Source organism: Sciurus vulgaris, assembly GCF_902686455.1.
Source record: "Sciurus vulgaris genome assembly, chromosome: 12".
NCBI lineage: Eukaryota > Metazoa > Chordata > Mammalia > Rodentia > Sciuridae > Sciurus > Sciurus vulgaris.
This window is the reverse complement of record NC_136473.1, coordinates 72,259,342-72,490,428: the sequence shown is the minus strand read 5'-3', so window position 1 is coordinate 72,490,428 and position 231,087 is coordinate 72,259,342. Positions and strand designations below refer to the sequence as shown.

At 38.3% G+C, this 231,087-nt stretch overlaps 2 protein-coding genes across 2 annotated transcripts; one reads left to right on the top strand and one right to left on the bottom strand.

The window, feature by feature from the left end:
• Positions 1-71,291: 71,291 nt before the first annotated feature.
• INTS7 (integrator complex subunit 7) lies at positions 71,292-145,364 on the bottom strand. Its single transcript, XM_079107505.1, is given in 25 exon segments — positions 71,292-74,385; positions 77,202-77,387; positions 78,458-78,556; positions 80,775-80,907; positions 82,525-82,593; positions 83,885-83,934; positions 83,936-83,989; positions 84,519-84,713; positions 90,037-90,243; positions 91,301-91,438; positions 92,511-92,750; positions 95,177-95,274; positions 98,038-98,181; positions 102,012-102,129; positions 120,100-120,222; positions 120,663-120,733; positions 120,736-120,805; positions 120,807-120,839; positions 120,841-120,857; positions 122,735-122,764; positions 122,767-122,799; positions 125,352-125,488; positions 129,883-130,029; positions 130,861-130,990; positions 145,134-145,364. Coding segments are annotated over 25 exon segments (2,904 nt in total). The 5' UTR covers positions 145,228-145,364; the 3' UTR covers positions 71,292-74,097.
• Positions 145,365-145,556: 192 nt separating this feature from the next.
• DTL (denticleless E3 ubiquitin protein ligase homolog) lies at positions 145,557-187,318 on the top strand. The gene is made up of 15 exons (XM_079107131.1): positions 145,557-145,733; positions 150,372-150,497; positions 151,134-151,232; positions 152,170-152,231; positions 152,316-152,436; positions 158,523-158,588; positions 159,854-159,966; positions 161,463-161,536; positions 162,877-162,980; positions 163,400-163,504; positions 166,014-166,126; positions 171,746-171,835; positions 174,219-174,351; positions 184,110-184,942; positions 186,741-187,318. Exons 1-15 carry the CDS (start codon positions 145,682-145,684, stop codon positions 186,837-186,839), a joined length of 2,190 nt encoding a protein of 729 aa, XP_078963257.1. The 5' UTR covers positions 145,557-145,681; the 3' UTR covers positions 186,840-187,318.
• Positions 187,319-231,087: the final 43,769 nt, after the last annotated feature.

Sequence of the window (231,087 nt, the reverse complement as noted above, 5' to 3'; positions counted from 1 at the left end):
AAGGATTGGTGCTGAATGCTTGTTTTCTTTTTTCACTGAAAGTATATTCCAATATGACTGGAGGTGGAGAGAAGGAAGTAATGTCTGGATCCCTAAGTTCTTGGCCATAGCTGGGAACCCTCTGGGAAGTTAATGATGGTTACTTCCATGCAGTAGTGATGTTCAGGAAAGAAGAGACGTGGAATCTGAAGATTGAAATCTGAAGCTTCCCTCAATGACTCAGTGTAGGATTGTGTTGGGGGCTGTGCCATGTTGGCGGCGCCGGGATGGCGCCTGATCACATCGGCAGCGAGGAGGTTAATTGACATAAGCACACTCAGGTGATTTTCTCGTCCACGCACACAATGTATGCACATGTGTTCTCGAGCACTAATTGCCTGCTCGGAGCGTCTGCCTAATCTTTGCGTAAGAGGCGTGGCCCTGCTCTCCGCCTCCTGGAGGTGATATAAGCATAGGCAGAGCGAGACAGAGACAGTAGCCATTAGAAGCAGCCAGAGGGAAAAACACGCTACAGCAGCCATTAGCAGAAGAAAAGCAGTAGCGGAAGACACGCCACAGCAGCCATTAGCAAAAAAGCCAGAAGAAAGAACACAGCAGTGAGTAGGGGCAGCGGCGGAAGGCAGATCGCGGAACGGAGAACTGAGACGCATCACTAGGGCACCTTGGGTGGACGTACCCTTAGTTCACAGGATGCAGGACTTTAAGGCGTAGCAAGTTTCTCTCTTAAGCAAAGTCTCTCTCTCTCCTCTCAAAGCAAGTAAACCTCATTTCCTCTATCCTCTATAAGTAAACAAGCAAGAAAGCAGTGCACTAAAGAGAAAGATAGAAGTGCCTCAGTTTCCACTCCACCACCCATAAGACCCATGCAAGTTGTTGCTGCAGGCGGTGACAAATATCCATGGATTTTGGATCCACAAAGAGCCAGCAACAGGATTGTGGATGAATCACTTACCCCCTCTACACCTCAGTTTCTTTATCTGAAAAAAAAAAAAAAAAAAAAAAACAGAGTTGATAATACTGCACAGGGTTATTGTTGGGATAAGGAAGCAAAGGCCTGTTCACATATCGCGCCACTTCTCTGAGACATCCTTGGAGAAGCTGGCGAGGGCACTTGTTAAGAGCTCAGACTCTGGAATTTGAGAGTTGGATTCAAATCTCTATTATTGAATTGAGAATAGAGAAATTTATGCATGAAATTGTTAATGGCAGGCGTCAGGATTGGGTTTGTCTTCCACACAGTTGAAGAATGAACACCACGAATACAGAGGTAAGCAAGCAAGCAAGCAAGCAGGAATTTTATTTAAAAAGAAAGTGAGAGAAAGACAACTCCCTGAGCAGCAGGCCTGTGAGGGGCAAGAGTGCCTTTTCAGTCTCCCAGTGCCCCTTCTTTTAAAGGCATCAAAGGAAAGGTTGATAAGTTCCCTCTTGATTGGGGTTTTGATATTTCAATTTTCCCTCAGCAGGCGAGGGCCACCAGATTACACAGCTGCTTTCTGTAAGATGGAAACTTTATACTCTCTCTGAGAAGCAGGAACCATTTTATCACACATCGGGAATGTTAAAATTGGCTGTCCACATGCTTGCCCTCTTGTGCACCCTGTTCTACCTCAAAATGATGACCAGTGATTTGATTCAAAAATAACATATGAAGGGTAGAGACGAAGGGGGAGGAGGAAGAGGAGAAAGAAGAGAAATCCTACCTGCCATTCTGTGGGCACCTCGCTGAACCTGCCACTGATTCTAAGGAGACTTTCATGCCCCAACTCATAAGTCCTCTGGCACTAAGGAACTGGCCTCCTGATGGCTTCTCAGTAGTCTCCCTACTTTCTTTTCTCCCACAGCTTTCTGACTTCTCTGTGAATCATCCTTCTATTCCAAGATGCAGACACATTTTCTCTCCTGGTCCTGGAGTGAGATGAGAAGGATAGGGTCCTTTCAGCCACCTCTGGCTGGAGTTTCCCAACAGTCTCAGAGTGACTTTGGGTGTGTCTGGGACATGGACACTTGGGGAAGGAGGTAGCAGGCACTAAGAACAGAGGGACTGGGGGCAGGCAAAAGAAGGGAGAAATGGGTGGCCCTGTTTATGTTGATTTAGGTCCCAGACACTGTAGCCTTTCCTAGGGCATCCCATTAGCTGAAAAAGACAGTCATCTTTTGCCTGCCCAAATCCACCTCTGCCCTCAAATCTTTATTTTTGGTAACAGCATTTGCACACAGGCTTTGCTCTGGAGAATTGCCCTTCCCCAATCTAAATGATTCTGGGTGGATGGGATATTGCAGAAATAAGATTGGCCATGAATTGATAATGGTTGAAGCCAGGTGTGGTATACGTGGGGGGTTATTATATTAATCTGCCACCTTGTATATACAGAGTCCTCTATTTGTATGGTTCTAACATACATGGATTTCAGTTGCCATGGTTTAGTTAAATAACACAGCCACTCTAGAACAGTTTGACTTTCAGTTACCATGGTATATTAACTGAGCTATTGCACAAAGTACAAGCTATGCTGCAGGCTCTTCAGTCCACAAATCATTGCATAAGTAACAGATGCACATCGCTATCCGTGGTCAGGCATATCGCTTTTTCCAAAGTCTGTCAGTGGGTGATTGGTCACTACCCGTCTGTTTTTCAGTTCACACACAGACAGGAAGTATGTTGTGTTGCCTCCTCACCTCCTCATGATAAACAAAGATGGAGAATGGAGAGAGGGAATTGCCCACCCCCAAATGAAAATGCACCCAAGGAATGAAAAGTAGTTAGAAGTGAAATTCAAGCCAAATGTAAATGACTGTGGGAACATGAGCACTCACCATTCAAGACTCTACACACTCCCTGAGGCTCAGGAGGCTGAGGCAGGATCAAAGCCAGCCTCAGCAATTTAGTGAGGCCCTGTCTCAAAACAAAAATAAATAAGTAAATAAGTAAATAAAAAGGGCTGGAGATGTGGCTTGGTGGCAAAACACCCCTGAGTTCAATCCAATCCCCTAGTACCAAAAAGAAAATGAAAAAGAAAGAAAGAAGGGAAAATACTCTACACACACAGCCAGAGGAACTCAGAAGGCCACAGATTGCAGCCTGAAAGTGATTTTATGGAGAAAATGAAAAGTCTCAGAGGAAGCGACACTGAGAAGAAACCTCACGTTGAAATGCACTCTTGGAGGCTGGGGTTGTGGCTCAGTGGTAGAGCACTTGCCTGCCATGTATGAGGCCCTGGGTTTGATCCTCAGCACAACACATAAATAAATAAATAAAATAAAATAAAGGTCCATTGACAACTAAAAGAATATTTTAAAGTAATTTAAAAAAGAAAAGAAAAGAAAGGCACTCTTGGTGATGTTTTGTAACATTGAATGCACAAAGGATAAAATGTTGACAGCTAATCCTAACTTAAGAGTATGACAATTCAATAAGGCACTAGGCACAGAAAAGACACTCACTCCCTCGTAGGTGAGCAAGAAGGCAAGTGCTGAGCAACTACTCTAGATAAGTTTTTTGGTCGTTGTTTTTTTGTTTTTCTTTTTTACAAAGAAATAAAACATTTTTTATGTTTCTAATGTTTTAAATTACAGTATGCCAAGTAAATATTGTTTTACTATTATTTTCAATTCCCTACATATTTACAAACAGCGGTAAAGGATATTTAATGTTTTGACAATTCTTTTTTGTTTTTTGTTTGTTCCCATGGAAATCAAACCCATGTCCTTGTGCATGACAAAAAATGTTAAAGGTCACAAAAAATCATAATTGACCTCATTGATTATTAAGATTGCTCTTCATAGTTTCAGCCTACCTGGCCCTTTTTCAAGGCTTGTAGTATTCGAGAAAGTGAAGACTGGCAGCGTGGGGGGTCTCTCAGCCACATCCCTCACGGATGAGAGAAGGGTTATCTGCAGGAGGATGTTGGCTCTTTATCAATCAAGTACCCATAGACTTATCTACTCAATAAACACACAAGAGCCAATGCGCCTTTTAAATGAGATGGGGCGTGACAGGTCGGGCTATACCAGCTTTGGCCTCTAACAACATGGAGTGGCCCAACTCTCTTTTATTTATGGACTCACAGGTAAAGGGCACCGGGAGGGGAGGGGCTTCTTCTGTGATGGACAGGATGGGGTGCAGTTAGGGGAGCCATCCTCTGAGGGGAACTACACAGGGAACCATCTGATTCTGCTAGAGAAGGATGGCTTCCCACATGGCAGTATTTGACATTTTCAATACTAAATAGTTCTTTTCCCCCTAATTCCCATTCAACCCCATCTTACAAGAATTATTTAATCTTCCTGTGCTTCTGTGTCCTCATTTGTCAAGTGAAGATAATAATCGCACCCTCAGCACTTATGAAGATTTAATAAGTTAATACCTGTCAAGTACTCAGCAGCGTGAATGATATAGAGAAAGCATGTAATGAATATCGGCTGCTATTATATTTACAGAGCTGAACCAGAAGGAAATAACATATTCTAGGTAGTCAGAGATGATCAGGGTGTTGTTATAGTGATCATCACCTGACTGCCACCTTGTAGTTATTCCTATTTGCATATGTCCCTAAAAGCCTGCCTTGAGGACCAAATAGCACAGCACATATTTCAGCATTGCTCATGTTCCCTAGGAGACTCCACTTCCTGTTGATGTCAATTAGTGTTTCTCAACTTTCTTTCTTCTTTAAAAAAAAAAAAAAAAAATCATCACCCCCTTCTCCAAGGAAACTAGTTAGACATTTTCCCCTAACCACCTTCCCAATACAATTTTAATTCTAACTGGGGTGTCTAACCGGGTGTGGTGGCGTAGGCCTGTAATCCCAGTGGCTGAGGAGGCTGAGATAGGAGGATTGCAAATTCAAAGCCAGTCATAGCAATGGCTAAGCAACTCAGTGAGACCCTGTCTCGAAATAAAATACAAAAATAGGGCAGGGGATGTGGCTCAGTGGTTGAGTGCCCCTGAGTTTAAAAAAAAAAAATATTCTATCTATCATCTATCTCTGCTGTGATTCTGCTCACATTCTCTATGCATATTTGTGTTTTATGCATAAAAAGAGCAAAATTCTTCCCCCACCAATTTTTGACCCTCTTGGGGGGATACAATTACCGTGGAGAATCATGATGTAGATGAAAATGTAGCAGACACATTGATTGACCACCTCATGTCCTTAGGACCAAGACTCTCATGTCTCCACCTCCTACCTACACCCCACTCCCAGCCGGCTGCTTTCTGCTTTCTAAGAGAGCCCTGATTTTGTTGTTACTCATCCATTGTCTTCTACATGGTCGTGTACTTCACTTAACCAGTGAAGTAATCCTGTTCCCTTTGCTAGTGATTAATTAGGAATGGGCTTGTAACACAATTCTGGCCAAGAAGGTGTGAAGGCAGATCATCCAGATGGCTTTGGGGAACGGTTTATTCCTGAATGAGAGAAAGACACGGTACAGAGATGGTCTAGCTTTTCCCCATGGATGTTGTTAATTCTTGGTGTTGCCTTGAAATCTGGCAGCTGTCTTTTGTCCCTCAGGAGAGTCAGCTTTAGGGCCTAAGTGACGTGCTGAAGGTGCCGAGTGGATGGATATAACGAGGGTTCCTGATGACACAGGAGTTATGAAACTAATCAGCCCTGGCGCTGTCCACCTTGGGACTTCTTATTATATGCGGTGATACTTTTCCTTATTGTTTTGGCTTGCTGAGTCAGCGTTTTCAGGTATTGCGTTCCAAAGGATCCCAAGGTGATATGGGGGTGGGAAGACAGCTTTGTATGACAAAAGAATTTTGAGCAAATATATTAGTAGAAAGTTAAATCACTCACATAAAATGAGGAAGGCTGCATTTTGGAGATAAAGACTGGGAATACATTTTCTTCAATTGCTGAATAAACTTGTCCACTATTATTAGAAATCCAACCTATCTCCTACTTCTCTTAAATTACCACTGTGCTTACTGGACAGTGCTCTGTGCTCCCAGTGAAAGTTCATGTCGTTCCCTTAGCCTACAAAGTACTTCTACTTCTGTGTCTTTCAAAAATGCATCAGTTCATGGCCCAGCTCCTTAATCCCTGAAGTGCTATAAACAACCTGCTTCTCTAGTCTCCCATAATGCTTTATATCTCACATATTACTTTTTCTTTATGAGTAAATAACAACCCTGTCTTCCACACTAAACTGTAAGCTTCTGTGAGACAGAGACTTTTAAATGGACACAATTGGAAGATGGCATGAATCCTTGCTGCCATTTCACTCAGGTATTTACTCTCTGACCTATTAGCTTTGGGGGAAGGTATCTCTATCCCCAACCCAACTCCAGAGGAGTTTTTATTGTGTAGAGGTAACCCCATGATGCTTGCCAAGGCAATAGACTTATACCTGTCTTTCTGAATCAATTATTGAATTTCTCTGGACATAGTAATTGGTTTCAGTAGGACCATAGGAACCAGAGTATTAGTCGATTTTCTATGGGGTATAACAAAATACCTGAGACTGGGTAAAGTATAAAGAAAAGAGGTTTATTTAGTTTATAGTTCTGGAGTCCAAAAACATGGTGTTGGCTTGTGCTCAGGTCTGGTGGGGCCACCTGGCTATAGCACAACATGGTGGATGGTATCATGGCAGGACTCATAAGAATGAATACATGAGACAGGAAGCCAGAGCATATCTTGGATTTTTTTTTCTTCTTTTTTAACAACCCACTCTCATGAGAACTAACTGGAACCCTAGAAAATTTAATCCTTCCTAGGGTGATACCTCCAATGACCTAACCACCTTCCACTAGGCCCTACCTCTTAAAGGTTCTACCACCTCTTAATACCATCACACTGAGCCTCCAACACAAAAACCCTTAGACGTCAAACCACATCCAAACTATAGCACGCAGTTTGGATCAATGAAAAACAAAGTAATCTTTGATAGTTGTTTCTGGGAAAGAACAGCCTGTGCTTCTAAAAATGAATCTCCATAAGAACCTTCCTCTCTCTTGTAAATCCTGGTGTCTAGAGGAGCTGTTTTGGTACAGTGAGGAAAGCCAGCTGGATGATGAGACCACTACTCAGAGGGGAGATGACCCAGGAGTCACCGAATGTAAATAACCTCTGAACTTACATTTACACGAGAGAAGACATGCCTAGTAAGCTGGAGCCAAGTTCTTCCTAACTTGCAACACGAAGAGTCCTAACGGGTACAGAGATCCTGTCTTCATCTCCGCGTCCTCCACAGTATCCGCCACATGGCAGGTATCCAAAAAAAAAAAAAAAAAGCTTTTTTGGGTTGAATGAGCCCATGGGTCTAGTACAGTTCCTTTCTAGCTCTCTGGCTTCCCCCTGCAGAACTTCCCATCTGCTCCCCACCTCATTTGAGCTTGAGGCTTCCGGTATGAGTAGGTTCTCATTTTCAAAAATGGAAACAGAGCTTCCTGAAGTGTTAGGAATGTTCATGTCTATCCAGCCCAGATCTCTCTTGGAAATTCCTTTTTGAATACTGAAAAATCTCAACTCACTGACTTTCCTTTCTCTAGACTTTGTCCTGCCATGTTTCATTTCTATTGCAGTTATCATTTCAACACACTTTCATGAAGTTTTAAGCTTATTACTTCCTGGTGATAACTTTTGAATCACCCTAATCAACAAACTGTCTATAAATCACAGTTTAAGTTGGGTTATTGTTATTGTTATTAAGTATTCAATCACCAAATAATTGAGTTGCAAAGTCCTATACTGTGGTTAATATAGTACCCAAGACACTTTCAATTAATTCTTGTCTTCAGCTATCACTTTTTTTTGGATAAATACCAAGAAGTGGGAAAGCTGGATTCCTGGGTGGGTCCATTTTTTTGAAGGTTGAACGGGATTCCATTTTATCTGGACTACATTTTCTTTACTCAGGGGTAATATTTTTTGGCTTGGATTGTGTAGGCTTTACCAGATTTCTTCCTGCTTATACCATGTATTGTTTAAAATGATGTTGCCTATAATAGGCTCAGGAATAGGGCCAGAGATTGGCATTGACTCTGCAAACAGACATCTGTAGGTGGCCCAGCATCTAGGAAATTATCTGGCAAGAGTTATCACTCAACCACACTGCCCTATATTGTGACTAGTCAACCAATTAGATTAACTTTCAGAGATTCAAACTGTGAACTGGTAGGAAATGGGATAAAAAAAAAAAAAAAAAACTGCTAAGTTCAATCACATTGAATTTTAGGACTCATCAAGAGACCAGGTAGAGAATGAAGACAAGCCACAAAAGAAAGAGAAAATATTGGCAACGTTATGTAAAAAGTCATTACATAAAGTAATTCCTACAAATTAATATGGAGAACACAGATAACCCAATAGTTCTAGCCAAAAGTTTTGAAGAAGTACAAAAGAGAAAAATACAAACAATAAGCATAATATGAAAATAAATATAAGCAATATGAAAATAAATTCGGCCTCATGAGTAATGAGATGTAAATGAAATTCCCAATTATCCACCAGTAGACATCCTGTGGTTGGCAAAATTAAAACAACTGAAGAGAAATACAGACAAGGCTATGAAATGAAAGGGACACAAAAAGGAGCACTGCACAAAGAAGCATGACTGGGACAAGTACTCTGAGTTTGGCATTTCGAGTCAAGTACCCTCTGACTCCCAATTGTACTCCTAAGAATATACTCCAGGAAGATCCATGCACATGGACACTAAGAAATAAATATAGGAATGTCCATAGCACAATAGTCAAAACCAGAAACCAAAAACCAAACTGGAACAATAAAAGAAACTAGAAACAATGTTAATATCCACCAATGATAGAATGGATAAATAAATGATGGTATGTTCTTATAGCGGAATACTATTGAGCAATGAAAATGAATGACCAGTAACTACATTGTAACAGCTTGGGTAATTGAACTGGCCAGGAAGTGGGAAAAGAGTTTGGACAACATATGTCCATTGTCCTCCCTGGTATTTGTGGGGTTCTTTATCCATTAATCTCTTGCAATACTTGAAGTAAACTTTGGATTAAGCCCTCTTTGAAGCTGTGGGGGGCCCACAGATTGCTTTAAGGCTTAAATACTTAGACTTTTTTTTTTTTAATTGATGAAACATAATTTCTTTGTAATATAATTCCCTTGGAAACTAACAAGCCTTCAGTCAGTCCCTTCTTAAATATAATTCTTGAAAACTCTTTCTTTGATTCCTTGATCAACCAATGACTCTCTCATTGTAATAGTGACTTACTTGAATCCATCTGAAACAGTAGGCTTTAGAGCAAATTCTTAGACCCTTAGTATCTCTCATTTTGACCACAGGCCTGGCTCTTAGTTTGAGAAGATTTAATGAGTTCTTTGAGCAGCTATTGTTGACCTCTTCTTGTTTGGGGTACAAAGGAAATTGCTTTTTTAACTCTGTAAAGATCTACCTTTGCACATTTCTAGACATTCTGCAATCTGGTCCATTTTTACCTGCATTCTTTTTTATGATACCTTCCCAAAAAAGTGGGAAGAAGCACCTGGCAAACACTAACATTATGGTTTTATGCACCTGCTTCCTCTAGAGCTAAAGACAAGGGAGCTGTCCTTCAAGTTATTGCAGATGACTATCTTGCCTTTTTTTTTTTTTTTTTTTTTAGGGTACTGGGGATTGGACCTAGGTGTACTCTACCACTGAGCTATATTCCATGCCTTTTTTATTTTTTATTTTGGGACAGGGTCTTACTAAGTTTCTCAAATTGGCCTCAAACTTGAGATGCTGCCTCAACCTCCTGATATACTGTGATTACAGGCATGCAGCAACATACCCAGCTTGCTTTTTGCCTCAGCATATAAAGGACACCAACTTTCTAGTACATAATATCAATTTTCTTATTTCTGTATTGCTGATATAATATCACATATTTTAGGTTTTTACAATAGCAATGCCATTTCTGTATCAATTTCCTTATTATTCAAGGTAAATTAGGGTGCTCTAATAGAGATCTGTCAATAATCCCATACCGTAAGGAAGAATAATGTTTAGTTCTTTATCAGGTATGGTCAGCATGAGCTTCCAGGCATTTGGTGGCCCTGTTTGATCTGTACATTCAAGGATCCAAGTTTCCTCCATCTTGGTCCTCCATCCCCTTGGCTTTGATAACTACAAATTCAAGTCTGATTCATTTCTACATCTGGGTTCCAGGTGTGCCAAGGGGAAAGAAACTGGGAAGGAGACACATCCCAGTCTCAACATGTAGGGCTAGAAGTGGCACATGACATTTATGCTCACATTCCTTGGGAGGAAACTTAGCCACTTAGCCATATTTCATATCAAGGAAGACTGGAAGATGTGACTGGGATAAAGGGGAGAATGGATTTTGGTGGATAGTTAGCTCCATGTTAGCCCCAAATTTTCATCTCAAGTCTTCAAGTCACTCCGCATCTCTGAGACTCAGGCTATTAACCAAAAAGTCAGTGATACATAGAAGACCAGAAATACAAGAAAGAAAAATCTCTTGTCATGTATTTTATCTATAAAAAGTCAAGTAATTTTACAACTATTTTGAATGACTAAGGCAATGTATTTATCTTTATCTTTCAATTTTCAGTACTTGCTGTGTTGATTATAAATTGATTTAACGTGAAAAGAGGGATTTTGAATTTAATTTCTCTTTTCCAGCTCTATTGAGATATAATTGACAAATAAAAATTATATATATTCAAGACATAAAACATGATGTTTTGATGTATGCAAACATTATGAGATGATTACCCAACCAGGCTAATTGACATATTCATTTCTTCACACAGTTATCTTTGTGTATGTGTGGCAAGAACACTTCAGATCTGCACTCTTGGTGGGGCATGGTGGCACATGCCTACAATTCCAGGAGCTCAGGAAGCTGAGGCAGGAGGGTCGTGAATTCAAAGCCAGCCTCAGCAACTTAATAAGGCCTGATGTCTAAATAATAAAATAATTTTTAAAGGCTGGTTCAGTGGTTAAGAACCCCTGGGTTCAATCCCCAGTACCAAAAAAAAAAATCTGCTGCGCGCTTAGCGAATTTCAAGTATATTATTAACTACAGTCATCACACTGGACTTTAGGTCTATTGAACTTATTCATCCTTTGTAACTACAAGTCAGTACCCTTGATTGACATCTATCCCATTCTTCTATGTCATAACCCCTACTAGCTGCCCTTCTACTCCCTGGTTCTATGATTTTGACAGTTTTTTAGAGTTCACATGTAAATAAGATCATGCAATGTTTTTTCCTGTGTTTGGCTTATTTCATTTGCCCGTCCCTGTTCCTCCATGCTGTTCTAAACCACAATATTTCCTTCTTCTTCTTCTTTTTTTAAGTTTGAAAAATATTCCATCAGTTTCACAACATCTTGCTGAAATATTGGGGAACTGAGATTTTTAAAACCATCTCTAGTAAAGGCAGATAAGGAAAAGGAAATTAATTGGGACAGGCCCATTGTTATGAATTTAAAATATATAACATTTCATGATTATGCTTTTTAATGAGGAAGGAAGGATGGGTGGAAGGAAGAAAGGCCTGGCACAGCACTCAGCATAAAGCACACATTTAAATGTCAGTCCCCTGCCGGTGAACCTCCTTTCAGCACATTTATTCCCCTCCAGGGACTGTCCTGGCTCACCTAAAGGAGGTGATGTGTGGGTGTGGCAGAGGGAGCTGCTGCTGCCCAGAGAGGCTAAAGAGCAAAGGTAGCAGCAACAATACAACATCCAGGGTTGCCTGGCAGTGTGACAGGTAGTGGGAAGGAAATTCAGGTGGAAAGAGCTACAGTAGAGAGACAGCAAAGGCAGGGTGTATGCCCCTCAGGGAAGGTCACCCACTGCATCCCGCACACCTGCTCCCTGACAGGCAACCATACTGGAGAACTCCCAGCAGCCACTTCAGTTCTTGCTTGTTCTGTTCTGGCAAGTCAGAAAGTACAGGAATGCGATATGTTAGATTTGCCTAAGTTCGATCAGGATAGCTAAAGGGACGTCTGTATTTCTGGATGTTTGAGTAAATTCCTATCTGTGCTGCCTAAGCCAAAGTTCACTCATGTTGAATCTAAAACCTGGTATTGAACTCTGTCTACTGTCAAAAAGGGCCAGCAACAAGGGGAGGAGGGAAAAGGACAGAACAGGAAAGAAATTGCCATCTGAGAAATGTCCTGCAAAAGAATGAGCACAAGGATTAGTATTATTTTGAACTCTACAAAACAAAAACAAATCAGAAAAAAGCACACACACAAACCTATGAACTGACACCAAGAGTATGCAAAGTCTCGTGCTAGGTATGAAAGGGAGAGAGGAGGAAAGACTCAGTTTTAGTCTTTCAAATGATCAAGGTAAAAGCAAGGGAGAGAAAATTATCCTTTAAAAAATTAACCAAGAAAAAAAAAGCATTTTCCATTATGGGGAGAGACAGTGAATGAAATAAAGCTGGGAAAAGAATGACTCAGTTTAATCATTCATCTATTCAGCTAATCTTTCACTCCACAGACATTGACTATGTGCTGTCCTCTACAATAGGGACTAGAGACACAAAACCAAATAGAACATAGACCCTGTCCTCCAACAGCTCCCAGCTAGAAGTGGGAGATAGACAGTTAAGCAAATAAAAGTGGGACTGTTATCAGGACTGTCATAGACTTAGGTGCAAGGTTCATGGTGATGCTAACCAGGTGGGATTTTGTGGGCAGAGACCAAGAGGAGGCTTGCAAGAAGGGGCAAAAGGGTGACAGCTCTGATGACTGGGTGTGTGTGGAGCAGGTGCAGGATCTAAGGGGGGCGGGAGGCAGCTCTGGGGCAGCTGCCAAAGTCTTAGAAGCCCAAGCTGCTGGAGGAAAAGCTTCTGTGGCATGTCATTAAAACCTGGAAAGCAACAAGGAAGGAAAGACACCCACCATCCTAGGAAGAATGTGATGATAGGGAACTCGACAAACTTTCCATGGCTGCAGTTTAGCCCCTGTCCCATCAGAGAAGCTGGTTATCAGGTTGGGGACAGGAACAACCTCGATGAAGTGAGAACACTCTGTCCCATCTGACCTCCTTTTAGGAAACTGAAACTGCCACTCGGAGCAGGCATACGGGAGCCGGGAAGAGGCCGTGATGGATGGTCCTGTGCAGGAAGACAAACTGGAGTGGGAAACCTGCCTTCTAATTTAACAAATGGACAAAACGTTGCATTAGTAAGAACTTCTTGTTTGCAAGTTGTAGACACTCAGGCTAGCCTAAATTAAAAAAAAACCATCAATTATTATAAAGATACAGGGCTCTTTTAACATGAAAGGACAGGCAGGTGTCAGATTCCAGGAGGGACCACAACCAGAGAAGTGGGCAGCTGCCCACAAGAAGCCAAGTGGTGCCTCTCCCCTGTCTCTGCTTCTCTCTGGGCATCTGCTTCCTCTCCCCCTCTGGCGCTCTCTCTCTCTCTCTGTGTCTCAGCAGAACAGAATATGCCACCCACAGTGTTCCTTCCATATTACAGCTCCCCTACCTTGGAAAGCCCAGATCTCTCTTTAAACACAATTCCGGATGTGTCCCCTCTGGGGGCGGGACTCAGACTCAACTAAGGACAAGACAAGAGAATTCATGCTGAACAGACAGCTGCTGTGAGCTGCTGCTGTGGGCAAGAGGGAAGTTAACAGGGCTCTCACAGTTTTGGCTAAAAGATGTCAGCCACAGTTCTCACATCTCTAAACCCTGGGCACTGCTTTACCAGGTAATTGTATTGATTTGATGGGTTCATATATGTAAAACAATATATTAGGAGGCCTTCATAATAATTATAATTATTATAGTAGTTGATAAAGATAAAATATGATTTATTTTTAGGAAAGCCCAAATCAGGAGATAGTCATATAGCCCCTCTGTCCTCTGACAAAGCTATCCATATCAATGGGGCATGGTTGCAAACACCCATAATCCCAGCCACTTGGGAGGCTGAGGCAGGAAGACCATGAGTTCAAGAACAGCCTCAGCAAATTAGCAAGGCCCTAAGCAACTCATCAAGACCTGGTCTCTAAATAAAATACATAAAAATGTGGGGGGCTGCAAATGTGGCTTAGTAGTTGAGTGCCCTTGGGTGGGTTCAATCCCCAGCAGTAGCAAAAAAAAAAAAAAAAAAAAGCCATCCATCATAAGATGGAGATATGAAGATATGGGACCATCAGGTCTCCTTCTGTCTTCCTTCCTCGCCTTCATCTTTCTTTGATACAACTTAAAACTCGCACCCCCACATCTCCTTAAGCTTTCCTTGCTATTACAGATAGCCATTTAGTCTTGGGGGCCTCCCTCCCCCACAGGTACTCATCCATAATGACTGTATTTAGGAGAGTTGCGTTTATATGGTGATTGTATGTCTATCCTCTCAAGCTGTAAGGCTGTGGTGAGGGACCTCTCTGAACACTCAGGACCTTGCCATTGTCTAGTGTTCGACTGATAATATTTGTTGCTTCATCATGTATTCACAGGAAGGGCAGTACTCATTTATAGACTCATAAAAAGGATCTTAAGAACTCATTTATTTTGGGTCACTGCCTTTAGGAAGGATTTGGTTGAAGTTTCCCAAACAAACGACCAGGTATTTTACTTCCACTCCCAATGGTCATTCATTCAAAAGGGATTTGGCAGGTCTTCTAGACCAGTCACCTCCTTAGAGTGGAGTTCTGCTTTCCAGGACCTGAGACATGGGTATCTTTTAAGGCCTCTAGTTGAACAGGGAGCAGCTATGGTCTTCCTGGGAAGCTACCTCAGCTTTACAATTTAGAGAGAGTCGTCTGCATGAAGAATCTCAAATCTGCCCCCTTGTCACTGTCATTCAATGTTCCCAATTCTGTGGGACCAGATTACTACTGTCTCTTCTCCTTGGCAGCCCTTCTTGACCTGGAGTGAGGGTTGTGTTCACATATAAATCCCCCTTCTCTCTTCAACTCAAGTGTGCTAATGTCCTTCTCCACAAGGAACAGCTTACAGACCCCTTCTGTCCTTGATATGTTGTTTCCCTTTTGAATCTTAGAGCTCAGAATCCAGCAGGATACATAACACTCAGTAGGGTCTGAAGTTGAGTGGAGTAGGGTAGGGCCTTCTTGTTTTCTTTCTTTCTTCTTTGTTCTAGATCTCACTATGGTGATTCTATTAATGCTGTGAAAATTTGAGTTAACTTTTTCTTTTTCTTTTCTGATAAACTGTCATAATGTTGATTCATATTGTTTTAACATCTTCATGTATTTTTTCAAAATAAGAGAATTACTTTTCTTATTATAAATGTAATATATATTCATCACGAGAAACTCAGCAGGGGACCAGGGAAGCATAAAATGCAAGGACAAAAAAAGAGAACAACTATATTATGATTTTACCTCTAAAGATAACTTCGGTTAACATTTTCATGTATATTCTTGTAGACATTCTCTACACGCTACACTTTTACAAAAGTGGTATTAAACTCCTGTGGCAGATTAAAAATAGGTACTAATTCTTTACCATTTCTGGGCTGGGCCTGAGACTCATTTGAATCAATAAAATGTAGTAGAATAACCCCGGGTGATTTTCAAGATTGGACCTTAACTAGCTTCTGCCTTCATCTCTTGGAAGGTTCTTCTTGGAACCCAAATACCACATGAGGCCTCACCAGCCACCTAGGGAGCTCCACATGTAGGAAGACCAAAGCCCAGACTGAGAACACCAACAGAGCTCCCAGGTGGTGACCAGTACCAAAAGCCAGTCATGCTCATGAGGTCCCTTCAGACCTTCCAGCTGCCCCAGGGCCCCCATCAGAACCAAGTAAGGTACAACCCTACAAAGAATCATGAAAAGTAATAAATCGGGGGCCTTCCACCCTGACAAGTACTCATCCATAATGAGTACCTGAATTTTAGGATTGTTTGTTACAATAGCAATTGATAATCAAAACAGCTATACATAATAGTGAATAGTTATACAGTGCTTTGTATATGCTAGGCACAGTTATAAATTTTTTCATATTAACTCACTATAACCCTTGCAATAGCCTTATTAAGTAAATACTATGATAATAGTTATCAATCCCATTTTGTCCTGAGACATAGGGAAGTGAGTAACCCAGAACCATGCAGCAAGGAGGTGATGGGACTGAGATTCGAACCAGAGCAGTTCTATAGGATTCCAGAGGCTCTTATACCAGAAACAACTTTCAATTGTCGGTATATATTAGTCTACCAACATTAAGGTGTACATTGAAAATCTACTGAAATCTTGATTTATGCATCCAAAGTATCATTGGGGATTATCGTCATGGGATAATGTTGTATTCATGTTTTCAAGTTGCTGATAAAATTTTTCAATAGAACAGAGTTTAGGAGCAAGCCTCGTTGAAGGCCCCTGCCCCTGCCCCCGCCCCCATTGAGGATCTCCTTCCAGAGCAACACAGGTCACATAAGAATAACCTGAACGCTTGTTTTAAAAAAAGGCAGGGAGGGCAGATTCTCAGACCTCACCCCAGACCCAGACCCTCTAGTAACAAAATTCCTGAGAATTGGGCCCAAGAATCTGCACAGATCTTTGCTGATACAGATAGGTTGGGGCACCTTTGATCTAATCTCCATTCTCCTTCTCATCCATATTGATAGCTTTATCAAATCCTCTGAATTTCCAGTGCAATAAGATCACAGGAACCCTCTGGAATCATCGGTTCTGCTCTTATGATTTCATGCTGGACTCTTCATCTGTGAAGCGAGGAGGTTGGGTCACTATTTGCAGTGGACACTGTATTGCTCTACTGTGCCCACACACCTCTTCTTCAGGAAGGAGGCATTCATCCCTTCACCTGTTGGAAGTGCTAGCTGCTGATAGTCACAGGTAGAATACATTCATGTCATCTCCGAGGATGTAGCCCTGGAGAGGAAGAAGTTGATGAAGTATAAAGACTCAGGTTCTTGCCTTAGGTGGTCCAGTTCTGAAGAGCCATCCTATGCCGTTGACCTGAGACCTTTGGCTTCTGCACTGCAGTTCAGTTCATCCCTCTGCCCACTTCTACTCCTTTTGCTCAGGCACTCCTCACAAACGTCCCGCTCTCAATCTCCATCTGAGTCTATTTCCCAGGGAACTGGCCACCACAATGACCTTTGACTTGGATTGAATTGATAGCGCAGATTCTCCTCTTAGGACCTTTTCAGCTGTCTTAAGCTCGGTTCAATTTGAAGAGCATTCTCCTCTTATCCTCCTCCTATCCATTCTTCCTTCATTGCACAAACTTTGTAAATGTGCCAGGTCTTGCAGACAGCCTGGGTCTTCTGAGACTTGCCCTTGTCTCCAATAGTGGAAAGGGCAAGCACTATGGAACTCAGTGGTTCTCCTCTGTCTCTGTCTCCTTGTCATTTGTTAACACTGGGCTGTTTCCCAAGCTGCAACACTGGCCATCTTGCTCTGAACATGACCCAGCAGGCCTTTTTATTGCCCTGGTCATGATTTGCAAGACCCTCTCTGTAGGAGCTTTAAACCTTCTAACACTATTCTTATAATTTATGTCTCTCTTTATATTCCCTTTTAAACTTCCAAGTTCTTCCTTCCAGCTCTTGAGTCAGACAGGGCAAGGGCCAACATCAGGGTTTCATTCCTTTAGGACATAGTGTCTATTTCATGCTTACTGGGCTTGGAATAGTAGAACATTTGGGAGAAGGATTTCACAATTCCGGAAGGGGCTGGGCGGATAAGGGATCAGGTCTAACTTTTATCCAATAATCCATCCAGGGCCTACTCTACCTTAGGTGACACTGAAGATAATCAGCACATCTGCTATAGCCACCCCTCTCTTTTGTCAACTCTAGCCTGTGATGGCATTATTCAACCTCATGTCCCCCCTCCCCTTCATGGATTTGCAGCCTCCCTGCTTTCGTTTCTGTATTCTTCCCCCTCCCTTTACTGTCAGTCATTTTCATTTTTTATTTGAATGAGACGCTCCCTTCCCAGGGATCATCACATTTCAAGTTTATTTTTAGATCACATTGCAACACTGCAGGCTCTGTCTAGTGGACAAGGTATCAACAGAGATTAAGAAAGCAAAGGAGAAAGAAAGAAAGAAAGAAAAGAAAGAAAGAAAGAAAGAAAGAAAGAAAGAAAGAAAGAAAGAAAGAAAGAGAAAAGAAAGAAAGAAGCAAAGGGACTCAGGAGGCTGAGCCAGGAGGATCATAATTTTGAGGCCAGCCTCAGCAACTTAGTAAGACCTTGTCTCAAAATAAAAAATAAAAAGGGTTGAGGATGTAGAGCATTCCTAGGTTCAATCCCCAATACTACCAAAAAAAAAGTATATTTTTTAAAGGGTAAATTTAAAAATAACAAAAAATGAAAGAAAGCAAAAAGCTCCTTTTCAGACTTTGTAATCACATCATGTCTAAGGGCTCACTGGTAAACAGATAAAATAATCTAGCATAAGAACAGAAAGGACCCAAGTCCAATACTCTCATTGTATAGATAAGCAAACCAAGGAATAGTAAAGTCAAGCAACTTTTCAAAGGTCACACAGGGCCAGGTGTGGTGGCACATGCCTGAAATTCCAACAACCTGGGAGGCTGAGGCAGGAGGAACAAAAATTCAAGGCCAGCCTGGGCATTAGCAAGACCCTATCTCAAAGAAAAGGGTGGAAGGCTGGAAATGTAGTTTGGTGATAGAGCACCCCTGGGTTCCATCCTCAGGACTGAAACAAAGGAACGGTTCCACAGCAGTAACTGCCAGCACAGGGAAAGAGGGTGCCTTCGACAAAGAAAGAACGCACAGACGGTACGTGTTAGGAGGTGCTGATTTCTGAATACTACCTAAGAATATTAGTTTTGGTTACACACAACAGTGGCCTATGCTTGTTAGTCATGCCTCTTACCTGCTACTCCTCCACAGTGGGTTAAGACCAAGTCCTGGGTGCCTTTACAATTGGATTAAGAGCAAAAGAATCCAGTTCACCTGATTCCATACCTTACAAGTTGTCTGACTTAAGGGCATCACTTACCTGCAGTATCCTTACCTTCCCATAAGGGGTAGTGGGCAAAATGTGGCATACAAAATCTCTAAGGCAGAAAGCATTTTACAGCATGGGTTGTTGTTTCCTACCCTGTCTGTGTCCTGGAATCCTCTGTGGAGTTTGAAATGGAGGGTAGGGGTCTTGGAGGATCCTGGTATGTGGATTGTTTCTTAAAATTTCATGGGTTATGTTGATGGAGACCTCTGACAAAGAATAAAAGACAAACAGAAGAGCAAAAAGAAATTACCCTGTTAACTAAAAAGGCCTTAGATTATCAGCACATTTTAAACTTTCTGTAGAGTATATACCCAAGGGCCAAACCACAGAACAATTAAATTGCCTACACTTTCTTAGACACCACAAATTCTAATAGCAGGCCATTTCCCCATCCTTAGAAAAGATTTATGTTACTTTGGTGATATTATTTCTCTTACCTAGCAGTCTAAACACTGCCCCTGCTCTCTCTCTGAATCATCTCTCCTTGCCTGCATGCTGAAGGTTTTATTAGATTCCAAGTCATGGCTCTTTCTTTAACCTCTGAGAAATCACTTTTGTCCAATTCTATTCTTTCTGGTCCAAGAAAACAATCTGATCAAGCCCCGGATGATTCGTAGTAGCTCAAATCTGCAGTGTGGTCTATGAACCAGATTATTAATTTATTCCATGGTGTAATTATCTGAGAGTCCTAGTTCTCCTTTTTAATAATTGAGTGGCCTTGAACAAATTTCTCAATCTCTCCAGGTCTGTTTGAGAAAGGTCTACATTATTCCCACAGCTCATCACCTTAGGGAAGTATTGCTTCTTTGTAACAGCTCTTTGAAATCCCAGTTGAGTGTTAGAAAGTTGCCACAGTGGTCATGACATAAAAGGAAAGGGGTCAGAACGAGAAGAGTGTATTCGAGGGACATTCGTTCGGTCCATAGGACACCAAGGTAAGCAGCAATTACTTCTGTCTGCCTCTTTCCCCTCTTCTGGGACAGCACTCCCTTTCTTGGGAGAATTGCTCCTTTCTCCCTCCCTTTGGTTCTAGGGAAGCCATTGGTCCAAGTCCCCTGACCCTTTCCTCTGGGTCACACTCACCTGGTCATAGTGATTGATCTGGAGATTCACCCAAGAGCCTGTCCAAAGACCAAATAAATAAAATTTTAATAAATTTTAAAAATCAAGGTTTTTTTCTAAATCAAGTTTGTACAAGAAACCTCCTGGGAGAATGAGGCCATGTCAGAGGGATGAAGAAATGAGACAGAGGTGGGGACAGGAGAACAGCAGGGTGACGTGGTATTAAGCTCCCTTGCAATTCTTCCTTTGACTCTTTGAGCTATCCCTAACATTTTCCCCAAAAGTTTGTTTTTTTTTTTTTTTTTAAGCCAGTTTTGGAATTTCTGTCACTTGCAACCCAGAGTTCTGATGAACAGAAACGTTCTGATAGCTTACTCCTCTACCATGCACATGTTTTTTTAAATGTCAACATTTGGAGGCTCTGTGTCTTTGAAAAGGAGTCTGTTCCTGTCTTTCCTTGATCAGTATTAGATTGCTCTCTTGTCAACTTGGTTACGCTGGATACATTTCCCAGAATGCCTTCCCTGTGTGTGACTCTGGGTTGGAGTTGGCTGAAAGTTAAAGTCACATGAGATGGGGGAGGTGCTATGAAGCACGGTCATTGGGCTGAAGATCACTGTTGGTAAGAGGTGTTAAGAGACAGAGGCGTGGGCAGCTCCTGTTTGTCCCCACCTTCCCTCCTCTGTCACTGCTGGGACTGCTCATCAACAGTGACCCCCACGCCTACTTCCAGATACATTACTATGAACTCCCAGGGGCAGGAGCCAACAGGAGTCCACATCCTTCCAAAAAAGTCTCCATGACATCATCCTGACCTGTCCTCCATTCTGCAAGTTCCACCTGGTTCATTCATGCCAAGGTCACTCACGACTACCTGTGATCCTTTAACTCCCCTTTTCAGGTCTTTACTTCCCCAGTTCCTCCCCCCCAATTTTGTAAGACTTAATTCTTACCAAAAAATTGCTCACTCCATAATACTCATAGTGGCTCCATACCCAGAGCTCAACTATGACTAATGCAAGTGGTATGGGGTGGGCAAACTCATCCTCTCTTTGCTTCCTGTTCACACCCAGCCATCTACCTCCATTGTTCCCTCCTCTCTGGTTACTACATCTTTTTCCTCATTTCTCACCACCTTCATGTATCTATCAGTGGGAAAGTCTGACACAGTCCCTACTCACCTAGTCACAGCACCAGATGCAGGCTCAAACTCCTCTTCTCTGACCTCTGCCTGGTTCACTTTCACACTGTTTCCTGCTCTTCATTTCCGATCACAAGCCTGCACCTGGCAGGCAGCCTAAAGATTTGACACAGGCTGGCACCCAGCTAAGGCAGATGTTGGCACGTCCTGCTCAGAGCTTCCCACTCATGATTTCCAATTAGGAAATGTCATCAAGGAAAGAAATAAATACCCTCGAAGAGAACTCAAATGGGTGCTGTGTGTTGCCCAGAGTAGAGGCCAAATAAATATTTTATTAAATGAATTAACATAGTAAAACTGTTTGAGTTGAACATTATTAAGGAATGTTTCAGATAATCAACATGGTGTTTTGTTGGCCCATTGAAGGTGGCATGCCTGGGTCTGAAATTTCTACTGGGAGTTGGCTATGTTCTTGATGGGCTCAAGGTCTCTTCCAGCTCTGTGATGACAGCTCAAAGGCCAGAATTGCTAATCACAGCTCAGCCACGTCTCAACGTGAGTCAGTCGGTACATCAGCTGAGTTCTCTAGGCTCTGGCTAATCTATCTGGATCAATGAAATAAATAGTACAAGATTTGAAAGTCACGATATCTTAGACTTGGAAGCAACATTTCAGATTATCTCTGATTGAGGAAGTTGATCCTTGTTTATCTCTATCCAACCCTCTGGCTTTGCTTGATCAATTCCTTACTTGGCACCTCATGGCCATAAACTACTATCCCATCTCTGCAGGCAGCAAGTGACTGTTGCTGTGGTTCAAAACTACAAACTAACATCATGAGATCTAAAATCATATGCAGAAAGGGAGTGGGTCAAAACAACCTTAGTTGGGTTCAAGTTAAAGAATGGTTACTAACATCTAGACAATCGTTCTCTGACAGGGTATGTTGTCCAAGAAAAACAGGAGTCACATAGAGAACAATTTTACATTAAATAAGAATTGCCATTTTGTGTTGCTAAACATACTATGCCAAGCAACTGATGATGGGTACAGAGGTGGAGTGTTCCCACGGGAGAAGCATTTCCTACATGACATGGGGTCTCAGGGTAGAATGGAGTCTGTTTGGTCATTGCCCATGTAGCCTGGCCCATAACATCTAGGATATAATATACACTTCGTATCTGTGTTAATGCTTAATCTTCATACAACTATGAGGTTATCTGTAATTTGAAGATGAGGCACTGAGATCCAGTGATCTCACGTAAAATGCCTCAAGTTGCACAATTGGTAAGTGTCAGATTTGGGGTGCCAGATACTTTGGAGTGATCCCAATCTCTGTTCTTTTCATGTACAATGCTACATATACACTCTTATCTCAGTCATTCTGGATTGACTCTTTCAATTTCCTGACAAGAAAGGAATTGGAAACCAAACATCATATCATACCAAATCACAGATCAGTGGTTGATTGGGTAAATTTGTGATTAAACAATGAACATCTATTTTAGACAGTCCTGCTGACTATTCTTACTTCCCCCTCTTGTTTTCTACATACATTTCTGGGGGGGTCATCCCTGCCACATCCCACATGGAGGAGAAAAGGGTTAACTGCCAAAGGAGGATGTTGGAGGTTTTTCTATCTATTACCCAAAAAACTTTTCTACTCAACAAACGTGGAAGAGCCAATACTCCTTTTAAATGAGAAGGGGCATGACAGGTCTGGCCATACCAGCTTTCTGGCCTCCTACAACAACTCACCCAACTCTCTTTTATTTGTAACATATAGGTAAAGGGGACCAGGACTGGGAGGAGCTTCTTCTGTGATGGACAGGATAGGTGGAGTTAGGGAAGCCATTCTCTTAGCGGAAAAATTCCAGAAGGAGACAGGGAACCACTCCCACACAGTGCCACACGCTTCCCGGCAGTTTCTCGAAGCCAGGCCTCTGCGTCCCATGGCTCAACCTAGTCTGATTCTGCTAAATAAGGATGGCTTCCCACACATTTCCCAGATTTATAACCCATCTGGTATTTGGGCTGGGTGGATTCTGCCAGGTCATGGAAATCAAGGTCAGATGTCCTGACCAGGTTAACCAAGTGAGCAGAGGCCTTTACCTGAGGTTTGTTTGATGAGATTTATTTGATTCTGCTAAATAGCACTTCTGTCTCACATCTGTCCTCAGAAACACCTGGGGTACAGGGGCAGGTCAGCAAAGCCCTACATGCAGCAATTCACATGTTCACAGTGGCAAACACAAGTAGCAATGACAACTGGGCCTCCATGTTTACACAAAGCAAAATATAAAGGTAACCAACAGTCATCTTTTCTGCTTCTGCTTGTCACATTTTAATGACTTGACACACTTATAAGAAAGGACAGTACACATTCCAGCAGGGGATGCCCCTGGGTTATTTGTTCAGCTGCACTGCTCTGAAGACAGTCCACCATATGTTACCACCACACCCTTAGACAATTCCAGTGGATGCTGTGACCTGCCCAGATTCCCTTTCCCAGGAATTTTGGATTTCGGACATAGAGATCTAAAGAAAAGTGTTGTCTGAGAAGGCAGCCCCATTATGGTCAGGCCAATTATGGTAACTTTCTCAAGGGGAAGTCTACCACTACCTACTTCTCCAGACCCTACAACAGCTCCTGTGATTGCCACTGAGGCCAGTATAATGCACAGGAAAATACAGTATGGAAATAACTAGACTGCGCACGCACACACAGATGGAATCAGAAAACTTGCTTGCTAGTCCTCAAGAATAAATCCAGTTGCCAGGTGCAGTGGTGCACACCTGTAATCCCAACAGCTTGGGAGGCTGAGGCAGGAGGTTCACAAGTTGAAAGCCAGTCTTAACAATTTAGCAAGGTCCTAAGCAACTTAATGAGACTCTGTCTCAAAAAAAAAAAAATTTTTTTTTAAGGGCTAGGATGTGGCTCAGTGGTGAAGTGCACCTGGGTTCAGTCCCCAGTACTAAACAAACAAACAAACAAAAGTTTGCTGTGAAATAGCACCCCATGTTATGCCAGCAGCAGTCTCACACACCTGTGTATACTGCATCTCTTGACTGCATCAAGAGGTCACACTGCTAGGATGCTCAACACTGCAAAAAAAACAGGCCACCTCTCATGACTGACCTGTACCATGTAGGTTTATATGAGGTCACACTATGATGTTTGGACAACAATGACATTGGCTAACAATGTGTTTCTCAGAATGTACCCTCGTCATCGACATGTGACCGTACGCAGAGTGTGGGAGTGAATTAATCTGTTTTCCTGTTGCTCTCTGCACTTTTGTGACACAATCAAGGCCTGCATTTTATTTTGTATTTCAGACATTTCTAGAAGCCCACGATTGACCCCTGGAGGGCAGGAATGTGCTTTACTCACCTTTGCATTTCCCATAGGCCTAACTGATCACTGACTCCAATGGACACTCATAAACACTGATGTAGTTGATTTAAGTTTATTGACTATACTAACAGAATGACTTTCATATTTCTATACTTAAATTTAATCACCTATCCTTTCTCAAATTCATATATTACGTTATGATGTGGGATACAGGCAGCACTTAGGTACAAGCCTATGCTTCTTTTTTAAAGGGGGAAAAGGGCTGGAGGTGTAGAGAAAGGGTTAGTGGTGAAGTGATTGGCCCTGAGTGTGGTTCTCAGCACCGAGGGGGTCGGGGAGGCAGGGGTGGAGATAAAAGGAAACTCCTAGGGGATATTTCCCCTTTTTTCCTTGTCTTGGCCTCTTTTCCATGTCTCTGTTTAGTGACCTTTCTCTGCTCTTAGCTCTTTTCACTGCCTCAACTCCTGGCCGTGTCATCTGGGACCTTCCCCTTTCTAACCCTGTTGGAGTTATGTCAAGAAAGGGTGCAGAAGTTGGGTGCGGTGGTGCTCGCCTATAATCCCAGAGACTTGGGAGGCTGAAGCAGGAGAATCACAAGTTCAAAGCCAGCCTCAGCAACTTAGTGAAGCCTAAACCCTGTCTTGAAATAAAAAGTTAAAAAGGGGGGCTGGGGTTGTGGCTCAATGGTAAGAAGGCTTGCCTAGAACATGTGAGGTACTGGGTTTGATCCTCAGCACCACATGAAAATAAACAAAATAAAGGTATTGTGTCCATCTACGACTAAAAAAAAAAAAAAAAAACTTAAAAATAAAAAGGCCTGGAGTTATGGCTCAGTGCTTAAGAGCCCCTGGGATTGATTTCTGGTAAAAAAAAAAAAAAGGGGGGGGGGCGTGCGGAGGGACTAGGCAGCAAGGGCTGCCATTCTGTATGCCACATCACCACTAAGAAGACTCTCCCCAGGGTCCTAGCAACCCAGGACCTGGAGGGTGGTGAAGCTTAGGGGAGAGCTAGGAACCAGCAGAGGCTAGAAAACCAGATATTAGGTCGTGAGGTTGGGGATTGACAGCACAATCCCCGGGAGACCTTTCTTCCGGGCCTTTGCAGCTGTTTAGGGCTGAGCAGCCTTGAAGGATGTTTCCCAGTGAGCTATTGATCTCTCCATTTGTCATCTAAGAGCATTCACAAAGGCCTTACTGACAGTTCTGGAGAGATGGAGAGAAGTTCATTGTCAAGGCTAGCAGTCTCATGCTCAGAGCAACCAGGGCTGTGCCCATGGCCAGAGCCCTCCTGTCCTGCCTCTTGCCGTCTTGCCCAGCAGTCAGCTGCCGGGGTGTTCACAGAGGCGTAGCTGTGAATACGCCTGAGGGTCATGAGTATTCTAATTCCTTCCTTGCTGTCTCAGAAAGTGGTTGAACAAAGGAGAGCGGGTGGCACCAGACATGTTAAAAAATGTATTCATTATACTTTTGTCTATGTGCTATACTAAATGTTGTATACAATGTAAAGGGGTCTTGCACTTTGGGGGCTCCCATTCATGTTTCAGAATTTTAGTGATAAGAAGATACATACTGGGCTAGGGTTGTGGCTCAGTGGCAGAGTGCTTGCCTAGCATGTGTGAGGCACTGGGTTCAATAAATAAATAAATAAATGTCAAAAAAAAAAAAAGAAGATACATACTTACAATCTTTTTCCATGTGTATAACATCTTGGGAGGTAAGCAGTCGAGGCAAATTTCTTTTCCTGGTGTAGGACTATTTAAAAAATTAAAATAAATCTTTTGTTGATTTTCTTTGCTTAAGTAATATATGTACTATTGAAGAGCTACCTCTACAGGGAAATATACAGTTTAAAAAATACAGTTTTAAAAAAAATACAGTTTAAAAACCATACTGTTTTGTAACTTTATCATTTTTACTCAAAAATACATCAGACATTTCTGTGGCAATCAACAGATGTACAAAATCATTTGTCAGTCTTAATAGCCATAGAGTATTCTGTTAGTATAATTTATTTAATCAATTTCTGTAGTTAAAACTTTAGGTTGTTTCCAATTTTGTCTTAAAATCATATTTGATAAGTGTCCTTTTATAAAACATCTGCTTTCTTGTCTGGTTTTTGTTTTAGAAAAACTTCTTGGAAATGTAATCTTATTCATAATTTTTCACACACAGTCATTTTCCATCTAGAAAAATTCCATGAATTTATACTCTCTCCAAAAGAAGTAGTATTTGTTAAATAATTTAAATTTGTTTTTCTTAAATATTAAATAAGTGAAAATATTTATAAATATTTATGAAATAGTGGCATAAAGAATAATAAAATATCCGTGAAGCCACCAGCCAGCTTAATATCACCAATGCCCTAGAAGTCCCCTAGTGCTCCTCCCCCCTTTCCAGTTTCCTCTTTCTCCTCATTCTCAGAACACCCTTTTGAATTGTCTCCCCCAGTTTCTTGCTTTTCTTTACGTTTACAAATATGCTTGCATTCCTTAAAAATGACTTAGTTCTATACAGTTTTCCTTCGGGCTCTTCAGAGCAAAGGTTTCAGGTCAACTGCAAATATGAGTGACAGAGTCACAAACAACACTGAGCTCTGCAAATAGTGGCCACAGCTCACAGCAATAAGTTTCTGCATAGGGTTGTAAAATTTGCTGGTTGCATATCAACCAATGGCCAGTGTCCATGAAAGCCAGCAGTGACTTTGGGAGATTGGCCATGTTGGGGTTTTCTTGGGCATCCAACTAGTTGAGAATCCTAAACCCAGCCTGGGTTTATTCGAGTCACAGTTTAGTCTCAAATGCTTCCTCCCCTGTGGATCCTACTGAATTTTATTTGTATCGGTTTTAGCATTATATATATATATATTTTTTTTTTTTTAAATGGGTGATGGAACGCAGGGTCCTTAACCGCTAAGCCACATCCCCAGTCCTTTTTTGTATTTTATTTAGAAACAGGGTCTTGCTGAGTTGCCTAGTGTCTTGCTAAGTTGCTGAGGCTGGCTTTGAACTCATAATTTTCCTGCCTCAACCTCCTGAGCTGCTGGGAGGGATTACAGACATGCCACACCCAGCTGTATTATATTCTATCTTGTGTAGTTTCTTAAAGGTCTAACTTTCCTTGTGGACTTCAACTCTCTGGAGCAGGACCAATTGTAACCCATATTCAGGAGGAGACATAATGCCAGCTGCAGAACTGGAGGGGGTCAGAGAAACCTGGGGTGCATGTTGGTTGGCTTCCCATGGCTGCCTGAATGACTTGTGGACAAGGCTTTTATCTGAGTCTCAACTATTTCATAGGATTGTTGTGAGGACTGAAGGAGTCGATCAGGACACTAAGTGCTGAAAAAACTCAACTCAAACCAGCTCACACACACACGCACACACACACACACACACACAATTTGGTTCCCAGAAGTATTACTAGTTTATATTATAACATAATTGAGAGAGTAAAATAAAGTTGTCAGGTCTAGACAGAAAAAAAAAAGTGTGTATATATATATATGTATGTATACATATATATGTGTTTGTATATATGTATATTTACACACTATATATATTTATCTGTCTCTCTACATACACATGTGCATACATATGCAATCAATGCCGCTTCTTTCATTTTCTCCTACTACCAATGAGATTCCTCTATCCAAGGGGTGGCAATGGTTGCAGATGGCTTCAATTTTATTATAATTTCTGCTTAGAAACCCCAGGAGGTAAGAGGGTTCTTATTTCCCAGGACCCATGAACACAAGTCCAAGGAAGGCTCTAATCGACCTCCAACGCTTGGAGGGAAGAAGGTTTTGTGATTGGCAGTCCCACCAGAAGCATTTAAATTGGGGAGAAGAAATTCCCCTGAGCAAAGCTTATGTGCAAATGCTGTTACCAAAAATAAAGATTTGAGGGCAGAGGTGGATTTGGGCAGGAAAATGGTGACTGTCTTTTCAGCTAATGGGATGCCCTAGGAAAGGCTACAGTGTCTGGGACCTAAATCAACATAAACAGGGCCACCCATTTCTCCCTTCTTTTGCCTGCCCCCAGTCCCTCTGTTCTTAGTGCCTGCTACCTCCTTCCCCAAGTGTCATGTCCAGACACACCCAAAGTCACTCTGAGACTGTTGGGAAACTCCAGCCAGAGGTGGCTGAAAGGACCCTATCCTTCTCATCTCACTCCAGGACCAGGAGAGAAAATGTGTCTGCATCTTGGAATAGAAGGATGATTCACAGAGAAGTCAGAAAGCTGTGGGAGAAAAGAAAGTAAGGAGACTACTGAGAAGCCATCAGGAGGCCAGTTCCTTAGTGCCAGAGGACTTATGAGTTGGGGCATGAAAGTCTCCTTAGAATCAGTGGCAGGTTCAGCAAGGTGCCCACAGAATGGCAGGCAGAATGTCCCCATCCACCTCCACCACCCTCTCCCTTTCTCTCCTTTGCTATTTTCACAGTATCAGATTCCTGCAGGCAGCATCCTTCCCAGGCCAGAGGTGCAGCACCAGGAGGCCACAGTGCAGCTGCTGAGGTGTTAGAGCAGAAGGCAGACGTTCAACCCAGGCCCAGAAAAGGCCCAGTAGGAGGCTGGCAGTTTTCAACTCAGCACACAACCTGCTCCCTGAGGCTCTTCTTTGAGTTAGTGCAGAGAGAACACCCTCTGGGGAGGGAGTCTTTGATAGACCAGGGCTCTTCTGAGCCCTCCTTGTTCTGCGAGTGAGGCTCTGACAATGGTTTCAGTGTCAATAGGAATCCTGTCCCGCAGATGGAAGGACGTTAACACCTGGGCAAGGATTGGTGCTGAATGCTTGTTTTCTTTTTTCACTGAAAGTATATTCAATATGACTGGAGGAGAGAAGGAAGTAATGTCTGGATCCCTAAGTTCTTGGCCATAGCTGGGAACCCTCTGGGAAGTTAATGATGGTTACTTCCATGCAGTAGTGATGTTCAGGAAAGAAGAGACGTGGAATCTGAAGATTGAAATCTGAAGCTTCCCTCAATGACTCAGTGTAGGATTGTGTTGGGGGCTGTGCCATGTTGGCGGCGCCGGGATGGCGCCTGATCACATCGGCAGCGAGGAGGTTAATTGACATAAGCACACTCAGGTGATTTTCTCGTCCACGCACACAATGTATGCACATGTGTTCTCGAGCACTAATTGCCTGCTCGGAGCGTCTGCCTAATCTTTGCGTAAGAGGCGTGGCCCTGCTCTCCGCCTCCTGGAGGTGATATAAGCATAGGCAGAGCGAGACAGAGACAGTAGCCATTAGAAGCAGCCAGAGGGAAAAACACGCTACAGCAGCCATTAGCAGAAGAAAAGCAGTAGCGGAAGACACGCCACAGCAGCCATTAGCAAAAAAGCCAGAAGAAAGAACACAGCAGCGAGTAGGGGCAGCGGCGGAAGGCAGATCGCGGAACGGAGAACTGAGACGCATCACTAGGGCACCTTGGGTGGACGTACCCTTAGTTCACAGGATGCAGGACTTTAAGGTGTAGCAAGTTTCTCTCTTAAGCAAAGTCTCTCTCTCTCCTCTCAAAGCAAGTAAACCTCATTTCCTCTATAAGTAAACAAGCAAGAAAGCAGTGCACTAAAGAGAAAGATAGAAGTGCCTCAGTTTCCACTCCACCACCCATAAGACCCATGCAAGTTGTTGCTGCAGGCGGTGACAAATATCCATGGATTTTGGATCCGCAAAGAGCCAGCAACAGGATTGTGGATGAATCACTTACCCCCTCTACACCTCAGTTTCTTTATCTGAAAAAAAAAAAAAAAAAAAAAAACAGAGTTGATAATACTGCACAGGGTTATTGTTGGGATAAGGAAGCAAAGGCCTGTTCACATATCGCGCCACTTCTCTGAGACATCCTTGGAGAAGCTGGCGAGGGCACTTGTTAAGAGCTCAGACTCTGGAATTTGAGAGTTGGATTCAAATCTCTATTATTGAATTGAGAATAGAGAAATTTATGCATGAAATTGTTAATGGCAGGCGTCAGGATTGGGTTTGTCTTCCACACAGTTGAAGAATGAACACCACGAATACAGAGGTAAGCAAGCAAGCAAGCAAGCAGGAATTTTATTTAAAAAGAAAGTGAGAGAAAGACAACTCCCTGAGCAGCAGGCCTGTGAGGGGCAAGAGTGCCTTTTCAGTCTCCCAGTGCCCCTTCTTTTAAAGGCATCAAAGGAAAGGTTGATAAGTTCCCTCTTGATTGGGGTTTTGATATTTCAATTTTCCCTCAGCAGGCGAGGGCCACCAGATTACACAGCTGCTTTCTGTAAGATGGAAACTTTACTCTCTCTGAGAAGCAGGAACCATTTTATCACACATCGGGAATGTTAAAATTGGCTGTCCACATGCTTGCCCTCTTGTGCACCCTGTTCTACCTCAAAATGATGACCAGTGATTTGATTCAAAAATAACATATGAAGGGTAGAGACGAAGGGGGAGGAGGAAGAGGAGAAAGAAGAGAAATCCTACCTGCCATTCTGTGGGCACCTCGCTGAACCTGCCACTGATTCTAAGGAGACTTTCATGCCCCAACTCATAAGTCCTCTGGCACTAAGGAACTGGCCTCCTGATGGCTTCTCAGTAGTCTCCCTACTTTCTTTTCTCCCACAGCTTTCTGACTTCTCTGTGAATCATCCTTCTATTCCAAGATGCAGACACATTTTCTCTCCTGGTCCTGGAGTGAGATGAGAAGGATAGGGTCCTTTCAGCCACCTCTGGCTGGAGTTTCCCAACAGTCTCAGAGTGACTTTGGGTGTGTCTGGGACATGGACACTTGGGGAAGGAGGTAGCAGGCACTAAGAACAGAGGGACTGGGGGCAGGCAAAAGAAGGGAGAAATGGGTGGCCCTGTTTATGTTGATTTAGGTCCCAGACACTGTAGCCTTTCCTAGGGCATCCCATTAGCTGAAAAAGACAGTCATCTTTTGCCTGCCCAAATCCACCTCTGCCCTCAAATCTTTATTTTGGTAACAGCATTTGCACACAGGCTTTGCTCTGGAGAATTGCCCTTCCCCAATCTAAATGATTCTGGGTGGATGGGTATTGCAGAAATAAGATTGGCCATGAATTGATAATGGTTGAAGCCAGGTGTGGTATACGTGGGGGGTTATTATATTAATCTGCCACCTTGTATATACAGAGTCCTCTATTTGTATGGTTCTAACATACATGGATTTCAGTTGCCATGGTTTAGTTAAATAACACAGCCACTCTAGAACAGTTTGACTTTCAGTTACCATGGTATATTAACTGAGCTATTGCACAAAGTACAAGCTATGCTGCAGGCTCTTCAGTCCACAAATCATTGCATAAGTAACAGATGCACATCGCTATCCGTGGTCAGGCATATCGCTTTTTCCAAAGTCTGTCAGTGGGTGATTGGTCACTACCCGTCTGTTTTTCAGTTCACACACAGACAGGAAGTATGTTGTGTTGCCTCCTCACCTCCTCATGATAAACAAAGATGGAGAATGGAGAGAGGGAATTGCCCACCCCCAAATGAAAATGCACCCAAGGAATGAAAAGTAGTTAGAAGTGAAATTCAAGCCAAATGTAAATGACTGTGGGAACATGAGCACTCACCATTCAAGACTCTACACACTCCCTGAGGCTCAGGAGGCTGAGGCAGGATCAAAGCCAGCCTCAGCAATTTAGTGAGGCCCTGTCTCAAAACAAAAAATAAATAAGTAAATAAGTAAATAAAAAGGGCTGGAGATGTGGCTTGGTGGCAAACACCCCTGAGTTCAATCCAATCCCCTAGTACCAAAAGAAAATGAAAAAGAAAGAAAGAGAGGGAAAATCTCTACACACACAGCCAGAGGAACTCAGAAGGCCACAGATTGCAGCCCTGAAAGTGATTTTATGGAGAAAATGAAAAAGTCTCAGAGGAAGCGACACTGAGAAAGAAACCTCACGTGAAAATGCACTCTTTGGAGGCTGGGGTTGTGGCTCAGTGGTAGAGCACTTGCCTGCCAGTAGGAGGCCCTGGTTTGATCCTCAGCACAACACATAAATAAATAAGAATAAATAAATAAAGGTCCATTGACAACTAAAAGAATATTTTAAAGTAATTTAAAAAAAGAAAAGAAAAGAAAGGCACTCTTTGGTGATGTTTTGTAACATTGAATGCCAAGGATAAAATGTTGACAGCTAATCCTAACTTAAGAGTATGACAATTCAATAAGGCACTAGGCACAGAAAAGACCACTCACTCCCATCGTAGGTGAGCAAGAGTGCAAGTGCTGAGCAACTACTCTAGATAAGTTTTTTGGTCGTTGTTTTTTGTTTTTCTTTGTTACAAAGAAAATAAAACATTTTTAATGTTTCTAATGTTTTAAATTACAGTATGCCAAGTAATATTGTTTTACTATTATTTTCAATTCCCTACATATTTACAAACAGCGGTAAGGATATTTAATGTTTGACAATTCTTTTTTGTTTTTGTTTGTTCCCATGGAATCAAACCCTGTCCTTGTGCATGACAAAAAAATGTTAAAGGTCACAAAAAATCATAATTGACCTCATTGTTATTAAGATTGCTCTTCATAGTTTCAGCCTACCTGGCCCTTTTTCAAGCTTGTAGTATTCGAGAAAGTGAAAGACTGGCAGCGTGGGGGGTCTCTCAGCCACATCCCTCACGGATGAGAGAAGGGTTATCTGCAGGAGGATGTTGGCTCTTTATCAATCAGTACCCATAGACTTATCTACTCAATAACACACAAGAGCCAAATGCCCCTTTAAATGAGATGGGGCGTGACAGGTCGGGCTATACCGCTTTGGCCCTCTAACAACATGGAGTTGGCCCAACTCTCTTTTTATTTATGGACTCACCAGGTAAAGGGCCCCGGTAGGGGAGGGGCTTCTTCTGTGATGGACGGATGGGGTGCAGTTAGGGGGAGCCATCCTCTGAGGGGAACTACACAGGGAACCATCTGATTCTGCTAGAGAAGGATGGCTTCCCACATGGCAGTATTTGACTTTTCAATACTAAATAGTTCTTTTCCCCCTAATTCCCATTCAACCCCATCTTACAAGAATTATTTAATCTTCCTGTGCTTCTGTGTCCTCATTTGTCAGTGAAGATAATAATCGCACCCTCAGCACTTATGAAGATTTAATAAGTTTAATACCTGTCAAGTACTCAGCAGATCGTGAATGATATAGAGAAAGCATGTAATGAATATCGGCTGCTATTATATTTACAGAGCTGAACCAGAAGGAAATAACATATTCTAGGTAGTCAGAGATGATCAGGGTGTTGTATAGTTGATCATCACCTGACTGCCACCTTGTAGTTATTCCTATTTGCATATGTCCCTAAAAGCCTGCCCTTGAGGACCAAATAGCACAGCACATATTTCAGCATTGCTCATGTTCCCTAGTGAGACTCCACTTCCTGTTGATGTCAATTAGTGTTTCTCAACTTTCTTTTCTTCTTTAAAAAAAAAAAAAAAAAAAAATCATCACCCCCTTCTCCAAGGAAACTAGTTAGACATTTTCCCCTACCACCTTCCCAATACAATTTTAATTCTAACTGGGGTGTCTAACCGGGTGTGGTGGCGTAGGCCTGTAATCCCAAGTGGCTGAGGAGGCTGAGATAGGAGGATTGCAAATTCAAAGCCAGTCATAGCAATGGCTAAGCAACTCAGTGAGACCCTGTCTCGAAATAAATACAAAATAGGGCAGGGGAGTGGCTCAGTGGTTGAGTGCCCCTGAGTTTAAAAAAAAAAAATATTCTATCTATCATCTATCTCTGCTGTGATTCTGCTCACATTCTCTAGGCATATTTGTGTTTTATGCATAAAAGAGCAAAATTCTTCCCCCACCAATTTTTGACCCTCTGGGGGGATACAATTACCGTGGAGAATCATGATGTAGTGAAATTTAGCCAGACACATTGATGACCACCTCATGTCCTTAGGACCAAGACTCTCATGTCTCCACCTCCTACCTACACCCCACTCCAGCCGGCTGCTTTCTGCTTTTCTAAGAGAGCCCTGATTTTGTTGTTACTCATGCCATTGTCTTCTACATGGTCGTGTTACTTCCCTTAACCAGTGAAGTAATCCTGTTCCCTTGCTAGTTATTAATTAGGAATGTGGCTGTGTAACACAATTCTGTCCAAGAAGGTGTGAAGGGCAGATCATCCAGATGGCTTTGGGGAACGGTTTATTCCTGAATGAGAGAAAGACACGGTACAGAGATGGTCTAGCTTTTCCCCATGGATGTGTTAATTCTTGGTGTTGCCTTGAAATCTGGCAGCTGTCTTTTGTCCTCAGGAGAGTCAGCTTTAGGGCCTAAGTGAAGTGCTGAAGGTGCCGAGTGGATGGATATAACGAGGGTTCCTGATGACACAGGAGTTATGAAACTAATCAGCCCTGGCGCTGTCCACCTTGGGACTTCTTATTATATGCGGTGATACTTTTCCTTATTGTTTTGGCTTGCTGAGTCAGCGTTTTCAGGTATTGCGTTCCAAAGGATCCCAAGGTGATATGGGGGTGGGAAGACAGCTTTGTATGACAAAAGAATTTTGAGCCAATATTAGTAGAAAAGTTAAATCACTCACATAAAATGAGGAAGGCTGCATTTTGGAGATAAAGACTGGGAATACATTTTCTTCAATTGCTGAAATAAACTTGTCCACTATTATTAGAAATCCAACCTATCTCCTACTTCTCTTAAATTACCACTGTGCTTACTGGACAGTGCTCTGTGCTCCCAGTGAAAGTTCATGTCGTTCCTTAGCCTACAAAGTACTTCTACTTCTGTGTCTTTCAAAATGCATCAGTTCATGGCCCAGCTCCTTAATCCCTGAGTGCTATAAACAACCTGCTTCTCTAGTCTCCCATAATGCTTTATATCTCACATATTACTTTTTCTTTATGAGTAAATAACAACCCTGTCTTCCCACACTAAACTGTAAGCTTCTGTGAGACAGAGACTTTTAAATGGACACAATTGGAAGATGGCATGAATCCTTGCTGCCATTTCACTCAGGTATTTACTCTCTGACCCTATTAGCTTTGGGGGAAGGTATCTCTATCCCCAAACCCAACTCCAGAGGAGTTTTTATTGTGTAGAGGTAACCCCATGATGCTTGCCAAGGCAATAGACTTATTACCTGTCTTTCTGAATCAATTATTGAATTTCTCTGGACATAGTAATTGGTTTCAGTAGGACCATAGGAACCAGAGTATTAGTCGATTTTCTATGGGGTATAACAAAATACCTGAGACTGGGTAAAGTATAAAGAAAAGAGGTTTATTTAGTTTATAGTTCTGGAGTCCAAAAACATGGTGTTTGGCTTGTGCTCAGGTCTGGTGGGGCCACCTGGCTATAGACACAACATGGTGGATGGTATCATGGCAGGACTCATAAGACTGAATACAGAGACAGGAAGCCAGAGCATATCTTGGATTTTTTTTTTCTTCTTTTTTAACAACCCACTCTCATGAGAACTAACTGGAACCCTAGAAAATTTAATCCTTCCTAGGGTGATACCTCCAATGACCTAACCACCTTCCACTAGGCCCTACCTCTTAAGGTTCTACCACCTCTTAATACCATCACACTGAGCCTCCAACACAAAAACCCTTAGACGTCAAACCACATCCAAACTATAGCACGCCAGTTTGGATCAATGAAAAACAAAGTAATCTTTGATAGTTGTTTCTGGGAAGAACAGCCTGTGCTTCTAAAAATGAATCTCCATAAGAACCTTCCTCTCTCTTGTAAATCCTGGTGTCTAGAGGAGCTGTTTTGGTACAGTGAGGAAAGCCAGCTGGATGATGAGACCACTACTCAGAGGGGAGATGACCCAGGAGTCACCCGAATGTAAATAACCTCTGAAGCTTACATTTACACGAGAGAAGACATGCCTAGTAAGCTGGAGCCAAGTCTTCCTAACTTGCAACACGAAGAAGTCCTAACGGGTACAGAGATCCTGTCTTCATCTCCGCGGTCCTCCACAGTATCCGCCACATGGCAGGTATCCAAAAAAAAAAAAAAAAAGCTTTTTTGGGTTGAATGAGCCCATGGGTCTAGTACAGTTCCTTTCTAGCTCTCTGGCTTCCCCCTGCAGAACTTCCCATCTGCTCCCCCACCTCATTTGAGCTTGAGGCTTCCGGTATGAGTAGGTTCTCATTTTCAAAAATGGAAACAGAGCTTCCTGAAGTGTTAGGAATGTTCATGTCTATCCAGCCCAGATCTCTCTTGGAAATTCCTTTTTGAATACTGAAAAATCTCAACTCACTGACTTTCCTTTCTCTAGACTTTGTCCTGCCATGTTTCATTCTATTGCAGTTATCATTTCAACACACTTTCATGAAGTTTTAAGCTTATTACTTCCTGGTGATAACTTTTGAATCACCCTAATCAACAAACTGTCTATAAATCACAGTTTAAGTTGGGTTATTGTTATTGTTATTAAGTATTCAATCACCAAATATTGAGTTGCAAAGTCCTATACTGTGGTTAATATAGTACCCAAGACACTTTCATTAATTCTTGTCTTCAGCTATCACTTTTTTTTGGATAAATACCAAGAAGTGGGAAAGCTGGATTCCTGGGTGGGTCCATTTTTTTGAAGGTTGAACGGGATTCCATTTTATCTGGACTACATTTTCTTTACTCAGGGTAATATTTTTTGGCTTGGATTGTGTAGGCTTTACCAGATTTCTTCCTGCTTATACCATGTATTGTTTAAAAATGATGTTGCCTATAATAGGCTCAGGAATAGGCCAGAGATTGGCATTGACTCTGCAAACAGACATCTGTAGGTGGCCCAGCATCTAGGAAATTATCTGGCAAGAGTTATCACTCAACCACACTGCCCCTATATTGTGACTAGTCAACCAATTAGATTAACTTTCAGAGATTCAAACTGTGAACTGGTAGGAAATGGGATAAAAAAAAAAAAAAAAAACTGCTAAGTTCAATCACATTGAATTTTAGGACTCATCAGAGACCAGGTAGAGAATGAAGACAAGCCACAAAAGAAGAGAAAATATTGGCAACGTTATGTAAAAAGTCATTACATAAAGTAATTCCTACAAATTAATATGGAGAACACAGATACCCAATAGTTCTAGCCAAAAGTTTTGAAGAAGTACAAAAGAGAAAAATACAAACAATAAGCATAATATGAAAATAAATATAAGCAATATGAAAATAATTCGGCCTCATGAGTAATGAGATGTAAATGAAATTCCCAATTATCCACCAGTAGACATCCTGTGGTTGGCAAAATTAAAACAACTGAAGAGAAATACAGACAAGGCTATGAAATGAAAGGGACACAAAAAGGAGCACTGCACAAAGAAGCATGACTGGACAAGTACTCTGAGTTTGGCATTTCGAGTCAAGTACCCTCTGACTCCCAATTGTACTCCTAAGAATATACTCCAGGAAGATCCATGCACATGGACACTAAGAAATAAATATAGGAATGTCCATAGCACAATAGTCAAAACCAGAAACCAAAAACCAAACTGGAACAATAAAAGAAACTAGAAACAATGTTAATATCCACCAATGATAGAATGGATAAATAAATGATGGTATGTTCTTATAGCGGAATACTATTGAGCAATGAAAATGATGACCAGTAACTACATTGTAACAGCTTGGGTAATTGAACTGGCCAGAAGTGGGAAAGAGTTTGGACAACATATGTCCAGTGTCCTCCCTGGTATTTGTGGGGTTCTTTATCCATTAATCTCTTGCAATACTTGAAGTAAACTTTGGATTAAGCCCTCTTTGAAGCTGTGGGGGGCCCACAGATTGCTTTAAGGCTTAAATACTTAGACTTTTTTTTTTTAATTGATGAAACATAATTTCTTTGTAATATAATTCCCTTGGAAACTAACAAGCCTTCAGTCAGTCCCTTCTTAATATAATTCTTGAAACTCTTTTCTTTGATTCCTTGATCACCAATGACTCTCTCATTGTAATAGTGACTTACTTGAATCCATCTGAAACAGTAGGCTTTAGAGCAAATTCTTAGGACCCTTAGTATCTCTCATTTTGACCACAGGCCTGGCTCTTAGTTTGAGAAGATTTAATGAGTTCTTGAGCAGCTATTGTTGACCTCTTCTTGTTTGGGGTACAAAGGAAATTGCTTTTTTAACTCTGTAAGATCTACCTTTGCACATTTCTAGACATTCTGCAATCTGTTCCATTTTTACCTGCATTCTTTTTTATGATACCTTCCCAAAAAAGTGGGAAGAAGCACCTGGCAAACACTAACATTATGGTTTTATGCACCTGCTTCCTCTAGAGCTAAAGACAGGGAGCTGTCCTTCAAGTTATTGCAGATGACTATCTTGCCTTTTTTTTTTTTTTTTTTTAGTGTACTGGGGATTGGACCTAGGGTACTCTACCACTGAGCTATATTCCATGCCTTTTTTATTTTTTATTTTGGGACAGGGTCTTACTAGTTTCTCAAATTGGCCCTCAACTTGAGATGCTGCCTCCACCTCCTGATATACTGTGATTACAGGCATGCAGCAACATACCCAGCTTGCTTTTTGCCTCAGCATATAAAGGACCACCAACTTTCTAGTACATAATATCAATTTTCTTATTTCTGTATTGCTGATATAATATCACATATTTTAGGTTTTTACAATAGCATGCCATTTCTGTATCAATTTCCTTATTATCAAGGTAAATTAGGGTGCTCTAATAGAGATCTGTCCAATAAGCCCATACCGTAAGGAAGAATATGTTTAGTTCTTATCAGGTATGGTCAGCATGAGCTTCCAGGCATTTGGTGGCCCTGTTTGATCTGTACATTCAAGGATCCAAGTTTCCTCCATCTTGGCCTCCATCCCCTTGGCTTTGATAACTACAAATTCAAGTCTGATTCATTTCTACATCTGGGTTCCAGGTGTGCCAAGGGGAAAGAAACTGGAAGGAGACACATCCCAGTCTCAACATGTAGGGCTAGAAGTGCACATGACATTTATGCTCACATTCCTTGGGAGGAAACTTAGCCACTTAGCCATATTTCATATCAAGGAAGACTGGAAGATGTGACTGGGATAAAGGGGAGAATGGATTTGGGTGGATAGTTAGCTCCATGTTAGCCCCAAATTTTCATCTCAAGTCTTCAAGTCACTCCGCATCTCTGAGACTCAGGCTATTAACCAAAAAGTCAGTGATACATAGAAGACCAGAAATACAAGAAAGAAAAATCTCTTGTCATGTATTTTATCTATAAAAAGTCAAGTAATTTTACAACTATTTTGAATGACTAAGGCAATGTATTTATCTTTATCTTTCAATTTTCAGTACTTGCTGTGTTGATTATAAATTGATTTAACGTGAAAAGAGGGATTTTGAATTTAATTTCTCTTTTCCAGCTCTAGTGAGATATAATGGACAAATAAAAATTATATATATTCAAGACATAAAACATGATGTTTTTGATGTATGCAAACATTATGAGATGATTACCCAACCAGGCTAATTGACATATTCATTTCTTCACACAGTTATCTTTGTGTATGTGTGGCAAGAACACTTCAGATCTGCACTCTTGGTGGGGCATGGTGGCACATGCCTACAATTCCAGGAGCTCAGGAAGCTGAGGCAGGAGGGTCGTGAATTCAAAGCCAGCCTCAGCAACTTAATAAGGCCTGATGTCCTAAATAATAAAATAATTTTTAAAGGCTGGTCAGTGGTTAAGAACCCCTGGGTTCAATCCCCAGTACCAAAAAAAAAAAATCTGCTGCGCGCTTAGCGAATTTCAAGTATATTATTAACTACAGTCATCACACTGGACTTTAGGTCTATTGAACTTATTCATCCTTTGTAACTACAAGTCAGTACCCTTGATTGACATCTATCCCATTCTTCTATGTCATAACCCCTACTAGCTGCCCTTCTACTCCCTGGTTCTATGATTTTGACAGTTTTTTAGAGTTCACATGTAAATAAGATCATGCAGTGTTTTTTTTCCTGTGTTTGGCTTATTTCATTTGCCCGTCCCTGTTCCTCCATGCTGTTCTAAACCACAATATTTCCTTCTTCTTCTTCTTTTTTTAAGTTTGAAAAATATTCCATCAGTTTCACAACATCTTGCTGAAATATTGGGGAACTGAGATTTTTAAAACCATCTCTAGTAAAGGCAGATAAGGAAAAGGAAATTAATTGGGACAGGCCCATTGTTATGAATTTAAAATATATAACATTTCATGATTATGCTTTTTAATGAGGAAGGAAGGATGGGTGGAAGGAAGAAAGGCCTGGCACAGCACTCAGCATAAAGCACACATTTAAATGTCAGTCCCCTGCCGGTGAACCTCCTTTCAGCACATTTATTCCCCTCCAGGGACTGTCCTGGCTCACCTAAAGGAGGTGATGTGTGGGTGTGGCAGAGGGAGCTGCTGCTGCCCAGAGAGGCTAAAGAGCAAAGGTAGCAGCAACAATACAACATCCAGGGTTGCCTGGCAGTGTGACAGGTAGTGGGAAGGAAATTCAGGTGGAAAGAGCTACAGTAGAGAGACAGCAAAGGCAGGGTGTATGCCCCTCAGGGAAGGTCACCCACTGCATCCCGCACACCTGCTCCCTGACAGGCAACCATACTGGAGAACTCCCAGCAGCCACTTCAGTTCTTGCTTGTTCTGTTCTGGCAAGTCAGAAAGTACAGGAATGCGATATTTAGATTGCCTAAGTTCGATCAGGATAGCTAAAGGGACGTCTGTATTTCTGGATGTTTGAGTAAATTCCTATCTGTGCTGCCTAAGCCAAAGTTCACCTCATGTTGAATCTAAAACCTGGTATTGAACTCTGTCTACTGTCAAAAAAGGGCCAGCAACAAGGGGAGGAGGGAAAAGGACAGAACAGGAAAGAAATTGCCATCTGAGAAATGTCCTGCAAAAGAATGAGCACAAGGATTAGTATTATTTTGAACTCTACAAAACAAAAACAATCAGAAAAAGCACACACTCAAACCTATGAACTGACACCAAGAGTATGCAAAGTCTCGTGCTAGGTATGAAAGGGAGAGAGGAGGAAAGACTCAGTTTTAGTCTTTCAAATGATCAAGGTAAAAGCAAGGGAGAGAAAATTATCCTTTAAAAAATTAACCAAGAAAAAAAAAGCATTTTCCATTATGGGGAGAGACAGTGAATGAAATAAAGCTGGGAAAAGAATGACTCAGTTTAATCATTCATCTATTCAGCTAATCTTTCACTCCACAGACATTGACTATGTGCTGTCCTCTACAATAGGGACTAGAGACACAAAACCAAATAGAACATAGACCCTGTCCTCCAACAGCTCCCAGCTAGAAGTGGGAGATAGACAGTTAAGCAAATAAAAGTGGGACTGTTATCAGGACTGTCATAGACTTAGGTGCAAGGTTCATGGTGATGCTAACCAGGTGGGATTTTGTGGGCAGAGACCAAGAGGAGGCTTGCAAGAAGGGGCAAGGGGTGACAGCTCTGATGACTGGGTGTGTGTGGAGCAGGTGCAGGATCTAAGGGGGCGGGAGGCAGCTCTGGGGCAGCTGCCAAAGTCTTAGAAGCCCAAGCTGCTGGAGGAAAAGCTTCTGTGGCATGTCATTAAAACCTGGAAAGCAACAAGGAAGGAAAGACACCCACCATCCTAGGAAGAATGTGATGATAGGGAACTCTGACAAACTTTCCATGGCTGCAGTTTAGCCCCTGTCCCCATCAGAGAAGCTGGTTATCAGGTTGGGGACAGGAACAACCTCGATGAAGTGGAGAACACTCTGTCCCATCTGACCTCCTTTTAGGAAACTGAAACTGCCACTCTGGAGCAGGCATACGGGAGCCGGGAAGAGGCCGTGATGGATGGTCCTGTGCAGGAAGACAAACTGGAGTGGGAAACCTGCCTCCTAATTTAACAAATGGACAAAACGTTTGCATTAGTAAGAACTTCTTGTTTGCAAGTTGTAGACACTCAGGCTAGCCTAAATTAAAAAAAACCATCAATTATTATAAAGATACAGGGCTCTTTTAACATGAAAGGACAGGCAGGTGTCAGATTCCAGGAGGGACCACAACCAGAAAAGTGGCAGCTGCCCACAAGAAGCCAAGTGGTGCCTCTCCCCTGTCTCTGCTTCTCTCTGGGCATCTGCTTCCTCTCCCCCTCTGGCGCTCTCTCTCTCTCTCTGTGTCTCAGCAGAACAGAATATGCCACCCACATGGTTCCTTCCATATTACAGCTCCCCTACCTTGGAAAGCCCAGATCTCTCTTTAAACACAATTCCGGATGTGTCCCCTCTGGGGGCGGGACTCAGACTCACTAAGGACAAGACAAGAGAATTCATGCTGAACAGACAGCTGCTGTGAGCTGCTGCTGTGGGCAAGAGGGAAGTTAACAGGGCTCTCACAGTTTTGGCTAAAAGATGTCAGCCACAGTTCTCACATCTCTAAACCCTGGCACTGCTTTACCAGGTAATTGTATTGATTTGATGGGTTCATATATGTAAAACAATATATTAGGAGGCCTTCATAATAATTATAATTATTATAGTAGTTGATAAAGATAAAATATGATTTATTTTTAGGAAAGCCCAAATCAGGAGATAGTCATATAGCCCTCTGTCCTCTGACAAAGCTATCCATCAATGGGGCATGGTTGCAAACACCCATAATCCCAGCCACTTGGGAGGCTGAGGCAGGAAGACCATGAGTTCAAGAACAGCCTCAGCAAATTAGCAAGGCCCTAAGCAACTCATCAAGACCTGTCTCTAAATAAAATACATAAAAATGTGGGGGCTGCAAATGTGGCTTAGTAGTTGAGTGCCCTTGGGTGGGTTCAATCCCCAGTAGCAAAAAAAAAAAAAAAAAGCCATCCATCATAAGATGGAGATATGAAGATATGGGACCATCAGGTCTCCTTCTGTCTTCCTTCCTCGCCTTCATCTTTCTTTGATACAACTTAAAACTCGCACCCCCACATCTCCTTAAGCTTTCCTTGCTATTACAGATAGCCATTTAGTCTTGGGGGCCTCCCTCCCCCACAGGTACTCATCCATAATGACTGTATTTAGGAGAGTTGCGTTTATATGGTGATTGTATGTCTATCCTCTCAAGCTGTAAGGCTGTGGGCGAGGGACCTCTCTGAACACTCAGGACCTTGCCATTGTCTAGTGTTCGACTGATAATATTTGTTGCTTCATCATGTATTCACAGGAAGGGCAGTACTCATTTATAGACTCATAAAAAGGATCTTAAGAACTCATTTATTTTGGGTCACTGCCTTTAGGAAGGATTTGGTTGAAGTTTCCCAAACAAACGACCAGGTATTTTACTTCCACTCCCAATGGTCATTCATTCAAAAGGGATTTGGCAGGTCTTCTAGACCAGTCACCTCCTTAGAGTGGAGTTCTGCTTTCCAGGACCTGAGACATTGGGTATCTTTTAAGGCCTCTAGTTGAACAGGGAGCAGCTATGGTCTTCCTGGGAAGCTCACCTCAGCTTTTACAATTTAGAGAGTCGTCTGCATGAAGAATCTCAAATCTGCCCCCTTGTCACTGTCATTCAATGTTCCCAATTCTGTGGGACCAGTACTACTGTCTCTTCTCCTTGGCAGCCCTTCTTGACCTGGAGTGAGGGTTGTGTTCACATATAAAATCCCCTTCTCTTCAACTCAAGTGTGCTAATGTCCTTCTCCACAAGGAACAGCTTACAGACCCCTTCTGTCCTTGATATGTTGTTTCCCTTTTGAATCTTAGAGCTCAGAATTCAGCAGGATACATAACACTCAGTAGGGTCTGAAGTTGAGTGGAGTAGGGTAGGGCCTTTCTTGTTTTCTTTCTTTCTTCTTTGTTCTAGATCTCACTATGGTGATTCTATTAATGCTGTGAAAATTTGAGTTAACTTTTTTCTTTTTCTTTTCTGATAAAACTGTCATAATGTTGATTCATATTGTTTTAACATCTTCATGTATTTTTTCAAAATAAGAGAATTACTTTTCTTATTATAAATGTAATATATATTCATCACGAGAAACTCAGCAGGGGACCAGGGAAGCATAAAATGCAAGGACAAAAAAAGAGAACAACTATATTATGATTTTACCTCTTAAAGATAACTTCGGTTAACATTTTCATGTATATTCTTGTAGACATTCTCTACACGCATACACTTTTACAAAAGTGGTATTAAACTCCTGTTGCAGATTAAAAATAGGTACTAATTCTTTACCATTTCTGGGCTGGGCCTGAGACTCATTTGAATCAATAAAATGTAGTAGAAATAACCCCGGGTGATTTTCAAGATTGGACCTTAACTAGCTTCTGCCTTCATCTCTTGGAAGGTTCTTCTTGGAACCCAAATACCACATGAGGCCTCACCAGCCACCTAGGGAGCTCCACATGTAGGAAGACCAAAGCCAGACTGAGAACACCAACAGAGCTCCCAGGTGGTGACCAGTACCAAAAGCCAGTCATGCTCATGAGGTCCCTTCAGACCTTCCAGCTGCCCCAGGGCCCCCATCAGAACCAAGTAAGGTACAACCCTACAAAGAATCATGAAAAGTATAATCGGGGGCCTTCCACCCTGACAAGTACTCATCCATAATGAGTACCTGAATTTTAGGATTGTTTGTTACAATAGCAATTGATAATCAAAACAGCTATACATAATAGTGAATAGTTATACAGTGCTTTGTATATGCTAGGCACAGTTATAAATTTTTTCATATTAACTCACATAACCCTTGCAATAGCCTTATTAAGTAAATACTATGATAATATGTTATCAATCCCATTTTGTCCTGAGACATAGGGAAGTGAGTAACCCAGAACCATGCAGCAAGGAGGTGATGGGACTGAGATTCGAACCAGAGCAGTTCTATAGGATCCAGAGGCTCTTATACCAGAAACAACTTTCAATGTCGGTATATATTAGTCTACAACATTAAGGTGTACATTGAAATCTACTGAAATCTTGATTTATGCATCCAAAGTATCATTGGGGATTATCTTCATGGGATAAATGTTGTATTCATGTTTTCAAGTTGCTGATAAAATTTTTCAATAGAACAGAGTTTAGGAGCAAGCCTCGTTGAAGGCCCCTGCCCCTGCCCCCGCCCCCATTGAGATCTCCTTCCAGAGCAACACAGGTCACATAAGAATAACCTGAACGCTTGTTTTAAAAAAAGGCAGGGAGGGCAGATTCTCAGACCTCACCCCAGACCCAGACCCTCTAGTAACAAAATTCCTGAGAATTGGGCCCAAGAATCTGCACAGATCTTTTGCTGATACAGATAGGTTGGGGCACCTTTGATCTAATCTCCATTTCTCCTTCTCATCCATATTGATAGCTTTATCAAATCCTCTGAATTTCCAGTGCAATAAGATCACAGGAACCCTCTGGGAATCATCGGTTCTGCTCTTATGATTTCATGCTGGACTCTTCATCTGTGAAGCGAGGAGGTTGGGTCACTATTGCAGTGGACACTGTATTGCTCTACTGTGCCCACACACCTCTTCTTCAGGAAGGAGGCATTCATCCCTTCACCTGTTGGAAGTGCTAGCTGCTGATAGTCACAGGTAGAATACATTCATGTCATCTCCGAGGATGTAGCCCTGGAGAGGAAGAAGTTGATGAAGTATAAAGACTCAGGTTCTTGCCTTAGGTGGTCCAGTTCTGAAGAGCCATCCTATGCCGTTGACCTGAGACCTTTGGCTTCTGCACTGCAGTTCAGTTCATCCCTCTGCCCACTTCTACTCCTTTTGCTCAGGCACTCCTCACAAACGTCCCGCTCTCAATCTCCATCTGAGTCTATTTCCCAGGGAACTGGCCACCACAATGACCTTTGACTTGGATTGAATTGATAGCGCAGATTCTCCTCTTAGGACCTTTTCAGCTGTCTTAAGCTCGGTTCAATTTGAAGAGCATTCTCCTCTTCATCCTCCTCCTATCCATTCTTCCTTCATTGCACAAACTTTGTAAAATGTGCCAGGTCTTGCAGACAGCCTGGGTCTTCTGAGACTTGCCCTTGTCTCCAATAGTGGAAAGGGCAAGCACTATGGAACTCAGTGGTTCCTCCTCTGTCTCTGTCTCCTTGTCATTTGTTAACACTGGGCTGTTTCCCAAGCTGCAACACTGGCCCATCTTGCTCTGAACATGACCCAGCAGGCCTTTTTATTGCCCTGGTCATGATTTGCAAGACCCTTCTCTGTAGGAGCTTTAACCTTCTAACACTATTCTTATGAATTTATGTCTCTCTTTATATTCCCTTTTAAACTTCCAAGTTCTTCCTTCCAGCTCTTGAAGTCAGACAGGGCAAGGGCCAACATCAGGGTTTCATTCATTTAGGACATTAGTGTCTATTTCATGCTTACTGGGCTTGGAATAGTAGAACATTTGGGAGAAAGGATTTCACAACTTCCGGAAGGGCTGGGGCAGGATAAGGGATCAGTCGAACTTTTATCCAATAATCCATCCAGGGCCTACTCTACCTTAGGTGACACTGAAATAAATCAGCACATCTGCTATAGCCACCCCTCTCTTTTGTCAACTCTAGCCTGTGATGGCATTATTCAACCTCATGTCCCCCCTCCCCTTCATGGATTTGCAGCCTCCCTGCTTTCGTTTCTGTATTCTTCCCCCTCCCTTTACTGTCAGTCATTTTCATTTTTTATTTGAATGAGACGCTCCCTTCCCAGGGATCATCACATTTCAAGTTTATTTTTAGATCACATTGCAACACTGCAGGCTCTGTCTAGTGGACAAGGTATCAACAGAGATTAAGAAAGCAAAGGGAGAAAAGAAAGAAAGAAAGAAAGAAAGAAAGAAAGAAAGAAAGAAAGAAAGAAAGAAAGAAAGAAAGAAGCAAAGGGACTCAGGAGGCTGAGCCAGGAGGATCATAATTTTGAGGCCAGCCTCAGCAACTTAGTAAGACCTTGTCTCAAAATAAAAAATAAAAAGGGTTGAGGATGTAGAGCATTCCTAGGTTCAATCCCCAATACTACCAAAAAAAAAGTATATTTTTTAAAGGGTAAATTTAAAAATAACAAAAAATGAAAGAAAGCAAAAAGCTCCTTTTCAGACTTTGTAATCACATCATGTCTAAGGGCTCACTGGTAAACAGATAAAATAATCTAGCATAAGAACAGAAAGGACCCAAGTCCAATACTCTCATTGTATAGATAAGCAAACCAAGGAATAGTAAAGTCAAGCAACTTTTCAAAGGTCACACAGGGCCAGGTGTGGTGGCACATGCCTGAAATTCCAACAACCTGGGAGGCTGAGGCAGGAGGAACAAAAATTCAAGGCCAGCCTGGGCATTAGCAAGACCCTATCTCAAAGAAAAGGGTGGGAGGCTGGAAATGTAGTTTGGTGATAGAGCACCCCTGGGTTCCATCCTCAGGACTGAAACAAAGGAACGGTTCCACAGCAGTAACTGCCAGCACAGGGAAAGAGGGTGCCTTCGACAAAGAAAGAACGCACAGACGGTACGTGTTAGGAGGTGCTGATTTCTGAATACTACCTAAGAATATTAGTTTTGGTTACACACAACAGTGGCCTATGCTTGTTAGTCATGCCTCTTACCTGCTACTCCTCCACAGTGGGTTAAGACCAAGTCCTGGGTGCCTTTACAATTGGATTAAGAGCAAAAGAATCCAGTTCACCTGATTCCATACCTTACAAGTTGTCTGACTTAAGGGCATCACTTACCTGCAGATTCCTTACCTTCCCATAAGGGGTAGTGGGCAAAATGTGGCATACAAAATCTCTAAGGCAGAAAGCATTTTACAGCATGGGTTGTTGTTTCCTACCCTGTCTGTGTCCTGGAATCCTCTGTGGAGTTTGAAATGGAGGGTAGGGGTCTTGGAGGATCCTGGTATGTGGATTGTTTCTTAAAATTTCATGGGTTATGTTGATGGAGACCTCTGACAAAGAATAAAAGACAAACAGAAGAGCAAAAAGAAATTACCCTGTTAACTAAAAAGGCCTTAGATTATCAGCACATTTTAAACTTTCTGTAGAGTATATACCCAAGGGCCAAACCACAGAACAATTAAATTGCCTACACTTTCTTAGACACCACAAATTCTAATAGCAGGCCATTTCCCCATCCTTAGAAAAGATTTATGTTACTTTGGTGATATTATTTCTCTTACCTAGCAGTCTAAACACTGCCCCTGCTCTCTCTCTGAATCATCTCTCCTTGCCTGCATGCTGAAGGTTTATTAGATTCCAAGTCATGGCTCTTTCTTTAACCTCTGAGAAATCACTTTTGTCCAATTCTATTCTTTCTGGTCCAAGAAAACAATCTGATCAAGCCCCGGATGATTCGTAGTAGCTCAAATCTGCAGTGTGGTCTATGAACCAGATTACTAATTTATTCCATGGTGTAATTATCTGAGAGTCCTAGTTCTCCTTTTTAATAATTGAGTGGCCTTGAACAAATTTCTCAATCTCTCCAGGTCTGTTTGAGAAAGGTCTACATTATTCCCACAGCTCATCACCTTAGGGAAGTATTGCTTCTTTGTAACAGCTCTTTGAAATCCCAGTTGAGTGTTAGAAAGTTGCCACAGTGGTCATGACATAAAAGGAAAGGGGTCAGAACGAGAAGAGTGTATTCGAGGGACATTCGTTCGGTCCATAGGACACCAAGGTAAGCAGCAATTACTTCTGTCTGCCTCTTTCCCCTCTTCTGGGACAGCACTCCCTTTCTTGGGAGAATTGCTCCTTTCTCCCTCCCTTTGGTTCTAGGGAAGCCATTGGTCCAAGTCCCCTGACCCTTTCCTCTGGGTCCACACTCACCTGGTCATAGTGATTGATCTGGAGATTCACCCAAGAGCCTGTCCAAAGACCAAATAAATAAAATTTTAATAAATTTTAAAAATCAAGGTTTTTTTCTAAATCAAGTTTGTACAAGAAACCTCCTGGGAGAATGAGGCCATGTCAGAGGGATGAAGAAATGAGACAGAGGTGGGGACAGGAGAACAGCAGGGTGACGTGGTATTAAGCTCCCTTGCAATTCTTCCTTTGACTCTTTGAGCTATCCCTAACATTTTCCCCAAAAGTTTGTTTTTTTTTTTTTTTTAAGCCAGTTTTGGAATTTCTGTCACTTGCAACCCAGAGTTCTGATGAACAGAAACGTTCTGATAGCTTACTCCTCTACCATGCATATGTTTTTTTAAATGTCAACATTTGGAGGCTCTGTGTCTTTGAAAAGGAGTCTGTTCCTGTCTTTCCTTGATCAGTATTAGATTGCTCTCTTGTCAACTTGGTTACGCTGGATACATTTCCCAGAATGCCTTCCCTGTGTGTGACTCTGGGTTGGAGTTGGCTGAAAGTTAAAGTCACATGAGATGGGGGAGGTGCTATGAAGCACGGTCATTGGGCTGAAGATCACTGTTGGTAAGAGGTGTTAAGAGACAGAGGCGTGGGCAGCTCCTGTTTGTCCCCACCTTCCCTCCTCTGTCACTGCTGGGACTGCTCATCAACAGTGACCCCCACGCCTACTTCCAGATACATTACTATGAACTCCCAGGGGCAGGAGCCAACAGGAGTCCACATCCTTCCAAAAAAGTCTCCATGACATCATCCTGACCTGTCCTCCATTCTGCAAGTTCCACCTGGTTCATTCATGCCAAGGTCACTCACGACTACCTGTGATCCTTTAACTCCCCTTTTCAGGTCTTTACTTCCCCAGTTCCTCCCCCCCAATTTTGTAAGACTTAATTCTTACCAAAAAATTGCTCACTCCATAATACTCATAGTGGCTCCATACCCAGAGCTCAACTATGACTAATGCAAGTGGTATGGGGTGGGCAAACTCATCCTCTCTTTGCTTCCTGTTCACAACCCAGCCATCTACCTCCATTGTTCCCTCCTCTCTGGTTACTACATCTTTTTCCTCATTTCTTACCACCTTCATGTATCTATCAGTGGGAAAGTCTGACACAGTCCCTACTCACCTAGTCACAGCACCAGATGCAGGCTCAAACTCCTCTTCTCTGACCTCTGCCTGGTTCACTTTCACACTGTTTCCTGCTCTTCATTTCCGATCACAAGCCTGCACCTGGCAGGCAGCCTAAAGATTTGACACAGGCTGGCACCCAGCTAAGGCAGATGTTGGCACGTCCTGCTCAGAGCTTCCCACTCATGATTTCCAATTAGGAAATGTCATCAAGGAAAGAAATAAATACCCTCGAAGAGAACTCAAATGGGTGCTGTGTGTTGCCCAGAGTAGAGGCCAAATAAATATTTTATTAAATGAATTAACATAGTAAACTGTTTGAGTTGAACATTATTAAGGAATGTTTCAGATAATCAACATGGTGTTTTGTTGGCCCATTGAAGGTGGCATGCCTGGGTCTGAAATTTCTACTGGGAGTTGGCTATGTTCTTGATGGGCTCAAGGTCTCTTCCAGCTCTGTGATGACAGCTCAAAGGCCAGAATTGCTAATCACAGCTCAGCCACGTCTCAACGTGAGTCAGTCGGTACATCAGCTGAGTTCTCTAGGCTCTGGCTAATCTATCTGGATCAATGAAATAAATAGTACAAGATTTGAAAGTCACGATATCTTAGACTTGGAAGCAACATTTCAGATTATCTCTGATTGAGGAAGTTGATCCTTGTTTATCTCTATCCAACCCTCTGGCTTTGCTTGATCAATTCCTTACTTGGCACCTCATGGCCATAAACTACTATCCCATCTCTGCAGGCAGCAAGTGACTGTTGCTGTGGTTCAAAACTACAAACTAACATCATGAGATCTAAAATCATATGCAGAAAGGGAGTGGGTCAAAACAACCTTAGTTGGGTTCAAGTTAAAGAATGGTTACTAACATCTAGACAATCGTTCTCTGACAGGGTATGTTGTCCAAGAAAAACAGGAGTCACATAGAGAACAATTTTACATTAAATAAGAATTGCCATTTTGTGTTGCTAAACATACTATGCCAAGCAACTGATGATGGGTACAGAGGTGGAGTGTTCCCACGGGAGAAGCATTTCCTACATGACATGGGGTCTCAGGGTAGAATGGAGTCTGTTTGGTCATTGCCCATGTAGCCTGGCCCATAACATCTAGGATATAATATACACTTCGTATCTGTGTTAATGCTTAATCTTCATACAACTATGAGGTTATCTGTAATTTGAAGATGAGGCACTGAGATCCAGTGATCTCACGTAAAATGCCTCAAGTTGCACAATTGGTAAGTGTCAGATTTGGGGTGCCAGATACTTTGGAGTGATCCCAATCTCTGTTCTTTTCATGTACAATGCTACATATACACTCTTATCTCAGTCATTCTGGATTGACTCTTTCAATTTCCTGACAAGAAAGGAATTGGAAACCAAACATCATATCATACCAAATCACAGATCAGTGGTTGATTGGGTAAATTTGTGATTAAACAATGAACATCTATTTTAGACAGTCCTGCTGACTTATTCTTACTTCCCCCTCTTGTTTTCTACATACATTTCTGTGGGGGGTCATCCCTGCCACATCCCACATGGAGGAGAAAAGGGTTAACTGCCAAAGGAGGATGTTGGAGGTTTTTCTATCTATTACCCAAAAAACTTTTCTACTCAACAAACGTGGAAGAGCCAATACTCCTTTTAAATGAGAAGGGGCATGACAGGTCTGGCCATACCAGCTTTCTGGCCTCCTACAACAACTCACCCAACTCTCTTTTATTTGTAACATATAGGTAAAGGGGACCAGGACTGGGAGGAGCTTCTTCTGTGATGGACAGGATAGTGGAGTTAGGGAAGCCATTCTCTTAGCGGAAAAATTCCAGAAGGAGACAGGGAACCACTCCCACACAGTGCCACACGCTTCCCGGCAGTTTCTCGAAGCCAGGCCTCTGCGTCCCATGGCTCAACCTAGTCTGATTCTGCTAAATAAGGATGGCTTCCCACACATTTCCCAGATTTATAACCCATCTGGTATTTGGGCTGGGTGGATTCTGCCAGGTCATGGAAATCAAGGTCAGATGTCCTGACCAGGTTAACCAAGTGAGCAGAGGCCTTTACCTGAGGTTTGTTTGATGAGATTTATTTGATTCTGCTAAATAGCACTTCTGTCTCACATCTGTCCTCAGAAACACCTGGGGTACAGGGGCAGGTCAGCAAAGCCCTACATGCAGCAATTCACATGTTCACAGTGGCAAACACAAGTAGCAATGACAACTGGGCCTCCATGTTTACACAAAGCAAAATATAAAGGTAACCAACAGTCATCTTTTCTGCTTCTGCTTGTCACATTTTAATGACTTGACACACTTATAAGAAAGGACAGTACACATTCCAGCAGGGGATGCCCCCTGGGTTATTTGTTCAGCTGCACTGCTCTGAAGACAGTCCACCATATGTTACCACCACACCCTTAGACAATTCCAGTGGATGCTGTGACCTGCCCAGATTCCCTTTCCCAGGAATTTTGGATTTCGGACATAGAGATCTAAAGAAAAGTGTTGTCTGAGAAGGCAGCCCCATTATGGTCAGGCCAATTATGGTAACTTTCTCAAGGGGAAGTCTACCACTACCTACTTCTCCAGACCCTACAACAGCTCCTGTGATTGCCACTGAGGCCAGTATAATGCACAGGAAAATACAGTATGGAAATAACTAGACTGCGCACGCACACACAGATGGAATCAGAAAACTTGCTTGCTAGTCCTCAAGAATAAATCCAGTTGCCAGGTGCAGTGGTGCACACCTGTAATCCCAACAGCTTGGGAGGCTGAGGCAGGAGGTTCACAAGTTGAAAGCCAGTCTTAACAATTTAGCAAGGTCCTAAGCAACTTAATGAGACTCTGTCTCAAAAAAAAAAAAATTTTTTTTAAGGGCTAGGATGTGGCTCAGTGGTGAAGTGCACCTGGGTTCAGTCCCCAGTACTAACAAACAAACAAACAAAAGTTTGCTGTGAAATAGCACCCCATGTTATGCCAGCAGCAGTCTCACACACCTGTGTATACTGCATCTCTTGACTGCATCAAGAGGTCACACTGCTAGGATGCTCAACACTGCAAAAAAACAGGCCACCTCTCATGACTTGACCTGTACCATGTAGGTTTATATGAGGTCACACTATGATGTTTGGACAACAATGACATTGGCTAACAATGTGTTTCTCAGAATGTACCCTCGTCATCGACATGTGACTGTACGCAGAGTGTGGGAGTGAATTAATCTGTTTTCCTGTTGCTCTCTGCACTTTTGTGACACAATCAAGGCCTGCATTTTATTTTGTATTTCAGACATTTCTAGAAGCCCACGATTGACCCCTGGAGGGCAGGAATGTGCTTTACTCACCTTTGCATTTCCCATAGGCCTAACTGATCACTGACTCCAATGGACCACTCATAAACACTGATGTAGTTGATTAAGTTTATTGACTATACTAACAGAATGACTTTCATATTTCTATACTTAAATTTAATCACCTATCCTTTCTCAAATTCATATATTACGTTATGATGTGGGATACAGGCAGCACTTAGGTACAAGCCTATGCTTCTTTTTTAAAGGGGGAAAAGGGCTGGAGGTGTAGAGAAAGGGTTAGTGGTGAAGTGATTGGCCTGAGTGTGGTTCTCAGCACCGAGGGGGTCGGGGAGGCAGGGGTGGAGATAAAAGGAAACTCCTAGGGGATATTTCCCCCTTTTTTCCTTGTCTTGGCCTCTTTTCCATGTCTCTGTTTAGTGACCTTTCTCTGCTCTTAGCTCTTTTCACTGCCTCAACTCTGGCCGTGTCATCTGGGACCTTCCCCTTTCTAACCCTGTTGGAGTTATGTCAAGAAAGGGTGCAGAAGTTGGGTGCGGTGGTGCTCGCCTATAATCCCAGAGACTTGGGAGGCTGAAGCAGGAGAATCACAAGTTCAAAGCCAGCCTCAGCAACTTAGTGAAGCCTAAACCCTGTCTTGAAATAAAAGTTAAAAAGGGGGGCTGGGGTTGTGGCTCAATGGTAAGAAGGCTTGCCTAGAACATGTGAGGTACTGGGTTTGATCCTCAGCACCACATGAAAATAAACAAAATAAAGGTATTGTGTCCATCTACGACTAAAAAAAAAAAAAAAAAAAAACTTAAAAATAAAAAGGCCTGGAGTTATGGCTCAGTGCTTAAGAGCCCCTGGGATTGATTTCTGGTAAAAAAAAAAAAAAGGGGGGGGGGGCGTGCGGAGGGACTAGGCAGCAAGGGCTGCCATTCTGTATGCCACATCACCACTAAGAAGAACTCTCCCCAGGGTCCTAGCAACCCAGGACCTGGAGGGTGGTGAAGCTTAGGGGAGAGCTAGGAACCAGCAGAGGCTAGAAAACCAGATATTAGGTCGTGAGGTTGGGGATTGACAGCACAATCCCCGGGAGACCTTTCTTCCGGGCCTTTGCAGCTGTTTAGGGCTGAGCAGCCTTGAAGGATGTTTCCCAGTGAGCTATTGATCTCTCCATTTGTCATCTAAGAGCATTCACAAAGGCCTTACTGACAGTTCTGGAGAGATGGAGAGAAGTTCATTGTCAAGGCTAGCAGTCTCATGCTCAGAGCAACCAGGGCTGTGCCCATGGCCAGAGCCCTCCTGTCCTGCCTCTTGCCGTCTTGCCCAGCAGTCAGCTGCCGGGGTGTTCACAGAGGCGTAGCTGTGAATACGCCTGAGGGTCATGAGTATTCTAATTCCTTCCTTGCTGTCTCAGAAAGTGGTTGAACAAAGGAGAGCGGGTGGCACCAGACATGTTAAAAAATGTATTCATTATACTTTTGTCTATGTGCTATACTAAATGTTGTATACAATGTAAAGGGGTCTTGCACTTTGGGGGCTCCCATTCATGTTTCAGAATTTTAGTGATAAGAAGATACATACTGGGCTAGGGTTGTGGCTCAGTGGCAGAGTGCTTGCCTAGCATGTGTGAGGCACTGGGTTCAATAAATAAATAAATAAATGTCAAAAAAAAAAAAAAGAAGATACATACTTACAATCTTTTTCCATGTGTATAACATCTTGGGAGGTAAGCAGTCGAGGCAAATTTCTTTTCCTGGTGTAGGACTATTTAAAAAATTAAAATAAATCTTTTGTTGATTTCTTTGCTTAAGTAATATATGTACTATTGAAGAGCTACCTCTACAGGGAAATATACAGTTTAAAAAATACAGTTTTAAAAAAAATACAGTTAAAAACCATACTGTTTTGTAACTTTATCATTTTTACTCAAAAATACATCAGACATTTCTGTGGCAATCAACAGATGTACAAAATCATTTGTCAGTCTTAATAGCCATAGAGTATTCTGTTAGTATAATTTATTTAATCAATTTCTGTAGTTAAAACTTTAGGTTGTTTCCAATTTTGTCTTAAAATCATATTTGATAAGTGTCCTTTTATAAAACATCTGCTTTCTTGTCTGGTTTTTGTTTTAGAAAAACTTCTTGGAAATGTAATCTTATTCATAATTTTTCACACACAGTCATTTTCCATCTAGAAAAATTCCATGAATTTATACTCTCTCCAAAAGAAGTAGTATTTGTTAAATAATTTAAATTTGTTTTTCTTAAATATTAAATAAGTGAAAATATTTATAAATATTTATGAAATAGTGGCATAAAGAATAATAAAATATCCGTGAAGCCACCAGCCAGCTTAATATCACCAATGCCCTAGAAGTCCCCTAGTGCTCCTCCAACCCCTTTCCAGTTTCCTCTTTCTCCTCATTCTCAGAACACCCTTTTGAATTGTCTCCCCCAGTTTCTTGCTTTTCTTTACGTTTACAAATATGCTTGCATTCCTTAAAAATGACTTAGTTCTATACAGTTTTCCTTCATAGAACTGAAATTCTTATGCATTCTTTTTTTACTTGCTTGAAAAAATTCATATATATATATATATATATATTTGTAGATGTTCACAATACCTTGATTTTATTCATTTATATTTATGTGGTGCTAAGGATCGAACCCTGTTCCTCACACATGCTAGGCAAATGCTCTACCACTGAGCCACAACCACAGCCCACCTTTACTTGCTTTTAAAAAATATTTGCAATTGAAGTATACAACACATACAGAAAAGTGCATATATCTTAAGTGCAGAGTTTGATGAATTTTCTCAGCATGGACACACCTGTAGATCAAAGCAGAATATGACCAGCACCCCAGAAATCCTCCTTAACCCCTCCAGTTGCTGTCTTCTACTGAAGGGAACCAAGGTTTATAACACTATGAAATATATACAAATGGAATCAGAGTGACTTTACCACTACACAGTTTTCTATTATATGAATATATCACACTTTATATATTTATCTATTGAAGGATATTTAGGTTCCTTCCAGCATTTGTTTTATAAAGAGGGACATTACAAACATTCTCATATATGTCTTCTTATGCCCAGATGCAAAGATTTCTTTAGGAGTAACTTGGAGTGGAATTGCAGGCTCATAGAGGATAATTATTATTTCCTTAACAACTAACGTTAGAAGCTGGATATGTAGCTCAGCAGCAGAGTATGTGCTTAGCATGTATTAGGCTCTGGTTTCTATTCCCAGAACCATGTTTTTAAAAATAATTTCATAAGTAATGCCAAATATGAACTCACCAGGCAAGGGGTATAACTCAGTGAGAGAGCATTTGCCTAGACTAAAGGTATGAGGCCTTGGGTTCAATCCCCAGCACTGCAAAAGAGAAAAACAAATAAACCAGTAGCCCATCACTATAAAAAAGTCTTTACCAATCTGAAATTAAATCCATTGTTTAAATTTGTATGTAACATTATATTTATGTCGCTGGCTCTTTGCGGTACAAAATCTGTGGATATTTGTCACCGCTTGCAGCAACAACTTGCACGGGTCTTATGGGTGGTGGACTGGAAACTGAGCTACTTCTATCTTTCTCTTTAGTGCACTGCTTTCTTGCTTGTTTATAGAGGATAGAGGAAATGAGGTTTACTTGCTTTGAGAGGAGAGAGAGAGAGAGACTTTGCTTAAGAGAGACTTTGAGAGAAGGACAGGCTTTGCTTAGAGCTTAGAGGAAGAGAGACTTGCTACGCCTCACTTAAGGTCTGCTTCTTCTTACTGGTGCATCCTGCATCCTGTGAACTAAGGGTGTGTCTACCTAAGGTGCTTTAGTGATGCGTCTCAGTTCTCCGTTCTGCGATCTGCCTTCCGCCGCTGCCCCTACTCGCTGCTGCCGAGCGTGTTTTTCCTTTCTTCTGGCTGCTGTTGGTGTGTTTTGCTGCTTCACTCCCCCTACGCTTATATCACCTCCAGGAGGTGGAGAGCAGGGCCACACCTCTTACGCAACGATTAGGCCAGACACTAGAAGTCCCAGCAGGCACCATTAGGAGTGCTTGAGAACACATGTGCATACATTGTGTGCATGGAGGACAAATCACCTGAGTGTGCTTATGTCAATCAACCTCCTCGCTGCTGATGTGATCAGGCGCCCTTCTGGTGCTGTCAACATGGCCCAGCCCCCAACATATTTATATGATGATGATGATGATGATGATGTAACAGAGAATTAATTCTCTGTAATTAAAATTACAGAGAATTTTATTTTTATTTTTGAGACAAGGTCTTGCTGAATTGCTTAGGGTCCCACTAAATTGCCAAGGCTGGCCTTGAACTTGTGATTCTTCTGCCTTAGCATTTTTATTTTTTTAAGCTATTCATTGGCCATTCATATTTATTCTTTTGCAGATTCTCTGTGTCCTCAGTCCACTTTTCCGATGGATCGCTTGTATTTTTTCTTAATAATTTTTAAAAAATCTTACATATTAAAAATATTATTCTTTTATCTGTTATGAATGTTACAAGTACATTCCCTACCATTTGTTCTTTTGCATTTACATTTGTAGTTTGATTTATTGTGGTTTGTGCCAATCCAAATTTTTAAATCTTGTGCAATTAGAGCCATTGATACGATTTAGATTTGGAAGGTTCCCCAAAGGTTCATGTGTTGAAGGCTTAGTCTCCAATGCAACAATGTTCAGAGGTGAGGTTTTTAGGAAATGATTATACCAAGAAGGTTCTGACCTCATTGGGGATAAATCCAGATAGATTCGCAATTTGAATGGACTTTGGGAGGTGGTGGAAATCGTAGGAGGTGGGTCCTAGTTGAATGGAGTAAGTCCTTGGGGTTATGCCCTTGGGGACCTGTATCTTTTTCTCACCCCTCTCCTACCCCTCCTGGCTGCCATAAGCTGAGCAGCGTTTTTTTTTCTGCCACACCCTTGTGTCATGATGTTCTGCTTCTCCTTAAGTCCAAAGCAATGGAGCCAGTGGACCATGGACTGGAGTCTCTGAAACTGGAAGCCAAAATAAATCTTTCCTCCATTAAGTTGTTTTTCTCAGGTTTTGTTCACAGTGATGAAATGCTGACCAACACAATCACCTTTTTTTTTTTCATACTTATATAGAATTTTCCACTCCTGAATGACATATTTAGTGAGGTAACTTATTTTTCACAGACACGTAGTACCTGAGAGTTTTCCCAAGTTGCTGGTCAGAGGTAGCCATGGCTGGGTCAAGGTAAGACTCAGATCATATTTCTGCTTTGCAGATTTTAGAAGCAAAATTGGTGACAAAGTTTCCATTATCTAGAGGCTTGTTTTCACCACACAGACAATGAAAAATAGATTGAGTTGCAATAAGGCCAATTCTTTGTTTCTTATGCAAAGGAAGTAATTGTCTCCTTTCCTTAGAACCCAGCAGGTGGGCTGGGCTCAATACAGCAGGGAAACTTCACCAAAGTGAGAACACCTGAGGGACAAAACCCAACCCTCTAAGAATCACCAAATGAACTCTCCAGCAATCTCCTGGCATGGGCTCCCCTCCCTCAGGGTTGCTGATTGCTCAGGCTTTTACAATTCTCAAGCCCTGTTCCAAGGAGCTTTTGTGGTTTAAATCAATGTGCTTCTGGGAATAAGTGCCCTTATTATTTCCAGGTTCATTTTAATTGCCTTGCTCTTATACCACTGTGGCATAATACCCTTTGTACTATGGTACAATAACAGTCCTTTCAGGAATCTGTAAGAGCTTTCTAATTAGGACCCATGACCTCACAACAGATAGAGAAACTGCCCAGAGATAGGAATGACAAATCTTCACCTTGGTCACAAAGGAGACAAGCCTAGGTCTCCCTCCTGCTTGAGGCTTTCAGGGTCCAGGTTAAACTGCTTCTCTAGCAGTGACTGCAGAATTAGTGGGCTGCCTGAGTGCACGCATGGCAGGGTATTCTGGGTCTTTGTGGCACTGCTTAGGGTCATGGGCTATTAGGTTGAGGACTGAGAACTAGCAATGTCCAGGAATTGGTTGGGTAATAGTGCTCATGTTTACAATCAGTTCTCAGTGGTCAGGATCCTAGGATCAGAAGCTGTAAGAAGCCTAGGTCATTTGAAACCGAATTTTGCAATAAGTAATTAAACTTTATCAACTGTCTACTATGTGCCAGGCAGCATGCTAGATACCAAGAATGCAAAGATGGACTCCCAGTTCCTTTCTTTGAATGGTGACGGTCTAGATGATACAGATGTGTAAGCAGGGAGTTATAAAAAGCTGAGTACTTTAATAGGGAGAGAACAGAGGGCTCAGGAACCCCAGCGCTGTGGGGCTTGCATGAATGCTTTCTGAGAGGAGGACCTCTGATCTGGTAAACCATAAGAGACATTTTGGATTCTGCTGGGCAGAGTTAGGAGAAGTGCACTGTGTGCTGAGATTCCAAGACTCAGAGGTGCCTGATGTTCTGGGGTTCAGGTAACAATGAGAAAGTCCACGTCTCAAGTGGCCATGTCTCGTGTGTGTGTGTGTGTGTGTGTGTGTGTGTGTGTGTGTGTGTGTGTGTTTTAACTAGAAGTGTGAATTGGGAAACAATGGCAAGTGTACTTGGAGGAGATTGAAATAAGCAGCAAGGAAGACAGAAGTGAAGGCAATACCCAAGAAGATATAATGAAGTTGTGAACTAGGATGATGGTAGTGGACCAGAAAAAAGGAACCTTGTGAAAGACCACCCCACCCCTCCTAAAAATAGGTCAGCTCCTTGCCTGCCTGACACACATCTCATAAATACGCACAGACACACACTTGGAGGTGAGAGAAAGTAGCCTCTTCACCTTTCCTCTCTTCTCAGCTGTTGGCCCAGGTGCTGCCCTCCCCCAAGTGCACCCCCCTACCCCCATGCTTCTCCTCTGCGCACCCTTCTCCTGTTCTTTCTATCCCATTCTGGGAAATGGCAGATGCGTTTGCTCTAAGGACAGTCATGCTGGGGGTTATTTATATCTGCAGCTGCACGGCCAGAACCCTGTGTTTGGTGGGGAGCAGCGTCACACCCTGTCTCCCAGGCAAAGCTCTCAGTGGGGAACCTGGGGCTGTAGACTCTAAAATCCTACTGATGGAATTGGGCCAAAAGGTCATGAAGTCTACCCCTCTGCCTCTGAGAGGGCTTAGCAAATGCCCCTGCCTGCCCACACTCCCTTGGGGGATTGAACAGTCCTCTCCTGAGGTCCTTCAGAAGTGCTAACACAGTCAAAATGACTCCTTCCTTTAGTGTATAATTATTTTCACAGTTCATTAAGTTCTGCCTATATGAAACCTAAACTTCTTACTGCAATTTTATTTATTGATTTTTGTGGCACTGGGGATTGAACTCATGCCCTCACAGTTCACTGCAATTTTAAGTCTCCTTGTTTTGTGCTCTGTGTTGGGGGCATGGGATGGCTAGCTTTCCTAAACCTTCTCAGTAGGGAAAGAGTACTGATCAGTTAGCTATAAAGTATCCATTTAATCCTGGGGCTTATGTCCAATAGATTTGACAGCACAAACTAACTTTAGATATAAACCTGTTTATTTTTGCAGTTGACTAAATCAGTCTCAGAAAGAATAACAAAGAAGCCTGGATTGACTCACTGTGCTGATGACACTTCTCTCATTTCTTCCAGACCCTGCCCAGGGCTCCAGATTTGTGCTAACAGGATAGCCTGAGCAATGGAAATACCCTGCTCCCAAGAGATAAGAATAAATTCCTCTTTGAGCCTGAGAACTTTTGGTCCTCAAATGACCTGGAACAGCATCCTTCTCAAAAGCAGAACTGACCTGGAACATCGCTGTTTGGAAAGCTGATGTTTCTTCCCCAGCTGCTCTCTGGGCCATCAGGCCATGATGTCCAACTCCACTCTCAAGGAAGGTGCCCAACTTCCAAGTCTTTGTGCAAGTTATCACATTTAATTCTTCAACAGGAGTTACTAGCTCCATTTCACAGATGCAGTCAAGCCTCAGAGAGAGGTAATGAGGAGAAATGGAGACTTGAGAAGAGCCAGGGGGGCTGATGTGGGCGTGGGGCACTGGAGAGAGCGATTTGTTCTCATTAACAGGAGATGGTAACATTAACCACCATTTGTGCACATTTATACTTACCCCGAGGGTCAGGGAGCTGACTGTACACAATGCTGGACAGGATACTGACCACAGAGGGACACAAAGGAGCATATCTGGCTGAAGGAATCAGAATGAGAGTGTTTCTGTGGGGTCTGGAAGGGCAGGTGGGTTTTTCACTGTGGAAGAGCTGGGGTCAGAAGAGACTGCATTTTGATTGGCGCTCTTTTCCTCTTCCAAGGTTTTGCAGTTCTCCATCTCCCTTAGACAAACAACTGAAGCCAGTTTAAGACAGCAGTGAGTGGTTTGAGTTGGGCATTAAGAAAAAGAGTGAACCATGAGGATGGTTCAATACTGAAGGACAGGCACAGGCTGAGTGTGCTTTTCTGAAGGGCTGCAGAGCACCATGGAATGTTAGCGACCGCCTGGGGAGCCCTGAACAAACCCATTGCTTTCTCTTTTCACTGGAGGAAATGATTACCCCAGTGAAGCTCAGGGTCTGGCTCACTGGCACAGTCAAGGCCAGTGGGGATTCCTTATCAGCCTCCCTCCCTTGGTCTCTCTGAAAAGAGGGAGTGGCATGGCTGGAAACCCAAGGAACTTTTCCACTACAATACTGCCAGCATCTGGTGCACTGTCTGCTCAATAAACACTTGGTGAATAAATTCAAAATTGTGGCCTTGCTGGCTGTGCCTTTGACATAGATCTGGGAACTTGGTCCAAATTCACAAACTATTGCTCAGACCAATGTTGCTGACTGAGCTGCAGTGCCCTGTGATGTCAGCTGACTTACCTTCAGTGCCCAGGAGGAGGAAAAAGTGCTTTCCATCAGCCACTTGGGCATGGGGGGGGCGGGGTGGTGAGTTTGTTCAGGACAAACTCAGGGGCCTCTTCTATGTCAAGGGCCCTCAAGGAGAGCCCAGATGCACTCACTCCCTGAGACAGCGAGCAATCCTAGCCAGGGTTAATATGCTTTTGAGCATCCCAGGGGACAAAGTAACCACTGAGTAGGATAAATTTGATGTTGCTTAAGTGATTCCATGATTACAGTCATTTCTCACTAATGCCTTAGTACTTTGGAATGTGACATTGAGGAGATGGAATCACCCAGCAGACTGGCCAGAGCAGCAGTAGTTCCTGCAACAGGAGACAATATTTAACTCAGAGTGTAAGCTTGTACTTCCTCCAGGTCACTTTACACTTTAGGGGTGTATCTTTTTTCCAAATACTCTCTAGTTCCTCTCTGGCTTGCAAGTAGTAGATACCCAGTTGTCTCTGAATCATACCAAGAGGCCAAGAGGGAAGGAACCATGTCCTAGGGCTGCAAAAAAAAAAAAAACAACAACAAAAACAACGAATGATAGCCAGTTTCTAAATTACCAAAGATCCTCTCCTGATTGCTACAAAGAGACATTATTAAGAATTTCAGAAATGTTACTCTTTTGTGCATTGTCAATTGCTTTTATAAAGCCCTCTATGCATTCTCTAAAAATAGAGACCTTATCTATCAGATGGGACTACATGCCTTCAGGGCCCTCCTGTGTTTCCTTTTGACTCTCCCTCCTGGTCTGGTCCCTTGTGGGACTCACAGCAGGGGAGTTCTTTGCATGTGCTTATTTATGGTGGTCCTGCAACTTCTAATCCTCCTATTGAGTTAGGATGGAAAAAAAGATAGGTAAAAGGGAAACTAAAGAGAGAGGAAATAGGAACCATTAACTTTAAATCTGATGAAGCTCCTCCCCTTTACTCCCAAGCTTCCAAATTCTTTTAATGCTGAAAAACATGAAAGGAACTTCAATCAGTGTAGCCACACTGGGTGACTAGGGAGATCCTGTATTTCAGGGGCTGACAATGACTTTTGAGGTTTTATAGAAAGGGAAACGAGGACAAGAGTTGGGGTGGGTAGCATAGTTGGAGACTTCACAGCTGCCAGAGCAGGTGATCTTGATCAGGTGTGGTCTGGTCCTTTGTTATCTCAGGATTGGTCAGGCAGGGACTCCTTTCAGATAAGAAAGTTGTTGCCTGGGGCGAAGTGTCCACTGTCATAAGATGCTTATCAATCAGATCTGTTGTTATTCTTGGAATCCAAGGTGATTCAGAAAAAGGGGATGGATACAAAATGGAGGCAGAAATGCCAAATCTTTAATCCTACTTTTAGCTTCTCACCCAACAGACATTTGTGGGTCAAAGTGAAGAATCTAAGTCCTTGTTAAAATTTCCTCCTGTTTTTTGTCCATTTCTCAAACTTCAGGGAACTAGGTGTCAGTCAATTTGACTTCACAGGTTTCTAGACTCTGTGGTAAACTAGTTAACTTTAAACAATGCCTGAAGCTTGTAAGTGAGAAGGGTCAGATGCATACACCTAAGTAGATGTACCACTATAAATTAAAAAGCAGAATACAAGAGTCAAAATCAGAAAATATCCAACTAAATAAATTGTGTAGGGAGTTCTCTCTCCTTCTAATAAATAGCTCCATGCGTATGGACTAGATCAGAAAAATAAAAGTTGGTTCCTTGTTTCTATTAGATAGGGGAACTTGTCAGAGCTATGTGTCCCGCCTTTTATGCGGAGTTACCTGGTGGAAGGGTTTTCACGTCAGGCAATCATGTAAGAACGCCTTATCCATAACTTCTCAGTTTTACTTCCTTTTAGTAGGTTGATGCAAGTACACATCTCAAGTTACATTTAAAAGGGCCACTGTCTTTCCCTTTTAAATGCCCACAAATGACTAGCTTTCCTCTCACCCTATATTAGTTCACTTGTCTTTGGTTATACTTCTCTGATGGGCATTCAAGACTCCCATTTTGGCCCCAAATTAACCTTATTCCTTCTATTGTTAAGATCAGCAGAGGTTCCTCAGTTCTTTCTATTTACCAGTTGTGCACCTGCAAGTATGGATCAGAGTTTTGTTGACCATATGGCTTCCCCTGGAAGCATTGGGGCCATTCGCTTCTATAGTGATCTTTCTTTTTGCAGAATACATACTGGTTGGCTTCTAACCTCTGAGGTCTTAGCAATCCCCCTGATTGGGAGGTTGGATGACTCACCGGAGTCATAGAACCCTTTTATCTGTGTCCCATCCTGGCTGCCCTTTTTTCTTCTTGGCTTTGTCTCCAAGTCTCAGTGGTTGAACACCCAGAGGGCAAGTTTCCCAGTTTTGAAGAGGGAATAATGTGTCATGACATTAACTTTTGTCATTGTATAGTTACCTCTTTCATTTAACTGGATTCAGTACAAAGTCATCAAATGGGGTCGTTAATGGAGTCAGTGTTATATCCTATCTGTTCTGTAGGTGATGGCTTATTGTCTCAAATTAACTTAGGTTATTCTGTTAGAAGCTGTACTTCTGTAAAACACTAACAGGCAATAAGGTCTTACAAGGAAAATACTAAATAAAATTAACAAGAGTAATAACATATTTAGTTTGTGTATAGAAACTTTTTTAAAAACACTAATATACCTTTGATATCTGTTTAAGGCTCTATAAAAATTCATAAATGTCTAACTTGTCAACTTGATTACACATGAAATCTTTTACAAGTTCTATTTCTTCTTTTTCTATATATATATATATTTTTTTTTGGGGGGGAGTTTTGAACCCAGAATAGTTTTTTTTTTTTTTTTTTTGAGGCAGGGTCTTGCTAAGTTGTCCAGCCTGGTATTGAAATTGTTTTTCTTTTTGGTACTAGAGATTAAACCCAGAGGCACTTATCCACTGAGCCACATCCCCTTTTTATTTTTTGAGATAGGATCTTGCTAGATTGCTTATGATCTTGATAAGTTGCTGAGGCTGGCCCCAAACTTGCAATCCTCATGCATCAGCTTCCTGAGCTGCTGGCCTGGCCTTGAATTTGTGATCCTCTTCCCTCAACTTTGAGTCACTGGGATTACAAGCACATACCACCGTGCCCAGCAATTCTGTTTCTTTTTAAAATTCTTTTATACCCTTTAAATAGCTTTTCAACTTACCCAAATGCTTACTTAGTTTTGTACTATATCTATTTTGGGGTTGCAATAGTGTTTATGACAAAAATTAATTTTCAACAGAACTTTAAATGGGATTAATTTTAGCCTACATTGGGGGTCATTCTACATTGGAGGAGGGCAAGAGGCAGTCTTATCTCAGGTGAGGCTGACCTTTTAAATTAATTAATAAATTAATGGTACTGGGGATTGAACCAGGGAGTTATATATATATATATATATATATATATATATATATATATATATATAATATTATATATTACCATGGAGTTATATCCCCAGCCCTTTTCATTTTTGAAAATTTTGAGTGGCTTGCTAAGTTGCTGAGGCTGGCCTTGAACTTGTGATCCTCTTGCCTCAGCCTCCCAAACTGCTGGGATTACAGGTGTGTGCTACTGCACCCAACTGAGATTGGCCTTTTGACAAATCTTAAAAGTGTTTCATATTTGCAGCTAATCTTTGCCCCCACCCTAAATTCATTCTATTCAGGAGTATAGAAAACAAGTTCTCATATTTTTCTTGAGTCTATATGAAGATCAATTAAAATAAAAAACATCATATCTGAAATACAAACTGGACAGAAAGGTTCTAAGAGCTTTTAATTTCCTTTTTTGTGTATGTGTGGAAAAAGTGGCACAAAGTTTTTGTGTGGTATATTGCAAACCTTTAAAATCTTTTCCTATTTTTAAGAGTTAATCAATAGGAGATACTCTTACAAATGGAAACTTTTTTGTAAAGAGTTAGAAAAACTTATTTTGGAGAAGTGTCTAGTTGATAAGTGTTTCTGACCTAATTTGCTTTCTAATTAATGAGTAGGAAAAAGAATACTTTCTTTGCCCACCCAACCTGAGAAGGTCTCCTTCAAGCTTTCCAAAGCTTCTATATGCTTTAATTTATGATAGGTGTCAGTCATTTTAGAAGAAGCTTGCTTTAAATTTTAAAACACTTCCCACTGCCTCAAAACTTAGATATGGCCAGTCAGAAATTTATACATATTTTATCCTTTTGTTATATTGCCCAAGGACTTTAATGTGCAAGAAAACCAATTCAGAAATATTAAATGTTTCCCATTTAAGTTGAGGTACCATAATCATCCAAAAAATCATTGCTATTTTTCTGAGCTAACTGGTGGACTTGTGTTTTGGACTGAAAGTGACAAGATTGCAATGATCAGAAGAGAGATAAAAAGCAAAAAGGCAAATTTACATAATGGAGTGGCAGGAGAAAAAGACCATATGCTAGCAACCAATGTTGTGATGAGCATTCTGAAACAAAGGATATCCAGATTAACCAGCTCAGAATAAACCAAGAACCATCGACCAAACAAATGATTTCCAATAGGGCCTGCTGCTGCCAGCCACCAGATTTTTTTTGCCTTTATCAAATCAGTCACCAATAACACAGACTAACAGCCAGAAAAACAGACAAAAGAACACATTAAACAGTTACATTCAACTGGAGTGCACTTTCAGATACACAGGCCATGCTGTACTACAATAATAAATCATCGTTTCTTAATCATAGGTTTATAACTATAAATAGACCCAACAGCCAAATCCCTAGGGGCACCCACGCAGAATTAGCACTTTCCATTCTTAAACAAATCACAAGTGAGATCTCAAATCTCTGTTATTTTAGTCCTAATCCTTTATGCATGTTTGATGTTACAACTAAGTTCGTTAAAACTCACAAATAAAATCTCTTAAGATTCCTTCTAACCAGAGTTGAAGTAGAGACTATTTTCTGAATTCCATCTTCTTAAACCATTCTGTATTTATTGGTAGATCATTTCCTGATTTTCTAATCCATTTGTGGTTACTGGAGGTCCTTGGCCAGGCCTGACTCTGGGATTTTTTTTTTTTTTTTTTTGTACCAGGGTTGAACCCAGAGATGCTTAACCACCAGTCTCTCCCCAGCCCTTTTGTATTTTTTGAGACAGGTCTCACTAAGTTGCTAAGGGCCTGGCTAAATTGCTGAAGCTGACTTTGAACTTGTGATCCTCCTGCCTCAGGCCTCCCGAGCTGCTGGGATTATAGTGTGCACCTATATTTAAAAAAACTTTTTTTAGTTGTAGATGACATTATTTTTATTGTGGTGCTGAGGCTCAAACTCGGTGCCTCACATATGCTAGGCAAGTGCTCTACCACTCAGCTACAGCCACACCCCCAACTGTGGGAATCTTAACAGAACAGGTTCAGCTACCTACCACCTTGAGTCTCTAGAAAGAAAAGTGGTGGTAAAGCAGCGAAACAGTTTATTTCCATGTGGTTAATAAAGGCAAGACAGCTGTCTAGAAACTGTCTTCCACATACTGACAACAGTTCAGAATAATACTGGTTAGGACAAAATCTGGGAGCCATGCACTACATATATGCAAGGCAATTTTGGTCAGGCTGAAATCTGGTTCCAGTTCTGTCACGGTTGCGCTGGTGCGAGGGAAGCTGAGGCTTGGAGGACAGTTTCCAATTCCAGCAGGGAGATGACTGCTGGGAAGGAGAAATAACTTGAACAGGTTAGAGGGATTCAGAACCATACACGGGTCCTCCTTTAAATTTCCAGTTGTAAAGGAGCCCCTGTTAGAATTTGGTATTACCCTATTTTATAATTCTACTAGCAGCAGAAACAACACTACCACTTGGGAACAACAAAATTATTTTTGGTCTGAATTTTCCAGTGGGGTATACAGATGCTAGACCTATGGACATTATCTGTGAGGTGGATATTCCTCAAACTATTTTGGCAAGATTAAATCTTTAACCAGACCTAATAAGAAGACACTTTTATTGCACAACAAAGTTGATGTAAGAAAGAATTGCTCTAGGGGAGATTAGGCAGTGTAAACAGGAGGATAAAGTGAAAGAAAGGACCAGTGTTTTGAAACTATAGATTTGAAATAGAAAAGTTTATAACACTTAGTATTTTTCAATAGAATGTGGAAACTAACACTTCAAGGTCTTGGTATTTTAAGGAGAAAAAAATGACTTGCCGTTTCAATCTCAATAGCAATTCAAAATTCAATTGCTCATCAATTCCAGTAAAGTCAATAAAATACAGTTCATGGAGTTAAAAGTTCTGTGCTTGGGCAAGAAATGGAGGGGAGACTATAACCTCCAGCTGGAATGCCAATTTAATTTAAGTCAGTTTACCAGACTTTTGGACTTGTATTACATCCCATCATACTTCTATTATTTTGCAGGGGGAGGATATCAAGGACTGAACTCAGGGGCACTTGGCTACTGAGTCACATCCCCAGCCCTATTTTATGTTTTATTTAGAAACAGGGTCTTCCTGAGGTGCTTAGCGCCTTATTTTTGCTGAGGCTGGTTTTGAACTCAAGATCCCCATCTCAACCCCCCACGATGCTGGGATTACAGGCCTGCTCCATGCCACCCCCCACACCGCCCCATCATACTTCTGATGTTTGTGTGATTGATGGATGCTAACTCCAAGGTGGCCCCGGGGAAAGAATAGAGTTTTGTTGAGCAACACAATATTATATTACCAGAAGCAAATAACAATGTTAAATAAGCTCATCATCTATACACTTTCACGTGGAACCTTTAGTCCATCAAAGAATTCCAATGAACACTCCTTTGTTTAGTAGTCTACTTAAGGGTTTTATCTAGTCTTAAAGTAATAGTCTTCATTTTTCTTTTTAAAAATTTTTGGTATCAGAGATTGAACCCAGGGGCACTTAACCACTGAACCACATACCCAGCCCTTTTAAAAAATTTTTAATTTTGAGACAGGTTCTTGATAAATTGCTTAGGGTCTTGCTATGTTGTTGAGGTTGGCTTTGAACTTGCCATCTTCCTGCTTCAGCCTCCTCAAGATGCTTGGATTATAGGTGTGTGCCACCATGGCCGGCTTCATTTTTTTTTTTTTTTTTTTTGAGATAGGGTCTCAATATGTTGTCCAGACTGGCCTTGAACTTCTGGGCTCCAGTAATTTGCTCACCTCAACCTCCTGAGTCTGGGAAAACAGGCATGTGCTACCATATCTGGTTGACTCATTTCTTCATTTTTCTCTCCTTTGCACTATCTAATTCTATAGGCAGTAGCTACATAAAGCTATTTAAACTTTTTTTTTTTTTTTTGCAGTGCTGGGAACTGAACTCAGAACCTTGGGCTTGACAGGTAAGCACTCTACGAACTCCCCAGCCCCTTTTCTTTCTTTCTTTCTTTTTTTTTTTTAAAGCTATTTAAACTTAACTGAACTGAAAGTAAATAGGAGATTCAGTCCCTTGTCAAACTAGCCATATTTTAAGTACTGATTAGTGCAGATTTAGAAATTTTCATTACAGAACATTCTCTTGGCCAATGCTCGTTATATTCTACATACCAAGCAGCAGATCTTCTTATTCTCAATACTCTGCTGGCAAATAATTGGCACAAAAAGATCAAGTGAATCTAAAGTTTCATGACAAGTGAGTCTTATAAATAGAATTTAAACTGACATCTCCAGAACCCTAGTCTGTAGATCTTGTTTGGTTGGTTTGCTCTTCTCTGAACCATAGCTTAATGTGAAGAGTGACTTATATAGCTTCCAGTTGCAAATTACCTACAACCTTGGTTAGTGTGAGCTAAACAAGTCACGTCAGAAGATCTCTTAGTTGAAGCTGGGATACAACAATACTTCAATTTCCAAAGAGTCAATATACTATTGCTATCACCATTGAAGACAATCAACAGGAAGTATTTTACATTATTTCCTTTGCATAAGTTTGTCTTTAATTACTTTAATGACTTAAAGCACTGTAGTAGTCAAAAATGCCATTTTAGCCAAGCATGGTGGCAGGTGCCTGTAATCCCAGTGACATGAGAAGCTGAGCCAGGAGGATCACAAGTTTGAGGCCAGTCTCAGCAACTTAATAAGAACCTGTCTCAAAATAAAAAATAAATGAAAAGGGCTGGGGACGTGACTCCATGGCTAAGCACCTCTGCATTCAATCCCTGGTACCAAAAAATAAAAAATCCATTTTAGTTAGGTCAACATTAAGTTATTTTATTACTTCATGTACCCAAAAATTGAACATGAGGAAAGACAGCTTGAATGTCTGTTTAGCAGCACAAAAAAAAGTAACATTTTTTTATTTTGAAGCAATAGAATGCTAAGCTTAAGAACGGACCCTGCGGGGCGTGGTGGGGCACACCTGTAACCTAAGCAGCTTGGGATGCTGAGGAAGGAGGATGGTGAGTTCAAAGCCAGCCTCAGCAAAAAAGCGAGGCATTAAGCAACTCAGTGAGATCCTGTCACTAAAAAAAAAAAAAAAAAAAAAAAATTGACCTAAGGCGTACTGTACGCATACTGATGCTACATTAACTCAATCCTTACACCTATCCATGAAGCACTATGTTTCTCTATTTTAGGAATGACAAAAATGAGCCACAGAGAGATTAAGTAGCTTGTCCAAAGTCACAAAGTTAGGTAGAGGTAAGATTTGAACCTGGTTTGTTTGGCTCCCTCAGCCATGAAGTTGAACCGCAAAGTCACTAAGTACATAGAAAAATTAGTCTTATCTTCCTAGATTCAACCAGCCAGTACTCTTTATTATACATATTTCTAAATTATGCAAACATGCTTTGAGCATTTCTTTTCATTCATTAGTATAGTGTTGAAATTATAAACACAGCCTTACCCAACTATTTTTAATGGTTGACACACAAAATGCAGTAGATATTATGCTAAACATAAAATCAGAATTCCAATCCTGGGTCTAATGGACATACTAAAAAAAAAATAGTCTTTTTGGCTTTAGTTATTTTCATAATCTGAATTATTTGGATTATGCTCCACCCATGGTACTAGGGATTGAACCCAGGAGCACTCTATCATCTCTTTTTATTTTGAGACAAAGTCTGATAAATTTCCCAAGCTGGCCTTGAACTTTCCATCCTCCTACCTCAGCCTCCTGAGGAAGTGGGATGATAGGTGTGCACCACCGCACCTGACTGGATGTTTTTACTTTAATAATTCCTTTTCAATGTTGTTTCAGGTGCCCTATAGTACACCAATTCAAAGAGTTCATAATTACAATTATCAAAAGCCTACCTTGTTTGGGAAGGTCTCAGAAGGAATTGGTAGTGTATTAGATTTGCTTCTTTTTAGAGAATTCTACCTTGACACAGTACCAGAAACCTAAAATTCACATTGTAATATCAACTACTTAATTAAAAAATAAATAAAAAAGATTTTTTCCAGCTAGGCATGGTAGTACATATCTGTAATCCCAGATACTTGGTACACTGAGGCAGGAGAATCACCAAGTTTGAGGCTCAGCAATTTACTTAGGAAGATCCTGTCTCAAAAGAAAAGAAAAAAATTTTTTTCTGGGGCCTGGGCCTGTAGTGTATGTAACTCAGTGGTAGAGTGGATGCTTAGTATACATGAGGTGCTTGGGTTCAGTTCTCAGCACCAAAAAAGGGGAAAAGATTTTCTCCAATTTTTCATTTATAGTCTTTCAATTACCTGATTATAAAACTCCAGACTGAAGAAATCTAGTCTTAATTTAGTAATTCTGCAAAGAAATTAAGTTCCAGAGAGATAAAGTGACTTTCTAGGTCACAGAACTAATTCATCGGAGTCTTTTGACTCTGTGGAACCCAAGCTTTCTGACTCATGTCTTTCTTCACCTGGTAGAAGGACAAAAAAGTTCTTGGATTTCCCTCAGGCACATGCTCCCAAACACTGACATGACTGTGCAAATTGTTCACTGTGTACAACTGGATGGTCTCTAAAGGGATGTCACTTATAATGAACACTGTAGATCTGTACATGCTTATGACAATGTCTGTTTGTTCCCAGTAGAATGTGTTATCCTGGGGGCAATGACTCATGAAGCCAAATGATCTAGGAGGAACCTGAGTTGCCAATCACATTTCACTCCCCAGAGGTCATATAACAAGAAAAACAAATGAAAAATTAAAACCCCTCATTTTTAAAAAGCATAAACTCTACCTCTTTTGAATCAATGTGACTTTGAAGAGAAAAAGGTAAAACACAAGCAAAAAAATTGAGAGATTTATTTAAAAAGGAAAAGTCCAGGGAACATGCCCTGCTTCATCTTAGGAGCTGAATCCAGCCCAATTAACTAGTAATACCTGCAATCCTATGATCATCCCTGATGTTTAGAAATCATGATCCCAAAGCACTAAATGATCTCAAATCAAGAAACAGTTCAATTACACCTTGTAAACTGTGTTAAGACAAAAAAGTATACCATTTTGTTGTTTTCAACCAGTGTTGAAATAGAAAAAAAGGGGTTTTCTGGCTAACCAGAAAACTCTATTCCCTGAGCATCCCAACTAATTGAAGTTGTGTTATAAAGAGACTGCTTTTTCTAGACAATCCAGTCTAGCACTACATGACTCATCATGGAGAAACCAAACCAATCAAAGGAGAAGATCTGCCCCTGTTAACTTAAAACATTAAGATATTAAATTAGAGTGATGTTTTCACTTGTAGAAATAATATAAAAGGTCTATATTAAACAGTCATACACTATATTAGAAAAAACAACAAATTCTTAATCTCCAATGTTTCTATGTAATTGCTAGCTGCTCTTTGGGTCAACTAACATACCAAAACAATAAATTAAGATTGCTTTAGCACAGAAAGAGATAGGTAAGTGGCTGAAATAATGCAGCAGCATATTTCAGTCCTGCTAGACTGCAGGCTCTCGGAGTAGAAGGCAGGATATTGTGGAGACACTTTCACTGAGTCTTCAGAAGGACTCAGTTCCCACTGCATGGATAAAACCTGCAATGACTGGTGTGAACTTCCAATGCCTAGCTCAGAATTCAAGGACCATATCAGGCAGCAGATATATTATAGTAGAGAGTCAGTCAAATTTACTAATTCTATGATCGAATAGTAACTCTTCTTCATTTTTTTTTTTTTTTTAATGTGAAATGCTTCATGAATTTGCCTGTCATCCTTGTGCAGGGACCATGTTAATCTTCTCTGTATTGTTCCAATTTTAGTATATGTGCCACCCAAATTAGCACAGTATATGACTATTCCTGAAAGAAGCAGCAGCCCAGTAACAGAAAAATAATACAACAATGAAAATGTTAAACATAAGATAAAGGACTTGGTTTAAAAAGGAATAAGGGGGGGAAAAAAACCTCTGGCCAGGAACCCAAACATTTCTCAAACTAAATTTTTAAGGGAAGAGATTTTTCCCCCCCAGAACATTACATTACAGAAATCAATGAATAAATGATTTCACATTTTAAATTTCATACTTAATACATAAGAAAAAAGCAAACTATTTCTGCCAATTTGATGAATCCCTTGAAAGTTGTAGTGCACTTGCATGGTTAAAACCGAGTGTAGGCATTTCGCTGTTGCTGCTGTTGTAATGGCTGCTGGGCTTGTTGTTGTTGTAGGCGAATTTGCTGGGAATAAGGGTCTTCTAGAGATTTGACAAATATGGTAGTTCTGGGGCCAGTCTTCCACACAATACCATTGGCATCTTTCACTGAGGATTCCACTGTAATGTTGTGTGTTCCCAGGATAGCAAAGTTCAACAGAAACTGGGTACTGAAGTAATCATTATGAGGCTCAACCCTCTGTTCCATCTCATTGGTCATATTGTCAATGGGTATCTGGAATTAAAGAATTGTTAAATAATGACAACAGCTACATTTATTCAGTGCTCATTCTAAGTCATGCCCTATTCTAAGTGGATGGTATCTTTGCAAACAACCAAGAGGTAGATACTAACATCATTTTTGCTTTTCAGCTGAGAAGGCTGATGAGGAGAGATCAAGTAGGTTCTCCAAAGAAAGTTAGTGAGTGGTAGAGTTGAATGTGAACTCAGGCAGGCCAACTCTGGAGCCTAGCCTCGCAACTATCAGGTGACAATGCCTCTCACTCTCCTTGAGTAAAATGAGCTCCCAGAACCTCTTCAACCCCCCCTAATGTGCTGGCTTCTCATCTGTGCTCTTTCCACTCAATTCTCCAAATCCCCATCTTTCTTTAGTCTGTGAAAAGACATTTAGGAGAGACAGGATACAGCCACCTGTTTTAGGGTGCTTGAAATTTAAGAGACTGAAGAAGAACATAACACCAAGTTAATTTAAGTTAAGGTTTTTCCTCCCTTAGTCTGATTTTATATTACTGAAGTAATGCAGTCATTCTTACTCTTAAAGGAGTATATTAACTTTAGAACTTGTACAATGCTCACTTAATTAGTGTCCTGTTCAGACTAGTAGTATAAGGACTGACAGTATAATTAACATACTATAGACTAGTAGTGTAATATTAGACTAGTAGCATTACATATCATTACAGATTTATGACATTCATTCATTTAGCTAGACACCCATGCCTTTATCTTTCAAATAGGACAGTATCTGCTGGTGGACCCTCACCTGTACCAAGATAAAGCCTGTCCAGAGGCAGATTTATTCTGAGAATATAAAGGTAGTATTAATGGTTATTTGACCAGATTGCTCTGTTTGTCTGTAGTGCAATTATCTATCTTGGTACCCTGAAAAAAAAAAGTGTCTCAATGAGCAGTTATCATGAAGTTATTCAGAGACATCTACCTGTAACACTGATGAAGAAGTCACCAACCAATTCAAGATTTTAGAATTGTTTGTGGCATGGGTGCTTTATTTCACATATTCACATGTTCACATATGGCTTTTGTAGGTTTTTTGTTTCTGCACTAGGGATTTAACCAGGGGTGTTTTAACACTGGGCTACATCCCCAGCCCTTTTTATTTGGAGACAGGGAGCCTTAAACATGTGATCCTTTTGTCTCAGCCTCCTGAGTCACTGGAATTACAGGTGTATGCCATCGTGACTGGCTCCTGTAGGCTTTTTATTTCCCTAAAATAACAGTCCCACCAAAGAAGAACTTCCTTAAAAGCATCAGAAATAGGCCTAGGAGATTTGATTAACCTTAACAGATGAATGCCTTTTAAGTTGGATTCTCACTGCAATTAAAACAGAAAAGTAATGAACCACATAGCTTAATGCTGACTTTAAACAATGTCACTTGTGAGCTAAGTCAATAAAAGGGGATATTATTACATATAAGCAAAAAAGTGATTTGCAGTTATTGTTTCAAGTCTAAAGTGAGGGCAGAGCTGCAGATTAGGATAAACTGTGAACTCTCATTACAATCTTCTTGACAGCTAAGATTACTCAGCTGTAACGATTGTACTACAAATATAGTCTGCAGAGTAAATGATTTTTTTTAATCATTCACCGAATATTTACTTATTAGTGACTTAAGGCACTGTGCTTTGGGTCATGAATCAAAAGAGAGGAAGAAAAGGAAAGCTGAGCAGAGTGCCAGAGTAAGAGGTAGTTACCAAAGAAAGTAATGATGGCTTATACCATTATACCAGTCCTTCCTTGTTTTCCTGTTTTAGCATAAAACCATCTAAGAAAACAAAATGCTTTTTTAAAAATTTTTTTTCTAATTCCCTCACTGATACCCCTCTTCCTTGCTGTGAAGATCTTAGTTCAAACATGCTACAATAAACCTGGACACAACTAATCTGGGCATCTGAACAACTGTGCTAGTACAAGTGCAGTAGATTTGTTCCCTTGCTCCACTTACTGTTTATCTTTGTGGATAAATCATCAAGGAATTGGAAAGAGATGTATAAAAATGGAATACTACTGGGTGTGGTGGCACCAGCCTGTAATTCCAGTTACTCAGATGCTGAGGCAAGAAGATTGCAAATTTAAGGTCAGCTTATAGAACTTAATGAGATCCTGTCTCAAAAAACAAAAAAAGGGCTGAGGATGTAGCTCAGAGGTAGAGCAACCCTGGGTGTAATCCCTGCTACCAAAAGAAGAAACACTGATATTTTGTGGGCACACATTCAGCATCCTAGCTCTCACCAACAATATAAACCTGGATTTGGTTAATACTTACCTACCTCGTGACTTCCGAAGGTAGCAAACATCATTAAGGAAAAGACCTGATTTTTTCTGATAACTGTTATTGCTACATATATGTACAGGTGCAGCATTCCTCCACATGTAGCATGCTTTCATTAGATGAACTGTACTGGCCTCTGAGGGAGCAGGTGAGTCTTATTGACTGCTCAATGCAGGGCAAAAAATGGGGTATGGGGACCTGGGCTGAGGCCAGGTGGGAAAATTTAATCAGAGGTACAAAATTAAAAAGTCACTGCCAGGCACCTGAGTCACGTTTTCCCACAGCTCTAACAGTAATCAAGCTCATAAGTCTGCCTGGATGCTTTTGTCTCTTTATTAATAGGCTCAGGCAGGTAAAAGAGAAGCACTGGTTAACAGTCTCCTCAAACCCCAATATGTGCTTTTAATTTATGTTCATCTGATTCCTTTGGAGGTGTAACTGCAATCTACTTGACCATGAAAAACTCCCATTAGTGAGCTGGTAAATCTGCACCACAATTCTGCCTCTTTTCTAAATTACCTTGTAGTCTTGTCCAGATTTACTTTGTAGTGTGGAAGAAACATTCAGACAGACAGACTGAATTTTGCGAAACAGCCCTGGTTTAGATCCATGCTGAACCACTCCTTCTACCTTTAGTGCCAGCTGCTGGTTATTCTGGACAGCAATAGGCTCTGCAGGGTTCCGGGGGGATGGTGACAGAGCAAGCTGAAATGGGAACATTAAAATAAATGTCAAAAACCAACAGTAAGCTTCCTTCCCACAAACAAGTCTGTGCTAATCACTGGTAACAGGGTAATACATTCACACAAGCATCCTTCTACTCCCAAGACCTGACTGTACTGGCACGACCAAGGAGAAGTACCTACAAAATCTAGCTTCCTTACCTCTCATGCCCTTTTTAAAAACCACCAGGTCTTTCATTCCAAACCTCAGTTTCATTTGAGGTTATCAGAGGATGAGAGGATAGCAATGGCACTATTCTGCCAAAGTTTGGGGTGTGACTTTTTTTGACAATGAACTACTTCCAGTAGGAAAATGCAATGTAAATTTTCATGTCCAGCTGCTTTCTCTTTGCTCTTCAAAAGCTTTTGAGCTGGCATGGTGGTGCTTGCCTGTAATCCCAGCAACTTGTTAGGCTAAGATAGGGGGATTCCAAGTTCAAGGCTAACCTGGGTAACTTAGTAAGATGCTGTCTCAATATATAGACCAGTGGCAGAACACACCTGGGTTCAACTCCCAGTATGCTATACACACAACACACATGCCAAAAAAAGAAAAAAAAATTTTGAATCTTGAGTAGTTTAAATATTTAAGAAATACTAATTCTACTCATTGCCTAGTTTCCCAAAAGTTGTTATCCAAAGGCAAAAGAGCTTTGAAGATAGACTGGTTATATTTTCCTGAACTTGATTTGGCTTAAGTTAGGTCTGAACAAACTGATCACACATTAAGACTCAGTTCAAGATCCTAGTAGGCAATGATGATATAAACTACTAACTTATGACTAGAAGTAAGAGTCAAGGGATAGGCTCCAGTTACTCAATGCCTGTCTCGTTGTATTTGGTACTGACAGCTAAAAAAGGAGAAGATTTAACTCTCAAATCCCATTTTTTTCACCAAATCCTTGCTAAAGGAAGGGAAAGGGAGCAATTAAAAAGACAACAAATTTAATCAAAACCAAAGTTAAAATACTGAAATGTAGCTATGCTCCATTTAATTTCAGAAGTTAGTTGGATTTTTGACCTATATTAACCTTAGTATTCTTCCTAACTTACCTTTATGCTGGTAGACTGCAGTTTCTGGAAAAAATATCTCTGAAATGAAAGGGGAACTTTCAGCAAAGCAATGATGGCATTGCAGAGGCATGCTGTATGCTGGGGGGAAGAAGAAAAAAATCAACGGAAAATAAGTTTCAGATTTCATCAACAAATGGTACATTCATGAAGAAGTTTAAAACTATGAATGCTTAGAGTACAACAAAAACACACACCAATCAGGAAACAGGTACAACATCTAGAAACTGTGTATATCTACTCAATCATTCATGTCAAGGTGTACAATTACAGATTCTACTTAATCTTGAACTAAGTCAATAAGAAATAAATGACAAAAGGGAGAAAATCCATGTTCTTCAAGGCCAAGTATTAGGCAAATTTCATATTCCTATAGGATTTAAAGCCATACTATTATGCAACTATTTGAGGCACTAAAACATAAAGTTTCATATGGCAGAGTATGACAAAAAGTATGGTAAAGAAGCCAGAGTAGTACACAGTCACCCAAAGACTGACACCAGGTTCCATGCAGAACCTTAGCTTTAAGCTGGTTCATTCTTTCATTCCATCTCCACTAGATGACTTCTCTGTCCCAATGGCCATGGGTCCCCAGAAAATATGCAATGGTGGAAATTTACCAGGATTCAGATTAGAGATGACTATATGATCTGCCCTTATGAAATTATGAAAGTTGAATAAAATATTTTAAAAATCTATTTTGCACATTTAGCTGAATTTTGAAAATCCTAGCATAACTGCAGAGGAGCAGAAACACTACAGTAAATCCTCCAGTCTTAGTCCATGAGCCACTATGCCCAGCCAAAATGTTTTCTTCTTAAGACTACGGATAACCTAAGGGAAGGCCCTGTGTTTTTTTCTATTCCTAGGATCCATTAAATTTTTGAACAATTTGGGGATCACAAAGTATCATATCTAAGAAATCTGGAAAGAGAGAAAAGGGAAATTAATGTTGATTAACTATACTACTTACATGCCAGACCCTGTGCTAGATAATATACATTATTTCTATTAAACTTCACAGTAATCTTAAGAGGTTGGTATTTTTTTTTCTACTTCATATAAAAAGATGTTACATAATTTATCTCAAGTTGCAGAGCTGTTTAAAGACAGAGCAAGAATCTGAATGTAGTTTTGAATGATCCTAGGGTTCTTTGCTCCGTATTATGTCTCCTCCTAGGGAGAAACTTCCATTCTCTCCATTATATTCAGCAGAATCAGCTACATCAAAGTGGAATTATTGGTTGGCATCTACTTAATTCCTTTGGGTGATGCTTAGAAGGGTATCAAAATGATCACTTCTCACAAAGATGTGTGGATTTTCTTCAAAGATAGTCTTTACAATCTCTCTCAGCAAACAATCTCAGTGTCAAATACTAACAATTCAGCAAATACTATTAACTTTACAAGAAAAGGAGCATGTCAAGGAAAGCATCTACCCCTAAATCTAATCTAACTCCTTAATGAAGGATACATCCTTCCATTTCTTCTAATAAACTTAACGAAGAAAAAGAGTATAAAACAGGTAGGAATCAGGAAAGGGCTACAGGAAATACCAGCATCTAACATGTGAGCTGGAGAAGACAAACTGTCCAAGGTATACAGCTCAGAGACTGGCTGTTATAGACTGAATGTTTGTGTCCCCTCAAACTGAAACACTGACTTCCAATGTGATAGTATTTGGGGAGGCTGCCAAGATGGGATTAGAGTCCTTAAAGAAAAGGAAAAGAGACCAAAGTATTCAATAGTCAGAAGAACATAGTCAGAAGATGGCCATCTGCAAGTCAGGGAGAGATCCTCACCAGGCACTGACTCTGTTGGCACTTTGATCCTAGACTTCCCAGCCTCCAGAACTATGAGAAATGAAATGTTCTTTAAACTAGCCAGTGTGTCATATTCTGTTACAGAAGTCTGAGCTGAGACACCAGGGAATAGTCAGACAAAAGGAGAAAATATGTGAGAGTTTGTTAGTCTATCCTACCACTGGGAAGTCAAGGGAGAAGATTGAATAGGTATTTAGTGCTCAACAGGTCAAAGTAGCAGAGATTCAGTAGGTTAAAGATCAAAAAGTGTGTCTACTAAAAGACAAGAATTGATCTGGCAGGAACTGATATATTAAGTGCTGTCACAATGTCATGAAGTAGGTACTCTATTAACCCTGTTCTACAGGTGAGGAAACAAGCAAGCACAGAGGTTAATTTGTTGAGTTCACACAGTAATAAGTGTCAAGATCGAAAAACCCACTTCTGCATTATAAAAAGGCAATAAGTAAAAATTCGATAAAACAAGCACTACTTGCCATATAAGAAACAGGGGTGTATTTCCTATTGAGCGATTCCACTTCCTCCAAGACATGATTATACACAGACATCATTCTTCTCTCATATTCACTATCAGCATTGGCTGCTCCACTAGATCCATATTCCTGGAAACTGAAGTAAAGATCAGTATCAATCAACCAAAATGGTAACTCTTTCAATACCTGAATGTGTCAGGTACTTTCCACACATTCATATTTAATTTTTAAAACAAAGAAATAATTTCCATTTACAGATAAGGAAACTGATGCTTGCAGAGGTTAATTACCTACATTTATCTAACTAGTAAGTAGCAAGCTGAAATTTTAACCCAGATCTGACTTCAAATGATGTAATTAACCACTTTGGTTGTTAGGTAATTTAAAAGCACTAAACTTATCATTGCCACGAGGCAAAAGCAGCACAAGACATTAGAAAAGTTAACTATCAATAAAGTCAGAAGATAAGTGCCAAATTAGCAATTAGATACATGAATAACAGATCAGAATACCGAGACAGCTGAGGAGTGCCATAGGAGAGACTGCTCCTGAACAAATCACAACATGAAGTAGGATGGATAAGATTTGGAGAGATGCATGTACAGGGGCATTCATGACTAGGGAGATGGTATGAATCTAAAGCCTGGAAATGAAATGCACAGGAATGTGCAGGGAAGAGGTGGTATACAAAGCATGCTGGGCAAAGTTTAAAAAGTTCCTTCCTTTTTCTTCTATTGCTTCAAACTTCACACATTTCTGAATTATTTCTGAGATAGGAAGGTAAAACCCTTACATGCTAACTAAATTTTAAGAGGGCCAGTTGAAAATGCAATACAGGTAATTTAAATATGTTGGGCATAGCACTGGTATTATACCCTTATATCCTTTTAATGCCTATTATGTGTAAGGCACTTTACCAGACACTTTTATAGGTGATTTCATTTAATCTTCATAAACACTCTGGGAAACAGGGATCACTCTCTACCCACAGTTTATATATATGTGGTCTCTGTGAGAGTAAACATGTCATAGAGAAAGGGATTCACATTACTATTGGGTCCAAAGCTAATTTTATGCACTGTCCTATAATTTAAGTTCCAGTAAGACAAGAAATGAAGATATTAAAATGGATCGGGTAGACAGAAAAAAAAAAATTGCCAAATGACTTAATCTGAGTGGTTAACATTTTAAAATAGACAGCAAAGATCTCAGAATTGCCCTGAAATAAAATGATGAGTCAACGCTGTAGGGTAGAGAAGTTTAAACTGCTTTTTTAATGAGATTCTCTTTGAGGAAGCTGATTCTGGAATCTCAGGCCTTATGATATTCAAATTACAGACAATGTAATTATTTTAAATTAGTAATTAGTTTCTAGGGGAGGGGAGAAGAATTTTAATCAAGTAAAATCAGGAACTTCTTTTGGTTTGGGAAACCAAAAAATAAAAATTTCAAGTTCAAGTTTAATTGTATTAACTATTTTTCATGACAAAGTGTAGTTATAGAAGAAGGAATGTTCGTATGCAAAGAACTCCTTCCCATTTATTGAAATCAAGGTTTTTAAAACAGAAAGGAGGTAGGCATAAGTATAGAATCAAGTCAGAAAATTTATGTTTGGTCACTAGTTATGTGACCTTGGGTAAATGTTAGAAGAATTATTCCTTTTTGTTATAATTTACTTTCTGAAACACTGTGGTAATGATTAGGGAAAATAAAATATTTGAAAGTGTTTTGTAATGCAAACTATTAGAATTACCTTGCTGATTCTGGATCCAAAATCAGGGCCTCTATGGCATGAGATATCAGTAAACAGCTCTGCTGCTGTCTAGATTATTGTTAAGGTCATACATGAAAATAAGAGAAACCCACTATGGACTTTATATTATCTGAACACTCAAAGAGTGAAAATGAGGATTGTTAGCGAAATCATAATCTTATGAACTCAAAATGGTCTGTGGCACTATTTCTTCTCTTAAAGATACACTGCCTGTCCTAGCAGTTCTAAACTCTGTTCCAGAAGGGGTACTTTGGAGGTTGTCTAATGTGGGAAAGGGGACCAGGTAACTGGCCTGCTGCTTCATTCTTGTTATCTGACTTAGATAGGCTCTTCATAAGAATTTGAAACAAGAAAATAGAACAGAAAAGGCTTCATTGCTACAAGTTTTTTTTTAAAAAGGAAGAAACCATTGGTCTGTAGACCTTTAACTCCATGATTCCTCAACTAGGACTCAAGGGGTCTGGTCAATCCCCCTGAAATTATATGCAAATTTTGGGGTTATAATATGCATTTTGTATGGCAGAGGGTTCACATTATTCATTACATTTCATCAGTAAACCAAAATGTCAAGAACTATTGACTGCCAACTCCTACAACTTCAAACTATTTTTTTCCTCCTTCCAAAAATGATTTGAAGTTCTTAATAAGAAAACATGGAAAGGCTCAGTGGTAGAACACTTGTGTAGAATACATGAGTTCTGAATTGATCCTTGGTACTGCTTGGCGGGGGTGGGGGCAGGGAGAAGAAGAAAATATGGAGAACTTAAAAGAGGATTTAGGGAACAAAAGTGATGACTAAAACTACTGAATAGATTATTAATAAAGGTGATGAGAATTAGGGTTGTTAGCCATGGAGAAAGTAAGTTGAGGTGAAACAAAATGTTCTCTAGTGACATTATTTGCTGAAGCTCAAGTGGGCACAAGATATGCCACACTGGTAGAACCTGGGCTATTTATTATTATTTTTTAAATGTAGATGGGGTCTTGCTATGTTCCCCCCGCTGGCCTCCAACTCCTGGATCCTTCTGTCTCAGCTTCCTAAGTAGCTGGGACTATAGGAGTATGTCACTGTGCCAGGCAACTCAGGCTTTGGGTGTTCTCTTCCTGGAGGTAGAGGGAGACCACCACCGAGTCACCACTTTTTTTAAAAGTCTGGCTTAAGTTAAAAAGTAAAATTATTCTGTTTATGCTCAATTTCATAGGGGAAGTTATTAATTATAAGAAATGTGAGGACTGTCTAATATCGATTTTTTGTGGACAGGCATTTCTGAAGTATTTAGTCTACTTTAAAGAATACTTCCCAAGAATGAGAAATATAGGATGAGCAAGCTTAGGATACAGTTCTACATTCCTCAAAGTTGCAGAGTCAGCATCAAAAGATGCCTGATAAAAGATCCCCATATCTGGAAGCAAGGCTTCGGAATTCTTCCATGGACTGTTTCATCTATGAAGAGGGAAAAAAAATCAATTATGACAAAGAAACGTGCTATTGTTATTGCATAAACAATAGAAAAATGAAAACCTAAAAACCCTATCCTCAAACAATAAAAATTCAAAGGAAAATTAAGCTCATAGCATTTGTTTTCAAAAACTCTGTTAAATAAAATCAACAAAGATAACAAACCAAATTATAAATGTTCACAAGATTATGATTTTTATACAATATATAGAATAAAAATATTTACATTTACCTTCAAGTTCTACTAAAATAATTTTCATAAACATTCCCAAGTTTCTTTAAAATATAATTCCATTCTCCTTAAATAAATACGTAGAACCCAATGAGACATCATCAATCACATTGTTGCTCTAATAACCCATCAGCCTATATGGCAAGACAGATGAGGAAAACCATTTGACACACGTGTAAGTCAAATCTCTGATTTTCCCTTTCGGAACTTTTCATCTCATAGTCAACCAAAAACCTCTAAAGAGAAAATAAAAACAACACTGAACAGAAAATTAAGACCTGCCTGATTGGAGATGCGACCACACCTCTGAAGGTCATTTCCTAAGGTCATGGCAATTGTTGTGGCAATTGCAGGTGGGGGACTTGTCTTTAGGCTATTACAAGTGCAGATAAGTTGAGAGAAGGCTTGTAGAAGGTCAATCCTGAGTTTTACAAATTCACACTGGAAACTTAAAGGATTCAGTGGTGTACTGGCAGCCTGGAATAGAAAAAGACATATTTAAGACAAAGTAAATGCAACAGGGAGATGGGGCAGCACTAATTACAGCTGGCCTTCTGAATCTGTAGTTCTGTGTCTATGATTCAACCAACCTTGGTTAAAAAATATTTGCATCTATAATGAACCATGGACAGAATCATTTTTTCTTGTTTTATTCCCTAACCAACAGAGTAATTAATAACTACTTAGATAACATTTAAATTGTAACTAGGGTATTATAAGTAATCTAGAGATGATTTAAAGATGAGAGGATGTGCCTAGGTTACATGCAAATGCTATATGCCATTTTAGTCAGGGACTTGAGCAGCTTGTGGTATATACAGGGGGTTCTGGAACCAATCTTCTTGAATACCAGAGATGACTGTATTTGCCACAGTTTATTCACAAGCACTACCGTTTCAACATGAATGGATAAACACCTAAATTATAGAGAGAATTATGTACTATTAGAAAGAAAAACCTGTTATCAGCATCAACTCTGAAAAATGTTGTTCAATCAACATGCAAAAGGTTCATTACTTCTTATATTCACAGAGACCCCACCACCTGTGGGTTTGCTAGATTGTTATCATTTAAGACATCATTAGAGGGATGCTTCAATGACATTACTGTTTTTTCAAGGTCCTTTATCACCTTCCTCACTTTCTAATTATTGAAATAATTAATATTGTCTTGAAAAGTTGGGCAGGAAGGAAAAGAAAGGTAAGGGCAGGAAAAATGTTTCTAGACAGTTACTGTTAAAAAAAACAACAACAACACATAATTGCCTCAAAGCTGCCTTCAAACTCACATTAATTTAAAGAGTTTCTGAATGGACACTTGAGAGACCCTAAGAGGCCACCAAGGAAGAATAGGTATTACATACAAATAATTTTCAATAAGGATGGAGGGGTGTAAGGGGTAAATATTGGATAGCAAAGAGTAGCATTAGCTAGGTAAAGGGGGCAAAAAATGGTAAGTCAAACCAGCATGAACAGAGAACGAAGAAAACCTTCATCTATTTAGCATATGTCCTAGTGGAGAACCTAGCCATTTTCAACAAAAGGCACATACTAAGAACAAGTTAATTTAACAATAAAGGGAGGCATGGAGAAATTAATTTTTCTCTATGACATGATCTGCCTAAAACATGCTGATGCTGTTTTTTAGACTCTACCTCACACCACTCTGTTAGCAGGAGAGCCGGACATATGATTTTAGGGTTCTAGGAGTCAGTTACAGTATTATCCATTTGGCCAAGTATCACATATTAATGTTAATATACTTCTCGTACCAAATGATGAATTATATTATGTGATGGGTCATATTTTACTCTACAAAATAAAGGAGTTACTCCTTACATTCCTTATAAGAATATACACTTGCCTGATATCCCTCTCAAACTGCAAAGACCCTTGATGAAACATTTCGTATAAAGTAGAGGTAGTAACTATACTCAATGTATTTACTCTGTGGTCTTTTGTTCTAATAATGAAACAGTATATGTTAAGGTATTAATAAGACCTTTTCAATTGTTTTTAATTTCTTAAATGAGATCTGGTTTGCTCTTGTAAAAAGACATATTTGCTCCGTCTCTTCTGCCCTTTAGCTCCTACTTGCTATTTTAAATTTACTGCTTGTCAACAAATTCAGAAGGGACATGCATACAAGTAAGTATATATGATACTGTTATATAAATACAGTACAGACCCTCTTACCAGACAAAAAACACTGGTGATATTGTTCCAACATGCATTATAAAACTGAAAGATAAGCAAGATATAGTGAGAGAGATTTGATGCTACTCTGGATATATTTCTGCCTAACAAGAAACATTTTATTAATGATAACCTTGAAAGTGATGTTCCATCTTGGATTGTGTATACTGAAGGAAATCAATGTTAGATATAGAACACATGTTCAAAAACAACACAGAAAAGATAGATTTGTCATAAAGGTCAAAGACTTTAAAAGATAGTATCCAGGAAAGATGGAAAAAAATACAGGAAATAAAATTTAGACTCCAGAACTATGATTAAGGCCAAAGAGAAATAAAAGAAGTATAATTTACTTTCCTTTTCACTGGAGCTAAAGCTTAAACAGGTTAGATTCTAAGATCAGCAGATAAAACAAACACTGTGTGTAGTCAGAACTGTACCAAATCCTCCCCAGGTAGGAATTATTTCATTCAGTTCAACACAGCCAGGCGAAGGAACAACCGTCATCTTCTCATGCTCACTCTGGGCTGAGATGATTGGCTGGTAGAACTGTCCCCACTATCTACATCCCTCTTTTCCAGTCTCATTATTTGTTATTTTTCTTCTTTGTGTGCCTCTGACCCTTTTGTCTAAACATATGGAGTTAAATTTATCTTAAACATGCATATAATGCTACTTCACTAAATTTCTGATTTATAGAATATGCAGTATTTTCTAAATGAAGCTAGCTAAAGAAACCCATGAGGCTAAAAAGAAAATTACCTGGTAAGTTCATTAAAAAATACACATGTAAAAGCCACATTATCATAAAATTCAGGTTTTTTTTTTTTTTTTTTTTTTTTGGTATAGGGGATTGAACCCAAGAGCACTTAACCACTGAACCACATCCCAACCCTTTGTGTATTTTATTTAGAGACAGAGTCTCGCTAAATTGCTTAGGGCCTGGCTAAGTTGCTGAGGCTGGCTTTGAACTCGTGATACTCCTGCCTCAGCCTCCTAAGCCACTGGAATTACAGGCATGCACCACCATGCCCAGTAAAATTCACCATCTTAACCATATTTATACATTTAGGAGTGTTAAATATATTCACATTGTTATGAAATATCTCCAGAGCTATTCATCTTGCAGAACTGAAAACTCTACAGTCATAACCTCCCTTTCCCCACCTCCCAATCCTAAAGTAACCACCATTCTACTTTCTGTTTCTATGGATTTGACTATTTTATTCATTTATTTATTTTGCAGTGCTAGAGAACAAACCTAGGGCTGTGTGCATGCTAGCAAGTGTTCTAAAACTGAGCCAGACCCCAATTCCACAAACACTTTTCATAATTTTCCTTTCCCCTTCCTTTCCTTTTCTGTGGACTGAACCCAGGGTACTTTACTGCTGAGCCCTTTTTGTGTTTTATTATGAGACAGGTCTCACCAAGTTAGTCTAGGCTGGTCTTAAACTTGGGATCTTCCTGCATCAGTCTCCAGAGAAGCCAGGGTCACAGGCGTGCCTCACCAACTATAATTTTTATTTCTAAGAAGCCAGACAACTCTATTATTTATCATTATTTTGGGAGGTTAAACACAAATGTTGCTGTGGGGTCCCCATAAGCAGAGAATTTTGAACTTTAGTTTGTCTGAAGAGAGTGAAAAGCATGATACTTGTACAATCTCAGATCAGGACAGTTTATATTAGGAAGTTCATGCTCAGACAGAAAATGACATGAACTCAGAAAATAGCTCTAAAAAGTTTTGACTTGTCAAGCAAACAGATAAAACAATTTTCAAAAAACTCTGATAGTATAGTACAAACAGAAATGTGGGAAGTTTCCAAGGACTCTAGGGATCCTGCTGCCTTCCCTTCTACACAATTCTCAAGTGAAGAATCATATGCACCACCTGATTCACCAGGGAATCTCACTATGTTGCCCAGGCTGGCCTTGAATGATCTTCTTGCCTCAGCCTCCAGAGAAGGTAGAATTATAGGCATGGTGCCAGCCTCCTAATTCTTTTTTTCTTTTTTAAATCTTCAAAGCACTGTGTTTGGTATATAGCAAATTCTTATAATCTGCTGAATAAAAGAACTACATTTTAAAAGGAGAACATCTGAGGTTCAGTGACTTTTCTCAGGTTATCAAGTGCTTTCTTCCTATGTCAGTACTTAATTATTGCCAACTCTTATTAAATACACATACTATACAAATCATTTAAAAGAGTATTAAATATTCAACAGAATTTTCTATAAAATTAATTCTACCTGCATCATTGTTCTTAAGCCTCCTTCAGTTTTTACTATTAAATGTAATGAATGATTAACAATTTTCTACCCCACATAAACTCTCAAATGAAATAATTTTATTGATCTGAACCAATATCATACCTTCTAATATTCTGAAGTATTTATTAGCCTGATACAGCCAACAATGATCTTGTCCCAGAAAAATTAAAAGAAACATGGTAGACATTGCCACCCTTTAAAGTGGAGAGGAGAGTTGAGGATGCAGCTCTGTGGTAGGTGTGAGCTTAGCAAGGGTAAAGCCCTGGGATCAATTCCCAGTACCCTCTCAAAAGGAAAAAAAGAGGGCAGGGAAGCCTTTACATATTCCTGTTAAATAATTGTCAATCGGTTGTAGTGTAAAAACATACAGGATACTTCAAAAAATATGTGCCCCACAGTAGTCTGAACACTGTCTCTTTTGGCATCTATTTATTCTTTATTCTCCTTTGAGGCATTTCTTCTGGGATGGTCCATCATTAAAAAATATTTTATATATGTTAAAATGTATGTAAACAGGCACTAAAGTTTTAAGGTCCTATCTCAGTACATGCAATTTTTAAAGTTCTGTAACAATACTTCAAAAATGCTTAATGTTGATTATATAATCTCTTTACTGTGAAGTGGAAAAAGACCTTCAATTAATGCAGAAAATGCCCATTTTGTGGAACAGGAATAGATTTTACTTAGGAATATAATTTCAAGAATATAAGAAATATTAAAAGCTTTCCCTCTCTGCAACCCTTGCACTGTCTTGGCAGAGAAAATAAAAATTACAGGTGACTGTTAATCTGGATATCACAGAGAGGTAAACGTGGCACACTAGAAACCTTGGTAATTTCTTCTGTATTTTTAAAGCAACAAACTCACTGGGGATGCAGCTCGGTAATAGAGAGCTTGCCTATCATGCACACGGCTTTGGGTTCAATTCCTAGCATCACAAAAGAAAGTAAGAAACTCTATTTACTAAGCAAATAACTACCAGGTATGAGATGAGGTCAGGAGTTTATGTCTGATGGTGCTACTGGGTCAGGCTGAGAACTTATTAATGGGAGTCCAGAGAGGAGGGGTCCTATTTCCATGCTCTTTATCCTGGATTCAGCAATTCTTTTACATGTGGTACCTCACACTTTAGAAAAACAAAACATAAACTTTCATCAATCTATGAATGCTAAGAAGGGACAGGGCTAAGGTTTATTTACATGATCTGTTAATGAATTTGATACTGCCAAATATACATACCAGCAGTGTTCTCTCAAGTAATTAAAGTAAAATAACCCCAAAAGAGAGAATTCTCACACAAACCATCATTACCAAGGGGAAATTAAAAGGACTTACTGTTAAGGAGGCAATCCCTTTGTGGTAGAATTTTAAAGACTCAGCAATGCAAGAAAGTGCTGAACTGTAATTCTCCTCTTGCAACCCAGTAAGACACTGTTCTGCATGTGAGAACTCCTTCAAACTATTCAGCCAGAAGTAGAAGTGTTCTGAGGCAACCTGAGTCAGCAAACTCTGATAAAGCTCTCTGGCCATGTCATGATTACCCTGAAAAATAAAATAAAATAAATAAATAAAATTTTAAAAAAAGGCAAGAAACAGAAGGGGCACATGATGAAGTTCTTGCATTTAAAGGTTGATGGAGCAAGTCAAAGAAAAACCCAAATTCTAGATTAGTTTGAACAAGCATTCCTCATGTTACATAATTCTTTGAGATTCTGAATATTTCCTCAGAGAAAATATGCTTGGCTGCTTTTATGTGACATATGCCTAAAGTTCTTTACTAAAACAGTTCCAGTCCCAAAGAGAAAACAAATGCAATTAACTATAACCCAAGTCGAGAATTTTAGTCTGAAATAGAAATACAGAAAGTATAAATACTTACTGTATGTCATTCTGAATGAGATATTTATTTTGTGAGGTGAAGGAAACCCCAGAGGGAGGAGCAGTTGTCGGGGGTAATGTGAACACCACTCAATGTCTGGGGGTTAGGGATGCTCAATGTCCTGCAATGCTTTGACACTTGGGTAGTTTGTTATAACAAAGAATATTATCCTGCCAATAGTGCTCTTCCCTCATTTCAGAAAAAGTTTAAAAACTGAGAATGTATACTTCAATCACCCAGACTAATGCTTCTCAAACATTAGTCTCTGGACTTAGATGCAAAGGATTTCTGAACTAATCAACCTTTGTATTTCTTCTCAAATAGACAATAAAAATTGTTGGGCTTTTCTATCACTGAGAAAGGTACAGCATACCACAATTTTCCTGCTTCTTTTAAAGAATGATAAGGTTGGGAAAAGAAAAGAAGAAAGATACTGATAAAGGAAGACAGAAACAGTGGGTATCATGAAAGTGGTATGAACAATCAAGTCAGACTGAGCTCGATTTTAACTTCCTCAAAACACTGATAAACACCAACAACAAATATACCATTCTCTCATGAGAAATGTTAAAACTTAGGTACTTTTCTTCATCACCTTAGAACCCATGAGTAAAAAATCCTTCCACCTTTATTTTCATTATTGATGAAGACTAATAATCAATATATACCATGTATGACCTGACATTTCCCTCAACTCTGGTCACTCAGAAAGACACATACCATTCTGGAAGCCTGTCTGGCAATACGGTACACAGTCCATCCATTGGAGACACTTTCAAGCTGCTGCTTAATTACTGCCTTTACTTCAGCAGATAATGCTTTCTGGCTGGCTACAAAAATCACAGTAGCCAAACTCACCTACATTGGGCAAGAAGTAAGAAAAATCAATTAATTTTATCTAATATCACAGATAACCTACCCAAGAGGGAAAAAATGAATTACAGTTCCTTTAAAAAGAACAAACTTTGTTTTCCATTGACATTTAGTTTTAGAATTTCTAAAAGTCATCAACTTATTCCATTAACTCAGCATTGTTTATAAAAGTAAATAATTAGAAACAATGTCTACATAATGATGAATAGGTACAATCACACGATGAGATATTATACATTAGTGAATTGCATGAGAGATACACTTATCAATATAGATGATTAGCAAAACTGGTAAGTGCAAAAGACTATATTTACATAGTTAAAATATGCAAAGTAATACTACATATTATTACTTAGGGACATACATTTAGGTTAAAAAAGTACAACATGCATAGGAATGATAAACACCAAATTTACGATGGTGGTTACTTCTGGGAGAAGGTAGATGCTATTAGGGTGCGTCAGCTGTATTTTTAATACTTTCTATAGATTTTTGTGCCTTACTCTGTCTTAAGCTACGTGATGGATGCAAGAGTTTTTATTGTATTATTCCTTAGATTTTTTTCATAATTAAAAACTGCCTTCAAGTAGTTCTAATAAAAAAGGAATAAAAAACCCATGTTTAAAATTTTACTTCAATAAAAATAAATGTGATCAACTACCTATCATTGACACATATGAAGATATTGTTATACACATTATAATCACTGCATGGTGTCATTTCCATGACCACTGCCATTTAGTCATCAGGGTAACATTTTCTGATAGTGAATGATGAGATGGGGGTCAGTCTTTTACACAATGACCCTAGAGGATTAAACATAAAACAGGCCTAAATAAGTCACTTTCCCCCACCGCCCCCAAGCTCTAGCTTCAAACGAATCTGACATGGAATGGTGATCTTACAACTCTTCAGAATGTAGAATACTTTTGGTCTTTGATATTACTTTAACCTGTTTGTTTTTTAAGTAAAGTCAATCAGTACAGCTGACTGCCTAAACTAATTCCCCCTAGACCAGCTCCTGTCATTCTAGCAGGTTTAAAAAATGGCTCTTTACCAGAAGTTCCTGTTGCTTGTCTGTGGCTGAACGTCCGATCACCTTGTAGAGCTCCATGAGGTCACCAAGCATTCCATCGCCCAACACGGGCAGCTGCATGGCAATAGCTGCCAGGCAATGGCACATCAAGATCCGGGCAGAGTCCTGAGCATTGTGCAACTGAGTCAGCAAGGTCTCAACCACTGACTGGCTAAGATGGGGCCTGCCCTTGGCCAACTTCACCATACAATTTAGAGCAATCTGCACACCAAGAAGAAAATGAACTAATTACACTTTGAAGGTAGTTAAGTAAAACCACAAAGAAAAGAAATTTGTAAGAGTTATTGAGAAAAATCAAGGGGAAGGTTTTTTTTTTTTTTTTGTGGGCATGACTTTTACTTCAACAGAAATATGTGACACACATTGGAATCTCACATTGGGACTATGAAGTATGCCATATTTAAAGTAACAAGTCAGGATTGTATATCAATCTATCAACTGTTCACTTCAACCTAAGATCATTAAAAAAAAAAAAAAAAAGGCAAGACGTAGATCATAAGGAATAATGCTGAGGAGGTAAATATATGCCAAACATTGCCATAATTGTACTTCCACTACTTTCTTCCTCTAAGTTGTTCTTATTGGGTATTTTGGTTACAGTGACAAAAGTAAGTGTACAACTACTTTTCCAATTTCCTATTATGTCATCTAGTCATAATGGGCTACTCATCATTCTTCCTACATAACAGGTGAATTTCTGCTTTGAAGTCTTTTGTAACAGTGGTTCCTTGGGCTCAAATAATTTTCCTAATTACTAAAATTCTAATCTGTCTTTAAAGGGTCAATTCATATGACATCAACACACTGAAGCCTTCCCTAATATTCTTCATTAAAATGATCTCACTCCCAACTCTGTTCTCTCATTAGAATTCTTTGTTTACACACCAGAGAATTTAGTGCATTCGGCTTGGTATTATAGTCCCTTTTATGAATGTCAATATCCTACTCCAGATGGGAAACTCCTCTAACACAGAGACCTTTCTTAATCATCTATGTCCTACTGTGCCAAGTCCAGTGTTTTATGGAAACCTACAATCAGCAAAAGGATTTGTTTTATGCTTTAAAATTCGTTTTAAATGTACTGTAATTCTAAGGAGATTCTGAGGATCCTCTCAGAATGTACTGTCAAACATGTGTTGCCTATTTCCTTTAACCACCTCTACATCAAATATTATTAATGGTATCATTGTTAGTATTTATCACTATGATCACACCACACCTTTTCTTAACATGCAGAATGAGTCAATGCATCTTTCAAACCATACTCAGATAAGCTTAAATTCTTATATTCTCCAGTACGTCTAATAGATTTTACTTGTGTTAATTATGTTTTTTCAATTACTAAGTTTTCATCATCACAGATTATATTTCATGTTTCACTCCAATAACAGTAGTTTCATTTCACATTTAAAAATCTGAAACATATCTAAGATAACTTCCGTACTTAAGGTGAAAATTCTTATTTTTGGCAGTACTGGGAATTGAACCCAGGGGTGCTTTACCATTGGGTTACATCCTTAGCCCTTTCTATTTTAGTTTGAGACATGGTCTTACTAAGTTGCCCAGGTTGCCCCTGAACTTGCAATCCCCTCCTGCTTCAGTCTTTCTGGTCACTGGGATTACAGGTGTGCACCACCATACTGGCTGAAGGTGAAAATTCTTAATGGTTCTTCTCTTTGCTTATAAACTAGGGCTTCTACACTCCAAAAAATTAATGAATACTTATACATTAATATGCTTGCTATAGTCATTCCATCAATTTTTTTAATGGCTATTATTGTTTAGATATGGAGTGTCCCTCAAAATTTGAAATGCTTAAACTATGAGGTGTAACCAATTGATGTATTAATCCACAGATATGGAGTAACTGGGTGGTACCTACAGGCAGGAGGGTGTGGATGGAGAAAACAGGTCCCCGGGGTTATGCCTTTGGGGTTTATATTTTGTTCTTGGTGAGTAGAGTACTCTATCTGTGCTTCCTGATTGTCATGTTATGAGTAGCTTTCCTCTGTCATGCCCTTCTGCAATGATGTTCTACAACACCTTGGGCCCAGAGCTATGGAGTTGATCAACCACGAACTGAACATCTGAAACCATGAACCAAAATTAACTTTTCCTCCTCTACATTGTTCTTGTCAGGTATACTGGCCACAGCAACAAAGTCTTAAACTGTGGTCTTATCAGTGTTACCTCAGATTAAAATTTCTATAAGTACAGAGTTCTGCCTATTTAATTTGACAGTGTCTAGGATCATCAAATGTGTCTATTACAATTTAATACTCGAAGCTGATGGCAAAATGGGCCAAGGCTATCAAAAACTAGTTTTCAAAGTGAAGAGCAATGGCAAATGCTTATTTAAGCCAGGAGCTGACAAACTTGTTTATTGGCCAAACCTTACCTCCCACTTGTTTTAAGTAAATAAAGTTTTATTGGAACAGATATCCTCTCCTCCTTACCTTAAACATTTTTTACACAGTAGATTTTGCCCTACAGTGGCAGAATTGAGTAGTTATGAGAGAAAGCATATGGCCTGCAAAACTTAAAATATCATTTGATCCTTTACTGAAAGACTGTCACTCCCTAGTTCAGGCAATGAAAATAGGCATTATATTAAATGATATTTTCACCTTTAAAGTGGCCTGAGCACCTGGACTATCATCCTGACTACAAAGCACCAGAAGGGATTCCAGGCCAAAGACAGCATCTTGTTCCAGTGCCACAAGATCTAGAAGAAAAGCACTAAATTTTAGGGTGATTAAGTAGAGAATTACACACAGACACAGACACAGACACACACACACACGAGCCTAAGATACAGAAAATGCTTAAATGTGCAAAGCTAACCCTGCTTGAAAAAGCATATGCAGCATTGTGCTTGAAAAAGCACATGCGGAGTTATTTTTGAAATGTAAAGGCTATCTTCAGACTTCTGTCTTTCTACCACTTCATTGAAGATTATAAAAATATATACACTAAATCAAATCAAAAAGCTAAAACCATAAAGTTATAAATAAAGCAAAACTGAAACAGCATTGCCAGCTAAGGAAAATACTAAGAACAGAAAAACTATGTAGTATATATTAATCATCCTAATCAAACAAATTATGTAGATAGTCCATTTCTCTCAGATTTAATAGTTATCACCTTCTGACAAATCAACTCCTTTTATGAAGTAATGAAGACTCTATACAACCTTATGAAGTAATGAAGAATCTACACAAACTTATTAATGTTTCCAAGTCTGACTTTAAGGCATGAACCCTTTAGATACTTCATGTATTAGCAGTATTATTGCATCTTTTCATTACCATAGAGCTACCATACCCCTGGAGGGTCTAGATCATTACAAATGAATTTTAACTATATTTAGGTTCATATGTGTGATCTTTGAGAACATAAAGCAGTCTTCTATATTACTTGGAAGAAAATATTTTTTACTATATCCAAATAAGATAGGTTTAAATTATTCAAATCAGAATCAACATAAAATTTTATGAAATATTTTTGTTTTTGTGTTTGGTACTAGGGATTGAACCCAGCGGCACTTTACCACTGAGTTACATCCCCAGTCCTTTTTATTATTATTTTTTAAAATTTTGAGACAAGGTCTAAATTGCTGAGGGTCTCACTAATATGCTGAGACTGGCCTCAAACTTGTCATCCTTCTGTTTCAGTCTTCTGAGTCAATAGGATTACAGGTATGAGCCACAGTGCATGGCTAAGAAATTATTCTCAAGTTAGTGTGTGGGAGCTTGGCAAATAGGGTAAAAGATCAGTGAAGGTCATGGTGCTAGAAAAATACAGGTACTAGAAATAAGCAGTTAGGCTGCTGGGCTTGTGATTCTTAATAAAGATCAAAATAAGGGGTTGGGATTGTAGCTTAGCGGTAGTGTTTGCCTAGCACATGTGAGGCAATGGGTTCGATCCTCAGCACCACATAAAAATAAATAAATAAATAAATAAAGGCATGCTGTCCATCTCCAACTACAAAAAACGAATTAAAAAGATCAAAATAAGCACTAAAACATAGTGTTCAAGATGTATTTTCTGAGCTGGGAGCAGTGGGGCACGCCTGTAATCCCAGTGGTTCAGGAGGCTGAGGCAGGAGGATCACAAGTCCAAAGCCAGCCTCAGCAACTTAGAAAAAGGTCCTAAGCAACTCAGTGAGACCCTGTCTCTAAATACGATATTAAAAAGGGTGGGGATGTGATTCAGTGGTTATGCGCCCCTGGGTTCAATCCCTGGTACTTAAAAAAAAAATAAATAAAAAAGATGCATTTTCTGTTTTTGAACATGGACATGAAATCTCTCATGTCTTCAGGTCCAAAGTTGTTGGGAATACACAAAAAAAGTGCATAAGTTTATGTGCATGTCCTCCTTGACTATGTCAATCAGTTTAATACTATATATGTCTAGAAATGAATTTTGCAAAAATTTAATTCACAAGCTGGGCTTGATGCCCCATACCTGTAATCCCACAGCAACTGGGGAGGCTGAGGCAGGAGGACTTAAATTCAAAACCAGCCTCAGCAACTTTAGCCAGGCCTTAAGCAACTCAGCAAGACCCTGTCTCTAAATAAAATTTTAAAAGGGTTGCATATGTGGCTGAGTGGTTAAGCACCCCTGGGTACAATGCCCAGTACCAAAAAGAAAGAAGAAAATTTAGTTCATGTTGCTGTTAATTTACTTTGCCTCTAGTGAAATTACTTGTTAAACACTTTAATGAGTTAAATAGTTTTTCTAGGTTTCTGTATGAATACACTGTCTTATACCACAGGGGTAGAGTTTTAAGCAATCCCTATTCACAACACCATGAAACAAGCAAAGGTAAGCAGTGGGAAGAAATGGATAATGCTCCTTAAACATTTCTTTCTTTCTGGTTTTTTTTTTTTTTTTTTTGGTACTGGGGATTGAACCCACGGGTGCTTTGCCACTGAGCTACATCCCTACTCCTTTTTATTTTTTATTTTGAGACAGGGTCTCACCAAGTTGCTTAGGACTTCCTGAATTGCTGAGGCAAATTTGATCTCAAATTTGTGATCTTCCTGCCTTAGCCTCCTGAGTTGCTGGAATTACAGGTGGTGTGCCACTGCGCCTGGGCCTCCTAAAACTTTTCAATTTCACAATCCCAGTATCAAGGTCCTCAAATTTGTATTATTTTTCACAAGGACTAAGTAGCATTGAGAAGCCTGCTCTAAGAACACTTTAAAAGAAGCAACTACAGATCAAAGCACGCAAGCTAAAAACAATAAGGTATTAAAAAACCAAACACACAGAATTCTGCCCGAGCTCTAATCCAAAATTATACATAAGTATCAATCCTGACCAAACTTACCCTTTTTAATATATATTTTTTTTTAAGTTGTAGATGAACACAATACCTTCATGTTATTTATTTTAATGTGGTGCTGAAGATCCAACCCAGTGCCTCACACATGCTAGGCAAGCACTCTACCACTGAGCTACAACCCCAGCCCCCAAAACTTACCCTTTTCTTGACAAGAAACAGTTATATTCGTTAGGACTCTTACTCCATGAGCTGCGATGCCCCTGTTGTTATGGTAACAGCACTCTTGGGCTAATTTGACTAAATCAGAAGATCTGGGGGAAGAACCCACATTTCCTGAACAAGTTGAAAAAAGCAAGACAGATTATAATTCATTCATATAGTTCAAAAGCAGTTCAGTTTATAGGTTCAGTTTTCTTAAGTTTTATAAGAAAATCTCTAACAATAAACTTGACAAAAATTTTTACCTTGACCCCACTATCAACCTATGCTACCATTTCTCTTTCCCTTATCAAGGTACTTTAGGTATGTGCTGATAGTTAAGTAATGTCTAAGATCTAAAATCAATATAGGACTCTTCCATAAAAATATTAATAAAAATTGACAGAAAAAGTGTAAAATCCAAAACAACTACAGATGGTATCCTGGGAACTGTAAAGGAACTGGATTAAAATGGATGTCATTGTAGGCTTCTTGTCAGATAAAACCACTCCTTGAATATAGCAAATATAGGAATTTCTAATTACAGAGCTGGGAAATTCTGGGATCACTTGATTCAATAACCTATTTTTATAGAAGTCAAAGATATTAAGTAGCTTGCCATCAAGGACTTTTTGTTACTTATGTCCTACTCTTGTGCTCTGTATCTTAAGTTCTATGCTACAGATTGCAGCAACTTTTAAAATTCACATTTGAAATTCTGCAATGGAGGCTTGAGTTGTGACTATTTTAATTTATAGGAGAGAAACTCTCAGTTCTAACTGGGTGAGCTTCAAGAGGAATCAGGAGATTTAAGCTTGTTCATCTTATTAGAAGAATTTATCATTTCTGACTTCCTTTCCTCTGCTTATTTCTCCATGACTCTTGTCAACTTCAACCTCATCTCTCATACCAAAGGTGACCATGTTTTTTGAGATTGACAGGGACACTATTAATAATTAGTTACAACAAGTATAAACCAAGATTACCGTACACAGTGTAAGACATACGGTCACCTTATTGATTTCTGGTTTAACATAAAAATATTAGCTTAGTTTTGTAAAAGCCTGTGTTTTTAAGATAGGCAAAACATTTTAATTATGGAAATTGCATTTTCTCCATTTTTTCCTGCTCATGTGATATAGATAATGCAAACTCATCTATAAATGTAAAAACATGTTTTATAACTTGCTTTTTTCTTTTTCTCCTTATTAATAATCACCAAGAAAAACTTGGAAAAAGGCAGGGAAATTCAAAGAAGAAAACAAAAATCTTACCAAATCCCACAAATTAGCATGAATTTACTATTAACATTTTAAGGAATAAGATTATTATTTTAATTGATTTATTTAGAAATAATTTTCTAAGATTAAAATCACATAGTTCCAAAGGCACAACAAATAGTAGAAAAAGGTTAGTGAGAAAAGTCTCCCTCATCCACCTAATGCTACCAATTTCTTAGGTGTTATTTGCAAACATATTTATTCCTTTCTTTTTCATTTGTTTTTAAAATGATTTTTTCATTTTTTACAGACTGCATTTTGATTCATTATACACAAATGGGGTACATCATTTTGTTTCTATGGTTGTACACAACGTAGATTCATACCATTCGTGTAATCATACATGTACATAGGGTAATGATGCCTGTCACATTCCACATTTTTCATACCCCACCTCTCATTTCCTTCTACATAATCTAAAGTTCCCCCATTCTTCTCTCCTGCACCTTACAACTCTTTTTAAGTATTACATCATGAAGACTGTTTCATACCATGTATTTTGATAATTTTCATACACAAACTACATTTTAATAATCTTTAATAAAAGACCAATATTTAGCTTGAAAAGCACTTGACTATTATAAACTGACACAAATGCTTATAAATGTCCCTGGAATCAAAAAATATAGAAAAGTTCATGATATATCCAGGTCAGTTGGTATTAAAAAAAGAATCCTGAGTCAGGACAGTTGGGTTCAGGCCTAGGCTCAGGTGCTTGATGTGTATGTGACTTTGGATACACCTTTGAACCTTTGTGAGTCTGTTTTAATACTCCCCTACAGGTGCCTCATTTGAAAGGGTACTTGTATGAGAAGGTTCTTATAAATTATAAGATTTTGCCTATCATAACTCTTTCAAAATGTGATGTTAGTCAAGGATGTTAACTTTAAGCTAAGAAACTGAGACTGGATGGTTTATTTACAAAAATAACACAAGTGAAAGCACACCAGGTATATGACAGGTTGTTTATAAAAAAGGCTATGAAAATCTCTCCTATCCCGTGTGGGAACGATCCTTTGCCACGTGAATTTCTAATTTCTTGCATCAAGAGCTATGTGTCTCTCCCTGTATTTGGGCTTGGCCACATGACTTTTCTAATAAGATACTAGAAAACATGATGCAACAAAAGATTGTAAAGTGCTTGCATAGTGGTAGCTTGCAGCTAGCTCCCTGAAAACAAGAGTTATGTGGAGGAGAACAAAGATACCTCAGCTGAAAGTCTTTCAACAACTTGACTGTGAATGAAGCCATTTTGACCATCCAGTCCTGGTTAAGGCTCCTAATGACTGTAGTCATATGAGTGACCTCACGAGAGACCTGCCCCACTGAGTTCAGTCAGCTAAAAGGTGATTCACAGAATCAGAGCAAATAAAATGGTCAAGATTTTAAACCAAGTTCTAGGATGATTTCTTATATAGAAAACTGACAGAGAGTACCTCATAGAATTACTGGAAAGGTTGGAATACTAAGGTCAGCAAATGGACAGGAAAAAGGGAACAGCAGAGAGCAACCAAGAACACAGCCCAAAAAGCAATATACAGAGTCAGCTCAATAAAGACAATGTCACCCTTATACTGATTACTTGATGTTACAGTTTATATGGCTATCACAGGTTCCAGATATGGCACACATTCACTGCTACAGTACATTCCGGAAATTGGATACTACTCTGTACATTGCTGTATCTCCTTCATCTCTACTTCTTACTATCGCTCCCAATTTAGTCTGTGGCATGAAATAATTAAATTCAGGCCACAAATGTGCATATAAACTGTTAAGGGAGGCACAGCAATAGAATATCAGGTCTTTTTAGCTTCCTAGTAAGACTTTTATGTCTTCCTAGTAAGACTCATATGTAGCCATAAGAATGACAAATAAATACATGTCACAGTTTTTTAAATTATTTCAGTTCAAATTAACTGACTAGAAAAGGAAGCAAACCATAAAGAACTTTAGCCTTAAGCCTGTTAGGTAAGGAAGCTCCTCACTGAGTATTAATGAAGGTGTTTCAGAGCTAATCATTTTGAATAAGCAACTAAGAAAGCATTACTGAACTGAAATAAAGTTTTTTTCTTGTTTGTTTTGTTTTGGTACCAGGGATTGAACTCAGGGGCACTTGAACACTGAGCCACATCCCCAGCCCTATTTTTGTATTTTATTTAGAGACAGGTTCTCACTGAGCTGCTTGGTGCCTTGCTTTAGCTGGCTGGGTTTGAACTCATGATCTTCCTGCCTTAGCCTCCTGAGCCACTGGGATTACAGGTATGTATCACCATGCCTGGCAGCAATAAAGTTTTAATCATTTTTCAGAGATATAATTTATTCCTACAAAGAAGCATATGACATTTGCTTTTAAAATTCACTACCACTTGGCCTTTGAAATGTACTTAAATTGAAGGGCATTTTGAGTCCGAGATATAAAAGCAAATCAGCTATTTTAGGCATCCTCAAAAACACTGTTTCACTCACATATAATTAAAAAAAGGGACAAATTAGATAAGTTGTATCTGGAAGTTACGATGAAGAAGGCAAGATTTTATTATTGTAAACATTAGTTAAGAAACCATTTTCAAATAAATCAGTAGCATACAAAGGAGTATGATACTGAAACCTTCCCAGATTTAAAGTTTCATAGAGGAAACAACTTGAGACATAAACACAGATAAAGGAATTAGCACATTATCTCTTTCTTACCTGGAGCTAAACTAAAGTACTGTTTGATAGCAATGGTCCCTGATAGTGTGGAAAGAACAGACAACATCCCCAGCTTTAAGCTGTCATAAGGAGTCTGGAGAGCACATTCACAGAGTGCCTAAAATGTGAAGAGAAAAGAACACAGAATTTAAAACATCAATTTACCTCTAAACTATCAACTCCACTTATATATTCTAGCTTTTAGAAAAATTACACATAAACGTCTTTTTTTCCAAGATAAAAAAACTTAGGTCAAACAGCCAAAGTCCTTAGAGGAGCCTAAGAAGAAAAGATAACTAAATGCAATGTAATATTCTGGAACAGAAAAAGGACACTAAGTAAAAAATAAAAAAACTTAAATAAAAAATATACTTTGTTAGTAATAATAACGTATCAGTATTTGTTCTTTTATAACAAATGTACCATATGTCTATAAAATGTCAACAATAGGGGAAACTGGGTGTGGTGTATGTTTACTATTTTCTCAAATTTTCTATAAATGTAAACTGTTTCAAAACTTCCACCATACTTATTTTATAAAAGTCTATTTAAAAAAAAATAGAGTATGTGGCACTCTATCTCATTTTTAAATGTGTAGAACTATCCTTCATTTCTGGTCATTTACTCTATTCCTGACTGTACTTGTCTGAGTATCAACCAAAAACAAAATGTTAGTTTTCCTTTTACTGCAGTTAATTATGGATATGTGCTCATAGCACAGTGATTCTTGCCTCATCCTGTGTGATAGGAGTCTGTATAATATGACTATATGTAATATAGTTGAACAATTTTCTGGTTACATGAAGCTAATTCCATTCTCCCACAAAGGCAGAGTTTCAGGAAATGAGCAAAACTTAAAAGTCTAGAAGAAAATTAAAGATAAAATGTTGGAAGGGGTTAAATTAAACAAAAGTTTACTAAGATTCCAATAAAAATACCAACAAAATTTTTGAGAGATTTAGATAATCTGATTCCAAAGAGCACATGGAAAAATAAAAATCAGAAAATATCCAGAAAAATTCTGAAAAGCAACAGATTTGAATATTTTAGGATTTAATATATGATAATGGCATTTCAAATCAGAAGGATCATTAAATAAATTTGCCACGATTGGCCAATCACCTGGGTAAAAATAAAACTAAATCTGTTTGTTCATGTTTAATTAAAAAAAAAAAAACCAGAATTGTAAAAAAGCGTAGGAGTTAACATGGAAAAACAAAAAGTAAAAAGATAACTGACAAAACTGAAAAAAAAATTTTATTACACAAGATCAATAAACACAAAAGTTCTTATTAATAAATAGGCAAAACCCAATAAAAATCAGTAATTCACAGAAATAATTTATACAAAGGCTTTAAAAATAAGATGTTTAACCTAATTCATATTTTCAAAAATTTAAACTAACGGAAGTATTGCTTTTCACCTATTTGATGGATGAACACTGCCCAACACTGAAAAGTATGAGGAAGTAGGTACTCTCACACATTACTGATAGAGGGTGAAATGGTGTAAACTGTACTGATGGATAACTGACATTAACTCTCAAAAGTTTAAAAATATATATTAATGAACCCAGTAATTCTGAAAAATTATGTTCACAAAGGTGATTTCTTTCTCTCTTTTTTTTTTAAGTACTGGGGATTGAACTCCGGGGTACTTTTACCACTGAGCTACCTCTTCATCCTCATCCTCTGTATCCCCCCCACCTTTTTTTTTCAAACAGGGTCTCATTAAGTTGCTTAGGGTCTTGCTGTATTGCTGACGCTGGCCTCAAACTTTCAATTCTCCTGTCTCAGTCTCCCCAGTCACTGGAATTACAGACCTATACAAAAGTTAATGTAGCAATGTTAACAGTAACAGTATAAATTAATGAAAGAAGCAACTTAAAACACCCATTTAATGGGAGACTGGTAGTATAAAGGCAATACTATGTAAGTCAAAGAAGGCAATACTCTACCTGTTAATACCAGACAATTGCCAAGATACATTAAGTGGCAAAAGACTTAGAACATGCATGTAGTATATTTTCATTTCATTTACACACATAAAAAAAGGATGTATAAATCCTTGCATATGGATGAGTAAGATTAGAAAGGATATACATACAAAAAAAAAAAACACTAGTTAACAGTGATCATCTCTGCAGAAGACAATTTTGGGAAGAGTTGGAAGACAAACATATTTTACTTACTATAAGCCTTTAAACTAGGAATTTGTCATGTGCAGTATATTTTCCAATTCAAAGAAAAACCTAATTAACAACAAAAATAGCAGCAGCAATAAAAAAACATCAAGGAAGGAATGGAAATAGACCTTGAAGATGCAGGAGATTTGTAATAAAGGAAGAGGAAGACAGTCTAGGTAATACAAACAATATCTCTGACAAATAGGCCAGAATATGGACTGTTTATTTGTGGTCCATTAGAAACCACAAAATGGATGGAAATTAAGAGAGAGACGGAAAATTAAGTCAGATTAAAGAGGGCCTTGAATGTTAGGCACAGTAACTTCAGCTTGATGAAAAAGGATTAAAAGGAAGCCACAGAGAGGAATAATGACAGAATCAGGGCACAGTATTCTGGCAATGGAAAACAACATAAGTTCACAAGAGAATTGAAAGTTAATGAGGTCAACCTACAGACTATGGCGGTAATTCCAGCAGGTAGTGAAGATGACCTAAAGTTTGGTAGGTAGTAGGAATGAAGATTAGAAGATGAGTATGAGATATTTCGCTTTTTTTTTCTTGTGATGCCAGAGATGGAACTGAGGGCCTTGTGCATGCAAGCAAATACTCTACCACTGCACCAAATCCCCAGCTAGTATGAGACATTTAAAAGAGATTATATAAAACAGAAAGAACAAGCAGCACTCAGACAAATTTCAAATCTGGTGACCAGATAATGTTGATTCTATTTACAAAGACTAAAAATTTATGGAGTAAGCCAATTTTAGAGGAATGTCAGAAAATAAGATATGAAGTCTAAGAAGAAATATTCATCAGGCATTTGGAAACCAAGATATAGCATATTTTTAGTTGGAAGACTCACATCAGAATTCTGGCTCTGCCATTTGCCATCTCTTTGATTAGAGCCAATTACTGAAATCTTTGAGTCTCAACTTCCTTGTCTGTAAAATAGGGTAAATGTAAGAATTGCTTTTTTTTTGAATCATTGGTTTTCTTATAAAATATCTGCAAAAAATAGGCAACAGAGACTTTGATGGCCACTGGGTAAAAATGCTGTATGGATGGCAGAATAGGTGAGAAATATTTCATTTTCTGTTTTGTAGTTTTGGAATTTTGACTACATGAATGCATTGGCATAAAAAATTTGAATTAAACTTAAGTGGGGGCATCTATTGTCTGTAAGATTTTTAAATAGTCACTGAAAGTCAAAGCACTTTGCAACCCATACAAGTTACTATATATTAGAGAGCAATGGAGGAGCTGAGCTAAAAGGACTAAGTAAATGGTTGGAGGATCCACAAACTGGCCTTACAAGAGGTCATCAGAATGACAAAGAATAAATGGAAGAAAGCAGGCCAAGAACTCAACTTGGAGGAGAATGGGCAGTGAGAAATACAGAGAAGATACAGCTTAAAGTATAAAGAATGAATGAAGATAGTTAAATGCCAAAGAAGCCAAAAGAAGGGACAGATTGACAGTGTCACACGTATCAAAAATACAAGATGATAAGAAGAGAAGAAAAAGTCTCTGGTTTTAGCTTAAGAACACATCTAAAGGCAAATGTATAAAAGGAACAGTAGGGGATGAAGAAATAAAGCAGTTACAAATGCTGTTTCTTTTTTTTTTTTTTTTGGGGGGGGGGGGTGCTGGGGATTGAACCCAGGGCCTTGTGCTTACAAGGCAAGCACTCTACCAACTGAGCTATCTCTCCAGCCCCCGCTGTTTCTTGAAGTTCAAAAGAAAGCACTTTTTGCAGGGCATCGTGGTACATGCCTGTAATCACAATGCTTGGGAGGCTGAGGCAGGAGGATCCAAGTTCAAGACCAGCTTCAGCAACTGAGTGAGGCCCTAAACAACTCTGTGAGACCGTATCTCAAAATAAAAAAATAAAAAGAGCTAGAGATACAGCTCAGTATGAAAGTGCCCCTGGGTTCAATTTCCAGTACCAAAACCAAACAAACAAAAAACAGGCACTTTTACAAGAAATTGGTCAAATTATATTTTCATATTGTATGCATGCACAAGTATGTAAAAATGACTCCCACTACTATATGTATACTTAACCAATAAAAATCCAAAAAAGAAAAGTATTTATTAGTTAATGCTATTTATTTATTCAAATACTTAGGTCATTCCCATTTATTCATTTTTTACCTAAACTATCCTGCCTTGTACTGTTAATTAGCTTGTGGGTTAGAACTAAAATCTTCAACCAAACAGCCCCAGAAGTTAGGGACTATATCCTGAATTTATGTGTCAAAATTATGTCTGTCACTACTTGGTGTATAACTGACATTTAGCCTTTTGTGATTATCAGGAAGGTGAATGAGACATTTTATGTAAGATGATAATTTTTAAAAAGAAATTTTAACATTTGAAAAACTGAACAAAACATTAGAAAATCTTATGATAACATTATTTACAATGTTATCTTATTTCTGTCATGTAACACACTACTGGGTATCTAAAAATGATCTCCGCAAATACCTACTGATTTATTTAAAGATTCACTGATTCAAGTAAGTGAGCTTAACAGAGCAAATGATGAAGTGCTCAAGAGGCATATCAATCATACTTCAATGACAAAATCTTATTCAAATTTCTGTTTCAAGGACATTACCTATTACACAATTATTTCTACTAGGACCATTTTTCACATCAACAAAAAGGAAAGACTGTGTCTTCAAATGGAGTCCCCTTTCTCACCACTACTGCCTTCCTCATGGACTACCTAATTTGAATTTCTGTCTCTGTTGGCTTTACTCACTGCTCAACCAGAAGCCCTGGCCTGAATTACTGTTTTCTGGGTCAGTCTATAAGCAGGGGCTGCTTCTCTACCCTGGAATGAGACTTGCCACCAGGGATGCGTTCCAGAAAAGGGTAAAAAGAAGCCTGTAATCTTTAAATAAATAAATAAATAAATAAATACCCCCCCCCAAATATATGTATATATGTATGTTTGAAATTATTCTTTCAGAGACACAGTACTTCTGAATTTTCTATGTTTACATTCTATTAACCACAAAGAAAATGATTATTCAAAGACTAATTTTCAGGCTTAACTTGTCATTTCTCTCTCTCTCTCTTTTTTTTTTAATGCTGCTGGGGCTTGAACCCATGGCCTTGTACTTGCAAGGCAAACACTATACCAACTGAGCTATATCCCCAGCCCTGTCATTTCTCTTAGTATTGGGTAAGGTATAAATCAGAAACTCTCAAGAGAGATAATGCCAAAAATAATGTCTTCGAGAATATCCAGAACAAATAATCTTTTGCTTTGTGACAGAAGCAGCATTAATATCCCCTTCAGATAAAGACTATAGAATCAGAATATTGTAAACTAATACAGAATACTGTAAAATAATAATACATAATACTTGAGGCTTCATTTAGGTCCCTTCTTCCTTCAGGCTTTTAAAACACTCAGAATGAAAGTCTTCTGTTTTATGATATGTGATTCCACATGGAATTTATAAAACTAGCAATAAACCAATAAAAGCAGCAATGAAATGGACACAATTTGATCTTGAAATACCAAAACTCAAAATCAATTAGCAACGATTAAGATTAGCTGAGAGGGAGGAAGAAAGGAAAGAGGCAGGGAAGGACGGAAAGAAGTCCTAAAAGTTGGTAATTAAGAGTAAAATTCAAATTTAAAATCAATAAATTATTATATATAAAGCTTAAATCATTACAACTGTTCTCTTGATATATTTCAGCATTTTCAAAAATAAATCTCCCTCTTTAAAAATGTTATTTGACTATATCCATTTAATTAAAATCAATACACTAGTGTTTTTGCTACAATGGGAAAAAAATCTTCATAGGAGAAACAAACAATAAAAAAAAAAACCCATATATTCAATAAAAAAATAACCAAATAAAAAACCCACAAGATAAATCAGATTAAAAATCTCAAGATACAGGAAGATGTGGCATAAAAAATGAAGAAATAGCTGTGGAATCAACAAAGTATTACATTTAAAAATACCATCAAAGGCTGGGGATATAGCTCAGTTGGTAGAGTGCTCGCCTTGCAAGCACAAGGCCCTAGGTTCAAATCCCAGCACCACAAATTAAAAAAAAAAAAAAAAAAAAAATCAATGTGGTTCTGAAATTCAATGTGAATATTATGAAAAGATTATAAAAAAGAAACTTGGCAGTATTAAAAAAAAGGTGTGGAAATTAAATTTCAGAGTATTTTAATAAGGAAGTTGAAAAAGGAGAATTTAAGCCTATTAAAATTTGTAACATTTCAACCACCAAACTTTTCTTTCTTTATTTCTTTCATTTTTTTTTTTTTTTTGGTACCAGGAATTGAACTCAGGGGCACTTGACCACTAAGCCACATCCCCAGCCATATTTTGTACTGTATTTAGAGACAGGGTCTCACTCAGTTGCTTAGGGCCTCACTTTTCCTCACTTTTATTGAGGCTGGCATTGAACTTGTGATTCTCCTGCCTCAGCCTCCCAAGCCGCTGGGGTTACAGGTGTGCACTACCGTGCCCATCTAAACTTCATTCTTAATGTTAATAGAGATGCATAGGTTCTTATATTTATATACTGAATATAGAGATAGGTAAAGCTAACATAGTAAGTTTAATTAGCATGTTAAAATGTGTGTTCATTCACTTGAAAAAAGGAACAAAGAAACGATCAAAAGAGAAGAGAAAAGCAATGAACAAAGGAAACAATTACAAACAGCAAAAAATGAGATAGAAGAAAACCTGTTACACAAATAAATATAAATAAGATGTTTTAATAATAATAAATATAAATAAGATAAGTCATTCTTAAAAGACTTGGATTTAAGTCAAAAGACGTAAACCTACCTAAAACTAAAAGGATCACAGTTAAATGACAGAAAGACTGAGGAAAATAAAATTGGCAAAGACTTGAGAGACATGAAAAGAAAAAGAAACAAGCGGCAATAATAACAACATAAATAATTTGAAAACAAAGTTCTAAGTAGGACAGAGGAATCTTTTATACTTATTAAAGTTATATTTGTGGAAGAAGATAGCACTAAGATTTTTAAATTACAAGGTATATTTATGCCCTGAATGTTTGTATTCTCCCCAAATTTATATGATGAAAGCTTAACTTCCAACGTTAGGATTTAGAAGATGGAACCTCTGGGAAGTGATTAGGTCCTAAGGGAGAAATCCTCATGAATGGGATTAATACCCCTATAAAAAGAAGTATGAGGAATGGTGGTCAGCACTTTCACTGTGCTAGACATGGCTAGAAGCCAGAAACCAGTCCCTCAACAGACACTATATCTGTTATCAGTGCTATAATTTGGATTTCACAGCCTCCAGAATTGAGAGAAATAAATTTCTGTTGTTTTTAAGCTACCCTGATTATGATGTTTTCTTAGAGTAGCCCAAATAAATTAAGACAGATACAAATTGTACTGAAAACTTATGACTAAGAAAATTTCATTTACTGGAAGAGAGAAAAAAAAAATAATTTAAAATATAGTTGCTATAATTTGGATCTGGAATATTCCCCAAAGGCCCATGTGTTAAAGACTTGGTCCTCAGCTTGGTGCTCTTGGGAGGTGGTGAAACATTTAAGAGGTGGGGACTATAGGCAATGAGGTCTTATGGGTATGACCTTGAAGAAAACATGAGGAGTCTAGCCTCTTCCTCTTTCTCTCTATTTCCTGCCATGAGGTAGGAATCATTGTTCCACCACATGCTCCCTGCCACAATGTTCTGATTTGTCACAGGCTTCAAAGCAATGAAGCCAATTAACCATGAGCTTGAACTGTGAACCAAAATAAACCTTTTCTTTTAATAAATTGATTAGCTCAAGTATTTTGCCACAGTGATAGAAAATTGTATACAACAGTATAACTGAGCATATCATCAATAAAGTAGATTCAATATGCCATACAAAAAAATATAGCTTCTTTTAAATCCTATAAATTATTTACAAAATGTGATCCTACATTGGGCTACAAAAAACCTTTAAAATTAGGAATTAATAACAAAAGGCTAGCAACAGTAATTCCACCAACAATATAAAAAATTAGTCACTTCAAAAGTAGAAAACTTTATTTAAACTAATTCCAGGATCAAGAAGTAATTAAAAACCAAAACCAAAATAAAGTACCCTAGGAATAATTCTAACAAAGATGGTGAAAGACCTCTATAATGGAAACTATAGAACACTGAAGAAAGAAACTGAAGAATACCTCAGAAGATGGAAAGATCTCCCATGTTCATAGATAGGCAGAATTAATATTGTTAAAATGGTCGTACTACCAAAAGCAATATACAGATTCAGTGCAATCCCCATCAAAATAACAATGACATTCTTCACATAACTAGAAAAAAATAGTCCTAAAATTCACTTAGAAGAATAAAAGACTCAGACTAGCCAAAGCAATTCTAAGCCAAAAAAGCAATGCTGGAGGCATCATAATATGTATCTTCAAATTATACTACAGAGCAACAGTAACAAAAACTACATGGTACTGGCATAAAAACAGACACATAGACCAAAGATGGTCACCTGATAGTGACAAAACATACCCTGGAGAAAAGACAAACTTTTTAACACATGGCACTGGGAAAACTGGTTATTCATATGTAGAAGAATAAAAGTAGACCCCTATCTCTCATCCTGCAAAAAAATCAACCCAAAATAATCAAAGACCAAGAAATTAAAGCAGAATCAATGTAACTCCTAGAAGAAATCATAGTATTAACATTCTGACTTTAAGGCACAGGCAAAGACTTTCTCAACAGGACCCCTAAAACTCAGGAAATAATGTCAAGAGTTAATAAATATAGGAGAGCATCAAATTAAAAAGCTTCCACAGAGCAAAGGAAACAATTAAGAATAGGAAGAGAGAATTCTCAGAATGGAAGAAAATCTTTGCTAGCTACTCTTCTGACAGAGGATTAATATCTCGAAAACAAAGAGCTCAAAATTTTACCTTTACACCAAAATATCAAATAACTCAATCAATGAGCAAATGAATTAAACACACTTCTTAAAAAAAAAAAAAAAAAAAAAAAAAAGAAATTCAAATGGCCAATAAATAAATTAAAAAATGTTCAACATCATTAGCTTCTTTTTTTTTTTTTTTTTGTGGTTCGAACCCTGGGTCTTGTGCTTGCAAGGCAAGCACTCTACCAACTGAGCTATCTCCCCAGCCAACATCATTAGCAATTAGGGAAATGCAAATGAAAATTACACTGAGATTTCATTTCACACCAGTCAGAATGGCAGCCAACAAGAATACAAATACTAGTTGGGCCTGGTGGTGCACGCCTATAATCCAAGCAGCTCGGGAAGCTGAGGTAGGAGGATCACGAGTTCAAAACCAGCCTCAGCAAAAGCGAGGCACTAACCAACTTAGTGAGAGACCATCTCTAAATAAAAATACAAAATAGGGCTAGGGATGTGGCTCAGTGGTCGAGTGCCCCAGAGGTCAATCCCTTGTACCAAAAAAAAAAAAAAAAAAAAAAAAAAGCTAGAAAAGTTGTGGACAAAAAGAAAACTTTTATACTGGAGGATCCTCAAAAGACTAGGCATAGAACCACCATGATCCAGTTATACCACTCTCAGTATTTACCCTGAAAAATTAAAGTCATTTTACTACAATGATACAAGCACACCCATGTTTACAGCAGTGAATACTCACAATAGACAAACTATGGGACCAACCTAGGTGTCCATCAATGGGTAAATGGATAAAGAAAATGTGGTATAAATAAACGAGTTTTATTCAGTCACACAGAAAAGCGAAATTATGGCATTTACAGGAAAATGGATGGAACTCAAGAACATCATGTTAAGCAAAATAAGTCAAACTAAAAAGGTTGAGGGTTGTTTTCTCTCATATCAAAAGTCAGAGAAATAAGAAAAACAAAGGTGGGCATGGATCTAATAAAAATCAAAGGGAGGTACTTAGAGGAAAGGAACCAAAGGGTGAAATGTAGGGAGGGAAGGGGGAAGTGCTGGGGAATGATATTAGCCAAATTATATTGTATGTTGTATGCATGTGCAAATAGGTAACAACAAATTCCATCAATAACTATAATGTACCAATAAAAAAAAAGTGGAAACAAAATTAAGTAAAAAGTGCTCTCATGGTAACTAAAAAAACAAAATCATTGACAACAGCACTAAAATCCACAACATACTTAGGAATAAATGTAAAAGAATATGTGAAAAATTTGTATGCTGAAAACTAAAAACCACTAATGAAAAACTAAAGAAGAACTGAAGAGAGACATCATTAAGATGTAAATTCATTAAGATGTAAATTCTTGGTCTAGAGTTGTGGATTAGGGGTAGAGCACTTGCCTAGCACATGTGAGGCCCTGGGTTCTATCCTCAGCACCACATAAAAATAAAGGGATTGTGTTCATCTACAACTGGGAAAAAAAAAAAAAATTAAAATAAATAAATAAATAAAAAGATGCAAATTCTCTTTAAACTGATCTATAAATGCAAAGATCAATCAGAATCCCAGCAAGGTTTTAAAATAGAGATTGACAAATTAATTCTAACATGGAAAGGCATAGGACCTAGAATACCTAAAATGATTTTTAAAAAGAAATACAAAGATAGAGGATTCACACTACCTGATTCCAAGAGTTACCCTAAAGCTACAGTTGTCAAGGTAATGTGCTACTGGCTTAGGGATTGATATCTAGCCAAATGAAATAGAACTGAAATCCAGTAATAGATCTATTTTCAACAAAGATGCTAAGATAGTCTTCTCCACAAATTGTGCTAGAACATTTTGTTATTCAAATGTACCCCAATCCCTACTTTGTACCATATAAAAAGTCACCTAAAAATGAATCACACAGAGTCAAATATTAAGCATATAGAAGAATACAAAAGTGAAAATGTTTTTAACTTTGGGTTAGGCAAAGTTTTCTTATATAAAACACAGCCCATAAAAAAAGAAAAAATTTGATACAAACTGCATTTCATCAAAATTAAAAACTACTTTTCAAAAAGACATTATATCAAAGGCTCATATTGGGAGGATATATTTGCAAAATACACTCCTGAAAAAAGATTTATATCCAAAATACATAAAGAACTCAATAAAAAGATAAAAAACAAAATGAATTAAAAAACTGCAATAGGCACTTCATCAAAGAGGTGAGATGGATAACAAATAAGGCTAAAAAAACCCTCAACATAATTAGCCATTAGGGAAATGTAAATTAAAACCATAATGAGACACCAGTACACACCTATTAGAGAAGCTTAAAAAAAAAATCATACAAAAACAAAGTGCTGGCAGGGATACAAAATTAAAATTCTTACTGTTCGCAGGTATGTAAAATAGGATAGCCATTTTGGAAAAAGAGTTTGGCAATGCTATGATTAGACTGTCCCCTCACATGCTCATGTTGAATTTTAACCGCCATTGTAATGGTATTAAGAAGTAGCTTTAAGAGTTGATTAGGCTATGAGTGCTCTGCTCTTACAAGTGGGTTAATGCTGTTATGGTGGAAGTAGGTTTGATATCTCAGGAGTGAGTTTCTTATAAAAGAACAAGTGTGTCCTCTTTTGCCTCTCTCTTGCCCTTTCTTTGTCCTGCTGCCATGTGATGATGTAGCAAGAAGGCCCTCACTAAATGACAGCCCCTTGATCTTGGACTTCCTGGTTTCCACAACTAAAAAAAAAAAGTAAAATTTCTATTTATTGTTAAAACATTACTTAGCTTGTGGTATTCTATTATAAGCAGCCCAAAAGGGACTAAGACAATTCAACAAAGTTAAACATACACTTACCATACGACCCAGCAATTCTGCTTTTGGTATTTATCCAAGAGATGTCAAAGACATGTAGGATAACAGTTTTATTCCTAAGGGACAAAATACTGGAAACAACCAAAATGTCCATCAACTTGTAACTCTGTAAACAAACTGTTAAATGCCCACACATTGGAATACTACTGAGCAATGATAAGGAACAAACTGCTGCTACAAACAACAGGAATACCAAAAGCATTATGCTAAGTAACAAATCATATTCAAAAGGTTCATTCACACCTAATAATCATATGTGTCCTAATTAAATAAAGATTGACAACAAAAGGAATTAAGAGATTTTCTATAAACTCTTACCACACCCTACCTACTCACCTACATTAGTGCCTGTATTTTGTTTTCCCTCCTGTAACTATGTGAAGTAAACAGAGCCTACCCACTTGTATGCTGGGCCCTATCCAGTGTCACCTACTCGAGGATATTGCTCTTGTACGCCCTCCAGCCCCGCCATCACACACACACACACACCCAGACATTCCCATCAATATGAACCAGGTTGTACTCTTCCCAGGCTAAAAACAAACAGCAAACAAACAACATATCCTTCAGTAGTACCTTCTCATTCCTCTGCCTTTTTAGAGCAGAACTCCTTTTAAAAGGTTGTCTACACTATCTTAAACCTCCAATTTTTCTCCAAAATCAATCTTTTCCCCAGAATGCTCCAATAAAACTTTTCTTTCTTTTTTTTTTTTTTTTTTTTTTTGCGGTGCTGGGGATCTAACTCAAAGCTTTGTGATTGCAAGGGAAGCACTCTACCGACTGAGCTATCTCCCCAGCCCAATAAAACTGTTTTCTGAAGGTTATTAATGACTTCATGTTGCTACATGCAAGGGGAAACTATCAGTTCTCATCTTGGGAGAAAACAATTAACAGTATCTTGTATGACTGATCAAGGTTTTCTCCCTATAAAATAATATTACACTGACTTATTTATCATTGGTTCACCTTTGCTGGTTCTTTTTCACATCATTCTATAAATCTCTAGTCATATTCTCTCCCTAGGGGAGTCATTCAGTCTCATGGCTTTAGATATCATCCATAAACTGATGAGTCTCACATTTATTACTTCAGTTACATCTGTCCACTTAACTCCAGAGTCCTTTCTTTGATGTCTTCATTTGGATATCTCACACCTCACACACTATATAAGTGTTCATAAGTGAACTTTTGATCTTCTCTTTAAGAAATGAGACTCCCAGAGTCTTATCCATTCAAGTTCATGGTGATTCTATTTGCTGAAGACAAAAACCTTAGAGCCACTTTTCTTTTTCTTATACTATGCATATGATATGTCAGCAAATCCATCAGTTGACTTTAAAATTTATAATATTACCACTTTACACTACAGCCCCCACTACCACCCTAATTTAGGTAACCACAGTATTTTCTATGTATTTACTATTATTAAACATTCCCCATTTGTCTTTACACTACAATTTAGTTTCTATACAGCTAAGCCAGAGATTCTTCTAAAACTTAAGTCAGATAATGTTCTCTGCTCAAAATCTTCCAATGGCAATCCATCCCATGCATAAAGAGCTTAAAGCTCTTCCCTCCAACCACCTACCTGAGAACATCTACTACTTTCTCCTTATTTATAGTCACACTGACTTCATACGCATGAATGCTCCTACTTTAGGGTCTTTTTTCCTGCTCTCTCTGCTGGTATGGCTCTTCCTTAAGAGGCCCACAATGTTGGAATTTCTTCCTTTGAGTGTGTGTTCAAATGTCAGCTTCCCTTACCACCTATTTGAAATTACAACCCCCATATTCTACCCTCACTAATCGTTTTCCCTGTCTTTGTTTTTCTCCACAGCATTTACCACCAATCTCATTTCTCTGCCCAACAGAAGCAAAGGCAAATCTTCTTGAGAGAAATGCACTTCCATTCTGGGCCTCAAACAATTTTCACACGTACTTTTCCAAGAAAAATAAGTAGTTCAAAGTAACAAAACAACCAAGTTTACAAGGAAAAATGGTTCTATGACAACGAACAAACAGAATTAGCAGAGAAAGATCTAAAAAGACTTCAGAGAAGCTGAAGAGATCATTTATTAAACTAAAAAGTGAGTAAGAAGAAATTATCCAGCAACACTGCACAAAGTGGTGAAAAATAAGGCAATAAAGGACACGGAGGATGAAATGAAGAACTAACAAGTATTTAATTGGTGCTCTAAGAGGACAAATGAGACAGTGGCAGTATCTGAGGGAATTATGACTAACCATTTCCCAAAACTGTGGAAAGACACCAATCTTCTAATTCAAGAAGCCCAATAAAATCTAGATAGTTTAAAGGTAAGAAATTCACAACTAGACAATTTATAGTGAAACTGCCAAACACAAAATCAGAGAAAATTTTAAAAGCAGGAAAAAGAAAGCCTTCAAAAGAGTATCGTTATTTCTCAACAGTATTAATAGAAAGCAGTAGACAACAGAAATGGCACCTTAATGTCCTGGCAATTTTATCCCCACAAAAAGTATCTTTCAAGGTTGAGGACAAAATGCAAACATTTTCAGATAAACAAGCACAAGAGTTTACCACCACAGACTCACTGAAAGACTCTTCGAAGACAGAAGAAAAAGTATCCCAGAGAGGAAAATACAAAAAGAGCACAGACAGTAGGAGGTCCAAATAAATACTGCATTCTAAAACAACATCAATAAAAACAAAACAAAACAAAACAAAAAACAGAATTAAAACATATGATGGGCCAGGCAAGGTGGTGCATGCCTATAATCCCAGCAACAGGGGAGGCTGAGGCAGAAGAATTGTGTGTTTCAAGTCAGCCTCAGAAATTTAAAAAGGCCCCAAGCAACTAAGCAAGATTCTGTCTCATAAAAAATTTGGGTTTGGGGATGCAGTAACACATAAAAGTTTAGAAGGGTGTTACTATAGTTTGGATATGTTTTAGTATGTCCCCTAATGTTTCATGTCCTAAAATTTAATCCCCATTGTGAGACAGTAACAGAGAGTGAAACAAACTATAGTGTTTAGAGGTGGGGCATTTGGGATGTGATCAGGATTAGATAAGGTCATTAGGGTAAAGCTTCCATGACTGAATCCTGGTGGCTTTATAAGATGAGGGAGAGGAGACACACATATGCATGTGTGTTCCCTGACTCTTGCCATGTGATACCCTGCATCATCTCCAGCATCTGCCAGCAAGAAGGCCATCACCCCACATGGCCTCTGGATCTTAGACATTTAGAACCTGTGAGCCAAAATAAAGGTGTTTTGTTGTTGTTGTTGTTAAAACTTAAGTCTGTGGTATATGTTATTAAGCAACAGAAAACAGATTAAAATAGGTACAAATGGAATTTAAGTGTGTTCTAAGGTCTTTGTAGAAGAATTAACTTATAGACTCAAGAAAAATAACTGCATATTTTCATTTTTAGGGTAACAACTAAAGGAATGTAAAAAGATTGTAAACTTGCAAACTATTCAAAAAATGAAGAATGGTTAAGATATTAAAAACAATCAATCCAGAAAGCAGATACTCCCTTTCCTCAAAGAGGGAAAAGAACAGGGACATAGCACAAAATAAAATGGTAGATTTAAACTCTTATGTGCAATAAATCACAGTAAATGTAAATGAATCAAAGTCTTCTTTTGAAAATGACAGTCTACCAGGCTGAATTAAAAATAATCCGATTAAATGCTATTATAAGAAACCTCTGAAACAAAGAGCCAATGTAAAAAGATGGTAATTGATTTATGATGTAAATACATTCAGGGGAAAACTGAAGTAGCCATTTTAATAGTGAACAAGAGATTTAGGCAAGAGATATAGGAAAGAGGCCTAAATAAGTGAGAAGACACAGCATGTTCATGCACCAGAAGACTTAATTTGCCAAGGACCAATGAAGTATATTTTCCAACACACACAAATAGTAACTACGAGTCAATAGAAAAATAGGCAAGAGACTTGAATAGCCATTTATAAAAAAAAGGAAATCCAAATGGTCAATGTACATATACAATTTTTTAATCCAGGAATTACACTAGGACTATTTCTAAGTTGGCAAAAAACTAAAATTTGGATAATTCCACATTTTTATAAGTTGGCAAGGCTATATAGATCAATGGGCACTCTCATAGCAGAAATGTAAATTGGTTCAATTACTTTAAAAAACAGTTTGACATTAACTGGGGAAGTCAAAAGTACACATAGTCTATTCTTTTTCTTTCTTTTCTTTTCATATGAAGTCTCACTATTTTGTCCAGGCTGATACTGAATTCCAGGATGCAAACAATTCTCCTGCCTCAGCATCCTCAGCAGCTGGGGCTACAGACATGCACCACCATGCCCAGTTTGAAAAGACACATATTCTGTAATCAGAACTTTCATTCCTAGGTATAGACTCTATAGAGGTTTGCACATGTATGCCAGGAAGGAAACAGAAGAGCACTTATGGCACCATTGTTTTAAGAGTCCCATGTTGAAAATAACCCATTAGGAGTAAGTAAACTATAGTACATCCATAAAATGGAATTCTATGTAGTAATTACTGGGGAGGGGGGATCATGCAACTACATTAATGACTCTAGTCAACACAATGTTGAACAGAAAAAGAAAAAAAAACAATATTCTTTAGGGAGACAAGCCTGATGGTGAGATACTGAAAAATAAAGATGAATATCACAGAAGTCAAAACAGTAGGTGTAAAGTTCTGATTAGGAGGGGCCATGAGAGGAAAAGAGATGAGGGTCTATGACATGCAATGTTCTATTTCTGGCCAGATGGTGGCTACATGAATTTTCATTTAAGATTATTATTTAAACTATTAAATACATATTTTATATACTTTTCTGTATGCATGATTTATCTAATAAGAAAAAAATTGAGAAGGAATAAGATAGTGCACCACATTGATCTTTCTAACTAACCAGGATTTTGGTTTTATGCACAAGTTCCCTTAAATAACTAAGTAATTTGGCACATTCTCTTCTTGGAAAGACAGTATTGTTTAGTAGAAAAAAACACTAAAGGGACCACTGGACAGAAGCTCTCTGAATTAAATGCTTAATTAAATTCTCTTAAGAAGCAGTCTTCAGCATATTGTCTCTCTGTACTTTACTTGCTTATCTATTAAATACAAATACTAACAACTGCCCTTATCTCTTGGGATATTTGTGACTATTAAATCATAATATAAAGTAAAACATGTTTAGAAAATTGCAAACATATAAACAGAAAAACAGCAGCTTACTTTTCATTATCGGAAATTCAAAGATTTTTGTTATACGGGATCTGAGATGATGACAAGAGGTAAAAATTAAATCCACGAAGATAAAGGTCAAATTTTAATAATCTTTGATTTCACTTTGAATAGCTTTATTTAGGAAACAGTATATGTTACCAGTAATGAGTAAACAAATTCTCTATTTAGGAAAAAATAAATATGAAATATTAATTTGACCTAAGAAATGATATAAAAGATATCACCTCAGCAGCTTAGAGGGCGATCTACTTGTTTATAAAGAAAACTCAAGAACATCTTTTGTGCTGGGTGTGGTTGCACATGCCTATACTCTGAGCAGCTTGGGAGCTCAGCAAGACCCTGTCTCAGAATAAAAAATAAAAAGGGCTAGGGATATGACTCAATGATAAAGCTCCCCTGGGTCTAATCCCTGGTACCCTTTGCCCAAAAGAAGAACATTTTTTTCGCTCTTTTTGAAAAGGAGAAATGTATTTTGCGAATTTACCCATCTAGTATCTTCTCCATAATAAATCACAGTCTGTCAAAACCTAAACTGTTTTCCCTACTCTGACTGAAGAGGACAGGAGAAAAATAATTTGAGTTTCCTGAATCAGCCTCAGTGTGGCTACAGGAAAATTAAGAAACTGAGAGACAAGTCTCATTCACTTTAAATAAACTTAAACACTGAAAGATGAAGTTTTATATATTTTTGCCATTTATAAAATAATTTCTGCCACAAATATTACAATGGTCTTAGAAGTTTTTCATAATAAACCACTTAGAAGATGACAAAGACAAAATAATACTGTGATGCAAAACAATTTATTCAACCATAATATTATACTATACTTCTTTATAAAATATTGATGTTCAAAGTTCTGTATACCTGGATATTCTCCCTACTCCAAGTATGTGGCGTTTTATTGGCAAGTAATTTCAGATCTTGAATAGCAAGCCTCTTTACTGCTTTCCTGGGATCATTCTTCAAATACTGCAACAGAAGCTGAATCTATAAAGGAAGTAAAGTCACTCCATGAAAAATGCTGCCACTGATATTATCATTTGGGATGTGGCTCTATATAGTGAAACTTATATTTGAGACAAGACTCACTTCACATCACAGATCTCTCACTTATTAACTATGTGCCCACATTTGTATATAAAATGCTACCATTTAACCTATATGATTCTAGCACAGGTCAGGGATTTAACACTCAATCCTTTCCTTACTGCCAACTTCACATGGTGCCATGTACTCCCTGACACTCCATTTTCCTACAGGGCTCCCAAGAATCAGTACCATGAATACAGAGAGGAAAAAGAAAATTCAACTGATCCTTATCATAGAAATTTACTTTACCGTCATCAAAACTTACGGGTTACTTCCTTATTTTTTAAAGTCTTATTTAATACTCAAGTTCACTAAAGAACAGTTTAAAGTAAAATTACCTGCTTAGGTGTATCAACCAAAGATGAAGCTGCAAGCAGAGTAAAAGTGTGCAAAGAAACAATCACCATTTGGTGGAAGGATAGGACGTGACTAGCTGCTGTAAAAGTTGACGAGCACTGGAAGCCAGGATTGCATCATGGTGGCATATGCTGTAAGATAGGGATCAACTTCAGTTTTCAAGTCCACTGGTGTAGCTAACCGAGATACAAAACAAAAAAAAAAAAAAAAAAGGTTCAGAGGTTGCATCATCCTTAATGACAGTTCAGATTTAAAAGGTCTCACTCATTAGCAAAATGTCCCATTTTAAAAACAAATAGTATACTAATACATTACTGAGGTTATAAAAATTAAAGATAATTATACTACAACTAATACAATAAGTTCAATATGTTTTTTCCAAAAGTACTTAATATTAATTTTTTCAGTCATTATAAAATTACTGATGGGTAGAAAATGCCTTTAGCAGGCACAGCTGAAAGCAGTCATACTTGCGGCCTATTGTTCTCAATCATATTAATATGATATACCACATATACATACACTCAAATGGCTACAATGATTATATTAACAACTTGAATTATTTCCATCAACTTAATCTAAGATCAGGATATGAATAGACTGTATAAAGCTGTGAAGTTCTCTGAACTTTATCTGTATAGCAATGCCTTGCACAGACAGCTGCAATTCCATAAGGAATAACCCCAATGCATCTTTTTTTTTAGGTACCTGATATTGAACCCAGGGGCACTTTACCACTGAGACACATCCCCAGCCCTGTTTTATATTTTATTTAGAGACAGTGTCTCACCAAGTTGCTAAGGGACTTGCTAAGTTACTGAGAATGGCTTTGAACTTGCAATCCTCCTGCCTCATTCTCCTGAGCTGTTGCGATTATAGGCATGTGCCACCACATCTGGCTCCCAATGCATCTTTAACTAACACTGGAGCTAAACAAATACACATAAAATATCTTTTCTTCTACAGCATTGCTTCCTGATGGTGGTGAAAAAAAATTCTCAATCATAATGTACTACAAACATGCCAAAAAGTTATTTACATTCTGCAGATCACTGGACTTCCCACTGCAAAAGAACTGTTGGGTATGAATTTAAACGCAGCATTTCACAACCAGCTTAAAATTAAAACGTCAGATACTCTAAAACTTCCTCTGCCATTTCTTTATCTTGGACCCCAACTTCGTTGTGGTAAAGGAAGGCCACCAAATCGCACATTCACTGAATGCCATTTATAAGAATACAAAAAAAAGGTGGTGTTCTATAAAATTGGGCAATGCTGCAAACCCGGAGCTATCTTTAACAAATGTTATGTAAATAAATAGGGTTAACACATATGCAGCATCTTTTAGCAGATAAAACTGAAAACCAGGGGCTTTGTAGGTTGAGGTTAAGGATTTGGATTTGATTCTAGTTGCAATTCAAAGACACTAGAGGGACCATCAGCAGAGAGAGCTCCAGAGCTCCTTATGACACTGTTCTCCCCCAAATCAGAATGTTCTTCCCCTATCTAATCCGCATGCCTCATTCCTTTCCCTCCAAGTCTTACTTCACTGAGGGCTTCTCCTATCAAATAGATAAAATACAAAAGTCCTCCTCCCACCCTGCCATCTACTATTGGAACTCTCTTTCCTTCTTATTTTTTCTCGATAGCACCTGATATGTCATATATGTATTTCTCTATTAACTCCTCTACCCCCTCTAATTAGAATGTAGGTTATATGAGGGCAAGGGTTTTAGTTTGTTCATTTCTATACCCAAAGTACCCAGTACAGTTCTGGCATACAGACGATTCTTTTTTTTTTTTTTCCACATAAGGGAGTTTATTAAGCAAGCAGAGTGTCTCCCTGCAGGGTAAGAGAGAAAATGAGGAAAAGAAAGAGGATGAGAAAGGGCATGCGCTAGAGAGAGTGTGAAAGCCAGGAGGATAGAGAAAGTGAGGAGGAGAGAGAGAAGGATGAGAAAAGATCTAGAAGATTCTTAATATCATTTGAATGAATGGTTAGCATATAGTAAGTACTTAATATAATACAAATGCCATTGTCACTTCATATTACTAAATGAAGCATACATACCTTGAATCATTCACTGATTTTGTTACAGATTCCTACAGCAAAATCCCCTTTTGGAAAGAGAAAATAAACAATAGAAACTTTAATGGGTAAAAAATTAAATTTGCTTAAATTTTCTAAAGACTGACAGAGACCACAATTGGACAGGAAAACACAATACTCTAAATCATGGCTAATATTTCCAGGATCAGATGCTGGGGAGGTGGGTAACAAACACAATTAAACAAAAACTGTAATCACCAGATAGGATTATGAGACTTTTCTCATATGTATTCAATGAAAGATGCCCATATTTGTAATTTCTTCTATTATCACTTAGTGACAATGTCTAGAAAGAATCAATCACTATTGCAGATGTTGAGGATATACTTTCAATTAAGAAAAACTTTTAACACACAAGTTCTGATTATATGAAGCTTCCCCTAGTATCTGTAGCTAAAGGTAAAGATTTCTTTCATTACTATATAAGACTTTCTTTTAAATGTCAAAATTTAAAAATCTATTATAAGCCTTTAAAACCTGCGAACCAGAAGTCTACGGATTATTTTTGTCTAATAATATTTTAAATTCTCAAATAAACAAGATAAAGATAGACTAAAAAAATAAGCTGATATTCCAATTGCATCCCCCCACTTAATCCCCCTTTTTCTCCCCCACAGACCTGACAGCACTGAGCACTTTCCCCTACTCTATATCAACTGGCTGGTGTCCAGGGACAGCAGTCCTTTCCACATGCAAGCCAGTGTTCTTCAGTTTACCACAGTCACTGCTAGAGGACAATTCCTCGTACTGACAATGCTCACCTGGGCCCTAAAGGCATTTGGGGCTTGTCAATTCCTACTTACTTGGTGAACCAAAGATTAGCTCTTTAAAAACATAAAATTTTAAACCTTTTTTTAAAAAATAACAAGTTAGATGCATTTACATGTAGTAGAGAGAGGAAGAATGGGATTAAATAAATTCTTAAGGTTTGATTTAGCCAGTTACTCTAAGATTCAAAATTGATAGAAACACTAAGAAAGAAATCCTCAATGTAGTAGAGACATGTATCTCAAACCAGATCATAGGGCAGAGGTAGACACTGATATCAAAAAATATGTACTTCACTAATTTGATACTGCTATATTTAGATAAGTCTTTCAGGCGTTCCTACTGGACTAACCAGTATTTTTTAAATATCACAAATATGAAGCATATCACATCAAAGCACTGCATGTCAAACACTTTCTATAGACAACTACTAATTTATGTCTTTCTGGTCATCATTTCCATAAGCAAAGAATCTTGTTTACTCTGTTAGTCTTAATCAGCGGTCCAAGAGAAATCAGAAATCCTATAGCTGAATAAAATTGAGTGAAATTCAGTCAATTTAGAGGCTAAATTTAGAAAACTAGTTTTGGAACCACTGGACACACATATTTAATCTAATAGATTATAAAGCACACTTTAACAGAGTAATCAGATGAGAACTATTCACAGGTGTAACTCCATATCAATAAAAAAGTTTTTAAAAGTGCGCTCAGTATCAATAACTCAATAAGAAAAAATTGGCCTATTTTCAAAAGCATAAATAGGAACTGCATTCAGATATTCTCACTCTACCATATTTATTAATTTTGAGCAGTGAAATTAAAACCATATGCGTTCTATACTCTTCTTTTCCAAAGAGTAAATCCTAGAATTGTTGGAGGGTTGATAAGAGCAGCTGAAGAGAAGATGATGCATATATAATTAAAACTGGAAGAAAGTTGGTGATTATTTCAAGTTTCAATCAAATTCAAACAGACTCTTATTGAAACTGCTATTATTCCGCCTGGTTATAAAACGAAAGCTAGTTCATGGAAGGATGTAAAGAAACTTATAAAAAGAAAATTATAACATCTTACCGCCCAGGGTGACATTTTGATAAATATCCTTTGAATTCCTTTTTCTATTCTATAAATACAATATTTGTTGTCATAAGTGAACATTACAACTAGCATCCTTAGAAGCAAATACCAGTATACAATTCTTAGACGCGGATTTTCTGGATTAAAGGGATATATATGTTTAAGGCTTTCATCATACATATTGCCAGAATGGTCTCCAGAAGACAATGCTAATTTTGATGTGGGTCAGGGAAGTATACTTTTTTAGAGGTAAACATGCAAGTCAAATCATAGTTAACATCTCAGCTAAAAAATCTTATTTTCTAAGATAACAGAGGACATAACATTCTGAAAAGATTAATTGGGTTTAAATTCAGATTACTGTCTGTCAACTGGGTATGGCTGTGTATGTAGTTTGACAAACAGTAATAAACTAGCAATTTAGTTTCCTTGCATGGGGTGTGTAGAAGACTTCAGTGGACAAAGTTGTGGTACCCAATGAAGTCTTCCTAAACCACTCTATGTTTATCTTGTCCTTTCTGGAACCAACACCTGAATTTAGAGTTTTCTATTTTATGTATTCAAGTCTTGTTTCCCCATATGTTGTAAACACTCTTGGAAAAAACACCTTGTGATTTACATTTTTTGTAACCTGTAATGTTTATATATACACTGATTAGTTATTCCTTCAAAAATCTTAGGAAGCCAAATTACTAAAAATTGCCTATGCTTACTTGACTGTGCAGAGAAGTTGGCAGCAGCAAAAACAGCAGCTTCAACGTCTACATTATCATGTGAATCCAAACTCTGACGAATACTGTGATGAGCATTCTTCCTCTCAGGAATTATTGATGCCAGACTTCCCAACATCCTACAGTAATAGAGAACCCAAGAATAGAAGAAATTCAAGGTCAGGAAAGGAAGAAGCAAAGCAGCTAGATGATCAGAACTAAAGGTTGTAGGTCATTCCATTTCAGGTGAATAAAAGCTTAACTTAGGAATCAAGCAATGACTCAAATTCTAAATACTTTTACATACTTTAATATGCCAAAACTATCAAAATGGCTTATCTAAAACACAAAAGTTTCAAAAGAAATCAACTTGGAAATACATCCAAGGGTACCAAATAGGGCCCAGAAAAGAAACTTTTGAATTATTAAAGCATTAAAATATCAATTTTCCAATGTTGCATGAAGAACTTCCATTTTAGCAAAGCATTAAGAATATAACATCTAGAGGTGGGAGTGTTGGGGGAGAAGGAAAAAAAAATAATGGATTGAATCAAACATCATTACTCTATGTAAATAAATGAATATGCAAGTGGTATACTGTTACTCCATGTACAAACTGAAACAACATGTATCCCATTTGTTTAAATAAAAATAAATTAAAAAAAGAGAATATAACATCTTTATTGTTAAGCAGATTCACAGAATAAATCGGTAAGACTTCCAAGACTTTTCTCCCCCACCTCAATAATGGTATCATGATTTCAAATCTGTCTTTATATCAAGAGAACAGAAGTAGAGGATGCCCCCCTAGAGCTCATACCAGAATCTGCACCAGTAAGGAAGGTAACGTCTGGAAAACACAATCCATTTATAATAAAATCATAGATTTGGAAAAGAAAAAAAAAAATCCATTGTTTATAATATCAACTACAGAAAATAAAGTCTGGAAAAATCCTTTCAGCAGAAAGGCATGGATTTTAGAAAACTGCAAAACACTGAAATAACAGAACCTATAGTATTCCTATAATAACCACTTTCTTAAAATTAACATCCTAAGTGAATAATAAAGTTAATAATTTCCAGGGCTGGGGTTGTAGCTCAGTGGTTGAGCACTTGCCTAGCATGCCTGAGGCAACTGGGTTCGATCCTCAGCACCAAACAAAAGTAAATAAATAAAATAAAGGCATTGTGTCCATTTACACTAAAAAAAAAAAAAGAGTAATTTCCACTTAACAGATCCTCACCTAGTGATTTTATAGATATACCCAGTTAGAAATAAGTAACTGAGTTCTTATAAAGCAGATACAAATGAACTAAATTTGTAATTTATAATCAATTTCAAAAAAAAAATTTGAAATTGCACATTCAAAAAAACACAAATGCTATTAATGTAATAATTTTAACCAGAAAAGATCAGGTTAATACAAAAGTACAGTTGTTTCTATGTAATAAAATATATGGTGCAGCCATATAGTTTCGTCACCTTCTGAAAATATTTCTGGAAATATTATAAATAATTCATGGTACTAACATTTCAATACTGTTTGAGTCTTCCAGATTCTTCTTCCATTTAAGTGTTTTATTTGTAAGTTGAAAGTAATAGGTTAAAAAGTAGAACATTTAAAAAATATCTCTTCCCTATCTCCCATTTTTTAAAACAGCTTGGGATGTGGCTCAGTAGTACAGCACTTGCCTACTACACAAGAAGCCCTGGTTTGAATCCCTAGCACCACAAAAAAACAAAATAAAACAAACAATTAGTGTTTGAAAAGGTATCACTTTTGCTTTTCTTCATGAATTTCTACTTATTAACACTTTCTTCTAGAAAGTGAGGTACTTCAGATCAGTCACTTTATCTTCCTTAAAACAAACTACACAGAACCTTCTATACATAAGTTTTCAAAGAGTACTGAACAGGTTGATCTATCATTCATTAGCTTCCAACCTTTGTAGAGTTGTTTTCCTGCCTACCTAACACAATTCTCCTCTTAGTGTATTACCCTCATGAAAAAAGTCAGATTCCTACCAGCATTAAGATTCACTTTGTACCGATCTTTTGTCTAAAGATATAGTGCTGCAGTCAAAACATTTCACAATAGAAGGAATGAAAATACAACCACATACATGCCCAAATCCTTTTCAAAGATCATTTTAATAGCCAGATAATTTTCAATTCTATGGTGATTTTTAAATGTCTTTGGCATATTTCTGCATTTTATCATACAGGAAATAACAAGGCAATTTTTTTCATTTTAACATCAACAAAAAGCAATTTATTTTATATCAGTTCATTGGGAATGTGAATTAGAACAAGTTCCTACACAGACTACCATACTTTTTAAATTGACTACTGTTCCCCAAAAATACCAGGTTTGAAAAACACATATCTTTTGGAATTTATAAAGGCCACTAATTATCCCCCCCTCCTTTTAAAGCAGAACATTTTGAGAACTGCACAGTATAACACTGAAAGATATGCACAGTATCAATTGTGATAAGCACACGCATGGCTCAGTTAATTGGTTTATCATTGCCAACATCTGGGGTGGCTTTCACATATTCACAGTTTGAAAAGTGTCTCTATACTGAAGCATATACTATTTAACTTATAAAGACAAAAACATAAGGAAACATGATCGTGATTTTAATGATTTAATGAAGAACATAAAACAAGTATCCTGTTCCTGGATTTCAGGTCCTGATAGAAGTTTTCTCTGCTTTGTATGTGATGCCTAAAACAGATATCTGAAAAATGACCGTGATTCAGGATACGTAAGAAACTCATACATCTTATAATAAAAAATATAAATAACGTAAGATAAAAATGGGCAAAAGACACTTTTCAAAAGAAGATATGAGCTGGGCGCAGTGGTGCATGCCGTAATCGCTAATGGCTCAGGAGGCCAAGGCAGGAGGATCACACGTTCAAAGCCAGCCTCAGGAAAAGTAAGGGGCTAGGCAACTCAGTGAGATCCATGTCTCTAATACAATAAATACATAAATAAATAAAAATAAAAATAAAAATAGAATGGGCTGGGGATGCGAATTAATGGTGGTAGTGCCCCTGATTCAATCCCTGGTACCTGCCCCCCAAAAAATCCCATGCTTATAGAAAATAATTCAAAAGTTATAAAATCACACAAAGAAGTCTCTTATAATCCTCAACCCAAGGATCCTGTCCAAAATAATTACTTTTAACAGGATATGTTCCCACACATTTTCAGTGAGTCAAGTAAATAAATACACATACTACTATAAACTGACAATAATCAGTTAAATGGAAATTATCTGATCATTTTTAAACTTAATATCTCTGTATATTAGTACATATAGATCTGTCATTCTTTGAAAAGGATATAGTAGCCCATAAATTAACTATTCTGTATTGTCAGCACATGATTCCCCCCATTTTTCATTTTACAAAAATAATACTATGATCATTCATATACATCTATTCACCAACTTTTAAAAATAATTTATTGAAAAATTACTATAGGTTAAGTTGCAAAGGGTAAGGGCATCTTAAACTGAAATTGTTCCATTGCAGAAAGTTTTTTTTTTTCTTTTGGAGTACTGAGGATCATCATATCCACACATGCTAAGCTGGACACCTTTTTTTAAAGATAAAAATCAATTAACTGGGAGCTGGGGTGTGGCTAAGTGGTAGAGTGCTTACCTAGTATGTGTTAGGCACTGGCTTTGATTCTCAGTACCATATATAAATAATAAAGATCCATCAACATCTAAAAAATATTTTTAAAAAACACAATTAACTGACTTTAAAAATCACATAGTGCTCAATTTAATCACTCAAAAGAAAAGGAATGACAAAAGCACTTAATTCTGAACAAGAAGAATTGATGCCTGAAGTGGAAAAAAGTAAACTCAGGAAGAAGTGGACCTCCTTGTCAAAAAGAGGATTGTCTGGGCAGGAAAAGTTAGAAATGAAAATTATAATTTAGGAAAATGAATTTCAAAATATGACCCTAAAATTATACATATAAAAGAAATTATGTTTCACCTAGGATATGAAGTTTACAAAAGGAAATTTAAACAAAATAAAACTGTAAAAATAACAAAAGTGCCAAGAAAGAAAAGGAAAGTTTAAAGAAACTACAGTGGTTATATTCAGTTTTCGCCAAGAAGTTCAAACATAAATTATCACATGCAAAAATGAGTAATAACACATAACCAAGGATGAATGTAGAAAACTAACAGGAAACAAGGTCAAGAAGGAAAAAGTTCAAAAGGAAGCAAGGCTAAACTAAATTCACCAAGTTATTTGATCAGAACTTCTACCTACATAGGGGAATGTTTCAAACACAAGTTAAGCAACAATTTACCACCAAAACAGTAATACAGATGTTAACTGGAAAGAATTTCAAATGAGGATAGTACCACATTTTTGCACTGAGTCTTAGTCAAAACCTAAAACAAATCTCTCACATTTAAAATGAAACAAGTAAGTATATTGCCTTTTGGTATATAGTTACAGTTTAATTTTATGGTGAGTGATTATTGCAACACAGCATACCGGAGTGTGATGGCTCTTGCTACGGGATCATTACTATGAATCACAGAGAAAATTCTCTTCACAAATTCATCCACATTTAGGATCTTCTCCAAATGCTTCTCACTTTGCTGGGTAACTTTAAGAACACACAGTCTCAGAAAATTGTTTCTAGGAAAATCAGATAATATAATTTAGACTACTTCAGGAAAATAATATTCAATTTGGGATTAAGGCAACATGAATGATATTAAATTTCAGTAGCAGGCAAATGTTTTTCAAGCTTATCATTATTTGTGTTACCATTAAAAGAGTTACCTAAATTCTGTACTTCAGAAGGAAACCAAGCATAAACAGATATGCCTGTTTTCCTGCTGCAAGATACCAAAATGGCAGTGATACAAGAAGAAGCACTAGAACTGAACTAAATCTCCCCAGTCACATAATAACTAAGGCCAAGAGGTAAGATGGTCGGTCTTCCTTTCTCTCTGGTTTATCCCACAACTTCTTTTTTCCTTCAAATCTGATTTCTTATGTGTATAAGCACATGAGTGCATGGAGAATATTAGAACAAAGTGGGAGAGGGAATGGTGGGGAGAGAAAAAAAGGCAATGGCTACTTACTCAGTGCTTAAATGTTTCAGAAACTTCACAGATATGCATCTCACATTATAAAACAAGTTACTAAATTAAAACACAAACTTCTCAAAATGATCTATACAAAGTCACATTTTTTCCAAAATATACATATAATAATACATTAGGATTGTCCTAATCTGATTTAGTCTTGTCCCTAAAGGAGTAAATACTCTCTGAATCATACTCTTCGTTTTTTCTAAAAATATCATTAAATCTCATACCAAGGTATAGTGCACTATAATATGAATCCATTAAAATGGTAACTAACCACGTGGAAGTCATAAAGGGAAAAAAGAAAACAACACAAAACAAAGAAATATGAACAATAAGTGCTTTAGAATACTGAGGCTTTAAAAAGACTTACCCAACTCTGAAAACATCAGCTAACTTTAGGAATGCAGAATTGATGAGAATAGGAAATGGATACTTCTGAAAAAGCCTGGGAAAGCGAACAACTGCTTCACACTGTTCACCAAGTTTGCCAGATCTTAGACCTACCAAAAAGATGAGAGGAGAGCACAACTTAAAAATCTGTGTCTGCAAGGCAAAAAAATAGCAAATGCCAACTCATTATACAGTAAGGTAATAATCATTCTTAACAATTAGGTAAAGAACATAACTCATTTCTCATTTAAAAATAAAAATAGTACATAATAATGAAAAAGAAACAATTTTTTAAAAGTTTGTAGTTAATTAAGACTATTCAGGGACATAATTTAAAACCACAGAATTTATGTTCTCTGACCACAATGGAATTAAGAGAGTAGGAGAGAAAATCTAGAAACTGCCCGAATATTGGATAATTAAGCAATGCACACCCTAATAACCCAAAGATGAAAGGAGAAATCAAAAGGAATATTAGAAAAGCATTTTGAACTGTATGAAAATGAAAGTACAGTTGGTGGATGAAAATGAAAGTACAGTTTGTGGGATATTTAGTGCTTCAAGGAACATTTATCACAAAGAAGAAAGGAATCCAATCAATGATCTAACAAGAGTGCCAACATAATTTAAAAAAAAAAATTAACCCCAATCCTTAACTTACTCTCTATATAAAAATTAACTAAAAAATGAACCTAAGATGTAAGATTTAAATATGAGCTAAAATTACGAAGTGTAGAATAGGAGAAATCTTTGTAAGCTTGTGTTAGGCAAAGAATTCTTAGATAAAAACACAAAAAGCATGACCTATAGAATTAAAAAGCAACAGCTGAACTCCACTAAAATTAAAATTTCTACTCTTCAGAAGATACTAGTAAGAAAATGAAAACACAAACCATATTCTGGAAGAAAATATCCATAAAACATTTAATCTCATAAAAAAGTTATCTGATAAATAACTTCATTCATAGTTGTTATAATGCAATAAAAAGACAATCCAATTTTTAAATGGGCAAGATTTGAAGAGAAATTCCATTGAGAAGGAAATATGGATGACAAATACAAAAAACACACGAACAGATGTACAACAGTACTAGGCATTAAGGAAATGAAACTTTAAAACAACAGCAAGATACCACTCTACACTTACTGGAGTGGCAAAAAAAAAAAAAAAAAAAATTAAAATTCAAAAACACACTGACAGGGCTGGGGATATAGCTCAGTTGGTAGAGTGCTCACCTTGCAAGCACAAGGCCCTGGGTTCAATCCCCAGCACCACAAAAAAAAAAAACAAAAAAACACTGACAATACTAAATGCTAATGAGGATATGGAACAACTGTAACAACTGTAACTCTTACACATTGCTGATGGTAGTGCAGAACTATATAGTTGTAAAACAATCTGACCCTCAGCCAATATATCAAATAATATTCAATGCCATTAGCAATTAGGGATACACAAATCAAAACTACACTGAGATTTTATCTCCAGTTAGAATGGTAGCCATCAAGAATACAAACAATACTGGGCTGGGGTTGTAGCTCAGTGGTAGAGCCCTTGCCTAACATGTGTGAGGCAGTAGGTTCAATTCTCAGCACCACATGTAAGCAAATAAATAAAGGTTCACCAACAACTGAAAAGGAATACTTTTACACTATTGGCGGGACTGTAAATTAGTAAAACTACTATGGAAATCAATATGGAGGTTCCTCAAAAGACTAAAAATGGAACTTCCATTTCATCCAGCTGTATCACTCCTTAGCATTTATCCTAAAGAATTAAAGTCAGCATACTATAGTAACACACACGATAGTCATACTACAGAACCAGCCTAGGTATCCATCAATGGTTGAATGAAAAAAGAATAAACAGCATATATACACAATGGAGTTTTACTCTGTCATAAAGAAAAATGAAATTATGGCATTTGCAGGAAAATGGATGTAACTTGAGAAGATTATGTTAAGCAAAATAAGTCGAACTCAGAAAGCCAATGATTGTATGTTTTCTTTCATATGTGAAAGCTACATAGGAAAAGGGAAAAAGTGATGGGGGGAAGTATCTCATGAAAATTGAAGGGAGATCAGTAGAGGGAGCAAGGAGAGGGAGGAGGAAAGGAAAAGGGTAAATACTGGGGAATGATACTGGTCGAATTATACTGTCATAATTGTGTTCATATGTAAATATGTAACAACAAATCCTACCATTATTTACAACTATAATGCACCAATTAAAAAAAAGGAAAACACTCTGCCCCTTTCTAAATAAAGGTAAACATATACTTACTATATACTCAGCAATCCTATTAGATATTTACCCATGTGAAATGAAAACATGTCCACACAAAGATCTGCAAACAAATATTCACAGCAGCTTTATTTATAATAACCCCAACTGGAAACAATCTCAATGTTCATCAACTGGTCAATAAATAAACAAGTAATAATATATCCATACAATGAATTACTACTCAGCAATAAAAAAAGGAACCAATTACTGAGTAATGCAACAATGTGGATAGATCTGTTAGGCATTTCTAGAATGATTCCAAACACATAGTTTGCTGAGTGACATATACTTCACTGGGATCACCACATGGAGTGCAATTCCCCCTTCCCATGAGAATGTTACAACATATCTTTTAAGAGGTATGACTGAGTCTCAGTTATGTGGTTAAAATAATGACATATCGAAGGTCAACTTGTGATTTCATAAGTTACAAAGTTTACTGTCATACAAAGATTTTTGTTGTTGCTGTTCACAATGTTTTAAAAGTGGGTGAATAACAAGGGCAAATCTCAGTAAACACACTCAACAGACAAGGGATGTTAACCACTAATGATCAAGTTCAGAGCTGGTGATTCATGAAATCATATCTTAAACATCTCTCTACCTTTCTCTCTCTCTCTCTCTCTCTTTTTGCTTTTATTGGTAAAACATATTCTTAACCACATAAAACAATCTCAAAATCATTATGTTGAGTGAAAAACGACAGACCCAAAAGATTACATATTTACTGTCTGATTCTATTTGAACAGTTTGACCAACACAGTGTTCCATAGTGAGTACATGTAGTTAACTACTAAATTAAAAAACACATATAAACCTAAGGTTTTGACAGTTTAGGCTGTGATGGAACTGTTCTCTGTCAACTAGTTTTCCAAAGACCAAGTGCTCAGGCTGCAGCAAGGCCACTCTGTCAGCTTTGGAGATAAATCCTCTCAAGCCAACATTGACACTACATGCTAGCATCCTGGATCTCCGCTGTGTTAGCCAAACCTCTCTGAAGAATCTCTTGTAGAAAGGCATGCCACAGGGCTAGGGGTATAGCTCATGGGTAGCATGCTTGCTCTGGGTTCCATTCCCAGCAACAACAAAAAAGAATGCCTCAAACTTCAATTATACTTCCCAATCATGGAGACCTGCTTTCATCCTAACTGAGCAACTGGACTTTAATACCTGGACTCAGATTAAAACTTACCACTTGAGTACTGTACTCCCTCACTGTGCTCACTTGTGAGACTTGTTCTTCTTATTCCCTCCCTTTTTAAACAATGTAAACAAGGGGGGAATCTCCTTGTATAGCAATAAATCCCATGATTCATGATATCATATTTTTTTTTCTTTCTTTTTTTTTTGGGTGCTGGGGATCGAACCCAGGGCCTTGTGCTTGCAAGGCAAGCACTCTACCAACTGAGCTATCTCCCCAGCCCCCATGATATCATATTTGGATCATCTCCATTTTACCACATAGAACAATATAAAAAATCTTTATGCTGAGTGAAAGCAGGTCCAAGACTACATACTTAACATTAATTCTATTGCTAGATAAACATTCTGAAAAGCCAAAAAGCTGTAGAAAGGAGATTAACTGTAAAAGGACACAGGGAAAGTTTTTTGGGGTGAAGAAAATGTTCCATGTCTTTACTATGGTCATGGTTTCATGACCGTATACACAGAGTGATTTTTATCATATACAAATTATACCTCAATAAACCTAATTTTCTGTTGCTGTTGTTTGGTACTAAGGATTGAACCCAGGGGGAACTTAATCACTGAGCCACATCCCCAGCCCTGTTTTGTATTTTATTTAGAGACAGGGTCTCATCGAGTTGCTTAGGACCTTGCTAAGTTGCTGTGGCTGGCTTTGAACTCGCAATTCTCCTGCCTCAGCCTCCCTGGCATTATAGCCATGCACCACCACACCCGGCAATAAACCTGATTTTAAAAAAGCAAAACACACATACACACACACGCGCACACACACTAAACCAACAAAAAAAAGTTAACATTCAATTCTTCAAAAAATTCACTATGGATACTTCGACATGAAGGATTTAATAGAAATGACTTCAATTTTTTTTTTTAAAGTATTCTACCATTCACAAAATGCTAATTGTATCTGTAAAAGGAATAAGCACCCAAGAATAAGCTCAGAACCCTTGATTATTGTTAGAAAACAACAAAGAGAATCTGAACACTTTTTCCTAATTGCCACAATGTTTTAATATAAAAGACATCCACAAAGTAGGTGCTCAGGCAATTTTTACAGTTTACAAATGAGTGATATAAATGCATTCATGTTAATTATTTGGTACCTGAAACATATTTTCATAGGAAAAAAAATAATGCAATCAACACTGATAGTACCCCTAATACTTAAAAACGTTTGTGAGAAAATTAATTCAGACTTCTAATTGAGATGCTTAGAACAGATCCTCCTTAACCTGCTACCTTCCCCCATATACACAAAAAAAGTGCCATTGAGTTCAGAGAAACTTCTTCCTACCACAGAGTGCCAAAGGGGCTGGTCTAAGTGGCTAGCAATGGCTCATGAAGCTTAAAGCCTTTTCTAAAGGCTTGACATGAAGAAGGGGTCAAGGGGCACACGAGGCAGTAAAAGGGAAAGGAAGAAAAAGAAGGAGCAAGACTGAGGATAGAGGTGAGGCTGTTCATAATACCCCCAAACTGAAAACAATCCAAATGTTTACCAATTGATGAATGAATAAACAAATTGCAATATGTCCATATAATGAAACTACTACTCAGTTAAAAAAAGAACCTATTACTGATTCATGCAACAACATGGATGGATCTGTACAGAGCTTTGAAATAATTCCAAATACATAGGCTTTGCTGGGACAAAAAGAGTGTAATCACGTTCTCCATGAGAATGTTACATCACACAGGATGTGGGGGATAAGAGAACAAATTGTGCTTACGTACATGTGCTGAAGAAGAGGGTTTTGACAACATCTACAGTAACTGGATTTCTTCCCTTCTTTTCTCACTGTCAGTAGTTGAATTAGATGCAAAGAATACAAACTTGTTGGTAAAGCAACAAGGGATATAAAAAAGATGAGGTAGAAAGCAGCCCATGTACAATAGGCTCCTCAACAACGTATGATCATATTGGACCATCTTTTGAACAACAGAACCACAGAGCATAATGTTTTCTTTGAAAAGGGTGATCTAAAATGTAACAAAGATAGTTTTGAATGTGGCCAGAGAAATGTTCCATTTTCTCTATTGTCATTTTATTTCTCTTAGATAAAGAAAGCAGGGCATGATGGCACAGGCCTATAATCCCAATTAGTTGGGGCTGAGGGAGGAGGATCACAAGTTTGAGGCTAACCTGGGTGACTTAGGGAGAACTTGTCTTAAACTAAAAACAGGGCTGGAGATGCAGCTCAGTGGTAGAGTGCTTGCCTAACATGTATAGGATTCTAAGTTCCTCTGGGTTCCATCCCTGGTACCCATCCACACAGAAGATAAAGAAGACCATCATTCTTCAGGGCCTTTAGTGTAAATGAACCAAAGAACAGTAAATCTCCTGCTTACTGTCTGATGTAACAGCCTTAGCAGAGATGAAATGCAAAGCCAGGCTAGCTATAGATGGACAGGAGCTAAGGTGAACAAAAAGGAAGAAGGGTTTTTGAAAGTCCTATTATTTAGCAACAATCCCAGGTAAGTGCAATATGGTGCCCATTTTGCTTGTTCTAGGACAGTTTCTACTCCAGATAAGCCAAACACTGGAAAATAGGAGTTTAGCACAATTGCATCCTGGTCTAAGAGAGATTATTAACTTTATTTTTATTGCTTGCTACAACAGACCCAAAAGAAGAATGTTCTGCTCACAGGACCATTAACCATAAGAATGCTGTTTAATACCAGAGAAAAGATTAAGGAGGGAGAACATGATTGCTATTTCTACATTTTATTTATTTTCCCAAGAAAACAGATCACTTTTTTTTTTCTTTTCAGAACCTGGAGTTAAATAGTGCTTAATTCACTGTAACATGTAGGTAGACTGGGGGAACTAAATAGACTGTTTGTAAATTAAATCATTCGTTCAAAATTCATTTGGGAGCACTAAAACCAGTTATAATTCTAAATTTATTTTACCAGACTAGGTTCAGCTCTGGTTCTGGATCAAAACCATTTGTGAAGCTTTTCAATAATACTTCTACTAGGGTTCCATTCCAAACCTATCAGATCTCTGCGGTGTGGGCCAAGGCATCGATCTACGTGCTTTGAAAAAGTAGGAACCTGGATCCTCAAGCTAAAGCATCACCACCTGATAACCTATTTGATTGTCCTGCCCACAATGATTATAGTGGAGTTAGAAAACTAGCAGACTGCTGAATCTGAACCTCACAGGTTTAATCTGACTATGTATGTGTTTAACTAAAGTTAAAATTAAGTGACATTCTGGGTAAGGTTTGAAAAGATCAGGCATTAGTTATTAAATATTTAAATATTACATATTTAATACTACTTCTAATTTATTAAAGGAGTTACTTCCCAAAAACATTAATCACAACTGGATTAAAAGATTAAAAGTATAGCGACATTGTTCATGTAAGTATACCACATTATAAGTTTACTAGAGATTTGCCTCTGGAATCTGAAAAAGCAGCAGCAGCAAAAGTTATTGAGGTAGGTCCAGATCCTGAAGTCAAAACAGAAGAGAAGTAGCTCTGAAAATGCAGAACACCTAGCTCCCAGATCTTCCTAGATTAGTTTCCAGGCTCCTGTTCTGCCCTAGGAAGGGTACAAGCACATATTTTTAAAGGTTCTAAACCCACTGTCAAGTTTTAAACATGAAATCTCACACAAAACCCGGATTTCTGGCTTTAACTTTTTTAACTTTAAAAAACTTTTAAAAAAGTTAAACCACCTGAAATCTCACTGAAGGTGGGAGTTGTCTTGACCAAAGAAACAGTACAGTATAGACCTGCAGTATTACAGGTCTGTGCTGAAAGCCAGTTTAGGTGTGACATCATTTATGATGGCAGCCACATACCCTATTATATGATTTTCTCCAGCTATTTTTTGCCGCCTTTGGACACTCATTAGTAAAAATGGAACCTTGGGTAAATATGTAAAGAACTAGTAAGGAAGTTAATGTAGCTAATCAGAGAGAATACAAAAATATATGCTGGTGAAAACAGGTATGGGGAAAAGTTAAAGGTAATATATTGAGGTCTGAATGAAAATAGAGAATGATCAAAATACCAGTTAAAGCCCCACCTGGTGGCACACTCCTGTAATATCAGCTACTTGGAAGGCTGAGGCAAGAGGATCCCAAGTTCAAGGGCCAATCTGGGCAGTATAGTGAGACTCTGACTCAAGGTAAAATTAAAAGGTTTGGGGATGTAGCCCAGTGGCAGAGTGCTTGCCTAGCATGTGTGAGGCCCTGGGTTTAATCCCCAGTACTGGGAAAAAACAAAGCAGTTATCATAGTAATGACGATGTATCCTAATTGCTTATTTGTGTCAGATGTTCTACTAAGCAGTTTACAAGTATTAATGTCTCACTAAAATCAAAGAAGCTGGGCACTATTATTTCCCTCTTTTTCAAGATGAAGAAACAGGCAAAAAACTTTCCTAAAAAAGAGCTAATAAATGGCTAAGATTCAAATCCTGGCAGTCTGGCTCTGGAGCTCATGGTACTAAACCATTATGCTAAAATACATCTCTAGCAAGCACCAGAAAGATGGAAACTAAAATTAAAAAAATAGGACATTTGAATTAGTGATTCCAGAGTGGCAGAATTCTGAGGGATGATAAATTCCAGGGAATTAAGGAAGAATAACAAATTATGGTGAACTTGGAGTTCTGATCAAGTTTCAAACAGCACAAATTTCTAGGTAGTATGTATCAGTAGCTCTTAGGTGCAAGTTGCACAGAAGTTAACTTATAAGTAGAAAATGGGTTTATTTCAAGACTAATAAACAAAAATTAAGGCTAAATTTCTAAGAACACCAATACCACACTGACAAAGTGATTAGACAAGGACACCTAGCACTGCTAGGAAACACCAGATGCTACAATTAGCTTTGCTGTCATTCAGGAATATTACAGACATTACTACTATTACTGTACACTAAGAATACTGTAGTCCCTCTTGCTGCCAGGACAGGGACCTGTGAGTATACTCTTCAACTCTTATTGTATAACTCGCAAATCAGAGCTTGATGGAGGCGTCTCCAATTGGCAGAGGCTAGGTCAGACACTGCACTCTTTCAAGGGTCAAGCAGGAAGACAGTTTTTGCTTCCACCTTGGTGAGACAGGGCTCATGATGTGGAACACTCCTCAAGCACAGGAATGGTCAAAAGATGCTAAGCAATCACTAACATGATTAACATCTACTGCATAGAGTACCACTAATGAACCATTACCAATAAAGAACATTTCAGGAGGGTCTGTAACATATAGTTGCTTTACCTAAGAGATGATGATGATGATTCAAAATAACCACAACACATACACATCTTAAGATAATTCATTAAAAAACACAAAGGTGTTTGTGTTAGGGAGGAGGCAGAAATACAAACACAAGTATGTACCACACATGTAAGGGAGCTTGACAATCCACAACTTAATAAATAGATAATGGCAGAGCCTTAATTTACATTTAAAAAGCATAAACAAATGAAATGATGTCAACTCAACTAATGATGTTTATTAATAAGCATTCTTTCCCAATTTTTCAAAAATTGTTAAGTGTACATGGTAAGATGTGTGCAATACAGTGCAACAGGTGTATAACAATGATTTAGAATCCTAAACAAATTTTAGTTTATGAATACCACTCGTAGGAATATTTAAAAACTCACTCTGTCAACTACAAGACAGCAGATGTTGACATACATAAAAGTGAGTCTATGAGTTTTAGTAAAAACTAAAGAAAGGCCTTGGATTTCTGATTAGTTCATAGCCCATTCAAGGGAGCACAAACCAGGTTTGAGAATAGTTCCTAATGCTGGTTTTTATGCAGCTTTGACTTGCTAAGAGTCTGCACTTAATTCTACATGATTTTATAGGTCCACTTACCTATACTGTCAGACTAAAATTAGTATGGTAGTAGAGATTCTCAAGAATCACATGTCCACTTCTGAATCTATCAGTTATGGCATGGAATTAGTCACCTGGTACAAACCCAACAACCTGGTCATTCTCTTCAGGAGGGGTTATGGAGAAAAGTACAAAAAGGTCTCATCTTTATTCACCATAATCCTAATCGAATCTGTGTTAATTTGGACAGTATAATAGCAATCTGTGGTCTTTTCCACATTGACTTCCAATATTTTGGAACATGGGTGAGATGATGGCATCTAAGGGGGAAATCAGAGTATAGAGATAGTTGTCCCAATTCGTATCACTTCTCCATCTCATAATTAAATTTTTCATTAAGCAGAGCACCACACTTTTTACACAGCTTTAAATTCATCAGCACCTCACCAGTACCCCACCCTCTGCGAACCAGCTTCAAGAAAGGGAATGAGACTCACTACCCTCTCCCTATTGCTTTCACCTCATCCAGGCTGAGTGGTGTCATTTAACAGCGACTCCTCATTGGGTGCAGTGGTACTCACCTGTAATCCCACAGGTTGGGAGGCTGAGGCAGAAGGATTACAAGTTCAAAGCCAGCCTCAACAACTTAGTAAGGTCCTGTCTCAAAATAAAAAAAAATTAAAAGTGGGGGGCTGGGAATGTGACTCAGTGGAAAAAGCACCACTTAGCCTTAACACTGGTTCAATCCCAAGTACCAAAAAGAAAAAAAAACAAGAACAAAAAAAGAAAAAAAAAAAAAAAAAAGTGACCCCTTGTCCCCCAGGGTGGAATTGATCTTGCATAATCGTCCCAAATCATGGGGAAAACTTCCCATCAGCTGATCTAAAAATGCTTACTAACTAATGAAGTTACATTAGTGAAAAATTACACTAATTAATTTATGTGAGATACATCCTTTATAATCCTTATGTGTAGTATGATATTCTATATTATGAAATGTGTCAAAAAACATAAGTTGTACTTGATCATGATACAAGTATCAATCACAGAAGCTCAGTAAGTATGGCTATCACTTTTATCTTTCAATGTCTCCCCACCGCACTTGGTATAAAATTCCAATTTCTTGTCCTATTCAATAAGGTAGTACTTAAAATAGCCCTCTGTCTCTTCACATTTGACTGTGAAGTCCTTAAAGCAGTCTTGTTCACTAACATGGCCTTAAGATTAAGTATAGTGCTCAGCACAATGCAGGTGGTCAGTAAATACTTTTTGAATGAATAAATGGCTATCATATAAATGATTCTTTTTCTGTTTTACCAACTACACCCTGAATGAATTGAGTCATCTTCCAAATAACATCTATCCATTCCTACAGAGATCAGAAACAACTTGTTACTCTCATCAAAGGTTCATAACAAAGTGCAACAAGTTATAAATATATAACAAGCTTGCTTGCTTACTTCCTTTTTTGCAGCACTAGGGACTAAACCCAGGGTATCAAGCATGCTATATAAGCACTCTATAACTGAGCTATATCCCCAGGCCTTTTATTTTTTATTTGGAGACAGGGTCTGGCTAAGTTGCCTAGGCTGGCCCTGAACTTGTGATTCTACTGCCTCAGCCTCCTGGGTAGCTGGGATTACAGGCGTGCACCACCACATCCAGCCTATAACAGGTTTTCAATAGCAGCATTTCTCAAGTTTTGTTTCTAAGTACACCAGTGCCACAAAATATTTCTTTAAAAAGGAAGTTCAAGAGTTCTTTCATATGTCTTAAGTCCTATCAATATTTCTACTTGGATATTTAAACAACATTATCTTAAATTTACCATGTACCAAACTGATGATTTTTACCCTCTGTGGCATTCATCCTTCTAACAGCTCAAATCAAAAGCCTCTTCTTGGTTACTTTTTTTTTTCTTTTTAAGTTGTATACGGACACAGTGCCTTTATTTATTTTTATGTGGTGCTGAGGATCGAACCCTGTGCCCCACACGTGCTAGGCAAGTACTCTACCACTGAGCTACAACTCCAGCCCCGCTTGGCTACTCATTCTTAAATCCTTATCCAATCCATTAGCTAACAGTGTTGGCTCAAATCCCAAAATACATCCAGAATCTCAGCACTCCATACAACTTACTGTCACCATCCTGGTCTAAGACACTTTTCTTTTCCTTCAATTATTACAATGCCTCCTCACCTGTCTCCCAACTTCTGTCCATAGTTTATTCTCAACCTGTAGCCATACTGATCCTTTCCAAAGCTAAGTCAGATTATGCCATGCATCTGTTAAAAATTCTCCATGGTTTTCTGACTCACTTAAAATTAAAGCTAGTCTTTTCAATAGTTTGTATTGCCTCACATGAACTGAATTAGCCTCTGGTTCTTTCTACCCTATCCCTATGCTATAGTATGCAAAGCAGGCTTGTGCCTCCTAGCCTTTGCACATGTTCCTTCACTTGATTGAAGAGTTCTTTCTTCACTACCCTTTATAAAATAGCAAACCAACTCCAACCCCATACTAGTTTTCTTCGGCCCCCTTCACTTGTTTCATTTTCCTTTATAATAAACCTACTGTCATAAAATATCCTCACTGTATTTGTTTACAGTGCATTTCCTCAATCTAAAACATAAGCTATATGAAATCAGGAGTTTTGTTTTATTAACTGCTGTATCCCCAGCATGAAGCCTCATCAAATGTTATGTGTGTGAGGGTAGGGGTTGTAATAGAAAGGACTCCTATTACAATATTTCAGAAATAGTATTCCTTGGAGAACACTCTGGGAAATCCCTTGTCTAGAACTTCTGAAACTAGATGAAAGCTGGAACTACAGTCTTTTGATCCCATGATCACAAACAGTCAACACTTTAACAGGTAAAAAATGAAATGACTCAATATTTGAAACACTAAATTACAAATATTCTAATGAAACTGGTTATTTCTATAACCTAATTTCCTAGCAGCTTTATTAAAAGGTACAGGAAAGGTAAAGTGAAAAAGAACAAGAGTTTTGGTTTTTCTTTTATAAAAATTATCTTTTTGAATTTGAGACTCAACTGTGAAATACCCAGGGCACTGCTGGGAGGACTAAACATGATCACTCACTCTGTGTTTAGCACTGCCTGGTTTAGAGTTCAGCACTCAGTAACCATGCATTTACATCTTACACATATGAAGTGTTTCTTTTTTTACATATTTTATTGGTGTATTATAGTTGTATGTAATGGTGGGATCTGTTGTTACATATTCATACTTGTACACAATATAATTTGAACAATATCACTCCCCAGTATTTTCCCTTTCCTTCTACTCTACAGATTCCTCTTCAATTTTCACAAGATTCCCAACTTCACCTTTTTCTCCCTTTTTCCTCTCTAGCTTCGACAAGAAAGAAAAGAAATGACCCTTGATCTTCTAAGTTTGGCTTATTTTGATTAATATAATGTTCTTAAGTTCCATCCATTTGCTTGCAAATGACATAATTTCATTTTTCTTTATGGCTGAATAAAACTCCATTGTGTATATATACCACATTTTTTTTATCTAGTTATCCACTGGATAGACACCTAGGCTGGTTCACAGATATGAAGTATTTCTATTTCAACTTTTCTTTAAGAAAAAATTGTACTGATTTTTTTTTTAATTACAACTGCAAACTTATAGGAATTAAATAATTCCCAATTTTTCTTTTTTTTTTTCAGTGTCTCATCCTGACTTCTATTTGACAACCACTATCCTATTATTGGCATGGAGAAGCCCAGCTAAACCAAAGTGACAGAAAATGTCTTTGGAGAAGAAAAGATTACATAATACTTTTAAAACGCAATTAATAAAACTTTTTATTTTAGGAGGAAAAAACCTATAGGTTTGCTAAGAAAAGAAAAGCTCAACCTCTTTAGAAGGATGGGGTAGCACAGACATTGTGGCTGCTAAAGGAATATCCCAATGGGGTATTGTGACATTTTTATGTCAATCAAAAGGAGTTAAAATGCTTTTTTAAAAGTCTGAGAAACTCTTACCTAGACTAAACCTCTACAAATGTTAACAGGTTAAAACAAAAAAGTCCACAAAAACTCAATAGGCAAGTTAAAGAGCTAAGTAAAGTAGCTCAATGACAGATCCAGTTCAGTTCATTAAAAATTGGCGATAATTAATCAAGAATTAAGTGTATACTAGTTGTTTCCCCTATACAATAAAAATCCCTTCAGTATACTGAAACAAAGGTGTCATATTCATACTTGATTCTTTACTAATATCCGCCATCCTTGCCTCACATACTCATATCTAGAAAGGAAGGCATGTCTCTTCAGCATTTAATAAATTCATCTTTTGCATACCATTTTATCATTTAATATTTACAACATCATTGCCAGTTCAGTAGTACTGCACCCATTTTGAAGACGATAAACTGGGGTAGGTGAAACTGGGTGACTTGGCCATGATCACAGAATTGGAATTCAACTCAGTCTAAACCCAAAGCTCCCTCTACCACACCAAGCACCTCCGGTAAGGAAAGAGAACTCTTGGAACTTGTCTGCAGTGAAGGTGCAGGGACCATGCTTTTCGGATGGTCCCGGCCGTAATAAAACCTGTGCTATAATCCGAAGGTTACAAATAGTTCAGCAACTAAAGGTACGAAAAAATAATTTCACAATTTTAACTTAGTGTTTTTAGAAACCAGCCACTCTCATTGTGTGGAAAATCTGGGAACTGTGCTCTCACGTGGTCAAAAGAGGCCCTCACCAAAGTTCCCTACTTGTTTAGATGGTGCAAGGCCAATCCCGCAATTCTGCAATTTTCCCGCAATCTCCCGAAGCAGCCCAAACCCTAGCCCCTGCAAAAGCACCAGCGCTCCCCGCCCAGCAAAACTATGCGCATGCGCTTTCCCTGTCTCTCCGGAAGCTACCACCACAGGGTGGCGCCACTTCCCCCGCTCATCCCGCTCTTTCGAATACCTTTGTCCAATTCCATAAGAGCAGAGTTAGCATCCAGTTCCTGTTCGCCATAGCCGGCATCTGCCAGAAAAGACTTAGTTGAGTTTGACGCCATGACCCGAATAGTTACTCGACTAGCCTAATCAGAAAGATTGCAAACTCTGCCACAGCACCGCCATCTTCTCCCGCCGCCTTCTCGCGGATTTTCCCTCCGCGCTCTGTCAAGTCGTGTTACGCATGCGCCCTGCTCACCCCGCGGTTCGCCGGCGCCTCTGCGGGCCCCCCGCGCAGGCGCTCAGGGAGCTCCTGAACTCTAGGTTCCCGCGGCTGGGAGAAAAGGAGGCGGGGATTCGAAGGGGGAAGTGACTCTGAGGCGCCCGGACGCTGCGCCGGGAGCCAATCAGAGAGCGTGACGTCAGTTTGGCGCGGAGTTTGGCGGCCGGGGCTTACAGTGGCGGGAGTTGGAGGCATTAACGGGTGGTGGTTTGAGGGGCCCAAGTTGCGATTTCTGGTGAACTCGAGGGCATTTTCACGGCTTTTTCCTCAGCTGAGTCGTTCCTCTGGTCCAGATGCTCTTCAATTCGGTGCTCCGCCAGCCCCAGCTTGGCGTCCTGAGAAATGGTGAGTAACGGTCTTAACCGCTGCTCGTTGCGGGCGGGATTCACCGCCCCCGAAACACTCCACCTCGATCTGGGCCGACTCCAGTGGAGATTCCCAGCCTCCGAGTTCTCCAGGGCCAGAGTGGATGAGTGTTAGGGAGAAATAGCGAAAGAAAGTTGTACTTTGTTTCCCTCCGGACACTTTTAATCGCAATCGGGCTTTTGGGATGGTAGTGTAGGCCGAAGGAAGGAAGGACGTTGAGTTAGCGGGGCTCCGCGGCCCCTCGCTGCTTACGTCAATATCGCGCGTTAACTAGAAAACGCATGCATTTGTGTGTGTGCTTCGGGGGCGGGGGACGTGCTCCCCGCCGCCGCGGGAGATCGTCGCCTGGCTTTGGTTGGTTTGTTGTAGAACCTTAGCCATCCCTGCTCTTTGCTGCTAACAGTCCAGCGTCCATGATCCGCCGTTAAGGAACTCCGTCGAGCAGAGAGGGCCGGACGTCTGCTGGCCGCACGGTCACGGTCGGGTTCTCCCACCATTACTACCTGGCCGTGCACGTTCCCAGCTGTAGAGTGGACGATGCCCATAACCGCATCCCCCAGAGACCACGGCTAATAGAGTGGCGTGCGCTAATCCAGATTTTTTTTCAATGCCAGAGCCGAGAGCCAAACACGGGATCTAAATATTTTGTTCTTCCGTGCGCGGTGGGAGTTGGACTCATGCTCGTATTAGTACGTAGAAGTCCAGCTTGATTCTGCAGATTGAGGCTTAAGTTAGAGCCCTGGCAACAAGAGGCTTGAGCTTAGGTTTGGGTGCCATCCACGTAAATCTTTCCGATAAAGGTGTTGATTATACTGACCAAAGGGACAGGAATGAAATCTCACTCATTTAAAGATCTGGTCTGTCCAGAGGTCCTCCTTCCCCTTTAAAACCACGTGGAAAGCGAAAAGAAAAGAATCTTAGAAGGGAACTTTTATACTTAAGAAGTAGGTCTAGGAAAAGGATGTTGAAACTGCGACTGAAATAGTCTTTCAACTTCGTGCTTCCAATCTAAAACTTTATACCATCCTTATGTACCTCCGTCTTAGATAATACTTGTAATTCCACTCTAAATGCTTCTCTTTCTGTCTCTCCTAGGACCTTGCTTAAATAACTTCTGTCCTCTGTGTAGTCCTCTGTGCCATGTAGTCCTCAGTACATTGGTTAAGAACTGTCTTTGGACTTGAACTGCTTACTATTTGTGTAACTTGGGGAAAGCTATTCAGCCTGTTTTGTGACACATTTTCTCCTAATTCTCCAGTCTACCGTGTCTACTTTTTCTCCCTTTTCCTCTTCACAAATATTCGTTGTTATTTGTCAGGCACTGAAATTTATTATATGCTACCCACTGAAATTTGTATATTTCATGTTGGCATGCCACCCTTTTCCCTTTTCTTCTCCCTACTCCCATGTATGATTACAGTCACAAATGGGGCTTCTTCCACTACTACCTACAACCTTCCATTTCCTGTGTTTTAGATTTATTTCTATAAAAATTATGTAGGTTCATCTTCACCAGTTGGTCAGTCCCACAAACATCTCATATTCAAATGCCCAAAACTGATCACTTTTCCCCCAAACCTACTATATTTCTTGTTTTAGGGAGTGGCCCTATTATTTTAAACCAGTATTCCTACCAGAAACCTGAGAGTCATTTAAAGATCCTCATCTTCCTCACCATATCCTTTAAAATCTCTTGAATCCAATATCTTCTCTTCATTCCCACCGTTTTCTGCCTCTTTATCATACTCAGGGTCTCCTCTACCATTTTATTTCCTAGCCTGGGCTCTAATAACCTTGTCTAAACTATAAAAGAAGTCTCCTAAATGACCTCTTAGTTTTCTCTTCAGTATGTTCTCCACGTTGCTACCTGTAATCTTTAAAAATGGAAATCTGATTACTTCTGGATATTTTTAAATCAGTATCTAAAAGTTTTTGTTATCAGTTTAAACATGCAAAGAATATTTCTGTCTATAATATGAACATTGACATCTTAAAGTAAAAATGCTATATCACTGTTTTAAAGTGTAAGAGAATATGAGTACTAAAGTGATCTGACAATCACAACATCTATTTTTAAAAATATGAACAAAGTAATTGTTAGACATTCTGCATAGTTACTTTTTCCTCTGGAGCTTATTTTCATTTTATTTCTCCCACAGAATTTATCCTAATGTAATTTAATTGTATGCTTGAAAAGTTTTTAGTGATCCCCTTATCATACTTCTCTGTGTCAAAAAAAAGAAAAAAAAGTAAGTTGATGTTTTCTGTGCTCATGGAACTCCAACTGCTGAAAGTCTCTTGGACTGCATTGTCATCATAGTAGTGTGCAATTGATAGAAACAATATAAAGAACTGATTTTCATAAATAATATCAAGCAAAAAAGTCAAATTTTGTTGAATGTACATTTTATTAAAGGAATTATCTGATTGTCTTTTTGATTGGGACCCCAGCGGGAAAAATTGTATTTATTTAAAAATATTTAATGGACACCCAGAAGCTTTTATACTTCATGTCAATGCAAGGTTTAAGGTTGGGGCTCGAATGCCTTTCTTTTGGAAAAATGAATGAAGTTACAGGGGAAAAGGAGCACCTCAACCTTCTCAGGCAGATGAGTTTTAGAAATGCAGAGAGAGAATCTGGAAACTAATTCTCTGAAAATTCTCATGTCCTTGTATGCTCTTTGGGAAATCTGCATGGAACCTTAAGGCCCTAAGCTATATGTTGAGGAAATAATAGTCTTTTCCAAATGAGTGTTGTGGGGCATTACAGGTTCATATTCATAGCACAATAAAGATCCAAAAGTAGTTGAAAGGGGCTTAACAATGAAGTGTGTGTTGTAGGGAATTAAAAGGAGTAGACAGGACCCCCCCCCCCCCCAGTTAAGTCACTTTAGACTATTCATCTGTTTCATATTAGTTGTAGGCAATGAGTCAAAGTTAAGGAGTCACTGAACACTTAAAAAATTTAAGTTTTCTAAACATATTATCTTTACCTCTAATTGTTCAAGATTCTTTTTTTGATTTTTTTGTATTGCATTCATTAGACAGTTTTTAAATCCCACACCACATGTGTAGATTTACATATTCTGAGAACAGAGGTCTTGTTTTTACATTTATTCTGTCAGAAAGAAATTTGTGAACTCAACATACATGATTATTGCATCATTCTTTTAGTAGTCTTTAGCAACTTGTTTACAGTGAAATTATAGGGTAATGCCACTCAGGAATAATTATTAAATCTGAATTAAATTTCTTTGCCTTCTTTTTACTAATTTTTTTCAGATTATCTCTGACTATCTAGATTTGTTTGAGATTCTTTCAGGCTAAAATGTCTTGTAAAACAGTACTTTTGATGAAAAGTAAGAATTGAAAGTAGCCTAAAATGTGAATTTGTTAATTATTTAGACAAAACTCAAGAAATTGTGAACTCATTGTTTCTTCAGATGCTTCATGAACAACTTGTTTTCAGCAATTATTTGTTGGATGAATGTTTCTTTCACAGGTTGAGCATCCTTAATCCAAAAATCTAAACTCGGAAATGCACTAAAATTTAAAGTTTTTGAGTATAAATATGATGCTTAAATAGTTTCAGGTTTCTCATTTTCAGATAAGGGAAGTTCAAATGGCAAAATCTCTACAAATATTCCCAAATCTAAAAATCTCTGAAATCTGAAACATTCTTGGTCCCAAGCATTTTAGATAAGGAGTACTCAACCTGTGTATATTTAACATGTGTTGACCTACATGTTAATATTACAAAAACAAGATTGTTTACTATTTAGGACCTCCATGCACATTAGGTCTCTGACCTAACAGAGTAACTTTCCTTCCACCCTGAATTTCTTGCTCTTTGTACTAAATACAATGAAAATTTGCTCATCTTTCAAGATCTTCTCTAAAGGCTTTTCTAACCCCACTACTAACCAGGGATAACTGAATATCCTCTAGGGGTAGGTACATAGTGTAATACTTTCCTTTAAAATTGCTCTTAAATACTTGAAGATATCATGGCTTGTTTCTGTTAATATTTTAGAATCCTAGAATTTCAAGCACTATAAGGAGAAAGGAATTAAAACTACTTAGTAAGTGAATATGTTACTGGCTATAATGGGCACATCAACGTGTTATTTAACTTTTTGAGCACACATCTATATAGATATATAGATATATACATTATGGTTGCTAGTAACTTGAGAGCTTTGTAGTAATGTTGATTTAGAGACTTCAAAAACAGTAAAATTTTCATCGAAGGGAATTAGCTGTTTTAATGGTAATGCTTTAATGGTTTGAGGCATTTAAATTTTGTGGTTGTCTCTGTTGGGAAGGGGGGCAAGAACTTTTTAATATACAAAGGCCGCTTGTTCCATCTAATCTTAATGTACCATTAAAGATGGTAAGCCCAAAGCTTTACCTGGCCAGAAATTGGGAGTGCACTTTGACTTCTGAGGATGTCTTAAGAAAATATTAGAAAGTAGGTATTCTGGAACACCAAGTGTAGTGAATGGATCTATGTTAAATATATAAGGCTTTTTAAGAACAAACATTTATCTCTGCATTTGTTAAAAGTAGTAAAATGTATGTTATACTGGAGTTCTACAAGGAATTTTCTTGTTTTAGGGTGGTCTTCACACTACCCTCTACAGTCCCTTCTAACTGGTTATCAATGCAGCTGTCATGATGAACACACTTCTTATGGAGAAACAGGAGTCCCAGTTCCTCCTTTTGGATGTACCTTCTCTTCTGGTAAGAGAATTACTATCTAGACTAAGCTTGGACAGAAATAATATATTTCCTGCCTAGAGGGAAAATACATTGGAACTTTTCCCCTTCAAAGAAAAGTAAGTTAGGTACATGTTAGAATTTTCCAAAAGCTAGTCTCTTCTGATTTATGAAATACTATATGTAATAAGCATAACTGCATAAATTCTGATTTATGAAAGATTTCTATATAATTAGCATAATTATATAATTCTTCTAAAACATAGAACTTTTAAGGGTTGCAAAGGTTTAACCACCATGGAAGTGATTTTACCCAGTAGAGGCCTCTTTTGATCTATTGAATATGTATCTTTCTGTGATTCATTGGAGAATATATACAAGGAATAGGAGTACTTGTTCCCACTCTTAGTAGAGTAAAAGGAGAGATAAGAGGTTGTGAAAACAAAATTTAAAACTAATAGACTCAGTCTGCTGGTGGCCTATATCATTTTATTGCCTTTATTTGCCTTTAGGCAGTACTCTTGTTTATTACTGCTCTTGAGTTAGCCCTTCTGTAAGTAAGGGATTATCTAAAGATAATTTTAGTGGTTTGAGGCATTTAATACCTTTATACACACTTGTTTTTTGTGTTAATCTTTTTGTACTCTATTTCTTATTTAGCTCCCAATATGGAACATATATTAGCAGTTGCCAATGAGGAAGGCTTTGTTAGATTATATAACACAGAATCACAAACTAGCAGAAAGAAGTGCTTCAAAGGTAAGCCTAGGTCTATAATTTTTGTTTTAACATTATTTTTAATTAATAAAACTTCAAGTAAATTGCTGCTGGACTATATTCCCAATTATATTAATTTCTCATTATGTTAATGTGGGGACCAGGATGAAAGTAAACAGACTATCATTGACAATAACAGTTAACTATGGCAAGACCTTTACAGAAGTTAAGAAAAAATACATCTTAAAGTCAAAAATAGTTAATTTTTAAAAAGTTAAATCTTTGAACAATGTGGTTTAACAATGCTTTAAAAATTGAGTATTTTCCGTGTATAAAGTTCCTCTGACCTTAAAAACTTAATACTTTGGAACCAGTAAGTGTAGTGTTGAAATAACTAAAATAAAACAAAAGATTATGAATAATAGAAATACATAAGCAGGCCAGGAAATTTTTCATGAAGAATGGGACATTGGGGTTGAACTGTGATATTTAGACTAGTGGAAATGGAGGAGTGCACTACAGGTGGAGGAAAAAGCAAAGTCTTAGAGATGGGAAAGCCCAGGACATAAAAAGGAAAATAGGAGGTGATCCAGTTGGGCTGGAATAAGATGTATGGAGAACAGTAAGAGAGAAGCTTTTCAACAGATAGAAGCCAAAGCATGCAAGACCTAGAATGTCAAAGTGAACTCTACTTCATTCAGAGAGTATTGTGAAGATTTTTGAACTACAGTGTGTTTCAGAGACTATTATTAGCCAACTAATTGGAAAGAAATTGGACATCAGATTGTTGTTCTTATGTGTGATAATGAAGGGAATGTGTAATGTCTGTGAGTCCACAAGTTCTTTTTGGCCCATGGACCATAGGGTACTGACCATTGATCTTTCACTATAGTTTTCAGGGTATTTAAACTACTATTGCTATGGCTACCATAGAACACAGGCTATACATTTCACATTTACCATTTTTTTTTTCATTTAGAATGGATGGCTCACTGGAATGCTGTCTTTGACCTTGCCTGGGTTCCTGGTGAATTTAAACTTGTAAGTGACCTTTCATTTCATTGGGATCTGTCCTTGAAATTTTGGTAAAGGTGTCTTGTTAAATTGTGCTGTTATTTTTGAAAGGTTACAGCAGCAGGTGATCAAACAGCCAAATTTTGGGACGTAAAAGCTGGTGAGCTGATTGGAACGTGCAAAGGTCATCAGTGCAGCCTCAAGTCAGTTGCCTTTTCCAAGTTTGAGAAAGGTAAATTTTACTTATTCTTTTGTCTCCTTAACCTTCTTTGTGGTGGGGAAATAAGAAGTTGTAATTTTCTGTCCTTGCCCTTATCAAAGTTGTTACTTTACCTACTTAGATAATTTTTATTCTAATATGATTGAAAACCTTAATGAAATAAATTGGTTTTAGGCCCAGTCTTAATGGTTGTTATCTCCAGCTTGTCCATGAAATTCAATTTACAGATAAAGTAAAAATTAATGAACAGTCAAAAAACTTGTGCTTAACTTTGTCCATTGATGTCAAAACTTTATATGGGGTACTCATTAACTCCACTTGTAAAATTTAAATGGAGTATGAGGATGGGGTGAAAATCCTGACAAACTGGACATGAATTTCTACCTAAAAATTTACCATGTAACTAGTTTAAATGACCCAGTTTCCTACTATGTTTTCAACTAGTATTTATGCAAAATTGATTTTCCTCTGTTTATCTTACTGTTCTAATAGAGAAGTAAGATTCGAAGAGTGATATAATGTTGAACAGAACTATAGCAGCTAAGGAAAAATTTAGCAGGGATGTCAGAATAAGTTTTTTATTTCTAGATTTTCTTTTTTTTTCCCCTCCATTTGTTTCTCACTAACGTTTTTTTACAAATAGACCAACAAACATTTACCTCAAAGAAGTATCTGAGTTAATTTGATTTTTCTCAACATTATTGAGACAAACATTACATCATTCCTTTTAAAAAGGAATATTTTCATTTATTTACCTTTACACTTAGAGAGTTGTTGAGCTGGTTTGAACTTTTTTTTTTTAAAGTTGTAGCTGGACACAATACCTTTATTTTATTTATTTATTTTTATGTGTTACTGAGGATCAAACCCAGTGCCTCACACGTGCTAGGCAAGTGCTGTACCACCAAGCCACAACCCAAGCTGGTTTGAACTTTTAAGAGTCAATTTTAATCTGTGATTGCTGGAGACTAGAACTCTGAAAGGGAAATATATGGTATGGGTTTTGAGCTCTGCATAACTTTCAATTAACACATCTATCATATAAAGTTACATTTACCTGTATTCTAATTTACAACACTCTTGTGTTAGAGTTCACTTTGAGTTTATAAAAATATTTTAAGATCATGAAAATTTACCTAACTAAAGGGGAATTTCAAAACGGTAACACAATTTCTTTTGGCCCCTTCATTTAATTTTTAAAACTCTGCATGTGAATACATCTATGCCAATATGGTCTAGTAGAAAAAGCACTGAGTTAAGACATTGGGGCAAATGACTTTTATCATGTTTCCCAGTAGTCCATATGTGCCCTAGTGTAAATAATTCTAGCTGGAAACTGCTCCCAAGACCTCATGGTTTGGTGGTGAAACAATATTTTTTAGCCCCGTTCACCCTCTTAGCCATATTCCTTTCTACAGGCCACACTTTTGTAAATATACATAGAAGCCTTGTGTTTTATTCTAGATTTGACTTCTTTATAAATTCTTCAGTGAAGTTATTTTAATTTCTGTGGGCCTTAATTTCCTAACTTAGTAAAATTAATACCTAATTCTGTTTAACTCACAAAATAATTTCATACATAAAAATAAGGTGAAATTTAAAAAAAAATAAAAAGGGAGGACCAAATAAATGCTTAGTGAATTTTCTGTTGTTTTGTGTTTATGCAAGTTTCGTTCGTTTGTTTGCTTGTTTTTTGTTTGTGGTAGATATGACCATTGATCCAGTTTTTTCAGCCCTTTATGGGTAGAATAAAAATCCTAATTGGTTATAGTAATACTAATGAAATTTGACTTCCACAAATATTTGCCATGTAAAAGGCAGGAAAGTAGATAAATTTTTTGCGTGGCCAAAAGGAGAGTATTAGACCTTATAGTGGGAAATTAAAATTAGTTATAAATTTATTTCTATTTATTCTCCTACAAATTTTTCTTTATTTGTGCCTTCTTTCTCATTCTTTACTCTCCAGTTTAAGACCAATCCTTCCTCCTAGACCACTGGTTTTTAACTCTGCATATAAGTCCCCTACAGAGGTTTTTAAAAAAAATCATTTTAATACCACTTTCTGGGTATGCCAGGTATCTGGGTGTTTTTTTTTTTTTTTTTTTTTTTTTTTTAAGTTCTTCAAGGAATTTCAGTGTGTACTTAAGGTTGAGAAACATTTTTGATCTCCCACAAGACCTATGCTGTCACTTTTGTCACCATTGCCCTTGTATCTTAAAGTTCTCCCTTTTTGGCTGTTTCTCCTTAGGAAAGGCTCAAGCATGTCTGTGGATATCCCTGAAAACATCTTCCCCCTGTGTTCTCTTTTAGCTGTTACCCTTTCCTACCTATCTCCTCTAAGTTTCTTAAGAGTGAACAAAAAGCTGGACAAATATCTTCATCTTAATTTGGTACAGTCTGTTTTCCACATCAAACTTTCTCCCTGAAGTAACTTTTAACAATTATCTAAATGTCAGAGCCATGAAGCTTTCAGCCCTTTTCTTTTTCCTGGTTATTTATAAAATTTCATAAAAATTATTTTCTTCTTCAGAATCTATGATAACATTCTCTTCTAGTTCTCCTTCTGTCTTTTTGTTGAGTCCTTCATTTTTGCTTTTGTGTACTGTACGTTTTTACCTATTTTGAAGTGTTAGCATGGCCCAGAATATGATTTTTTTTTTTTTTTTTTTTTTTGGTACTGGGGATTAAACCTAGAGGCACTTTACCCCTAAGCCACATCCCCAGCCCTTTTTATTTTTTATTTTGAGATAGGATCTTGCCAAGTTGCTGAGGTTTGCCTTGAACTTGTGATCCTCCTGCCTGAAGAACATTTTCTTTTAGTGCATGTCTATTGGTAATAAATTACCTTCGTTTTTGTATATCTGAAAAATCTAGGGGGGAGAGAGGAAGAATAGAAGTTCAGTGGATTAAACAAAGGGAAATGGAGACAAGGCAGTGGGGGGAGGAATAGGAAAGACAGTGGAGTGAATCTGGCACAACTTTCCTATGTACATATATGAATGCACTACAATGAATCTCCACATCATGTACAAGAATGGGACCCAGTTAGAATAAGCTATGCTCCATGTTTGTATAAATATGTCAAAATATCATTCTTGAAGGCTATTTTTGTTGGATATAAAATTCTGGGTTAACATTTTTTTTTTTTTTTTTTTCATTATTTTCTACTATCTTCTTGAGTTTCCATTGAGAACTCTGGTTGTTCAAATCATTTCTCTACATATAATGTGTTGTTTCATTTGACTCAGGATTTCTGTCTTTGGTGTTCAGCAGTTTGTGATGTATCTAGTCATGGTTCCCTTCAAACACTGTTTGGGGCTTGCTCAGTTTTTTGGACTTGTGAATTTGTTTCACAAAGAGGCTCTAGTTACTCATACATTTGACCTTTTGAAATTGTCCCATGAGTATTTGATACTGTTCTTTTTTCTTCCACTTTTCTTAAATTTGAAATATAATTAACACACTGTTAGTCTGTTTTCTGTTGCTATAACAAAATATATGAGAATGGATATTTCATAAAGAATAGAGGTTTATTTGGGCTGGGGTTGTGGTTCAGTGGTAGAGCACTTGCCTTGCACATGCGAGGCACTGGGTTCAATCTTTAGCACCATATAAAAATAAACAATAAAGATATTTTGTCCATCTACAACTAAAAAAATTTAAAAAAAAACAAAATAGAGATTTATTTAGCTCACTGTTCTAGAGGCTGCAAAATCTAAGATCATAACTTCAGCATTGGTGAGGACCTTCTTGCTGCATCACAAGACAGTATTACCTGTTAAGACAGAGCAAGCTAATCAGAGACAGCTTACTTTTTATAAAAAATCATTCCCAAGATAACCCACTAATCCATGAATGGATTAACCCATTTATGAAAGCATAACTCTCATGACCCAGTCATCTCTTTGACCCAGTCATCTCTTCAAGACTTCACCTCCCAACACTGCCAAAATGGCTATCAGATTTCAACATGGATTTCTGAAGGGACAAGCCATATTCAGACATAGCAGGTATCATAAGATTTGCTCAAAGTATGTATTTCAGTGGCTTTTAGTTTATTCATAGGGTTGTGCAATAACTACAAGTAGTAGTCTCTTCCACTTAAGCTTGATATTCAATCGTATATGCTGTGCTTCAAATTGACAGATTTCTATTGATCATGATCTCAAGTTGAATTTGACTTTCTCATTTCTTCCCATTCTGTTCTTAAGCCTAACCAGTGAATTTTTTATCATTTAAATTCATTTTTTAGTTCTCAAATTTGTTTTTTATAAGTCCTGTTTTTCTGCTGAGATTTATCATTTTTTTTTATTAATTGCACGTGTGTATTTCTCTACTTAACATACTTATAGCTGTATTATAGTCTTGTCTTAAAAGACAATGTCTGAGTCGTCTTGGGGTTGGCTTTCATTGATTTCCTTTGACAATAACTCGTTTTTCTGGCTCTCTGTGTGGACATTGTGAATAGGATGTTGGATTCTGGATTCTTGCTTTACCAGTCATTTAACTCATTAGACTAAAATTTCAGACTGTTAAACCTGCAGGAGGGCAGTGAATCATATATCAGTTCTTTATTATAAGCCTCAGTTGCAAACTGCTTTGTTTTCTTTTGCACATATGATTCAGTGTTCAGCCAGACACTTAGGCTGAGTTTAAAAACACAGAATTAAGGGTTTCTTTTCTCTCCCTTTCCCTCTCTTAGAGCTCTTGTTGCACCCCATCTCCTTTTTCTGTTCTAGCATGAGACATGGCAGGTTTTTCTATTGGCATTTTAGCCATCTAGTGTGAATGCTGCAACTGTGGCTGCCCTCAAGGTAAAACAAACAATGATTGCCCTGGCTAATTACACTTTTCATTTGTTGACTCCCCTCCAAAATAGTATGTTTTTGTTTAGTTTCCACAAGACCTCCTCAGGTAGGGTTTGTTGGCGTTGTATGTTTTTTGTATTTTGTCCAGTTACAGCTCATGCAGGTATAATTTCTTAAGTGCTTACTCTTTAGTACAGAAAGCAGTTTCTCTTACTTAATTTTACCTCTTTTTTTGTGTGTGGAGGGGCGGGTACCAGGGATTGAACCCAGAGGCTCTTAACCACTGAGCCACATTCCCAGCCCCTTTTATTTTTAATTTTTTAAAAAATATTTTTAGTTGTGGATGGACACAATACCTTTATTTGGTGCTATACTTCAAATTGACTGATTTGTAGGTGGACACAATACCTTTTTGTGGTACTGAGGCTCGAACCCAGTGCCTCACATGTGCTAGGCAAGTACTCCACCACTGAGCTACAACCCCGGCCTCTTATTTTTTATTTTGAGACAGGGTTTTGCTAAGTTGCCCAGAACCTTGCTAAGTTGCTGAGGCTGACTGAACTTGTGATCCTCTTGCCTCAGCCTCCCAAACTGCTGTGATTACAAACATGTGCCACCATGCCTGGCTCTTACTTAATTTTAAAGAATAAAACACTACATATAAATCAAAATTCTCTAGTTTTCCCTTCTTCAGTCCCACTGCCCCCACCCACTTCCATTTCCAGAGGCAACCCCTTTCATACATCTTATATGGATCTCAGTATTTTTATAGTAAGACAATATAGCTTAGAACTTTAGAGTATAGGCTCTGGATTCATTCTGCCAAGAATACCTTTACAAATTACTTATATTCTCGATGCCTTAGTTTTCTCATCTGTAAAACAGGGAAAATAATACCTAATAAGGTTGATAACAAGCATTGAGATATTTGCATAGAACTTGTAGGGTAATATATGGCACTTAGGATAATAACACTCAGTGTATTTTGACTATTTCTTGTTTATCATTATTCTTGCTCTAATTTTATAAAGTATTTTATGTGGTTTTGAGAAAATGTTCTCAGAGGGATCATTCTATAAAGTTGTTTTCTCAGCCTAAGCTCTTTGTAATTCCTTCCCTTCACAATTGTTTTTGCTATTTGCTGTTGATCCATATAGTTTAAAATTCTTAATCTCCAGTACCAAGTTCAATACCTAGCATAAAATAGATATTCTAGAAAATTTAAATTGAAATATATATCTTGACCTTTTTTTTTTTTTTAACTCTTGTATACTGTTTATTTTGCCACAGCTGTATTCTGTACAGGAGGAAGAGATGGCAACATTATGGTCTGGGACACCAGGTGCAACAAAAAAGGTAATCTAGTTCCATTTTAATTTTGACAGATGAGAGATGATCCCATGATCCCATACTAAATTATATTGAAAGTGTTAGTGTTTTCATCTGATTACCACCAGGGGGCATGTGTGTTCACAGTCTCCCATTTCTGCTTACCCTTGATTTATCAGTATCCTAGTGATTGTTGCAGGGACTACTGTGCTCACATATTTACTTCATTTTTGTGTTCTGAATTATAAGGCCATTTACCTAAATTATTGATAGAATTGAAATTATTAATACATAGGCTCATTGGTAAATGTTACCTTTAATTTAAATTGCCTCTTTTCGTTGTTTTAAAGAATCAGATTAAATTAAATAGCAGTTTGCATTGCCCCCTAATGCCATTAAACAAAAAGTGCTAACCATCTCCCTATTTACTTTTCATGTATTTATTGCTCTTTCAAAAATTTAATAGACTATTTAGTAGAGCAGTTTTAGTTTCACAGCCAAATTAAGAAATTTCCATATATTCTCAGCCCCTACACACACACACACACACACACACACACACCCTCATACACTCCCTCATTCACTGTCCACATCTTATACTTGAGTGGTGTACTTATTACAATTCATGAACCTACGCTGACACATCATTGTTATCTAAAATCTATAATTTACATTAGGATTAATTTTTGGTGTTATAAATTCTATGGATGTTGACATATTAATGACGTGTATGCCCATTGTAATATCATACAGAATAGTTTCACTGCTTTGAAAAATCCTCTGTTCTGCTATCATTCCTATCTCCCCACTAAGATCTAGCAGCCATAGATTCTTTTTTTTTAATTATCTCCATGGTATCACCTTTTTCAGAATATCATACAGTATGTAACCTTTAAGTTTCCTTCATGTCTTTGTAGCTTTATTAAGCTCATTTCTTTTTTGTGTTGAATTCTGAATGTACCACAGTGTATCCATTCACCTGCTAATGGATATCTTGGTTGATTCCAAGTTTGGGTCATTATGAACAGAGCTTCTGGAGGGGCTATAGATTTGACTCAGTGATAGAGCACTTCCCTAGCTAGGAAGTAAAAGGAAAAGAACTGCCTCTATAAATATGTTTTCTTTCTTTGTATACATTATAATCTCAGCACAGGAGATATGGTGCAGATGGTTCTACTGGTTTCTAATTTCACTAATCTGGTGAGAAGTTACTTAATTTTGAGGTCTTATATACAAATGTTGTGTACAACATAAGATCAGAAAAAACTTAGTTTCCTTGGAATGTCTTTCAGATGGGTTCTATAGGCAAGTGAATCAAATCAGTGGTGCTCACAATACCTCAGACAAGCAAACCCCTTCAAAACCCAAGAAGAAACAGAATTCGAAAGGACTTGCCCCTTCTGTGGTAAGGTTTTATAGATGTCTACATGAGTGCAGATCTTAACAGCAGAAATTCTTAACAAGTTCATTGCAGGGAATTTCTTGGGAATAAAAATGGGAGCTATTTTCTTTTGATGTCAGAGGTTTATTCCTTTTCAGTGGTAGTGGTTCTCAAACTCCAGTGGGCTTTAAGAGTTACCTACAGAACATGTTAAAATTTTAACTTTCTGAGCCTTAACCCTAGAAATCTCCACATATCCAAATACTTGCAGTATATTGTGATTCATTAGGAAAGGGGAGGGGAAGTTTGAAAAAGCATGTTAAGTTTTATGATTTGGTTTTCTATGGGGAGGGAATCCCCATTGTTTTCATAATATAAACCATGGGAAAGCTGTGGGTGTGTTGTTTGTTTGTTTGTTTGTTTGAACAAACAAACTGGAGATTGAACCAAAGGCTTCACACATGCTAGGCAAGTGCTTTGCCCCTGAGCTACATCCTGAGCCATTTTTATTTTGCGACAGGGTCTTGCTGAGTTTCCCAAGCTAGACTTGAACTTGGAATCCTCCTGCCTCAGCCTCCCAAGTAGCTGGGATTACAGGTGCACACCACACCCCGCCTGTATATTTTTTAAACATTTAGGAAAGTATTATATATATATTGCAAAACCCTTTGGTAGAACAAAGTACTACTATAATAGTCAAAAGCTAAAATTATGCCAGGTTGTTTTTGTTTTCCCTGAAAAAAATTTGCTTTTGATCTCAGTTTACTGTGTTTTTCTAATATTCCCAATTTATAGGGTGAGATTACCATAATATAAAGGATACAGGCATGAATAGAAACAGACAGTGATCAGTAGAAGCCAGATGATATTAAAATGTGTAACCTTTCGTGCATTGAGTCTGATTCTAAGCTAAGAAACCTTGTTAGCTAATAGCAATTAGGAATTCCTTTAATATTTTCATTCCTAATTCCTATCATATAGGAATATGATAATCTGGGTAGATATCAACATTTTATAGATGAAACAGGAATTAAATGAGCTTCAAAGGGATACATATCTTATTAGTAGGGCTGATTCTAAGTAGATTCAGTAGTGTCAGACAAGTAAGATCTAGTCACCAGTTTGTTTCTTGAATACAAGTTCAAGTTTTATCACTATATGCATAACTTAATGATGTTTAGGTCATTTTCTTGCTGGGATTTACTGTGTATCTAGGATTATTGGAAAGATAATATTTAATTTCATTCAGAGTTTGGGGGAAAGGCCATTTTTAATCACCTGTTCTCTCTCTTTTTTTTTTTTTTTTAACATTTTTTTAGTTGTAGATGGATACAATATCTTTGTTTATTCAGTTTATTTTCATGAGGTACTGAGAATCAAACCCAGTGCCTTACATACGCAAGGCCTTCACTCTACCACTGAGCTGCAGCCCCAGCCCCCGCACCTGTTCTCTTGATGGTGAAGATTTTGATGCTTAAGACAGAATTTCCTTCTTTGCTTTTTCTTTCTGGTACTGTTAGGATTTCCAGCAGAGTGTTACTGTAGTCCTCTTTCAAGATGAGAATACATTAGTCTCAGCAGGAGCTGTGGATGGGTAAGAGACTTTATTTCTTTGTTCTTTTAATGAGGTGTCTTTCATGAGCCATGAGGGAGAAATCATGTAGTCCCATTATAATTGAACAAGTATGCTTTTAACTTTTGACATACTGAGTACCCCAGCTGAGAAGAGGAACTTATAGACATACAGGAAAATAATGAATTAGAACTCTTGCTCAATAATTAAATGAGGTAATACATGTGTCACACTTAGTATGTTGTCTATCATATAGGAACAGTGGTAGCTGCTGCTATGATTAATACAGAGGAATCTAGATGGGTAGCTTGCCATATGGCAGTCACAGATTCTTATTTTCTTTTCAGGAGTAAATTCTTAAATTCAGTCACAGATTCTTATTTTAAGGAGTAAATTTTTTATTATTTTGAGGTTTATCTTTCCAGGTTTAGGAATATCTTTAAAAGAATAAATCTGATTCTGGGCATGTAATTGGTGTTTCTCGGAATAATCTAACTAGATTTAAGATCTGAATACTTTCACATACCTGCCATCCATGATTGGCTAAATTTTGACCTCCAAATATGTGTGTGTGATGCTTGTATATTAGTTGTGTTGTAGAAGATAAGTTCTTTATGTATAGGGAATCTTTCTTCTTAAGGCATCCTTATCCATTGAATCTCCAAATACATGACTATCTTCATAAATTTTAATTTTAAAAAGTAATGACTTACTAAACTAGAATTTCCAGTGTCTCCTCTGGACACTAAAACTCCATGAACCAAACTTTCAGGCAAGAATGAAAGATAAAGTTATTATGTTTGTGAATAGGTAGGAAAGTGTGCTCCATGTATTTCCAAGAATACTGCCTTGTGTTTTCACAGTCACCTACAAATTAACAGTAGAGGTTTAAGACAATTATTCCAATAGAAGGACAAATGTTTTTTCTCTATTTCACAGGAAAATTTATTTCGATTGCTTAAGGAATTATGTATAGAGATAGAACCGTAGGAACCGAGCTTGCTACTTATGATATCAAAGGATATATGCAGAGTATAAAAGGCTTAGGAAGTGCTTTTTTCTTAAAAACAATAGAACAGTGACTATCAGCATCCAACTTTCATCTTCCTTTTCCGCTCCCTTGGAATAAACTCCAGTAACCCATCACTGGGTCATACTACATCTGTTTCCCGTTCTGTCAGAATTGTAAGCCTGACCTTGGAGACAACAGTGAATAGTTTAATTTGTTTCCCAGTGAGATGTCCTCACTATACCTGGTAAATGTGCCAGAAGAGTTAGATTAAAAGTAATTTCACATTTAATGAAAGTGAAGTTCTTTGGGTGGGGAGGTCTACAAAATAACAATTTGTCTTGGTTTTTAGGATAATCAAAGTATGGGATTTACGCAAAAATTATACTACTTACCGACAAGAACCCGTAGCATCCAAGTCTTTCCTGTACCCAGGTAGCAGCACTAGAAAACTAGGTAAGCCTTTGCATAAACTTCTTGGGGAAAATGTAAATTTTTGTTAAATTAAAAAAATATATATGTATCAGGCTAGTTTTAAGCAACACAGAGTTAAGATACTCTAATATGTGGACATGTATTTTTGATGTTCAAAACATAAAAACTCGAGAATACTTTTTTAAAATATTTTTTTGTCAATGGACCTTTATTTTATTCATTTATATGTGAATCCAGTGCCTCCCACATGCCAGGCAAGCACTCTGCCACTGAGCCACAACTCCAGCCCCAGGATACTTTTTATTTGCATGTTTTGGGGACAAAAATTCTAATATCCCATCTGATGATATCATGTGCAGTGATCTATTTTTGCATCCACATTTTAGCCTCGGGTCTGTTAACCATCATCAGGACATGCTGACTAAAGTTTCTTTTCCCAGGATATTCAAGTCTGATTTTGGATTCTACTGGCTCTACTTTATTTGCTAATTGCACGGATGACAATGTCTACATGTTCAATATGACTGGATTAAAGACTTCTCCAGGTAAGACATTAGTCATAAAAACTCTCTTGCCAGGAAACTAACGTGGTCTTTTTTGTTGATAACTTTCTAAAAAACAGAACTTCTTAAGTCATATGAGGACTTAAGTATTTTTAATTAATTCCTGTTATGTTTTCATAGGGATTCTTTCCGTGAGATCATTTCACAAGTTAGCAGAACTCTTCAGTATCATGACTTATTGTGTTGTAATAGTCTCCAGAAATCAGACCCCTTGGCCTATATTTAGAATTAACTTAATTTTTTATTTAATGATCTTGCAGGGTGAAGAAAACTGTTCTGCTCAACTTTTATCCTCTTTTTTGGCTTGTTAGTTAAAACAGAAGGCTGTGACTGGTGATGTAACTCAGTGGTAGAGTACTTTGCTAGCATGCTCAAGGCTTAGAGTTCAGTCCCCAACACCACAAAAAGGGAAAAAACTTAAATGAATTTTTCAGATTCCCCATATAGTTCTACCCTCCCTTAACCTTCCTCTTAATGTTTGACAGAGGCTGTTTAATCTCCTGAAGTTTTTTCCTTCAACCCCACCACTTTTTCTTCTCAAGAATATAAAAATAGAATCTGATACATAAAACTAATAAATAACATTTTAAAAAGAAACCAAAGTTTCTCAAGTGTACTTTAAAAGGGTTTAGTTATTTATTTCTAAGAACATTATCAATTACATACACAAGCTACATATTAGTAGCCTGGTTCTTCTTCAGGTCTAACTCTGTCAAAACACTTTGAATTTTATGATCTACCCCTAGAGCTACTAATGTAAGATATACTAATAGACAAGAAATCTCAAAATAGTACAGAACTTAGGTTATTTTAGCTATGATCTTAGAGAAGTTTCCAAAGATTTCCCTAAGTGATCTTGTTAGGACTGTCATATCTGTGGCAGCATCATATTTGGGATTTCCAATTTCTTGGATTAGGTCCAGTGTTCTTAAAACAAGAGCAAGAGAATTTGGAAAATGGAAGAGATAACAGATTTTGCTGTTTTCCTTAATTAAGAACTTGAATAACAGTTAATTTAATCAGTCATATAAAATAGGCTTTAAAAAATCTTTCCTCTGAAGATAAAACATCATCCCGATTATATTATCAGATGTATAAGAGATCTTTTAAATAATTTTCCTTATAGTTGACAATAAAGAGACCTTGAGTTCAGTTTTTTCCCTCTGCCATTAAACACTTTGCTAATAATTTGGTAATCTTTTTTTGTGATTCTAAAATAATTTTATTTTTTCTAAGATAGGTAGGTAGTAGCTCGATTGATTTGTTCCTTAGAAATGAATGATGGCTCTGTGTGCACACACATTAATATGCATACAGGTGTAATATCTGGTAATTATTTGCCTTTTTGAAAACTTTAGGAAGGTACTGGACTTAACGTATATCTATCAAATGTTTTACTTACAGTATTATATATACTAAGTGATGTCCATAGGATGACTGTGAATCATGTTAGGAGCCCAAATCATTAAAGAAAGACAAAATTGAGTTAATTAAGGCCAATATAGGTTTTAGAAGGGTTTTTAGCAAGACTGAAACATTTACATTGTACTTCATACCAGCCTTTCTTAGACCAGTAGAGGGCAATAAGTACTTATAGGTTTAATAGGAAATTTAGTCTACAGTTTGCCAAGCACAGTTTAAGAGTTGAAGATGAATAATTAAGATTTTTTTCTGCCTAAATATTTCCTAAAATTCTCCCATAAATGAGATTTTTCTCTTGTACTTCTTGGTGGTATTCAGGTGTCAGAGACCTAAGGTTTTGTCTTTCTTAGGCTAAAAGAACCTGTCACAAATAAATTGTACAAGAAACAATACTTCCTCTTTTGCCGTGGATAATGAGAAGTCTAAACTGTAGGCTTAACCCAGCCTAGTGTCGTACATATGAGCTTAGAAATTTACCCCACTAGCTATTTCTACTGTTGTTCAGCATGTTTAAAGTGCTGGATTAAAAAAAAATGATACGACTAAGATAAGCCAACAATAAGTTTTAGCCAGAGTTCACTGATTTTTATCTATTCATGGAACAACTATTGGAGGATCTATTCTGTTCAAAGCACTATAAAGTTTAGAAAGAAAAGAAGATGTGAAATGTACCCTCAAGAATCTTGAAGTCTTAAGAAGTAAGACCAATGTATCATGCAATGGAAAAAAGCACTATCTTGGGGAAAGGAGAAAGGGTCCAGTATTTATTTTACTATAAGATTGGACATTACCTGTACCCTTTTCTCTTAAAGAATGCTTTTCATCACATTTTCCTCATGTGGCATAGCTAGTTCCTGCCAAATGCAGCTGAGTTCATGAGGTTGGGTCTAACATAAAGCCTGTGGTTTCTTTTTTCTTTTTTGCCAATGTTCATTTCCCTGTTATTTGGTGAATAAAGCTTGGCCATCTGCTTCAGTAGTCAATAAAGGAATAAAATTGTTAGACTATATCATTCATTTGAACACTGGAAATAACAAAAACCAAGTAATTTGTTTATTTCCTCTGACAGTGGCTATCTTCAATGGACACCAGAACTCTACCTTTTATGTAAAATCAAGTCTCAGTCCTGATGACCAGTTCTTAGTCAGTGGCTCAAGTGATGAAGCTGCCTACATCTGGAAGGTAAGTTGCCAAACATCCCCCTCAAATGTGAGACTGAATTGTTCTTGAGAATATTTTTTTCTTTCCAATAGGAGGTTAAGTTTAAGGTAAACACATACTATTAATTTTCTGCATCAGATATTTGGTATCATGTTGGGCCTGCCTCTTTCTTCAGTATATTAAATTTGAATAAAAGTTACTTCTTGGCATTTAATACAGCTGAAACCTCACTCTATTAGAAATTTATGCACTTTTATTTATAGCTGTAGTTTATCAGAAAGTGACAGCCCATGTCTTCTCTTTCGTAGATTATCAAGAATCTGAGAATTCAGAAAAGTAGTAAGAACCTTAATTTTGTCATGCTTCCTAGAAAACAGGCTGTATTGACTTTCTTCTTGTTTTCAAACTCTCCTGCAATATGCAATATTTTTATTTTTAAGATCCTTATACAGAACAGTCACTCAAAAATATTTGCATAATAATTGTATTCTTTATTCTTTCTTTTTATAAATAACTATCCTTCAGGCTGTTAAAATAGATGTGGCTACTTTATCAGTGTTTTCTATATTTAATAGTATTATCTAATTTTTTTTCAAGTTTACAGATTTCCCATTGTGACCTATTAAATTCATACTTTTATTTTTTAACTTTTTAAATAAAAGTAATTCTAAAGTGACCATTGTAAGCTAAGAATTTAAAGGGTGGTTGCTTGAAGCCTCATAGAGAAAAAGCCCTGGAGGAAAGTACCAAAAAAGTGATTTTTCTATACCTAGAGTTGTAAAAATGTAACACTAACTTCTTAAAAGGTTTTAGTAACAATATCCTAAATTGTCACAAGGTGGTGATATTGTTCTATCCAAGATACTCTCGTGTTGGGCCTGCCTCCTTCTATAAGCACATTTCTTTGTATTGTTGTATTATTAAATGAAAATTTGCTTATGAAGTATAAACATCTTATGAAAGTAGTTTTTACCTAGTTTCCTCTCTATTATTTCTTGAGCTTTAAACTTTATCAATATGTGTCACTTGTATTAACGTTTTTATCTGGTATTTTAAAGTTTGAGTTTCAAATTTGATCTTAAACTTAGTTTGCTTTTTTCCCTTTCTCCTTCTTTCAGTCTTACCTACAGTTCCTTCTTTACTTTGAATCCCAACTTAACTGGAGAATTTTCTTTCTACTACAAGTCTGTATTGTTTTAAGTTTCTTCCTGAAAAGAAAAAAGCCAACTGAAATTTCAAATATAAGAAAAATCATAATAAAGGATTATGGAAAAAAAAAAACCTGTGTACTGGTCATACTTTTTAAATAATTTTAGATAAGTTTTTAAATGATATATATACATAATTGTTTATAATTATGTGTCATGTATGCAAGTGTATACTTTTTTTCCTGTAGCACTCTTCTCTAGCACAAGGCCTTTTTAAAATTTTGTTTTAGTGAATGAGAGTTGAGGGGATTATTTTTCCCTATAAAGACAAACACACACCAAAGATACTTGACTGTTGTTTCTAACCCATTTTCAGACATCCAGTCAGTGGCCACCACATACATGGGTGACCCTTTCTGAATTCCTAGGCTGGGTCACATGTCACCTCTGAATGACGTGGTTCAGACGTGATGTTCTTCTGCCTGTCCACACATAACTCAGTGTACAGGCCCTGATATTTGAGATCCTGGCAAGCTTTCTGCTCCTAAAATTGAATTTGCCTAGTGGTGGCTCAGTTTCTCTTTTCCATGATAAAAAAAAGCGGGGGGTGGGGAGCAATAATGTTAAGCAGTTCCATGCAATCTGAGTAACCAGGCTGTCGGGTTAATCTTACGTCTCTGCTATGTTGTTTGTCAGAATTCTTTTTTTTTTTTTTTTTTTCTTTAGTTGTAGATGTACACAATACCTTTATTTTACTTTTTTATTTTTATGTGGTGCTAAGGATCAAACCCAGTGCCCCACACGTGCAAGGCAAGCACTCCACCACTGAGCCACAGCCCCAACCCCAGAATTTTAAGTGTTAGAATTTTCTGTGTTAAAAAACCCATGGGTACAAGAAAACAGTAAAGGAAAGGAGTTTTATATCTTAAGACAGAAGAGAATGGCATTCTAATCCTCACTGCTGCCCAGAAAGGAGAGGTATAATATATTTAGACTGTCTGAAACTGATACCTAAAACTTAAGAAGATTTGGCATTCTACGTTTCTTTTTAATTTCCTACCCATTATTCCACCCCCACTCCTACCCACTCTTCCCTAGTTCGTTTCTGATATAGCCCCTGAATAGTATTGAAGTAGTTATAAATAAACTGATTTGGCGCAGCCATTCTTCCGCTGACTGGCGAAACATTGAGCCTGACACTTTAGGAAGTGTAAATGATCTCATGGCAGAAATAAAGATTAGATTTGGTTTCCGACTGGACAGAGTAAGATTTTGTGAGGAGAAGTGCTGATCTTATTTGGTGTGTTTAAGTATATAAAATGCTTTATGAGGGGCCGGAGTTGTGGCTTAGTGGTGGAGCACTTGCTTAGCATGTGTGAGGCAGCGGGTTCGATTCTCAGCACTGCATGTGAATAAAATAAAGGTTTATTGGCCACTAAAAAAATTTTTTTAAATGCTTTATGAGTTCTGAAGATTAAAGCCATTTATTCCTAGATGCCTCGAAATTCTGATTCCTTAAAGTCTTTATTTTGTAAAATGTGGACTGTATAAAAGAAGACGGTTTTCTGTGTTTAACCAACCGATAATGCTTAGATATGAATGTTTCATGGATGTAATAGATGCCTACTTAAAAGGAAAGGGAGACTTTTTTAAAAATTAAATATGATTAGAATATAATTATAATAAAGTGATAATAAATAAAAACCTAATTGAAAGAAAGTGAAGAACATAAAAGCCACCTGAGTTTCATTAGGAAAAATAAATCTTCTCTGAAGTAGTCACCAAGTACTAAGGAAAGTCCTAAACTTTCAAAGCACTCATTACTAAAATTCATAAAAACTTACTAGAGACTAGTTTCTCATTTCAGCCCATGACATGGTAAAGGGTACAGAAATTATTATTATAATCACATGGTTGTATGACCATCATCAAATTCCTAAATATTGATCACACTAGAAAGAAATCCCATATTCCCCATATCCTTTAATAATCATTGTCCATTCTCCCTTTCCCCCAACAACTGCTAAGCTACATTCTGACTCTATAGATGTGTGCCTATTTTGGACATTTCATGTAAATGGAATCACACAATATGTGGCATTTTGTCCCTGACTTCTTTAACTTGGCATAATGTTATCTAGGTTCAACAATGTTGTAGCATTGATAGTACTTAATTCGTTTTATGGTTTAATAATATTCCATTGTTTAGATAAATCATTTTTGTTCCTCTGTTTATCAGTTAATGGCCGTTTGAATTATTCCCACTTTTTTACTTCATAATTAAAGTTGCTGTGAACATATGTGTGTAAGTTATCATTTGAGCATGTTTTCAGTTCTACGGTTATATACCTAAGAGTAGAATTGCCAGCTCAAATGATATTTAGTGCTATTTAACTTTTTGAGAAACCTTCACACACTTTTGTGGTGCTGGGGATAGAATCCAGGGCCTCACTCACACCAGGCAAGCACTCTGCCACTGAGCCACATACCCAACCCCCTACATTTCATGCTATGTAAAAATACCTGGCTTATGGCATTCAATCAACAAATGCTGATTACCTTATCAAATTGTAAAAATTTATCCAAAGGTCTCTTTTTTCTTTGAAGCCCTATTATATAAAAAATGTACATACATTCTGTTGGCAGGTATTTGGTAATTGATTTTTCTGTAAACTTTTAATACATGTTTCTTGAAACTTATTTTAATTCTTTGTGTACATAACACCTAGATTCTTCTAGGTATTATGAAACTAAGGAAGGGTGAGTCATGAAATGAAAAGCTAGAGGCAATAAGCATGGTAAGTCAATGGAGGAGAATAATGTATTCCTACCTGGGATGTTTAAAAGTACTTGAGGATTTTCTTTCCCTTATAACTTACTGCTACCAGACCTGTTTGGGCTTTGAGTAAAGAGAAACATAGTGGACTAGGGCCTTCCAAATGGAAGAGGAAGGATAATTTCTATAACTACTGAGATATTAAAGGCTATTTAAAAGTCCTTTCTAAAATATGTAATCCTATGGAATATTGACATTGTCTCTGTGGCTTTGTAGAAGTTGGTAATAAAATCTTTGTAGATACAGGAAAAGCTTCCTTTTCTGTTAAACTTTTAATTAACTCAGCAGGGCAAATTAGACTATTCTTTGTCTTCTTTTGCTTTCTGATTCATTTTGTATGTATGTGCCATGTAACCCAAGAAAGGAGTAGTAATAATTGAGTTAGATAACTTTATAAATCAATGTCAGATCTCTTAAGTATAATCTGAAGAATCTACTAAATTTAATCATTCTCACAAATAATTCTTTCCAGAGTTGCCTTCACTTTCTTTATAAAAATGAGCCATAATTCAGAGCCTCAAAAAAAAAAAAAGTAACTTTTCTCAGCTCCAACCCTCTTGCTTTTTTCAAACACATGTGCTAACGTTAGTTATGTGAGTTTGTACTAATTATTGCACTGATTAATTCTGAGGCTTCTAAAAGGTATTGACAGCTCTGAAATGAATCAGCCTTATGATGCTGTAAAATGCACATCACTGGTGGCATCCAGTGATGAAAAATATGTAGTCACATGTGCAGTAAAGCCTTCTCCCCACCACCCCCACCCCAGTACTGGGAATTGAACCGTGGGCATCATGCATGCTAGGCAAGTACTCTTCCACTGGAATACACCTCCAGCGCCTTTTTAATTTTACTTTTGAGACTGAAGCTTTCTAGTTTGCTGAGGCTGGTCTTGAACTCTTTTTTTTTTTTTTTGGTCTTGAACTTTCTATGCTCCTGCCTCAGCCTCTTGAGTAGCTGGGATTAAAGGTATGTGCTCCACACCCAGCTGTGACCCTTTTTTATGCATTAAGATATATCAAAATTCAAATTAGCTGAAATAATATTTTGGAGGAAAATTATTTTTCTACGAAGTACCATAAAATATAGTTTATCCCTTCAAAATGAAGGTTTTCCAACTCAAAATAAAGGGGTTTAACTTTGGATTTTGGTAAAAGTGAGACTTCCTTTGGAAGAGAGAGTATCCTCTTGTCCCAAGATTGCTAGTAGCATATTTCAGGTACCTTCAGGATTCATAGTTAATTTAATATTCCTGTAAGTTGTTGACTAGGGAAGATCTGAAATATCCAGGCTATGTAAAAACATGACTAAGTTGTCTACTTGAAATGCACTGCCTAGTAAATGAACCTCATCCTCCCAGAAAGTTTACCAGCTAAGGGATAAGGAACAATGCCAGTCTTGGATCTTTGTATATAGCTAGATAGTCCTGCTTTGAAGTAAGAACCATCCTGATATCTAAACACATATTCGTTATATGTTTTGACTATTTTCATTGTATTTTCTCAGATCAGTGATAGAACTACTGTATTGTAACTCTTTTTTTTTTACCTTAACTATAACCCAACAGAACTAAGGGCCTTTGGTAACAATTCTAAGGTTCTGTAAGATAAACCTTATCACTGCTCCACTGATTTGTTTCTTTTTTGATTGGACTAGGTATCCACACCCTGGCATCCTCCTACTGTACTACTGGGTCATTCTCAAGAGGTCACATCTGTGTGCTGGTGTCCATCTGACTTTACAAAGGTTTGTGAACAAATTTCTAATTGGTTTTAAAAAGTAAATCATAGTTTATAGTTTTCCCAAGGTTTGTTGGAAAGTGATACAAACTTCTCTTTAGAGGCTTAAAAGATGTAGAGGTCATCCAGGATCAATATCAACATTACATATTCGGCTTTTTTGTACCAACAAAGAAATCATTATGCACTAAGGAATAAGGATGGATTTCTAATTTCCCAGTCACTCCTCTAAGTATAGAATAAAGTTTTTTAAGCTTAGTTAAAATTGTATCTAAAAATCTAAGGTGATAAAACTAAGGTGAGAACTAGTCTTACTTTTTACATGTTAAAGGTAACATCATGACTATTCTTCTCAGTCCAATTTGTTTTTTCACATACAGTGGTCACTGGGAAACCTTACCATGTTAGGCTGTCTATGGAAACTGAAATAAAAGTACATCTGAAATATTTGAAACATTTTAGAAAGAAAATTTTCATACACCCATCTTTTAATTTTTTAGTGAATATATTATACTTAAAAACAAACCAAATAAACTATAAAGACCAGAAATAAAAACAAATTATATATGTGTGTGTGTGTGTGTATATATATATATAAAAATCATATATATATGATTTTATATAATCATAGCCCAAATTGTACTCATTCTCCCAACCCCCGTTGCCTCTGATCTTTGGGCTAGTCTGTGTTTTACAGGAAATCTCACTTCTGCAGAGGTCTCCCCTTTTGTGTATGACATTTTGAGGCTTTTGTTGCCTATTGTTCCCATCTGTTTTTGTTTTTGTTTTATCATCCAGAAACTTCCCATGGTCTGGTCTATTCATGGCATCTCTGATAGCTTTCTAATACTGCTGTGGATTTCTTTTCATTTTCCTATCCAAGTTACCATTTCTATGTCAGCTTCATGACAGTTGGTTGTTGTTGTGTGTTGATTTTTACTCATTAATCATCCATAATTACATCCCAATGACTTTTTTTTTCCCCTCTGAATTTTCAGTAAATGATCTCCTTTAATATGGGGTATTGCATCTTCATGGATCTTACTAAGAAGAATGGTTCTTTTAATTATCAGTTAATTATGTCATCTTTTTTTAACCATCACATATTATCCTTATTTCCTGTGAGAAAAGACTCAAAAGGAAATAGCAAGGCTGATTACTCGTACAATCTCTTGACCATCTTTTTAAAAAGTTTTTAAAAATAATTTTGTCATAAACCTAGAATTAGGGAGGTAAAATATGTTTTTTATTTTTTATTTTTTTTGTTTTTGCTTTTTTAATGTTCTAGAGATAGGAGAAAATGGATTTAAATTCCAACTCTGCCATTTAATTGTGGTACTTTGAGCAAATAACTTTATTTCCATTTTGTGGATGAGATTATTTGAGTTCAAGTCTTAAATAAAATAAAGAATGTAAATTATTGGACATACAATAGGTACTTTGTAAATAAGTATTTTTGTTATTAATATAGAGTAATGGGATTCTGAGTATTTCTTGTTGAGCAGTTAAATATGTGTGTCTTCTTTTGGCCTCCCAGAAAGGAAAGGAAAAAGTTGCCAGTCTCTTGGGGGCCAGGACTTAAGAGAACGTGTGTTCTTTTTTCTCTCTCTTTAGTGACTGAAATAGAGAAATTACATAAACAAATGCTGGGGAACAGCTCTGGTACCAGTGGCCATTTGCCACAAGCTCTTCAAGCTGGACTTTCTCTGCCATAAAAGGCTTGGGACCAACATCAGAAATGGTCAGATATTTTTAAAGGGGCAAAGGTTATTTTTAACTTCTTTCAGCCTAGTGAACTTGTTGTTTTCCCAGATTGCTCCTTTACCTATCTGAAAAAGGATCTCAAAGGAATGGTTTCATTGTACTTGTCATGGCCCACTAGAGTTGTGAGCCAACTATGATCTTGGAAATGGTCACATTACTTTAGTAATAAGGCAGAACATACAGAATTTAGATGAAAATTGCAGAAACTGAATGTTAGTGACATGCACTGATCCATCATTTAACAAAGAGAGTGAAAGGAGTATCTTAATTACATATTTCATAGTAACATAGAAGGTGGTAAAGATAATGACTTAATCAGCTTCATGAGACCAAGTTTAAATTAGCCTGTTAGAGTTGAGTTTTATGTTTGGAAAGAAATGATTGATAATGAATGTCATATCAATAGAAATTATATAAAGAAGAAACTAGAGTTAGCTTCTTTGGAAATCTGGAATGATTCCTCAAAGCAAAGAATGGAAATATATGATCTTCTAAATATCATTTTCTATATCCTGTTACACAGAAGACAAAATAAATCTCCAATCATGAACCCTTATGGCACATCTGTTTTTTACTTTGTTGTAAATCTCTGATTGAAAATTCATCATTCCCTTCCTGGGTCTCAGATTGCTACCTGCTCTGATGACAATACACTAAAAATCTGGCGCTTGAACAGAGGCTTAGAGGAGAAACCAGGAGATAAACATACCATAGTGGGTTGGGCCTCTCAGAAGAAGAAAGAGACAAGAGCTGGCCTAGGTAAGTATATTACTCATTTTCTAAGTTTTTTATGATCTCATTTGTTTAGTCCTATAACATATAATGGTAAGCCATGTTCTTGTTTTGATCAGTTTTTAAAGAAAAGCACTATCTTCTTGGCATTTGTTGTTTTTGTTTTCAAGAAATACTGTCCAAGCACTACTCTTGTTTATATCTACACAAGACTCTGGAATACATTGGTGAATTTAATCAACAAATATTTATTGAACACCCACTATGTACTGGTCACTGTTTTCAGTTGCTGAAGAGTCAGCAATGAACAAAAAAATCCCCAAAATATAGATAGAGCTTCCATATTAGTATGAGAGGCAATGAATAAGAAAGAAGTAAAATATGCACTAAGTCACATAACAACAAGTGCTAAGGAAAACAGGAAAGAAAGAATGACCAAGTGTGCTGTTAAGCCTCTTCTATTAAGTGGTTAAGGAGGTCTCAACAAATGAATGACATTTCAGTAAGGAACAAGGTAGTGAGCCATGTGGATATTTTGGACAAGGATATTCCAGGCAGACGAAATAATTTGGCTATAGCCCCTATGACTGGAGTGGTCAAAGAAGAGGGAAGAGAATAGTTGTAGGAAAAAGTTCTTTTTGAAATTTGACTTTTATTATAACAGACAAAAAACTACCAAGAGGGTTTTGAGCAGAGGAGTATCATGATGTGACTTTTAATTTCATCATTCTTGCTCCTGTATTAAGAATAAACTAATTGTAAGGGGATCAGGGTAAAAGCAGAAAGCTAATTTTAAAAGCTATTGAAAATAATCTGGGAAGTGATAATGGTGTCTTGGACCACAGTGGTAGCAGAAGATATGATTAGAAGTCTTCAAATTCTGGGTTTATTTATACAATAGGGCCAAAAGACTTTGCTGAGGGATTAGGTAGGAGATGTAAGGGAGAATTTTCAAGTATGACTTCTGAGTTTTTGCTTGAGATGCTGGAAAGCTGAAGTTTCTTTAACCTAGATAGGAATCCTTGCAGGAGGAGCAGTTTGGGGAGGGAAGCTCAAGTTACATTTAGATATATTGTTTGATATGATTATTAGACATCTAAATGGAGATGTTCAGGAGACAGTCACATGTTTAATTCTATAATTCAGGGCTAGAGTTATAAATTTGGGATTCATGATGATATAGGTAAAGATACCTACAAATAGAAAAAAGAGATGAGAAGGTCTGAACCTTGGAGCACCCCAATGTTTAGAAGTCAGGGATGTAACAAACATCACTGAAGGCTACTGGGCTGACACAACCCAAGAAAGGAAAAATCAGGAGAGTGTTATGCCCTGGAAGCCAGATAAATAAAGGAGGACAGAGATGAACCTGGTCAGATGATTCTGGCATACCAAAGAGATGAAACCTAAAAACTAATTTTTGAATTTGGCAATGTGGGGGTTATTTGGTAAACTTAATGAGAGGGGTTTTGGTAAAATGTTGGTGGCCTGATTTATGTTGTTCAGGATAAGAGGAGAAAAGAACTTGGAGACTATAAACATACATAGCTATATCAAGGAGTTTGGCTATTAAGGAAGGAAACAGCTGAAGTAGCCAGAGGAAGAAGTGGTTTTAAAATTTGGTAGTTTGATTTGTTTTGTTTTCATAGGAATTTAGCATTTCATGTTACTGGGAGGATCCCAGAGAGAGGGAGGAAATTAATGCAGTTTGCTGAAAGTCTTTGCATGAAGAGGTACTAATACACAAGTACAAGATTAGACCTGTGCGAGGAGCGTGAAGGGTTTAGTTGATCCATAGTGATTGGAGAGAAAAAATATACAAGCATAGTGCAAATAGGTGGAGAGAGAGGTTGGTCAGACTTACAGAAGTTTTCTTTTGTCCTGATGACTTTCTCAGTGAAGTAAAAATCAAGATCATCCACTAAGAATAAGGGTGAGGGTTTGAGTGGTAGAAATTTGAGGAAATAAGGGAGTCTCAAATAGTCATTTAGAGAATAGAAGAGTAAATGAACCCGGGAAATATGATTATTAAGTGCTAAGAGTCAACTTGAGGCTCTCAGTCATGAATTGAAAGTAAGCACTCAACATGGTTACATTTTCTGTATAGGTACAGGTACTTAAAGAGTTGGAGTTAATTAGGGAGTTGGTTGAGCAAAGCAAGTATAAGGGAGTAAGCAAAGAAGTTGAAGGTGGACCAAAAAGGATGATTATAATGATTTACTATAGGATTTTACCCTGGGAAAGGAGACAATTGAAGATATAGTGGAGAAACGGGACAGTATTAAAAGTAGTTCTGTAAGTGAATTAAGGGACCCCAAGAATGAAAGATTATTGGAATTGGAATATTAAAGGGAGGGATGAGCAGAGTGGGATGAAAGAAATTAAGATACTGGGGGATTTAAGATCAAGAAATAAATGGCAGGTGAGTAAAAGAACAAGATACTTGTAGAAGGAGGTGAAGAAACAGAAACCAAGACATTGAGCAGATTATGTATGTGGATTTTGTTAATACCAAAAATTAATAAGGATAATGTTGAAGAGAATAACAATGAACCAAGAGCAAAAGTTTTCAAGCCTGAAACAACCAAAGGGGATCCTCATGTTATCAACAGGTGTACAATAATAAACTTAAAGATTTATCTTACTTGAGACATTAAGGCCTAAGGTTATTGGGGAGTTGAAAGTGAGACAGGGAGAATATGTTTATTTTTCTAATGATTTATTTAGTCACCTATAGAATGCGGAACTAGACTTCAAGGGGTCTTTTGTTCTCTGTCTACCTTCCATAATATCTTTAAAAATGCTGTCTTGTTGTTTGCTTTCTCTTAAAATTCTTAAATTTTTATTTTATTAGTATTATAGTTTAATAAGAAAACTAATTCTACCAACACGAATAAGAAAAACAACAGGCAGTCCACAGACTGTCCACTCCATAATTTCCTTTTCCCAGAGACAACAACTTTAATATCTTTTAGCTGATTCTTTAATGTGTGTGTGTGTGTGTGTGTGTGTGTGTGTGTGTGTGTGTGTGTGTATTTATATATATGTCTATACCTCTAACAAATGTGCATTTCTACCTATTTTTTGCAGTTTTCAGTCTTAAATTTTGGCTAAAATAATAAAATTTTTGCTTAATGACTTCATTTTTACTTTGCTTTGGCCCACCACTATCAAACCTGCCCACTCCCATTCTCCTAATGTAGGGTCATACTTGTGATTAGCAAGATACAATTCATTTGTTTTTAATATATTCAGAGTTGTGCAGTCATCAACACAATCTAATTATAGAATATTTTCAACTCCCAAAATGAGGGTTCCAGTTTCTCCATATCCTTGCCAATACTTGTTACTATTCATCTTCTTTATTATATTCATTCTAGTGGGTATGAATTGGTGTCCCATTGTGGTTTTTATTTGCATTTTGTGGATGGTCAGTGATCTTGAGCATCTTTCCATGTGTTTATTGGACATATTTTCTTTGATGAGATGCCTTTGTAGATCTTTTGCCCATATTTTAATTGGGTCATTTGTCTCTATAATGCTGACATATAAACATTATTTATGTATTCTAGATATAATCTCACATCGTATAGTGATTTTAATATTTTGTGTTGTTCTTTGGGTTTCCTTTACTTTCTTGAGGGTTTCCTTTTTTTTTTTTTTTTAAGTCTAATTTATCTTTTTTTTTTTTTAAAGTCTAGTTTATCTTTTTTTTGTCACTTGTACTTTAGATGTTGTATCAAAGAATCAATTGCCTATTCCTAGGTCACAAAGACCTATTCCAATATTTTCTAGGGAATTTTTTTTTTTTTTTTTTTTTATAGTTTTAGGTCTGATACATTTTGAGTTTATCCTTGTGTATGGTGTGAAGTAGGGATCTAAGTCCATTCTTTTGCATGTGGATATCCATCATTTGTTCAACAGATTATTCTTTTCCTCATTGGATTGTCTCGACACCGTTGCCAAAAATCAATTGACCATGAATACGTGGGCTTATTTTTGAGCTCTGAATTGTTTTATTAACCTACATATCTAGCCTTATTCTTGTATTGCATTGTTTTGATTACTATAGCTTTGTAGGGGGTTATGAGATCTAGAAGTCTCTTTGAAATTTTTCTTTTTCAAGATTGCTTTGACTATTGTGGGGTTTTTTTCAATATAAATTTCAAGATCAGCTTGTTAGTTTCTGCGAAATATCCAGCTGGAATTTTGATAGGGATTATCTTGACTCTGTAGATCAGTTTTCAGAGTAGTGCCATCTTAACAATGTTAAGTCTTCTGATCCATGAACTTGGGTTACCTGTATCTACTAATCTACTACTTTATCTACTTCTATTTTGGACAATCCGAAAGAGAAAAATCTGAGGAAAATGCCACTAATATTCCCTCCCTCCACTCAACACTTAAGCACATTCCCTGCTATTTCTTGGTATTTTCCCCTCATTTTGCATATCTTTTTAACAGAACTGTGGTTTTACTGTATATTCATTTTGATTTCTTGAGACTTTTTTTTCACCAAATGATGTTTTATGTACTTCGTGTATTATCTTTTTGCAACACTACTTAAAATATCCTACATTTATTTTAAGTAATATAGCAATATTTTAAGTAGTGCTGCAAAAAGATAATACACAAAGTACATATTTTGTTTTCAATGTTTTGTTAAAAGTTGTTTTTTAACTTCCTGAATTTAGGGTCCCCTTTTCCTGTTAAAATAGTTCACCAGCAGTGGAAGTCCTATGTTAATAGCTATATGACCACTTTTAAAATTTATGATGAAAAGTATCTTGTCTTTAGCTGGGTATTTTTAGTATGTCATTAATTATTCTTAGTTTTAGTAACCAAGTCTCACAAAAAATGTTGCACAACCAAATTTAGACCATAATAACAATAATACTTAGCCATTATCGAGTCTTCACATAATTGTTCTATGGACTTGCTTGGATTATATCATTTAATTCTCAAAATAATTGAAACTGAAGATCAAGTTAGACTTTCCTCAAATCACTCAACTGTGAAGTTGTAGTAAAACCAGAGTTCAAACCCTTACAGTCAGATTCTAAAGTAGCTGCTTGGAACCACGCACTACTGCCTCCTTTAGGACCTACCAGAGAAAACCAAAGTTCAAGTTGAGACTAATCCAGGAGTTATGCCTTCAGTTCTCCATTTTAGGATGGTGGTTACACTGAAGAACACTATAGACCTGACGTGGGTGCCAAAGGCAGACACACTCACCATTTGACCTTCTAAGCAGCTTCCAGAAACAGACTGGCTGCTGCTAACCACATTGCCATTTTGAGAATTATGTTCCTCTGTTTTCCCAAGCTACTAATTGACACTCTAGTCCTTCATTGCTGTTCTCGGCTATATTATCTTCTCCTCTGGTATTTTAACACACTAACTGGAGGACTTTAGGTGCCAAGGCACAGCCTTTCTTCCCTCTACCCTACCTTTCACATCCAGTACCTGCTTTATCACTTCCTCTTCTTTCATTGTGGTTTAGTTGTAGATATCATAGCACTGTTAAAGCCAGTGGTCTCATTCTTGACTGGGCATCAGAACCATTTGTGAGATTTTTAAAAGTTTATATGTCCCCATTGATTGATTCATTAGGACTGGGGTAGAGGCCAAGTATTTTTATAAAGCTTCAAGTAAGTCTGTCTTGCAGTCAGGATTGAGAACCTCTAGTATAGGAATTATTGAATAACAAAGATGATTATCCTAATGTTAAAGGAAAGTAAATCATACCTGTTCTATCTTAAGTGCTTGCTGGAATCGTTTAAGTCAACAAGATAATTAAGAGACAGTTTTCCAATGCCTAGATGCTAACCCTTATCCTTCTCAGCAGTAATGAAATTTGACATTGTTTAATAATTCCTTTTTGGTAACTACAGGAGCACTGGGCCTAGCAATGAGTAAATTATCATTACTTCCCCCTCTTAGCTCATAATCTAGTCTAGGAGGCAGACACAAAAACTAGTACATTGCAAACATTTCTTCTAGTTGTATTACAGAAGGGTTCTGAGAACTCACTTCCTCTGAAGAGTAGAAAGAAGTTTGTGAACACTTCACAATGGAGTTAACATTATCATTAGAGCCTTTAAACATGAGAAGAATTTTTGCCTGGAAAAAGGGGCCAGGAAAACCACATGAACATAGACAGACGTCACAGTGCACAGCTTGTTGAGGAAGCAACAAGTAGTTGCCTGTAACAGGACCCTAAAATAGTATAATATGTGATAAGTTTGAAAAAGTAGGCTAAGGACAAATGACTAATCTTATAGAAAGAAGCTGCAAATTGATTATTAGCAATCTCTACAATTCCTCAAAGGAACTGGCTTTCAGGAAGCCTTTAGGGCACTAACTCAGTCTATGCTATATGTCTTCAGATCTCATACCTGGCTTAGAAGGGATTGATCCATTTAAATAGGTGAAAACTAAATGAGATGTCATTTTTAGGCCAGTATGGTGACATTTTATGTTCCTGTTAGAATGCAGCACATTTAGGTGTGCTTGTATGAACAGATAGAGAAAGAAAGTGCAGGTTGCAAAACATGTGCTACAGGGTTAATTAGGTTTTTGAAGATATTATATACATATAGCTTTGTATGTACCAATAACAAGCACAGAAAATTGTGAATCACACAAGAATATAAGAGTGAAATAAGAAGGTTGAAAAGAGAACTAAAAATTTCCTTTTTTAAAAATTCTCCATTTATAATGTTTAAATTTTCAATCTTTTATAATCTAGTTACTGTTTTAAAAATGTTCATATATGAATATACAGTCAGTTTGACTATATCATGTACAACCACAAGAATGGGAAATTATACTCCATGTATACATGATATATCCAAATACATTCTACTGTCATGTATAACTAAATATATATATATATATATATATATATATATATATATATTCTAAGAAAGAAAGAAAAAGAAGACCTTTTAAAATTGACCCAAAATTTTGCTGACCTTCAGAGTAAACAAAAATCTTTTCTTTGACCCCCCAGGGTCATAATATTCTGAAAAATGATGAAATGACCCAACTTTCCAACACATCAGATATCTGCTGGCCATTAGTAAACACTTCCAATATGTGCCATGCAAGTATTAGAAACTTAACTGATTTGTCCCTGTCCCTTTTCCTTCTCCCTGATCCTGCCTTAGAAATGATATATTGTAAGACCCATACTATTTTAGGACTTTTTGTCCTAAATGTACTCTTTGACCCATTTAAAGGGAACAATTGACTGTGGTAGCTGTGCAGTGGCTATTGACCTGCCCTGAGGAGTGTAGCAAATGAAAACTTCCTTTTCTACTGAAATGATAACTGTTACCAAGCTTTGGAACAGGAATGTGAGAACTATAACTAGAGGCTCCATGGATGTGTCACTGTTAAGAAGTCCTTTTGTGGCACATTTGACAAAATGAGGTTTTACAGTAATGATCTTCAATGAAGAATCAGGATTACTTTGGCTAGTTCTAAACATATGATTGATGAGGAAAGTTTTGGCAGTCATCAATTTGTAGAATTTCTCTGTCCCAAGGCAAGACTGCTCAAGTAGTGTAAAGCATAGGATAAAAAAGGATAATACACTGACTAAAGTTACTACTTGCAAATCTTTATTCCTGTAATTTTATATCAGCCTATCCTAAATTCTGTCGCATATAAATGCAGTTTAGTAATTAGACTCAATTAAATATCAGTTACAATTCACAGACTTTGTAATTGAGAAATAGATGTCATTTCTTGTTATTTGAAGACGGGAACACTACTTTAGAAATCTAGAAAGCTCAAGAAAGAAAATGAGAAAATAAAGTGTCATCTGTTGTAGAGTCTAATCATATTTGTAAGAATGTGCCCAAAGTACTTAAAGTTGTATGTAAACAAAGGAACAAGGACACATAGAGAAGAGACCTGTTCATTAAGTTTGATTTTGCTTAACAGATAGCAAGGATTGAGATTCTGAATGTTCTCTGGCATTCTTTGACTTATGGAAAATAATAATCATTTTTAAATTAAGCTTGGAGAGGAATCAAGATGACCTTAACAAGTAAGTGATGGAATTTCTTCTGGTGGAGATAAAAACTATCTTCATTCAACAGATATGGAAAGATGTCAGTTACAAATGATCTGCCCAAGTCACATAGTAAGTGATCATGCCAGCTTTTAGACCTGTGCATTTCTGTTGAAGAGCCCCTGTTCAGTGCCTCTTTGCCTGCATCAGTAAAGGGTATATACAAGAATACCATATGAAATTGAAATTTCACCAACAACCTGCCTTACTGTTGTAAGCACTCTTTTCAGTGCTTATTAATATGCTGTAGAGCACCTGTGCCTTATCATACTTTGTCACTATTAAATATGGTAATTAATGTGGGAAATTCAAGGTATATTTATAAGCAGGTTTGTCTTTATTTAAAAATGGGCAAAAGACCTGAATGAACATTTCTCAAAAGAAAACATGAATGATCAGCAGGTATATTTTAAAAATGCCCAATATCACTAACAATCAGGGAATATAGATTAAAATCACAATGACATCACCTCATACATGTTAGAATGACATCAAAAAGACAGAAAATAACAAGTATTGGTGAAGATATGGAGAAAAGGGAACCCTTTTACACTGTTGGTGAGAATGTAAATTAGTAAAGCTGTTTTATGGAAAACAGTATGGAGTTTTCTCAAAAAATTAAAAATAGAGCTATCATGATCCAGCAATTCCACTTCTGAGTATATAGCCAAAGGAAACGAGATCAGTGTGTGGAAGAGACATCTCTACTCACTCACTGCAGCATTATTCACAACAGTCAAGACAGAGAATCACCTAAATGTAATATATGGAATCAACCTAAATGTCTATCAACAAATGAATGGATAAAGGAAATGTGATACATATATATGATATATATAAACAATATATACTAACAGTGTTTACCTGTTCCCTGTTTATTTAGCCTTTAAAAGATGAAATTCTGTCTTTTGCAGCAATATGGATGAACTTGGAGGACATTAAGAGAAATAAGTCAGGCGCAAGTTAAAAAAAAAAAACAAAACTCACATGATCTCACTTATAGATGAGACCTAAGAATTTTGAATTCATGAGCCAGAGAATAGAATGGTGGTTACCAGGGGCTGGAAGGTGGGGAAGAGAAAAATGGGGAAATGTTGGTCAAAGGATACAAAATTTATATATAAATGAAAGAAATAAGTTCTGAAGTCTATTGTATACCATAGTGTCTACAGTTAATAATGTACTATGTTCGTGAAAATTGCTAAGAGAATATGCAAGGTGATGTGTTAATTATAATTAGCTTGATTACATCTTTCTATAGTATATATATCAAAATATCACAGTGTACTCCATAAATACATACAATAAAAAATACACTTAATAAAGACTCCTTCAAGAAAAGGTTACTAGGTAATATGTACATTGTGGTCTCATTTTTGTACAGAGATGTTGAGGTGTATAATATATATTATGTACACAAATATAGAAACAATACTAAAAATGGTTTATTTGGGCGATTTGAAATTTTTCTAATTTGTATTTTTCTGTAATTTGTAGATTTTTAAAAGTGTATGTTTTACAACAGGCTAATGTGCAGGGGCACGAAAGGAAAGTGCTAAAGGGATGTGTGTGGTAGGAATCAAGTGATACATATAACTTACTAGCAAATCAACCTTTGGATGATTAAGTGAGCTATAAATTCCTTGGTGAGAATATATAGCTTTTCACTTCTGATTTTCATGTTCCTCTCTTCATTTTTCAGTAACTGTAACGAGTAGCCAGAGTACTCCTGCCAAAGTCCCCAGAGTAAAGAGCAGTCCGTCTGTTTCCTCCCCATCATCCGCAGCTTGTGCTCCAAGTTGTGCTGGAGACCTTCCTCTTCCTTCAAATACTCCCACATTCTCTATTAAAACCCCTCCTGCCAAGAACCGTTCTCCCATTAGCAGAAGAGGCTCTGTCTCCTCTGTCTCTCCCAAGCCACTCTCCTCTTTCAAGATGTCAATTAGAAACTGGGTGACCCGAACACCTTCTTCATCACCACCCATCACTCCACCTGCTTCTGAAACAAAGATCACATCTCCAAGAAAAGCCCTCATTCCTGTGAGCCAGAAGTCATCCCAAGCAGATGCTTGCTCTGAGTCTAGAAATAGAGTGAAGAGGCGGCTAGACTCAAGCTGTCTGGAGAGTGTGAAACAAAAGTGTGTGAAGAGTTGCAATTGTGTGACTGAGCTTGATGGCCAAGTTGAAAATCTTCATTTGGATCTGTGCTGCCTTACTGGTAACCAGGAAGACCTTAGTAAGGACTCTGTAGGTTCTACCAAATCAAGCAAGATTGAAGGAGCTAGTACAAGTATCTCAGAACCTCCTTCTCCTGTCAGCCCTTATGCCACAGAAAGCTGTGGAACGCTGCCTCTTCCTTTGAGACCTTGCGGAGAAGGATCTGAAGTAGTAGGCAAAGAGAATAGCTCCCCAGAGAATAAAAACTGGTTGTTGGCCATGGCAGCCAAACGGAAGGCTGAGAATTCATCTCCACGAAGTCCATCATCCCAGACACCCAATTCCAGGAGACAGAGTGGAAAGACATCACCAGGCCCGGTAAGTGAGAAGTGATGGGAAGATAATATTTCCTAACTTGAAGGGGGGCCAGATACAGATCTCAAATCAAAATGCGAAAGCAAATTTATTCTTAGAATTGCCAAATTTGTCACATAAAAATACAGTACAAATTTTGCATGGGGCTTATTTATACTATAGATTTTTATGCCAAAAAATTATTTTTCTGAAATTAAAATATAACTGGGTGTGCTATATTATACCTTGCAATCCTATTTACTTCCATTAAGATCCCTCCTGTTAAGGTTTATACTCCTTAGTCTTCTTGCCTGATTCACTAAACCCACTTCCTTGTGCTCCAGGATATCAAATATCAATTCAGAAATCTCTCTCCTATTAGATAGTTATGCCATCTTTTTTTTTTTTTTAATCAATATAGATGTTATTCTTGGGAAAGTTGCCAACGTTCATAAGTAGATTTTCAGTTTGTAATTACATTTTATGATTTTTTTAAGGTGAAAATTTAGATATTTACAAAGCAATTAAAGTCAGAATCCTAGATTTTTATGACTTCTTCCCAATTTTTTTCCTGTTATCTTGACCCTACCGTTGTTCTTATTAGCACATATATCTACTCTTTTAAATATTCAGTGATGCAGTATAGTTTAACTTATCATTTTAGGACGCAAGTTTCATTGGTTGACCTAATATTTAAAATACATTATGTCAGTAACAGATACTATTGGCAGAACCTTGAAAAGCATATGAACTTAAAATAGTGGAGGTTGAAGAAGCTGTGAGCATTAAGCTAAGAGCACTAGTCAGAAGGAATATAAAATGCCTGCGAATTTGCAGTTTAAAGGGAGGTGGGCTAAGGTAGTTTCCATTGTGGTTTATGGTCTTTTGTTCTGTGTTAGGGTGGTGGTGAAAGGATGATAGAAATTCAGTCCAGGAATCAAGATCAGCAACATCTACCCTTTTAAAGGGTGGAAACTAAGTAATAAGAGTTCATATCCCCTACAAGTAATCGTGAAGCCTATGCTGTAACTTCAGAAAAAAAAACAAATTGGAAATATTTAAAAGACTACTTTTAATATGCAAACTTTAACCAAGATCTTGTTAAAGGAAATGGGAAGGAGGAAAAAGAGCTATGAGGAGTTTTTCTTCTTTCAAAGTTATGTCTATTCTTTGCTCCTAGCCAAAATTTCTATTGTTTTTCAAGGGAGTGGTCTCAGCTGTGTTTTAGCAGAAAGTAATTTCATGACAATTTATTTTTGTTTATATGTAAATCTAAAGACTTTTTAAGATAGTGTATTGATTTTAATTTTTTGAAGATATTTCTTTAAAACAATTTGGGCTAGGATTTGGTTCAGTGTAAAACACTTGCCTTATTTGTGCAATGTCCTGGGTTCAATGCCCAGCACCACAAAAAAAAAAAAAAAAAAAAAAAAACAATAATTTTTTTCTCTTTATGTAATGATAATATAGAATAGTCTGGTTTATAGGCTGCAGAGGCTGATTTACTCATTTATTTCAAAGAGTTTGGTAATTGTAACCATTTCAGCTCCTATTAGGAGACTTAACTAGTAACTATTTTCTGTTCAAATGAAAAAAAAAAGATCTATGCTTTTCTTGCATATTATCTATTAAAATTTTACTATTTCATTATAAATCAACCAAAAAAGACATTGCCATCAAAAGTATTGCCATCAAAAACTGGCTTATTAAAATAATCAAATTTCTAGCCATCTTAAATTAATATATTGTTAATGCTAATGTGCTGAGGTAACTCTGAATTTTATCCTAGGAAATCTCTGAAATCTAAATTTTTTTCTTCTAGGTCACTATTACTCCCAGCTCCATGCGGAAAATCTGTACATACTTCCATAGAAAGTCCCAAGATGACTTCTGTAGTCCTGAACACTCAACAGAATTATAGATTCTAATCTGAGTGAGTTAACTGAACTTGATTCCACTAAAACAAGATGCAAAGACATTGACTCCATAATTCTGATCTTTAAGAAAGATGCCATCCTTTCATTTTTTGAGAAAAATCTTTCAACTCTGAACAATGCACCTAGTCTGATTTTACTACCTAGTGTATATGCGGCTTCCTCAGAGTAAGTGCTGTGTTTAAATTTCATAAAGTAAATTTGTCATTCTGTAGCATTTTGAATGAATAGTCTTTACTTTTTAAATTATGCATCTTTTCTACAAAAATAACATCCCAACTTACGGAGGCACAAAACAGGACATGTCTCTTGTTATCCTGAAATTTCCTTGCATAGTAGAAAGTGCCTGGCAGCCACAGCACAAGGCCTATGAGGGCCAACTGCTGAATAACTCTATGGAATCTCCCTGGATCTGTCCTGCCTCAAAAAAGTATACTTTTATTTGAAATATATAATCTTTTCACTATGCTTTTGTGGTTTTCTTTAAATATATGTAAAAGTATGATATTCAGATAAATACATCTATATTGGCTAAGTGTTTTTAAAAAAGTCTTTATGTAAATGCAGTGATAAATGTCAACTCTTTGAAAAAAATATGAGAACAAATAGGAAACTGGGTTCATCTTTTTTCTCCCAAATATATCTACCATGTGAGACTTAGGTTTCCCAAATTTTTCCAAGCAACTTATGTTATCACCCAATATCACTTTCTATAGTTTATAATTTTCACCATTTAAATAAAAGAAGATGTTTTATAAAATCAGTAATCATACACTAAATCTGATATACATCAGATTTTAAGGTGATAATTTCTTACTGATATTTTTATAAAATATGATAGTGCTGAACTAAAAATCCAGAACCTGAAGAATGAAACTTCTCTCTTCATGTTCATAAAAACAATAGCCTTTCAGTATTGCCCTGAGCCAAAAAAAAAAAAAACAAAAACTTGGAACTTCCTCTAGATATTTAGTATAGAGAATGTATCAACTGACTATAAATAATAAGCAAAATATCCTTAACATCTCTCCCCTTAAAACAATTGTACATCATTTATTTTGAAGTGGACCATCATTTTACATTTTTCCACTTTGTAACCTCGTGGAAAGTTTTATGAATTTAGTCTGTACTTGGAAGGGATTCTCCTTCCAGTTACTAAACGATTCATTTTATTAGTATCCCAGAGGACTGTATAGACTTGATTCTATTTTTGTCATGATTTTAAAAACTATTCTTAATGTAAACTTTTTGATTCTTTTGACATTGTAAATTAAGCTTTTAATAACCAGGACCACATAGTTAAGTATAGATTCTCCATGGAAAAAGTGAAGAGCAGTCATAGTAAAGGGAAGTCAAAACCAAGCACACCATAGCCTTAACTGATTATTTAGGCACTCTACTTATATTGGTGTTTGATTTTTGAGTGTTAGGAAGATATTATTTATGACCAGTGCCTGCCAGTGCTAACTCTCTTGCTTTGAATACCATGTGGTGGGTGGAGGAAAATCCATGAAAATGGATCAGTAAAGTAGATCATTTTGTTTGTGTCTCTGCACATCTTCTGGCAGCACTATGGAGTGAAATTGGGGTGAATGTGGCTGTCAGAAATTGCCAAGAGCCTTCTGGGTGTAACATGTCCCACTTGGAAAACTAGTACTTCAAATGGGTGCCAAAGGTTAAATGCAATGAGATAATAATTATCCCTGCCTGTGTCAGTGTCAGGCTTTGAGCTTATCCTGAATAATAAAGCCTTTTACTTTATCTGATAGCCTTTTCTGAACTTTTTACAGAAAACTAAAGTCCACATCAAAGAACTGTAGTAGTAATCAAGAATCCCTTCTACTTGTTCATTGAATAAAATTTGTTCATTTCCAAGGAGATAATGCAGTTCAAACTGAAAGAGGTTTTAATGAAATACATCTTGCTTTGACAGATGATGAATGTTTAAGATGGCTTGGATTACTTGGTAAAGGAGGTTGGGATGATGTAGTTCTTTTCCTAAACAAGTATTTCCAGCCCAAACTTTTCCATTTGAACCCAATCCAAGCACTATTACTGTGATGCTGAATTAGAGTTTCTTTTTGGTTATTCAACACAGGCCCCTAACTTGTGAAGGTTAGCTAGCCCCTTAAAATGTCTCTTTTATTCTGGGCTGCATATTTAAGATAATGAATCAAGACCACTTGTAGCTACCCTTCTGTTGGGGATTGAGAGGGTTTAGCTGGCCACACCCATAGCCATCCCTAATATCTTAAAATTGCACTGAGACTTTTGGGATACCATTAATAGGAGGGATTTTTTAAAACTAACTGCAATATGGATAAGTAGAGCCCACTTTTAAGTTGCATATGTGTGTGTTGCTTTAACCCACAGCTTAAAGTTAGCCTATTGGCCATGTACTTACATGGTCATTTACATAGGTCATATGTTTGTTGGACATCTGTTTGAGAGCTTATCATAGCAGACACATACTGTATGTCTGTTTTGCTGCTTTTCCTAGTCTCAAGAGGGTCTGATTTCCTTTTACACTCCTTTTAAAGGAAAGGGCAACTAGTCTCACAGTTCCACAACTAGATAGTGTAGGCAACATTTTACAAATGTGTCTGGACTGGGTGAGAACATCGTACTGGAAAGACTAAGTTGATGTCCTCGATAGTAATTCAGCACAGGTGACTTCTGCTTTATAATTCTGTACTAAGTGCCAAATGTAGACCCATTTGAGCTATTGCATGTCAGTAGATCTTACTGCTTTTCATATGGGAATTGTTTGCTTGCCTTACATTTGGATCATGCCACATTACTGATTAACCAGTTTATTCATAAAATCCTTGGAATTTATGGAAAACCTGCATTATGCATCAGTTCTTTAAGTACATTGGTTAGAAGTTATAGGCAGACCAGACAATATTTTATTGAACTTGAGGTGAATTAAATCTGTACTAGATCCGTTGCTGGGAATACGAGCTTAACTGGTTATACAGTAACCATTTTGTTGTCTTAAGTGATAGAAAAAACTTTTTATTTGTGAGCTATGTTTGAATGCATACTAAAAAGCATAGTAGTTTTTAAGGAATGATGTGAGGTAAATTCAACCTTTAAAACATTACCTGAGCATGTTAAGAAGTTTGTGTATATCAGTTTCCCTATAGCAAACATGTGCCACACAAATGATATTATATGATTAAAGAATTGGTTTGTTTGATCCTAAAAGCTCACCCCTCTCCCCTCCCTGCTAAGCCAGGAAAGATTTCAAGCATATATCATAAGGTTCTTTATTTTTAATTTCAGAGCTTTAATATTCCATTTATTCTTTATTTCTCTTTAATTTTCTTAACTTGCCACATGCCCCTTTCTATCTTGACATTCTAAATAATTTGTATTCAAACCATTTTTTGGAATATGAATAGCAGTAGCACATTTCAAAATGCCTTTGATTGAAAGAGGTTCAGTTCAGCCAACATTTATTTATTCATCACCTGGGTGCCAAGCCCTGTATTTGACACCTGGTCTGCAAAGAGTTCTTCCCTTTCGGTTGTTGAAGGAGTCACTTTGTCTATAGCACTTCAATAAGAAAAAGTCAGCATTTAGGAGAAACAGAGATCAGCTTTTTAAGTCACTTGAATGAAGTTGTTCGTGAGCAGCTATTAAGTAGTGAGTGCTATTTTAGGTGCAAGTCTATTCCCTCCAGGAACTTATTCAGCTGCTGCTTAGAGCACCTATAATTTTTCAAAGTGTTATGGTTTGGATTTTAAATGTTCCCTTAAGGCCAAGTATTGAAGACTTTGTCCCCAAGTTGACACTATTTTGGAAGGTGACCAAATCTTCAGGAGGTAGGGCCTACTGGAAGGAAGTTAGGTCATTGGGGGAAAGATGATTTTGGGACCCCAACCCCTTCCTATATCACTTCCTGATCACCATGAAGTGAGCAGTTTCCTATACCATGCACTACTGCCATGATTTCTCTTGCCACCCTAGGCCCAAAAGCAGTGGGCCCAAGAGAACTTGGATCAAAATATCTAAAACCGTGAACCAAAATAAACTCTCTAAGATGATTTATTTCAGGTATTTTGTCACGGCAACAAAGCTGAAAGTAAAATGTTTTTCTCATACATGTTTTTATTATATTCTTCACAACATTTTAACTGTTAAAACACATGATAGAGCCTAGCTATGAATCCAAACCCTGATTGTGCCCTTAGGCAAGTTACTATTACCTCTCTGTGCATCAGTTTACTGTTTATTACATGTGGTTATTACATGTAAAGCTTTTAAGATAGTGGCTGGCACATAATAGCTAACCTTTACTGAATATTTACCGTTAGCTGTTGTAAGGTAAACTAGGGAGGGCAGGAGTTTCTGCTTAATACCTGAACATAAAGGTTTAAGTAACTCATTCCTATTCATTTTCACCAGAGCTACAGTCTGAAAAGGTATGGGAACTAAATCAGAGTCACCTGGGAAGCTTTTCTTTTTTTAAACATAGTATGCCTGGATCTCCCAGTCCCAACACTTTTCAAAAGAAGTAGTGGGGCAGGGGGAACATACAAAAACAGTACTCCAGTTCCCCAGGTGTTTGAGATTCAAGACTTCATCATGCCAGGTACACGTGAAAATTAATGGAGATAATCTCATGTGGCCTGCAGCAACTGTTTAAAGAGGCTATAATCTGCGAATCTGTATCCTGGAGTCTTGACCAAGCAAATGCCTTTGCTCACAAAACCCACCCTCCCATTTCCTGACTGCTACCTCCAGCTCTGTTACATTGTTGCTAATGTGATCACCTTTAGAAAGGAAGCAGCAGCTGTGGTCTTTAAAGCCAAGTCTTGATCACCTGTTAGGTTTTTGTCCTGTCTAGCCAGTGAGCAAGCAAATAAAATAAAAAATAAAGCTCAAAACAGGCCACCTTACTTTGTTAGTATCTCTGATTTTGTAGGATTCATAAGAAGATTTAAATATGTAGTTGAAGCCAGGCATAGTAGTGCACCTTCTGTAATCTTAGCTACTCCAGAGTTTGAGGCAAGAGGATCGCCAGTTCAAGGCCAGCCTGGGCACTTTAGCATGACCCTGTCTCAAAAAGGGCTGGAGATATAGCTCAGAGGTAGAGCTGTTGCCTGGCAAGAATGAGTCTCTGGATTCCATCCCCAGAACTACCACCAAAAACATTTTTTAATTAGTTGAGGAATATTGGGTAGACTGGATCCTTTGATCTCATTTGGTGGGATTCTTTCTTGGGCTTTTCTTGTTATAATGGTAATAGGTATTATCTGATTCATCAAATAATACTTGTTACGATTGTCACATCATTGCCAAAATACCAGCCATGAAAGTTTCTTTGACAGTTTGGTGGACAAATCCAACATTGGGGTTTCAGTTGGCATCTGAGTATCAAATTTGGGCTGCCACTAATACTATTCAAGACCCTGGTTTCCAATTTACAGGAACTTCCAGAATGTGGCATCCTCTTATTAGGAGATGGCATCTGCTTTTCTGCAAATAGCCTTGCCACCTGAATCTCCTTCATGAATTTGTGCCAAAGTAGAAAATGTTACAGACTGTTTTATTTTGTTTTTGTTTTTGTTTTTCTGTTGAAAGCTTTGCTTATTTTTAAAGTCAAGGTCTAAAAGTCATACCAATCAGCCCATTTCTTTAGCAACATGTTACCAGATGATGTTACTGAAACAAACAAAAAACCATCTGGCTTTGCTCTGTTGACATGGAGTTAGCAAATATTGTCAGACTGCATCACTCAATAATACTTCAGCACCACTCTTAATTTTCTACTTTTGCCCGCCCTCTGCAATATGCTCAAACACTCCAAGAATTATTTAAAAAGAAGCATAATAAGATTTATTAAATGTGACTGTAAAGTACCTTACTCTAGTGGTTCAAAAACTGAAAAAATTAAAACCCAGTGGTCATTGGCACTTCTATAATGGGTCTAAATTCACACCAACTATTAATGTGAAATTGGAAATGCCACTGCCTCAAAAGCCTTCTTGGATTTAGATAGCTTTATTAGGCAGTAGACTCAGAGTCCAAAAATCCATGTCTTGACTAGAGCCAGGTACGGTGGCACATACCTGTAATCCAAGTGACTCAGGAGGCTGAGGCAAGAAGATCACAAGCTTGAGGCCAGCCTCAACAACTTAGCGAGATATTGCCCAATTTAGTGAAACCCTGTTCCAAAATTTAAAAAAAGAATTGGGTATGTTTCTCAGTGGTGAAGTATCCTTGGGTTCAATCCCAAGTACCCAAAAGAAAAAGAATAAAAGATGTTGGCTAGAAGACAAGAAGAAATAAACATTAATAACTTAAGGGGATTGTGTTAAACACTTCTCCCTAATTATATAATAAATTTCAGCCTTAAAGTGTTGTACCTATAATAATCTGACTTTGGAAAACTATCTCCTAAAACAAAGAAATTAAGGTGACAAAGTCTCGAATTGTACATGGAGAGCTTGTAGGGTAAGAAAAATTAGAATTTTTTTTTGATGATTAGGAACTATGGTTTTCTGTTTCAGCCAACTCTTCTGTACAATGAATTGTACGAAGAGAAACTGCTGTTTAGAACGACTTGTGATTTGGGTTATCGTGTGGTATCATCCTCTTGCCTCCTACATACTTTGACAGCATTTCAAATCACATTCACTTTCTCCTTTGTGTCATTTTGACCACTGAACTCAGTTGAGTAATGTGTGAAACCAGGGTTTGATTTGCACGTCGACCAATTATTTCATGAATAATTATTTCATTCTGTGTATTCTGTGGCTACAGGCATCATCTCACATGCCTTCCCTAGCTAGCCACCCCCACCCCAAAGGAGGGGTGAACTGAGTGTTTAGTCCCAGTGTTAGCACTAGGGATACAGAGTCATGATATATAGCATTGCTACACAACCTGAAGTCTTCCCTGTTCCCTGAAGGCTGCCTGTTCTTTCCTCTTCCTGCCTAAATACCAAATTTATTATTTTTTTTGTGGAGGGGTGGGTACAATACTGGGGATTTAACCTAGAGCCTTCTTTTGTGTGCCAGGCAAACACTCCCCCACTGAACTATATCCCCAGCCTTTTTACATTTCTTAATTTTGAAACAGGGTCTTATTCAGTTGCCCATGCTAGCTTCAAACTTGGCAATCCTCCTGCCTCAGCTTCTCAAATAGCTGTAATTACAGGTATGTACCACCACACTTGGCTTTATGAAACGCCTATAATCAAAGTTATAGATTGTTTGATATAGTGCACACAACAGCCCTGTAAATGGGTATAATTATCCCCGCTTTTCATGGATAAGTAAACTAAAACACAAGTTAAATAACTTCCCCAAGGACACAGTAAGTGAGAGTTTGTAGATTTGGTCTGACTCAAAAGCCCACAGTCCTAATTCCCATTCTATATTGCCTCCCAGGAAGAGGCCTGATCCCAGCCCTGCATCAATCTAAGATGTATTTTTCATTCTGTGATATATTCAAAAGAGAACTTGGCCTGATGTGGTGGTACACATCTGTAATCTCAGCTACTTGGGAAGCTGAGGCAAAAGAATCCCAAGTTCAAGGCCAACCTCATCAACTTAGCAAGACCCTGTCTCAATAAGGATGTCATTCAACAGCAAAGCACCCCTGGGTTCATTCCCTAGAACCATGAGAGAAAAAGAGAATGCTCAAAATGTTACAAATTCATTTCCTACTTGAGTATTATGTGAAAAAAATTTTCTCCTTGGGAGAGGAAATCATGTTAACTACAGGAAAAAAGGGATATGCAGGACTAGAAGCTGGAATCAGTACTGATAACATGTTATAGGAGCACAAGATGATTAAAAAACACAAGTAAAAGAAAAAGGTGCAAAAGCTCAGAAATTCAAGTTCTTTAAGGCCCATGCCCTGGGATACATGTGTAAGGATGTTCAGGCTGGCCTCAAACCTGCAATCCTGCCTCAGGCTCCCGAATCTCAGGGATTATAGGCATGTGCCACAGTGCCCAGCATCCTTCCCCACTCGTATCTTCTTTCTCCTCTCAAAGTCTGCCATCAAATCGGGGTAGAAATGGGCCATAGAAATCAAATTCTTGTTTTAAAGATGCAATAACAGGCCTGGGGGAAGTTGACCAATTTGTTCAGAGTCACAAAAGTAGATAATGACCAAGTGCATTCTGGTATCCCATACTTTTTACATGCCAGTCCTGATCTATTAACTATTCTCCTAATACTTGACTATCCTGCCTTTGTTCAGGTGCTTCCTCTGCCTGGAATAGTTTTCCCACTGTATGCCTTTAAAGTCCTCTTTCTTAAGATCCAGTTCAGACCTTCCCCTACTTCCCATAGGAAGTAGCCACAAGTTTTCCTAATTAAGCTTTTCTTCCACTCGGTCCCATAAGTGCCTTGTTTAAACACTATAATGAAGGCTAGAGTATGGCTCAGTGGTAGAGCATTTGTCTAGAATGAGGGAGGTCCCAGGTTTGATCTCCAACATCACAAAATAATAAAAAGAAGTTATAGAATCATAGGCATAAAATCTAATTTTAATTCAAAGGTATAAATGACTAATATGCTCATGTATTGAAATGTACTATAGTAGTAAGAATCACAAGTGATTTATTAATTTCATTTTATTTCTGTATTTTCCAGATTTTCTACAAGGATCATATATTTGTTTTTTTTTATTTAAAAAAATACAAAGTAGTTTTTGTTGCGAGGAGAAGGGTTACTTGTTTCTCAGAAGCAGGAAGAAAGAGCAAAGATACAAAGAAACTATTTTTTCTAAGATAAAAAAATTCAAATTATGCTATGTACATATATAAATATACAACAATGAATGCCACCTTTATATATATCTATAACGCATCAGTTTAAAAAATCAATAAATGGAAGGCCAATAGAATAGAGGAAGGAGAACATGGGAAGAGAGAAGGGAAGGAAAAGTGGATTGAAATGGAGCACATTATATTCCACACACGTATGAGTATGTCAAAATGAACCCCCCTTTTATGTATAACTAAAATGCGTGAATAAAAACACTTGAAAGAGTGCACAAATAAATGTGTGTTTAAAACAGTATAGAGAATATTCTCTATATATTAGAGCTGGGGCATGGTGGTTCACACCTGTAATACTAACTACTCAGGAGTCTAAGGCAGGAGAATCAAGTTCAAGGTCAGCCCGAGCAACTTCAGAGAGTCTCTGCAACAAAATAAAAATTAAAAGAATTGGGAATGTAGTTCAGTTGTAGAGCATCACTAAGTTCAATCCTCAGTACCTAAAAAGAAAACACACACACACACACACACACACACACACACACATATATGAAAGACTCTTTTGTCTTATTTTGTCTTATAGAGAATGTTATATTGAGTAGTTTAAAATAGTATGTGATGTTATATTATAGAAAATACAATACATAAAATACATTTCCAACTATTTTATAATAGTTTCCAAGCAATATAATTACTGACAAAAATTCTGACAAAGGCTATTGCCTTAGAAGTGCCAACTCATTTTTCAGATAGTTGTAGTGTGTAAATGAGAAAATTTTGATAGAGATAAGAAAAGTCAAAGGTATTCACCCAAAAAGGAAAACTTGAAGTCATCTGAAGAAAATGAATAAACAAGGATATGTATTCAAGTAAGAGAAGGAAAAGGAGCAAATATTTAGGATGCCTAGTATGTGCCAGACTGTATACATCTAAGCTCTTTAATAAAACAACCCTCAGGGACTGGGGATGTAGGTCAGAGGCACACTACTTGCCTAGCATGCACAAAAATCTGGGTTTGATCCCCAGCACCATGGAAAAGACAAAAACAAACCCACTACCCTATCATGGGAATTATTATTCTCTTTTTATAGATGAAATTAAACTTCTTTGAGTTTAAATCATTTGCCAATGGAAGCTACTAAATGACAAAGAAGGTATTTAAGTTCTGTCCTACACAGCCAGTTCACATGGAAATGGCTTTAAATAAACCGGAAGAGAATTGCAGTGATGTCTCCCTTCCCAGGTAAGTGGGACCTGGAACGCTGCTGCCTCGCTCAACAGTTGGAGGGTTCTAGAGTTATGATGCAGAAAGTCCTGAGGGAAGCTCAGCTGGGAGCTGATTCAATTGAACCACAAGGAAGAGGACGATGAAGGATGCCCTGAGGTTCCTGAAGCCTACCAGGACTTCTGAAGAATTACTCTGTGATCCAAATTGACCAGAAATAATAGAAGTGAAATATATGTACATACAATTAGGAAAGAAAAAGGGACAATTTGAAAAATTACTGAGCCAAATGCAGTGGCACATGCCTATAATTCCAGCTACTCAGGAGTCTGAGACAGGAGAATCACAATTTTGAGACCAGATTGGGTAATTTAGTGAGACCCTATCTCAAAATAAAAAGGGCTGGAGATGTAGCTCAGTGGTAAAGCATTTGCTTGGCATGTGGGAGGGCCTTGGGTTCCGTGCCTAGGACCAAAAAAGAAAGAGTGCTGAGCTGCTCTGAAAAAATAATACCACAGAGTTGTGATGATGAGACATAGTACAGGGTCTCACCCAGATTTCCTAATCTTGACTTTGCCATACCCTGATTCTATGACCTGGTACAAATTTCTTAATCTCTTTGAACCCCAGTGTCATGGAAAAATGTGAAAGGTAACACCATAGTCTCCCCTCATCCATAGGGAATATACACCATGACCTAAGTGAATGCCCATATTACCGAACCCTGTGTATGGTTTCCTGTACACCTGTGCCTGTGATAAAATCTATAAGGTAGTCACAGTAGGAGATTAACAACAATAGCTAATAATCAATAATTATGAGTAATACTGAAATAAAAGTTATTCAAAACTTATGGATTATTTTTTTCTGAAATTTTCCACTTAATATTTTTTAGACAGTAGCAGTTGACAACTGAAACTGCAGAAAATGAAACTACTGATAAGGGGGGACTACTGTCACAGTACTTTCTTGTTATCAGAGGACTTAATGAATTGATCTGTATAAAGTACCTAGACATGTGCCAGGCATGTAGTTTTAACTTTTCATAATTACTCTGGGGTGCTAAAATCCCTATCTTAAAGAGCAAACAATGGGGAAAAGAGCCAGACACATGTGGTATTAATGGAATGATTCCTCAAGGACTGAGGCATCACAGCTTGTACATTTCCAGCCTAGCTCAGGAATCTGGGAGCACAGCCAGAGGAAACGGGGCACCCAAGGTAGGAAGTCACCAAGGAGGGACCAAGGGAAGAGTGAAAGCATGTGGGGTCCATGGCAAGCCAAGGGGTCCCAACTTGGGAGATTCAACTAGAAATTCCAGGAAGAAAAAGAAGGTGAGGAATAGGAGGTACCTGAGGCAGACAGGTTAAAAAAAAAAAAAATTAAGTGGGTTATGGTGAGAGTAGGAATATGAGAATTTGAGATGATGGCATGGGCCATCTGATGCCCGTGTCCAAAATATATTCATCACAGTGAGTGACAGGTTGGGCAGAATTTTGGGTCATTTGCAGTTTTAAAAAATAGTCAATATGAGGTCAGTGTCTGAGAAGGGTCAAAAAGAGGTAGCAGGGAATAAAGTGGCCATGAAAGCTGTGAGTCGGTGAATTAAGTTACTGAGGAGGGCAAGAAGATGGACTAGAAACCAGGGGACGGTTGAGTGGACAGGGATGGCAAAGTAATGGAATGGTGTGCTGAAGAACAGGGTGGAGAAGCAAGGGTACGGAGAAGTGACAGAAGAGTGGAGCACCCTGGCAGAGATCCTGACCTGAAGAACGAGAAAGCCAGCAGGGCAGGCCAGGCCAGGTTTTCCTTTAGGATGAGAAGTTGAAAGGAATGTGTGGTGAAAGGAGGTAAGGAGGGTGTTCACCAGACAGCAGGGGTTCTGCAACTCAGGGGCATGGAGAACCTGCAAAAGCCCAGAGAGGGTTACTGAGGAAGTGCTGTCCTGATAACAGGATACTGCCCTTCTAGGGAGTGGGAGGCCAGGTCATGTCCCCAACAGCCCTGCCTGCGCCCCCACAACTGCAGTACTGAGGGTGCATTTACAGGACCCTGCCCCAGGAAGGATCCAGGGCCTCCTGAGTCAGTTCAGGGCCCTACTTCTGCATTCAGGCTGCTGAGTAATGGTTCTGAAGACATTGCCAACGGTGCCCAGGGCACAAGGGGAAAGTGAGAAGTAGGGCTTGGCACCTTATTTTGGGAGCTGTCGTCAAAGGCACAGCTCTCCAGTTCTGTGTGCCTGATCCTTGGCGACAGCTTTCACTGGCTGCCCAGATGACCAGCCCTGTGGGCACTTGCAGAGATGCCCAGAGAGGCAGACCCTGAGAGAAAGGAAATGGGATTCTGAGTCCTTTCTTCCTGAAAGAGACTCACCCAGTCAGTCTACATGGTCATCTCAGCTGGACTAGTTCCTCAACCAGAAGTTCCCTGGGAGTTAACCCTGCTTTCTCTGTTCACATGTTCTTTTAAAATTACTATAAAATGACAAAGACATGCAAATATTGTTCCAAACCCAAGATGTGGTGTGTTATTTGAGCTAGAATATACTGCGAGCTGCTTTCCAAAGGCAGAGATGCCACAGTACTCTTCCAACCAATCCCCTGTGTGTCCCCAGTGATGCACATGTGTCTGCTGGCTGTGGCTAGGGCTCAGTCTACTGTAAAAACAGTAGACACTAGTCGTCCCATATACAAAGGTCAAACCTGTGACCATGAGCATTGCTCTGGAAGTTAGCTAACTGACCCTGAAAACCTTAAGGAAAAATCTTTGGATTAATTTCTGCTGAACTGATAGATTTGAAGACTCTGCCCTGAAGATATTCATGACTTGGATAGTAGGTCTGCTTGCGTTAACCCCCCAATCTTCCTTAGACCTATTCAGGTCCCTCAAGTCTGACCTCTGAGTCTCCATTAATATCTTAATTTCCTATGTACCACCTTCCTCTTGTTAAAAAGTAAATCCTACAAATTCTTTGGGATTTCTTCTTAGGAGTTCAATTTCTTATATTAAATACCATTATGAGATAAGGGAATTGGGATCCAGAAGAATTAAGTGGTTTGCACTGAATTGTCATAAGAACTCTGCATCATAGCAGTGATTAGAGCCTACCAGAGTCTCTACCTCTATAGCTGGTCACCCTATACTTGTTTGTCTCTGGTTTGTGCCCGTTGAAAACTCAAATCATTAATGGCTATAGATATGGGCCCCTTCTCTGTGACAGTCTGGGACATCACTCCATCAAGGAAGTGAACACCATTATACCAGGGGAACTTTCTAACTTACCTTACTATGGTAATCCCAACTGGGTGAAATTCTATTCAGCTGAAGATTCAAAGATTACTGTGCTGCTGCCAGGGCTTCTGATGTTTTTCTCTGCAGTTGACCCATCAGGAAGGTTTCAGACTCACCCTTCCTGACTAGTTAATTTACAGAAATGCTTAGACGTTTGTTCCGAATTGCATTCGTTCTCCATTATTCAAACTGGGCCTTATTCATCAGATAAAGTGCAATGGTGTTGGGAGCATAAGTTTCTCCATTTATCCTCTAAAATGCTCAGAGGGTTCTTTTCTATTTAGGGGTTATCCATATTTTTAAAAATCTTTGAGATCTAGGAACACACCAGAAAAAGTCACTCTTTAAATGTCTTCATTTAAACATAGAATGTTGCTTGTAAATGTGTGGAGAGGGGGCTGGGGATGTAGCTTGATGGCAGAGCGCCTGACCAGCATGAGCCCAATCCTGGAGTCAATCCCTAGTACTGTGAACACAAAAACACAAGAGGGGCTGCAGTTGGCTATGAAGCCAAATGGTGGGTGATCCCTGGGGTGATTCCTGCAATTAGGGTGCCTGACTCAAACGACCACAAACCAGTGCAGCTCCAGCACAGTGCTGCTAGGACAAGGAGCTTGGTCCCTACGAGGTTGAACTAACTGTGCACATCCACTCTCATCTCAGAACCACAGAATAATCTCAAAATTTCAGATCTGGAAAGAGGTTTAGCATGTGCCCAGTTCAACTTCCTCTTTTTACAGATTAAATAGATGAGAGAGAGAGAGAGAGAGAGAGAGAGAATTAGTCATTTACTTGAGGTCATATGGAGCCAGGCATAGAACCCAGATCAAACCACATAATACAAAGGTGCATAGTCTTTTAATGGTGAATCAGGAATATCAAGTATATACATGGAGGAAGGCATGTGATTATAATACCCCCATTTTTAAAGAAATGAACCTGAATTATGTGAATGTATATCACACATTTATTCATTTATCAAAAAAACAATGTCCACTAAGTGCCAGACACTGTGCCAAGTACTGTTTACCATAAGGCCTGAGCTTCTCTTAACACATTATTAACAAGCACAGACACAAAAGTTGTGCCAGCATCCCCTTTGATAGCACTGTATATTTATCTACTTACACATAGATCAATTCAGATGCTGGCCACACTCAGAACTCAGGCATGGCTTCAAGGTCCCTTCATGTCATGAACTGAGTTAGAGAAAGACAGTTTTAAGGTCCTGTATCATGTACAGTCAGTTCAATTCCAGACTCATCTTGGGTGAGCATGTGACTCTGCAATAGAGCGACTCTAAAAAGTTTGGGTAATAACTAAAACCAAACAACTAAACAACAAAGGAAGCAGAAGCCCCCACACTAACTGCAGATAGAATTAACTCTTTTATATACCTCAGGCAAGCTCCAGGTCCTGATCTGGTCCTACCCTCTTGCTCCTCCTTGTATTTTGCCGCTTGCCGCTTGCCATCTGCCGCCAACCAGTGGAACAAACGACACGTACTCTTCAGAAGTTCATGAAGCAGCTTCCACTTTATTCGGATAACACCCTCAATATATAAGCAGTCTCATGCATAAGCAATTATAATCAGATATGTCCATCCAATCCTATTAAAGGTCAAGCGATCATGAGCTCAAGCATACATGTAAGATATCTGTCCTCGCGCTAAACTGCTGAACTAATTATCATACAGCCAATGTATGGTAATGGTAAATGCTTCCTGTTTTTCTCAAGGCGCATTCAACACGCCCTTTGGCTCTCTGCCAGTCGCCATCTTAGATGCATGTGGTGTAACCCTGGGCCCTGGGTCTTACCCGCCACAGTATTTAATCCTCAACATTCTTTGATTGGTATATAGATCTTCTCTCATTCTGACCAAACTCACCCATAACTGGATCTTTTATGGAGACAGCAGGGATCATCTTTAAGCCAGGAAGACAATGTTCTGCTCCTTCTGCCCCTGTGACTGTGGGTTCCACCTAGACATGGCCTCAGACTTCCAACTGAGTGGTCTCAACTAAACCAGGGTCAAATCAAACCAAGCCAGCCTTACTGGAGCCTTTCATTGTCACATTCCCACAGCTGGGCTTCCTGAGGGGTTGGAGTGAGAAAGGGATCATTATAGAACACTAACCATGTGTTAGGTATTTGCTTAATGCTTTGCATGGATAATCTCACTTAATCCTTGCAACAGTGCTGCAAGGGAGTCCTTTTATTATCCCCATTTTAAAAATCAGGAAACTGAAGTGAAGGTTGAGTAACTTCCCCAAAGCTTGCAAGTGGTGAAGCCAAAAGTGAACCCAGGGTGCCTGACCCCTACCATGTGCCTTCTGAGAGCTCAAAAAGTAGGAGGCCGTGGGGTGAGGAAAGTTCTAATCACGGTCCATGTGTGTTTTCCTCTAGCCAGCAACATGTCAAAGAGAGCCATCCTGAGTTGTGGTGTCTGTATTATTCATTTAGTCTTGTACGAATTGCATACTAGCCATCTTTTCCTTTGTATGTGACTTATTTTTTTTTAAATACATTGTGAGCTCCTTGAGAACAAGGGCAGTGTTTCACTCAAGCGCTGTGCACATGTGAAATGAACAGCTCAGTAAATACACTGGGGCTTGAAATTGCTTGAGAACAGAGACATTCAGCACATAGAGCCAGAACTGGATCTTAAAGAAGTTCTAGCCTTTGGAGTTTCATTTTGCAGTTGAGGAAACGGAAGCCTACAAAGTGGAGTCAGAGCCATCAGGACTCAACTTTTTCTTTAGGGCAAAGCCCTGTCAAATTATGCTCTTCTTCCATGGCCTTGGGACCAGTGCTTGGACTGTACTTATCATCCATATGTTAAGACCTTTAGGATCTAATGACCATAAAGCAATTAAAATCTGATATCATTTCAGACTAATCATAAATAGGATCAAAGAAGCCTTAGAAATCATCCTGTTCAGCTCTTAAGTCGTAGGTGAAGCAACAGGTCCAGAGATGGCCAGTGGCCTCCCCATCCTTTTCAGTTCATTTAAATGGTTCATCCTTTTCAGTTCATTTAAATGGTTCTCCCTGGCCAGAGGTAGCAGGGGCACACAGGAAGCACAGGTTGTCCTCTCCGAGTTGGGTTGTGTGTATCAGTGTGGGATTTGGGTGACTGGTTTGCTTGGGGAACAGTACCCACTGTTCAGCAGAGACACCAGCAACTCACCCCCATGCTCTGTCCCCCAAGCAGCAGAAGCCACAACTAAGGCCAGTGCCTGAGCTGGAACCTGACTCCACCACTGCTTCCATCCTCCTCTCCCCGCCCTTTCCTCTCCAGTGCCAACTCCAGCCCAGCAACCAGGTTAAGAATGTTACACACTCAAATTATAACTTGGCTGCCCTGTTTTTCCTCCTTGAGTAAAGAGCCCAGAGCTGAAAAAAATGAGTATCTCCATTTTGTTTTGCTTCCCACAGAAGCCAAGGACCAGAGAAAAGAGAAGCCCTGTGGCTTCTTATAGGCAGTTGTTGGTACTGGAGTATCAAGTGAGCTGGAAGCCCTAAAGAAGGCCATTTTGTTTTCACTAGACCTTAACAGTGACCTGCCTTACGGGTCCAATCCCTGTCCCTCCCATGTACTCCCAAGCACAGTATGGATCAAGAAGAAGCACATATACAAAGACCTTTAGAAAGACTGGAAAAGATTGTTCCTGACAACCCTGCAGAAATAGTAAAAAACACATGGGGACTGAGCTCTGTCTGCATGGGGAATCTGCCAGGCTAACAAGGGGCCGGCTGTCTCTGGGACAGGGGGTTTGGAAGGTGAAACTGCCAGTAAACTTATTTAGCGGGGACAGAGGAACCACCCTCTCTTCCTCTTGCCTTCTGGCTAGGCTTCCACAGAAGAGCTGAGCAGGCCCATCCACCCAGGCCTCCAAGCAGTGGGGAGAAATTTTCATTTCTCCTGTCTGGCCAAATTCCACCCCCAGGACCAAACTATCTGCTTCCTTCTTGTCTGCACTGATTATCAAATATTAATGTTGATAGCCTCCCTACTAGTTAGATGTATTCTGCTATAATTCCAGGTCACCAACTCCACATGGGACCAAAGGGTACTTGAAAACCGTACTACATTTCTCTTGTTGGCTCACACTCCTACTATCAACAACAACAGTCTCAACCCTTCTCCATGCTCCTGAGGTCTCTGGTCCTCCTGCCTCCCCCCTCATTCTCCACGAAGGTCTTTGGGTTCTTCATGTTTCCAAGTGCTTCTTCCTTCTTGCTGTTAAAAGTCAAGCTTTTCCCTTCCTACTATCTAACCAAGGCCAATTCTATGACTTGTGTTTTAGATCCCTTTCTCTACCACCTTTTCACAAGCTATAAGTTTCATAAACTCTAAATTCTCCCTCTAAATTTGCTCCCTCTCTAGTGAGACATCTCATGTTTAAAGAGGCTCAAATTCCTCTAATCTAAAAAAAGATGTCCTGAACACATACATCCCCTTCTATCACCTTTTTCTTTCTCTACATACTCTAATTCCTAAAAAAAAAAAAAAAAAAAAAAATTTTTTTTTTTTTCTTTTCCTCCCTAGTTCTACTCTCTCACCTCCCATTGACTGCTCAACCCACTACATCTAACCTCAGTTCTCATTGCTCTACTGAAACAGCTCTTGCAATGGTCACCAATGACATTTGTGTTGCTTCATACAGCAGTCACCTTTCAGTCCTGTGTTATTCAACTTTCCATCACTCTGACCAAATATCTGACAAGAACAACTTAGAGGAGGAAAAGTTTATTTTGTCAGTTTCAGAGGTTCAGTCCATGGTTGTCTGACTCCATTGCTCTAGTCCCACGATAGGGCAGAAGATCATGACAAAAGGTGTAGTAAGGGGAAGCTGTAAACTTATGATAAACAAGAAAGATATGGGGCTAGGGGGATGGGCAGGGACAAGATACATAACCCCCAAGGGCATGCCCTCAATGATCTACTTCCTCCAGCCACCCCTACCTGCCTACAGTTACCACCCAGTAATCCATTCAAACTATTAATCCACCAAATGAATTAGTCCACAGATTTGGTTGTAGTTTTCTCATAATCTAATCATTTAACCTCTGAACATTCCTGTTTTCTATCACATTGGCTTATTGGGGAACACTGTGTATTCAAACCATAACAAGTACTTCATTTTGGCTCTTCAGCATTTGATACTGTTGAATGATTGAATAACTCTTTCTTAAAAAAATCTTCCCTGTCTCCTATGATACAATACCATTCTTGTTCAATTTATAACCACTCTTACTCAACCTCCTTTTGTAGGCTCATCTTTCTCCACCTAATCATTAATCATTGGAGTTCAAGGCCTGGAGTTCTCAAATCTGCTTGTGCTAAAGTACTCTTACATACCACACTGAATGGCTGATTAAAATGTTTTAAGTAAAAAAAAAAATAAATAAATCAACTATATATCATAAACATCTCTCTATTTGCAAAATTATTTCAATGGGTACATGTTATGGATGTACTATAACTTGTTTACTCAAGCTGCTATTGTTGGTCATGTAGGTAGTTTCTAATATTTTTAATTTTATAAATAACACTGTGAGGAATAACCTCATACAAGCCTTTTGGCATATGATTGGATGAATGATGCTAATATTTATTACTATTTTCAAGTCAATAATTAATTACTATGAGAAAACTAGGGATGTTTGGAATATATATTTAATTTGGGGGGGATCAATAACATGGATACAAATACTAAGCCACCAGTAGCATTATCCAGGACACAATCTGAAGCCAAAAAAAAAAAAATATATATATATATATATAAATATATTTATAATATTAAATATATAATCATTTGGTCTAAAGTGGTAGATCTGATATTTCCTGTTCTAGTAAAGGGTTCTGACCAAGGTATTGCTTACTCTGGAGTCAGAGGCCATCTGCCTTATTCCTACCCTATATTTTAGCAGAAGAATCAGTCCTGACAGAGCCAGGTGAAATTTAGATGACTTCAGAAGATCCTGAGGATGTGGATTTTCTAAAGAAGTTTTCAAGTCTTGAGACTGATCTGTCAGGCCTGGTTTAGGTGGCCACAGGGAAAAACAGGTCAGCAGAGGTCAGTGCCAGAAAGATGACCAGTGATAGCTGATTGAGCAGGCAATATGGAGTAGAGACTTGGGAGTAAGAGAGAATTAAGTGAGGGAGTTGACACAAACAACTCAAGGGTTCCTCTTCATCTCCCAAATATTTAATATTGCAGTGCCCAGGAGTCAGTCCTTGGTCTTCTCTTTTCTACTTACTCTTACTTCCTTGGTGATCTCATTCAGACTCTCAGCTTGGGTACCATCTATACTCAGACTTTAAACTCCCAATTTTGTTTAGCCTGACTTCTAACTAAACTCCTGACTTGTGCATTCTACAGAAAAAAAAAAAAAAAAAAAAAGATGACATTCCCACTTGATTGTTTAATAGACATCTCAAAATTTAACATGTTTAAAACTAAACTAATTTTAACCCTCCCTCCAGTTAAAAAATCTGATCCAAACTCTGCTTTGTTTCAGCCAAAGACTTGGTCATCCCTAACACATCTTTCTATCTCACAATGTACATCCAACTTATAATCAAAACATATTCAGGCTCTGCTTCTACCATTAAAGGAGTAACAGATGGAGGACTTACTCTGTCATTATAAACAACTGAAAAATTGGATCAAAGATATGAAACAACTATTTCTAGATATCAGACAGGGATAGTACAGACCTGTGATCCCTGAGGGAGGGAAGCACATGAGGTGAGCCCACAGTTGTGGTGCCATTTTCAGTTTGCTGAACCTAAAGGGGGAACCCAAAGAGCCCAAGGGTTTGGCTGATTGAGGAGATAGAGACTGGATTTGGGGGGAGTTTGACTGGATAAAATGCCAAAGAGGAGGGATCTGCATGGAGAAAGAAATCCATGTAAACAGTTGTGTCTCTGGCTGAGCACCAGTCTGTGCATGCCTGGGGTGAAACTTCACAAGGCCAGGTGAAGAACAACTACCCAGGAAACAATTACCAAGAAGCTATAAACCAAAAACTTCTTAGAGCTCATATAAGGCTGAGAATCATTCAAGTTCTGACTAGCAGAGTAGAGACCTTGACAGATTATATTTTCCAAAGATGGCCCAGTAGCTCCAATCTCACATATACTTTTACATTGTGACCTTGCCATTCACACACAAAAAGCTCGAAGTGGAATTTCATTCTCCTTTAATCTGGGAAGGGTTATGACTACTTCTACCAACTAGATAGTAGTGATGCTGTGTTGATTTTAAGGCTAGGTTGGAAAAGGCAATGTAGCTTCCAGATGCTCATGTCCTCTGCCACCTCCCCCTCGGTTCACACCTTTGGTCACGTGAGTGGTCTCTTATGATCAGCTGAAAGAAGAGGAGAAAGCCAGGCTTGGTTCATGAATGAGTCAAGTCTCAAATGGACTTGTACTATATTACAGACCACTTCAGGGAAATCCTGAAAGTCAGGTAAGTGGACATCTTCCCAATAGACAGAGCTTTTGTGCATCTGTAGTTCACTGATGAGGAAAGAGAAATTACGTGAAGTAGAAAAAATACACAGAGATTCATAGGCCATGGTGAATGGCTTGGCTATACTGGTCAGGGGCCCGGAAGGGGAAAAAGTAGAAAATCAAACCTGCCAGAAACAGAAACTTACTCAGTCCCCCAAATGGTACCATCCTTTAAGGAGACAAGCCAGCCACTTGGTGGCAGTTGATGGCATTGGGAAACCTGGAAGAATTAATGGTTTTTCTTGTCTGAGATTAAAATATATTCCATGAACTTAAAATGGATCATGGACTTGCAGGTAAAATGCAAAGTCATACAACTTAAACAAAAAAAAAAAAAAAAGGAAAAAATTTCTGTGCTGTAGGGTTAGGCAAAGAGTTCTTAGACTTAAACCAAAAGCATGATTCATAAATGGAAAACATGATACATTCGACTTCATCAAAATAGAATTCTGAGTCAGTGGAAGACCCTAGAAAAGGATGAGAAGACAAGCCAAGACTGGGAGAAGATATTTGTAAAGCACATATCTAACAAAGGATTGATATCTAAAGTATATAAAGAACTCTTAAAACTTAGTGTTAAAAAAACTATCCAATTAAAAAGCAGGCAAAAACTGTAAAGTCATTTCACTGAAGAGGACCTACAGATGCAAATAAGCACATGAAGAGATGTTCAATATCATCAGCCAATAGAGAAATATGAAGTAAAGCCATAACGAGATATCATTACACTCTAAAATAAAAAAGTAATGACAACATCAAATGCTGGTGAAGACTGGGAGAATGAATCAGTCAGACATTGTTAGTGAGAGTGATAGTATACCCACTGTGGAAAACAGTTTGGCAATTTTGAATAAAATCAAACATGCAATTACCATGGGACCCAGCAAGTGCACTCCTGGGCATGTATTCCAGAGAATTGAAGACTTATGTTCATAAAAAAACCTGTACACAGATGTTCATAGAAGTTTTATTCATAACAATCCAAAACTTGGAAACAGCCTAGATGTCCTCCAGTGGATGAACAGTTAAACACACTGGTAGAATACCATGGAATATCCAGCAATAAAACGGAATGAACTACTGATGAACACAGCCACTTGGATGAATCTTCAGGAAATTATGCTGAATGGAAAACAAAACAACTCCAAAAAGGTTGTATACTACATGATTCCATCTATAATTTTTTTTTTCTTTTACAGAGCTAGCGATTAAACCCAGTGCCTCACACATGCTAGGCAAATGCCCTACCACTGAGATACAATCCCAGGACCTATAATACATTTTTGAAATAACAAAACTTTAGAAATGGAGAACAAACTAGTGGTTGTCAGGGATTAAGAATAGGAGAGGTAGGGGAAGGCCAGTGGTTATTAAAGACCACACAGGGATTCTTGTGGAAATGGAACTATTCTGTTCCTTGACTCTGGTGGATATATGAACCTTACACCTGTGACAAAACAGAACTAAACACACACACACACAAAGGATAAGTAAAATTGTGGCAACCTGCATAAATTTGGATGATTGTATCAACGTTCATATCCTGATTGTAATATTGTAGTATGGGTTTGTGAGATGTTACTATTGAAGGAACATTGAGGGGTGGGGTGAGGGTGAATCTCTCCATATTACAGTCATGCATTGCATAGTGATGTTTCAGTCAACAACAGACTGGGTATATGATGGTGATCCCAAAAGATTATGAAGGATCTGAAAAATTCCTGTTCCTAGTATTTTTACTGTAGCTTTTCTATGTTTAGATACACAAGTACTTACCAGTGTGTTATAATTGCCTGTAGTATTCAGTACAGTAACATGCTGCACAGGTTTGCAGCCTCAGAATGATAGTTCATATCAATTAGCCTCCGTGTGTAGTAGGCTGTGCCTCCAGGTTTGTGTAAGGACACTCTATGATGTTCACAAAGTAACAAAACAACCTGAGGATCATTTCTCTAACCTCAAGTCCATCATTAAATGTCACATACCTGTGTTTCCTACAACTGCATGTGTGTGTACAATTATCTCAAAAATAAAAATTTAATTTAAAAACATATTGCTGGTTGATAGTTCAGATTTAGATTTCCCTTTCTTTCCAGTGGAGCCTCAGCCAACACCAGTAACCAAGGCAGGGCTTTTGCTCTACTAATATGAGAGTAAGTAAAACGTTGCCTTGAACCAAGGGCCTCATTTCAGCAAAGGAGGCATGGCATGGAAGTGGGTACGTGAGCATGGCATCCACTAGTCTCATCACGGACCCCAAAGCTGCTGGCCTGATAATGGTGGAGTGGCTGCTTTGGGTGTGCCTCAGTTTGGGACAACACTGTCTTCCAACCATCATGGAGTTAACTAATTAATAACCTAACTTTAGAGACCTCCCTAACCCTAGACGCGTTTTGGTAAGTGCTGATTCTGTTCTTCTAGTTGCCTAACTCAAAACCTCAGAGTCCTTCTTGAGTTCTCTCTTTCTCTGGTTCCTCACATCTCAGAGGCCAGCAGATTATGTTGGCTCTTCTTTCACACCCACAGCTTGACCACTTCTCAGCAACCACCACTAACCCTCCAGCCCAAAGCTCTAAAACTCTTCCTGGAACACTAGAACCTCCCGCTTCTGCTGCCCCTCCCATCCATGCGATCTATTAAGAGCTAAGTTTGATCATGTCACTCCTCTAACAAATTCATCCCTTGGCTTCTTACCACATGTCGGCTATAAGCCAAAGTCTTTTTAAGAGCCTCCAAAGCCGTCCATGGCCCGGTCCTGACTGACCTCATACCCTGCCACTCTTCCTCCCCTCACTGCTGTATCTTCTGGCCTCTGGGTTGCCCCTCAGACACACCAGGGAGGCTCCTGCTATGGGGTCTTAGCACTCACTACTACTCCTGCCTGGGAAGCTTTTCTCCCCAAATAGCCCCATGGCTCCATCCCTCCCCTCCTTTGAGGCTCTGTTCAAATAGCTCCTTCTCAAAGAGCTGTTCCTTGACCACCTCATACGCAACAGCAAACTCCATTGGGCCCATGCCCCTGGCGCCTCGCTCTGCTTCAGCACTTACCACCTGCCAAACTTGTTGCTTTAGTGTCTACCTCCCTCTGCTAGAAGGCAAGCTGCCAGAGGACAGGGTCTTTGTCTTCTTGTTTATCACGTCCTATCTCCAGTTCCCATAACAGTGCTGGACAGGTAGGCGATACTAAAAGAAATGTTGAATGAACAATAAAGTTTCAGGGACTTTATAATTCAGGTGTTCATACTACTCTGCTCCCTAACGACTACATCCTGAAATCCAAACACACCAAACAACCCCAGGGAAGCCCGTAGGTAGAAAAAGAAACACAGCACAGTCAGACATAGCTCCGTGTTAGACCCTTGCCCCATGAGCACTTTGGCTGGGGAAAGGCCTCCTCATTTGTGGAGTCACTGTCCTGGACTACCTCGTTTGCAATGGGACTCAAATATTCAGCAAGGAGGAAGACATCTGAACCTGTAGGTGTCTCACTGCCTTGCATCAGGGCCGATTTGACCATTAGGCACAGAGACATAGTACTGAGGGCTCCTGATATTTTAGTGGCCCACAAACAAACAAACAAACAAACAAAAAAAAAAAAACCTTTTTTTTTTAAGATTGGAAGGAAAATGAGTATAATAATCAATATGTGATGATAAATCCAGCTTGGATTATACTTACTTCTTTTTACCAATGCACTTATAAAGTATAATTTTCAGTGTGTGTGGAGAAAGCAACCCAGGAAGGCAAAAGGGATCTATGAACATTATAATTCAGCCCTGTCTGAAACAACTCACCTTTGAGATTCCAGCTAATATGAAAGGGCCAATCAAGACAGGGGAACTGATGTTAAGCAGGATTTCTCATTTATTTGTCACCCCAACCTAGCTTCTTAGTCCCATGTTATAAAAGGAAAAAACAGAAACTCTGAAAAGTTAAATGATTTTGCCACAGACAGAAGTAAATGACTGTGTTAAGATTTGAGCCAAGGACATCAGAGACCAAGCCACAGACAACCTTACTGCCCTGCAGAGTCACGGGCACGGGTGTGTAGTGGATATGTTCCTCAGATCTGCCCCTGCCTGCAAAAGGAGGCCCAATACTGAGTCACCCCAGCTCCACCCTGCCCTTCACAAGCCCAGTGTTCCCTGGTCTACCTCATCCCCTGTGCCAAGACCCTGCCCCACCCTGAGCTCCAGGTCTTAATCATGAAACTCTGGGGAAAAAGGGTTGAGTGATAATACTCCACCCTATTAACAGGCAGGTCAGGCTGCCCTCTCCTGCCTGTTGGTCCTTCTGGAAAACAGAAACTTAATTCCAAAGAGCGGCCTGGGAAAGACTTGTCCTTATTGTTCCCAGCACAGTCTGTCTGCTAAGGCCTCTCTCTTGGTGCCAATGAAAAGGTCTGCTAAGACTCTGAGGGCCTCTTCTGTTTGCATCCTAATCCTTCTCAGCATGAACTCAGGGTTAAGTTCTTTCCTGAGGCCTAAGCAAAAATTCTCTAGTTCTCTTAAGATGTCCTTTTTGGTCTCCCCTCTGTGTGCTGCCCCTGTTTGGTACACCCTCAAACAGAAGCAGATGAACAGTATCCAGTGTCCAGTATCCAGTGTGGACTTGGAAAGAGAAGGGCTTAGCTAGATTCCAGCTCTGCAGATAAATATGAAATAATGTGACCTCTTCAAACCTGGGATTGTTGTTTTTATTTATTTTATTTTATTATTTATTTATTGTGTGTGTGTGTGTGTGTGTGTGTGTGTGTAGTGTTGGGGCCTTGTGCTTGCAGGGCAAGCACTCTACCAACTGAGCTATATACCTAGCCCTATTTTAATTTTTGGTACTGGGAATTGAACTCAGGGCACTCTGCCACTGAGCTACATCCCCAGCCCTTTTCAATTTTTGTTCTGAGACAGGGTCTCACTAAGTTAACCCGACTGGCCTCCAACTTGTGATCCTTCTGCCTCAACCTCCCAAGTAGCTGGGATTAAAGGCATGTGCCACCTCACTGGGCTGACCATTCCAAATCTAATGAAAACCTTATTAAACAGAGAAAGAGGGAGAACAAAAACTTCATAAAGTGCTTAGCTCTAAATTAAGACAGAGTTGTGCCAATAAATATCAGTGATGTTTTATGACTAGTGTGTCTTCTAATTTGCCTGGTTCATGGTAGTTGTATTCTGAGTTCATCATTAATTCCTGAATTCAATCATTTGTTATATATTTACTGAACACTTACAAGGTACTGGTCACTATGTAAGCATTAGAGACACAAAGTTGAAGTAACAAGTCTTTTCCTGTGAGGATGTTGTGCTCAGGTGGAGACTGAAGAGAAGTGGACAGTCAACTATGATATGATGTGATAATTGTTCAACTCTATATCTCAGTTAATGGTGTTAGCATTAGGGAACCAAAGAACCAGGGGGTGGAGAAGCAATTAGCCTTCAAAGAGTAGAGTAACATGAAACCAAAGCTTATTACAAGATGGGCCCAGACAGGTAAAAATAGGACCCTGAGACGTAGCATTTGGCCACTTCACAGAACATAAGGTGGAACATGGCTGTTCCTGGCTATTCTTCAAGAAAGAAGCCCCTATTAGGATCCTAGGGATACACTGTCTAAAATGACAATAGTCAGGGGTTTTGTGTGTGTGTGTGTTTTGTTTTTTTAATCAGGGCTGACTTTATGAGTAAGTGGAATAGGTTGCCACCTATACGTGTTCTGAGAGAAGTAAGGGAATGTGTCCGGCTCATAAGAAAATGCCACCCCCCCCCCCCCCCCATGTCACAATTCCTGAAGGTTCATCATTAAAGTCAGCCGTTAGGGACTCTTTTAGACCTCATAATCTCCATTTAAAGACACAAAGTCCAGAAAGGATAAGCCTGTGCTCTGGTTTTCCCCTGCTTAGGTTGTTCTTTTCCACATATGCAAATCTTATCTGTCATTCAGGGCCTGGAGCACTTCCCCAATGGTTTTGTTCCAGGTTGTTCTGCTCTATTTTGGGGGGTTTCTTTTTATTGCTGGTACAAGTATTTGATCTACACTATGACCTCATGGGGTTTCTTGGTGTATGTGTGTGTTCTATTCCTAGTTTGTCTACCAATTATCTGTTTTGCATAACAAACAACCCCCAAACTTGGTGACTTAAAACAACTATTTGCTCATAACTGGGTTGGGATATGGGTGGGGATCAGCTGGGTGGCTCTTCTGCTGATTGACTTGATATTACCCATGCATCTTCAATCATCTGGAGGCTCAGCTGGGATGGGAGGATCCGAGAGGACTTCATTCACATGTCCAACACCTCAGCTAAGAAAACTATAACAGAATGGGGCTGACTAACCACTCTCTCCTTGTGACTTCTCATTCTCTGGGGCCTCTCCAAAGAGTTGCTCTCTCCAGCAAGTTAGCTTGAACTTCCTTATAGTATGGTGGCTAAATTCCAAAAAGAGAGCATTTGAAGAAGTTGAGCCCCAATATGAAAGTACTTATCTACTTGTTAATATCTCCTTTACCAAAGAAATCACATGACAACCCTCAGAATCAATGTAGGAAAGGACTTCAAAACAGAATGATAAATGGGAGGTGTGTTTTATTGGGGGCCATTGATGTTTACCATATTTTATGGTAACCACACTTTATAAACATTTAGGATGGAGATTTCTCTTTCTATTTTTTTTAAAGTTTCCCCTATTTACTAGTATTGTCTAGAGTATTTTGATAAGGACTCAATAAATGTTTGTTGACTTAGTAAATGAATAGTAAGTATAGTTAACTGAGAGCAAAGCTCTGTAGGATAAGCCTTGTGGGTAAGAGCTGAAGATTGCTCCATGGGAAAAGCAGAGGCCTGGGAAGATAGGCAATTGAACACCAAACCAATGGTTGGATTTTAGTGACTTTATGCCCTCCTCATTGATTTCAAGATCCAAAGAATGCAAGCAATATGTATTATAAGAAATGAGAGTATGATCAGATTGGCACTGTATTAGACCTCATGGAAGCTACAGAAGAAAACAGGGCCATTGAGATCACTGAAGTAATCAGACATAAAGGAAAACATAAACATTACAAGTCCTATTAATGTCCTTAACCCGATGCATCCTATATAATAGATACTCAAACATGTTCTGGAATGAAGGAACAGGATGGGGCTGGGAAGTAAAAGATAGATTAGTTCAGGATTTGGCAACTATTAACCACAGGCTAAATCTGGCCCTCATTTATTTATTTTTGTAATTAATGTTTTTATTCTTTATTAAGTAGAGCATCTACTGTAATATAAGTTTGGCAAGTAAATTTGGAAAGTTTCTCTTTGACCAAAACAGAACTTAAGTCACAGGAAAACAATAGCTCTTCCTTGGAACATAGTGAGAACACGGGTCAAGAAACCAAGTGCATTTTGGAGACTCCTCCATTATTTTCTAAAATAAAGTTTTATTGGATCACAGCCATGCCCGATAGTTTACTTGTGATTTATAGCTATTTTTCCCTTCTAACAGCAGCATTTGCTAGCTCCAACAAGATGTACTGGTCAGCTTTTCATTACTATAATGAAATATCTGAGATAGGCTACTTTACAAAGAAGAGATTTCTTTTTGCTCACAGTTCAGGAGACAGAAGTTCCAAACAGCATGGTGCAGGCTCTGGTGCAGGCCCCACTGGACTGCATCAAATAATGGCAGGAATGTGCATGTATTTATGTGATCTTTCTCCCTCTCCTCATAAATCCACCTGAATTTAATTATGGGGTCCTCACCCTGATGACATCATCTAATCACTTCCCCAAGGCTGTACCTCTAAACACCACTGTCATATTAAGTTTTCCACCCTCTTAATAAAATTAACACAAATTAATTTTGGGATTAAACTCCTACATGGGTTTGCAGGGGCAACTACTTTCAAACCATAGTAAAAGCCCATAAAACATGCAAAATCTAAAATACATGTATCTTAGTATCCATGGAAGATTGGTTCCCCTTTCAGATACCAAAAACCTCAGACACTCAAGACCCTTATACAGCATAACATTTTCAAGTAAGTTGTACACATCCTTCCTTATACATTAAATCATCTCTAGATTGCTTATACCTAATACAATGTAAATGTTTTGAAAATAGTTGTTATTCTGTCAAGAAAGAGTCTGTACGTGTTTGGTACAGACACTTTTTTCCCCTAATATTTTCTCTATAAACTTGGTTGAATCCATGGATGCAGAATCTATAGGTATGAAGGGATGACTGTACTATCTGGCCCTTTGCAGAAAAAGCTCACCAACCCCAAGGCCAATCTAAAATGACTAATCATGCTTTGTAGACTTGGTAAACTTGATAAAAATGTTCTTAGATGATGGAAAAGGTAAATCAATACAAGGTTAGATGGAAGATGAAATTTTTTGTGCTCAAAACTGACTAGTTCTGGTTCCTGTGTTGGGGGAAATATTTGAGGGGATCTTCCCCTCCCCCAACATGGAAGGATTTGTGCTGATATGCAAAGATGCCAGGTCCTGAGCCCCTGTTTAGATGAGTGGTTCAGGTAATTCTTCTCAACTTACTCCCCTATTGATCACCCTGTCTGCACATCTCCATCCACATTTCTGTCCTGAAGTGAGCAAGATATCCAGATATTGAAGTTGGATAACAGGGAACCACTAACAAGATATATGTGCTTTCCATTTGGACACACACCTGGATCTATAGGGGGAAAGTAATCATCTAACTGTGCAGAGAAAGTGCTTGGGGTCTTGAGCCTTACTCCTTCACCTATGTAGATCTCAAAAGATCATCTTGGTCATTCCCCCGAGTCTAGACCAGACCGATCGTAAATAATCTCCTGGATCTAAACATATGTACACTTTACTTGCATCCCACACTCACGTGCTTAAAAACAGCATAGCCTCTCTCTAGAACCAATTTTTCCATAGGTACAATACATAGAGTGCCAAGAGCCCATTATATTTTAGGGATCAACAAAAATGTGTTAATTTTAATTTCTTTGCAAACCAGGGAAAACACAGAATGCGATAATAATGGGTATATAATAGTGAATTCAGCTTGGATTATATTCATCTTTGTACCAATTATATAATATATAATTATATATAATATTTTTTGGTGCTACAGATTGAATCCAGGGCCTTGCACATACTAAGCAGGTGCTCTACCACTAATATAAACCTCAACTTCAATTTTTAATTTTTTTTTTTTTTCTTTAGGCAGGGGTCTCTATATTGCCCAACTCTAGCTTTAAACTGAGTTCAATCTTTTTTTCTGAGGGGTGGGTATCAGAGATTGAACCCAAGGGTGCTTAACCACTGAGCCATATCTCCAGCCCCTTTTTATATTTTATTTAGAGACAGGGTCTCATGAGTTGCTTAGGGCCTCACTAAGTTACTGAGACTGACTTTGAACTTGCAATTCTCCTGCCTCAGCCTCCCAAGCCTCTGGTATTACACGCGTGCCCAGCTCAAACAATCCTTCTACCTCAGCCTTCTGAGTACCTGGGACTATAGATGCATGCCACTGTGCCTGCTTTTTAATATTTTTTTAATGGAGGAAAGACTCACTAGTCAAAAGTGTCAAAGACTGGCAGAAGCCATAATGCAGCCCTGTGTTCCTTAAGGAACAGGTTTCAGGGACTATAAACTTCCTGGAGAGTGGAATTCCCCCAGGATCTGAGAATTCCTGCTATGACCATGACCTTCCTTGGTCCAGTCCTTTGGAGAAATGAACACCTTTAACCTTCAAGTCAAGAGAAAAATAAAAACAAAAAAAGTTTACTTGGAGGAAATGGAGGCCCACAGGTAGGAAAAAAAGAGTGTTGATGTCACTTCAACTGGCCTCAGGGCCTGGCCAGATGGGACTTCACAGGAATGCCCTGCTACCAGTGTGCTGCATGCACAATGGAACCCAGCTCAGCCCTTCCATGAGTAAACATTTCTTCAGGCCCAAGCCTGTGACTTGAGAAGCTGTGGCTCCTTCACCTGGCAGTGCAGAGAGCTCTGGGGGAGCCACACTCCAACTAAGAGCTCTCCAAGAGTGGGTGCAGCGTGGAGGCAGTTTTCCAACTGCAGCCACTGTTGGTTTGCCACTTGAGCTCCAAGTGCTCCATCTCTCAGGAGCCAAGGATTTTGTCCACTACTTTAATTTTCCCTGAAATTCTGCCTCACTTCTCTGTTTCCTCCTCAGAGCATTTCTCTTTGGAAGGTTGGGGAGAAAGTTGCTTTTTAAAAAGTCAGAGCAGGTGTTATTCCTTAAAATGCAACTTAAAGCCAGGTGCAACAGCACACATCTGTAATCCCAGCAGTTTGGGGGACTGAGGCAGGAGGATTGTGAGTTCAAAGCCAACCTCAGCAACTTAGTGAGGCCCTAAGCAACTTAGCAAGACCCTGTCTCTCAAATATAAATATATATATATATATTTAAAAGGGTTGGGGATATGGCTCAGTGGTTAAGTACCCCTAGGTTCAATTCCCAGTACAAAAAAAAAAAAAAAGACAACTTAAATTTTTTCTAGTCTTTGTTATGGGTTGAATTGGATCTGCCTCCCACCTCCAACAAAAAGATACTCTGAGTCTTAACCTCCAGTACTACAGAACAGGACAGGGCCTAATTTGGAAATAGGGCCATTGTAGATGAAATCGAATCAAGACTGGAGTAGTGTGGAACCTGTCTAATCCAATATGATTGTTGTCACTAAAACAGAACAGACACACGCACAGGAAGAAGATGACCATGTGCAGACAGAGGCATACCCAGGAATGCCCAGACCACAAGAAGCTGGAGGAGGCAATGAGGGAGTGTCCCTTAGAGGCTTCTCCAGGGAGCATGGCCCGACCACCACCTTGGCCTCAAACCTCGAGCCTCAGAACTGTGAGAGAGTAAGTATCTTATGTTCTATGTCCCCTGGTTTTGTTTTTTGGAACTTTGTTTAGGAAGCCTTAGGAAATGAATAATCTTCAAACTGAATAATCCACATGTAGTTAAAGCCTCAAAAATTGGTTGAGTGACCTATAATAATCACAATGAGTCCTTGTGTAGTGTAAAGATGTTACTTCTCAAAGTTCTTATTTTTCTCCATTATCTCATTTTAGCCTTCTGATTACTTTGGACACAGGAAAAATTTTATTATTTCTCATTTTACAGATGTGAACATGAAGCTTAGGATGCAAAATCAATTATCCTGTCATACCTTTAGTGTCTGTATGGCTTAGAAGAAAACAACTAGTAATAGAAATTCAAATCTATCTCTGGCCTTTAGTGAGTTACCTACCCCTGTGGTACTCAAGCTTTGGGATTTCAAGTACAGTCATTATGTTCTTTAAAAAGAGCATTATAAACCAATTGCAAGGGCTGGAGTTGTGGCTCAGTGGTAGAGTGCTTGCCTGGCATGTGTGAGGTGCTGGGTTCGATTCTCAGCACCACATATAAATTAATTAATTAATTAATTAAAGGTCCATCAACAACTAAAACAAACAAATGAACAAAACTGCAGCAGGGTGCAGTGCACAGGCCTTTAATCCTGGTTACTTACTTATTCCATCTACTCATGAGGCTGAGGAGGTGGGAGGATCACACAGTTGAAGTCAGCCAGGCCAACTTACAAAAAGACCTTGTCTCAAAATGAAAAAGATAAAAAATAAATAAATAAAAAGGGATAGAGTGTAGCTCAGTAATAGAGCACCTCTGGGTTCAATCCCCAGTACGGCAGAAGAAAAACAACCAGTTGTCATCTACTATTAACATTATTTCATAAAAAAGGTATTTAACATTAAAAATAAGAAAAGTCATAATATCAGAATAAAGGCACATCTTTCAATTTATTTTATTTTTAAAAAACTTATTACTTTACCCTTTTTTTTTTTTTTTCATTTTTTTGGAAGACTGACAAGTATCCACATTGGTCATTGGAAACTGTTTTAGTTAGGTTTTTCACTGTTGTGACCAAAAGACCTGACAAGAACAATTACAGGAGGAAAATTTTATTTTGTGGCTCATGGTTTCAGAGGTCTTAGTCCATCGATGACCAGCTCCATTGCTTAAAGCCTAGGGTAAGGCAGGACATCATGGAGGAAGAGCGTGGTGGAGAACAGCAGGTCAGGACATGGCCACCAAGAACGAGGGTTGGGGGTGGGGAGAAGAACTCTAACCACAGCAAAATGTAAACCGAAAGGCGTGTCCCCAGTGACCCACCTCCTCCAGTCATACCACACCTGCCTATAGTTACCACCCAGTTAATTCCTATCAGAAGATTAAAGTACTGATTAAGTTAAGACTCTTATAACCAAATCATTTCACCTCTAAACTTTCTTACCTGGTCTCACACATGAGCTTTTGCAGGATACTTAATATCTAAACCGTAACAGCAACCAATTCTGAAATCTTGGGGACTTGTTCCCCTTATCAGAAAGTGTTGGATTTCTCTGGAATTTTCTTCTTCCTCTGAACATTTTTTGATTATCTGACTCAAGTCCAAGTTCTCTTTCTACTAAAACAGCTGAAAATGGGACCCCTCTGTCTGGGCAGTGGACTTTGAATGAACCTGCACATCTGTCCTGAGACCACGTTGTGCACTGCTGTGCTCTGAGAAGCCACCGGGAATTGTTTTGGTGGTACCAGGTAGGCAACAGAAGAGTTGACTTCTCACAGAAAGTGATTCCCTTGTATTTGTGGTGAAACAGCTTGGGATTTGATGTGCAAACTGCAACCTGTTTCTCCCCGCACCTCCTGCCATCAGGGTGGTTCTAGCTGGCTTAGTTTTCCTTCCCAGCAGAGCTCCTTGGCCCACCAGGCTATCATCACAGCCTGCTGCTGCGCTAGGTCAGTCTGGCAAAGCAGTTTAGAGAACCCAGGGCTTCCCCACAGCCTGCCACAGGGCTAGGCTGGAGGATTGAATGTGTGCCACCAGGGAACTCAGTGGTTTTATCATCACCAACGATGACAGAAATAATCTTTTGGACATTGTTTTTATAGTAGTTTTTAATACACACCCCCTCTTTTAGAATAAAATGGGTGCTCAGGAAAAGAGATAGGACTGCAAGCTTACCACAAAAAATGTAAAGTATCTGGGCAGGAGCAGGGTGGAAGGATGGGCATGGGGCGTGGTGAGCAGAGCAGTGTGGCAGGCAGGAGCAGGGGTGTTCCGGGCTGCAGAAAGCGCTCTGCGAGACAGGGGCACCGAATGACCATGAGAAAAGGGCAGGCCGGCGTGTGGAGACCTCCCCAGTTTCTGAGACAGAGTGGTCAAGCCCAGCTCAGCCACTTCCTGAGCTGTCCCTGCACTCCTGCCCCTTGGCTGTGAGGGGGCGCTCTTCTGGCCAGAAGAGGTAAGTGATCCTGAGGAGCAGGGAAAGGCCGGATGGAATGAGTCTGACAAGAGATTTTTCCTAGTAAGAAGTTATTCAGAGAAATGGTTGTACTACCTCTACCCTCTCAGTCCTTTTGAACTGGGTGTTTCTATCCCTTCCTTTTCCCTGAGCATTCGGATTAAAAAAAAAATTAATTAAAAAATAAAATATCCATGGAAATCTACAGGTCTTTGACAAACTTGACCCCTGTAAGGCAGTTTGACCAAACCACCAAGCCACAAAACAGGGCAGTGCTCTCAGGCAGGGCCATAATAAGGACTAAGGAAGTGACTTCTTCTCAGGAAGTGGGTGGACAAATGACCTAACATTCAACCCTTCCCTTCTTGGAAGAAACTTATCATTGAAAGGAGGAAAGATTTAAAATACGCTCCTTTTTTCAAGGGAAAAAGGAGTGGGAGGAAGAATTTACTATTCTGCAGTAGTTTTTAGAATATAGAGGAAAAATATTTTCAAATATGTTAACTGTTCCCTCTGTTCTGAGTGGAAAGTTTATAACTTTAAAGATAACTTTCTCTAGAAAATTTAGCCTCTACTTTTATAATTGTCCCAGTTGGAAACCTAGGGAGTTTTTTTTTTATTATATGTGATATGGATCTGTTTATTAATTTATTATGCTTTACTTTCCTATCACCTCCTGTTGGCATCTGTTGAGATTTAGAATTGGTGGCATATGAGATGAGGTTGGGATTAAGAGAGAAAAGATTGACATGGAAGCCCACCTATGAAAGAGAGAGAGACTAAGAGCAAATTCCTCATTGAAAGTATACTTGACTTCCCATGACTTTACTTAAATTTTCATTTTTATTATGAAATTTACATTTTGTAATAGTTAATTTTATGTGTCAACTTGGCTGGGTCACAAGGTGCTCAGATATTTGGTCAAACATCGTTCTGGTTGTGTCTCTGAGGAGATAATCTGAATGAGACTAACATCTGAGTAAATCAGATGGCCCCCCTAATATGAGTGAGCCCCATCCAATCAACTGAAGTCCTGAATGGAACAAAAAGACTGACCTGGGGAGTTTGGGTTAACTCTTCTCATCTGACCACTTGACTTAGGATGTTAGTTTGCTCCTACTTTCAGGCTTGAACTGAAGAATCAGCTTTTCTTGTGTCTCAAGTCCGCCAGCTTTTGGACTGAAATTACACCATCAGCTCTCCTATGAAGGCTATGAACTGAATTGCACCCCCACTTTATATATTGAAGTTCTAACCCCCTAAGTGACTATAATAAAGATAGGACTTTTAGGAGGTAATTAATGTTATGAGATTATAAGAATGAGGATAAGGTAGGAGGCCTTATTAGAAGAGGGAGAGAGAGTCAGAGAAAGAGAGAGGAGGAGGAGGAGGAGGAGCAGGAGAAGGAGGATGATCTTTCTTTTATTCCCTTCCGTATGAACACAGGCAACTACAAACCAGGACAAACTTGGTACCCAGATCTCAGACTCTGGCCTCCAGAACTGGATGTGAAAATAAATTCATATCGTGTAAGTGATTCAGTCTATGGTGTTTTGTTATGGTAGCTCTCCTCTGATATGACCAGGGTTATCAGATTCCTAAACATTCTTATAATGAAGTATTTGTGCATAAGTACTAAAAAATGTATCCTTTTATTTAAAAAAAACTACAAATAGAATCATGTTACATACTATGCTTTTTCACCTAAAAATCTTCTTTGGAGTCATTTAAAAAAATCTATGGTATGATTATATGACCAATTTTTCCTAGGACAGTCCTAATTTATACCCTCTATCCTAGTATAATTATCAGTAAAATTCCTTTCCACTGTCAAAGTCTTCTGGTTTGGGTAAATCTCACGAAGGAAAATGGATCTGCCATTTTACTTTTAATAAGTATAATGGACTGTCACACTATGGATATCACATATGTGACTGATCACCTATCTATGGATAATTAAGTTATTTCTGGTATTTAGTAGAAACAGTTCAACAGGGCACCTCCTTGTTCATGCATCCTTGAACTTCTGTAACAGCCCAGGTAGAGAATAAATTCCTAATAGTTGCTTTTTTTTTTCCTGTAAAATTTTTTATTTGTGTTTTAATTGAGGCATAATACTCCATGTATAAATATACCATAATTTATTCATTCACAGTTGACATTTTTGAACTCTAGCTGAATTCCTGTCCCAGAGGGAAAAACTTTGGCAAAGGAGCCAGCCTGAGTAACTTTTGCATATGTCACCCTCTGGGCCCAGATCCTCCCACATACCTTCATTGGACTTTAAATGTACAGGGGTCACTGCCTGCCTCACATGTTTACAGGAGATTCTTGTCCAGCTTCTTTGTTGCTCGTCAGGTTACCGAGCCCTTCTTCCTCTAGAAAGCACTGCCTGCCTCCCTTGCCACCATTCCCACTAAGACCAGGATGCGTTCTGTACCTTCTGAGAACTCTCATGATATTTGCTACTTCTTCTATCTTTGCATTTATCATATTGAACTACAATCCCCTTTTTAATTTCCATTCTCCCACTTGGATCTGTGTTATTGTCCTATTATTGCTTCAACAAATTTATGCACTCTGAGTGGCTTAAAACAATGTTTGTTATTTTATAGTTTGAGAGTCAATTATCTGAAATGGTTCTCACTGAACTAAAATCAAGGTGCCAGTGGTTTTCCTTCTGAAGTTCTAAGGAAGAAGCTCTTTTTTATATCCCTCCCCCCTCCCAGTTTCTACAGGCTGCCTTCACTCGTTGGTTCATGATCACTTTCCATCTTCAAAACCCTCAATGGCTGTTAGATTCCTTCTCACATCTCATTGCTCTCTCACTGATTGTTTTGCCTCCTTCTTCCACATCTAAGGACCCTGGTGATTACATTGGGCTCACTGCATAATCCCAGATAATCTATTTTAGAGTCAGTTGATTAGCAACCTTAATTCTATCTACAACCTCAATTACCCCTTGCCTAGTAGCATAGCATATTCATAGCATTTGAGGATACGGACATAAATATCTTTGGGAATCATTATTCTGCCTACCAAGCTTGGTAAATACAGAAAGTATGTCTTATTCCTGTTGTATCCCAGCACCTAGAACATGGTGAAGACTCAATATTTTAGTTAGCCTTTTGTCACTGTGACCAAAATACCTGACAAGAAGGAGGAGGAAAAGTTTATTTTGGCTCAGGGTTTGAAAGGCTCAGTTCATGGTCAGTCAACTCAATAGCTCAGGGACCAAGGTGAGACAGAACATCATGGTGGAAGGATGTGGCAGAGGAAAGCAACTCAAGGCAAGACAGCTGCTCAGCTCACTAGAGACAAAATATAAACTCTGCAGGCATACTCACAGTGGTCCTGTTACTCTCCCCCTTGACCTGTGTCCTCTAACCACACTCTACCTGCCTATAGATACCACCCAGTTAATTCTTATTAGTGGATTAATCCATTGATTAGGTTACAGCTCTCATAACCTAATCATTTCACTTCCAAACATTCTTGCAAGGAGCTTTTGGGGACACCTCATATCTGAAGCATAACACTCAATAGCTGTTTATTATTTGACTGTTTTTTAACCTGTGCTATTTTTGGCAGGTCAGGTGTAAAGGTCTGGCTCTCAGACCCCACCAGAAGGCACATTGCTATCTACTCATCAGAGTGGGCAAGAAAGCATTACTCTTGTCAGGGAAAGGAGTGTTTTCCCTCAAGGTACACTTCCACATTGTTGGTAGGATTGTAATTAGCACAACCACTTTGAAAAGCACTATGGAGAATCCTCAAGAGACTAGGAAAGGAACAACCATATGATCCTGCTATCCCACGCCTTGGTATCCAAAAGAACTAACTCAACATTCTATAGTGATATGTGTATACCAATGTTTATAGCAGCAGAATTCACAATGGCCAAATATAGAACCAGCCTAGGTGTCCATAAGTAGATGACTAGATAAAGAAAATGTGGTATACTTACACAATGGAATTTTATTCAGTTATAAAGAAGAACAAAATTATGTCATTTGCAGGAAAATGGATAGACCTGGAGAACATCTTCTAAGTGAAATAAGTCAGACTCAGAAAGTCAAGAGTCAAATGTTTTCTCTCATATGTAGAAGTGAGAGAGGAAGAGAAAGAGAGAGAGAGAGAGAGAGAGAGAGAGAGAGAGAGAGAGAGAGAGAGAGAGAGAGACTAAAGCAGAGAGAGAAGAAATTTAAAAGGGGATCTTATGAAAATAAAAGGGAGACCAATAGAGTAGAGAAAGAGTTTTGTGGGAGACGGAAGAGTGGGGAGTATAGGGAAGTACTAGGGAAAGAAATCATCAAATTATGGTATGTTCATGTGATTATATCACACCAAATCCTGCTTGTATACATAATTATAATGCACTAATTGAGGAATAACAGTATTGATAATGTAATGGGTAGATGGGGGATGGAGGAAATAAAGGAAGGAAATGGAAAGTACTAAGTAATGTGATTGGTCAAATTATGTTCTGTGCATGTACAAATATGGCATAATGAATCCTATTGTTATTTACAGTTATAATGCATCAATAGAAAATAAAATTCGGGAACTGGAAATGTAGTTTAGTGGTAGAACGCTTGCCTAGTATATGGGAGGCCTGGAGTTCTGTCCCCAGGACCAGAAAAAAATAAAAAACAAAGTAATTTTTAAAAGAGCTCTTTCTCCCTACCAGACTTTTCACCAGCCACAGATCCCTTTTCCAAAGCGCCATTTTAACTCTAAGGATGTTGATTATGGAGCAGTAACAGATGTCGTTGGGCAGGAACATGTCATTCATCTGCATGTTTCCTAACACAGAGCCTGGAATACTTTCAGAACTCAGTGCATGTATGCTGAGAGGACAGGACAGAACAGGAGTCCCATTGGGACGGAGAAGCTGACAGCAAGGTGTCCTGTAGAGCATCGGGTCAGGGTGAGAGAGCTAAATGGCAGCTGGGGTCACTTCTGAGGCAGATAGTGCTATATCAGTTGAACCACCAGAGAGCCAGGTAACCTTGGATTTAGTGAGTCAGTTCAGGCAGGAAGTCAGCAATCAGACAAGACAGTGCCAACAAGGACAGCGAAAAAAAGACAGGGGCCAGGCAAGTTCAAAAACCCAGGTGTGGGTGGAAGTTGAAATTGAAGGGACATGTCAGGAACCTGTAGGAGAGGAGGAGCAAGCTGAACCAGAGCAGCTTCCTGCACCATGCCCTGGGAATTTATGTTCTTCTATAGTGAAAATCAACTCCGCCTTGCCAGGGGCTCCTGAAGAATGGATGGTGCTCATGGCACAGGAGAAGGAACAACAGCTCTGAGGCTTCTGGTCAGCAGACTCTAAAACTAGATATGAGCTGGGGATAGTCAATCCAAGCAACAATCACAGCATTTACAAAATTGAAAATGGCAGTCACAAGTCTTGGGAAGTTCAGAGTGCAGGGTAACGGGCAGTATACAACTACTTACTTTTTCTTTCTTTTTCTTTTTCTTTCTTTTTTTATTTCTGTGCTAGATATTGAACTTAAGGCCTCCCCAGGCCTACAATTTACTTGTATACATGGTAGTAGATAAAACAAAGGGTTGATAAACTGAAGTTCTTTTAAAAACCCAAAGTCTCATTTATCTTTCTCAATAATCCCATAGTAAACATTATTTCCTCTATTTTGTAGATGAGAAATGTGAGGTTCAGAGAGGACAGTTAACTTGCCCTTGGTCACCCAGCTGGTAAGTGGTTGGTAGCTCTAGATTACAGTCTCAGATTTCTCTTTAATGTCCACATTTCTATGTGCTATTCTATAAAAACAGAAGATTGTTTTTCTCAATTGCTAAGCACAATGCCATCCATATAGTAGGCTTTCAGTAAATGCTTGTTAAATGGATGATTCCTTTGAAATAAATTTAATTCTTATGCTCTAGCACTCTGCACACATTTCTATTATATCTGTGTTTTAGTACTTAAGTCCATGGTGGATTAAGTATACTTCACTCATTCTGATCAGTACATATTCCTATTTCAGATAGTTTTGTGCTTTGTGTTTCTGAGCTTGCTTAATTATCAAACCATGAACTCATGAGAGAAGGAACTACCTCCTACCAACTTTTTAGCCTAATGTACATGCAATAAGCATTTGGTAACTGTGTTAGTGAAGGTGAGCTGGCTGTGTTGTGCTTGATGGTCTGAAGACATCAAGCACAAAGACAGCCTAGGCTGGACTCGTTGGGGCTATTCTAGTCTTTGCAGTATGAGGAGAGTGTCTAGTGCACTTCCAATGCATACCACTGGCTAAACAAATGACCATGTGAGCGAATCCTGCCTTTATCCTTGTTCTGGTTTTGATACTAAGATCCTATCCACTCTGGGTAGCCCTAGAGCCAGGGGAGAGATTGTATTACATTTTGGAGACCCTCCAAGTCCAAGGAATTTCACTGCGTCTACAGAACACCCATCTCCAGAGAAGCTCCGTTCCAGTTCCAAGTAGTCGTACCACATCATAAACACAACCACAAAGGAATGGGAGCAAACCACGGAAATGCCGCCAGTGGGAGGCTCCACGCCTCTCAACCCGTCAGGAGCATTCCTGAACCAACACAAAGGGGATCACACCTGCTCTGGGTCCTGCCAAAAGAATAGAAAGCAAATCCAGAACATCACACTGGCACCAAATGAGAACCCAATAGGGCCAAACAGGAAGCTTCCTCGGGGAGGAGAGATGCCAGATCAGGGGTGGCAAGAGGTTGACCTGATTCCACTGTAGTCAAGGGATATTACTGCATATCCAATGAGTCATATAATTCAGGGGCATTGTGTAATTTTAGACAGAGATAATAAGAATAAAACTGACTTTTAGCTGGGCATGGTGGCGCACGCCTATAATCCCAGCAACTTGGGAGGCTGAGGCAGGAGTATTGCAAGTTCAAAGCCATCCTCAGCAACTTATCGAAGCACTAAGCAACTCACTGAGACTCTATCTCTAAATAAAATACAAAAAAAGGACTGCAGATGGGGCTCAGTGGTTAAATGCCCCTGGGTTCAATCCCTGTTACCAAAATAAATAAATAAATAAATAAATAAATAAATAAATAAATAAATAAAATAAAACACCTCACTTTTATTGAGTGATTATTAAGTACCAACCCAATGCTAAGTTTTCTCCTTACACATTAGCTCTCTTGATCCCTAGACCCCAGTGGAACTGCTAAGACTGGGCAGGAGGGTAACCTAGCAGTAGGAGTCATCCAGGTAAGCAAGAGAAAAAGTTAAAGCAAGTACAGTACCAAAAGTGAGGACAGGAAGTTCAATGTCAACAGACAATTAATTGTCTGCTCTACCTCAAATTCTTTGAGTTGATGGTTGCCAAACACACATCAGAGTCAACTGGAAAAGTTTTCAAAAGAATTTTCTGAGCTGGGCACTGTGGCAAATGCCTGTAATCCCAGCAATTCGGGAGACTAAGGCAGGAGGATTATGAGTTCAAAGGCAGCCTCAGCAAAAGTGAGGTATATGCAACTCAGTGAGACCTTGTCTCAAAATAAAATAAAATAAAATAAAATAAAATAAAATAAAATAAAATAGGGCTGGCATATGGTTCAGTGGTTGAATGCCCCTGGGTTCAATCCCTGGTTTAAAAAAAAAAATTATTTTTTCTGAGTCCCCTCAGACTGATGAAACCAGAATTTCTAAGGACAAAGCCCAGAAACCTGTATTTAAAATCTATATTTGAAAAATATACATTAAAATATCTGTATTTAAAAAAAACAACAACCTGAATTCACACTCCTGGCTATCCCACATATCATGGGCCATTAAAGAAAGTGCAAGTGCTAACACAACCTAGGACCCTACACTGGCTTGTTCCTAAACAGCTCTAATTTAAACTCTGCTCTATCTGTTCCACATTCATGGCTCTCTCTGAAGCCCCACCATTTGGGGGTGTCTGTGGAGTTGGTGTCTCTCTGGTCTATACTCAGTCTTTGAATCTGGGACAGTCCCCAAATCCCTGAGTTCAACTTACCCCTTTGGTGTTTTCTGCCATCACAGGTAGTTATGTCCTCCCTTCCAGTCATTTGCATCAAACTGGAGGGTGGCAGAGCACTGTGAGGGAGGGCAGGGTAGGGTACACTTTGGACTCAACACCAGCAATCAGGGCTTCCTATAGTAAGAAGGAACTATGAGACCTGGCCTAACCAACGGCTTCTTCTGTTAGGAGAAGGATGAATCCTTTGGCAGTCCTGGGCCCACAGGAGGAGAGGAGACAAGAGAGGTGGAGAAAGGGGGTCTGAGGGGGAGGCAGGTCTAGGACCATCTCAGCGTTTCCCAGGTTCTGAATCCCATTTGTGAAATCTTCCTTCTCCAGCTTTAAGAGCCATCCCCATCAGTCCCCATCTCTGACCTTTACCACAGGAAAACACCTCTGCTCGATCTTGGCATCCCTCCACCACCCACAGCCAAAAATAGCCCAGCACGCCCTGCAAGCACTGCGCTTTCACTGATGAGAAACAAACGCCCATTTGGTTTACTTTCCCTTCACAAGTCCAGGAAATCTCTTGACAGAAGATTTTGGAAGGTTTAGTAAAAGCCATGCGTTTAAGTTTTAACACCTAAACCATTTGACAGGCCCCGTGAAGGTTATGAAAGTCAAGAAACTTATGGTCAAGTCTAAACTCTTGCACTTTGTGTCTCATTCTCTAGATGTGGTAAGACATTCTTAGGGTCCCTTAGAGACAGAAAAAAAATCCAATTGCAGTGAGGCAGGTTTGTGCTCCATAGAAGAACTTTCTAATTGAGCTGTGCATCCAGGGAAGAGTATCCTAAGAGGTGTGAGATAATTTCCATTGGATGTGACTCTGATCATCTGTCAGTCATGCTGTTGGAGCAGCATGACCTTTAAGATGTCTCCAAAGTCCTCCCACTTCCACAACTTTGATCATTATCACCACGAATGAGTCTTGACTTGGTTCCTTTTCCAAATAGGGCTTGTGGTAAAATGTAGAACAAATGAACTCAGAAAAGGTATTTTCAGGTATCAGAACTGGTCATACTCTGGGGACTATTTCTGCAAAGTCCTGTGGCCATGATAATTTACCAATATAAATCCTTAGAGTGTTTCTGTCACTAAGAATCTAGGAAACCTCATCACTGGACAGTGTCTGCTAGCCAGCTCTCATTTTAAAAATATTCTGTATCTATCACCAAAGCCCCTGAAAGGCTATACCTTTCTGATGGACACATAGGTAATTTATTCAGATATAGTTCATGCCCCCAAATCTCTCTCTCTACCCCAGATTTTCCTCAGATTAGACTGTTCTAATCAATTAAATATTTCAGATTTGTGTATCTAGTTTTCTACACCTGCATATCTAAGAGACTTCTTACACTGAAAACATTTGAAAGTAATCTTCTGCCATCTTTCTGTGGTCTGGTCCGTTTTCATTAAAGGCAACCCCCTATCCTTCCAACACCTTGGGCCCAAAACCTTGGAGTCATCTGGGACTTTCATATCTTTTAGCCAAGCTGTTAGGAAAACCCATTAGCTCTACTCTCAAAATATATTTAAAGTCTGGTCAGTTCTCACCAACTCCACTGTGGTCATGTGAACTAAGCCATCATTATCTCTCACCAAGATTATTAAAATAGCCATTCAACTCAACTCTCTGTTTCCATCTTTTCATTTTTCTCAGCCCAGAAATCAGAGCAGGGTGATGGAAATGTTCTGGATGATTGTGGTTGTGGTTAGAAAAATCTACTCATCAACTGGTACACTCAAAATCAGTAAAATTTATTATATATATATTATATATATATAATTATATAGCAACAAAGTTTATTAAATAAATATCAGATCATGTCACTCCTTTGAAACCATCAAAAATGGTTTCCACCTTCATTCAGAGTAAAATTCAAAGTTCTTACAATGGCCTTTAAGGTCCTATGTGATCAGTCACCCCCATTAACTCTCTGTCCTCATCCCTTACCTAATCATTGAGCTTTAACCTCATTGGCCTCCTCACTGGGATTTGGGCATACTAGTAATGCCCCCACCTCAGGGTCTTGTATGTGCTGCTGCCTCTGACTGAAATGGCTTTATCCTACTTATCTGCATGGCTTGCTCAAGTATTTTTTTCAATTGTCATTTTCATGGTGA

Excerpts from the sequence above, each read along its gene's own strand:
- DTL (XM_079107131.1), top strand. The coding sequence starts at position 145,682 with ATGCTCTTCAATTCGGTGCTCCGCCAGCCCCAGCTTGGCGTCCTGAGA. Across the intron at positions 158,589-159,853 it reads CACCAGGTGCAACAAAAAAG|ATGGGTTCTATAGGCAAGTG; the intron begins GTAATCTAGTTC and ends AATGTCTTTCAG. Across the intron at positions 162,981-163,399 it reads TAGCAGCACTAGAAAACTAG|GATATTCAAGTCTGATTTTG; the intron begins GTAAGCCTTTGC and ends TTCTTTTCCCAG.